Source organism: Panthera onca, chromosome A1 (assembly GCF_046562875.1).
Source record: "Panthera onca isolate mPanOnc1 chromosome A1, mPanOnc1 haplotype 2, whole genome shotgun sequence".
NCBI lineage: Eukaryota > Metazoa > Chordata > Mammalia > Carnivora > Felidae > Panthera > Panthera onca.
In genome coordinates, this window is record NC_138339.1 from 188952534 (window position 1) to 189240891 (window position 288358).

General features: G+C 38.7%; 2 protein-coding genes across 11 annotated transcripts; both read right to left on the minus strand.

The window, feature by feature from the left end:
- Positions 1-16101: 16101 nt before the first annotated feature.
- Positions 16102-77732, minus strand: SLAIN1 (SLAIN motif family member 1). 3 transcript variants are annotated; one of them, XM_060636894.2, is made up of 8 exons: positions 76928-77732; positions 63473-63612; positions 34927-35076; positions 33636-33785; positions 31226-31567; positions 24392-24547; positions 18878-19160; positions 16102-17188 (listed from the first exon to the last, which is right to left on the minus strand). In XM_060636894.2, the coding sequence occupies exons 1-8, from the start codon at positions 77548-77550 to the stop codon at positions 17113-17115; spliced, it is 1920 nt and encodes a 639-aa protein (XP_060492877.1). In that variant the 5' UTR covers positions 77551-77732; the 3' UTR covers positions 16102-17112. The 3 variants fall into 3 exon arrangements, with proteins under 3 accessions (XP_060492877.1, XP_060492879.1, XP_060492878.1); XM_060636896.3 differs by lacking the exon at positions 76928-77732 and adding an exon at positions 70963-71131; XM_060636895.2 differs by lacking the exon at positions 34927-35076 and having other exon boundaries at positions 76928-77728.
- Positions 77733-103618: 25886 nt separating this feature from the next.
- SCEL (sciellin) lies at positions 103619-216602 on the minus strand. Of its 8 annotated transcripts, none has more exons than XM_078432607.2 (33): positions 216339-216602; positions 201240-201301; positions 200430-200547; positions 197160-197219; positions 192848-192916; positions 187640-187708; positions 186998-187036; positions 185616-185696; positions 183712-183777; positions 166406-166486; positions 164193-164258; positions 161272-161331; positions 157468-157512; positions 156073-156132; positions 155711-155770; positions 155016-155075; positions 152343-152402; positions 151286-151345; positions 150268-150327; positions 145306-145365; positions 144619-144678; positions 138413-138472; positions 135942-136001; positions 131743-131802; positions 131540-131599; positions 131340-131396; positions 123351-123413; positions 117628-117720; positions 115703-115774; positions 113653-113727; positions 109382-109490; positions 107301-107403; positions 103619-105857 (listed from the first exon to the last, which is right to left on the minus strand). In XM_078432607.2, the coding sequence occupies exons 2-33, from the start codon at positions 201280-201282 to the stop codon at positions 105841-105843; spliced, it is 2106 nt and encodes a 701-aa protein (XP_078288733.2). In that variant the 5' UTR covers positions 201283-201301; positions 216339-216602; the 3' UTR covers positions 103619-105840. The 8 variants fall into 8 exon arrangements, with proteins under 8 accessions (XP_078288733.2, XP_078288732.2, XP_078288737.2 ...); XM_078432606.2 differs by having other exon boundaries at positions 135942-136004; positions 216339-216601; XM_078432611.2 differs by lacking the exon at positions 145306-145365 and having other exon boundaries at positions 135942-136004.
- Positions 216603-288358: the final 71756 nt, after the last annotated feature.

Consider the following 288358-nt stretch of genomic DNA (forward strand, 5'->3'; position numbering starts at 1 on the left):
TTTTGTGGTTCCATATGAATTTTAGGATTGCTTGTTCTAGTTTCGAGAAGAATGCTGGTGCAATTTTGATTGGGATTGCATTGAATGTGTAGATAGCTTTGGGTAGTATTGACATTTTGACAATATTTATTCTTCCAATCCATGAGCAGGGAATGTCTTTACATTTCTTTAAATCTTCTTCAATTACCTTCATAAGCTTTCTATAGTTTTCAACATACAGATCTTTTACATCTTTGGTTAGATTTATTGCTAGGTGTTTTATGCTTCTTGGTGCAATTGTGAATGGGATCAGTTTCTTTATTTGTCTTTCTGTTGCTTCATTGTTAGTGTATAAGAATGCAACTGATTTCTGTACATTGATTTTGTATCCTGCAACTTTGCTGAATTCATGTATCAGTTCTAGCAGACTTTTGGTGGAGTCTATCGGATTTTGCATGTATAATATCATGTCATCTGCAAAAAGCGAAAGCTTGACTTCATCTTTGCCAATTTTGATGCCTTTGATTTCCTTTTGTTGTCTGATTGCTGATGCTAGAACTTCCAACACTATGTTAAACAACAGCGGTGAGAGTGGGCATCCCTGTCGTGTTCCTGATCTCAGGGAAAAAGCTCTCAGTTTTTCCCCATTGAGGATGATGTTAGCTGTGGGCTTTTCATAAATGGCTTTTATGATGTTTAAGTATGTTCCTTCTATCCCGACTTTCTCAAGGGTTTTTATTAAGAAAGGGTGCTGGATTTTGTCAAAGGCCTTTTCTGCTTCGATTGACAGGATCATATGGTTCTTCTCTTTTTTTTTTTTTATTAATGTGATGTATCACGTTGATTGATTTGCGAATGTTGAACCAGCCCTGCATCCCAGGAATGAATCCCACTTGATCATGGTGAATAATTCTTTTTATATGCTGTTGAATTCGATTTGCTAGTATCTTATTGAGAATTTTTGCATCCATATTCATCAGGGATATTGGCCTGTAGTTCTCTTTTTTTACTGGGTCTCTGTCTGGTTTAGGAACCAAAGTAATACTGGCTTCATAGAATGAGTCTGGAAGTTTTCCTTCCCTTTCTATTTCTTGGAATAGCTTGAGAAGGATAGGTATTATCTCTGCTTTAAACATCTGGTAGAACTCCCCTGGGAAGCCATCTGGTCCTGGACTCTTATTTGTTGGGAGATTTTTGATAACCGATTCAATTTCTTCGCTAGTTATGGGTCTGTTCAAGCTTTCTATTTCCTCCTGATTGAGTTTTGGAAGAGTGTGGGTGTTTAGGAATTTGTCCATTTCTTCCAGGTTGTCCAATTTGTTGGCATATAATTTTTCATAGTATTCCCTGATAATTGTTTGTATCACTGAGGGATTGGTTGTAATCATTCCATTTTCATTCATGATTTTATCTATTTGGGTCATCTCCCTTTTCTTTTTGAGAAGCCTAGCTAGAGGTTTGTCAATTTTGTTTATTTTTTCAAAAAACCAATTCTTGGTTTCGTTGATCTGCTCTACCGTTTTTTTAGATTCTATATTGTTTATTTCTGCTCTGATCTTTATTATTTCTCTTCTTCTGCTGAGTTTAGGCTGCCTTTGCTGTTCTGCTTCTATTTCCTTTAGGTGTGCTGTTAGATTTTGTATTTGGGATTTTTCTTGTTTCTTGAGATAGGCCTGGATTGCAATGTATTTTCCTCTCAGGACTGCCTTCGCTGTGTCCCAAAGCGTTTGGATTGTTGTATTTTCTTTTTCTTTTTTTTTTTTTTTTAATTTTTTTTTTAAACATTTATTTTTGAGACAGAGACAGAGCATGAACGGGGGAGGGTCAGAGAGAGAGGGAGACACAGAATCTGAAACAGGCTCCAGGCTCTGAGCAGTCAGCACAGAGCCCGACGCGGGGCTCGAACTCACATACCGCGAGATCGTGACATGAGCCGAAGTCGGACGCCTAACCAACTGAGCCACCCAGGCGCCCCTGGATTGTTGTATTTTCATTTTTGTTTGTTTCCATATATTTTTTAATTTCTTCTCTAATTGCCTGGTTGACCCACTCATTCTTTAGTAGGGTGTTCTTTAACCTCCACGCTTTTGGAGGTTTTCCAGACTTTTTCCTGTGGTTGATTTCAAGCTTCATAGCATTGTGGTCTGAAAGTATGCATGGTATAATTTCAATTCTTGTAAACTTATGAAGGGCTGTTTTGTGACCCACTGTATGATCTATCTTGGAGAATGTTCCATGTGCACTCGAGAAGAAAGTATATTCTGTTGCTTTGGGATGCAGAGTTCTAAATATATCTGTCAAGTCCATCTGATCCTATGTATCATTCAGGGCCCTTGTTTCTTTATTGACCGTGTGTCTAGATGATCTATTCATTTCTGTAAGTAGGGTGTTAAAGTCCCCTGCAATGACCACATTCTTATCAATAAGGTTGCTTATGTTTATGAGTAATTGTTTTATATATTTGGGGGCTCCGGTATTCGGCACATAGACATTTATAATTGTTAGCTCTTCTTGATGGATAGACCCTGTAATTATTATATAATGCCCTTGTTCATCTCTTGTTACAGCCTTTAATTTAAAGTCCAGTTTGTCTGATATAAGTATGGCTACTCCAGCTTTCTTTTGGCTTCCAGTAGCATGATAAATAGTTCTCCATCCCCTCACTCTCAATCTAAAGGTGTCCTCAGGTCTAAAATGAGTCTCTTGTAGACAGCAAATAGATGGGTCTTGCTTTTTTATCCATTCTGATACCCTATGTCTTTTAGTTGGCGCATTTAATCCATTTACATTCAGTGTTATTATAGAAAGATATGGGTTTAGAGTCATTGTGATGTCTGTATGTTTTATGCTCGTAGTGATGTCTCTGGTACTTTGTCTCACAGGATCCCCCTTAGGATCTCTTGTAGGGCTGGTTTCGTGGTGACAAATTCCTTCAGTTTTTGTTTGTTTGGGAAGACCTTTATCTCTCCTTCTATTCTAAATGACAGACTTGCTGGATAAAGGATTCTCGGCTGCATATTTTTTCTGTTTAGCACACTGAAGATATCGTGCCAGTCCTTTCTGGCCTGCCAAGTTTCAAAAGAGAGATCAGTCATGAGTCTTATAGGTCTCCCTTTATATGTTAGAGCACGTTTATCCCTAGCTGCTTTCAGAATTTTCTCTTTATCCTTGTATTTTGCTAGTTTCACTATGATATGTCGTGCAGAAGATCGATTCAAGTTATGTCTGAAGGGAGTTCTCTGTGCCTCTTGGATTTCAATGCCCTTTTCTTTCCCCAGTTCAGGGAAGTTCTCAGCTATTATTTCTTCAAGTACCCCTTCAGCACCTTTCCCTCTCTCTTCCTCCTCTGGGATACCAATTATGCGTATATTATTTCTTTTTAGTGTATCACTTAGTTCTCTAATTTTCCCCTCATACTCCTGGATTTTTTTATCTCTCTTTCTTTCAGCTTCCTCTTTTTCCATAACTTTATCTTCTAGTTCACCTATTCTCTCCTCTGCCTCTTCAAGCCGAGCCGTCGTGGTTTCCATTTTGTTTTGCATTTCGTTTAAAGTGTTTTTCAGCTCCTCGTGACTGTTCCTTAGTCCCTTGATCTCTGTAGCAAGAGATTCTCTGCTGTCCTCTGTACTGTTTTCAAGCCCAGTGATTAATTTTATGACTATTATTCTAAATTCACTTTCTGTTATATTATTTAAATCCTTTTTGATCAGTTCATTAGCTGTTGTTATTTCCTGGAGATTCTTCTGAGGGGAATTCTTCCGTTTGGTCATTTTGGATAGTCCCTGGAGTGGTGAGGACCTGCAGGGCACTTCCCCTGTGCTGTGGTGTATAACTGGAGTTGGTGGGCGGGGCCACAGTCAGACCTGATGTCTGCCCCCACCCACCGCTGGGGCCACAGTCAGACTGGTGTGTGCCTTCTCTTCCCCTCTCCTAGGGGTGGGATTCACTGTGGGGTGGCGTGGCCCGTCTGGGCTACTTGCACACTGCCAGGCTTGTGGTGCTGGGGATCTGGCGTATTAGCTGGGGTGGGTAGGCAAGGTGCATGGGGGGGCAGGAGGGGCAGGCTTAGCTCGCTTCTCCTTAGGTGATCCACTTCAGGAGGGGCCCCTCTTCCGTGGGCCTCTCGTCTGCGCTTGGCTCCGGAGACTCCGTTCTGCTAATACTCTGGCGGTTTTCTGGGTTATTTAGGCAGGTGTAGGTGGAATCTAAGTGATCAGCAGGACGCGCAGTGAGCCCAGCGTCCTCCTACGCCACCATCTTCCTATCCCATCTCTTATCCTTTCTTTTATTAATGTGGTATATCATATTGATTTTGTGGATATTGAACCACCCCTGAAGCCCAGGAATAATTCCCACTTGACTGTGGTGAATAAGGCTTTTGATGTATTATTATATTTGGTTTGCTAGTATCTTGTTGAGAATTTTTGCATCAAGTTTCATCAGGGACGTTAACCTGTAATTCTTTTTAGTAGGTTTGTCTGGTTTTGGAATCAAGGTAATGCTGGCCTCATAGAATGAGTTTGGAAGCTTTCCTTCCATTTCTATTTTTTGGAACAGTTTCAAAAGAATATGTATTCTTTTGAATTCTTCTAAAGAATTCTTCTTTAAATGTTTGGTAGAATTCCCCTGAGAGCCATCCAGCCGTGGACTCTTATTTGGGGGATTTTTGATTACTGATTCAATTTCTTTACTAGTTAGGATTCTGTTCAAAATTTCTATTTCTTCCTGTTTCTATTTTTGGTAGTTTATATGGTTCTAGGAATTCATCCATTTCTTCCAGATTGTCCAATTTGTTGGTATATAATTTCTCATAGTACTCTCTTATATTGTTTGTATTCCTGCAGTGTTGGTTGTGATTTCTCTTTCATTCATGATTTTATTTATGTGAGTTCTTTCCTTGTTCTTTTTGATATGTCTAGTGAGGGGTTTATCAATTTTTTAATTCTTTCAAAGAACCAGACCCTTGTTTTCATTGATCTGTTCTGTTTTTTATTTTGATGTCATTGATTTTTTTTAATTTTTTAATATTTATTTACTTTTGAGAGACAGAGAGAGAGATAGAGAGAGAAGGAGACACAGAATTGGAAGCAGGTTCCAGGCTCTGAACTGTCAGTGCAGAGCCTGATGTGGGGCTTGAACTCATAAACTGTGAGGTCATGACCTGAGCCAAAGTCGGATGCTTAACCGACTGAGCCACCCAGGTGTCCCTGATGTCATTGATTTCTGTTCTAATCTTTATTATTTCCCTTCTTCTGTTGGGTTTGGGCTTTATTTGCCGTTCTTTTTCCAGCTCCTTTAGTGTAAGTTTAGGTTGTATATTTGACACATTTCTTCCTTCTTTAGGAAGACCTAGATTGCTATATACTTCCATTTTATGACTGCCTTTGCTGTATCCCAAAGGTTTTGGACTGCTATGTTTTCATTTTCATTGGTTTCCATGTACTTTTTTTATTTCCTGTTTAAATTCTTGGTTAGCCAATTCATTCTTTAGGATGTTCTTTAACTTCCAAGTATTTGTGGTTTTTCCACATTTTTTCTTGTGGTTCAAGTTTCATAGCTTTGTTGTCTGAAAATATGCATGGTATGATTTCAGTCTTTCTGTACTTGTTGAGGGCTGATTTGTGACCCAGTATCTGATCTATTCTGAAGAATGTTCCATGTGCACTTGAGAAGAATGTGTATTCTGCTGCTTTAGGATGAAATGTTTTGAGTATATCTGTTAAGCCTAGCCAGTCTAGTGTGTCATTCAAAGCCATTGCTTCCTTGTTGATTTTCTGCTTAGATGATGTATCCATTGTTGTAAGTGGGGTATTAAATAATACAATAATAGTATGGGACTTTAACAGTGAGTTTTTTTTATATTTGTTAGTAATTGACTTATATATTAAGATTCTTTCAAGTTGGGGCCATAAATATTCACAACTCCTAGATCTTCTTGGTGGATAGACCCCTTAATTATCATACAATTTTCTTCTTCATCTCTTGTTACGGTCTTTATTTTAAAATCTAGTTTGGCTGAGAGAAGTATGGCTACACTGGCTTTCTTTTGATGTCCATTAGCATGACAAATAGTTCTCCATCCCCTCACTTTCAAACTGCAGGTTTCTTTAGGTCTATAATGAGTCTCTTGTAGGCAGGGTATAGACAGATCTTTTTTTTTTTTTTTTAACATTTATTTATTTTTGAGAGACAGAGACAGAGTGTGAGTGGGAGAGGGGCAGAGAGAGAGGCAGACACAGAATCCAAAGCAGGCTGCAGGTTCCAGACTCTGAGCTGTCAGCACAGAGCCCGATGCGGGGCTCAAACTCATGAACCATGAGATCATGACCTGAGCTCCAATCGGACGCTTAACCGACTGAGCCACCCAGGCGCCTCAGTCTTGTTTTTTGTTTTTGTTTTTGTTTTTTAATCTGTTCTGATACCTCATGTCTTTTGATTGGAGAATTTAGTCCATTTACATTCAGAGTGATTATTGAAAGATATGAATTTAGTGCCATTTGTTGCCTGTAGAGTTGGTGTTTCTGGTGATTTTCTCTGGTCATTTCTAGTCTCTGTTGCTTTTGGTCTTTTTTGCTTGTTTATTTTTCTTCTACTCTAAGAGTCTCCCTTAAAATTTCTTGCAAGGCTGGGTTAGTGGTCACAAACTCTTCTGGTTTTTGTTTAACTGGGAGACTTTTTATCTCTCCTTCTATTCTGAATGACAGGCTTGCTGGATAAAGAATTCTTGGCTGCATATTTTTCCCATTCAGCATGTTAAATATATCCTGCCACTCCTTTCTGGCTTGCCATGTTTCTGTGGACAGATCTGCTGCAAGCCTGATCTGTCTTCCTTTTAGTTAAAAAAAAAATTTTTTCCCCTTGCTGCTTTCATGATTCTTTTCTTGTCTGTGTAATTTGTGAATTTGACTATGATATGCCTTGGTGATGGTTGGATATTGTTAAATTTAATGGGAGTTCTCTGTGCATCTTGGACTTTAATGTCTATGTCCTTCCCCAAATTAGTGAAGTTTTCAGCGATAATTTGCTCACATAAACATTCTGTCCCTTTTTTCTCTTTTCATCCTCTAAGACTCCAATGATATGAATGTTATTCCTCTTTAATAAGTTTCTGAGTTCTCTAAGTTTTGTATCATGATCATCTGCCTTTGTTTCCTCTTCTTTTCAGCTTCATTATTTTCCATAATTTTATCTTCTATATCACTAATTTTCTGCTCTGCTTCATCCATCCTTGCCTCAAATTCAAGATTGCATCTCGGTGATGGCTTTTTTAATTTTGGCCTGGCTAGATTTTAGCTCTTTTATCTCTGCGGAAAGGGATTCTCCGATGTCTTCTATGTTTTTCTCAATGCCAGCTAGTATTCTCATAATCATAGTTTTAAATTCTAGTTTTAGATATCTTAGTTATATCTGTGTTGATTAAATTCCTGGCTGTTTCTTCCTGTTCTTTCTTTTGGGGTGAATTCTTCCATCTTGTCATTTTGGAGGAAGAAAAAAATTAATAAAATAAAAAATTAAAAATAAAACAAATTCAAATACAGGAAGCTAGTCCTAGGTGTGTTTTGGTCTGCTTATTAAGAGAAGCTTGATAGAAAAGAGAAAGAAAAGAAAAGAAAAGAAAAAAGAGAAGAGAGAAAAGAGAGAAGAAGAGAAATTAAATTTTTACTTTAAACAATGAAAGAAATAGAAATAAAATTTCTTTCTGTATCCAAGAAAGAAAAACGGAAAGAAAATTAAAAAATAAACAAAAACAGAAGCAAAGACAATGAACAAATTAACAAACAAAACAAAACCCAAAACCTAAGCTAGATCCAGTTTCCCCTAGAGCTGAAACATTGCAGCATACTATAATCTGTAGAGCAAGTGGGTAGAAAGGATTTGTGCTGGTCTTCTGAAGGAGGGGCCTGCTGTGCTGATTCTCAGGTAGACATGTTTTAGTGGAAATGAGCCTCCAGGGTACAGGTGGGTGGGACTTGGTGTAAGTGGTTCCAGCCTCCACCAGATAGCGCTGTGTTTCTCTCTGAAGTCTGACCATGCTGTTGGGGGGGGGGCGGGGCGGACAATGGCATCACACCACTAAGGGCAACTTGCGGCTGCCTCTGTTCAAGAGGCCCTCAAAGAAAAGTGTCCCAGGCTTTTGTCAGATTCCTATTCTTAACCTGTCTGTGCCCAGAAGTTGGCACACCCAGCACTACAGTTGTGCTCTCTCTCTGGCCCGTGGCTGGGATTCAAAGCTCCAAATCTTAAAGGGCATGGTAAATCACAGACCCGCTCCCCTCCTCCAACATGCCCAGTGGCTGGAGTCTGCTGTCGCACACAGTAAAAAGCTGCAACAAGGATATCTGCCATCTACATGTGTTTCTGTTTCTTGATGTTGAAAGGCCACTCAATAGCTCCCAGCAGGCCCTTAGTCCCCGGAGAGGCAAAAAAAACTTTCTTCCAAATATACACCTGGAATGTCTCCCAGTGCCACCCAGGGGATCCCCACACCACAGAGTGTTGCCCAAACCTTACACGTAGCTCACACCCTACCACTCTCCCTTTTCCTGACCGCTCTCTGGGGAAAGGGTTCCCTTCCCTCTACAGCACCACAGCTTTCCTTTCCCCAATTCACAGCTCTGAACCTCACATCTGCCATGTTCTCTTCCTCCAGTTGTGTAGATTGTTTTCTTAATCCTCAGCTCAAGGGATATGTTTGAGGGATGAGGTTGACTCAGGGTCCCCCTACTACTCTGCCATCTTAATTAACTTCCCTCCCAAGCCCCACTGGTTTTCAAAGCTAGATATTATGGGGACTCATTTTCCCAGTGTGGGCCCACAGTGCCTGGAGTTTCTGGAATAGGGTCTGATCCTCTCTCTTCTCTGTGTTTGTGGTGTCCCCCACGTTGTGGTTAGTCTTGCCAGGGTTTTGGTTCCCAACCATACGTCCTCCTCTCTGGCATTAACTGTGGAAGATCTGTTCTGCCAGCATTCACATCATTTTCAGAGTTAGTTTCACAAGTACAGCTGTTACCTTGGGGTGTCTGGCGGGGGCTGGGGTGGTGGTGGGAGGGGAGACAAGGTGAGCTCAGGATCCTCCCACTCCACCATCTTCCTTTTGCCTCCATATAAAGTGAGTTTGAAATTCACATTTGTCCTAATTACTGCTTTTTGCCAGGCTCTGGCACTTAATAGTTCTATGATCACAGGCAAGTTTTCTAACCAATCTGAACCTGAGTTTCCCCATCTTTAAAATGGGACTAATAGACAAATCTGCATATCTCACCACTTACATGTAGAATCTTTAAGAAGAAGAAAAAAAAAACCTCAGAGATAAAAAGAACAGAAAGGTAGTGGCAGAGGGTGGGAAGTGGCCAAAATTGGTGAAAGGGGTGAAAAAGGCCAAATTTCCAGTTACAAAATAAGTCATAGGATGTAACAAAAAGATAAAATGGAGATCATCAGTAGGCGTTCGAAGATTTGTTGCATCTATTTGACATCCATTCATCACAGGGCCAAACTATCAAGGTGCTGACCTCTCTCCTGTAAGCTTACCTGTGCACACCTGCTGATCTGATGCTGCCCACCCACTTTCTTTGGCAATTCTCATACACCAAACCAAATTTCTCCTGCCCTGAATCATTCCAGGGCCAACTACTTGGCAACCAGAAACCACCTCTCCAGCCCTGAACCCACTGGCATTAGTCAAACGAGCCCATCCTAAAATGTTTACTCTGCTTTCCCCACAGGAGCCCCAATAAAGTCTCCAGCCTATACTTTCCCCTCGCTCTTGCTTCTGCCCCCTGAACAAAGCCTGATACTTCTCACATGGCCCTGCTTGGCATGACTGCCCCTTCCTCTCAGGAAGTGTCACTAATAAAATCTTGCAAACATGGTGATTTCTTCATGTCCTCCATCACCTCCATAAATCCCACAGATTTTAGAACAGTAAGGTTGTGTGATGATTAAATTAGGAAAAACTAAAGAATGTAGCAGCAGAGGGTCTAGCCCATAGGAAGAGCATGATGTCAGTGTTACACAGTTTCCCATTGAACTTCAAATACAATTCACAGTCCATCCGTACTTGAGGTTCTACAGGATCATGCCCATCTCTTCTCCCAACTCAGCTCTCCCCACTCTCCCTCCAGCCAGGGCTGGCTCCAGGTCCTGCCACCTGCATAGGGGCATGTAGCCCTGTGCTCCAAGGGGCCCTTTGATTGGCTTAGTGTTCTGCTGTTGCCATCCTAACATTCTTAGTGTCTTCGATATTCATTTTACATTTTAATTTTTAATTTTTTAACGTTTATTTTTATTTTTGAGAGAGAGACAGAGCATGAGCGGAGGAGTGGCAGAGAGAGAGGGGGAGACACAGGATCTGAAGCAGGCTCCAGGCTCCAAGCTGTCAGCACAGAGCCTGACAGGGGGATCAAACCCATGAACTGCCAGATCATGACCCGAGCTGAAGTCAGATGCTCAACCGACTGAGCCACCCAAGCACCCCTACATTTTCATTTTGTACTGGACCCCAAATTCATGTGGCCAGTCCTGTCGCTAGCACCCTAAGGTCCAGCCCCACCAGTCTCCTTTTGCTTTTTTTACACTCCAAATTCTCCCCCATCTCTAAAATAATCTTTCTCCTTCTCCTCATTTAATTAATCCTATAAATCCTCAGCTTAAATACCCTCTTCTCAGGCCTTTCTGAAGCACCCCCTTTAGGTAAATCATCCTTGTCCTCCTCTTCTAACCCCTTATTCTATATAGGTAGGACATAGTATTTTGATTTTATCCTCAAATGAATCAACAGTGTAACTTCCATGAAGGCAGGGACCAGACCCGATTTATTGACTGTGATACCCTCGGCATGTGGCACAAAGCTGACAAATACTAGTCTGTCAATAACTGTTGGGCAAGTAACCTCGGGGCCTGGTTTACAATGAAATACAAACACTCCGGGGAAACTTGCAACTTCACCTGCTGATCATTCCCTTGGTCCCATCACTTTCTCTAAATATTTTTTAATCGTACGGTGTTGCACTGTTTACATGGCTGACTCTGTTTTCTCTGAATTTCGGAGAGCCCCCAAATCTATATATGATCTTCCTTCCCTAATCCCTGGCTGAGACTTAAACTGTGTGTACAGAGATTAGGTGTCGGGAGGCTAATGTCTAGTATGACACTAGATTAGATGTAAGGATGTCCTTGTTTTGCCTAGGGGGATGGGAAATGTTAAGATGAATATTCTTTGATAGGTTACAATGAAAATTGTAATTCCTTGGGGAACCACTACAGACGGCAAAAGGGCATTAGGGTATACTTTTCAAACTAATAGGAGAGAAAAGCAACACGTAACAAACGGCTCATGAGAAGGTGGTACGTTTATATTCAAATATGTCAGGAATTTTCTATACTAATGGCTTAAATACTCAGGCAGAAGGGCAAAGATTTTCATACTAGGTTAAAAACTGAACTATATGCTGTTCTCACATAAAAAGGATAGAAGTTTGACGGTAAAGGTTTAAAAATCTATATCCTACAAACACTAAAAGAAAGCTGATATAGTTACTCAATATCAGAAAAATAGATTGAGACCTTAAAAAAATAAGAATAGTTCCAATAACAGAGTGAACCTGTTTAATGTTCTAGTAATACCTAAATATATATTCACCAAATCCTATGCCCTCAAAAGACATGAAGCAAAATTCGAAGTATGAGGGGTATATAGGTGTCCACCACTAGGTGGGTTTTCTCATAATGCTTGGGGAAGTACAATAAGTAGACACAATGCCAGGTTTCTAAAACAGACCTGGGTTCCAGGCCACAATGGCTTCACCACTGAGACATATCACCTGTTTTAAAAGTAAGAGAAATAAGGGGCGCCTGGATGGCTCAGTCAGTTAAGCATCTGATGTTGACTCAGGCCATGATCTCATGACTCGTGAGTTCGAGCCCCACATTAGTCTCTGTGCTGACACCTCAGAGCCTGGAGGCTGCTTCGGATTCTGTATCTCCCTCTCTCTCAAAAATAAATAAAAATTAAAAATGTTTAAAAAAATAAAAGAGAAATAATGCCAATATTACACAAGCTCATCCAGATAGAACATAAAGTACTTCCCAATTCATTTTATGAGTCTAACACTATCGTAATTCCAAAACCTAATACAGATCAATCGTATTCAAAATACTGAGCAAAACCCCTAACCGTTAGTAAATCAAATCCACCTATCTTTTAGAAGAATAAAATGTCCCAAATTGGATTTATGTCAATAATTCAAAGTTGATTCAATATTAAAAAATCCGTCATAAAGTTGGCATATTAAGACTAAGGTATTTTAATAGACGTAAAGTTGTTCAAATTCACTTTTACAATTAAAAATTCTCTTAGCAAATTTGAAAGTTAATGGTAAATAGGCTTTCTTTTTGATATTAGCAAAAAGAAAAATATTCTCCTTTATATTTAATACAGCATTGAAGATCATAGCCAAGAAAAAGAAAGAAATTAGGACAGAAAAGTAAGAAATAAAACATTCACACATTTAACTGTGAAGTAAAGCCTCCAAAGATAAATTAATATAACTGATATAAATGTAAAGTTGAATAAAACATGCAAAACCTCAGAAATGAAATTTTAAAAAATATCCCTTACAATTGCATAAAAATACCAACTATCCAGAAACTCAACTGACAAAAAGTATACAAGTGTTCCATGGGGAAACTGCACATTTTAATTGAGAGATTAAGGAATACCTCGATCAATAAAAGATGCAGACTATGTCCATGGATTGTAAGACTCAATATTGTAAAGAATCAATTTCTCCCAAACTAAGTTCAATGCAATTCCAATCAAAATTCCAACAGGATTTTTTTTTTCTGGAATGTCACTGACTGAATGTCTATATATATTTTTGAACAAAGCTTAAAGGGACAAGAATAACCAAGACATCTTAAGGGAAAATAAGACACAAGATTGCTTTGCTATTCAGCGAAACTTATTGTAAGGCTACAGCGTTTAAAACAATATGGTTCTAGTGCAAGAATAGATAGTTGAAATAGATACACACACACAAAGGCATCTGCTTTTTGACAAAGAAAAACTAAGGTAAGGATGAAGTTTTCAGTGTTATTAGAACTAGACACCCACATGGACAATAAAAAATTATAGATGGAAAGCAAAATAATAGAGCTTTGGGAATACAGAATATAATCACGATTCCAGGGTAGAAAAATACTCTTTAAATCAGCTATAAAATGACTAATCTTAAAGGAATGATACGTGGTACTATACTTAGTAAGTCTATAAAAATACACCATCAAGAGAATTAAAAGGTAAGCTACACAATGTGAAGATGTAACACATATAACTGACAAAAGGCTTACACCAGGCTTTATAAAGAACTACAAAGCAGTCAGAAAACCCCAACAGAAAAATGGGCAAGAGACCTGAAAAGGAATCCATGAAAGATATGCCAATGTTCAACATAACAAATGAAAAAGTATTCGATCTCAACTAGCAACAAAGGAAATGCAAATTGAAATCATGAGACACTACTACATTTAGAAAGTTAAAGACATTGTAACACTAAGGGTATATATAGTAACAGGAATTCTCATACTGATGGCAAATAGGTACAGTGTTACAATCATTTTGGAAATGAGATTGGCATCATCTAGTAAAGTTGATGGCAGTATTTTGCAGACAGCTTGTAAGATCCTTGTCTCCAGGTATTAACATTCTTGTGATAGTCCCTCACCTTGAATGAGGGCTGGACTTAGTGACTTCTTGCAATGAATAGACTATGGCAAAGGGAAAGGATATCGCTTCAAGTTATAAGGCTAATTTCCATATTTCTGGTGCACTTTCTCGCACCTCTCACTTGTTTGTTCAGAGGAAGCAAGCACTGTGTTGTAAGCTGCCCAAGGAGAATTCCATGTGGAAGAAACTGAGGACAGCTTCTGGTCAATGGCACACAAAGAAATGAACCCTGCCAACAACCCCGTCAGCAAGCATGGAAGCTGATTCTTTCCTAGGCGAGTCTCCCCATGACTGCAGCCCTAGCTGACGCACTGCAGCCATGGTAGAGACCCTAAGCCAGAAGACTGAGCTAGGCTGTGGCTAGATTCCAGACCCACAGAAACTGTGAGATACTCTCTTAGGTCACTAAGTTTTGTGGTAACTCGTTAGACTGTGATAGCTAACTATTATAAATAGAAGTCATGCTAGATTCCGTGTGAAACCAACACCATAGCTCCCTTCCATGTTTGAAAACTAAACTCTCAGGATGTCTTTACCCAGTACAAGGAACTCCCATAAGCTAGAAGCCCATGTGGCCAGCTGTCTGTCCTTAGTCCTCTTATCTAAACTCACGCTGGTGATCTCAGCCGGAACCATGGCTTTCACGCGTACTTCCCCATGGCCTTCCCCATTTCTACCAGAGAGACTCCATCCTTCTGATTGCCAGCCCTAAATGCTTGTTTTCATTTCTGAACAGAGTATGTTCAATCCATAAAGAATCACGATGGCTGTACTTTTAGAACATATTCCAAAGCTGACCATTTTTACCACCTCCACTGTGATCCTCCTGGTTCAATTCCTTCTCTCTTGCTTGGATTACTGAAGTAGGTTCGTCTATTCCCACCAAATGCCAGGGTAGCATATTTAAACATAAGGCAGATCATGAACTCTGTGGCTCACAACTACGCACAGCTCCCATTCCAAAGTAAAATGAAACTCCTCATTGCAGGCCACAAAGCCCTACATGATCTTGCCCTGATCTCTACTACTTTCCTCCTTGTCCTGTCTGCTTGCAGCCACATTGGCCTTGCTCTTCCTAAACCTTTGCATAGGCGGTTCCCTCCTTCCCAGCAAGTCTTTCTCGGAGGAGGTTCTGCAAATCACCTCGAGGGCTGTCCCAACAGGTCCGGGGAGGGGCTTGACAATCTGCATTTCTGATAAGTTCCCAAGAGCTGATGTGGGGACCACACTGAGAACCACGACCCTAGGGCATCCATTGAGATGGATGCCGCTCTGTGTTCTGTAGAAGTCCAGGGGAAAGTCTGTGAAGGAACTTTAGGACCAATTCTCCTTCTTCCTCTTAATGAGATTTGTCCAGATGACATTTAATAGAATAGCGTGATCTCTTCCTATCTCTGTTTTCTCTTGCTTTGACCTCACCTCCTTACCTTGAGCACCTCTTTTCCCTCCCAGACCAGTATGGACCAATCATGTGATTCACTTACTGTTTACTGTTTCTCCCACCAGGTAGAATGTGAGATCCAAGACGCGGAGATCTTTTTTATCCCAAGGGCTAAACAGACTTTTTTGAATAGATATATTTGTCCTAAAAATGAATTTAATCCTTTAATTTCCTCAGAATATGAACCCGTTTTTTAAAGATGTATTAACGATATCTGCTCATAGAAAGAGCACAGCGGTAAAACAGATTTTTGAGATCAGCTAAACCCAGATTTGTAAGTCAGCTTCGCTAGGAGCTAGAGGTTTATATGAGGTTAATGTGCTATCTGGGGCTCGGATCTTTACCTTGTAAGAACAGGTGATCTGGGATAGACAAACGAACGTGAAGTCTCTAGAACAGTTTTCCTCACCAAAGGAGTGCTCAAGAAACATAACTCCCCCCCCCCCCCCCCCCCCCCGCTTTGGTATCTACCCTCCACTAGCTCACATTTACCTCGCAGGTTAATTAAATGCCATTCTAGATGGGATTATATAGAAGTTTCTATTTTAAAACTTACCATTAAAACCTTCGCCTAACCTTTTCCTAGTACCTTGAGGTGAAAAGTTTTCCAACGTCTACCAGATGTAGTGTATAATAAGATTTTGCTGATACTGAGACAGTATTTCAAATTCAACCCCTGTAAAATATTAATCTCTGTGGACAGCGTTCATCCATATATGTATTTCTGGGCAAGAGGCTACTTGAATTTTGATGGCCTGAGACCCAAAACCTCCCATTTCTTATCAGGAGCATTCTAGAGGAATAATTTTCACAAGTGTAAGTATTCTGCCTACCTGCTTCAGATCTAAATGCTGTGTGCGAGATACACAGCGACAATGACTGCTTTCACAATTATCGTGAAACACAGAAATGGTATTTATACTGCTTATGCTGCACATTCATGCGTGACCTGGTATTGCTGAAATAGTCTTTATTTCGGAACATTCCAAAAGAGCAATGTACACAGTAACAAATATTAAGTCATATACCATAAGAAAGCATTCATTAGTGCAAATGGGTTTTGTAAAAGGTCTATCAAAAAGATTTATTTGCTTTAAAATGCATTCATTTCCAGAAGCATTGTTAATAAAACATTACAGTTTCTCATCCTCTGTAATAAAGTATTGAAAATCAATTGTGGTACAGTAGCAAACATTGCAGGTATTGAGTGCAATGAGCCTGTGATGCCTTTATAAATCTGAAACCCACGTAGGACAATAAATTAACAATGAAAAAGACAAGACCATCTAACTGCTGTCTGGCTATCTCCTTGCAATGCTTCAGCTTATGTTGTGCTCATTCAACATAAAATTAGGTCTTTCAAATTGTATGGTGGATTTTTGCTGATATATCCCTAGAGCTAAAAAAATAGTACCTTACCACAAAAATATTTTTATGGCACAAAATTTAAGTTGTTCCATAGTGGTTCACATAGGTGTAAAAAGAAATAGGCACAAAAAATAAAATTCCTGTAAACTATAAAAAAGTAAATTTCAAAGCATAAATTATAGAACCTAGTTGTAAATATGCAATGTATTAAAATACAGAACATGTAATGGGAAGATGTTTAGAACACGTAAGTAAATAGAACAAGTTACTTTAAAAAACTCATGGCAAAGAAAGCATTATTGATACATCTCAATTCTCTCAAAAAGTATTCAGGTACATAGCAGTTCTACAAAAACTTCCTAGATCTAAGTGTCACAATACTGCAACCGTGGATTTGAGAACGTTGCAGTATTATCTCAGGCAAATATTAAGTGCAATAATTAGTCTCTGGTGCTTGGTCCATTGGAAAACAATGCAGTAAATATGTTAAAATGCAAAAGGGAAAGAATATCCCAACGTTCACGGTTACCTAGCCAGCTAGGTAACTCAACCCTCATTTCCACATCTTTCCCATTCTTCAAGGGTGCGCGAGACAGCGTCAGTAGCAACCGTCTCTCCAGTTTCCATCCCTCAGCGTGCTGAGTGAAGACAGAGGCTTTGGAGGCTGAAGGAAACTGAAGGGACGAGACAAGGAAACAGACCGTTAATGCTGCCAGGAGTCCCAGCGCTGGCTCTCATCCGTTCTCCACCCCACCAGGGACAACTCACTAGCACCTTCCCAAGAGCGCCCTGGGTTTCACGCACCCGACCTTCGCACCGTGCTCCCCGGCTGGAAACCCCGTTCGCGGCACACTGCCATGTGTGCTGTGGGTGCAGGAGTTGCAACAGAAGTGAAAAACGACCAGTGTCCACTGAGGATAAAGAATAGCTTAAAATCAGAGAGAAAAAGATAAACTCTGTCTAAAAATAAAGTTGCTTCCTTGAATACAGATAGCAAATTTACCAAGAAGAAATTTTCCACCTTCCAGATCAGGATCTGCCTATCACACTGGCAAAGAATCTAAAATGAATCCTACCCAGTTTCTGCCTAACTCTGGGGAAACCTCTCCTATAGTCTGGCAGTGACAACCTTCACAGAGGCTTAGTTTGGAGGTGGCACAATAGCCTGTATACATCAAATGTGACAGTAAACACAGATCTGCACTTACCGGGGCAGAATAAGCCAGAATTTATGAAGTTTGCAACGAAACGCTTCCTAGCTGGGTAGTAGGATTCTGGCATTCACTTTTGTTTACTTTCACGTGTTTTTTGATAGGGGCTCGGATCAAAAAGTCAGAAACTAACACTTCTAATTGAAAAATAAAGACTATTTACACATCCTGACAACAAAGAAGGAAAAACTGCTTACTGGCGCATCCCTTTTCATCCTGTCACTATGGTCCGTCCCTCTCCTCAACAGCCTAACTTCTTGGGGAAGCTGTCTGTGGTTACTGCCTCCATAGTCTCATCTTCCAAATTATCCTCAACCCACCTCCATGGAATCCTGTTGACCCATGGAATCCTGCTGATGACTCCAAGATCTCCAGTTCAGGGAGCTTGTCTAATATGTGCCTTGCAACTAATCTGGAATTTTAAAGAATAAAAAAATCCTACCTGGACCATACTACACTTACCAACATAAGCTAACCCCGGCTTAGTATCACTAAGGTGCTTTTGAAAGCATGAGTGTGGGCAAGTGTGCATGTGCCCGAGATTTGCTTATTTTGATAAATTATTGCTTCAGAAGTATTTGCAGTTCTATCCTGTGCTAGACATAGTTCTTGGCATTGGGGATTTAGAGTAGTGAACACTCCTCCCCCCCCACGCAATTTATGTTCTAGAGGGGACAGACCACAAACTAATGAAGAGGTAGAATCTACAGTCCCTCAGCTGCGGATACAGGCTCTGGGGGGAAAATGGAGAAGGAGGGTAAGAAAGAGGAGTTACAACGGTCAGTGGAGTTGCACTTGTGGACAGCGTTCATGTGGGTGAAGTCCTATGGTCGGGCGGTGGGGGTGGGGGACAGCTGTACAAATAAGCTGAAGAAAGGAAAATACACAAAAGCTCTGGAGATGGAGCTTACCTGGTAAATTAAAGCAAAAGCCAATAATGCGTCAGGAGTGGAGTGATGAGGGAGGAAGGGAAGACCTGACCACGCAAGGGACCACCCCTCCCAACCCCATCACTTTCCAGAGGAAGGAGGCCACACATCAGGCCATAAAGGGCAGCACGCCAGAGACAGGAAGAGTGAGGATGGTTCCCCAGCAGTCTCCAATTTCAAACTGCGAAAGAGGTGATGGAAACAAATGAACAAAGGTTCCTACCTTCTAACGGGCTGTGCAATTTTGCTTCGAGGCAGGTTACTCCCATTTATTGCCAGTGAAGGTCTCGGAAGAGCACTGCGGCCCATTATCCCAGAAGCCGCAGCTTTGTTTGGCGCGGGGATCCCCGTGCTGGAATATAACTGCAGGCCGTTGGATACAGGCATGCTGCTGCTGCCTTGAACGGTGGGGCTCACGTAGGCTGTGGCTTTCAGAGGCTGTCGGACGGACACTGGGAAATGGCCCACGCTGTGGATTCTGTGCTGAAGCTGTCCCGGGGATGGAACTAGAAGAGGAGACGACAGAGATGTGAGGGAAAACCTGTACTGCTGTCCAACTGAGGAAATGCACCTTACATCCACAACAAATAGGGTCGGAAAGGGAATATAAGGAGAGAAATAAATGAAATACAGGTTCCAGACAGCATTTAGCACTAGAAAATTCTCACTCTTGACAACAGTCTCCTATCCTGTCAATCAGCAACATTTCTGGGCACCTAACTATATTCAAAAGCCAGATCTAACACCGACTTCCTTTCCTTTAACAAATGGAATCATCCCTGAGTTCTCACGGGACAGTTTCTTTGCTTGGAAGATATGAGGATTTTCTTGATGGGTGCTCTGGGGATGGTTTCACGAAAACAAAACAAGGGGACAATTAATAACTGTGACATAAAGACAGGTGTACCTATTGGCCTCAGTAGGTCCAAACAGCTTATTACAGATTGAATATTATCATAATGACATTTACCTATCTTATCTCCTAGAGTTGGTGGGAAGAGTAAATGAGTTAATCCACATACAGCCTTACAATGGCACCCAACACTTAGTAACCACTCACCAAGTGATATTATCTTGATAACAGCAAAATCTGTAAAATGAAGGGAACTCTCTGGGTAAGAACTCTTAAAAATTTCATCAATATACTTACACGCCCAACGGTGCGTACCATTTCACGTGAAACAATGAACTGTTTGGCAGAAAGTTTAAACTGTAGAGTCCTTTTTCAAGGGGAAAAAACTGAATCACAGATTTAATGAAAACTTACACATACAACTCTGCCTGTTTTTACAAACTATTCTAGCCTTTGCTGCCTAATATTTGCAATTCAGTTAAACGTGGATGCACCATTTTCTAAAACAGTTTAACTGATTTTGAACTTAACCAATATATACAGTATCTTTTCTTATACAGTATCTTTTTGAAATAAAAACAGAAAGGGAGAAAGACAAAAATCCATGGTTTTATTTAATGCCTATTGAATGATTTCCTTAAAAAATCAGTTTCATGTTAAGTGCGTCCGAGGTGAAATCTATACATAGGAATGCTGATGACATATATTCATCACGCTCAATTCAAAGTACCTGCATGGCTCAGTCAATTAAGTGTCCAACTCAATTTCAGATCAAGTCATGATCTCAGTTTGTGAGTTTGAGCCCCACATCAGGCTTTGCACTGATGGTGCAAAGCCTGCTTGGGATTCTCACTCTGCCTGTTCTCGTGTGTGCTTTCTCTCTCTCTCTCAATAAATAAACTCAAATTTAAAAAAAAAAGGTTCTATGCAAGATTCTGCTATAGTTTTGATCCAACCAAGTTTTTGTGACACAGTAAAATTTCTGTTGGTTGACAATCTCTAAGTTCCTTTCCCACCAATTCTACCATTCCTTAGTTAGGTAAGCTTTTGACCATGAATATGTCAATATATTGGCTCATCAGGTATAATGAATGTACCATACTAATGCGAGATGTTAGCAGAAAACCAGGAAAGGAGGGGATGTGCAGGGATGTATGGGAGCTCTGTACTTCTAATTTTGGTGTAAGCCTAAAACAGCTCGGGGAAAAAAAAAGCCTAAATTTAAAAATTCAGTATGTGAATTTGCCTCAATTTCTTTTGAAAAACATACATAAAGTGCATAAATCTTAAGTCTAGTACTCAATTTTCAAAGTGAACACACTGTGTCACCACCAGTCACTCCAGGCCATGGAAGTGATCTGTACCCCAGAAGGCTCACATGCCTCTTCCCACAACAGTAACAGTTATTCTCACTTTATCACCACAGATGGGTTATTCCTACCCTGAACTTCAAATAAATGGAATTATACAGTATGTCCTCTGGCTTCTTTCACTCAACATGATGTTTTTGACATTCAGCCATGTTTGCACCGCTATGCAGTACTCAATTGTATGAATGTCACAATCTGTCTGCCTGGTGACGAAAGGCTGGGTTATTCCAGTTTGGGATTTGTGAACCTTCTAGAATATGTGTGTCAGTGTTCATATGCGCTCATTATATAAGATATATTCTGAATTCTACCATCATCACGATAAATGAAGTTAAACAAAGTCACTGAATACAACATCAAACGCAAAAATCAACTATTTCTAAACACCAGCAAAGTAGAAACTAAAGTTTGAAAAAAACACAAGAATAAATTTCACTATGATGCATTAAAACTTCCTTTCAGAAAGCCATGAACACAGCCTGAGAGACGTGAGGAAGATCTAAATGAAGAGATGTTCCATACAAATGAAATAGAAGAATATTATGAAGATACCAATTCTCCTAAAATTTATCTACAGACTCAATGACATCCCAATTAATATCATTTGAAATGAAATTACACAAGTTACCCAGGAAAATCATCCTATGAACTCTCCTAATACACAAACAAAACAGACAACCCCTTCAGTATTTTAAAAGAAGAAAAAATGATGAGAGTTAAACAGACATAATCCTAATTTTACAAATAAGAACCAGAATGGACATATAACTTATCCAAGAGCATATGATTAAGACCCAAACTCAGATTGTTTTACTGCAAATCCTGTGTTCTTCCTTCTGTATCATGCTGCCTTTCCAACATTATCTTACCTCTGTGTTTTCCAAAGTAAAATGGTCCAGAACTAGGAATCGTCAGGGTATAAACTTAGAACGTATAAAGAATAATCACTTAGAATGCTTACAAATGAAAGTAAATGATGGGGCGCCTGGGTGGCTCAGTCGGTTAAGCGTCCAACTTCGGCTCAGGTCATGATCTCACAGCTCGTGAGTTCGAGCCCTGTGTCGGGTTCTGTGCTGACAGCTCAGAGCCTGGAGCCTGTTTCAGATTCTGTGTCTCCCTCTCTCTCTCTGACCCTCCCCCGTTCATGCTCTGTCTCTCTCTGTCTCAAAAGTAAATAAACGTTAAAAAAAAAAAATTTAAAAAAAAAAAAAAAAAAGTAAATGAGAACAGAATCCTAAGATTTGAAAGAAGCATATGACCGACATATTGCACATCAGTGCTCTAAAGGATTTTTCTTCTCTCATTATTATGTTTGACTTTCAAACAGTGATTTTTCTACCTTATTTTTTTTACATTGATGAGTTGGAATTCTCCTGTAAAGAATTTTCCCTTCTCAATTTATGTATTTAGTCCATTACATATGGACCTGTGGTTATTCTGTTGGTTATAATCCTTCACAATTATTTTTTTCTGTGGCTTCAACTGTCACTGACTTGGTCACTGGGAACTTTTTCGAGTTGTTTTCTATGTTCTACATTCCCATAATTTTTTGAGCACTTCGACCATAACTAGCCATTCTTTGTTGTGTGCATTCCATTTTGGGCTACATATGTTCTTCCGGCACTCGAATCACACTATTAAGCCACACAGAGTCAGAGTTAACAAAAATTCCTAATCATTACTACATTTGCTACTATAAAAACTATAATATAGTGACTGAGTGGCTTAGTCAGTTGAGCATCAACTTCACCTCAGGCCATGATCTCATGGTTCAGGAGTTTGAGCCCTACCATCGGGCTCGGTACGGTCTGTCAACACAGAGCCCGCTTCAGATCCTCTGTCCCCGCTTTCTCTGCCCCTGCCCCACTCACGCGCTCTCTCAAAAATAAACATTAAAAAAAACAACAACCCTGTATTTTCCTAGTCTACACTAATATGATCAACTCTTGTACTCAAGTATAGAGCTGTGTACTAATCTCAGTTAAATTTCATCATGATCTCATCTGGCCTATTGTCCTAGCTGCCTGACATGAAATTAGTAGCTCTGTTTCCCACCATTAACAAATTTCACAGGTCGTCTTCCGTGTCTTTACACAAGTCATTAATTCCAATATTAACAGATTAAGCCCTAATCTGATACAGCCCTATGGCATTCGTCTACTCATTCATTCAAACGTTTACTGCGAACTCATTATATACCAGGCAGCGTGCCAGGTGCTAGGCACAGAAAATCAGCTAAGCTGATAATCTAGTATGGAAGATAAAGACCATAAAATATGACACACTGAAAAAGGTAAGCACCAAAAATCTAATCCGTCCTAGATATGTTTTGGGGGTTTATGGGGAAGTCTGTTAGGTTCATCAACAGAGCCTTTTCAAAGGGTATGTGTCTGGGCTGTAGGACAAAGGTAAACAGCAACAAGCTGCATAAAGAAGGGAAAGATCAGCGTAAACTCTGGGGTGATCAGAACAAGCTTCTGCCTCTATTCCTTCACCTGCATGGCCTTGTGCAAACTGTTACTTTATCTGTTTTCTCAAAATGCAAAATGGGAACAAGGACAGAAACGACCTCATAGGGTTGTTAGCAGAACCAAGTAAGACAATAGCTGTAAACCGGTTAGCACAGTTCTTTGTGCACGGTAAATGTTGTCAATTTGTCTTTAGCAACTAAGACAATAAGAAATGAAAAACCGTCTCATGTGGGGCAAATGCCACGTGAACCCCCAAAATGGATCTGAGGTAGAAGGGCTTCAGACCACCCTGGTTGATGACTTGGCCAGCACACTCTGAACATGTGTCAGGCCTCCTACATTTGGGTACCAACACTGGGACTGTGACCGTTGAGTCTGCCTCCCAGGGATCAGTGTCGGACTTAACCCCAACTACTCACGTAAACAGCACGAGCGGGAATGGGAGGGGGGCCCTGGAACCACCACATCCCCACACAAAATAAAAACATATGAACACAAGATTTCACACTCATTGCATGGCTCACTGCTGGGTAAAACATCCAGAGAATGAATGACAGACTGTGTGGTAAGCTGAAAGGGAGCAGGTAAGTACTACTTTGCACACTAAAATATAACTTCATTTTGAGAGAAACAAAGCTAAGATAACACTAAGGTGAAAAACAACACAAAGGTAAGAGCAAGACTGAACAAATATGCTTTCTTCAGAGAAAAGGGATCAAGCAGAGATAGCTAGAAAGCAGCAGATCTTCAAGGAAAGAGGTTATTTTTGTTCATACGACAAGCAAACAAATTAATTATCGTGTAGTGCCTCTACTGCTATCCTTGGGTTTAGAGGATTAAACGTAATTTACTAATTATTAATTGATAACATATGCACTGATGAAAATACCACTCAATTGTAATGGTGAAGTTAAAAAAAAAAGTCACAAGGAGAAAAGTTTCCTGCCATGTTCGCAAAAGAAAAAAAAAATAAAATAGTAAGATAGTTTTCTAACTGCATTACAACTAAAAATTACTAACGAATTACAAATTGTCACACTTACTGCAAGACTGTATTCTTGAAATCCCGTTCCCAGCTCCATGCAAACTTGAGTCAAAACTCTGACTGTTTCTCACGGCGACTGGAGAACTTGCATTGCTACTAACAGCAGTTGTACTTGGCATCCGAGCTAGATTAGGCATACTTCTTCGGAGCTTGTCTAGAAAAGAATTTCAGTCGAAAATCATAAGTTTATGCCAGTTAAAATAGGAGCTTTCAAAAGTAGATATAAATATTATACTCAATAACATAAAAATTATGTGTGTTATGAACTATAACAAGCTACCATAGAATTAACCTTCTGTATAGAAAGCACACTCAGTATCTCCAAGAAAGTCTCTACCAAGCAACTGTTTAAAAAAATGTGTTCTGGGGCGCCTGGGTGGCTCTGTCGGTTAAGCGTCTGACTTTGGCTCAGGTCATGATCTCGCGGTCCGTGAGTTCGAGCCCCGCGTCGGGCTCTGGGCTGATGGCTCAGAGCCTGGAGCCTGTTTCAGATTCTGTGTCTCCCTCTCTCTGACCCTCCCCCGTTCATGCTCTGTCTCTCTCTGTCTCAAAAAAAATAAAAAAAATAAAAAATAAAAAAATGTGTTCTATAAAAGTAAGTAGGAATTAGCTAATCAATTAGCTATTTGTATACAAATGGATAAATTTGTATCAAAGTGAGGTTAGAGAATAATCTTAACAGCCACTTAGTTTTAAAAGACACTAGAAATCATTGCATAGTAATTAAAAAAAAAAAAAGAACCAAACTAACACCTACTGTATCTCTTGCTAGCATAGAAAAATGGGAAAAAAATTATTAAAATCCTAACTTGACATGTTCTGAGATACCCACTCATCACACCAACATGACTACATTAACTTCTGGAAAGTTTTAACTATAAGTAAGCCACTAAACCTCTTGAGACCTGAAAAGAGAACGCTTCCATTTCATTGTCCTGGCTGAGCACACATGCTGCCACAAGAGGGCAGCAGAGAGTCGCCCACAGATCCCCGTGCTGCTGAGCTGTGAATTCAGCACAGGACCACAAGACACACCGTCCCTAAACTGAAGTTCCCCTAACAGGTCGCTCAAGCTCAGAAAACAAAAGATATATTTGAGTGCTAAGCCAAAACCATTCAAGTACAAAACCGGATTCACTTCTTCCTCCCGTTCACACACACACCCAGCGCCTTCCACACTTACTCAGGCCCACTGGCTGCACCCTCCCTGCCCAGCAAGTCCTCTAATCCGGAAATTGGGGCCATCTCCTCAGACGCACCTCCCTTCTATACCCCTGGCCCCTGCGTCCTGTCAGTTCTGCCTAATAGTTAATGTATCATCCACTACATCTGGTTCGGACCTCATTATTCATCACTCACATTTTGACAAAATCCTCTTAATTGGTCTCCACGCCCCCTACCCGGTTCCTCGGCCTCCTCTCCCACACAGCCTGCTCTAGTCTCCCAAGAGCACAAGCACATACCCAGTGACCCTCTTAAAACCTTCCAATCACGCTGCCACCTTCATCCAAAAGCCCAAGCCACTGGGCATGGCCTGCATGAGACCCTCCGAGGTTTTGGCCCCGCATCCTTCTCCAGCCTTACCTCCTGCTACTCCCACCCCTCTGCCTAGTCTCCCATGCAGTGGATGAAGGAAGTTGCCCAGTGCTCCACACTCTTGCATCTGTGACGTACTCCAGTCACAGACTGGACTGTCCCTCCACTGGGCCACCCTTCCCCACTCTGTGGAGTGACCAAATGAAAAAGGGCACAGGAATTTACCACATATATACTAAATGCCAGGCACCCCAGAAGATGCCACGGGGCCCACACTGTACCACAGGTCCAGTCCCTGACTCTGAGTTTATAGTCTAAACCAGGTCTTCTCAATCTTGTTTCCATTATCCATCCTAAAGAGAAAATCTAAAATTTAACGTTAAATCTTATTTTTCCCAAATGGAACAAATTATATAGAAAAATAACATTTGAAACATTTGGAACTCTGCGGGACTACAAACCACGGTACTATCTCATGCTGTTCATGCACCCCCTACTCTCCAAGATATTTTTATTTTTATTGGTATATGCCCTAAAACACCAACAGACACATACCAGGGCACTCAAGTTTGTGGTCACTTTCTTTCAAGCTAAATTGGAAAACAAATGATATACTTGAACACTAATCCAAAATGTGTCCAAGGACAAAACCAAACTCATCTTCTCCCCCCTTCTTTGCACTGCTTGTTTCACATTACTTCTACCCAGTCACTGGAGCCCTGCCCAGCAATGTTTGCCTCTTTGCGGTAGTCTAGGGAAAAGACAGAAAAGTAAACAAGTATAATAAGTATACTTACATAATAAGCGTAAGAAAGTAAAATAAGAAAGTGTAAAGAGCGCTATGAGGAGACCAAAAAGATTATGTCGACCTCGCTAACATTTTCTGTATATCTCCTAGCGGAGGTATTTCCACTCCCACAACACATCCTTATTCCCGGTACGTATTTCTAGAGTTAATAATGCTCAAATACTGCCACTGTTAGTTTTCCTGACCAGTTTCCTCAATATCTCCTTGAGGCCTATTTTTCACAACCATAGGTTTCATATTCCTAAATTCTTGTTAAAGTTCCTAACCCCAGGCAGCAGGCATTTAATACATTCAGCACATGTTATTTATGTGTATGTTGCAGACGGTGTGTGGTAAGAGAAATAAGGGAGAAGGGACTGGTCTTAGAGTCTACATCCAGATCTTTTGAACATCACACTAACTGGATGAAAAGCGAGCTTCTATTAATGCAAGACTAAATTACTTTGACTATATATATTTAAGCTGCAGGGAGACACAAGGAAAGAATTATATGCTACCATTTAGAATACGAATTGAGTTTCTACATTTCTAAGTTTCCAAACTATTTACTATAAAAGTGTTCATAGCGGCATCTGGGTGGCTCAGTTGGTTAAGCGTCTGACTCTTGGTTTCCGCTCAGGTCATGATCTCATGGTTCCTGAGTTCGAGCCCCGCATTGGGCTCTGCGCTGACAGTGCGGAGTCTGCTTGGGATTCTATCTCTCTCGTTCTGCCCCTCTCCAACTCACTTGCTCTGTGTCTCTCAAAAATAAATAAATCTTAAAAAGTTGAAAAAGTTTTCATATATACAGAAGTGTTGAAAAGCAGTGTCGTATCTGCATGTTTTCCACCTAGATATGCTAGTTGTTTTCATTTTGCCATAATTAATTCATCTCCACATATATACATAATTGTTTGCTGTGAAGCCACATAAAAGCTGCAGACCTCTGGACACTTGAACACTAATGCCTTCTCCCTCAGTTTTAATATGATGTCATGACTTCCATTAAGCACATGGAATACATTTTCTTCCTGGTATTTTGAGCTTCAATAATAAATTAGTCACTATGACCTTCCCACTGCCACGATTTCTTTTAAATTTTAAACCTAAAGGTACCCGGGCACTTTGAAATCTTAGGTAGGGCCAAAGAATAAGAAAATTCTGTACAATCACAATACTTTCATTCCATGTAAACAAATTAACAATAGGTTTTAATAATCCACATACAAAATTTTCCCATCAAGAACGTCCTTCATAAGCATTTCCCCCTAAACCACGATCAGTCAAGGTTCACACATTAGATGTGGTTGTCGTGTTTCTAATCTCTATTAATCTAGATGTATCTGTTTTTTAAAACCAATCTTTATTCCTGTAAGCAGCAAGTCAGTCTCACAAAGCTTTAAATCTGAAATACACTCTTAAAAGTAAAGGCTTCCAAGTGTCAATATGTAGAACACTTCTCCTCTGGGTGAAGCTCCCATCTACAAGTGATGTCAGGGACCATCTGGAAATGAGGTACACTCTTCCTGTCAAACAATGTGGATCACATTAATGACCATATATGCTTTAATGTTCAAGGAATCAAAAATAACATTCTATTTCTATCTTCACAAGAAATCAGCAATTTGCACTCAAGGACTGAGGTACAGCAGGGAAAGCTAGAGGAACAGAGGAAAGAATTCAATGGAGTCTTCTCATGTTATTATTTCTCAAGCAGCAGCAAGAGTTACCACTCTAAGAAACAAAGACTACAGAGTATTCAGAAATAAAGGGGACATGTGGTTACCCACCAATCAGATCTAGCCTTCCAATCAGTACAGGGTACAAGGAAGGGCCCGGGGCTAACAGTGCTAACCTCATGCCACAGACAACCCCTGCCATACCCTAAAAAGATCCTACAAGAGTTAGTCATTGCTCACATCTGGAAAACTATTCCAAATATGCTTTTAATTTTATAACCCCTACAAATAGTCCCATAACTGTTTTTTAAAATTTTTTTAATGTTTTATTTATTCTTGAGAGAGAGAAGGACAGAGCATGAGCGAGGGAGGGGCAGAGAGAGAGGGAGACACAGAATCTGAAGCAGGCTCCAGGCTCCAGGCTCTGAGCTGTCAGCACACAGCCTGACGCAGGGCTCGAACTCACAACTGCAAGATCATGACCTCAGCCAAAGTCTCATGACGCTCAACCGACTGAGCCACCCAGGCACCCCGATCCCATAAATTTTAAGAGCCCTCTTTTCTGAACCTAGGCAGCGCTGGAGCTACGAAAGCAATAAATATGCACTGGTGGCTTCTTGTTAGTCATTTTTATTTAGTTTTTAAAGTTGATTTGAGAGAGACAGAGATAGCATGAATGGGGGAGGAGCAGAGAGGGAGAGAGGGAGAGAGGGAGGGAGAGAGGGAGGGAGGGAGGGAGGGAGAATCCCAAGCTGCCCCTCGCTGCCAACACAGAGCCAGATGTGGGGCTTGAAAGCACTGAGCCAAGAGGTCATGACCTGAGCCGAAGCCAAGAGTTGGACACTTAACCGGCTTAGCCACCCAGGTGCCCCTTTAGTCATTTTAAATGGATCCCTTATTTATTCTCTCCTATCCATATTATTTTAGGAATTTAGAAAAAATATGATGGCCTAGTTTCAAAGTTGCCACTCTTATTTCACAATTTTGTTCAACTGACATTCCATGGTAACAAATGAAGGGTCAGTTATCTGAGTCACATTTTTTTAAAATGAGGGTGGGAGGGGAGACAGTCAGTCATTATTTACTTTCCCAGCACTTTTCATCCAGGCAGTGCAAGGGTCATTATTTCATTTGTTCCTTAGGTTGGAAGAGTGTGTACCAGATGATTTGATGTGAAATTATACCTAAGTTTTCCGAGAAAGAGGTATTATTTGTCCACATTTTAATAGCCAAAGAAAGCCACGTGTATGGAGACCCGAGAGACCTGTGAAAGACGGAAGTGGTGGGACAAGACTGGACTCCAGAGCCTGCACTCTCAACCCCAAGTTAATCGGCCACAAGTCCAGTCCAGAAAACCGTGGTTGTGTTCGATTTTCCTTTGCGCATGGAGCCCAGGCCTTTTAGGAAAAATGAAACTGCCACAGTTGGACGCTAAGCTGTGGGGTGCCTCTGCTTTCCTTATGGGAGTCATCACAGCGCAGGTCCAGGGAAACCGATCCTTTTCATCGTGGTGCTCGGTGTAAGGTGAAACCCCTCTTCTAAGGGAAGACAACAATCCGCTGCCAACACGGAGCAAGCAGCGGAGCCAGCGTCTGCTGGGCAACTAGGATACGATGTTTTAAGACACCTGACAACCATCAGAGCAACAACTCGAGGCGTCCTTTTCCTCGATTTCAAAGCGAGGCAGACTTTCATGACGCACATGGAATACACCGCTTTTCTGGCATTATGAGCATTAATAAATTAGTTACTACGACATGCCTTAGCTGCCACTTTTTTTCCTTTTAAATTTGATATCTAGAAATACTAGAAGAGAAATTATGACTGAAATGTTCAATAGTTTCAAAGGATCTCTCAATTAGCATGAATGATACAAGTACAGAAGAAGAGAAGGTAAAAACAAAAAACATGGTAACAGGTGATCATGAATACAATTTGTATTTGGCCCTGCAGTCCTTTTAAATAAGCTGCTTCACCACTCCTGGGCCCAGCTTTGAGAAATGGTGCTATGTAATAATTAAGAGCTGTAATTATAAATACGGTTTATTTCTCCATATTATACAGGATTTGCATGTGAAATCTGACCGGTCATCGGTACAAAATCATAGCAGGCTTAGAATATTACATGATTGTTCTCCATAGTCTGTTGGAGGTCAAGGACCGTACCTCCTGGATTGGGGAAGTAAGACTAACAGTGAATATGGAGAAAGGAAAAAACACACAAGAGAATGACACATACTCTGACCCACCACGTTGACAGTGACGCTGGGGCAGATCAACTTCCTGTTACCACGCCAAGTATCAGCCTCCGTATCCCTCCTGGTACACAGATCTTACTTCTAGATGTCAGAGGGAAAGACACATCCAAACTTGTCCTAAATCGGGATGTGCACAAGCATCACCATCCATGCTTCCCATCCATTACCGCATGACAGGAGAAGCAGTGCGGGACTGAGGTGGCGGGAGAGGAAAGGAGACACCGCTCAGTGCGATGGGCTCCATGGAGCTCCACTGTGAACTCAGCCAGCACCACCTGCCCGTCCTGCCTCTGAACTAGCAACCACATAAAGATGCCCCATATGCATGACTCATCCTGTGCTGGCCACATCGTGGTGGTTTTCTTGAAGCTGTAAGTCTGTCAGTCTGGGACACGTGATCAGAAACTGGTCAATTTTAGATTTCAACTCAGACCATACTAGTAAGTTCTTGAAGATATACTTAATAAATCTGGGAAACATTTAGCAATTATTTATACTGACATTAAAACCATTTCTTGGCCCTATATGAAAGATCAAAGCACACTAAATACCAAAGGACACATATAACCTACCTCCATTGGTCCTATTTGGTTGCTGATCTGGAGTTTGGGCTTGAGGTGAATAATACTGTTGTTGCTGGTAATTATTTGAAGGAAAATACTGGGAACTGGGGCTCCTCCTACAATCCCGAATGCTGGAGAAAGTCTGTGAATGGGGAATTCCTCTTTGGAAAGGCGAACACCTTGGAAGACGAGGCTGAGGTGGTGGCAAATGGTCAAATTCTTCCTCGTCCTCCAGACTGAATCGATCATATTCTTGATCACTACATGTCCCTTTTTTTCCTGAATTCAGTGACACACTGGAACTATGTCTGGACACAGATGCTGAAGTGGACGCATAATCTTGCCTGAGACCTATGACAGAACAAGAAACAGTATCACCTCACGAGACACCTCAATCCAGCAAAAATTAAGTTGCAGTTAAGCATCAGAAGAAAATTTCTGTCAAATAATTCAAATGAAGGCCATTATCTTGTTCATAGTTTGTTACGTCCCAAGAAAACAGATACATTTACCTACCAAATAGATGTCTAAGATTAGACTATCCTGTTGTACAAAAAAAATTGCCCCAATTCCAATGAAGAAGAAATACACTGCTGCAGTTCATCAATCAGTGTCTGTCAATTTCCCCAAATGATCCCTTAAGAAATCTGGAGAGATACTCAGGAAAAGCTATTCATCATCATTACAAATAGTATGTTATAAGTTAGATAATTCAAATAATCCAATCTCTGTCCAGGGGGTATTCCTCCTGCTCCCCACCCCAGCTTTCAAAGTCAAAGCAAAGTTCAAAATCTGGGGTACCAATATTTTCTAACAAGGTCACCTCTCTGTTCTATTTGTTACTAATATTATCTTCTTCAAAGTACACAGACACTTCAACTCTTCAATAGTTTTGGGTTATCCTAAATGAAACCAACTAAAAATAGTCAACCTGGAAGTTTCTAGTTATTCCTTTCATCTCACGGTCAATACCACAATTTTTTTAAAGTAGTCCCTCCCTGACTAACTTCTGAAATTCACATTAATTGTCTAGTCATATATTTTCAGAAAGCGTTACTGTTATTTTATTACTCCTAAATAACAACATAAAACAATCACTTTCTCCCTCTGAATGGATCTTATCAAACTCTCCATAAGCATTACCATGTTTCTCATAGTAGCCTTGACTAATTTTGAAAACAGGAAGTTGTTGTGCTTGAATGAAATGATACTTGGCTGTTTCTACTTATGTTGACCTGAAAAGATAAAACTCCAAACCAAGCCTAGCCCAGTTCTGTAATCTACATCTTATTGTGCCTTTAATACCTTGCGGTAGTTCACTCCTAGATTTGTTAATTTTCCTGCAGAGCCACTGATACATTGTCCCATCGCTAATGATCTCTTCTGTTTATATTTACCCTGAGAAGCTTGTCAATGGATTTTAATTGAGTTTATATTAAGATAACTATAGACTCACACGCAGTTCTAAGAAAGAACACTGAGAGATCCCTTGTGCACTTTGCCCAGTGTCCCCCAATGGTAGCATTTTGCAAAATTATAAAACAATATGACAACCAGGATGTTGTGATACAAACCCAACTTATTTAGATATTTTCAGTTTTACTCATATATATGGAAGTATTAAGTTCCGTACAATGTTATCACCTGTATGATCAAATATTCACCACCAGTGTCAAAATACTAAACAGTTCCAAAAATCCACAAAACACGAAAATCCCTTGTGTTGCCCTTTTATAACCACGTCCCCCTCCTTCCTGAGATCCCGCACCCTGTCTCTAACCCTCATCAATTGTAAAATTTCCTCACTCCAAAATGTTATATAAATGGAATTACACAGAATGAAATCTCTTGAGATCTTTTTTCACTCAGCAGAATTCCTGGGAGATTCATCCAAGATGCTGCCTGCATCAACAGTCCACTCCCTCTTACTGCTGAGTAGTACCCCCTGGTATGGGAGCACCGAAGCCTGATTAACCATTCACCTCTTGAAGGACATCTGAGTTCATTTCAGTTTGGGGCTGTTACAAATAAAGCTGCTACAAACATTCATGTATAAGTTTTTATGTGAACAAAAATTTCCACTGTTCTAGGACAGGTGCCCAAGACTGCAACTTGCTGGGGTCTATGGGAATTGCATGTTTGTTTGTTTTTTAAGAAGCCAACAAACGGTTTCCATAGTAACTGTACCAGTGATGTCTTTATATTCATGTATTTTGACCAGAGTATGTCCTAACAACTTATGATGCCCATGAAAGCCTGAGGGGCATTAACTGGCCCATCTACAAGGTAGGGTAGGCATGAGAAAAAGAATCTAATGTTTACCCATTACCTTGGGAGAAATGCCTAAGCCTCCCTATCCCCTCACATTTCAAGTAGAAGACTCTAATTTAAGAAGTTTCCTACTTTAAAGAGAACATACTTTCTTCTTGGAGACGAGCCATGATCTGGACATCAGTGAGATCCTGTAACTTATATCCCATGGAGATAGAATCATCTTCCAATTCTGAAGTACTCAGCTCACTGTCTATAGAGGACTGGGGACTGAGAGGGGAGCCCCTGGATGTGTAACCTGAAAAACAAAGGAAACAGGTTTATCATTTGGTCTGAAGAACTGATATTTACATAATGCTTTGCAATTCCTGTATCAAGTCAGCAATTTTCTTCCTATTTTCATAATGCCACTGAAGGGTGACCAACACGTAACCATTCAATGGCGAGACAATATGCACGTCCTTCACGTGTTCATGATTCACATATATTTTTTCAGGTTCAATTTTCACAATTAAAAAAAATCACTCTGCACTATACACCAAAAAAACTGTTAAGAGGGCAGATTGAATTATGGTTTTACCACATCAAAATGTATATATATCACTAGTGCTGAAATCTGCATCCCATTAGGTAAGTATATATCTGAAGACATTATAGAAGAATACTTAGTTCCATGTTCACTTTTGATTAATAATCAGATATGCTTCTCTCTAGTAGTAACGGATTATAAATTTTAAGATTAAACTATAATCTGGTCCGTTTTTCAAACAGGTACAAATAGAGCTATGAATGAATAAGAACATCACATGTAAAAGGCTCACATGTATACACAGAAGCATATATAAAATCTCAATAACAGAGGGTACAGTACTCCCAGGAGATGGGAAGTCACCCACAAAAGTAAAAAAGCAATGGCTTGGGTAAAAGAACGAAGGAAGAAAGGCCCCAAAGGGAGAAAAACTGTAGGAATGGAATCACACCAATGCTGAGACAAATAAGGAAATGGTGAGAATTTCATCTCACAAGAAGCTACTGTGGCTATTTTTTTTTTCCTGTGGAGCCCCGGCTTAATAAAAAGCTACCAGAAAAAATAAAATTTTAAAAATTAAGACATACAAGGTTTACATTCCTGAGTCATAATAAAAAACACTTGAGTTGTGTTTGACATTTAATTTTAAAGGCACACTAGGCATTTGGAAATCTAGCCATATACGTATAGTTTTGCTAACCAGGAAAACTGCCTGTTGCACACACTTGAGAGCACACCAATGGTGCTCAAGCACAAAGGAAGGCTAGCCTTCTCGGTACCCAAAGTAAGTGTGCAGCACACAATCTGTGTCACAAGATCACCCTCAACTTTTCAGTAAGAGAGGACAGGTAAGCTGTTTTTGGTGACTGAATGATAAAGCAAGCAGCTGGTCAAGAAGTTGAAATATTACCTGTTCTTTCAGGTGTTAGTATTGCTTTATTTGAGGTTTTAGAGAAGCTGGGAGTATTAATGCCATTGCTATAAGGGCTGAGTCTTGCAACAGGACTATAAGGAAAAGCCAGGGAGACATTTGAAGAGAAGAGACTCCGCCATCGGCTAGCTGTCACAGAAGCAGAAAATAAACAGCAGCAGTTAGCTATCCGGAAGCAGATGCTTATTTGTCAGAAGGAGAAAGGGGAGAGGTTAAAAAAAAAAAAATGAAAAGACAAAGCAACTTTTCATAAGGATAACTTAAATGACTTCCACATATCGAAGGTGAAAATATTTAAAAACAGGCAATTTGTGAATTAGAGTCCTACTGATACCTTCATTTAAGAACTAGGAATCAGCTTGATTAAAGCCAATATACCTGTGTAATAATGAAAACCTGTTTTGAATTTCTACATTAGAAATGCTTTTTATTTCCTATTTCTGCACAAGGATTTAAGTGTTTTGTAATAATATAAACGTTCAGTGTCCAAAAAAGCTCAAGCTTAAAAACTGTGGGGAATGTTACTGTTACCTATACACAGTCCCATATTTTTTCCTAAGGTTCATTTTCAACCCATTTAATATGGAAAATGTTGATCAAAAAATATTTAAGGAAACCTGTTCTTGGCTTTCAGGACACAAACTTAAAGGAACTCCTGCATTTCTTAACAGCCCTGCGTCCAAACCAAGGATTATGGAAAAACAATACAAAATCGCAGGAGAAGGATACAAAATTTAATGACAGCTATTTTTGATGGAAGGTGTAGAGATGAACTGGTAACTTGTTGGATTTTTTTTTAATAAAAAACATTTTCCAAATTTTTTGTATTGAACATGTATTACTTATGTAACATTTAAAGGTAGGATTATACATACTATTAATTTAGTACTTTAAGGAACAACAAGGAATTTTACCTACAACGGGAAAATGATCTAATTCTTCGTACACTGCTTCACCTGACAGAATTAACGTATCTCCCTCGGCCCAAAATGCCAACCCCTGCTATTTCCGAGTTCTTGGGATCATGCAAAAGACCTCAAAACCGTAAAAACTTGAGTAAGTCACACCAAACATCACATAGTCTTCCTTCAAGGCATACGGATTACTTTGCTAAGCAAAATCCATTCTTCTAAAAAGCAATCACTTAGACATGGACTAATAATAATAAGCAGGGCAGGAGGGAACAGATAAGAAATACAGAGGAGGTTAAACTTCACATAAAGCAGTTAGTTGGACTGTATTTGCTGGAAATCTCACCAAACCTGAAGCAGCAAGTATGAAAAGGACTGCCTGACTCGCATCCCCAGATCACTCTTTTTTTTTTTAATGTTTTTTTTTTTTTAATGTTTATTTTTGAGAGAGAGAGAGAGGGAGAGCAGGGAAGGGGCAGAGAGAGAGGGAGACAAAGAATCCGAAGCAGGCTCCAGGCTCTGAGCTGTCAGCACAGAGCCCGACATGGGGCTCCAACTCAGGAACCGTGAGATCATGAAGTCTGACGCTCAATGACTGATCTACCAGGCGCCCCACCCCCCCCAGACCACTCTTAATGAGCACCACTAATGAGCCAGCGGATGGCTGAGGAGCACTTCAAACTGGGCAGTGCAGTTGAAGGGACAGAAACGATGGGGTGTGGGAGTCAAGAAAATAATCTGCTCCAAAATGGGGATACTTAAGAGCCTTGCAAAATATCACTAAGGTTATTTTAAAGAGCAAAATGTTTCCTCTTATCTCAGCAAGAGTTGTGGAGGTAAGTACCGCCCCATTCCAACAATTACATGCAAAACAGCTCTTCCTCCTGCAACTGAAAGAGGAAAGCAGCCGCCTGCACAAGGATCACACTTTTCAGAATTCACCAGTGTCCAGAAGGGGACCCTGCAGCAGAGCGTCACTCCTGACTGACAGCAGTCACCTCACTTACCCAACCTGTAATTAAGGGTGAGCTCTTCTCAAGCTCAGCCAGAGCAGAGACCCACGAGGCTGCCATTCCCCGTCCTGTAACTTCTAGACACACAAACCTGATTCCCAAATACACTGCAAAGTAGAGCTTGGTATGCAACACACCCAAGGTAGCCACTCCTGCACCTTTAATCTCTAGGACTCAAAGTTTCTCATTAAAATTCTATATTAAAAAAAAAAAAAAAGATCAATAGCTCTTTGTGACTGCTAACTTGCTTAACAGATGATGTCTGATCACTTGCCAGGCAAATTACAGTAACTGCGTGTTCTCACCCACAGATGCAAGCGACAATGCATCCCAAGTAAACAGCATTCACTACTCTGCACAATAACTACTGTGACCCAGCCTCCCAGCACAATGGTACAGTGATTGTGGCAATGACAGCAAGATCCTGACTAAGAACACAATTAGCATCTATTGCAAGAAAGAATGCTCTACATTGTCCTTTGGCATGGAGGCTTTTAAGAGGAGGGAGGAGAATTATCGTGGGGCAAGCTAACAAAACAACAACATTAGACTAGTACCCGAGGCTGTGGCGGAGGAGGAGAGGGGAAAGGACAGGAAGCCATCACATCCTACTTATTCTTCACTATGTAGCTGAAGAATTGTAGGAATTGTAACAGGAAGCATTTTTATTTTTTTGCTAATATTTTGTGAGTAAAATTCTACTCCCCAACGTAGGGCTTGAACTCACAACTCCAAGATCAAGAGTCATATGCTCTACCAACTGAGCCAGCCAGGTGCCCCAGAAAGCATTTCTATAGCGAATAAAACAAAACAACCTTCTAAAGGGCAATTTTATCTTTTTCAGTCAATTAATTTAATGGATTTTTCATATGAGGATGTTTTTTGAGAGGCTCAGGGATGATTGAAATGACCCTAAAAAAGGAGTAAGATGGCATTGCTAAAGAAGAAAATGGGAAACAAAGTTCTGAACAACAGTTATGTTTCCTTACACTCTACTGCAAAGTACTACCAGTAAGTAGAGGGCTTCTCAAACTTGGGATGAGGCTTGGGACTATGTATCTGCTTGTTCTATTCCAAGCCCTAGATATAACGGAGCTGGGCCCAAACACCAGGACACGCTGAAGGTTTTCCTTCCTAAATACCTTAATTTGGACAGCCTCCCAGGACACTCCTTCCCACATGCTCTCTGTAGTCCTACTGCAATTTCCTTGACCAGGATGCTCACCACCTCGCACCAGATGAATGTCATCTACTCCTCAAACAACCTGTAGCCGCCATCACCGTCCCTGGCAAGCCCACCCTAAACGTCATGACCAAAGCTGTGTTAGTCAGATACTAGTACTGCGGTGGCTTTTCATGGCACACATGATCTAGAAGGCACTCCGGATCATCTCACAGGACCCTTCCCCACTGCCATGCCCTCCTACCCACCTCTAGTGTTTCTGAACTTCCTTGCTAACACACCTGTACTGCAAAACCTTCTATGTTGCCTCCCTGATCTAACAAGCATCTTCTATGGAAATAAATGTGATTAGGTACTAAGGTACGGACTGAACCCTCATCTTTCTACAAAAATCAAAAGTGGTCAATTATTTTCGGTACATCTTCAAAGTTGCCAGACTGAAAAAGTAAATTACAGATCTGTGAAGCTATTTTTGTTTTGTGTTTGTTTTTGTTTTTAAGAGAAAGGCAGAGCTCACACGAGCAGGGGAGAGGGGCAAAGGGAGAGAGAGAGAACCTTAAGCAGGCTGCACACTCAACACAGAGCCCAAGGCTCTGGGCTTGATCCCACAACCCTGAGATTATGACATGAGCTGAAATCGACATCCAAACATTCAACCAACTGAGCCACCCAGGCACCTCTGAAGCCATTTTTTGGAAATCATTAAGTATAACAACCCCCCCACCCCAGAAAAAACTTAATTTGATAAATGTTCCAGTGATGACAATAACAAGAAAAATCACAAAGGGCAGATGATGGGATAGGTTTAAGAATCTAAATTTCTTTAATTCTCCAAACTGGGAATTATTAACAAATAAGTTTCCAGCCCCAATGACATTCCTTCTATGCCTTGCCTAGATTCATAACAAATACAGCAAATATTCAAATTTTTGTTAAACATGTAGGTCTCTGCATATAATCAAAATCAAATTTAAGAAAGCAGTAATTCACACGAAAGGAAAAAGAGTAACTGATCTAATGAGAAGCTCAGTGATCATCCTCAAAAGATCAGTAACTCCATGAAGCTAAACGAGTTCAAAAATAAAGCAGTGCTAGGACATCTTCTAGAAACAATTATTTTCACATTTTCTTCTCACCACAGAGATAGCCAGTTCAGTACTGAACACAATGTCTGGCACACAGTATAAAATCAAAGTGCAATGCGGTCAAAATCTTGGTGAGTTTACTAACATTTCCTTATTTCAAACCATTTTACCATTCCTACCTTAACATCTAAATGGTTTTGCCCAATTTCTTAAACTTTATTAACTATAACTTAATATACACAGTATCTTTGAAGACAAAAGTTAGTTTAGACATTTCAGCCCAGCTGGATAAAGGCTCAATGAAGAAATATACCTGTAGGAGCACAACTCATTAATACTTCCTAATAGCCACTAAGTTGTTGAACTTTGTGTGTGTGACTCTTCTGGTTTCCACCTAAATGACTTTATATTACTAATGACTAGGGCCTATGATCAGGTGATTGACACATCAAGATTTAACAGGAGTCCCTGCCTAGGGTGAGCTAGGTCCTGCCATGCTAGGTTGCAATGTTAAAGTGAAGGGTCGTGCCAAGGACACTAGTTGGCAGGAAGTCTTACAAGAAGGTGACAAAGCTTACTCAAATTCTTGAAATGCTACCATCTCTTACAATCAAAGGAACTGTTGGGGCGCCTGGGTGGCTCAGTCGGTTGAGCATCTGGCTTCAGCTCGGGTCATGATCTCACAGCTCGTGAGTTCGAGCCCCGCGTCGGGCTCTGTGCTGACAGCTCAGAACCTGGAGCCTGCTTCAGATCCTGTGTCTCCCTCTCTCTCTGCCCCTAACCCACTCGCATTCTGTCTCTCTCTCAAAAATGAATAAACATTAACAAAAATTAAAAAAAAAAGAAACTATTCATAAAACAGCTAAAAGAGGGTTTAGTAGAATTTCTATAAATGCTACCTCCAATAGTGCAGCATCTGAGTTGGGTGAGGAAGTCCTGGAGGGCAGTGCTCTTACTCTTTCTAGTAGCTTCTAACAGTACAGCCACATTTCTAATCCGGGTACCATGGTCTGAATGTTTGTGTCCCCCAAAATACATGCTGAAGTGCTAACCCCCAAACATGAAGGCATTATAGGTGGGGCCACTGGGAGAAGCTTAAGTCATGAGAATAAAACCCTCATGAACTGGAGCAGTGCCTTATAAAAGAGGCTCCAAAAAGCTCCTGAGCCCCTTCCACAACATGAGAGCACAAGAAATCTGCAACCTGGCAGAGGGCCCCCCATGCCTGTGCATGCTGGCACCTGGTCTCAGACATCCAGTCTCCAGAACTGTGAGCAGTAAAGTGCTGCCCACCTCCTCTGTGGGATTTTGTTTCATAGTAGTGTGAACAGACTAAGATATAGGGGGAAGTTATTCTAGAAAATAAGCCCTGATCTTCCCTACCTTCCATCTTCTTTCCCCTTTCTCATTGACGAATAAGACTGTCAAAGGCAAAACTGCAGCCTGCAGAGGCTGGCTCGGTCTAATTTGCCACGTTCTCTTATCCATCTCTCACACAAAGCAGGTGATCCAGGACCATTGCTTTGAAAGACAGAAGGACCACATGTTAAGAAATCAGTCTAAAGCAGCCCCTGTGAGTGTTTTACTTCTTCAGCTTTTAATAAGTCTGATGAAAACTCGTTAAAAGCAAATTTTAGATCTGTTGTATTAAAATTCACAGAACTGATTTCTAAATAACTTATAATTTTGTATCTCCTCGCTTGTGGCTCTTCTCAGATACCCAAATTTATATTCTCCATCATTCCCTAACCCAGGATCTTCCCTGAGAAACTGGTCAACTATCATTTAAATCTTCACAGGCAAGACCCTGTGTACCCCGTGAGCCAAAAATAAAGTGGCATGCTCTAGCATTATGCAGACACCCTACATTTATAGAGCACAGCCAGAGTCGTTCCTTCATTCAAAATTTACCAAGAGATAAAAACAAAACAAAACAAAATCATTAAAGGTCAGTCTTGAGTAGTGACGCAAATATCTTTCAAAGACACACAGCACATAGTTATTTCCCTGCTCCACAGTCGTTCTCAGAAATCTGGCCCTGATGCTCCCACCTGCTTTTTAAAATTCATTTCTCTATTCATTTGAGCAGGCACCCACCATGGGACTATAAAGTACCAGATGCTGCAGATACGGAGATGAATAAAATATGATTATTGCCCTCTTTCCTTCCCACTCCAATTTCTGAAGACCAGCTAGCGTAGAAGGCAGGCAAGATATGCATATAATGTGATACAGTAAGTGGAAAAAAGGCACTGTGAAGTACACTCACAAAGACCATGATTAACTTTCCAAGGGAGTCCAAAGATTTCATTCACCAGGAGAGATTATATTTAACATGGCCCTTGAAGGTTGAAGAGGTTATCCTACAGGGTCCGAGGCCATTCCCATTCCAGACAGAAATAACTTATGTGAAGCCACGGAAGCAGGAAGAAGCAGTGCACGGTCAAGGAAGGGTACATGTTGTTAGGACTGAAGCACGGGGACGCGGAAGAAGAGCTAGGGCTGGAGGATGGGTGGCGGCAGGTTCCACACTGTCATTAGGAGGACGTGCTTTAATATTCAATTTGTGTTTTGACTGAGGAGGAGAAAGGCCTGGTCAGATATGTATGTTATGAAGATGGCACAAATGGCCATACAGATGGTGGACAATTAGGGCAGGGAGCGAGGACTGGAAGACCAGTTAGAAGGTTTCACAGCAGAGTTGGTGAGTCATCACAAGGGATCAAACTAAAGTCTCAGCAGAACATTTGATGAAAATATTTTAAATAAGCCACATCTGAGCTAAAGAGGAGATGTCTGGTGACCCAATGAATACAGGGAGTGGAGAAAAGGAGGCGGCCAAAGCTAATGCCATAGTTTCTAATACACTGATGCCATCCACTAAGACAGGGAACATAAGATAAGCATGCTTAAATGAAAGGAAAAAAGCAGCTGAATTTGAGATGGTTATAGGACATACCTACGTGCTGGTGCCCACTAAGGGGTGGAGAGTTCAGGAAAGCAGCTAGAGAAAAAAAGGGGCACATCAACAAGTAGGTGTTATGAGGCCACAGGCATGAATAAAATCACCCAAGAAGAAGGTACACAAGGAAAAGAGAAGTGACTTCAGGAACATTTACAAGTGGATAAAGGGAGACTCAGTAACAAAGACTGGGAAAGGCTGCAGAGTTCAGGGATGAGCAGAGACCAAAAACAGTAAAGATAATGAAGGGTTGCAACATGGACGCAGAAGTTACTATGGGATGATGACTAAGAAACAGCAACTGGCTGGACAACTGGGTCACCGAAGAGAGCAGATTCAACAGAGGAGCTAGAACGGAAACCTGTTTTAATAGGTCAAGCAGATGTAAGATGAGGAAGAAGAAATAATTCTTCCTAGAGAGATCAGGCTATAAAAATAAGAGAAATAGGGCTGTAGGTTTGCAGAGCATGAAACTTAAGGCAGGATAGTTCTTTAGGATAAGGGAGACCTACATACTGATAGAATGAGAACAGAACCAGTAGAGAAAACAAGAGTCTACAGAAAAGGGGAATGCACTGAACTGAGGTCCTGGAGATCAGAAGGAATGTGACAGAGAGGTAAGGTAGAGGGAACAGCCTTAGAAAAGGGAGAGTTATTTCTTCCTATGCAACTAGAAGGCAAAGCTAGTGAGGATACAGAGAATGCAATATTGGCCTCCGTTATCTGTAAATTAGAAGGCAATAAATATGCTCAGAAGTCAGAGGCTGGAGTAAAGGACCAGTGTAGTAGTAATGGTGTGGCCCCCCATGGGGAGAAGTCAAAGTAATTGCCTAGGTGACTCTGTAACAATAAGGGAGCCTAAAAAACTATTTGAAGATATTAGCAAATGTTTTATGTTTCTGTAAAGGCATTTATGTCCTAGAGGTTTGGGTTTAGAGAGTTGACCACCTTAGTGACTTCAGGCTATGTGTCATTGGGGAATTTTAGAGATCTTTGGTAAGACCTTGGTAAAGGGAATAAAATGAAGGGCTAGATGGCTGTATTCAATACCAGTGAAACTCAGGGATCATGGCAACAGGCTCACACAGGCGTTGGCCAATGTTTTCTACCAAGGGCCAACTAGTAAATATTTTAGGTTTTGCTGGCCATATAGTCTCCATTGCAACTTCTTAATTCCACCATCACAGCATTATATAGCAGCCACAGCCGACACGTAAATGAATGAATGGGACTATGCACTGATATAACTTTATTTATATATACAGAAAGTTGAATTTCACAAAAATTATAGGTCATGAATTTTTATTTTTTCCAACCATTTAAAAATGTGAGCCGCTTTTTATCTCCTGGGCCATACAAAAACAGGTTGAAGGCCAGACAAGGCCACAATTTGCCAACCCCCAGGGTAACAGACATACCAGTTTAACAATACTCACTCTGGAGAACGCACAGGATTAGAACTGCATCATAAGGGTATGTCACGTGATGTGATATAACAATGATGGCCAACAGTGTACTTCCTTACTGTAATTTTTCATAACATATTATAATAAAGATCAGCAAAAGACTAAAAGGACCCTGGACTAAGAATCTAGATACCAGAATTCCAGTCTCCATCCTGCCACATGCTAGTTCTCAAATGGAGCAAATCATGTAGCATCTTGCTTTTGCAGGGTTCCCACGTTTAGGTGTGTTTGTGGGACGATAACAAACAGGGCAAGCACTGGACAAAAGCTTGTGGCATGCATTCACACACTGAAGCAATTTTTTTTTTTTTTTAGAAGAGTGCTGAAAAGTTAAAGCAAGTTGTAGCAAAATCGTTCTCTAAACCCAGAGGGGAAATGTTCTAGAAGCTAGAAAGGAAGAGTGCAGAAATCTGCCCTTTTACTCTTCCCAATTCTCGGGCATTTTAACATGTCTTGTCAAAATGATGAGCATGCTTTCTGCATTACGTCTCCTTATCTAGACAACTTTACAGACTCAGTCTTTCAACTCAGAGGCAAAGTACTAAACCTTGAACATTCAACGATTTGATCAGGGTAGGTCAACGGCACTCACTTCTGTATCCAAAGACTATCTCAGAGGAAGCATATGTCCCAAATGCCACATTCTAACAAGTATGGTTTCTTCAAAACCACGGGCTGCTAAGGTCATGTCTCTCTTAAATAACGGTGTTTTTTTAACCACAGAGTCCTGCAAAGTAAGGGAAAGGGGAGATAAACTCTCAATCCTCTGTTTTTATTCCTTCTTCATACAACAGGTGGACAGGCCTCAATACTAAGCCAAACAATCAGAGGAATCCCATGCATGGCCCTTCACAAACACCAGTGACAGAGTGGTCTAAGATCAGTGAATGGATAGGAGACACCTCCTCTTCTAAAGCTTGCTATTCTCCCTTATGGTGGCAGGAAATTTTATCCAGACCGCAGCATTTTGACCTAAACCCAAACACCACCACTCTATTTTCACGAACCATCGCCTCAGCTATAAATTTCCCAGGTGATCAGATTATATTTGTCCATACCTACAGGCGAGAGCCTATAGAACGCTTACATGTAGATGCACTCCCATGTCTGCACTAAACTTAAAGGGACTCAGGAACCTGGGTAAAGATAGTATTTTACTGGTTCTCTCATCAACTCTGACCAGACTGAAATACAAGGTTTCCAAAGGGCCTTACGTTCACATTAAGCAGGCACTGCTGACTCGGCCCCAACCTGAGCAAGCCCCCTGGGGTAGGTACATATGGCTTGCAGCTTATCTGATCCTCTAGGTTTATTGGGTAAACTTGAAAAGCATTAATTTCTCCACAGCTCTCCATGGCCTGATGAATGAGCACACGGGACCGGGAAGTCCTGCTGCTTCTTTGAAACAGGTGTTCTTAAGTTCTTTCTCAGACACACGCAAAGTAAAGAGGATTCAAGCAGTATGCATTTGCCAGTGTATTCCTACAAGGAGAAGGGCTACAGAAGTAGTAGACATCCCTCCCTGATTGGTATTCCTGGTGATTGTTTATTCAGGGCAAGTTAGTTGTAGTCCCCAAGACCCTCATTCTTCAAATTATAGGTAGAAAAACCTACCAGGTTAATTTGAATCTTTCCCACAGTGCTAGTTCATTCAACCTATGATGACAAATGAAACATTTTCAAATCAGTAACCATGGTATATGTACCCATACACATAGTATACATATATTTACTTGCTATATGTCAATATAACATGTTTGTTACATGTTAACACATATTCATGTTTATAAACATGTGTTTGTGTGATAGGCTAATATATATATACATATTTATTACATATGCTTAACATATATAACATATATGCATATTTGTTATATAGGTTTAATATACATGTTTGTTATATTTATATAAACATACAGCCCAAGAACACTGTGATACTCAGTATTTAAACTTCCATTTGTATTCAAAATGTAGTAACTTACAAAAACATGATATATATATACCATCTTTCAGAAACGTCTAGCTAAAGAGGTCATTTACCCATATAAATAATACCTAGAGCTAATCAAGAAAGTCACTTTCAACATTAGTATTAAGTTTAAAAATTTTTTTTTTTAACGTTTATTTATTTTTGAGACAGAGAGAGACAGAGCATGAACAGGGGAGGGGCAGAGAGAGAGGGAGACACAGAATCTGAAACAGGCTCCAGGCTCTGAGCTGTCAGCACAGAGCCCGACGCGAGGCTTGAACTCATGGACCGTGAGATCATGACCTGAGCCGTAGCCGGATGCCTAACCGACTGAGCCACCCAGGCGCCCCAGTATTAAGTTTAAACAGGGCGCCAGGGTGGCTCAGTCAGTTAAGTGTCCAACTCTTGGTTTCGGCTCAGGTCATGATCTCCCAGTCATGAGATCGAGCCTGGCATTGGGCTCCACACTGGGCGTGAAGCCTAAGATTCTCTCTCCCTCCGTCCCTTTGCCCTTCTCCCATGGACGTGCATGTGTGCGTGCACTCTCTCTCCCAACCCCACCCCCCAAAAAAAAGTTTTATATTAGGTTTAAAAGTAACTAGGGTGTTGTATACCTGCAAGGATTGGAAGATAAATGTTTAATTTTTGAATGAGAGTTATAAAACTTCACCACAGAGTATTATTTAACAACATTTATTCCATTGTCTGTCTTTTATAATTATTCTTCATCTTGAATTTAATACATCAAATGTTTCCTAGGTCTTACTAGCAAAGTGAGACTTGCTGGTTAAAGTGTCTAGTCATCATCATTAAAGCATCAGGCTTTTCTACTGTCTCAGCCTTTAACCAGTCTCAAGACCACAGGCTGAATGCTCTTCTCTCATTGCCACTCCTGGATCTTCCTGTGAATCTTCTCTAACCAGGACCATGGTCTAAAAACTGAAAAATGTGGGTTGGAAAGGAGAAATCCTCTGGACTGTCAACTTGTTTCCACTTCATCACTGGTCAGAACTGAAGCTGCCAACTCGAACCACACACGGACCAAATTCAGTGTTATCTAAGACCGGAATGAGCCCCGCAACTCCACAGATCATCAGACTTCCCATCTCCAATTAGCAAGGGAGATTAGAAAACAAGTTTGACTTCAACAGTAATTATACTTCAAAGGCATGCTTAAAAATTCCCTTTTATAGAAGCTGTTTTTCTCTTAGACCTAACTGCTGTGGCTTTAATCAAATGTAAGGACAGGGAAAATGGCCACAGAATGTGAGGAGTCAGCCTTTGTCAGAGTCAGAAAGTCCTAATTTAACCTAAAAAGAACAAGGGAAAAGAATGACCTAATAATCTGCCCATGATGTGATATTGTCATGCAGATTCTAAACAGCTGCTTCAAGTTGGACTACAGCCACCCCTGCAAGCCAGGACAGCCAGCTAGAGGAATTTCCAAGTTCTACATGGCAATAATGTGGTAAATTAAGGGGTGACTGGGTGGCTCAGTCGGTTATGCATCCAACTCTTGATCTTGGCTCAGGTCATGATCTCACGGTTTGTGAGTTTGAGCCCCACATCAGGCTCTGTGCTGACAGTGCGGATTCTCTGTCCCTCCCACACCCGCGCTGCCTCGCTCTCTCTCAAAATAAATAAACCCTAAAAAAAAAATGAGGTAGGTTAAGGAAGATGCTACAGAGTCCAATTTCCAGAAGAAACAGTCTAGATTATCTCATGTCTGAAAGTGTTTCCTCTTCAGAAAGGATAGACTGGATAACCAATAAGAACCTTCCTGCCTTTGACCATTTGGTATGTTAGGAAACACAGGCCCAGCAGGCTACTAGAAAACCCTGTGCATTCCTGAACGGAAAAGTGTTGGAAACAGAATTTGGATAATCCTTCCTTTTCAGCATCTCCTGGGCTAAAATACTTTCTTCCAGTAAGGGACACAATGCATGTGCTTATAGTCCATGGCAGAAAAGGCCTCTGACCCACTAAACTTGAGAGGTGGTAGAAAGTAAATACACATAATTAAGAATTTTGACAAGGAAAAAAACTTATTTTTTTGGCCCTAGAAGTAGCTGCTGCATGATTTTACTAAAAAGCCTGCACATGGAAGAACATTAAAATATATATAAAGGTATAAACAGGTATCTCTTTCCCTTTCCCATCCAGATCCCCTTTCCAGGAGTTTTGTTTGAGAAGCTGGGGACAATAATATAACTACTATGAAAGTGTAACCTCTTTTGTTTATTTTGAGAGAGTGTGTGTACCCACAAGCAGGGGAGGGGCAGAGAGAATCCCAACAGATCAATGCAGGCTCAATCTCACAAACCATGAGATCATGAACTGAGCCAAAATCAAGAGTCCGACACTGAACAGAATGAGCTACCCAGGCATCCCTGTAAGTGTAACTAAAAGCAGACAAATCAACCTCACCTTGTTGCCATCTGACTCCCCATAGTGAAAAAGGTTAGATATTTAGCCCATGTACTCTCTCTCTTCCCTTCCACTACCACCACAGTCCTATTTTTACATTGTCAAGGTTTACTGTATCTCCATTCTGTTCGATAGCTGTGATCAGGACAATTTTAAGGTCATCATCAAATGTTAAACCACATACAAGTGGCATTTCAGTGTTCTGATAGATGCATCTTTACTGGAGAGCTGGGTGTGGTCAGAAGACCCCAGGAAAAGGAAAGGAATTGTCTGGCACTAGGCCCCAAACCACTGGGTGAGAAATGTCACTAGCCTTGAGAGTCAACCCATTTTCTCCTTTCCTTGTTCCTGGCCTCTCCTGGGTCATCTCCACGGCCACTCTTCTTTAGGCCTCATGGATCTTCTTCCTTGTACTTTTCCCACCATTAAAACAGGGTGTGTAGAGTAAATTTTCTAAATCTTTGCAGAACTAAAACCCTCTTTCGTTATTCTCCACAAATCTATGATTTGCCTGGGTACAACATTATAGCTTGAAAGTACCTTTCCTTGAAACTGAAAGGACAAGATTCATTATTCAGCTAGCATCTAGTATTCCTGATGAAATGTCTGAGGCCTATGACACTGCAAATAACCTGTTTCTTCCTTTGAACATTTTTAGAATTTTGACCCTGGAAATTCAACCAGGATGTCTAGGGTTTAGGTCTTTTTTCATCTATCTTAGTTCATGCTGGGGAGTTGTCTTTCTTCAGCTCAAAGAAATTTTCTTGTATTCTTTCTTGCTCTCAACTGTCTGTTCCAATTTCTAGAACTGTTAAAGACTGGAGGTTTGGGACATGCCCTCCATGTGCCCTAGCTGCTCTCATACTTCCTCTTTTGGGGGGGAGATTTCCTTATGGATAAGCAGCTTGGTTCTTAGCCCTGTCCATCCCTATTCCAGTATTTCCAAGAAATTAAAAATGACTAAAAAATAATGATTTGACTGCTGCTTTGCCAAGTAATATTGTTTAAAGGTGTAGTATTCTCTTAAATCCAAGCAAATGGAGTTCTCTATTCCCTTAGTTTTGTTTCCTACAAAGTCAGTTGATCTATTCATTTTGTTCATGCTATTAGTTTTCCCAAAAAGCAAATGAGACTTGGTTCCTGGTCTAAATTTATGGATATGGACTATGTTAATCTGAATATGTAACTGGCATGACTTTCTTCTGTACCAGTACAGCTATTACCCCAACAGGCTTCCAACTGAAAACATGGACAATAGGTACTATGTCAATGCCTGGATTATTCCAGAAGCAAGCTTCCCGTGAGGTGCCTAGACATGCAGTGGCAGAGTGGCTGAGGACTCCAGCAGTGCAAAGGAGGGAGGTCTTGATCCTTGGAATGCTGTACAAGTTCATCTAACAGCGCCCCCGCCCCCAACCTTCTCAGTCTAAAGTGGGCATCACAACTCAAGTCGCCTCACGCCTTGCTTCTCAGTTAGGGGTAGGAAGCCCATGCTGAGACTTCTCTCCCTTCTTTAAGAACAGGTTATCTGGTTTTACCCTGAAGACTCTTGGAAGTTTGCACCTGGTTTCTTCCAGACTTTGCTCCATGTGCCTTTCCCTTTGTTGATTTTGATTTGTATCCCTTTGTTTTAATAGATCCTAGCTTTGAGTACAAATATACACCGAGTCTTGTGAGTGCTCTTAGTGAATTACTAAACTGGGGGCAGGGGGGTCGTGGGGATGCCCAACATACTAAGTGAAATCTGAACACCATAAACTCCAAAAAATCCATGCCAAGACACATCATACGAAACTACTGAAAACTAAAGATAAAGAAAAATCTTGAAAGCAGTCAGAGAGCAGTGACACGTTACCCAGGAACATTACTGAGGAACACCCATTTGAGCAACAGTGGATTTCTCATCAGAAACCACAGAAGCCAGAGAAGTGGCAGAGCCTCTTTCAAGGAAAGGCCCGCCAGCTGGGCATTCTGGGTCTGGTTGACCAACTCACCAGGAATGAAAGAGAAACAGCCTCAGACAAAGGAAAACTCAAAGAATTTGTTGCTAGCAGAGCCACCCTCAAATACTGGCTAAAGAAGTTTCTTCAAATCGAAAGGAAATGGTAAGAGAAGGGGTCTGGGGCACCAAGAAGACAAAACAAGATGAAAACAGAACTCTGGGTACAAAGAAGAGACCATCTTTTTCCTCATGGCTTGCTAAATTATATTTGATGATTGAAACAAAAATTATAATACCATCTGATAATGACATTTAAAGTGGGGGAAGTTACACTGAGTGTTGTATGGAAACCAATTTGATAACAAATTATATTTAATATAAAAAGATAAAAATAAAAGTGGGGGAAGATAAGATACCTAAATGAAAGTGAGGTTTCCATATTTCACTCAGAGTGGTAAAATGTTGGGGCGCCTGAGTGGATCAGCTGGTTGAGTGTCCAACTTTGGCTCAGGTTATGATCTCACGGTTTGTGAGTTCAAGCCCCACATCAGGCTCCACACTGACATACAGAGCCTGCCTGGGATTCTCTCTTTCTTCCTCTTTCTCTGCCCCTCTCCCACTTGCATGCACATGAGCTCTCCCGCTCTCAAAATAAACTAAAAACAAACAAAAAACAAGACAATTCAGTTAGCCCTCTGACACTTTCCTCTTCATAGTCATGTCACTCCTTTGTTGAAAACTATCCAAAGGATTCCCAACCATCTTAAGACAAAGTCCAGAATCCTTAAGTGCCCTGAAAACCCCGCATGCCTCTCATTTCATGCAGAATCACCAAACAGCAGGCTCACATTTTCCCCCCGCTCCATTTCTCTCCACCACACTCCCACCACAACAGTCTGCTGCTCCCTCTCACGTCTGGAGTCTCACCCCATCTCAAGACCTTTCCACATGTTGTTCCTGTGGTCTGGCCACTCCCCGCCCCCCGCCAGAGTTACCTGCTCAAATCTTGCTGACTTACAACAAACATGTCACATCCTTGGGAAAGCATACCCCTTCCACTTGGGCCCGCTAGCACCATCAGGCCTGTTTTAAGAGAAGGGAAGAAAAAAAGAACCAGAGCTGCTATCCATGCAGTCAGTTATACCAGACTGCGTGTTGCCAGTGCAAGGTACTGAGTTCGTCTTGCCACCATACCCCTCATACGTAGCACTGTGCTTGCAGGTAGCAAGTGCTCAATTCATTTATTTCATGGTTAAGCATTTGAATCGTCTCTCTAATCAAGGCCCCATGATTCCAAAAAGGAGAATCTACTAATTCTTGCCTAAACTGGCTATTCTGTAGAGGTCCCAAGAAATAGACATGAACATCTATCAAAATAAAGTTTCACTGCCATAGAAGCAAATTCCATCATCAGAGTACTATAAAAGCAGTAAACAACTACTGTGGGAGAATGTCTATTGTTTTACTTTTTCCTCTTTGGGGTAAGAAAATAACATGTCAGTTATATATTCATTATAACAAACATGAACTGTCATAAGCTGCTTATTTCACTACTGCTTATTTTAATAACTTTCTTGTGGTAGAAACGCAAAATAAAAGCAAAAAACCACAGAGAAACACATGTAACTGATAAGGGAAAAAGAAGAAAAGGAAACATCCATGTTGCTGGATATAATGGGATAGAAACAGCAAATTCCATAGGATCACAATCCCTGTTTATTTGCTTACTGTACTTACTTACTGTACATCATTCCCAACACTGAAGGAAACGCAATGGGACTTTTCCGAACATCTGAGCAAAGCAAAGATGTGATGAAAGCCCACAGCCATGACAATGTGTCTTCAATTTCTAGCACACAGGAATAATAAATAGCAAATGTCAAGACACCCTGTCTCTGCAAATTTCAGTAGGATTCCAGATTATTTTCCCAATGAGAAAGGGACTCCTTTACAAAGCTTACCTAAAATGAACTACACAGACTAAGTTTTAATTTTGTGTTCCCAATTTGACAGAGCACCTCAAGACTGGAAACATGAGCTGATGAAGATACTATCTCGGGCCAGGCAAGGAGAAGCTGGACAGATTCCAGGAGACAGACACTTGATAAGTTTCCTAATGTCTCAGTTCAATCTGTGCAGCTTTCAACAAATGAAAAGGCCACCTTCAGAGCACTGGATTCATCGACAACTTTCTTTTCCATTGCCTAAATTTAGAGAGGGATACTACCTCATAACAACTGAGACAAGAATAGGAACTGGTATCATAGGAAGATGAAAGAAAAACTCAATAAAGAAGCAATATCTGTTTACATTTGCTTAGCATATAATCCCAGAGGAAATGAGAGATTGCTCATAAGGAAACACAACCCAAGATAGTAATTGTGTAGGGCTACACTATTTGTGAAAACTATACCCACACTCCTCAAATGTGACCTGTCCTGATTCAATAGTTATGGATATTCAAGTATCTCCAGGCAAGATAAGCTTTTATTAACCGGCCCCAAATTAAGTGAGCCACACATTGGGCATCTCAAATTACTCAGATAAGCTCTTTTATCATTATTTGGTTATTCAATGTCCCAGCCTCATGACACAGACTCACCACCGACTCTAGATAAGCCTTATGTCAATTTAGGATATCGCAGGAGCCCATGCTACCCATGAAAGTTCTAGAGATGTTTGTTACGTACAGTCTAAAAGGGTGGGGGAAGTGGGGAAAAAGAAAAGCAGAAATGGAACATATATAGACTTAAGAAGAAGCATAAAACAAAAAAGCTAATGAAGTTGCCTTAACTTTCTACTATTCTTAAATTACACTCAAAACTTACCAATTTGAGATCCTAACTCTAATAAAATATGTTTATTTATAGGTAGAGAAAACAAAACTACCCCCTCCCAAAGAAAAAAAATGCTATTGGTTTTCTATAAAGTGTAAACAGCCAAACGAAGAGGGTTCCCTGTATGTTTTGGCTCACATTCTGAATAAGAAACTGCATAGCAGGAATGTGTCCACGTATGTACACAGCATTTCACATTTACCAAAATAATTTCACATTTAACATTTCCTGAAACCTTTCTAATAGGCCTGTGACATCTGTGAAATGTCCCCACTTACAAGGCAAGACATGGAAACAAGTGAAATGCTTTCTGTCTTTTCTTAATTAAACTATAACAATGAGAGGTCACCTCACACCTGTCAGATTGGCTAGTATCAAAGAAAAAAAAAAGTAATCACAAGTGTTGGTGAGGATGTGGAGAAAAGGGAACCCTTGTGACTACTGGTGGGAATAAATATTGGTGCACCCACTCTGGAAAATATCATGGAGTTTCCTCAAAGAATTAAAAATAGAAGTACCATACAGTCCAGCAATTCCACTTGCAGGTTACCCAAAGAAAACAAAAACACTAACTCAAAAATATATATGCACCCCTATGTCCATTGCAGTATTATCTGCAACAGCCAAGATACAGAAGCAACCTAAGTGTCCACTGATAGACAGATGGACACAGAAGGTGTGTACACACAACGAGATATTACTCAGCAATAAAAAAGAATGAAATCTTGCCATTTGAGACAACATGGATGGACCCAGAGAGTATTATGCTAAGTGAAATAAGACACAGAAAGCCAAATCCTGTATGACTTCACTTATATGTGGAATCTAAAAAGCAAAACAACTGAACAACACAGAAACAGACTCAAATACAGAGAACTGGTGGTTGTCCTCGGGAAGGAGTGTGGGGGGCATGGGCAAAATAGGGGAAGGGAATTTTAAGAGGTATGAACTTCCAATTACAAAATAAGTCATGGGACAAGTGACGGTGACATGTTCTTAATCAGAATTAAGCAACACTGAGGCACTAGTGGGCACTATGTCCAACTACTAAATCAAAAACCCTTCTACCATCTTCATTCGCTCAACAATTAGCCTTCAATACCTACAACATGACAGGAACTATTCTAAGCACTGGGAGGGTTATAGCAGCAAACAAAACAGACTCAAATATCTACCCCCAACACCATCATTTTAATGATACCATCGTGTAATTGTTTTGGATTGGCTAGTTGGATGCCATCTATAACACCAATGTTCAATTAGTTTCTTCGCTCATGTAAGACATTTAAATGTATTCCAATTAATAAATCATAAAAAAACATTCAGAACATAAAACATGTTTGACAATTTATTAAGCACTGGCAATTCGAAAGGAAACTGAGGTGCAGCCCTCTATTATCAGACACACACACACACACACACTCTTATACCCCTTACTTGAAAGAAGGCATATATGCATTAAAAATTAAGTAAAAAGATGCTCAAAAACAAGGCACTTCCAAATGGAAAATAACAAACACTGTTAGGACCATTTTCAACAGAGAAAAACCAACCAAGATACAGTGTTTTGTCTAAGAATGTATATTCAAATCAGGGTCTAATGTTTTTTTTTTGGGGGGGGGGAGAAAATATTATTCTAGGCTTTCTTAATTTTATACGAATAGATTGTAGATTAAGAAGTACCAAAAGATTTAACTTTTGGCGATTACTTTCTTTTAAATGTCTATGTATTTAAGTGGGAGGGGGCAAAAAGAGGGAGAAAAAGAATCCCAAGCAGGTTCTGAGCTGTCAGTGCAGAGCTCAACACAGGGCTCCATCCCACAAGAACCGTGAGATCATGACCTGAACTGAAATCAAGAGCTGGACATTCAACTGACTGAGCCACCCAGGCACCCCTAACTCTAATAAAATCAGTTTTATTAGAGTTTTTTCACTTTTAACATTACTTTCTGTACATTATCCAAAAAAGCTATTTACATTATTCAAATGTATTAGGAAAGAAACCTAATATTTAAGCTTTTATTATGTCTGCTTCACAAACATCTTTACTTATTGTCTTACAACAACTCTACAAATTAAAGGTACGTGTAGAGGATGCTGGGAAAGCTTAAGTACCCGGCCTGTGTGGACTACTTGATATAGAAGACCTTATAAATTATGAAATTTGAGCATGAAAAGATCAGTTTGGAAAAGGGGAAAATAAGTTTGGGGATCTACAATCAAAGTTTCAATTTAATTAATTTTCAATTAAAATATTAAGTGACTTGCTCAATTAATGTTCCCTTTGAGAATTTAGGAGCATTGGATACATATGAGTCATCTGTAGGGGTGTGTGTATACATATATACATATATGTATATACACACACATATATATATATATATACACACACATGGATATATACACATATACATATATGTATACACACACACACACTCACACCCTTACACCAAAAATAATTGTCCTATTGTATCTTAAACACACACGTTTAACCAAATTGCAAAACTGTAGCTGTGAAGACAAAGCATTTCTTTTAGTAGTATCTTGAAAAAGGTCTCAATGCAGGTGCTATCTCCCAATAAAACTTACACAAAACATCCCTTTCTGTTCCTCATTTTCTTCAGACAAACAAACTTTCTTCAGAAGGGTAGGATTTTAATAAGCCTGTTCTCATAACCTCAAGACAAAATGTGAACACTTCCCATACATTCTCCCACAATTTACCATGTTTTGTTACCTAGTTCCAGGGTCATGAGGTTGTCAGATACAGCATGAAGGACTAGGATGACCCCCCGACAGAAAGCAGGCAGCAGGAAGAGAGCCAGGGGTCCTTCACAAAGTGACAATCAAAATAAACTCATTGGCAACCACACAGAGAACCTTGGGAGAAACGCTACCCGAAGCAGCCACAGAAACTGAGCTTGACCAACTCCTACGCAGATGTGCTCCCGGAGAAGTTTACTTCTTAAGCAGGGAAGACTGCTAACTTGCAACCAAGAAAACAGTACATACTACATTCCTAGGGTCCAAGAAGGAATCAGGAAGGGATGTAGGACCAGGGGCCTGAGGGGTAGAAGGTCCACCACAGAAACACCGGCTCCTCATAACTACAGACCCCCATCCACACATTCTACAGAGAGTTGGTCTCTAATTTTTGAGTAATTTTCTTCCCAGAAGCATCAGGGTCAAGAAATAGAAACGAAATACCAACATATTTGCTCTCTAATTATGAAAGCAACATCTAATCTAAAGCCCCAGGCTAACAGAAAAGAACATTTACTTACCCCTTGGTTAACAAGTGAGAGAGACGGGAAAAGTGAGGCAGAAAGGGGACAACACTTCCCTTTCAAAAAATCTAATCTGTCAACCCTCCTTGTCATGGCAGCAGATGGTCTTAGTGAACAGTCTTTAAATTCGGGGAGGGGGTGGGGAGCAGGTACAACCACTCATTTCCAACAAAAGGCAGTAAGTAAAACCTATTTTAATATAAACACGCTTGTGAATGGTAAAACAAGGCTGCAAACTAATACTTCAAAGGGCACTGAAAAGAAAAGAATGATATGGTTGGTAAGGAAAGTGGTGCAAAGACTCCATTCCATCTGAAAATGTGCAAAACCAAAACTGAAATTCTAACAGCAGTAACTGTGACATAAGGCTCAAGAAGAATTAAACAGGGTGGCCTGGGTGGCTCAGTCAGTTGAGCATCCGACTCTCAATTTCAGCCCAGGTCATGATCCCAGGGTCGTGGGATTGAGCCCCATGGTGGGCTCGGTGTGGAGCGTGCAACCTGCTTAAGATTCTCTCTCCCTCTGTTCCTCTCCCCTGCTCACTCTCTCTACAAAATAAACAAAAATTCATTTATTTTAGCAACAGTAATCACTGTTCCCTTTTAGCTGGTGTGACCAATAAAACAAGGTCACTGTCCTTGGGCAATTTTTATTCAAATTAAAGGAAACAAACTTGCTCTCAAAGAAAATGCTCAATAATATTTGTTACTTGAAAATGCTGATTGCTCAAGACAGAAATGAAGTCTGAACAAAATGCTTTGTTAGAATTACTTGTAAGTTCTAAAATATGGAATGTTTACATAATCCTAATTAAATATTCATGCTACAATATGAATAGTTAAAACCATAATGTCTGTAACCTTTTAATCAGCTATCATTGACAAAGGATCCCCTTCATTGGAAGCCAGTAGGAATTCTTCGATATTGAAGACTATCAATTCCTCTCTATTCTCTTAGAAAACCACACTAGATGTTCCAAGGAACCTCCATACTGTTTCCCATGGTGGTGGCACCAGTTTGCATTCCCATCATCAGTGCACCAGGGTTCCTTTTTCTCCACATTCTCATCAACACTTGTTTCTTGTTTTTTGATTTTTAGTCATTCTGACAGGTGTCAGGTGATATTTCATTGTGGTTTTAATTTGCATTTCCCTAAGGAGTGATGGTGAACACCTTTCATGTGTCTGTTGGCCAGATATCTGTAGGTCTTTAGCAAAATGTTTAATGGGGTCACTCCTCTGCCCATTTCAATTGGGTTTTTGGTGTTGAGTTGCAGATGTTCTTTATATATTTTGGATAGTCACCTCTTTTTGGATATCATTTGCAAGTACCTTCTCATTCAGTAGGCTGCGTTTTTGTTTTGCTGTGCAAAAGCTTTTCATTTTGGTGTAGTCCCAATAGTTTAATTTGGTTTTTCTTTCTCTTGCCTCAGGAGGCAAATCTAGAAAAAGTTTTCTATGGCTGATGTCAAAGAAATTACTGCTTGTGTCTTCTAGGAATTTTATGGTTTCAGGTCTCACAATTTAGTTCTTCAATCCATTTTGAGTTTATTTTTATGTATGGTGTAAGAAAGTAGCCCAGTGTGATTTTTTTGCATGTAGCTGTCCAGTTTTCCCGACACCATTAATTGAAGAGGTGGTCTTTTCCCCATTGTATATTCTTGCCTCTTCTGTCATAGATTAATTAACCATAAAGCATGGATTTATTCCTGGACTCTCTATTCTGTTCCATTGATCTATGTGTCTATTTTTGTGCCAGTACCATACGGTTTCAATTACTATAGCTTTGTAGTATAGCTTGAATCTGGTATTGTGATACCTCTAGCTTTGTTCTTTTTTGAAGATTGCTTTGGCTATTCGGGGTCTTTTGTGGTTCCATACAAAGTACAGGATTATATGTTCAACTTCTGAGAAAAATTTTGTTAGTATCTTGATGGGGATATTACAGTACATCTGTAGACTGCTTTGGGTAGTATGGACACTTTTAACAATATTGGTTCTTCCAATCCAATACCTTTTATTTATGTCATTTTCAATTTCTTTCATCAATGTTCTATAGTTTTTGGAGTGCATATGGCTTTCAGGTCCTTGGTTAAGTTTATTCCTAGGTATTTTATTATTTTTGGTGCCAACTGTAAATGGGATGGTTTTCTTAATTTCTCTTTCTGCTGCTTCATTATTAGTGTATAAAAACACAACAGATTTCTGTACATTAATTTTGTATCCTGTGACTTTACTGAATCCATTAATCAGTTTGAGTAATTTTCTGGTGGAGTCTTCAGGGTTTTCTATATATACTATCATATTATCTGCAAATAGTGAAAGTTTTACTTCTTCCTTACCAATTTGGATGCCTTTTATTTCTTTTTTATTGTCTGACTGCTGTGGCTAGGACTTTAAAAATAGAATTACCCTATTATCCAGTAATTCCAGTAAAAACTAGGTATTTACCCAAAGAACACAAAAACACTAATTTGAAAACATATGTACTATTATGTTTAATGTAGCATTATTTACAAAAGCCAACATATGGAAGCAACCCAAGTGTCCACTGATAGATGAAGATATGGTATATATAGAATGGAATATTACTCAGCCATAAAAAATGAAATTTTAACCATTTGTAACAACATGGATGTTGAGAATAGAGTATAATGGTAAGTGAAATAAGTCAGAAAAACAAATACTATATGATTTCACTCATATGTGGAATTCAACAAACAAACAATGAAAAAAAAAAAAAAGACAAACGAAGAAACAGACTCTTAAATACAAAGAACTGGTGATTACCAGAAGAAAGGTAGGAGGAATGGATGAAACAAATAAAGGGGATTAAGAGTACACTTTTTTTTTTAAATGTTTATTTTTTGAGAGAGAGCACGAGCAGGGGAGGGATGGAGAGAGTGGGAGACCGAGAATCCCAAGCAGCCTCCTCACTGTCAGCACAGAGCCTGACATAGGGCTCAAACTCATGAACAGTGAGATCATGACCTTAGCCAAAATCAAGATTTGGACACTTAACCAATTGAGCCACCCAGGTGCCCCAAGAGTACACCTACTTTGATGAGCCCTGAGAAATATATAGAATTGTTGAATCATTATACTGTGCACCTCAAACTGGTAATTATACTTGAACAAACAATAAAATTCAGTTTAAAAAAACACACTAGAATGACAGCTAAACTCAAAAGTCTTCTAAACCTACAAGTAAGACCAAACAAGAAAAGAGACACTATCAGTCTAAAAAGGTCATTTCACTGATAAACGGAAAATAGATAAACATTAGGTAATGGGCTTGGGTTTTGACATTCTCTGCTCTAAGGGCCCACAGTGGGGGATAAGCCAACAAGAAACTGGAATGTTCTAGAATTGAATGTGCAGGATACCACAGAAGGCAGGGAGCTTCAGAGTAAAGTAAAAACAAGATGACTGTTGGGAAGTCTTTAGGAAAACACTCCCTCTCAACTCCCCAAGCAGCTACCCCTCTCCTGCTGTTATCAAAGACAGGTTCAATTGCTTAAATAAACTGAAGTAAAAAGCTACTGGAGTTAAGATACCTTACACAAATAACAGTACCTTACAAAACCAGGAGGACTGAGTGAAGGTGTTTGTGCTAGAAGGTAAATTCAGCAAAGGCATGGACTTAACACCTGTTTGGTCCCTGCTGCACCCCCCATTCCCTCATTCCCTACAATGGTGCCCAGCACATGGAATGAACTTAATATGCAGCAAAGAGGTTTCGAAGAGGAATTTTTACAATCTCCAAGAAAGCAGAATATCAATATCATGGCAGAAAACAGAAGAGAAGAATATAAAATCTGAACATCAAAGCAGGCAATTCAACATTTGACTTAAAAGGAGTATCTAGAATGAAAGAATAGAGAAAACTGGAGGAGAGGATGGATTTACAGAGAAATAACACAAGACATTTTGTAGAGCAAAAGTTTCCTTGTTGAAAGTGCCCACTAACTATATGGCACAAAAAATGAAAATTTCAAAGTACTAGGAATGAAGAGATTCTAAAATTCTATCTAAAAGGTATTTTAAAGAGAAAGCTCACAGGAATCAGAAATTAGAATGGTACAAGGACTTCAACAGCAATCCCGAAGCTAAAATATAATGGAGCCACGTCTCCTAGACTCTGCTGGAACTGGTTTCTAAGCTAGAGTTCTACACCTAGCTCAAAGAATAATCAAGATCAAAGATATAATTCAGACACTTTCAGACACAGGAGGCTCTCAAAGTTTCTGTCTCCCATATCCTCATTTCTCTTCTACTCCCCCAAAAAGGCAAGAGGAGAATGAATTTTCCCCAAAGAGGGAATATAAGGAAAAGGAAGTTTGCATCCAGGAAACAGGCATTGTGACACTGGAAAGGGGACAGGATCCGCAGAACGAGGGTAAGAGGAAGTCCCACGAGAGCCACATGGGCCTGTGGAGAGCCAGTTCAGAGCACATCATGGGCAGCCGAGGGCACTACCAGGAGGAACGGTTGGAAAAACAAAGGGAAATAAAACCCTTGGTGGATTTGTATGTCTAACTGTACTGAGGATGGTTCATTTGGAGTGTGTGGGGTAAAATTAAAGACAAAAACCAAAACCAGCAAGTAAGGGTCCTTTTACTTTTAACTCCAGAAAAAAACCAAAAGATTAGATGAAAAAACAATAAAATGTTGCATGACCTAGATAAGATTATTTCTATTGTAATCAATATTAAACAATCTATTTAAAGATTGGCAAAAAGCTACATGGGAAGATGTGCAGAGAAAAGGTGTAAGGGGAAGAAGGTAGTAAAAAGAATTAAACCTTCATAACTCAAAGTAAGAAGTTGACAACTTACAGGTATGGGAATTTAATGAGAGATAATAGCAAAACCAAAACAAATAGCTTTTGTTAAGTAATTGAATCTGGGTAATCAAATGGGCATGAGAGGTGGGGTAGGAATATGCTATTTTCCCTGTAATACTCATAAGAGTAAATCTAAATGATAGATTGCTTTATAAAATATAAGTTAAATTTCAAAAACAAATTTCATCCAATGAACAACCTACTGTAATCAGTGACTTCTTATCTCCTAAGGGGATTATGGATCTTTGGAACAAAACCATTTAGTCTCACAGCAAAAGAGGATTTAGATTTATACACAAATTTCACAAAACACTAATGTAGGTTTTAGAAAGCTAGTTCTCTGCTTAAACTCTTACATGAAATTTAAATTCATTACATTATGAATAAAACTACACATTAAATCTTGTCCTCATGACCTCACCGTTCTGCTTTAGACGCTTGTCAGTGAAAGGAAAATTAGATAATCAGGCACTTAGTCTCAATTCTCAAAAGCAGCCACCAATAAGGATTATTTACATTAAACTTAACAAAGCCTCTATTTTTCTTAAATGTTTATTTGAGAGACAGAGAGAACACATGAGGGGGGAGAGGCAGAGAGAGGGAGAGAGAGAGAATCCCAAGCAGGCCCTCGCTGTCAACAGAGAACCAGATGTGGGGCTCAATCCCACAAACCTTTTGACCCTGAGCTGAGCTGAAATCAAGGTGCCACCCAGGTGCCCCCAAAGCCTCTATTTTTTTAAGTCAATCTTGTATGTAAATCTACCTTGTGTGCAAATGAACTAAAGCAGGGGTCACAAACTAAGGCCTGGGTAGCCCAAGTCTAACTCATCCCCAGTTTCATATCTCAGTGTCCACTCCAGTTCCTACTCCAGTCTCTTATCTCAGTGCCCACAGATAAAAGGTTTACTGGAACAGAGCCTTGCTCATTAACGTTTGCATTTATGGCTGCTTTCTACTGAGGGTAGACACCGTGCGGCCTGCAGAGCCTAAAATATTTACTATCAGGTCCCTTTCAGAAAAAATTTGTTGATCCCTCAACTAAAGGATTCTAGTTCTGAATTTCATTTGAACTTTACTTCAAATGAAACTGAGCCAAATTCATATATGAGTGTCCATACAAAGAGTAGTTGAATCAAGAGATGTTTGAATAAAGAACCTTAAAGACAGTCAACATAACCCTTTAAAAAGCCCAGAGGGACTTAATGGTTTGCTGAGGGTCAGCTGGGTAGATGAACAAAGTCTCCTAACTCAGATGGTTGCTATCTTAGATAAGCATCTGTCACCAAAGTTTTAACCCTAATACTTCTCCTTGGTTCCTACCCCACTCTTCAACTAATTACTAAATAAGTTATTTCATTTTAGTTACAATGTTAATAAAATGTGCCTTTTAATTTGATGTTTCCCAAATATTTAAAACAGATTTCTGTTGATATTCAGTCATGGCTGTGCCAAAAAAGCAGAAGACTGATTAAGGACAGTCGTTAGGGTCAAGGAGACCCAGGTTCTGGCTCTGCCCCTGGGTGTTACTCTGGCCCCAGTAACCCTCTTAACTGCCCTCCACTCCACCTGTCCCTTCTCTAGGAGTGGGTATAGTGCCCACTACAGATGAGTGTGGTTAGGCTGAATAAAATGAAGGATGTCAAGAACCTAATGCACTGACTGTCACAGAATTAAGAGCTCAAGAAATGTCACCTTTTATACTTTGTCTCCTGTCCAAAATTTGATAACCATCGTTATCCCCGAAAGGCTGCATAGGTGATGTTCTCAAACTTCAGTGTGCATAAGAATCACACTGGTGAACTTGTCAGTGCAGATTCCCATGACCCTACTCCCAGTTACTCTGATTATTTAATCTGGAAGAGGCAGGAATCTGTAATTCCAAGCTCAAGTGTGATACGGATAATGGAAACACTGCTGCTAGATAATGAAAGAGATACCAAGAGTTAAGAGATGAGCAAAAACCTAAATAATCACAGCCTTAATTAAATATAAATGGCAAGGAGCTAAGTCCTGCTTTCTAATTCCTTTTACTGCTCTTCCTTCCACAGCAGTCAATTTTTGTTTGTTTTGTTTTACTTAAACTTATGTTGGGCTCCATAAGTTAACTAATGTTATATACAGTGTGAAGATTATTTCCCAGTTTATAAAGGTTAGGACTTCCAGTTATACAACCCAATTAAACATTCATGGAACTGAAAAAGGTCAGAACTCAGGTCCCAATGAAACTTCAGTTTTCTATCCTGGAATTCAGCCATACAACCACCTTCTTGCTGTCCCCAGAGAATTAAAGGCTGACCCATTTTATTTATTGGTATATTTGCAAACAGAAAGAAAAAAAAAACACAGAAAAATAAAGTTTATTCCTATCTTTCAATACAAACTAACACAAGCTAAAAATGTGGCTAAAAACAAGCATGAAACTAAATACATTTTACACTGGGAAATCCTGATGTGTAATAAATGTGAAGCAAATTGCATGTAACAGCTATACCTTTGGGCAAGTTTTTTCCATTTAAGTGTCAATTCCAAAACCAGCAACAAAAACAGAGTTGACGGTGGCAAGAGTTCGAGAATGTAAATGCGCAGGTTAGAAATTACCTTGCTCCAGTCTAAAGCACAGGGAACGCCTTGCTGCTTCCATCTCTGGAGTCGGATTATCTAGGACGTGTCTACACCACTGCAAAGGGCTCAGGGATTTCTCTGATGATGTGAATGTCTTTGAAGAGCCAACGTATAACCTTAAAAAGAGAAATCTACATTATAGGTATTATATAGGTATACAGAGATGACCCCTCTTCTAGGGAAAACAACATGTACTTAACAAGTTTCTAGTGAAACAAAGCTCACATTTGATTACTTCAAATACCAAAATTATTTTTTAACAGAGAAATACCCCTAAATAAAATAGTATGCTCTCTGTAGCTTGGTGGGAAGGAGGACTTCAAAAAACTATAAACCAACATCTCATAGTCAGAAAGGAGGCTTTTGTTATTGAACTGACCTTGAACAGGCACCGCGATGATCTGACTACCTCACTTGCATTTGTAGAAATGGACACTTTCATCTCTTTGGTGACAGAATCTTACGTGAACTGAGCTCATGTATGTAAACATGACACGGCAAACGAGGCAAATCTTATGTGCTTTTTAAAAATACAAGCCTAAAACTAGTGAAAGTCTGTTGATCCTCTCAACCCTTAAATAATCAGTTATTCCCCGTCTCAAATCTGTACTAAATCTGGTATGTGCTTCTTTCACAAGAAAGCCAAACAGCTTTCAAAGATATGTTGTAGGGAAAAGTATGGTTTCAGCATCTATACCATTAAACAGAATAGGCAGAACTCAAAATAACCGTAATATTATTTCTGATATATGGTGCTAAGGTAACTTAGAGAGTATTTTCAGTCACAGGGTTATACAAAAGAAGTTCATCGTCTTAGCTGACAAAAAAAGAAAGAAAATTATAACCACTGGTTCTAGTAATTAACATTTGTAAAGCTGCATTCTAATTATAAATATCGTGAAAGTAATACTTCTTTAAACAAAGTTACCACAATTCTAATGAGCGCATTTTCTTGGAACACCTTACTTCATTATTCATTCTCATACTGTTATAGTCAGGACTCCCATCTGTCAAAATAATTTCTCAGTTATCCAAGATGGTTGGGGAATGGTACTACTCTTCAGCAAATTCTTCTTGTAGATCAGAGGTTGACAAACATATTCTTTCTATAAAGGGGCAGCTAGTAAATATTTAGGCTCTGTGGGCCACACAGTCTCTGTCATGACCACTCAACTCCACTGTGGCAGCTCCAAAGCATCACAGACCATATATAAATAGGACTGTGCTTCTCCAAAATATTTATAGACACAGGAACTTGAATTTCCCATAATTTTCAATGTCATGAAAGAGTATTCTTCTGGGTTTTTTACCCAGTCTTTTAATAATGTAAATATCTAGCTGACTAGCCATTCAAACCACACAGCCGGACTGATTTGCCCCAGGACACAGTTTGCTAACTCCTGCTGCAGATGCAGATTTAAAATATCTTTTAATCAATTTAGTAGTAATCCTAATAGAACATTCTTCCCTTAGAGAGTGAACCACGGTCCTCCCTTCATCGGGAATACAGCGATTAGTCAAAACTTATTCCTGGGCCCCACCTTGGTCTGCCGTGACAAGATTAATACCTATGTAAATCCATCCTTTTCACCCTCCCTTGCTGAAAGACCTCTGAACTGTCCAGTACTGGGTGGCTTGCTCTAGACTCCCAAGTAAAGGCTAGCCTAAGTCAGTTGTTCTCAATCTCTGGTGCATTGGGATCTCTTAGCAGGCTTTTAAAAACACAAATTGCTAAACACTTGGTCGCAGGCAGGTCTAACCTACCCGATTCAGTACGTTCGGAATGAGGTCAAAGAATCTGAATGTCTAGCAAGTTCCCAGGTGATGCTGATATTAGTGTCTGGAGAGCTCACCTAGAGATGGGTGCCCTGGGCTAAGCCAATCTGAGTATTTCCATTATTCCTAGTTGCCTGATTACTGGTTTAGGCACAAGCTCTGGAAACAATTCTAGCCAATAAAAACTAAGGGGTATCTTCTGATGGGCACGTGAGCACATTTCTCCTCATTTTTAAAGTGATCAGAAAAGACCCAATTATATGCTGTCTACAACATATGCACTCTAAATATAACCACACAGGTTAAAAGTTAAAGGATATAAATGTAAAAGACTACCCACAACAAAAAGCCCAGGTCCAGAAGGCTTCACTCCTAAATTCTACCAAATAATATAAAGAAAGGAATTGAAGACCAATATCCCTCATGGACACAGAAGCAAAAATCTGAATATGTTAGCAAATTGAGTCCAACCGTATGTAAAAGGGATGCTTTATCAGTACCACGTGGGGTTTATCCCAGGAATGAAAATTGGCTTAACATTCAAATATCAGTGTAGCTTATCACAGAAAAGGCATGTAATAATCTCAACAAAGAAAAAAGCATAGGACATCCATCCATTAAACACTCTCAGCAAATTAAAAAGGAAACACCCTTAATCTGATTAAAGGCATTTACAAAAACAGTGTCTTTACAGTGAAAGACTAAACACTTTTCCCCTAACATCAAGAACGATATAAAGACTAGAGATTCTAGCTAGTACAATCATGCAATAAATAAAAACATTTAGACTGGCAGTCATAAATCTATCTTTATTCACAGATGACATGATCATCTACCTACAAAAAAGATACCAAAACTAAGAAGGGAGTTTAGTAACACGATTGTAGCATACCAGATCAACATACAAAAGTTAACTGCATTTCTATACTAGCAACAATCAGCATTTTTGAAATTTCACTTTCCATTTACAATAGTATAAAAAAAAAATAAGATACCTAAGGATAAATCTGACAAAGTATGTCAAGCCCTCTACACTGAAAAGTACAAAACATTCTGAAAAAAATTAAATAAGATATAAATAAAAATACAGACCAAGTTCATGGATTAGAAGGCAGAATATTGTTAAGATGTAAATTACCCCTAAATTTATCTATTTAACAAAATCCCCAAATTTCAGTAAGCTTCTTAAAGAAATGTAAAAGCTGATTCTAAAATTCATATGGAAATGCAAAGATCCTAGAAGAGTCAAAACAACCTTTAAAAAACAATGAAGTTCAAGAGCTACCACTGACCGAGACACATTACAAAGCTACAACAGTGAAGACAATTTAGTATGACGTAAAGATATACAGATCAATGGGGAAACAAAATGGCCAGAACTATACACATATGGAAAACTGATTCTTGACAAAGTATAAAGACAATTCAATGAAGAAAAGATGGTCTTCTGAACAAATCGTGCTGAAACAAATGGATATCTATCTGCAAAAAGCAAATTTTTTTATTCTTTTTAGAGACAGAACACCCAAACAGGGGGAGAAGAGCAGAGGCAGAGAGGGACAGAGGGAAAGAATCTTAAGCGGTCTCCATGCTCAGGGCAGAGTCCAATGGTGGGCTTGAGCCCCCAACCCTGGGATCAAGACCTGAGCCTAATTCAAGAGCTGGACACTCAACTGACTGAGCCGCCCAGGCACCCCGCAGAAAGTACTTTGACCCAGCCTTCACACAAGAGCCAAAGTTAACTCAAGACATGTTCACAAAAATGGAAAACCTGGAACTCTAAAACTTTTAAAGAGAAACCATGGGCAAAGTTTTTGTAAACCTGAGTTGGTAAATATTTCTTAGATACAATTTCTTATATGGAAAGTATGATCCATAAAAGAAAAAAAATTTTTTATCAATTAGGCTTCACTAAAATTAAAATTAAACCTTTGCTCTCTGAAAGAGAAGGAATAAAAGATAACCCACAGATTGGGTAAAAATATTTGCATATCACATATCTGGTTTAAAAACTTGTATGTAGAATATACATAAAAACTCTGCAAACTTAATAATGAGCAACTCAATTTTTAAAAATGGACAAAAGATTTGAACATTTTGCCAAACAAAATCTATGAATGGCAAACAGCATTATAGGAAATACGCTCATCATTTGTCCTTAGGGAAATGCCAAGCAGAACCACTACGAGGTACTACTACCCATCTATTAGAACGGTTAAAACTAAAACGACTGGCCATGGCAAGTATCCGTGATAATAAGGTGCAATGGCAACTCTCATACAGTGCTGGTGGAAATGTGAAACAGCATAAGCCCTATGGGAAAGACTGGCAGCTTCGTAAAAAGTTAACATACACCTACTCTGTTCCAGCCTCTCAACAGCAAGTACTTAGTCAAAAGATATGAATGCATGTGTCCACACAAAGACTTATTTGGAATAGCCAAAACTTGAAAAGAGCCCAAGTGTTCATTTAAAGATGAATGGATAAACAAACCATTGTTACATCCATACAGTCTAACAGCTCTCACAATAAAAAGGAATAAACTATTGATTCATGTAACAACACAGAAGAATTTCAAAATAATTATCTTGATTGTAAAAAGCCAGACCAAAAACCAACAAAAAACAGTACATACTATATAGTTTTGTATATATGCAAGTATAGAAAATGCAACTAATCTAAACTGACCAAAAGCAGACCAGTGGTTGCCTTGATGGGAGGTAGGCAGGAGGAGAGAGGGCATACAAAGGGCCACAAAGAAACTTGGAGCATTAAGATATGTCCACTCTTCTTAATTGTGGTGATGGTTTTATTGGTGTGTACATATGTCAAAATCAAATAATATATTTTAATATAGGCAGCTTATACTTCACTACTGTCTCAATAAAGCTAAAAAATTCACAAGACAGGAACCTACTGTTTTCTGTCCCTCAATGTCCTTGAGACTTGAGTAGCCATCTCAAGGTGAATCAGATGAATTCAGGTGAAACAAGCAGGTGCCACAGCCCTGACAGAAATGAACCACTAAATTAGTCAACTGTGGAAATTATCTTTAAACTTCTTTAAGTTAGTAAGTTATCCTCACTGTTTAACGCACAAATTCAGGTCACCGCCTGAGTCTCTGCTTTTTCTCAAATCCTCTCAGCTGCCACAGGAAGCTACTGTCTGAAGCACTGCTCTGCCCATTACCTCTAGCATCACAAGAACTGCTCTTATCTTCTATAAGAAAGCTTCCACCAACCAGGTTGCCTCAGTTGGACATTTGAGGTCATTTTTTGTGGATTTTCTTACTTATAAGGGAACTCTTTAAGAAGATTTCCTTAATCCCTTAGGCCTATGCAATATAGTTCTTTAATTTGACCACACAGCCTTGTAGCATATTCAAAAGCATTGCTCACTCCCAACAGGCTCAGTCCCACCACCTCTTTGCCATCACAACTTAAGACCAGAGCCAACTTAAGATCTGGACAGGCTGACCCAGAAGTTCTGACTTCAGGCACATCAATTTAGCAGAACGAAGGATGAAGTACTTTACTGAGCCAGAGACATGAAATGAAAGACTACATGCTGACTGGTTAAAACCCTAGCCCCATTCTCCCTTTACATTCCTAGAATTGACTGAATTACTTCTATCTCTCAGCAGTATAGAAGCATTGTGTCTGGAGAAACAGATGAACCCAAGAGAAGACCTAGAAATGCTGAATGAAACGTGAACTGACTACCCATCCAATCACTTATGAAGAGCTCTACCCATGCTGAACTTCAGATCAATTTCAGTAACTGTCTCCTTTGGGTATAAACAGATAATCAATGACACCAGATACCTAGACTATTCCTTTTAAATAGAAGGCTGAGACTAAAAGTAGAGAAAAAAAGAACTGAGAAATCAATGCATGGAACTGATGAAAAATCTAAAACAACTAAAATTGGTATCATCTGAGAGAAAACATTGCTTTCACAAAAAAAAAAAAAAAAAAGGAAGGAAGGAAGGAAGGAAGAGTTTCTTCATTCTTGGAAAATGAAACTATTTTAGCAGAAACAGAAAATTCAATAAGTGAGTTTGAAAGATCAAGAAGTCTTCCAGATGCAAAACAAAGACAGATTTACTTTCAATGAAAGAAGACAGATTAAAAAATTAAATGATTGTACAGGTGGGCCTGCACCTTATTTTACAGGTTCTAACACACACACACACACACACACACACACACACACACACACACACACACAGGGGAAAAGTTATTTTTTTTTTAAAAAGGCAGAAAAAATTCTGAGAATTGAAGGCAGGCCACTGGTCTCTAAAGTGAAAACACCTACAAAGTCCAGTACAACAAATAGAAAGGCCTCTATCAAGGTACAACATGACATTTTAGGAAACTAGGGATAAAGAAAGCTAAAGAAATCAAGAAGGATTAGGTATCCAAATCACAGTACACTTCAATATATAAAACACAATAAAAATTAGAAAATAGAATAATGCCTTCAAACATAAGGAAAAGTAACTGACTTAGACTTTTATTTCGAGCCCAACTATGAATCTTTATGAGAAAAAAGACATTTTTATTTTTTTATTCATTTTGAGAGAGTCAGAGACAATGAGAGTTGGGTAGGAGCAGAGAGGGAGAGAGAGAGAATCCCAGGCAGGTTCCATACTGCCAGCACAGAGCCCAATGTGGAGCTTGAACCCATGAACTATGAGATCATGACCTGAGCCAAATTCAAAAGCCAGACGCTTAACTGAGCCACCCAGGCACCCTGATAAAGACATTTTGAAATATACAAGATTTCACAGTGTACTTCTCATAAATGTGCCCTTTCTCATAAAGCTATTAGAAGCTGTGTCCCACCTACCAGAATAAATGAAATATGAAGACAAAGAATTTTAAAAATGGGGGATCCTACAAAGGCAAGAAACCTAAAGAATTCCCATAGAAACAGCACTGTGCCTGCAGCCTAAGAAGCAAACAGTAAAGACTAGAGCAATGGGCTTAAAAGTTCCAGAAGGAATGGCATAAATTTTTTAAAACAGATATGAGACTCAAATGGGGGTGCCTGGGTGGCTCAGTTGGTTGAGCATCCCACTCTTGGTTTCAGTTCAAGTCATGATCCTAGGATTGTGGGATCAAGCCCACTGAGTGTGGAGCCTACTTAAGATTCTTTCTCTCCCTCTGCTCCTCTCCCCCACTTGCACACACACTTCCTCAAAAAGGGGGGGGGGGAAAGAGAGAAACTGTCAGATATATATGACCTAATCAAGGAATATATGGATTTTATAGAGTATTTGAAAAAATTAGTAATAGGGATTAAAGAAATTGAAGGGGAAAAAGAGAATCCATTACTAACTCTTGGAGCAACAGAGGGATTAGAGGAAAATAAATGTAACACACAATTCACAGGGCTCAGCTAAGAACAGTTATAATACAGGCGTTACATAGGATTTAATCCAAAGATCCCATTAGGAGTAGGGAAAGCAGATATGATGGTTTGGGGGTGAAGAGAAGAGAGCTTAGTCTTCATCTTCCAAAACAAGTCTACAAATGTCTAAGACAGTATGGAGGACTGTTTAGAAATAAAAAGTGAAACACAGAGCCAGACAAGTATCAAGTGATGCCTCTGTGGAAGACTCAGAGGTAGGAACAATAGAGGGCTGCTGCTTTCTATAAAAAGCCTTGCCGTATTTGTTGCATTACCTTAATAAAACTTTAGAAGCATTGTGCAAATGGATGATATGAAGACAGGTGATCATTTTCAGGAGCACCTGGGTGGCTGAGTCGGTTAAGCTTCTGGCTTGATTTCAGCTCAGGTCATGATCTCGCGGTTCATGAGTTCAACCTCCGCGTAGCATCGGGCTCTGCACTGACTGTGCAAAGCCTGCTTGGGATTCTCTGTCTTTCCCCCTCTCTGCCCCTCCCCCACTCACACTGTCTCTCCCCCCCCCCCCTTCTTCCCTCCCTCGCTCTCTCTCTCACAAACTTAACAAAAACAAAAAATAAGTGATCATTTTCAGTCAGTCTCCAAACAACCTACCCAGGATAGCTCTGAGCCTACTATTTCTATGGCTAGGCGTAGAGCTGGATGTAAATAAAGAAAAAAGGCAGATGGAGATCACAAAACTCCAGACTCCTTGAGTACAACATAACTCCAAAATTAGATAAGCAAGGTAAAACTTGTATTTCTCCTACATGGTTCCAATCTTCCTAAAAGTCATAAAAATCACCTTATTTGTCATCACAGTATCCTAATTTGCCATCATTAATACAGCATACCTCCTGCCTTCCAAACTGCTCTTTCAAATTCTATAGCTTCATGGATGAAACTATATTACAATCTGGCAAGAATATAAGAAAAACCTTCATCTAAAACTTGAGAATTCTTCAAATATTAGAAAAGCTATCTTTAAAATGTCACACTCTTAAGTTTCTTTAACCTTGCTTCAATAACTTCCAAAAGCACATGACTAGAAATGGTTAGTTTTCTCACAGAATCTCTTCTTTTCCACACATTTCATTCTTGATGGCCTCACTTAATACAAGTGCTAACATGGGGAGGGACAGGAATAACCAAAATAATAATCCGAAGGTTTCAAAGGAAGTATTACAACGACCCAGAAATCTCACTCTCAAGTAGACATTTGGTTCTAAAGTCATCCTTCTGATAACACAAAAACAAATGACACAGCAAAATATATACATAGATTTTAGGAACCTGTCACTGAGAAGTAATATGTGGCAGTTTTCAGACATGTAATTTAAGAGCCTTCAATCATCGCAAGTTCTATTTTAAGAAAAGCTAAAACATTAGCACTGATAAGCACAATCAATCAATCTTTAGTCGAATTAAAGTGTTTGATACACCAGCACCTGCTAGGGTCAAAATGGTCAGCCACTGCAAAGCAAACTTCCCGCCACTAAGCTATTAAAAGGACACATGAAATCCAAATTTCAGTTATGGAATTGTCCTATAAGACTCTCCCCCCCAACCTTCCACAGTTCAATTTAAATTTTTATTTCTATGTCTCACTGCAGTGTTTCAAAGACCTCAGCACATGCTTCAGTCAACTCCATTTGCTTCTAGAAAACACTCAGGTTTTCAATTAGCATTGTCAGAAAGTGAAGCACCCTCTGGTCTTTTCGCTGAAAATCAATTATGGAAAAAACAGTTTAGGTGGTCTAATTTAGCTGTGCCATATGCATAGTACAAGGTGTTCAGCAGCTCTGATAAAGAATTGGCAATGATTTAGCCAGCTGTCCAGGGTCTTGGGTGTTACACATGAAAGATGAATATCTCATTCATTAAATTTTCCTTAGTTTGTACATATCACCATTTCCCCCTTGTATAATTATGAACTTTTCTCCTGTCCTTTCCAATTGGGCAAGTTCAAAATCTCTGCCACATCCTTTTTACGTAAGTCTCAATATTCTTCTAATTGCCACTTCACTAAAATAAAGGCCCTGTAGGACTGTATTTTATGTTAGCTGGCATATTTTTATTTGGCATTTTCTGAATATAGACCTGTCTTCCTGATTGAGGTGTGCAAGACCTGACTTTCCCCAGTGCTGCCCTATCTTCAGAGAGCTGTGCTTCTCCACCTACTTTCCCCAAGACTGTCTTGCTTTCAAATGGTGTAAAACTGAATTTTCTTGACTGTGATCATATCGCACAAATACAATTACTACTTCAAGCCAAGGCACACACATGTAAAACTGAAGTTTAATCAAGACAAATTTGTGTTATAAGACACGATGCATTCTGACTTTATATTCTGCTCTTCATTTTTTAAAAAAGAAATGCTGGTCAATCCACTAAACTGACTTTATAACACACTAATGGGTCATAACCAAGCTAGGGGAAAATATCAGTGGTGTAAACGCTTCAGAATCTGTGTAAACAATCTGAAATGTGGTCTTAACCTTTCAGTAACTAATTGGTGGAGCCTTTGGAAATCATTCCACCTTGGAGCTTCAGTTCCTCAATCACGAAACAGGGGAGCTGAAATGGGTCATGGAAAGGTCTAGTACACAGTTAACTTACTGCTCCCCTTACCACTTCATACCAATCTGATTTCTCCTCCTTATACCCTGGTGCCTCTCAGCCTGGCGACACTGGGACAGTGATCCTGAAACCATCCTTCTTACAGGCTGGCATATCATGCAGTCACACGGTCCAGGTATGTATCAACACTTCAATCCTTGGACCTTCGTATTTGCTCCTGACACTCACAGATTCCCCCTTTACTTTCTCACCTACGGTCTTCTGGAAAGTGAAGGCTGTCAAATTAGCAGGAAGATCACTGAAGATTACGTAGAGCAGGATGAGAAGTTTACTATGGGATCAAAACAACTGGATGGATTAAAGAATTAAGGTTCTGGAACCAAAATCTAGTTTTCTGAGACACTTATTTCTAACAGCCCTTGCTAAGATTAAAGCAAAATCAAACAATTCACATTCAACTGGGATGAATATTTGAAGACATGAGACCATTATTTTCTTTCAAAGCTTTTCATCAAAATGAAAAGCAGAACACACCATCCTTCTCACAAAGTTTTGTTTTTTGTTTTTTGTAAACAGAAGATGCTTATAGATTAAATAATTGTTTGGGGAAAAGATCTAAGAGACCTGATTGATCGTTCATTAACTAATCAACCATCATCAAGCAAATACTGATTCTATGAGTCACTGTTTTCCTTCTACACATAACTCTTGAGCCAAGAGTTGTCCAGGTTAATAAAATGTGAACAGTTATAGTCCAAAGTTTTATTAGAATAAAATGGACCTATAGGAAAGAACTTCTTAAAATATTCAAGAATTAATCTAAGTTTGTGAATTTCTTTCCTGAAGATAAGACATCTTAGTGGGAAATACTATTCTAAATAATCAAATATCAATGTTGTTTAGCCCCCAAGGATGAAATCATGATAAAAATGCATGAAAAATTATAAGCAATATGTTAACAGTAAGCCGATCCTTACTACTGTTACTTTAACAATGATGCGATTGTCACAGGGAGACAAAGATGTCCAAGATATGTTCAGTGAAAGGTAAGTAAAAAAATTGATGTGTATATATTTGCATATTGATTGGTATAATCATGTTTTGATCTTGAAGGATCTACAGAATGTTAACAGAGGTAAACTCAATCATGGCAGTGAACTGAACAAGAGGGGAGACTCCTGTGACTTGACACTCACTTTTGTGTTGGGTTGTGTTGTTTTGTGTGTTTTTTTTTATAGTGAAAATGTAAAACTATTTTTAGATATTTTAAAAATATTCAGTTACTTCTTATCCACTACAGTTGTTTCTTAACAGGGGAAATAAAAATACGTTGCTTCCCTGCAAACATCTAGGGAATCCAATGAAAAGCACCCTATCTGTGACACTACAGGACAGGTACTTAAACAGTTTGCAGTGATGAAGGAAAACCAGAGCTTTGCAAGCATTTACAAGCGGGTTAAACTCTGAAAATCAGACCCTGTTTATTTGTTTATCAACAGGCCAAAATACTGCAATACAAAAATACCTTAGTGTACAAAACGCCATGAAAGGTTTCTGTAAATCAGGTGACCTTAAAATTTTTTAAGTTACATCCCACCTGAGAGTAATGATCCCTCTGTTTTTCCACATGAGATTCTAATCCTAGGTTTGTTTTGAGAAAGATACTCCATAAAACAGTATGCCACTTGTCTGGAGAAACATTTGTAAAGCGTCAAGGCACTGATTTACGTAGTCACCTAACTACTCCATGAGTGAAATCAGCAGAACCTGCTATGATTTACATTCACTGGGAACCATCTGAAGGGCTAACAGTAATCCTACTAAGGAGGTCATTGTTTTTCAAAGTCATTTCAATACTATTTTGAAGAACAGAAAACTACAAAAGGAAAGCCCACATACCAAAATTCTAGCAATAGTTAGACAACAGTAAGTATATCACAACACATTTTAAAATGCTAATATTTTTAACGCATAGGATCAAAAACACAAGCAAGCTCTCCTTTACTATTTAAGTACGTTATCTCTAGGAAAGGCCAAGTGGGGACTAAATCAACATAAAATAATCTGAAAGTGGCCTAAGGGCTTATAGTTATCATAGAACCTAAGAACAACCAGCATGAGAGCATCTTCTAGTACCATATTCAGGTTGAAACTGAGTTTACAACACAGCCTGGGCTTCACAAAAATAAAGGTGTAACTTCTAAAGAATGGCTTAACTCTCCCCAAAGTGGTAAGCGGTTTTGATTTTTACAACTTGAGCTACCAGCACAGCTGCGGACAAGTAGGAAGGAGGAGGAGAGGAGGAGGAGTTTGCTTTGGACGAGTATTGAGGAGGAGGGGGAGGGGGAGTTTGCTTTGCTGTAGCTCCGTACATTTTGATTCTCCCAATCAAATCAATTGGTTACTAAACTTTTGCAGTCTGAGTTCTCAGAGTCTAAAGGAGCACTACAGTTCTCAATGGGAAACCAGGAAGGCTCTCCATTTCTCATTCCCGCTGTGTGTTCATGCAACAGGAACAGAGTGAGGAAAATCCAGCTGACCCAAAACAGGAAGGGTCCTAAGTAAAACGACCCTAGATAAAAGGACTACAACCATTCCATGCCACATAGCTCTGCAGAGGTGAATGCTGTTGGTTTTCCCTGCAGGGACTAAGTTCTACCTCATCTGGGGCTTCTGCTCATCTTACCATATCCCACTACCTCTAGTGACGGAGGAAAGCATATGAGCCAACTAAAAGAAATCAGTCATGAAAGGACTTACTCCACGAGTAAGCAGCATGAAAAGGGAACTAGACCTCCCCAAAGTGAGTCACGGTTGGAACACAGAAAGGGCAAACCAGATTTCAAAAGAAAAGATGCTACCAGCCACAAGTTTTCTGATAACCAACTTACGGCTTCTAAAAAAAATTTTTAAAAGTTTCTCTAATCTCACTTTTATTCAATCAACAGTTTGAGTTAAAAAAAAATTAAAGACAGATCCTTGGTTTCTAAGTAACAGTGTTTTCAAGCTGCTCACTCCATTCCCCGAAAAGCCCTCATTTTTTGACATCATTACTGATAGGAAAGCCGGTGGTGGCAGCACATTTCAAAAACCAAGTCAGTCTTTGAAATGAGAAGCTATCAATGAAAATGCAGCAAAAGAGGACATGCGACTGCACAAGTCAAACTGCAAGAACGAATCTCTAAGGAGAGATCCATCACCAGGCGGCTCGGGATGCCACGGAAAGGGACGATACGCAAAGCCTGTCCAGCGTTCGCTGGGGAGAAAAGACAGGGAACGGTCGCAAACTGAGGCCAAACCCTGCCCATCCCCCGTTACTCCCAAAAATGACTGGGAGAAAAACGCAGGACTGGGCAGCAAAAAGATGGCATAGATTTTTCAGTTAATGCGAAAAAGGAGCTTGGGACCGAATACTCAGCAGAAAGCAGAATACAGCGAGATGAAGGGGACCAATCCATCCCCAGCTGGGTCAGCCTGAGCTATGAGAAACAGGTTTCCGCCCTCATGAAAAGCCTCAGCTCGTCGCCGAGTTGGGCACCTGCCAGGCCACCACGTCCGGGGGCAATGGCGAGGTCCCCCTCTTCCTCCCAGCCCACGCCCTCCCCGCCGTCCCGGGGCCTCGGAGGCCAGGGTTCCGGGGGAGGGAGCGGAGCTCGGCAATACCAGGTGTAGTCGTCCTCGTCCCGCCAAGCGGCCACGCTCTCCAGGTCCAGCGGCTCCACCTCGTCCAGCAGCGTCGGGGGCGGCGAGGGAGGCGAGGGAGGCGAGGGCGGCGCGGTGGCTCCCCCCGGCGGCGTCCCCGCGCCCCCCGGCTCCTGCCCGCCACCGCCCGCGCCGAAGAAGCCCGCCGCCGGCTTGAAGTAGACGAAGGGTGCCTCCGGGGGCTGCGCCAGGCTGCAGAGCAGGGAGGGCGCCGGGCTGGGCAGGCAGTAGGTCCCCGGGAACGCGGGGCTGGAGCCGCCGCTGCCGCCGCCGCCGCCCCCGGCGCCCAACGCCAGCCCCAGCCCCAGGCCCCCCGAGGCGGCGACGGCCGGGGGACTCCGCGGTCCCAACGGGCTGCAGGCCCCGGCGGGGGGCGGCGCGGCGGGCGGCGGTGGCGGCAGCAGCAGCAGGTGCGGGGCGGCGGCCGCGCTGGCCGCCCGGCTCCGCAGCTGCTCGTTCTGCTTCTCCAGCTTACGCACTAGCTCCTGCAGCTTCTTCACCTCCAGCTCCGCGTTCACCACCGGCCCGGAGCCGGCTCCGGAGCCGCCCCCTGCCGAGGCGCATTTCACCTGCTCCGCCATCATCGTGGGCCCCGAGGGCGCCGCGGCCGCCGGGGGGTGCGCGCCGCCGCGCCTGCTCCTCGGGCCGCGGGGAGGCTACGGCTCCTTCCCTGCCGCCCGGGCCCGGGGCGCCGACCACGCTGGGGCAGAGGCCGAGTCGGGTGTTAGCATCAGCACCGAGCCCCAGCCTCCGGCCGAGGGAGCCGCCGCCAAGCAGCTCTGCACATGCTCAGAGCGTCCCTCCGGTCCCCTGGGCGCAGCGGCGGCTCCGGGTTTTAGCTGCGGCCCGGGGGCGGGGCGGGGCGCGAACGCTGGGTGGGCGGGGCCGGTGGGGTGGAAGAGGAGCTCCCTCGGGCCCCGTTAGCGGCCTGGGCAGGGGTCCTGGGGTCCTGAGGCCCCGCTCCCGCCACCTAACCCCACGGTGCTTGATTGGACCTGGCCTGAACTTTCCCGTCACAGGCACTTCCTCCCGCAGCTGCAGAGAGTGCGAACTGCGCGGATCTCTGAACCAGGGGCGGGGTTCCAAAAAAGCCGCTGCAGGTGCCTGCCCTAGAGGGGTGCACATTGTGCCAGATGGTTTGCTACCGTCCAAGAGCTCTTGTGCAGAAGGAACTTAGCCACTAGCCACTGGTTTATGAAACCTATAGAGAACCAGAGGGCCAGGGAACTATAAGGGCCGAAAAGTGAAAACGTGGAACATAAAGACTTTGAGACGATGCTATTAATCCATTAATTGGTAATACAGAAACAAAATGGTGGGAGAGAGGCGGAGAAGAAAGAAGAAATCCTTCGAAGACAGTGGCCAGCTGCTAAAGAGCCAAGTGTTTAGTTTATTCTAGTCAAATTTAAATTATTCTGTTACCGCTAGTGTTTGTTATAATGAAACAAGAACGTTTTCCATACTATGTATGTTCTTACATTTATCAAACCAAAGATCCTTGACCACTTAACTGTGCCAGACACGAGTTGGCCGTCAAGCAGTGAGCAAAAAAGCAAGACTCATTATGGGCGAAACATGAGTAAAATTGTGCAGTGCTCCATCTCTTTAATAATTTACAAGCTATTAGGTCAGACTTACGGAGCGGGAGAGGACAGAGAAAAACAAAACCTTAGACCTCTATCCCAATATCCCTAATCTTGCCTGCCAGCCTGCTCTCCTTACATCTTTTGGAAACCATTGGCAAATCTGCTTGGGGAGGGGGGCGGTGGAAGGGGGACGCTTTTAAGCAGAAGAGTTGAATCACTAGTTTCATTCAATTAATATTGACTGAGGATTGCAAGTGTTTAGCACAGAGAAAAGTCTAAGATTTTATTATGAGAAAAGTGCACAGAACTGGTTCTCATCCTCAGATGATACGCTATCTAGTGAAAGTTCCTTCTCAGGGACTTTACATACCAATCTTTGTAACAATGTACCGCATCCTTCTGGAGCTGCTAGCACATCCTATCATTCATTGGTTTTAGATATGGCTCTGTTCAGAAACACTTGGGTCTTCTCAGATATCAATCTGTATCTCTAGCTTCTGCCTGTAGGGTGGGTGTTCTGCATTTAACTTGCTTGGCGAGAGCCTCCAGAAATTAGATTAACATGTGTGGCAACTACCCTGACCCTTCCTATCTGGAGTTCCAGCTTGCTAGACCACCACTTAACCACCTGTATCACCTTTCCAAGTTTCAGTCTATCTCCTGGATATTCTGGCGACTACTAAAACCTGGAGAAGTGGAGTAATACTACTGAAAGTCCTAAGTAAAGAATCTATTGAAGGATTTTTCCCGCATGCTCAGTGGCAGATGCGGGTAGCAGTATCCCTGCAACACAAAGAAAGGGAGACAACAGACACAATGAGAACAAAGAGCTGCTGGGTTCCACATTAGCCAAAGAAATTGAGAATAGGCACATAATAGTAAAGACAACAAGAATTAGGATGTAAAGAAAAGCAGTCCTTTCACTACAAAATTTATATACCCTAGCGGAGTGAAATAAAGAGCCTGCTCCTCCCCCATTTACTCAATATGGTCTACAGAATACATCCAAACAACCAGTGGTCAAGTCTTAGAAATTGTTTTCTAAGTAACAATTATCAGATAAAAATTTTAGTGTTCAGAAAGAAAGCATTCATTGAAATTTAGACATAGAACAGAGATGACACATTCTGCCCTAAATTTCTATTCTTCATTCTTCTTCTGAAAAGACAGACTTGCCCTCTTCCTAACTGTTTGAAAAAGTGTGAAATGATTCATGTCTGGAGAAATTTTAAATAATTTTTTTTTCTATTAAAGCACCTCTTTTCCCCCCTCTGTGAACTACTCATGTGCACACAGCAGAGACAATTGGGATGTACACAGATTTTAACTGGGATCCCCAGGATGCCTGTCTCTTTAACACATAATTGAAGAGGTTGATGGTGTCAAGGTTTTAATTAAGCAGTCTTGATTTTTTTATTTTGATGCAAATTTGTAAAGCTTTGTGTTTGGAAAGAAATTGAATGCATAGGGCTCCATTTTAAATTATTTTTATTTTAAATGAAATATATGATTTCAGAGGTTTATGAAACATGAAAGAACACGTCCCATTAAGAACTTTGCATTAAGAATGTATTTGAAATACGATAAACTGATGAGAAACATCCAGAGGTCACACATTCAAAACGAGATGAATAAAGGCATATTTCTCTGGTGCCTCCCATTCCTTACACTTCAGAACCATGGTCACTGGGTCACTCTACTGAATTTTAGGAGAGAAAATGTATGTTCACATATACTTCTAATAGTGTTTATGGACATCAAATTGACCTAGCCACAGAATTACAAAGGCAGCATTGTTTCTTCTTGAGTTTGTAAATCTAATTCTCTGAGGAAATCTAGGAACAGCTTGCTATTATCCTAGTTTTACTGATGACCTAACAAGGTTAGGCTACTTGCCCAAATTCAGGCATGAAAATGATGACAGTTCTCAGCACAGTCTCTAGTGGCCCAGCCACTTTTCTCCTTATACCCTTGTCCTTAGAGTAAAAGTCCTCTAAGAGCAAGCCCCATATATTTTAAATGTAGATTTTCCATCTACATTTCCATACCCTAATATGAGCACTATGTTTACCAAATTGATAGATCCAATTACTGCAAGAAGAGAAAACCACCTAATGTGTTAAACTAAGATCAAAGATCCCCAACAGGGTTTTCAAGTTCATTCAGACAGAGTACAGGGTTTGATTTTGTTTGCCTCTTAATGAAAATGCCTGTTTATCCATACAGAATGGACTTGAGTACTGCGGGTCCCCACTGCCCCAGTGCGCTGTCTAGCACGTAGCAAAGACACATTGAAATTTTTTATAAGAATAAATGAATAAATAAATAAACCTCCAAGTTTCAGCTGGAAGTTAGACAAATACCTAAGTAGTTATTTTCATAAGCCTCATTTATCATGTGGTAACAACATGGAAGGATTAGAAGGCTTTTTGCAACCCCATAATAATTAATTATTTCACATCTGACCCAATTAAAAGCTAGAAAAATACTTGCTGCGTCTAATGTGTGCATTTTAATGTAAGGGTATAATGCAGAGAGAAAACAAAAATACATGAAGCCACAATTTATGTAAATAATCCCCGTGCAGTCTGCTCCATTCAAACCCCACCCAACTCTACCCCTAGAATTCATGCCAACAGCCCACATAATTACACCCTGTAAAGTCACATAGTGTAGTAGTTATAATAGTAATAATGATAATAATTCTATGTATTTGTCAAGCTAAGTTTGTCAGAACCCTCTTAATAAACACTTATTACACGTCTATTATGTCCAAGTCACAATGCTAGATGATTTTTAAAAGTGAGTAAGACAGTATCTCCACCACCAAGACTTTATCTAGTTGGAGAAAGAAACACATCAAGAATTTACTATAGTACAAGACTTAGTGTGTTAAGTATCATGATGAAAATATGAGTCAACAGCATAGAGAGTGCCCAAGAAGGGGCAGTTAATTTGGGCTAAAAATTTTAGGAAGACTCATGCGGCAAGTGAGCATTATTCCATTTGGTTCTCTTTATCAAACGGTGGGACATGGGGGCAAGTAGTGTGATACTCATTTATCAGACAGGATATAGGATGTATCAAAGAAACAATAGACTAGGATACAGCATCCAGCTCTAATTTATAGTCAATATTGTTTTCCCTGTAGTCATTTTGTTTTATTTTTGTAAATAGCTCACGTATCTATCCTTGCCATTAAAATGAATTTTTTTACAATTTATCTTAACAGTAGCAATTGGTGCTTCCCAAATGCCAATAACTGTTCTAAATCCTTTACATCACATGGACTCATTTAATCATCAAAAAACTATTTGAGCTATTTTCTATTATTATTCCTCTTTTATAAATGAGGAAACTGAAGCACAGAGAGGTCAAACATTCTGAACCAGCCAGTAAGCAGCAGAACCAGGATTTGAAGCTAGGCAGTATGGGTTCAGGGTCCAGGCTTATAAAATGCAGTATTTCTCTTCCAGTCTTAGGCAGCACCTACCAGAATACCCTGCTCTGGTCTCAGTGGCTAATCAATAAAACTATTGTCTAAGGCGAAATCAATAGCCAGGAATGTCTTGAACAAAGTCTGATTCGTTAATAAGCAAATAATACTGGAACTTAACAAGTCACCAAGCACAGATTAGAAAACAGTAGGTTTCCAAGATCAACACAGTTGCCAGGACTGGTACAACATTTCCACAGTGCAATCGCTATTCATTCAATGCTTATTTCTGCACAGATGACAAAACGGCATTCGCTGTCACTGCATTGTCTTGCGTTTCTAGCCATTTAGATTCTTCAAATGTCAATACCACTCCTAAGAATACTCAAAAGAAACAATGTCACAGCCTATGCTGAACCTCAACAGATCCCATGATGATTTAGGAGATATTTTAAAGTTCAAAAAAAAAAGTTCAGAAACTTTTTTCAAAATTTGTAACATTTTTTACCCAAAACAAGGCTTGGTCTTCTTGAAAATGAGTGTGTAAAATTACTTAAACCTTGAAGAATAACATCATACTTAAAAGCATCTTTAATTTTTTTTTCAAATGTGTTAACTTTATCAGAGAAAAATGAATCTCACATGACTCGAGTCTCGCTGGCAAATATTGCTACTTGTGCTACCATCACACTGGGTACCCGCTCTAGAGCTTTCGAAAGTATTTTTTTTTCAATATATGAAATTTATTGTCAAATTGGTTTCCATACAACACCCAGTGCTCATCCCAAAAGGTGCCCTCCTCAATACCCATCACCCAACTTCCCCTCCCTCCCACCCCCCATCAACCCTCAGTTTGTTCTCAGTTTTTAACAGTCTCTTATGCTTTGGCTCTCTCCCACTCTAACCTCTTTTTTTTTTTTTCCTTCCCCTCCCCCATGGGTTTCTGTTAAGTTTCTCAGGATCCACATAAGAGTGAAACCATATGGTATCTGTCTTTCTCTGTATGGCTTATTTCACTTAGCATCACACTCTCCAGTTCCATCCACGTTGCTACAAAAGGCCATATTTCATTCTTTCTCATTGCCACGTAGTATTCCATTGTGTATATAAACCACAATTTCTTTATCCATTCATCAGTTGATGGACATTTAGGCTCTTTCCATAATTTGGCTATTGTTGAGAGTGCTGCTATAAACATTGGGGTACAAGTGCCCCTATGCATCAGTACTCCTGTATCCCTTGCGTAAATTCCTAGCAGTGCTATTGCTGGGTCATAGGGTAGGTCTATTTTTAATTTTCTGAGGAACCTCCACACTGCTTTCCAGAGCGGCTGCACCAATTTGCATTCCCACCAACAGTGCAAGAGGGTTCCCGTTTTGAAAGTATTTTGATTTAGAACAATCTATCTTCTTGCTTTCCTCAAATGTCTCTCATTATAAAAGCCAATGTGGTGAGGAGTTTTCTTTCTTTAACTCAAGAGTTATTTTTCTTTGATAATTTCCAGAATTTTGCAAAACTCCCTTGCAAAAAATTGCAATCACCCTGGAGTGTTGCAAACCAAAGTCGGAAATTATTTAAAAGTCAGTGTGACACAGTAGGGCAACAAACCCTCCCATGATAGTGGATTCTTTCTTTGTCCTTTAAGAGATCAGCACAACTTCAAGGACGTGACTATCTGAATCTAAGGAAATGGCAGAAAATAGTGCAGTATTCTCTTGGGCAAATCATCACATTCTAGAAGTTATAAGCCAGTCTGAAAAAAGTTGCTGCAGGGGCACCTGGGTGACTCAGTCAGTTAAGTGTCTGCCGCCTGGTTTCAACTCAGGTCATGATCTCATGGTTTGAGGTCAAGCCCCGGATCGGCTCTGTGCTGATGGTGCAGAGCCTGTTTGGGATTCTCTCTCTCCCCTCTCTCTGCCCCTACCCCTCTTAATCTCTCTCAAAATAATTAATTAATTAAAAAAAAAATTTTTTAAGTTGCTGCAAGTTTACTCAAAACAAATCATTAGTGAGCATCTAATTATGGTCTGTACACAATTAATTTTCAGAAAAGAATAATAATTATGCCAGAAAGGGGTGATCTGTGTTTCAACTATAAAATCTCATCCTAGATCCTTCACAAAGACAATGGTAATAATCATGTCACTGAAGGATTGTGCCAGTATGATTATAGATATGTTCTTATTTTTCAGCTTTAGAAATATTGTTTGTTTTTTATTTGTTTTCAGAAAGGAAGATATGTCAATTAGCAGGAATACTTTATTAAAGATTTGATTGCCTTCACCAACACAGAACACAAAAGAGCTCAAAGACGAATGCAACTCCGGCAACTAGAGAATAGTCAAATGGGTAGGTTAGGGAGGAATTAACCCCCGGACTGTTTTGCAGATTTATAACCAGCTTAAAGCCTGTGTTTTCAGACTCTTTGGGGGCTTTATTCGGTGGTATTTTAAGCACTTTCTTTTTTTTTTAAATTTTTTTTTTAACGTTTATTTATTTTTGAGACAGAGAGAGACAGAGAATGAACGGGGGAGGGTCAGAGAGTGGGAGACACAGAATCCGAAACAGGCTCCAGGCTCCGAGCTGTCAGCACAGAGCCCGACACGGGACTTGAACTCACGGACCGTGAGATCATGACCTGAGCCGAAGTCGGCCGCTTAACCGACTGAGCCACCCAGGTGCCCCTCCTTTTTTTTTTTTTAATTTTTTTTTAACGTTTATTTATTTTTGAGACAGTAAACACTTTCTATTTGTCTGTGGAAAACAGTATCTGAAGGTTCCCAGATGCCACTAAAAAACTGGAGACAGTGGAAACAACAAACAATGAAACATAATTTTAAAAGATCAGGCTGATTAGGTGATTAGGCCAACAGTTTGCAAATGCTGCTCCAAAGAAGAAAATCTAAAAAATTCAGCTTGTAGAAGACAGAAATCCAGAGAGTAACTGGAAACCTAACTTGGAAATGAGATGGTGGCAATCTTCCATTTGATGCTTTACACATGTAGACAGACAGGAAGAGAGTGGGGGGGGGGGGTGGGGGGAACTCGGAAGACTGTCAGCCTCACTCAGGTGTCTGGGCTAAGGGAGACCTCACCTCCATGCTTTCTAACCGCCAACAGAAGAACAAAGGGTCTGGCCAACTGTATGCTAGTTAAGTTCATAAAGCTCCTCCCTAAATGTGGCAAAAATTCCTTCTGCTTACGTTCCATTGACCTCAGCAAGTCATATGGCTACACAGAGCTTCAGAGCAGCAACGGGATGCAGTCAGAACATAGGACTAGAAAACTGGAAACACTTAGTGGACAGCGCTGAACTACAATCCACTGTTATGTAAATGCTTCCTGCTATTAAATCAACTCAAGGCTAAGATTTACCTTAAATATTTTGGCCGATTCCCATAAATTTTGGAATCTCCTTTTTTGGGGGCTGTTGGGCTGGAAATTCATTGCGAAATGTCTTAGGTTCATTTGTAGTTTCATATTACAATTTTTATTTGTGTATATGAACTGCTTTCATCATCTTTTACTATTTAGTCCTAATTTAATGGCATTGAGACTAGAGATTGTGGTCTATATAAATCTGATTCATTGAAATTTTTTTCTTGAGGTATAATCGATATACCACATAGATTAGTTTCAGGCGTAAAACGTAATGATTCGTATGTGTATATATTGCAAAATGATCCCTGCAATAAGCCTAGTTAACATCCATCACCATACATAGTGACAAAAATGTGTTTTTCTTGTGAGGAGGACTTTTAAGATCTACTCTTTTAGAAACTTTCAAATGTATGATATAGTATTATGAACATGTACCTCATGCTGTGCATTACATCCCCATGACTTACTTATTTTCTAAGTAGAAGTTTGCACCTTTTGATTCCCTTCATCCATTTTGCCTACCTCCCAACCCTGCTCTGGAAACCACCAATCTGTTCTCTGTATCTATGAGTTCATTGCTTCGTTCTGTTTTGTTTTTAGAATCCACATATAAGTGAGATCCTATGGTATTTGTTTTACTCTGACTTATTTCACTCTGATTCATTGAAATTTGATGAGACTTCCCTTGTGCCCAATACACTGCCAATATGTGAAAATATTCTACGTGTGTTTGAATAGTATGTATACATTCAATTTGCTAGGTGCATGATACACACATATATACAATTATATAAATATAAATATATAACATGTAAACTTATATTTATAAACATATATAATTTATGTATATTTATTTGAAATCAAGTTGCTAATGTTATTCAAATCTTCCATAGTCTTACTACCTTATCAGTTGCTGATAGAAAAGTGTTTACATGTCTTACTCCGGTAAGGTATACATAAATAGACATATATTTGTTGTGGTATATATTTTATGCATTCATGATCATGATTCATATCTTTGTAGATAACTCCATTTATTATTATGTAATATTTCCCTCATCCTTTTTAATGTCTTTATTACCCTAAAATACAATTCAGTTAACATTAATAATATTAATATTAGGGGCGCCTGGGTGGCTCAGTCAGTTGAGCATCCAACTGTTGATTTCGACTTAGGTCATGATCCCAGGCTCATGAGATCGAGCCCCATGTCAGGCTCTGCGCTGAGCATGGAGCATGTTTGAGATTCTCCCTCTGCCCCTTCCCCATGTACATGCATTCTCTCTAAAAAGTAAAATAAAAAAATAATCATATTAATATTGCTATCATAGCTTTCTTTCCCTTAGTATTTTTAATCTTCTCATCTTCCTATGTTGCTTTGTTTTAGAAGTGATTTTTATGAGGTACATACAGCTAAATATTGTTTTATCATCCAATCTGATGGCTTCTGTTAATTATTAAGTGAATTAACTTATTGTGCTTATTGGTATTTCTGGACTTATTTCTATCATAATATTTTGTGCGTTTTTTAACATACTTTTTCTTCTTCTACTTTTTCTTGGATTTATACAATTTTTATGGTTTGTGTTTTTTGCCTCTGCTGATTTAGAAATTATGGATTTAACCAGTTAAAAATGGGCAGAAGGCATGAACAGATATTTCTCGAAAGAAGACATCCATGTGGCCAACACACACATGAAAAGATGTTCAACATCACCCAACATCAGGGAAATGCAAATTAAACCACAAAAGAGAGAACAAACTGAGGGTTGATAATGGGGACGGGGAATGGGTGATGGGCATTGAGGAGGGCACTTGTAGGGATGAGCTCTGGGTGTTGTACGTAAGCGATGATTCATGGGAATCTACTCCTGAAGCCAAGAGCATACTGTATACACTGTATGTTAGCTAACTTGACAATAAATTATATTAAAAAAACACAAGGAGATATCACCTCACGCCTGTCAGAAAGGCTAAAATCAGAAATATAAGCAACAAAAAGTGTGAGCAAGGATACGGAAAAACGCAGCGCTCCTACACTGTTGCAAACTGGTGCAGCCACTGTGGAAAACAGTACGGAGGTTCCTCCAAAAATTAAAAATAGAACTACCCTATGATCCAGTAATGACACTATTGGATATTTATCCAAACACATAAAAACACTAATTCAGAAGGATATATGCCCCCCCATGGTTATTGCAGCATTATTGCAACAATCGCCACCTCACTTCTCCATGGTCCTGGCAACTTGTATCCTCCCTGTCTTGGCCACACCTGGTACTGAGGATGGCAGTCCTGTGGTTTCTCCCCCACATTTCTCTTCAGTTCCTGGTGCCTAAAGAGGATTTTTTTCTTCCAGTTTTATTTGTTTGGGTGTGAAGTCTGTGGGTAGATCAATGTATGAACTTTGAATGTCATTTTGATCTGAAATCTACACTCTCTGCGGCACCTCAGTGGCTCAGTCAGCTAAGCATCTGACTCTTGATTTTGCCTCAGGTCATGATCTCATGGTTTGTGGGATCGAGCCCCATGCTGGACTCTGTACTGACAGCGCGAAACCTGCTTGGGATGCTCCCTCTTCCTCTCCCTACCCCTCTTCTGTGCTCTCTCTCTATTTCTCAAAATAAATAAATAAACATTTGGGGCACTTGGGTGGCTCAGTCGGTTAAGTATCTGACCGCAGCTCAGGTGTGAGTTCGAGCCCCGCGTCGGGCTCTGTGCTGACAGCTCAGAGCCTGGAGCCTGCTTTGGATTCCGTGTCTCCCTCTCTCTCTGCCCCTCCCCCGCTCACACTGTCTCTCTCTAAATATAAATAAATAAACAAACATTAAACAGTTTTTTTTAAATAAACAAATACACATTTAAAAAAAAAGAAGTCTGCACTCTTTCATTATCTTATTAAAAAACAACTAACAAGGGCAGCACACCCCACTCCACAGGAGATGTCTGAGTGTGCGCTCCCTCTCTCTGCAGGCTACAGCCCCACTAGCCCGTAGCACACCATGGACGGTACATCCTTTAAACAGCGTATCATCCCTGATGACAGAACAAGGGGAAGCTACAGTGATTCTAAACCTCTCTCTATTACAAAAACTGAAAGGTAAATTGCATTAAACATTTTCTCACAAGAAGAAAGGTAAAAAATGTTCACATGCATTCAGCTATAGTGATGGGATGTCTTGTGTCAACCTGGAAGACACAACTGGGCAGTGGCTGCAGCTTCCTTTCAACTACTGCCTCCTAGAAATTGTGAACCTCATCACACTGATGCTCCCATCTCTTGGTCACGAGGGAGGGAAAGCTGATAAAAATCAAGCATTGGCTCACCAAAGAAACCGCAAAAAACCCACTGTTTAATACGAGTTGTAATGGATTTTGAAATCTAGGATAAATGATACTTATAAAATAAACATCTCAGAATCATACTTGTGATGTTTTTCTCCCCTTTCTTGGCAAAGAGTGGGATGAAGTTGAGAGAGGTTTACATTTGGATTTGTTTTAAATTTTCAGAAGCTGTTCTTTTAAATTTACCATCTGTTATTTCAGTGCTTCAAAGTGGCTATGGTAACTGTTCAAGGATACCAGACAGAACCATGGTGTAATCGGGTATGGCTTGACCCCTACTGTGCCTTTCTAATGGAGGGAGACCAACTCATTGTGAGTCTTGTCACATTTCAAGAGAGTTTCTCTGCAAATATGTTAGCAGTTGGTTAATGCACAGCAGAGATAAGAATTAATTATAGACATTCTTATGAATCATTTGAATTACAAGGTGCTAATTCTGAGAACAAGACAATTCTACCATCGCCTCGAGCTGGACTTCCACGCATACTATCCTACTTCCACTGACCTTAAATAACACCACGTAAATATGTTTAAGCCATTCCATGAGTCTTTGCTTCCGAAAGAATCATCCATACTGTCAGTTTTCTGATTCCATCTCTTTCCTAGAGATACTTTTATTTGAGTTGAAGAAGTTACTGGAAATATATTGTTGATAGTGGTGTTGATATGGTAATTTAGAGACTGTGATGTGTGCACTGTGGTACAAAGTAAAAGAGTGTCATGTTTGTGTCATTGAGAACCGGTGTTAATAGCATGGGAGAAAAGACATCTCCACTAAGATCATGAGTTTAACTTTATGATTCTAAGCTGAACTGAATTGGAATATCAGTTCACATTCATTTTTAGTAAAAAAAAAAAAAAATTATTTTTAGCACTATCCAGTGAAATGGCCTAGAGATATTGACCAATACAATAGCAATGAATTACCCTAGTGCCTAGATTTTGGTCTTTAAGTACCATTTTTCACCAAAAGAGACCAGATGTAATGACATAGATGGAGCGGGAGTGTGTTATGCTGTGCAAAGTAAGTCAGAGAAAGACAAATACAATATGATTTCACTCATATGTGGAATTTAAGAAATAAAACAGATGAACATGTGGGGAGGGGATAAAAAGAGAGAGGGAAACAAACCATGAATGACTCTTAACTATAGAGAACTAACTCTGGGTTGCTGGAACAGAGGTGCGTGGGGATGAGCTAAATGGGTGATGGGCATTAAGGAGGGCACTTGTTATGAGGGGCACTGGGTGTTGTCTGTCAGGGATGAATCATTGAATTCTATTGCACTGTATGTTAACTAGTTGGAGTTCAAATAAAAATTTGAAAAAGAGAGAGAGAGAGAGAGAGACCAGGGCTCTTGAAAAAAAGGAGTTGGTTGGAAGTCTGAGGTAGGAAATGTACTAGATGATTCTGAAACTTTTTGTCAAAGCCTAGCAGGATTGTGTCGAAAGGAACCAGAAGCCAACTTCAATAAGCTCCCGCTGTCCAAAGATCACACAACTCAAGTATCAATAAGGACAATAACTACCATGAGTTGAAACACATCAAATATGTTTAAATCTACAAGTTCAAAATGCTACTTAAATGCATGGATCATCTTTGGAGCATACTAGGGCTTTGAGTTATTATTTTGAAAACTGGTAAATAAAGGAGAAAGCCTTTATTCTATCTTTTCTATACAAATTATGGGTAACCAAATTATCAATGAGAGAAAGTATCTCTTAATAACTGTGTTTTGGCTAATAAATCAGAAAGGAAAAATAGAATGAGAAAATTGCTTTTTGCAATCTCTAACACATTGCTAATACCTTCCCCCCACAATGAAAGACATTATGCTCTTCTGACGAATGTACCCAATACCACTTCCTAAGTAGTCTTCACATACATACACCACACCACCACCACCACTGCCAAAATTAAATTTGACCATATCTCAAAACATAGAAATACATGGGCCAAGAAAAGTGTGTAAAATACAACAAAACAAAAATATAAACTGCAGGAAACTCTATGAGACAAGTAATTACCTTCTTTTCTTTCTCTCCCTTCTCCCCGTCCTCCTCCACTTTCCCTTTCTCCTTCTTCTTCTTCTACAACAACTACAAAATTCCGAAATGGGGAAAAACAGATGGAGAGAGAATCTGTATATTAAAAGAGACAAGAGCATGTTAACCAAAAGGCAGTGTATGGAACTTTCTGAATCATGATCAAAGAAACTCAAATAGAGAACTTTTATAGCATAATTTGGGGAATGTGAGCACTGTTTGGATATTTGAGGGGATTAAGGAATTCTAGCTGATTTGGGAAAGGTATTGGTGATATCGTGTCATGTTTTAGAAGTGTAAGCATAGTAAATGTAATATAGCAAGCACGCTATTTTAGCCACCGTTGAACCAGTCTCCTGAAGCTGGAATAAGTGGGAGTAGGTAGGGATGGAAGACCGGGGGGTCATGGAGGTAGAAAGGAAGAGTTGTTGCTTCCTTTTGCCAGAAGAATAAATGATAAAATGTGGTTCAAGTTTGGTTTTGGTTCACCCTGAAGCATGTACATGAGTAATTTAACAAATGAATTGATGATGCTTTTAAAGCACATAGATAGTGGAAAAATTTTCTCTCTGGCTCATTTTTCTCTACTAAAAACAAGAGTATCCTGAAATTTTGTAACAGATTCAAGCATCTCCACATATATTGGATTTATAGAAGTCAACACCTTATGAAAGAGTTAAAGATACAGATATATGCCTGCATTTTAAAATTCTGTGTTTATTAAAAGTGGATAGAACCGTAAGATTTTTTCCCCTCTTCTCCCTAAATTAACCATCCAATACTGAGCCAGAAGGCAACCGTAAGAGTGAAAAATAATAAAGAAAAAAGAATTCTTGAGGCCAAATACTTTGATACTTACATATTTTTGCTTCCTGAGGCACATATTTCCTTTTCTGTATCAAAGTATCATGGAGTTAATCACTTCAGCAGTATACACCTATAGCATTTCTTAAGTGATTTTGCCTCCATGTAACAACTGTTGAAAATTTTTCCAAGCTGTGCCATCTCCAAAGTAGTGAGATACTAGATCCAGAAACCCGGGTGTGCAAAGAGAAATGGTTGGTACCTGGTGAGTGGAAGTTATTATTTTTGTATCAGAAAAAAATTAACACTGGCATATGCTTTGGTTTTCCCCCATTTTCCTACCTATCAAAGAAAATCTGCATTGGGAGGCCTAATTTTCCACCTCTTTCCCGTGTCTAAAGGGGATGGATAATTTTATGCTGAATTTAGGACTAAACTCTGCTAAATAATGTGATGAGAAAGAGGAGAGAGAAAAGGAGGAGGGCAATATTCAGAACTGAGAGTTTAAGAGAGTTCTGGTGGGGAAGAAGGGTTGGGAATGAGGGAAGGAGATTTTAATAAAAGTGGTTGTATAGTATGTATTCAGAGCCCATTGAATGTCCTTTGAGAGTCACTAGTAAAAGAGAATTCTTTTTAATTACCCTTGAAGAATTGAACTACACTTCTTAAATGTAGCACTGTTATGGGACTGAACTCTGACTGTGTCTGGATTTACAAGCTTATATTATTATTTACTTGAACGTTGTTATGTAGTAAAAATCAACCTAAAGAAAGATTTGGCCTTTCCCTGAGTCTCTGGGCAGGCAATGGTGGGGGGGGGGGGTAGTCTTTAAAATGTTCTGCCTGCTAAGTGTGTATCTTTGTTTACCTGGAGGTCTTGGACCACTCCAGATATTCTCAGCTGACAGTGATAAATCTCAATGATTTATGGTGGGGTTTTGGGCTACACACTATTAGAGATTAAGGTCAACTATGCCAGCAGTCAACCAAGTTTACCTGACTGAACCCCCGTAAAAACTCTGGACACCAAGGCTGGGATGAGCTTCCGTGGTTGTCACAGCTCATTGTGTATTGTCACATATCATTGCTGGAAGAAACAGGAGAAGCCCACACAAATCCTCTGGGGGAAAGACAACTAAAGCTCTGTGTTTGGTGCTTCTTGGACACTGCCCTATGTGCCTCTTCCTCTGGCTGATGTTAATCTGTACCTTTTCACTGTAATAAACTGTAACATGTATAATAGATTTTCTGAGTTCTAGGTGTCTTTTTGTAGTTATTGAACTGTGGTCCAGGAGAACTCTTGAACTTGCAGTAGGTGTCAGAAGTGAGGATGGTCTTGGACATCCACAAACTTAGCAGAAGTGCATGATGAAATGTATCTCTACACAAAATGAGAAGTGAAGTGTTCATGGAAAACCTTAAAGTGAAAAAGAAAACCAGATTTAGAAGGGAATAAGTCTAGAATTAGAGACCAATAAACTGTATTCCTAGAAGAAATATTCGAATACACATTCAAAGTAGCAAAATATGGAAAATAAAGGAGCAAATCCTAATCTAATTTTTTTACAATAATGATAAATATAGTAAATTGGGGGCATATTATGGATACAACACATATGAACTTCAGTAAAATTTTTATTTGGTCCCAGGGTTTGACTCTTTAAAGCATTTGACATTAAATAGGATCCAACTAATTTAATAGTGACACATAGAGAGTACCAAAAGCAGCTCATGAAAAAAGAAATCTATACAAATGCGAGCTAGGACAGAACTTGTTTTGCAAATGTATGGCATAAAATGATTTAGAATCATACAAACCACAAGATAAGTAGGACTTAGCAGTGTGTCACTGTAATTCTAAAAGTTAATAAAATACTGAATTACCTAAATAAGAGAATGGCATGTGAGGCTTAGTCTGTCAATGTGTTCCATTCTGGTGAGATCATTTTTAGATCATTGTATTCATTTTTAAACCCCACATTTAGTGAAAGAGACTTCAGCGTGCTGGTTTCCAAACCCAGTTTTGCTGCTGACAAACTGGCTGTATCATGGAACCGTTCAGAGACTCAGGCCCCTAATTCTCTTCATCTGCAAATCCCATAAGTTGAGAGCATCAGGTCAGAATCATTCTCAAATGGCCACACAGATCTAAAATCCTTTGTTTGTAGGGGGAAAAAAACCCTTATTAACAATGACTGTGGGGAATCTGATCACAATGTCTTTGTATACAAAGACGTGTTTTATAGGAGACGCTGTATTACTATCCACTGATAAGCTATCACAGGGGAAGGATGGGGAGCCCCAGGTCACAGGGTTCTGTATGAGGACTTCTACCTGCTCCAACAGCCCATTTGTCCATCTTCCTTTAGTAGTAGGAATCTCAAGTTATCTTAGCAGACACATGGCTAGAAACTATATGTCACCTTGCAGTTAGGTGTGGCCAATGGGGCATGAGTGGCCAATTGGATGTGAGTGGCAGGAATAGGGCAGCTTTTCATCACATTCTTTTTTTTCTCTCTTCCCTCAGGCAGGGCCACGGTTATGCAGCTGGTGAGCCAGCTTTGATTGGGAGATACTAGGCAATGGCCGTACAACGTATGCTCTAGACAATTTCATGGACAGAGCCTCTATTGCTGTTTCAGTTTGAGAAGGAGAAAAAGCAGTCTTATCTCAGCCACTATACTTCAGAAGTTCTTTGTTACGGCCATTTAGTTGTGCCCTAACTTGTTTAGAAACTGGTGCTAGAAACAGTATGCTGTCAAACAAAAGCCTAACACATGTGGTGTTAGCTTATTTTTCGTGTATTAGGCGATGAGGGAATAAATGTTGCAGGCCGGATGGAGATCTGGTAACCCTTGTTACACCAAGGCCAAACATTTGGCAAAGTTCTCACTTACCTTAGCTATGGCAGTCATGATTCAAGAAGAGATGGAAAAAAGCCAGAAAGAAAGAACCTAAAACTAAAGCCTACATTTTATTCCGAATTCTTCAGTTTTAACTTAAGTTCCTTTTTTTTTTTTCCCCAGAATCTCATCCATGTACCACGTTACATTTAGTTGTCAGGTGTCTTCTCGGCTATGACAGTTTCTCAGACTTTATTGTATTTGATGACTGACAGTTTTAAGGAGTGTTGGCTCTTTAATTAAGATGTGTCTCCTGTTTTCCTCATGATTAGACTGGGGTTATGGATTTTGGGGAAGAAAATCACAAGGATATTGTGCCATTCTTATCACATCCTATCAAGGATACATGTTAGCAATATAATTTATTATCATTGATGTTAATCTTGATAACCTGTCTGAGGTACTGTGTATCAGGTCTCTCCACTGTCAAGTTGCTCCTTCTCTCATCCCACACTGTACTGTGGAAGGAAGTCACCATGTGCAGCCCACGCATAAGAAGTGGACAAGAAGTGGACAATTGTACTCTACCTCCTTGAAGACAGAGTAGTTATACAAATTATTTGGAATTCTTCTGCATGGGAGAGTTGTGTCTCCTTTATTTATTGAATTTATTTACTCAATCATTCATTTCAACCAGCATGGACTTCCAGACCTTCATTTTATACTTTGCATTATAATTCAATACTACATTATTTATTTAGTTGCTCAGATTGTTCCAACTTTGTCCATTGCAAACTCCTTCTGTTGAATCCTATGTCCCTTTAACATATCCACATTATTTTGAGTGTGTGTGTACACATGTGCATTTGAACACTTCCTTATTTTCTAGCACTATAAGACGCTCCAGATTCATTTTATGTACATCCTACGGCAGTCCTAAAACCAGCCATTTTTCCAAGAAGCCTTAGTCCCTTTCATCGGAAAATGACATTAGAAATCAAGATCTAGCTATCAGCATACTCATTGCTATTGGAGTTTCATTGCTTCTCGGCCCTCTCAGCTGACAAAGCAAGAAAATATGTGTGTGCGGTAATCCATGTGTATGTGCATATCTAGAGATATTTCTATATGTAACCATCTGTACCTATGTTAAGCTAAACCCGAATCCATACCAACATAGCCATTATTGCACAGATCATTCTAGCCTCCTCCCCTTGCTTATTATCTGTAACCTCCTACTCCAACTGTGGGAAATGTGACCCCACTATCCACTATGCACTTAATTATTCAATTCCAGAATTTATCTATAGTGATTTCAGAATTGTTAACCTGGACCCCATAGAAAACAACTGTATCAGCTAGAATATAGGGTCTATGTACAGTTACTTTTGTCATTAGTCTTACAGAGGCCACTCATCTCCAAAGTTACTTAGGTCAGCATCAGTGACATGGTGTCATATATTTGTAATACAGTTAAATTCTTTTGGCACATTCTGCATTCTATCCTGAGATCCCCTGCCCGTGACCACCTAAATGAGATTTTGAATCTGCACATGATAAAGTTTATTTTTTGTACTGAAAAATTCTATGGGTTTTGACAAATGCATAGTGTCATTTACTTGCCGTTGCAGTATCATATAGAACAGTTTGCTTCCCTGTGCTTCATTTATTCAACTCTCCATCTTCCTAGACCCACTTTCCCTTACCTCTCCACCCCCCTGCCCCCACCAGCAATCACTGATCTGCTTACTGTTTCTATGGTTTTGTCTTTTCCAGAATGTCACAGAAGTGGAATAATACAGTATGGAGCCTTTGTCAGATGGACTTTATTAATTTACCAGTAGACATTTAAGAAGTATCCATGTTTCTGCAGATTTGATAGTTCATTCCTTCACTAGCCTGAATGGCCTTGAAGCTTATGAATTCCTTTTCTCTTGGGAAAAGAGGTAAAATTAACAAATTGTGACTGCCAAGAAAGTTATACCAAGATCTGAATGTTTCTTTTCACCAGATACATTATTCATATTGCAACAAGGGAAGAGAACATGTAATGTTTATAAAATTCCTATGATTACAGCTTTGTAGTAGAGGCTAAAGTCTGGGATTGTGATGCCTCCCACTTTGGTCTTCTTCTTCAAAATTACTTTGGTTATTCGGGGTCTTTATGGTGCCATACAAATTTTAGGATTGCTTGTTCTAGCTTCGAGAAGAATGCTAGTGCAATTTTGATTGGGGTTGCATTGAATGTGTAGATAGCTTTGGGTAGTATTGACATTTTGACAATATTTATTCTTCCAACCCATGAGCATGGAATGTTTTTCCATTTCTTTATATCTTCTTCAATTTCCTTCATAAGCTTTCTATAGTTTTCAGCATACAGATATTTTACATCTTTGGTTAGATTTGTTCTTAGGTATTTTATGCTTCTTGGTGCAATTGTGAATGGGATCAGTTTCTTTATTTGTCTTTCTGTTGCTTCATTATTAGTGTATAAGAATGCAACTGATTTCTGTACATTAATTTTGTATCCTGCGACTTTGCTGAATTCATGTATCAGTTCTAGCAGACTTTTGGTGGAGTCTGTCGGGTTTTCCATGTATAATATCATGTCATCTGCAAAAAGTGAAAGCTTGACTTCATCTTTGCCAATTTTGATACCTTTGATTTCCTTTTGTTGTCTGATTGTTGATGCTAGAACTTCCAACACTATGTTAAACAACAGCGGTGAGAGTGGACATCCCTGTCATGTTCCTGATCTCAGGGGGAAAGCTTAGTTTTTCCCCATTGAGGATGATATTAGCTGTGGGCTTTTCATAAATGGCTTTTATGATCTTTAAGTATGTTCTTTCTATCCCAACTTTCTCAAGGGTTTTTATTAAGAAAGGATGCTGAATTTTGTCAAATGCTTTTTCTGCATCGATTGACAGGATCATATGGTTTTTTTCTTTTCTTTTATTAATGTGATGTATCACATTGATTGATTTGTGAATGTTGAACCAGCCCTGCAGCCCAGGAATGAATCCCACTTGATCATGGTGAATAATTCTTTTTATATGCTGTTGAATTCAATTTGCTAGTATATTGTTGAGAATTTTTGCATCCATATTCATCAAGGATATTGGCCTGTAGTTCTCTTTTTTTGCTGGGTCTCTGTCTGGTTTGGGAATCAAAGTAATGCTGGCTTCATAGAATGAGTCTGGAAGTTTTCCTTCCCTTTCTATTTTTTTCGAATGGTTGAGAAGGATAGGTATTATCTCTGCTTTAAATGTCTGGTAGAATTCCCCAGGGAAGCCATCTGGTCCTGGACTCTTATTTGTTGGGAGATTATTGATAACTGATTCAATTTCTTTGCTGTTTATAGGTCTGTTCAAGTTTTCTATTTCTTCCTGTTTGAGTTTTGGAAGTGTGTGGGTGCTTAGGAATTTGTCGATTTCTTCCAGGTTGTCCAGTTTGTTGGCATATAATTTTTCATAGTATTCCCTGATAATTGCTTGTATTTCTGAGGGATTGGTTGTAATAATTCCATTTTCATTCGTGATTTTATCTATTTAGGTCATCTCCCTTTTCTTTTTGAGAAGCCTGGCTAGAGGTTTATCAATTTTGTTTATTTTTTCAAAAAACCAACTCTTGGTTTCATTGATCTGCTGTACAGTTTTTTTAGATTCTATATTGTTTATTTCTGCTCTGATCTTTATTATCTCTCTTCTTCTGCTGGTTTGGGTGTCTTTGCCGTTATGCTTCTAATCATCAAGACAGCATGATATTGGTACAAAAACAGACACATAGACCAATGGAATAGAATAGAGGCTCCAGAATTGGACCCACAAAAGTATGGCCAACTCATCTTTGACAAAGCAGGAAAGAATATCCAATGGAAAAAAAAAAACGGTCTCTTTAACAAATGGTGCTGGGAGAACTGAAGAGCAACATGCAGAAGAATGAAACTAGACCACTTTCTTACACCATTCACAAAAACAAACTCAAAATGGATGAAGGACCTGAATGTGAGACAGGAAACCATCAAAACCCTAGAGGAGAAAGCAGGGAAAAAACCTCTCTGACCTCAGCCGCAGCAATTTCTTACTTGACACATCCCCAAAGGCAAGGGAAACAAAAGCAAAAATGAACTATTGGGACCTCATGAAGATAAAAAGCTTCTGCACAGCAAAGGAAACAATCAACAAAACTAAAAGGCAACCAATGGAATGGGAAAAGATATTTGCAAATGACATATCGGACAAAGGGCTAGTATCCAAAATCTATAAAGAGCTCACCAAACTCCACACCCAAAAAACAAATAATCCAGTGAAGAAATGGGCAGAAAACATGAATAGACACTTCTCTAAAGAAAACATCCAGATGGCCAACAGGCACATGAAAAGATGCTCAACATCGCTCCTCATCAGGGAAATACAAATCAAAACCACACTTAGATATCACCTCATGCCAGTCAGAGTGGCTAAAATGAACGAACAGGAGACTATAGATGCTGGAGAGGATGTGGAGAAATGGGAACCCTCTTGCACTGTTGGTGGGAATGCAAACGGGTGCAGCCACTCTGGAAAACAGTGTGGAGGTTCCTCAAGAAAGTAAAAATAGATCTACCCTATGACTCAGCAATAGCACTGCTAGGAATTTACCCAAGGGATACAGGAGTGCTGATGCATAGGGGCACTTGTACCCCAACGTTTATAGCAGCACTCTCAACAATAGCCAAATTATGGAAAGAGCCTAAATGTCCATCAACTGATGAACGGATAAAGAAATTGTGGTTTATATACAGAATGGAATACTACTTGGCAATGAGAAAGACTGAAATATGGCCTTTTGTAGCAATGTGGATGGAACTGGAGAGTGTTATGCTAAGTGAAATAAGTCAGACAGAGAAAGACAGATACCATACGTTTTCACTCCTATGTGGATCCTGAGAAACTTAACAGAAGACCATGGGGGGAGGGGAAGGAAAAAAAAAAAAGAGGTTAGAGAGGGAGGGAGCCAAACCATAAGAGACTCTTAAAAACTGAGAATAAACTGAGGGTTGATGGGGGGTGGGAGGGAGGGGAAAGTGGGTGATGGGCATTGAGGAGGGCACCTGTTTGGATGGGCACTGGGTGTTGTATGGAAACCAAATTGACAATAAATTTCATATTAAAAATAAAAATAAAAATAAAATAAAATAAAATAAAATCCCTATGAGACATCTCTCCAAGATCAGAAATGATGCTGGCTGTTTCATGTTTCCATTTGGAAAACAGAAAGGGACTTAATCCTTAGTGTCTCAAATGAAGTGAGGAACTGTCATACCTAACCCATGGGTTCCACTCCATTTGAGGGCTGGTTCAGACGTCTCTCTCTTCCTTCACCAGCTTTTTTGGCACAATCACCAGAACATGCCTGTTGGCTCCTTTATCTAAGTGAGGAACTTCCTCTGGAGGCCCAGGATTTCAGGAGCTGTTTGGTATAATCCACCCCCTGCAGAGACTTGAAAGCTATCTGAGTAGTATTTGAATATTGTTTTCCATGAGGAATAGAGGAAGCTTAACATTTTTTGGCTGATCTCCACCTCCTGGCATCTTTGAACTTCCATCTTATTATGTTTAAAAGGAGAAAATGTCTGACTTTGGCCAATACTAGGACCTAGTTACTGTGTTTTATTTCCTTCACGGGTCTTATTACTTTCAGAAATTACTGTGTATTTTTTGTCTTTAAAACTGTTCCATGAGGGCAGGAACCTTGGCTGTTTTGTTCATTGCTAAGACTGGAACATAGGATCTAAATGAAGATTTTAAGTTATTGAATAATAGAATGAATGAATGAATAAATGAATGAATGTTGGGAGATTATAAACTATGCATTATTTTATACAGCACCTAGAACAATCCAGCAATTCAATGTTATTAGGAAAAGAATGTATCAAAGAAACTACAGAGGCAATGATGTTAAAACGTCCTTCTTATATCATTCATAAGGCAATCATGATATTTAGTTTCCTCTCTTCTAGTGAAAAACTGAAACCTTTACCTGACCCATGTATCTGAACATTTCACTAATCTCCCTCAGGAGCCAGACTTCTCAAATGATGGGACAAAGATCCAGGAAATAAGATTCAGATGGTGCCAAACATTTATATTGTGATAAAGCCAACATGCAATTCTGAAGTACAAGAAAATATAACACAGGTAAATATTCATGCAACTAGCATAGGAACACCAAAATATATATAGCAAATATTAACAGACCTAAAGTGAGAAATAGACAGCAATTAAATAATAGCATGGGACTTTAATACCCACTTAAATCAAAGGATAGATCATCCAGACAGAACATTGATAAGGAAACATCAGCCTTAAATGGCATGTTAGAGCAGAAGGACTTAACAGATATACACAAAACGTTTCATTCAAAAGCAATAGAATACACATTCTTTGAAAGTCTACATGAAACATTTTCCAGTAGAGAATATATATCAGGCCACAAAACAAGTCTTACAAAATTTGGGGGGATGAAAATCAAATAAATCATCTTTTCCAAGCACAATAATATGAAACTAAAAATTAATTACATGAAGAAAACTGGAAAACTCACAAATAGATGGAGATTAAACAACATGCTACTGAATAATCAACGAGTCAAAGAGAAATCAAAAGAAATCTAAAAATACTTTGAGAAAAACAAAAATGAAAATATAGCATACCAAAATGTGTGGGATGTAGCAAAAACAGTTCTAAAAGGGAAGCTCATAGTGATAAATGCCCACCTCAAGAAATAAGAAAAATGTCAAGTAAACAACCTAAAGTTACACCTCAAGGAACTATAAAAAAGAAGAACAAAGCCCAAAGTTAGAAGAAGAAAGGAAATAACAAAGATTAGAGCAGAAATAAATGGAATGGGATTTTAAAAAATGAAATAGAAAAAAAAAGATCAATAAAATTAAGAGCTGATTCTTTGTAAGATAATCAAAATTGACAAGCCTTTAGTTAGATGCACGAAGAAAGAAAGAGGACTCAAATAAATAAAATCAGAAATGAAAGAGACTGTTGCACTGATACCACGGGAATACCAAGAATCATAAGAGACTGCTATGGACAATAATACACCAACAAATTGAACAACCTATAAGAAATGGATAAATTCCTGGAGACATACAACCTAACAAGACTGAATCATGAAGAAATAAAAAATCTGAACAGACCAATTACTAGTAAGAAAATTAAATCCATAATCAAAAGCCTTCTGACAAACAAATGTCCAGGACCAGATGAATTTGCTAGTGGATTCTACCAAACATTCAAAGCAGAATTAATACCAATCCTTCTCAAAGTCTCCCCCAAAAAAATAGAAGAGGAGAGAACTCTTCCAAACTCACTTATTAGGCCAGCATTATCCTGATAACAAACCAGACAAAAATGCCACAAATTATAAGCCAATATCCCTGATGAACCTAGGTGCAAAAATCCTTAACAAAATACTAGCAAACTGAATCCAACAACGGATTGAAAGGATCATACATGATTGTACCATGATCAAGTGGGATACAAGGATGGTTTGACATCCATAGGTCAGTCAATACCACCTTAACAAAATGAAAGATAAAAATTATATGATCATTTCAACAGATGCAGGTAAGCATTTGACACATTCAACACCCATTTATGATAAAAACTCTCAAGAAAGTGGGTATAGAGGGAATGTAATAAATGTCATGTATAACAAGGGCACAGCTAACACCATATTCAATAGTGAAAAGTTGAGAGCTTTTCCTCTAAGACTGGGAAAAAGACAAGGATGCCCACACTCAGTAATTTTATTCAACATAGTACTGGAAGTCCTAGCCAGAACAATCAGGCAAGAAAAAGAAATAACAGTCATCCAAATTAGAATGGAAGAGGTAAAAGTATCACTATTTGCAGAAGACATATTATATATAGAAATCCATCAAAAAAATGTTGGAACTAAAAACAAAACAAAACCTGTTAGAACTAATAAACACATTCAGTAAAGTTACAGGATACAGAATCAATACACACAACTCTTCTGCATTTCTATATGCCAGATAACCACAATAAGATATCATCTCACACCTGTTAGAATGACTATTATCAAAAAGAAAAGAAATAACAAGGGTTGGTGGAGAAAAGGAAACCCCTGCTGATGGGAATGTAAATTGGTGCAGCTACTGTGGAAGATAGTATGGAGGTTCCTCAAAATATTAAAAATAAAACTATCCTATAATCCAGCCATTCCACCTCTTGGTGGTTATCCAAAGAAAATGAAAATGTGAATTGCAGCAACATGATGGACCTTAAGGTCCGTGCTAATTAAAGTATGTCAGATCGAGAACAACAAGTACACTATGATCTCTCTTATATGTGGAATCGTAAGCAACAACAACAACAGCAAAAAACAAAAACAAGATCATAGATACAGAGAATAGATTGGTGATTACCACAGGCAAGGGTTAGGGTTGGGGGTAGGAGAAATGGGTGTAGAGGGCCAAAAGATAAAAAGAAAAAATAAATACATATAAAACATTCAACAACTCCTAGGCATCTAACAAAAGAGATCATCTCAGAATGGGATAAGCAGCAGGAATAGATTCCCAGATTCGTGCAATGTTTGAGCTGGTGGCTACAAGTTCTAAATGTTCTAAATCTCACATTTTATTTTTATTAAAAAAATTTTTTTTTAGTTAAGTAAACTCTACCCCCAACATGGGACTTGAACTCACAACCCTGATATCAAGAATCACATGATCCACCGACTGAGCCAGCCAGGCGCCTTTAAATCTCACATTTTAAATAGTGAATAGGCCCATGAGGGAAAGGGCATGCCCAAGTTAACAGATATTTATGGGTGCCCCTGGGAAATGCTGAGTACTTAAGAATAGGTGGAGGCAACTTATTTACATTGTCACAAAATAACCAGTAAATTCAGTAGTATACACACACAAGAATAAAAATCAACATCATCATTGTTAGTTTGCCATAATGTAGACCAAACAGTCCCTTGTTTTGGTAGAGCTCTGAATCAAGCTGAGTAGGAAAACGTTCCAAACACTCATGATGTTTTTATGGTAGTAAACAAGTCCGACTCTGCATTGACAGTCAGAGCTGGACCATATGTTGTCACTCATATCTAAGTAGAGGAGTGGTTGCAATCAGACAATTAGGGTGTACAGATTACTTCTCCAATACATTTTTATTTCTTCGCCTTATTAAAACAAAGAATACTATCTTAACAAATTCTATTTCCAAGATTATTAAATTTCTTCCATTTTGCTTTTTTAGAAGGATATTGTCATGCTGCAGCAGTTCATTCTTTTTAGAGGTATCTCTTAATTAGCAATAGAATTCAGGACCTGGTATTCTGAGAGTTAGGCAATTGTGTCCAGGAAAAGTATGCCAATAATAACATAATTGATTGGCTGCAAAAAAAAAAAAAAAAAAGAGATCTTCCAAATGTCTTAGAAATCTGTATTCCGATGGTGCAAATAAACCCAGACAAAATGAAGTGGTCTTCGTGAATTGGAAGCCCTGATCTCTCCACTCTATATTTATTCCATTTTTATAACAGCTTTGGGTTTAATTTAATACATTATTATAGAAGAAAGGGTCCATTAAACAGCTACAGAAAAGTGAGAAATATGTTCCTTTTAAGTTTTTTTAAATGAAGCATTAAAAAGTAGAATACTTCTGAAATGATATTCAAATGATTTTTAATTACTACAAAGGCATTGAGATGTTAATACACTTTATATAAAAGGCAGGGATACTATTCCATCCTTCCCTTTCTGTCACTAATTTCAACCCTAAGAAAATTATTTCTTTTGATCCACTTTGATAGCATGTAATAAAAGAACAATAAAACATATGGCTCAATTACCACTGCTTCTCATCAAGCATGAATTAATGAATATCAAATTATTATTAATTGTTTTTTTCTGGCTTCTTCTCCATAGGACAACAATTATACGCTGCTGCATTTTGATAAGCGTTTTGTGTTTAACACTTTGTGGAACAGGCCCTAAGAGGAACAGATGCTTGGAATCATTATACAGAAGAATAATTCTTTAAATTTATCAACACTTGGAAAATACATGATGATCATTTATTCTCCCTAGTTGATGCAGTGTTTCACAACTACCTTAAGCTTCCCTAAAATTCCACCCTCCCCTCAGTGTTCTATGTGCCTTCCTTTGAGAAGCAGTTGCTATGTGCATATAAAATAGTTTATAAGTTCAATTTCTCAATTTTAACACTAATACTCATTCCTCACATATGATTATTGAATTTTCAATTCCTCGAGAAAAAAGCTCTTTAAAACTGAAAGCTATAGCTCAAGCAGCTAAAGAATTAAATTAACTAGCATGGCATAGTCTATAATAAATTGTGATCTCTGTAATTGACAAAATCAATGTCAGTGAATGATATTTATAGACACTTCACAAAAAGATCCTGTGTAACTGGTAGTTCATTTTATTTTTATTTATAAGCTGTCTGTAATTGTAAAGTGCTATGTAATATGAGTAGATGTGATATGCCAAAGAGCATGTCTCTGTAATCTATAACCATTATTTCTCAGAAATTATTCATATACCCAGATTTTGAAATGCATGCAAAGAAAATTTAACAAGGTATAATATGTAAACTATACATGTCATGAGATTTTACCCATTACCCACAAATCCATGTTTTTTGTTTTTAAAATATTCTATAAAAATAATTTCTGTGGTAAATTGAAGGGTAACATTAAATTGTTTAGATACCCTATTTAGTTCAATATACTTAACAGACACATATTCAAAGATACTTTCAAAGAGCAAGCAACACGTGTTTTAGAATCAGATAATCTGAGGAGCAGAAAGGGACCTTAGAAATAATTTTTTCTGGAAAGATCAAGTGATTCTCTGAGGTCCATACAGCTTTATATGAAACACCTTTCCGCCAAACTTTGTTTAAAAAAAAAATTCTATCAACATTTCTTTTGCATGTGAAAGATATACATGCATATCTTGCTTTTTTGACAGTTCATCAGGATGTCAATAATATCTGTAAATTCAAGTCTGTAGGGAAACAAAGATGACAAAAAGGGAAACTTGTCTACTATGGTCACCACGATGCACAGCTCACATACAGAGCAGAGACGGACCAAGTTAGTGTTGACAGAGCTCGCTGCCATGAGAAGCATCATCGCTTTGACATTGGTAACTGGAACCACTTGAATTTCTCATGGCTAACTCTAGCCAGATATTAGATGGTTTCCTTTATGTATATGACTTTATGGAAGGCAATCAGATTATTTATGCAATAGCAGAATTGTTAGTTGTATACAAGAGTCAATCTTCAGTGTGAAAGCTTTTCTAGATTACATATTCTTAAAATAAAATTTTAACATCCTGATAAATGCTTTTATCTTGATTTCCATGTGCCAGAATTATTGAATCCACTTTGCTGAAAAATTTAAAGAAAGTACCAGTTAGAAATACAACTTCAGCACAAAAATAAGCCTGTAACGAAAGTTTTTTAAATAGCCATTCATCAAGGGGGTAGTGGTGGATTAAACATTTTATTTTTTATTTCTGCTGCATTCATCACTCTGGCTTTTGGTCATATACCATGAACACAAAGTACCAATGCCTGGCGCTCATATTTAGGAGATTCCTGAGAGTCATATCTTGACAACTGCTGTGTCCGATAAAATAGCAATGCCTATGGGGTGCACATAGTCAGGGAGGAAGGCACAAAGACTTCTGAGTCTTTTGATAGTCATATTTCCTAAACCATTTCGTGGACTTCTGGAAGACTGAAAGTTTTAGAGCTGCCACCATGCACATCAAGTCCCTTGATATAATATTGTATCATGATAAGGCTGCTGAATTAGGAAGAAAATGGAATATGGGAACTGGCTAGGGAAAGCAGAAAATAGAAGGCGAAGTATGAATATAATTAGGTTTGTTCTTGTAATTGGATCTGCAGCCTGATGGAACGTGGGTTTCTGAATATTTCTCAGAGCATTTTCCAGATGTAGCCTCCCAGTACCTCATTAATGTCACACATTTGTCGTTAAATTCCATATTTTGGATCCCATGTAAGAATCACACATTCTCCTCCTTCATTCACCATACCAATGAGGCATCAGAAAACTCACCTTCACATTGTGCTGTTGACCAGCTATCCAATATCATTCTGATTATTCTATCTACTTACTATTGAATTAAAAATAAAATACTGGCTATTAAAAACTGATCAAGTTTTGTAGCATTTTATTTTGCTAATTTAGTGTACATTGTGCATATCTTTTAAATCAACTTTTAAAGTTTTCATGCTGTTTAAAGAAAATGAATTAAAAACTCAAGTCCTTAATGTTTTCTTCTCACACCATTTATGCCAATTAAAAGCCCAAATTATAGTAAAGTTGGTCTTAAACTCACAAAAAATACTTGATGCTATATTTAATATAGAAGTATATAGAACTAGCTCTAAACTTCCCGTTTAAAAATAACATTAAAAAGCAGTTAGTGGAATAATCAAATTAGGTACAAACGTATATTTCAGGACAAATATGAAAGGTCATTCACAGAAATGGACTTCAATTCACACAATTATTTGAGCAGAAAAGATCTATTTTTGTTCAGAAAAAAATAGAAAATTTTCCAAAATAAATCCTCTTTGCCTAGTTGTACTATGTCTGGTGTGATATCAGGAGACAATAATAAATGTTGGCTGATTTTATACCCTAAAATACTACCATAGTATAACTATCTTCAGCTAAATTCTTAACTAAGTAGAATTGATAAAATACTTTTTACTTTATTGAAATCCTTCATTTCAACAATATTAAGTGCACATTAATATTAGTAAAAGCAATCATTCCTTAAAGAGCTTAACACTTACCCATAACTTTAGAGTAACAAGGCTCACAGTGTATTGTCTGTCTATAAATCCAAATACTGTCACCCGCTTGTAGGTTTTCCAAAGGCTGTTTGCATATTTCACACTAAGGAAAAAAACAATATGTAAAATTTACACACATTATATATGTAGACTCTTAACTGTAATAGGATAGAAAAGCCCTTTCAATTCATTCAGTACGATCCTTCATAGCAACACTCAGATTTGAAAGAGGACCCACAGGGAAAGTGGGAATGCCCTTGTTTATGATCCTACTGCTGAAATTTTCAAATAAATGCTCACAACATCTCTCCACTCTGAAAATGTACATTTCAGGGTATATATACCACTGAAGTTTCTGCTGAACTCACAATAGAATAGATAAAAATGTTCAAAAGTTGGTGATGCCAAAGATAAAATCACCACTCAATATCTCAAACAAAAACACAAAGCATACTTGTTTGCTTACTAAAAGTTATGCTGTCCAGTTACAGTCTCATTGGACAAAACAACTTCTGATCTTACATAGGGTTTAGGGAACAGTTTGTTTTGTGTTGTGTTCGTTATGGAGATAGAAAAGGGTTGACATCTGCCTTAGACCTGTGCTCATTGGAAACAAGTTCACCTGCCAACTGGCTGACTTTCAAGCATGAGCCTGTCTCTGATTGTTGGCTTTCAGAGGCGAGTTCACTAAAGCAAATTGTCATTGATCAATTAGTCCAGGTAGTTCTATTATCATGGCTATAGAATAATATATCTTTTCCTATGAGTGTGGGGACATTTTTATTTTCAGTTAGTAGTATTTTATAATTAAATTGAAAATCGAAACAAATCATTTGAAATATAATAAATGGACATTATTGTTCTTTACTAAAAGTCATAATCAGGAGAACTCTTTATTTTAAAAAGTTTTCTGTATAATAGCTTTAAGCAAATAATAAATAAATAAACAAACAAATAAATAAATAAAATAGCTTTTATTTTATGTGGAATTCTATATACTATGGCCTAAAATTGGATTCTTTTTCTCAAAATGAGACACCATATATCTGATTGCTATGTGTCACTGTCTGAAGCTAATTGAAGGAGAAGCAATCAGTTGTTAAAGTATTACATTTACTTGACTGAATTAGATAATTTGCATCAACCACAGAATGTCAGCACAAAAAGGACCCTTGGATTTAAGCAAATGATTCTCCAATTGGCTGCCCTTAGTTCTATCTAAGGAGTTTTGAAAAATACCAAAAGGAAGCATCTTTGAGATTTTTTATTTAATTGGGGCTGGCCCCAACCATTCTGTTTTTCTCCTAATTTCCCCAGATGATTATGACATACAGCCAGCATTAAGAACCACTAGTCAAACCAGCTACCCCATTTTACAGATAAAGGAACTGAAGCCAAGCTAATTAGGTGATTGTCCAAAATTATAGCCATAGTTAGTGAAAGTTAGAACTCGAACTCAGGCCTTCAGGCTTCCAGTTCAGTGCTCATCCGTTTACGTCAACAACCGTCACGTTGACCTACCCGATATTATTGTGAGAAGTAAAAGAAATGGCATATAGCCACAAACTGAAGCATTGTACCACATAAGCTTTATTATTATTATACTAAGCCACAATTAGTTAGAATTAATCACGTTCTCAAAAGCAGACTGAGTTTCAACTATTGTCAGGTCTATCCATCCTGAATACATATACCATATAAAAAACTGCTAACTTTCTTCTCAATAATTTCTTTTTCTTTCTGGAGTTCATTATTTTTTTATGTAATGCATGGTTCATTAAAATGTTGCAAAAACTTTTATAAAGAGAACAAGTGTTTATATTTTCACAGATTTAAATCTCCAGGGTAAGAGTAATAAATGTGTCAGTAATCAACTCTAAGCCTAAAGCCAAGATAGTAATTATAAACCTTTGAGGTTGAGGCTGCATAACTCCTAGAAATATTTAAGTAGTGCATTATTAATGTGGATGAGAACACTTCTGAAAGTTTTAACTTCATTGCATGTATTTCATTAAATAATTATTTTTATCCCAGTCATATGTAATGCTGTGTTTAATTAACTGCAATAAACATACCCTTACCTTGAAGCAAGTAGAATGGCAGCAAATTTGTAATTCATCTAAAATCATTTTAGTGTCTGTGCCCAGTGGTTGCCGGCAGTAAGTGCACATTTCTCTTTCGATGACAGACCTATAGAGACATAAGCAATTACAAGTAAATTTGTCATCATGCAAACGATGGATGTATTCCCCACAAAGACATGTGTAAATGATAGCTTAATTTTGTTGATACTTCAGGAAATTGTGTGAAAATCAAAGAAAGTTGGGGACTTACTTGTTCTAGCGATAGAATTGATTCTCCTAGCTACCTCAAAATGATATCAAAGAATTAAGATGAAGACAAATCTCAAGTTATTAATTCATTAGCAATCAAGAGTGCAGCTGGGCAAGGCAAAGATGTTCACAGTTTCTTAATTGAACTAGGTCATGAGTACCCCTTGAAGCTAGAAGAGGGTTTTGAATTATTAATTTGCATATATTATAGAAAAATTATGCTGTAGATTAATATAAAATTTTAACTCTCAAAACATTCAATAGGACAAAAGTACAAATCCGTTCAAGAGTGTTTTGGTAAATTTGAGGCTCCAGGGTGCCTCAGTCAGTTAAGCGTCTGACTTCAGTTCAGGTCATGATCTTGCAGTTTGTGAGTTTGAGCCCCACATCAAGCTCTGTGATGACAGCTCATCTCAAAGCCTGGAGCCTGCTTCAGGTTCTATGTCTCCCTCTCTCTCTGTCCCTCCCCCACTCATCCTCTCTCTCTCTCTCAAATAAATAAATATAAAAAAATTTTTTAAATCATTTTCATAAATTCACAAGTGATGGGTCTGTAGGACCCCAGACTCTGGGGTCTAGAGTCCCCAAAATGTTCTCCTATGACAAGTCTCTTGGTGTCATTGTAACAATCAGAATATTGGTGTAGCTTTCATGACAAAATTTATATTCTCCAACAAGATATAACCCCACCACAAATTTGATGAGGAAAAGAGAGTATTGTTATTTACTTTGGAAAGAGAGTGTTCAGTAACAAATGAACCATAGATATGATCAGCAAGTCCAAAAGAGCTCAGGTCACACAGAACCTTAAGAAAGGCCAACAACTCTGTGATTTTTTTTCCTTTTGGAAGGGACTAGGACTGTCTTAAATAGTACCTTGCAGAATTTACTAGTTTCAGGGAACTAGCAGTCAGGCCTGAAATTTTCAGAGTAGGGTACATAATAGAAGGGTAAAATAAAAATAGCCAATATTTATATAGTGCTAATATGCTTTATAATATATGCAGAGTGCTTTCCATGCATTTGGTTATATAAACTCATTTCTTGCTCGCAACATTGCTGAGAAGCTGGTACTGTTATTTTTACATCCTTTTACAAAAGAAGAAACTGAGCACAGAAGGGTAATAAATTTGCTCTCATCATGCAGCCAGTTGAGTGGCAGTGGCAGGATTTGAATGAAGGCAGTGTGGCCCCAGAGTCCCTGTGTCACCTCTAGGCCTGCCCATGAGGACTATCAGGCTCACTGTGTGAAAGTGAACTAGTCGTGCCCAGGAGCCATGTTCCTATGATCAAGCCCAGGACTAGAAGCAGAGAGGAGGGAAAATGGGTGGAAGGAGGAGGTAAAAGAAGAAAGGGATTTAAGTAGATGAAATGTGTCTGGTTTTATACTCTCAGTCATTCTAAGAATTTCCTAGTCCTTATGCATATTAATAAATATTTTCCCCTTTCAACTAACTCTACAGCTAATTCCTTATATGTTCCTGGCAAATACTTCCCTATGGGGAAATTCATACATATGCATACACATACACATATATGCACACATACTTAAATTTCCCATGTAATATTGTAATCCTGTCAAGAGTAGAAAACAAGCACTCTCCAATCTTCTTCCATTCCCAGAGGCACTGAGGTAAGAGCTGGGAATATAAAGAGTAAGACAGTCTCCTTTTTTCCATGAGGGTAGCCAGGTGTGTGATTCAATAATCATAGCATATTATGGATACGTGGAGAGAGTTAGGAGAGCACGGCTAACGAAGCAACTATTCCCTGGGGTAGAGTCAGGAAAGCCGTTGTGGAAAAAGTGCCACATGAGTTAAAGCTTGAAGACAAAGGGGCTCTCAAGGTGTGTTGGGCGAGGTGTGGAGGGGCATAATGGGGGAATTTCAAGCAGGACAAACAGGACGTACCAAAGTGCTAGAGAAATAAAGTATCTGGAGTGATTAAACAGCCATCAATATTCAGTAGGAGCAGGTTCTAAAGGCCCATAAATAATTGTGCAAAGGAATTAGACTTTATCTTGTTAAGTGGGAAGCCACTTTCAATGGGATTGAAATGCTTAGATAAGAACTCTGGGGACATAGCTAATTTCACACAATAATCAACAGAAAAAAGTTGCTTGACGGGTTGGTCTTACAGAGAATTGACTTTTGCTCTGATGACTAAGGAAAATTTCAAGGACCACTTTAATAATGGAACTGAAATTCTTCATATTAAGAGCAATACTTTTGTGAAGAATGTTTTCCTTCCTTAAGTTAACAATGATAATATCAGCCCAGGGAAGGCTCGGATGATAGTGTTGTCCTTATTAATATCATACTGTTGGGGCACCTGGGTGGCTCAGTCGGTTAAGCGACGGACTTTATTGACTAGCTCAGGTCATGATCTCATGGTTCACGAGTTTGAGCCCCATGTTGGGTTCCACGTTAACAGGGATTCTCTCTCTCACCCTCTTTGCCTCTCTCTCTCACACACAAAAGAAATAAAATAAACTTTTAAAAAAAGGATCATATTGTTAGCCAAAGACCTTCTCAAAGCATTATGAAAAAAAGCTGTTTTTATTTGTTTGCTTCTGGTTATTTAGGCAGCATTTGTAATTCTAATGCTTGTGTAGATGACTTTATTTTTCTAAGAAGTGTGCTTTAAAAGCAAGACACTCAGAAGATCACTAGTAATACAAGATCTTAAAAGAGTGACAGAAAGAGGATAGAATTTTGGTGCCTGGCCCATCCATGTTTTCCTTCGCAAATACAGCATTAGTTTATTTTTTTCAGAAAACATTTACTGAGTAGCCTTAGGTGCCAAACACTGCATTACAAGCTTAGGCTGTGCATAAAAATAAGATATGTCCTTACCCTCGATAAGTCATATTTCTAGCCTCTCCTATAAAGGAACATCACTAATAGAATGTTACACATTTGCATTACAGCTGATTTCCAGTGGTTGAGTTGAAATGCTAATTATTTTAATTTTCTCCACTGGAAATCTGCAGGTCATACTCTCACGAGCATCATCTATGCACCCCACTGAACATTAAATGGTAAAAAAGGATTACCAGGGGCACCTGGGGGGCTCAGTCAGTTAAGCATCCAACTTCAGCTCAGGCCATGATCTCACGGTTCATGGGTTCGAGCCCCGCATCCAGCTCTGTGCTGGCACCTCAGAGACTAGAGCCTGCTTTGGATTCTGTGTCTTCCTCTCTCTCTCCCCTCCCCTGCTCATGCTGTCTCTGTCTCTCTCTCTCTCTCTCTCTCAAAAAAAAGTAGACATTAAAAAAATTAAAAAAAAAAAAAAAGATCACCAACAGTGAAAGCCTGGGGTCAACATACTAGCACTAACTTGATAATCACTGCAACCCCTGTCCTCGGAACTGACTGTGGGCCCAGACTGGGTCGTAGCAGCATCTCTATGCAGCTGTTTGTAGGTGAGCTGGCTCTGGAAAACCACAAGGAGAAAGGGCTGAGGACACAGTCAAGTGATGCAATGAAGCCTAGACACTAAATATGTGGCATTACTGGGGACTCCTGGGAATCAGCAACAGCAGAGGGGCTGGTCTGGCAGACAGCTGTAGGGCATGGAAAGCTGCTGGAATAAAGTACAGCAATCAAAAAGCAGAAACAGCCAGGAAGCCTCGGAATGAATTCCTGGATGCAGAGGTTGTTGTACATTGTTCCATCCATACACACGTATAACAATCACTTAATTAGCATCTCTAAGTTCAATGGATGAGAATCATGTATTTCAGTATTATATATATAATAAAAATATATCAAATATGAATATAAAATATATATTACATGTAAAAGTATATATACACACACGTGTATATACATATACACTAAAATATATAAAATGTTATACATATAAGTATATACACCTATATATGCGAATATATGTATATATAAGTATGTATGTATATATATATGCATACGTATATGTGTGTGTGTATATATATATATATATGTGTGTGTGTGTGTGTGTGTATATACTTTTAGATATGGAAATGTAGACCAACTCACCTATCTGAAGTTGAATAAACAGTTTGTATATATTTTCCAGAGATATTCTCCTGATATCCATCCTTCAGTAATTTACTAGAAACAAACAAAATTGACATGTGAGGACTGAGCTATTTCCCTAGTGTTGATGTACACACCCATACACAGGTGACAAAGCACACACACCTCATGCAGCTTTGTCATTCTTCTCTATGATGTTACAAGTTAGGACCATGTACTAACCTCTTTCTTTTTTTTTTTTTTTTAATGTGGAAAGTGCTGATGCACAAGCCACCTCCAGGTTGATATAAATTGACATATCTACTGAAGGAAATAGAGCATAGGACAAGGAGCGCAGGAAAAAGCGTGAGCAGGAAAAGAAGTTATCATTTCTCATGAAATGCATACTTGCCCCTCCCTCATTCATTTGCTATAGGAAAGCCACATGTAATCTAACACAGAAAAGGAAATATGCAAAGCATGGGCCAGTGTAAGCACGTAGAAACATCAACATTCACAACATCAACATTCTCTGTGTAGAGACACAGAGACTCTTAAACTTTTAGAGAAAGCTGTAGAAATGTTTATTTTTACTTGAAAACATCCAAGAAAGAAGAGTCTAGAATGAAAGCAAAAAAGTGTAATTTTAAGTCCCCTTTGTTCTATTTTTCAGACTGCCCCAGTTTGTAAATGTCAGTCCTTCTGTGAGACAAATGAAACTTGCAATGCACTAACCAGCTGGCAGCTCATAATTGCTTCCCAACTACTTATGCTACCTGTGAGTATATTAGGGCTGGAAGCAATACATTCCTATTATTTCATAGGGTGAGTGGTAATTCCACAGACTTTACCTGGGATTTTTAAACAAGAAATCTTTCTCCCTCCAATTGTCCACAGGCAGACTATTGTCAGAAAGAGCACTGGGTGTTGTATGGAAACCAATTTGACAATAAATTATATTTACTTTAAAAAAAGAATATAAAAAAGAAAAGAAATAGAGTATCTTCGGAATACATAACCCACAATGCTCAGTAGGAGTTTGCACACATTTGTGCGTGATACATATATTATTATTTCCATTTTCTTGATAAGGAAATTGAGACTTGAAGAAGTTAAGTAGATTTTGCCAAAACCACTTGGTTAGTAAATGACAGACTCCATCCCAAATCTGATGCTAGGGCCTCTACACTATCCTACACCGTCAGTGTGGAGTTTAGGGAGATTTAGATTCAGCAGAAAAATCAAACTTGAGCCTGCATTTTACAAAGTAAATTAGGTGTGGTTTTGAGAAACCTTTTTTGGTTTTTTGGAAAATTGTCCATTTTCTGACATGTACTGAATTTCCCAGAGCCCTTTCAGGAACCCCTCTCTAGAGATAGTCTCCCCTCTTTGAAATGGGCTCTGGTTAACACATATGTCACGTACATCACATTTGTAGTCCTAACCAGTATATTACTCCACAGGTAGGCTAATTCTTATTTTTATACTCCCTGAAAATCAAATAGGTTGTGAATTCATGATCTTGGTTGACATTCTTCTCAACATCCATCACTCCAAGCAGCAGATTTTTTTGGATATCCATTCTCTGTAATTTGGGCCAGAGTGTATCTACTAAAGGTAACACCCCTTATTTCAGATGAGAGGTAAACAGACAGATAGATTAGATTAGATAGAACCAGAATAGTGTATAGAACTATTTAATTAAAGTGTGACTCAAAATTAGCATGAGAGTATCTGAGTAACTTTGTGTAATTTTGCATTGTGTAATTTTGTAGGCTTGTTATAAATGTATAGTTATATATGATCATGTGAGAACTTTCACATGGTTATCCTATTATGTGTATACTTGTTATATTCAAGCATTTGGTTCATCCAATGACAATGATTATTTGCCAACTACATAATATTGGAAACATTATAAAGAATGATATACCTAGAACTCAATATACCCCTAAATGGTCTTCTATTTGAGAAAAGCAAACATACTCCAAAATAATAGCATCTCTCCTAACATAGATGATTTCAAAATTAGAGTAAATGTAGCAAAATATTTTAAATAAATTTCCAGTACCTGTTCTCCACATAGGTCCTTGTATATACCACAGTATCCTTTGGTCCTGCATGCCTGGTTTCAGCATTGGAGCTATAACACGAACAATTTACTTAATGTTTAAAGCTTATTTACAAGGATAATAAAAACAGCAAGGCTATTATCCAATTCAATGCAAAAAATAGTGTTTATATATTCCTTTTAAATTATAACTTTTGAAATGTAATTGTTAAAGGGATACTAATCCACTTCTGCAAAATTTCTTCACATCTCCTATTTTGTTCCTGGTGTCCACTGTTTTGGCCTACTTCCAGAACGCTGCTATGGAAATTGGTCACTGAGAATATCTGTTGTAGAGCATGAGGACTATTTTGAATATTTATAATACATTTTAATGTGTTTCCCTGGTGTCCCATTCCTATTTTTCAAACCATAACTTTCCCCACAAACCTCAAAAGGTTGACCTTAGCTGCATATTTTTCCCATATATTAGGACATTGAATATATCATGTCATTCACTTCTGGTCTGCCAAATTTCTGTGGACAGATTTGCTGCAAACCTGATCTGTCTTCTCTAGTAGGTTAAGGATTTTTTCCTTGCTGTTTTCAGGATTCTTTCCTTGTCTGTGTATTTTGTGAATTTGACGATGATGTATCTTGGTGGTGGCTGACTTTTGTTGAATCTAATGGGAGTTCTCTGTCCTTTTTGGATTTTGATGTCTGTGCCCTTCCCCAGATTGAGGAAGTTTTCAGCTATAATTTGCTCAACTAAACCTTCTGACCCCTTTCCTCTTTCTTCATCTTCTGGGACTCCTATGATACTAATGTTATTACATTTTAAGGAGTTGCTGAGGTCTCTAAGCCTACATTTGTGAAAATGGCTAAAATTAACAACATAAGAAACAAGAGGTGTTGGCAAGGGTGCAGAGAAAGGGGAACCCTCTTGCACTGTTGGTGGGAATGCAAACTGGTGCAACCAATCTGTAAAACAGTATGGAGGCTCCTCAAAAAGTTAAAAATAGAACTACCATATGATCCAGTAATTGCACTACTATGTATTTACACAAAGGTTACAAAAATACACATTCAAGCACAGGTACATGCACCTGAATGTTTACAGCAGCATTATCAACAATAGCCAAACTATGGAAAAATGTGTGTGTGTGTGTGTGTGTGTGTGTGTGTGTGTGTGCACATATACATAATGGAATATTACTCAACCATAAAAAGAATGAAATCTTGACCTTTGCAACAACATGGATGAAGCTTGAGTGTATTATGCTAAGAAAAATAAGTGAGAGAAAGACAAATACCACATGGTTTCATTCATATATGGAATTTAAGAAACAAAACAGATGAACATATGGGAAAGGGGAAAAAGAGAGAGAGAGGGAAAAAACCTTAAGAGACTCTTAACAATGGAGTACAAACTGAGGGTTGTATGGAGGGAGGTGGGTGGAGGGATGGGCTAGATGAGTGATGGGTATTAAGGAGGGCACTTGTGATGAGCACTGGGAGTTGTATGTAAGTGATGAATCAGTGAAATCTACTGAAACCAATATTTCACTGAATGTTAACTAACTAGAATTTAAATAAAAATCTGGAAAGCAAAATAAAAAGTTGACTTTAATGAACTTTAATGAACATGATAACAACTAATTTAATGAAACTTTAAAATCTGCCTAAAGAACGTCAACACCAGTGTCACAGTTTTTTTTTAATGTAAAATTTTCAGGAAAAAATAATATTTACACTTTCCTACCCAGATATCAAAGCTTACCAAGACCAAGTTGCTAATGCAACACCTTTGTGTGGAGCTGTTTACATAAAGCCACTGATAAAATTAGAAATTTCTGCATTTCAAAGCAAGGGGAGGTTTAAAGTAAGATGAGTTTTAAAAACAGAAGGAGAAAGTCCTGTCACTTGTATATAATTGGCCGTGGTACCTGTGATTCTTCCTGGCTTCATAAGAATGGGCAGGAGTTCTAGTAAACTGGATGTTTATAGCATCAGTGGATCCACCGACTTGGCTGTCTAGCCTGGGAAAGCAGACACAAATATTTGGCACTTAAATGAAGGCCACTAGAAGTTTTTTTGTTTTATTAAAATTCTATTCAATTAAGTTTACATACAACAAACCTCTTTATGTTTGTCTGGCTTCTGTGCAGATACATAAATAGAATACATGTACTATTTTACACCTCCAGAGTGACCACTGTCTTACCTTAAAGAATAATCTACAGGCATGTGTCATATTATCTAACATTAGAATAACCTTTTTATCAAGGGCAAAAACCATCTGGAATTGGTTCCAGTAACCTTGTAATACCAGCAGTGCCACGGTAGAAAGCATCTCATGTACAATATGATAAACTTGTGAGTGTATCAATTTATGAAAATTATCCAGTGGTTGCTTTTGGAAATTCGCTTCCATCTTGTTTTTAATAGAAAAAATATTTTGAAGATTACAGAACTCTGACTCAGATTTCTGCTAATTAAAAAGTGTCACAACGTTTAACAAAGTGCAGGCATATTTTTTTTCCTCTGAAACAGAGGAAAATTTTAATGCAGGAATAGCAAAAATTTTAGCCACTTTTCATCCCTCCAGGTTAGTAAACTCCAATATAGAAGAGATGTGAAAAACAAGAGGGCAGGTTAGATCTTAATCAAGCCTTATCATTTTTAAACACTTTCCTTCCATTTCCAGATAGCTCTTAAAGAAGAGGAAAACATTGTTCACATATTATCTCTGGCATACAATCATCTTCTACTTTTAAGACAGATGTTTCACAAACCATACAGCTACATTAAAATTATACTAAGTAATGAGAAAGTAGAATGAACATTAGAAAACTTTCTAACGTAATTATTAGAATATGTCATTCCAGAAATAATAAACCTAGCTAGGAATTGCTTAAAAATATTCAAATCATATAACATACAATAAAAAACCCATTTTTAACAGACAGCTTCAAGGAATGAAGGTTGTCAGTGAGTTTGGAATGTGTTTGCACCATCCCCAGCAATATAAAATCAAATATCACCAGTTAGTTAGCAAAATCTTCAAAGAAGAAAGGGGAATAAACTGCATACAGTACTATAATGGACTGAATTGTTTCCCCCCCCCCCAAATTCCCATTTTGAAACTCTAACCTTCATTGTGATTTGGAGACAGAGACTATAAGAAGGTAAAAAAGGTTAAGTGAGGTCATAAGGGTGAAGCTTTAATATCACAGGACTTGTGTCCTTATAAAAAAAAAGTGACACCAGAGATTTGTGTATGTTTGTTCATACACAGAGAAAAGGCCATGCGAGGCCACAGTGTGAAAGTGGCCATCTGTAAGCCAAGGAAAAATGTCTCAGGAGAAGCCAAACCTGACAACATCTTGATCTTGGACTTCTAGCCTCCAGAATTGTGAGAAAATAAATTTTTGTTGTTTAAGCCACCTGGTCTGTGGTCTTGATCTTGGACTTCTAGCCTCCAGAATTGTGAGAAAATAAATTTTTGTTGTTTAAGCCACCTGGTCTGTGGTCTTTTGTTATGGAAGCCCAGACAGAATAATAATACAAGTAGCATCTCCTAGCTGTGTTTATCATAAGATGATGATAATGGCTTCACTAAGATTTAATTTTTATAATTGTGAATGAAAACTAAATACTATAAGCAAATTTGAAATGTGGAACAATAAACTTTTTGATGGGTTTTGCTATGCCAGTAGGTTTGGAAGATGACAGATTTTTTTTAAAAAAGACCTTTTATTTTGGAATAATTTTAAGTGTATGGGAAAATTACAAAGACAGGTGGAGAATCTGTCTACCCTTCACCCAGCTTCTCCTAATACTAATATCATACATAACCATGGTATATTTGTCAAAACTAAAGAATCAACGTGGTACAATACTATTTACTAATCTACACACTTCATTTGTATTTCATCAGTTTTTCCTCTGATGTCCTTTCTCAGTTCCAGAATCAGAATCAGGATATATCTTCCACATAATAATCATGTCTCTTTAGTCTCCTAGGCTCTGTAATACTTGCCAAGTCTTTCTTTGTTCTTCCAGAGATGGTGATAGATGTTAAAAAGGAAATCCTATCTTCATGCCAATAAGTGGTAACAATATATTTTTTTAATTATTTAGAACCATAGAAATAGTTAAAAAATACTTTGGCAACCAGTGAAATAACCTGTGGTGCTTTTTACAATGCTACTTGGCCCCACATCCAGATATTCTGATTTAATTAGCTTGGATTACAGCTTGGGCACTGGGATTCTTTTAAGCCTTTTCACTGAGTCTCACATGCAAGTTAAGGTTGAGAACCACCACCTAAGAGGCTGGGCAGCCCATCATCTTACCCAGAAGAGTACTGGTTCTCAAACTGTGGTCTTTCTATCAGCCGGTGGTTGTGACATACACTAAAGTTTGGGAACCAGTACAATTGAGGAACCCTGCCCAAGTATTGCTCTCAGATGCCTTGAATAATCCTCATAAAGGAGAACTCATGACTCACAATGTTTGTTAATTAACAGTTCTATCTTTAAAAGTTATTATTCATTGAAACAAATTGTAGAATTATAACTTCCAATTAATGGTCATAGTTTCGTGTCTTAATTAATTAAATAACAACTCTACAAAATATAAATTCAAACACTGTGTTGGATCTTACAGAATTTCAAATGGGATTACTCTTGAGAAAATGTCTCCTGTGCTGGAAATTCAGCTTGAAAATTCACCTATCTGGAACCTTCATACATTGCTAGTGAGAGTATAAAATGGTACAGCTGATTTGAAAATAGTTTGGCGGTTCCTTAGATGGTTAAACATAGAGTTACTGTACAATCCAGCCATTCCACTCCTAAGTATACACCCAAGAAAATGAAAACATATCCCACACAAAAACATATATGCAGCATTGTTTACAATAGTTAAATACAATCCAAAATTCAAAGACAATTCAAATGTCCATCAATTAATGAATAAACAAAATGCTGTTTAGCTATACAATGGACAAATACTATTTGGCAATAAAAAGAAATAAAGTACTGATACATGCTATTAAATGGATGAATCTTGAAAGAAGCCAGTCATAAAGGACCACATATTATATGAGTCCATTTATATGAAATGTTCAGAATAGGCAATTCATCAAAACAGAAAGCAGGCTAGGGATGAGGGGTTGGGAGGAAAATGATGTGTGACTGTTCATGGGTATGGAGTTGATTTCTGAGGTGATACATATGTTCTAAAATTGATTGTGGTGATGGTTGTACACTCTATGAATATGCTAATTATAAAAATATATTTACTTGGACATCCAATTACTATACAAAGTGAATACATTCATAAAGTGAATCAAGTCTCAGTTTAGCAGATTGGCCCAGGACTCTTATTTAGATTTCCATTGTCTTACTAACTTAACATTAGCAACCTAAGATTCAAACACCATAAAACAACTTCAACTGATAAACATCGATACCACTGCAAATTTTATAAATCTCTTTTGCATAAAGAATAAAATCTTATTAAGAGCTTACTATTTTGTATCCTATGTGTTGGGGTTTACTTCTATAAAATGTCAAGGTCTTGAGCTCTTGTAAAAAACTATAAATTTTAAACATAGTTTTAAAAAGTAGTCTACTATAAAAAATAAAGAGAGGACGTGATGCCAGAACAATCAGGTTCATCCCAGCCCTCTAATTACTAAACTTCTACACTTAGTCAAGTCTCTTACTCTCTGTGAATTTTCTTAATTTTCTTCCTATTAAATATTTACCCATTTACCCATTTGGAAAGTCCTTTTTTGTAGCCAGAATACATGGGCACAAAAATTGGGCCCAGAGATTTCTTTTTTCCATTCTGTTCCAGGGGAAATTTTTTATTACAGTTCTTGTGTCAGTGCCAGGGTGGTGCTTACATTTTCCATTTCATTTCTAGAGAGCAGACCATGAAACATTGTACATATTCAGGATTGTGATCGAACTGAAGGAGAATGAACACTACCTGGAAACAGAAGTCAGGGATCAAAAAATGGTTTTGTAGTGGTGGTAGTTAAGGCTTCTTGACATAGTAACTGAATGTGATGATTCCTGTCTAACTGGGAGAGAGTGGGTACATTTGTGAATGTATGTCACAGTTGGATTATGTCAGGCAGGAGACACAGACAAAACTGCAGGAAGGGAAAGGAGAATATGTGTATCTTATTGTCAACCATGGTGTTTTCCATCTATACACCATCTTCAGTGCAGATGGCCACATCCATAATGCCTTGCTTTAGAAGGCCAGACAGGCCATGAAAAAGCTTACCATGAGTAAGCTCAAGGTATGAGGAGGTAGAAACTGCAAAGCAGCAAAGATTCTTGGTTATCAAATAGATACAGGGTAAAGAATAAGAAAGCCAATACGCAGAAGGAAAAGCAAGACAAAAATAGGAAGTGGCCAATATTCAGGAAGTAGCTAAGTTATAGTAATAACAAAGAACTAGGGTTAATGTCCAAGGATTCCTTACGGAATGTCCTCTGGCCAAGAAGAAATAACCTTCCAGATCAGGCCTCTATGAGGTCCGCCCATGCTACCATTCCTGCTCTTAAATTTCCATAATATTCCATTTCTTCATTAATCCTTCATAAACAAGTCACGCTGAAATTGGAGCATGTGTCAAATCATATTAAATGAGAAGTTCCTTAACCATACATAAACATTTACTTGCAATTTTTTACCTTAATCATTTCCAGATAATACTTGAGTGAGACTGGCTAACTGTAAGACCAGTCCTACTTCCAAAATAATGGATGTTTTTCTAAGATAAACAGATTCTATTGAAAACTTACCCTCCCTAGTTTTATCAAAACCTTTTGTGTGATCACAAGAAAAGAAGGCAGAAGATGATTTAGGGAATTAATGGAAGAGAAAGAAACTAACATTAGATGCAAGAGTCTTTTGTAGACATCTTGGGGACCCAGATCTCTTTCTGCTTTTCCACTCTCCACACACAACATTGACAGTATCATTTCTTTGTATAGCAAATTTTTTAACAGAAAAGACAACTGTACCTTATGAAGGTAAAAAATAGGAACCCATTGTTTTTAGAGTCCCCCATAGGTCTGGGGAGACTGCAAAACACGGAAAACAATTTAATTCTTCCCTAAACAGTCTGTAACGACAATGAAGTAGAGCTTCTATCCCAACTTTCCTTGTATAAGAAACAAAATACAACAGTTTTAATGCCATTATACTGTGCAGTGTAAAGAAATTCCAAAACTAGGTCTTGTTTTGTAGCTGTGATGAATTTGCGCATTCTTTTAGCACTAGGTATCCAAGAAAGACATTCCCAGAGTGCTTTCTGCACCACTGAAAAACTACCAAGCAACAATAAGTAAAAATAAATTTTCACAGCCAAGTGCAGAGCTTTGAATTTCCATGATGCCTTTTACACTAAGCAATTGAATAGAAGGCCCTTAGTCAGAAATTCCAACAGAATTTGACTTTTGTTAACTTTTTTCCATATTATCTATTAAGTACTCTGCATATTGATTTTTGTATTTCAATCGTATTTATATCTAAATACCATAATACAATTCAACTCCTCAGTAAATCTTCTAATGTTATATAATTTGTGTAGGCTCATATGAAATTGATAACAAAAAAAGTAAATTATAATAAGTCTTACCTTCCATTTTTATTTTCAGAGACATTAGAATTTACTTCAATTAAATTTTTCAGGTCTTGGTCGCTATAGGTGAAAAAAACCCACATAATTATTATGTATAGTATAAACATGTATAAATAAATATATATATCATATAGAACATTGGAAATCAGACATTGAGCTATTTGATCTATAACTCAAATATGAAAGCATAGGTTATGTGTGAGAAAGAAAGAACTAATCTTTTGGAAGATTTGAGAAATCTGGTCTGTAAATAAACAATTATTTATAGTCTCATTCAGTTAACATTTAATGAGTACTAACTTTGTGTCACAAAGTACTAACTATGTATTTTCACATGGATTATCTCATTCAGATCTCACAAAACCCTGCAGGACAGCATCTGGGGCTCAGGAAGGCTAAGTGAATTTTCCAAGGTCAATTAACTAATTTGTAAAAGAGTCAAGATTTGAGGCCAAGCCACCTGCCCATCCAATGTCAATTCTTGGATATTTAATTAGAGACTTCATTCCATCTTTGTAGATCACAGAAACATGAAACCCAAAATTTGAATAAACAATACATAATGTGGAGGATAAATGGGACAATTAGATTCTTGAATCTTGAGCTGCAGCAATGATTTTCATATGCTTTCACGATCTACAATGTCCTCTGATATGTTTTTTTTTCAAATATTAGTTATTTATATATTGGCTATATCACTGGTGGTTCTTGATTATTTTTTCCCCCATGAGTTTGGAAAAGCCTTTGTCATGAACCCAATTGATTAGGACAGTTGTTTAGAAGCCAGAACAATGAGGCCATCTCTTCTATTTCTGTGGACAAGTTAATCAACCTTCTTAATCTTCCTTTTGTAAACTAGACTAACCCTATCTAATTTCATTAAGTTGTGGTGAGAATGAATGAGTTAATGTAAGTAACATTCATGGCACAGCGACCTCCGTTGTGGGTGAACTGAATAAGCACAAATAAATGACAGCTAACAGAAGTTCAGTGACACAGCAGGAGGCACTATTGATTTCACTATTTTGATGGACTGCCTTTTCATTTGTATTTCTGCTCTAATTTCTCTCATCTTTGGAATTAACTCTAGTTTTTATAAATCTCCCTGCTCATGATTTTGAATAGTAGATTTAAACAAGGAATCAGAGTATGGACTCTCACTCACACGGAATCAGAGTATGGACTCTCACTCACAAAATTAATATTGATAAGGATGAACAATACTACAAAAATTTCTTGTAGTGTATTGAGATTTAATACTCCTTTCATATAACATCCAAACCACCAATAATTGATAAATCTGCAAATTGGGTAGCATTCCATAGCTACATTTAAACTTCACATTTAAAATACTAGCTGCATAATTTTGAAAATGTAGAAATTAGTTAGATTATTTTTTAATGGGAGTTACAGTAGGGAAAATATGCTAAGTAACACAAGTAAAAAGCACAAGATTTCAGAAGTAGCTCAGAAGTATTGCAATCATCTGATTCTGCAGTCTGAATGATGTAAAATTCAGAACTGACTCTCTCAATGAACTATGTAAGGAAACTTCCCAGATCACATCATTCAAATTTAGAAAGGGAGACAGAAGACTTTTGCTAAACCCTGATGGCCCTTCGCTAATTATTAGAGCTACCTTCTTGGCCTCAAGGGCCACTGTACTACTTTAATAATCTGGGCATTAAGTAATCCTCCTTTGATAATTTTAAAATAATACTTTACTACATACTTGGGGATAATGAAATAAAATTAAGAGAAGTACCATGATGTCACATATCCAGTTTCGCCAGGATATGTGAATCTTGGGAGAATTAGAATTTTGTCCCAGCAAACGATTCTCCTGCTGCTAACCTAGGATGAACTGAGGGCCACTGATGGACACTGATCGTTTTCACTATAACTTGAGAGTAGAGTCTCACTGCCATGGCCTTACATGGCTTTGCACTTAGAAACTGCTCCCAAAGATTTCTGAGATTAAATTTAAATTCCCTTTTTCCACTTCTCTAGGGGAGACCTTTAACTACCTTACCTAGCTCTGAGAACAGATATTAAATGGGTCCCCAAGGGGAAGACGTTAGACCCCGAACTTTTAAGGCAGTCAGCTCCACCCACATCCAGACGCTTAGTGTGCACCATGACCTTGTAGAAAAAGATCAGTAAAGGAAGTGATGGACATTTCATCTCCATTGGTGTCAGTCACCAATTGCATATATTTCTTTTTTTATGCAGGTCTTAGATCTGGCTTTGTATCCTTGTTCTGGGACCTTGTTAGGGATGGAATTGTGTTTCCCCCACCAAATTCACATGCTGAAGTCCTAATGCTAGTATGTCAGAATGTGACTTTCCTTAAAGATAGGGTCTTCACAGAGGTAATCACATTCAAATGAGGTCATTAGGGTAGGCCCTAATCCAATATGACTGGTATCTTTACAAGAAGAGGAAATTTGGACTAAGACACATACAGATGGAAGACAATGTGAAGATACAGGATGAAGGCAGCCTTCTACAAGCCAAGGAGAGAGACCTAGAATAGACTCCTCTCTCAATCATCAGAGGGAACCAACCCTGCAGACAAGTCACCTTATTCTTGGACTTCCAGCTTGTAGAACTGTGCGAAATACATCTCTATTTTAAGCCCCTCAGTCTGTGGTACTTGTTATGGCACCCCTAGAAAACTAATAGAGATCTCCTGTGCCTTCACAACATGATTACCCTCGGTTTCTCAGCCTGATCCTGCACATCCTCACTTCTGCTGGCACTTTCTGTTCCTGGCTTCTGCGGACGCTGGGTCTTTGCACATCCTCCATCCCCGCCCAAGGACCCAAGCCTTTGTGGACCCCAGCTACTAGGAGGGAGAGCAGGAATAGGCTTGGACCTGAGAAACAAGGAGAAGCCAGAATCTAACAAATCCAACAACTACAAGTAGGTAACTCAAAATTGGAACCTATGCAAAAGCCTTCAAAGAAGCGCATGCCCAAAGTGGTATAATTGTGAATCATCAAATAAACCACATTAGTGGTTTCATAGAATCTTTGTTGTTTTTATTAAACAACATCACATATCAAATTTGACAGAGTGGATTATAATATTTTATTCTGAATAATCTATACTAATATGCAAAGCAAAATGAAAAGTTCCAGAGTATGAGAAGCACAAAATGTGTATTTGCTTTGGTTGCTCACTCTGATTGACGTCATCAGCTAGATTGGAAGATCCAATAAAAGAAGTTCAGATTGCCCATAAACTTCCCAAGTTGAAGGATACAAAAATAAATTCCCACTCTCTCAGTAAGAACACATCTATTGCGTCGTGTTTTTACACTGTGGTAGAAAAGGAAAAGCTGTGCGCCAAAGTGTGACAAGCAGATTTTTATAGAAGCCCAGCTACATGCAGCAGGGTGGAGCAAAGGCTTGATTCCAAACCCTTTCCATGACAGTTGCAGTGGAAGAAAGACTTTATAACTGTATACATTTATGAGCAATTTGAATTAGCTCCAAGAAAAATTGCCAGTTCTCTGTGGATACAATGAGGAAGGCTAAAAAGAAATTTTGTTAACCTTTGCACCTAAAAAGGCTTTTTTAAATGTAGCTTTCAAAATTGGGGGTGGGGTGGGGAATGAGTTACCTGTTATGTAAAGTCACAGCACAAATCTTAGATATAAGCATTTATCTTTGTTATAGTAATATCTATTTTCCACTGTCCCACTACAGAGCAGATGAAGAAAAAAATAGGTATTACTATGTCTGCTTTTATACAACTTTTCTCAAGATACGCTCTGCATGAGAGAAAGTTAACAGCTCACTCACCACTCTCATGAGGGCGTGGGAGGTATTTATTAAAAGCTGCAATATGTTTCTCTCTCTACAGCTTACTTAAATTGCTTTTGTAGAGTATCAAACACATTTGCAAAATTAAGAGCCTCCATATAAAAAATTTACTATGGCACTTCTTCTATGCCAAGAACTAAATCTTAGGCATTAAGCTTTAGTTCAAAAGGAATATTTGTCTTTCAAAAGGAAGTACAGAATACAGAGAGATAAGTGGTATAATTCTTCAGCTCTGTTGACATGGCAAAATGGGCCTGGTTTTATATATCTTTATAGGTCTTTTCAATGAGAAAGTCTTAAATATTTTATATTAAAGAAATTAACAGGTCCATAGGTAATTGGAAAATGTAGGTATTTTAAATGTAAGATGTACTCAAGAATTTTAGTGGCTTTAAGTCATCACCATGGTTGATTGAGGTTATGTCATGAGCAAGAGATAGCCAATGGCTTCAGCAAGCAGACCAGTCATATCAGATTCCTTCAATCTGGTTTCACTTGTGGGGGCTCAGAATGTTAGAGCTGAAAAGCAATAAGCTTTATCTAGATGGACGACCAAAGGTCCTTGATTAGTTTGAGATTTTAGACTAATTCACAGAGTTTTTGTTAAGCACCGAAAATGTGTCAGGCATTGTGCTCTACCTATATTGTAAGTAAAGAAGTGAACAAGACAGACCCAATCCTTACCCTCAAAAATCTTATAGTTGGGGAGAGGTGATTAAATAATAATTCCCTCTAGGAGACAAAAGCTTGGGACAGGAAGGTCAGACAGCTTGAGAATATCTAAAAGAAGCATCTGATGCAGATGTGGTGGGTCCGGGGTAGGGGCCTCCCTGAGCTAAGTGAGAGACACCTAATTTGAGACCTAAAGAATAAGTAGAAGTTATCAATGCAATATGAATGAAAGATGGGTGGGGTTTGCCTGTGGAGGGAGCATCACGGTGGGTAGGGGTGGGGAAAGCCTGTGAAGGCAGGATCAGCTAGGCTTCGGAAACCAGGTTAAGGAGTATGGCCATTGTCCAACGGCAATGGGAAGCCACAAGAGGATTTAATCAGAATGACGTGATCAGATCTGTGCTTCAGGAAGATCACTCTACAGTGTGGCTAATGGACTAAAGGACAGAAGGCGAAACTGGTAGCAGAGGGACCAATTAGGAGGCCGAATTGTATTCTGGTCCTGGTAGTATCGGAAAAGATAAGGTATCTTAGTTCCTGAGATAGAGGCATGCAGAGTGGCCTGCCAATTATGGGGAATGAAGCACTGGAAAGAGTCAAGGTCACCCCTTCCCCCAGCTTTCTTCCTTGAGCAGAAATATGAGAAATCTGCAATAGGAAGATAGGAAGAAACTCTTCTCTTGTTGGAATACTAAAACTTGGAGGTATATGTCTTAGGAAGTAGGAAGCCCTTAAAATTATGGAAGTATAATAATACAAATAGTTCAGAATCTTTTTTCTACTTCAGATGAAGGATGTCTTTTCTAACTGTAAAGGCCTCCATGGCACTAGCTGCTTTTCAATCTTCATTTGGGAGCAGAAGTTTGTAGCCTCAGATAATTGAATGCCTCCTTTTTATGTTGGTTCATGACAATGCGAGGCTGTCACTGCTAAAAGCCATGCAGTTTCTCCCTGAATAAATGAAAATTCTGTGCACATTTGCATTTGTTCATGTTGTTATGTTCCTAGAAGGAGCTCAGGGACACCTGCTTATATTCTGATCGATGACCAAAGTTTATTCCACCCCTAAGTGTGAATTACATATACAGCTGCTGGAAATGTCAGCAAAGTCACATAAAAAGGACTCTAATTCACTGCTGTTCTGCTATTAAATAATCAGTGGCCATGTCACATTGAATTGGATGTAAAATTACCTGTGGCTGTTATCCCTCTGGGAGATGCTTTAAAATGCCCCTCTCTTTACCCATTAAAATAAAGTGGGCAGGGTAGATACATTATAGTTACAGGTGGCTGAGCCAATTGAATGAAGTCACTTTTTTCAAGTAAACAGCTTTCCTGTTTGTCTGTTCTGCTCTAATTCTTGATAACCTGGCTGATTATCATTAAATCTGGTGTCACTCGTAAAGAAGAGTCAGACGTTGCTTAGGTTAGATTTATGGATCAAGCCTCCATCCGAAAGCCACATGATGGCCAATATTTTAAAATTTTATTTTTATAGGAATCTCGTCCATATAAGGAAAATGCCTTCTTTCTATAGATGTTTTATTAGAAGTTGCTGAAATACAAACTACCTCTTTATAAAATTGGCATCTTCTAATAAACAAAAGATAAAACTCTTACCAGAAAGTTACCATGGTCTGTCAACATAGCACATGTGCCAGAGGGAAGGAGGGAAGGAAGGAAAAGTGAGAAAAAGAGGAAAGTGTGTGTGTGTGTGTGTGTGTGTGTGTGACAGAGACAGAGACAGAGAGACAGAGAGAAGTACATTTTGTGGAATCAGACACCGAGGGAGGGGTTGGCTATAGGAGCCACTGTTAGTTATTCTGTACGTGGTTATTAAACCTAATCACTTCCAGCACAGTTGGGGACCTCCTAACAATCCTAATACTATTACTAATAAAAAGAAAATTCCATCCCAACCAAAACCACTATGAAGAAATGCTTCCACTTAACAGAGATATTTCCATATCCATACAATCATCAGTGGCAGGGTTGACACCAAAATCTGTTATTTCAGCTGGTAGGAAACCTCTATGAGGTAAGTACTTTCTCTCTTCCCTGTCACTTAAGTGATAATTTGCTAGAATAAGCATACGTAATTGTACTTCTTTCGCTGCAGGAAGGGGGATTTAGAAGGGAAGGGACTGTGGTGAGTATAAAGGATGGAAAGAAGATGGGAGTCTGTTTTTCTTCTAGGCAGTGGCATCAGAAGGACGTGAGTTTAGACCCAGGATATGTTTTCTTTCTTCAGAAGGTCATTTAATGTCTTTGAGCTATACTCCCCTCTTCTATAAAGTAGGTTATATGAATATATTTCTCATGAATATGTTTCTCATTGTAAGGATTGAATGTATGTAAATTGCCAGTCACATGAAAGGGGCTCAGTAAATGCTACTTCTCTCAGTGACGGTGGCTCTTCCAGTGCCTCCCTCCTCCAAAGACCCCATCACCCCAGTGATAAAACCATATAAGCAGAAATAGCAAAATCACATACTAACATAGACAACAAACTAGGAGACGCAAGAGTTGAGCCATGAATGTACTACACTGCCTTCTTTCCCCCAGTGGGTTCGAAGCACGTTTCCGTATGTTAACTTGCTTTCCTCATCTTAGAATATTGACACTATGGTTCCCAGCTTTATGTTTATAATGATAACATTTCAGGTCAGCAGGACAATTTGAATTTCTGATATTAGGCACTTGGGTGCATTATCTATTATTACCTTATTGTCTATTAATAAGCCCCTTTAGGTGAAAGATGTAGATATCACATAAAGATACTAAATCATACTATATTTGCAGAACTCAAAATGGAAGTTCAAGGTTAAAAATCTGCTGTAATATTCTGTGAGTCCACACAAACTGTGGATCTGTAATTTGAGGACCCTGAATATCCTTTCTGATGCTCTATAGTCATCTATATAAGCCACCAGTTTGGTTCAGTTTCTTGGAAATACGTTTTCTTCTGATTTGATTGCATTCAGTTTTCATTTCAGTCCTAACATGCTGTAGACAACAAACAAAGTTGCACTCCTGTAAATAAATAAAAAGTACAGAACCGAGTCCCAAATAGTGCGATTCCAGAGGAGTGCAAGATGTTTCCTTGCTGACAGGAGACACATGACTTAGAACTGTGTCTTCATTTGAACACTAAAGAAAAATAAAAGGCTTCTTTTTAAAAAAAATTTTTATGTTTATTTATTTTTAAGAGAGAGAGAGAGAGACAGAGAGCAAGCAGGGGAGGGGCAGAGAGAGAGGGAGACACAGAATCTGAAGCAGGGTCCAGGTTCTGAGCTGTCAGCACAGAGCCTGACATGGGGCTCGAACTCACCATCTGTGAGATCATGGCCTGAGCTGAAGTCAGATGCTTAACCAACTGAGCCACCCAGGCACCCCAATAAAAGGCTTCTTTAAGAGAGAGAGAAAGAAACACAATTCCTAACTAGAACCTTGAGAACACCTCAAGATAGGCAAAGTCATTTACCGCTCAGTGTTTTTGAGACCTGAAGATTTCACTTTAATGAGACTGTCCAAGCCTTCACTGTTCAAAAGAGAAAAAAATAAATAAATTCAGCTTAGTGATAGGTTTTGGTTGCGCTGGGTCAATAAAGCCACATTATAAATCCACTGCACCCAGGGGCAACAGACAGATGAAAACATGAAATGACTATTTTATTTGATTACCTCTGACTGCTTCTGGTCACTGCAGGACTCACTTTGATGAGGTTATCCAGATCCTGGTTTCTTTAAATAGAAAAATAAAAGGAGAGAAGGTTAATGGTAAAGTTCTTTTGGCAGGAGCATTAAGGTTATAAATCTGCTTGAAACAATAATAAACCAAAATATTCTTCCTGCCCAAAGCACAAAAATTAATATAGTTCTATTACCTTCGGTTGTTGGTGAGAGTTTCAGGACTCACTCTGATGAGCTTATCAAGATCTCGATTTCTTTACGTGAAAAAAAAAATTAAAGCAGCTTGGGTTAGAGGTAATGCAGGTTCAAGTTGGTTGGAATTAGAAGAAAGGATTAGCCGTCTTATCATTTAGCATGAGACATACTGGTTTGGCATAGAACAGCCTTCAAATAAGTTTTCTAGCTAATTTGGGGGGACAGTCTATGCTGGATTTGAAGAGAAGTTGCTCTGACTTTACATACTTCATAGCCAGAGCACATCTACGAGGGCACGCTGGCTGGTGTTCACAGCAAACATCTGGGATTAACAACTTTCCACTCTGCAGTGTTTTAACGTTATGAAGATACAAGCTGATTTTAATGTCCTTGTCCTTGTTAGTTTTTAAATCATATTCACCAACTGAAGATATTTTTTAAAATAAGCTCTAAAATTGGGATTATACTTAGCATAAGACTTGGCAAGGAGCGTTCTAGAAATCCTTCAAAACCATGACATTTCTTTCCTTTACAATGACTAAAAAGCTGAAATGAACTCAGCTGTTCATGGTCAAATTAGTTACATGCTCTGAAGACTGTCTGCTTCCTATCTGAGGCCACACCAGTTCGTTTCCTCAGTCAAGAACAGTATTTCTTCCCACATAGTTTGCTGCCATTCACTGCCTTCGTGTCATACCTTGTTTTAAGGGCTGGCAGGTGGTGATTTTTCAGTTGTTCCCGTAAACCCCTTTTTAATATTTATTCAGAGAAATGTGTCAGCCTGTAATGGCAAGAAATCATAGGACTGGGGTGCCTGGATGACTCAGTCAGTTAAGCGTCCAACTTTTCATTTCAGCTCGGGTCATGATTTCACAGTCTGCGGGTTCGAACTCCATGTCAGGCTCAGCGCAGACAGTGGACACAGCCTGCTTGAGATTCTCTGTCTCCCTCTCTGTCTGCCCCTCCCCCACTCATGAGCATGTGTGTTCTCTCTCTCTCTCTCTCAAAAATAAAGAAACATTAAAAAAAAATAGAAATCACAGGACTGAGAATGCCTGCTTTCAGTACATCTTGGACACCAACTTGCCTGTCTACCCTTCCCTCCAAACAGTCCTTTCTCCTTATATAAAAATAAGAGACATTTTACTTGTCAAAAATATTAAAACAATGTTGAGAGCTGAAGGGGAGCCCTTTAGAACTTCATCACTGAAAAGTTCTGAGAAAAAGTCTGCATTTCCCTCCCCCAAACCTAATATTTCCATTGAATGTGCTTCCCAGCCCCTGGCTTCCATCATTGTTCTCAGATTTCCACGGTAGACAGAAAGCTGCTAACTGAATTTTCACTGTTTTGAATTATCTTCAGGAATAGTATTCGCAATTAAAGATAACCAATTGGTTTCTACAAATACTATTAAAGGAAGGATTATCCTATAAGAGCTATCCAAAATATAATTTCCTTGTATAAATTGATTGCAAGATTTAGTATAAAGTCAACTGTGCCTAAAAGACAATGACCTCTAAAGTGAGATTATTTTACACCTTAAACTATTGTAACACTGTATGTTAACTGTACAGGAATTAAAAAATTTTTTAAATAAAATAAAGTGAGGTTAATTTCATATATTAGGATAAAAAATACAAAGAATAAGACTTTGTAGAGAAGATAATGTGTTCAAAGGCCATAATATTTTTTAGTGTAACTACATACAACATTCATGTGCCAACATGATTAAACTGCACACACAACCATGGGAACTTCCATTTTCACTCTTCTGATGAGCACAGAAAATGTCATTTATACAACAACCTAGAAAAGTGATATTCAAATGACTGTTTCATAAAGCGCATTAAGAAATACATTTTAGGGGCGCCTGGTGACTCAGTCAGTTAAGCATCCAACTCTTGATTTTGGCTCAGGTCATGATCTCAAGGTTCGTGAGATTGAGCCCCTGCCATTAGCACAGAGCCTGCTTAAGAGTCTCTCTCTCCTACTCTCTCTGCCCCTTACCCACTCACACTTGCAGGCATTTGTGCTCTCTCTCTCAAAATAAATAAATAAACTTAAAAAAAAGAAATAAGGTTTACATCACAACTCAATACTCTCTTCAGATAGAGATATGCACACTCACACACACACATAAGCAAACACAAATTTCATTAAATAATACCCTTCCTACATAATAACTCTCATGTTTTCCACTCTATTTAATTAATTTTATTTAATTGAGGGAAAGTGCTGATTGCTACTTGCTGTATTAATTACAAGACCCGTTGGTGGGTTTTGACCCATAGTTTGAGAAATCCTGGCTTAGAAAATATATAATTGTATGCTATGTTCTACCACTACTGAAAAGACAACAGTGTTTTAACAAAACGAGGATCTCAGTATCAGTTCTGAATTGCCTTGATTGATAGCATCATGCAATTTATCTCAATGACTTGAAAATAACAAATTTATAGACCCCTTTTTCAGGCCTTGGGTCCCTGAAAATGCAGAAATCTTATATCTAAACTTTATCCGGGAAAAATGTGACATTCTTTCTGTAACAAGTTTCTGCTCTCATTTGTTTTGCTTTAAGGATATAGTAAACGGGTATGTTAGAATATTTATCTATCACTGACTCCATGTAGTTTAAGAGCTGCAAAGTGTTTTGCAGCCATTTGCACATTTGTGCCATTGTCACCTATGAAATAATATTTCAAGTGACCCTGTAGAGCAGTAAAGGACACCTTCTGGCTGTCCCATGGCAAGAGCAACAATCCTAGCTCTATAAACCTCCACTATTTCTGGAGGTGTTTAATTAACTTTCATTTCTTTTAAGATTAAAGTTGGTGTGCTGGGAGCCCCCAGGAGTTGGGCTGGGAGTCAGAAGAACTCACGGAGACTATGAGATTTTTGCTCCTGGCCTCAGTATTCTCATCTGTAAAATGAGGAGACTGGAACATCTCTAAGACTCTGCCCGTCTCCAACGTCTTCTACTCCTAGGAAACTATGGATATGGGCTTGACTGCCTGTCATGTTTATTAAATGAGCTATTCAGTGCTTCTTTTCCCTTTTAAATGCAATGTACTGACAATGCATTCTATATTCAGCAAGCAGTACATGAGTGTTCCAAAATGTAATATATTAAATTGACAACCTATTCTTCTCTTGGAGTAACATCTCTGTGCCCCCCAGTACATAATTAGCTTTAATCTATGATAATTGCCTGCTGTTAATAAGACTGAGTATGTCTACTGAATTCTCTTTTTGGCATCCATGGCCTATAATTATACCTAATGTGCAACTAATGATACCTAGTTGCAAGCTTCAAACCCAATAGGTTCCTCATAATTATTCATTCCCTAACAGATTACAAAACTATCAGTCTTCCACTAGTTTTCTCCATGACCCTAGTCAGATCACTTAACCTTTGTGAGTCTGTTTCCTCTTCTGGAAATTGAATAGGTTTGACTGAAACAGGGGTTTTCAAAATTGTTCAGACTAACAGGGCTGGGAGTTCTTTGGGATTCCTTCCTTGATCTCTAAAATTTTGCAGTTTTTATATGTACCAACTAAACTCAAAAAGGGAAATCAATATATGTATATAGTGTGCAATAGTTTAAAAATCTTCATATACCCAGAGACAAAAAGCGAGTTTTATTATCTTACAGACACTGCCTAAAGAAATACCAAATTTTATATCCACAACTTTGCTGGGAGCATCAAACTATCTAAGAAACAATAAACCTCATAAAATTTCCACCGACTACCAGAAAATGTTCTATGAAATGAAGTAAAGGTAATGCTGCTACTACATCTAATAAAGTGTTCTAGGTGTTTTTAGGAATTAACTATTATTAACAAATTGTCATCAGTTCAAGAGACAAAGGTGTTAACATCAATATCATAAAGGAAAAAACAACAAATTAGCACATAGACCAGCTATGTTCTCACAATCGGTCTCTTCAACTGCTTCACTTGAGGTGGAAAGAAGTAAAGACACCAGCATATTATTTTCTTCAGCTACCTCTCTTTCTTGCTAGGAACAAATAGATATTTATTTCCAGGAATATATCAAAATCATGATGGTTTTTCAAGACCTATATTCAGTTTGCCCACAGAATGACTACAAATTATTTACATCTGTATTGTGTTTTAAGAGGAAAAACAAAACACAACAAAACAAAACAAAACAAATTAACATCTTTCTCTTACCCAGTCATGTTTTTGACAGCTTTGGGGCCTACATTAATAAGTTCATCAAGACTTGCTTTACTGCTAAAACAAAATAAAATAAAAGGTCAAATTCAGCTGGAAACCAGCAAATTTTTTTTTTTTTAATATATGAAATTTACTGTCAAATTGGTTTCCATACAACACCCAGTGCTCATCCCAAAAGGTGCCCTCCTCAATACCCATAACCCACCCTGCCCTCCCTCCCACCCTGCCCTCCCTCCCACCCCCCATCAACCCTCAGTTTGTTCTCAGTTTTTAACAGTCTCTTATGCTTTGGCTCTCTCCCACTCTAACCTCTTTTTTTTTTTTTTTTTTCCTTCCCCTCCCCCATGGGTTTCTGTTATGTTTCTCAGGATCCTTATGTGGATCCTGAGAAACATAACAGAAACCAGCAAATTTTATGACTGACATTTTTTCTTTTGACACATGTAAATCATACAATGGGATCCTAGATAAAAGTAACAAGTTTACTGAGTTTCTACTTCCCAAAGTTTTTAAAATCCTCAAAACAACCCACTGAGGTAGATATCACCATCTTCCCTTTACAAATAAAGAAACCGAGATTCCTGGAAGGTAGGGCACTCTTTGGGGGCAGGTAGGAAGAAGTGATTAAGAATGAACCAGTTTTTAAACCATAGCAACTGGACCCCAAACCTCACGCTCCTTCCCACTATCATCCTTTCTCTCTGTCCACAGTAACTGCTTACATCTCCACCATGCTCTTCACCAACATCATCACAGTAATCCTGAGAGGGAGCTTGGACTTATTCTGGTATGCACTTCTTGACTTTTGACCCCATATACAATGAGTCTTAACTTCCCAAGAAGACAGAAATATATTCAATGTCATCCAAAAATATTCTAGTATAAGAATATTATAAGAATAGTATAGGAATGTTATGCCACCAACTTTCTCGAGTCATTTAAAAATCAATCTTTGGGTTTGTGAAAGAGTAGAAAGCCAATATTCTTTGTTTTATCCGGCTTTATGAATTTACAATTAATTTACTGTGAATTTACAGTAATGATCTAGTTATGCTATTATTGTGTCAAAACGAATTTCTCAAATGGTAATTATGAAGAATTTGCTTCAATACTATAATAAAGTAAATTGAAACAATGAAAAAAGAAGAGCCTATCCAACACCACTACATATCAATAAATCAATTTGTTCTCATTTTTTTTCATGTCCTCTTTCAGAATGCCTTTAGCCAAATGATTAATCTTATTTTTTGGCAGAAATTGGAAACTTGCTCAAAAGTCTCAATAATCTTGGTAAAACCTACCTTGTGTAGGCTGAGGGAATGAGTTTGGATCCTAAAAAAATGTTGCAAGTTGCAATAGGTGGTAAAATCAACTAAAATCAATAATAACGTGTACATTTTTTTCAACTTGAATATTAAATTAAATAATTGTTGCCAATTTAAAACTTCATCATTACTTGAATTCTTTTTAGCCCTATGTAAAAGCGGGTGGCTATGAATTCATTTCTTACACAATTATGTACATATGAGAATTTAATTTAGTTTTATTCTTGTTTCTTTCAAGACAACCCAAAATTTAAATTACTCTTGAGCTTTTGACTTTCCACATTATATTTGGTAGCAGAATTAGCATTTAGGATATTTTGGGAGGTTGTAACAAACAAAAGAAGAATATAAACATATAAGATTTATCATTTCCATGTGTTCCCCATTTCCATCCCCTCCAAAAACAACAAAAACGAAAGCAAGCAAGCAAAACAACATAACCTAGGACTTTTAAAAAACAGAGTTACTTCCTGATTTAAGGTATGCAGGTAATACATATAACGTGAATCTGTAACATTGAGGCTACTCTAAGATATTAATTAAATCACTTCAGAATTGCACTTCATGTAGTGCTAAATCAGAACAAGCAAGACTTCAGATTACATAAATTGCTTTTATTCTAAACACTCAAATGAATAATCATAGCTCTAAAGACACATTATTATAACAATGGGCTTTCATACCAACATTAACACCAAAAGCCTAAACAAGAAGGTTAATGTGGTATACCTTATTATTGTACAATATGCTATATACCCTGAAGAGAAAAAAAGGCCAGAAATGTTTGTATCATTTAATTAATCTTTCCAATTAACTCATAAACTAATTTAATCACACACAGGCCCTTTCATGTAAATGATTGCAACGTATTATGTGGACCTATTATACTGAAATAGAATTATGTTGAAATCCCAAGCACAATCGCATACTGATAAGAGACATTATAAGAAATTCTCTATCCTCCATTAAAGCTCACGGCCTGGGAGCCCTGAGCAAGGACCTGAACACCAGGTTTCTAACACAGCTGTTGATTTTTGGTCCCATCACTGGCTGTCTCCATGGTGGGACAATGAGTTTTATTACATTTTTTAAAGTTAAACAGAAAAACACAGAGGTATAGAAGAGTTCCATGAACCTCACCTTTGGTTAGTTCTGTTTGTTTCAGGAGCCACTTTGATGAGACTGTCAAGACTGTGGCCCCTTTAAAACATGGAAGAAGTGATCAGATCAGTGGTTGATTTATATCATGTGGTTGCAAATATTTGTTAAAACTGAGAACCATTTTATATTGTAAAAATATTTTATTGTAAAATATTTATAAATATAGAGTTCATCTCAAAGGATTGGAATTTTCAGTCTTATGAATATATATATTTGGACATAACTACAGCTGCATAGAAGTAATAAAAAATAATCAGTGGTTTTAGAAAATTCATGATATGCCAGGCACTGTTCAAGTGATTCACAGGATTTATATAATTTAATCAATCATCCAATATAGGAAGTATTATCATCCCATGTTCACAAAGGGAAAAACTGAGACACAGACACAGAAAGATTAAGTGAAAGTGAAGTAATATAACTCAAGAGTCAGATTCCATGATACCAACTTTCCATGATACCATGATTCCATGATACCAACCATTGTACTGGAACTTAGTAATTGAATTAGCATTGGAGTGACGAGACAGCACCTGGTCCAATTTCCTTACTGTGAGGACAAGAAAACTGAAGCCCAAATAGAAGTGACCAACTACATTTCACACGGTTAGTGAGGGCAGAGCCAGACCTAGATCCAAATCTATAGTCTCCCATTTACTTCTATTTCACCTCTTCTATGCCATCCTCTGCTTAAGAAAAATATACAAATTGGGACGCCTGGGTAGCTAAGTCAGTTAAGCATCCAACTCTTGATTTCGGCTCAGTTCATGATCTCACAGTGGGTCGTGAGATTGAGCCCCACGTCAGGCTCTGCGCTGGCAGCTTGGAACCTGCTTGGAATGCTCTCTTTCCCTCTCTCTCTGCCCCTCCCCCACTCATGTGCGCGTGCGCACACACACACATGTTCTCTCTCTCAAAATAAATAAACTTTAAAAAAAAGAAAAGAAAAAGAAAACAATAAAGTGTCTTGTCCATTCTTGGAAATCAACTGTGCATCTAACTAATCAAAGTTACCTCGATTATATTAAAACTTAACCATTTTAACATTAAAAGTTAACCATTTTATTATTTTTTTTAATATATGAAATTTATTGTCAAATTGGTTTCCATAAAACACCCAGTGCTCATCCCAAAAGATGCCCTCTTCAATGCCCATCACCTACCCTTCCCTCCCTCCCACCCCCCCACCCCCATCAACCCTCAGTTTGTTTTCAGTTTTTAAGAGTCTTTCATGCTTTGGCTCTCTCCCACTCTAACCTCATTTTTTTTTCCTTCCCCTCCCCCATGGGTTTCTGTTAAGTTTCTCAGGATCCACATAAGAGTGAAAACATATGGTATCTGTCTGTCTCTGTATGGATTATTTCACTTAGCATCACACCCTCCAGTTCCATCCACGTTGCTACAAAGGGCCATATTTCATTCTTTCTCATTGCCACGTAGTACTCCATTGTGTATATAAACCACAATGTCTTTATCCATTCATCAGTTGATGGACATTTAGGCTTTTTCCAAAATTTGGCTATTCTTGAGAGTGATAAACATTGGGGTACAAGTGCTCCTATGCATCAGTACTCCTGTATCCCTTGGGTAAATTCCTAGCAGTGCTATTGCTGGGTCATAGGGTAGATCTATTTTTAATTTTTTGAGGAACCTCCACACTGCTTTCCAGAGCGGCTGCACCAGTTTGCATTCCCACCAACAGTGCAAGAGGGTTCCCATTTCTCCACATCCTCGCCTGCATCTATAGTCTCCTGATTTGCTCATTTTGGCCACTCTGACTGGCGTGAGGTGATATCTCAGTGTAGTTTTGATTTGTATTTCCCTGATGAGGAGCGACTTTGAGCATCTTTTCATGTGCCTGTTGGCCATCCGGATGTCTTCTTTAGAGAAGTGTCTATTCATGTTTTCTGCCCATTTCTTCACTGGATTATTTGTTTTTCGGGTGTGGAGTTTGGTGAGCTCTTTATAGATTTTGGATACTAGTCCTTTGTCCAATATGTCATTTAAAGATATCTTTTCCCATTCTGTTGGTTGCCTTTTAGTTTTGTTGATTGTTTCCTTTGCTGCGCAGAAGCTTTTTATCTTCATGAGGTCCCAATAGTTCATTTTTGCTTTTAATTCCCTTGCCTTTGGGGATGTGTCACGTAAGAAATTGCTGCAGCTGAGGTCAGAGAGGTCGTTTCCTGCTTTCTCCTCTAGGGTTTTGATGGTTTCCTGTCTCACATTCAGGTCCTTTATCCATTTTGAGTTTATTTTTGTGAATGGTGTAAGAAAGTGGTCTAGTTTCATTCTTCTGCATATTGCTGTCCAGTTCTCCCAGCACCATTTGTTAAAGAGATTTTTTTCCATTGGATATTCTTTCCTGCTTTGTCAAAGATGAGTTGCCCATACTTTTGTGGGTCTAGTTCTGGGGTTTCTATTCTATTCCATTGGTCTATGTGTCTGTTTTTGTGCCAATACCATGCTGTCTTGATGATTACAGCTTTGTAGTAGAGGCTAAAGTCTGGGATTTTGATGCCTCCTGCTTTGGTCTTCTTCAAAATTACTTTGGCTATTCGGGGTCTTTTGTGGTTCCATATGAATTTTAAGATTGCTTGTTCTAGCTTCAAGAAGAATGCTGGTGCAATTTTGATTGGGATTGCATTGAATGTGTAGATAGCTTTGGGTAGTATTGACATTTTAACAATATTTATTCTTCCAACCCATGAGCACGGAATGTTTTTCCATTTCTTTATATCTTCTTCAGTTTCCTTCATAAGCTTCCTATAGTTTTCAGCATACAGATCTTTTACATCTTTGGTTAGATTTATTCCTAGGTATTTTATGCTTCTTGGTGCAATTGTGAATGGGATAAGTTTCTTTATTTGTCTTTCTGTTGCTTCATTATTAGTGTATAAGAATGCAACTCATTTCTGTACATTAATTTTGTATCCTGCGACTTTGCTGAATTCATGTATCAGTTCTAGCAGACTTTTGGTGGAGTCTATCAGGTTTTCCATGTATAATATGATGGTATCTGCAAAAAGTGAAAGCTTGACTTCATCTTTGCCAATTTTGATGCCTTTGATTTCCTTTTGTTGTCTGATTGCTGATGCTAGCACTTCCAACACTATGTTAAACAACAGCGGTGAGAGGGGACATCTCCGTCGTATTCCTGATCTCAGGGGGAAAGTTCTCAGTTTTTCCCCATTGAGGATGATATTAGCTGTGGGCTTTTCATAAATGGCTTTTATGATGTTTAAGTATGTTCCTTCTATCCCGACTTTCTTGAGGGTTTTTATTAAGAAAGGATGCTGAATTTTGTCAAATGCTTTTTCTGCATCGATTGACAGGATCATATGGTTCTTATCTTTTCTTTTATTAATGTGATGTATCATGTTGATTGATTTGCGAATGTTGAACGAGCCCTGCAGCCCATGAATGAATCCCACTTGATCATGGTGAATAATTCTTTTTATATATGCTGTTGAATTCGATTTGCTAGTATATTGTTGAGAATTTTGGCATCCATATTCATCAGGGATATTGGCCTGTAGTTCTCTTTTTTTACTGGGTCTCTGTCTGGTTTGGGAATCAAAGTCATGCTGGCTTCATAGAATGAGTCTGGAAGTTTTCCTTCCCTTCTATTTTTTGGAATAGCTTGAGAAGGATAGGTATTATCTCCGCTTTAAATGGCCGGTAGAATTCCCCAGGGAAGCCACCTGGTCCTGGACTCTTATTTGTTGGGAAATTTTTGATAACTGATTCAATTTCTTTGCTGGTTATGGGTCTGTTCAAGCTTTCTATTTCCTCCTGTTTAAGTTTTGGAAGTGTGTGGGTGTTTGGGAATTTGTCCATTTCTTCCAGGTTGTCCAGTTTGTTGGCATATAATTTTTCATAGTATTCCCTGATCATTGCTTGTATTTCTGAGGGATTGGTTGTAATAATTCCATTTTCATTCATGATTTTATCTATTTGGGTCATCTCCCTTTTCTTTTTGAGAAGCCTGGCTACAGGTTTATCAATTTTGTTTATTTTTTCAAAAAAAACAACTCTTGGTTTCATTGATCTGCTCTACAGTTTTTTTTTTTTTAGATTCTATATTGTTTATTTCTGCTCTGATCTTTATTATTTCTCTTCTTCTGCTGGGTTTAGGGTGTCTTTGCTGCTCTGCTTCTATTTCCTTTAGGTGTGCTGTTAGATTTTGTATTTGGGATTTTTCTTGTTTCTGGGGATAGGCCTGGATTGCAATGTATTTTCCTCTCAGGACTGCCTTCGCTGCATCCCAAAGCGTTTGGATTGTTGTATTTTCATTTTCATTTGTTTCCATATATTTTTAAATTTCTTCTCTAATTGCCTGGTTGACCCACTCATTCTTTAGTAGGGTGTTTTTTAACCTCCATGCTTTTGGAGGTTTTCCAGACTTTTTCCTGTGGTTGATTTCAAGCTTCATAGCATTGTGGTCTGAAAGTATGCATGGTATGATCTCAATTCTTGTATACTTATGAAGGGCTGTTTTGTGACCCAGTATGTGATCTATCTTGGAGAATGTTCCATGTGCACTCGAGAAGAAAGTATCTTCTGTTGCTTTGGGATGCAGAGTTCTAAATATATCTGTCAAGTCCATCTGATCCAATGTATCATTCAGGGCCCTTGTTTCTTTATTGACCATGTGTCTAGATGATCTTTCCATTGTTGTAAGTGGGGTATTAAAGTTCCTTGCAATTACCACATTCTTGTCAATAAGGTTGCTTATGTTTGTGAGTAATTGTTTTATATATTTAGGGACTCCCGTATTCGGCACGTAGACATTTATTTAGTTCTTAATGGATAGACCCTGTAATTATTATATAATGTCCTTCTTTATCTCTTGTTACAGCCTTTAATTTAAAGTCTAGTTTGTCTGATATAAGTATGGCTACTCCAGCTCTCCTTTGACTTCCAGTAGCATGATAAATAGTTCTCCATCCCCTCATTTTCAATCTGAAGGTGTCCTCAGGTCTAAAACGAGTCTCTTGTAGACAGCAAATAGATGGGTCTTGTTTTTTTTTATCCATTCTGATACCCTATGTCTTTTGGTTGGTGCATTTAGTCCATTTACATTCAGTGTTATTATAGAAAGATATGGGTTTAGAGTCATTGTGATGTCTGTAGGTTTCATGCTTGTAGCGATGTCTCTGGTACTTTGTCTCACAGAATCCCCCTTAGGATCTCTCGTAGGGCTGGTTTAGTTGTGACAGATTCCTTCAGTTTTTGTTTGTTTGGGAAGACCTTTATCTCTCCTTCTATTCTAAATGACAGATTTGCTGGATAAAGGATTCTCGGCTGCATATTTTTTCTGTTCAACACATTGAAGATTTCCTGCCATTCCTTTCTGGCCTGCCAAGTTTCAGTAGAGAGATCCGTCACGAGTCTTATCGGTCTCCCTTTATATGTTAGAGCACGTTTATCCCTAGCTGCTTTCAGAATTTTCTCTTTATCCTTGTATTTTGCCAGTTTCACTATGGTATGTCGTGCAGAAGATCGATTCAAGTTACGTCTGAAGGGAGTTCTCTGTGCCTCTTGGATTTCAATGCCTTTTTCCTTCCCCAGTTCAGGGAAGTTCTCAGCTATTATTTCTTCAAGTACACCTTCAGCACATTTCCCTCTCTCTTCCTCCTCTGGAATACCAATTTTGCGTAGATTATTTCTCTTTAGTGCATCACTTAGTTCTCTAATTTTCCCCTCATACTCCTGGATTTTTTATCTCTCTTTTTCTCAGCTTCTTCTTTTTCCATAATTTTATCTTCTAGTTTACCTATTCTCTAGTTAACCATTTTAGACATGAGGTCAGGGAGGTCACATTCTTTTTTTTTTTTTAATTTTTTTTAATGTTTATTTATTTTTGAGACAGACAGAGACAGAGCATGAACGGGGGGAGGGTCAGAGAGAGAGGGAGACACAGAATTCCAGAATCCGAAGCAGGCTCCAGGCTCTGAGCTGTCAGCACAGAGCCCGACGCGAGGCTCGAACTCACGGACCATAAGATCATGACCTGAGCCGAAGTTGGACGCTTAACCGACTGAGCCACCCAGGCGCCCTGGGAGGTCACATTCTTAAACTATCATTGACCTCAGTGTCAGTCTCTTAAAATATTAATTTAATTATCTTTTCAAGCATTGATATGTGTGAAACCAAAAAAAAAAAAAAAGCATATTAAAACTTACCCTTGCATACTTTTTCCTGTTCTCGGAACCACTTTGATGAGGTTATCAAGATCTTTGGAACTTAAACAAAAAAAATGATAAGTAAATATGGAATTAAATCAACTAAGTATTTATTTAAAAGATATATGTACTCAAGATGAATTTTTCTATTAAGTTTTAAGAGAAATCAATACCAGTCTATGTCCTTAATTTTAAAGAGTACAATTTTGACTTCTATATAGATCATTGATATACTGGCTCAGAATCTTATTTACCCCCAAAATAAAACCATAATATCAGGGCAATATTGAGTTTTTAAAAAATCAATCAGGAACAATATAATGATTTGCAAAAACTTTCACACACCTCCTAAGTATTTAATCCAACACTGTAGCTGTTACTTAACTATGTTTTGGTAATAATTTCCATTTTTGGTGCTTTCTTGCTTTAAAGGGATTTTATATCCATTATGTCATTTGATCCTTCAACAATCAAATGACAAAGGTAGAACAGACATGACCCTCATTTTATGACTAAAGAAGCCTCAGCTCAGAGTGTTCAAGGGACTTGCTCAAAGGCACCCAGGTGGGAAGTAATGGATTTCAGACTTGCTGATTCCAATGCAAAGATTTTTCCACATAGCTTCTCTGATGAGGGCCACAAATTGATGCAGTCAGGGAAGGAAGAAAGATAAGACATAATCTTCACCCTGCATTACTTCTGTTTACTTCAGGGGTCACGTTGATGAGATTGTCAAGGCTCTGGCCCCTTTAAAACATTGAAGAAATGGTGAGGTTAGTGATAGATTAACACCAAATGATGAAAACTATTTATTAAAACTCAGAAACTTTATTAACTTTTACTGAGATCATGCCAAAGAATGGAATAATGTTAAAGTTGACTATGTAGGTATTTATACATCTCTGAGATTCAGTGAGACAATATTTTAATCTTGGCCACTTTAGGCCAGTCACAAATACTGCACTGGAACTCTGTCTCTATTGTGATTCGTTTAATGTCATGCTCCTAACCTTTGCCAGGTGCGCTAAACATTTTCTAATAGTCTATATATGCATCTCATGGAACATTCCAGAAGGCACATCCTCTTAATATCAACTTCCAATATGCTGTGGGAATTTAAAATTAACCTTGAAGAATCCATATTTTGAAAAATTGACATTTATTAGTAGGTTTTCTATTCACAAGACTGGATGAAGATTAATATACCAGTTTGTTAAAGTCCGTGATATAGAACCTGGTATCTATCTGGCATTTATAACTATGTGTTAAAACTACAGATTTTGAGTAGTTGCATTGGCAACAAACAATAGGAAGATTAAAATCTATAGAGTTCTGAAATGTAAGATATATTTACTATAATAAAAAACCCCATGTAGTCATTAAAAACGTGTCAGTATTTTGTTGTTATCTTTTAACATTCTGTTTCTAATCTTAATGGAATTTTGCTTTTCTTATTGTTTCTGTTTTCCACATATGCAGCACAAGCCAATAGCCCTGTGACCTACAGAGGATGTCACATGGGTAAAGGACATCCGCAGAAGGTGCTTTTTAAAAATGTTTATTTATTTATTTCAAGAGAGAGAGAGAGAAAGAGGGAATATGCACAGGAAGGGTAGAGAGAGGGAGAGAATCCCAACCAGGGTCCATGCTGTCAGCGCAGAGCCCGATGTGGGGCTCAATCCTACGAACTGTGAGATCATGACTTGAGTCAAAATCAAGAGTTGGGAGTTTAACAAACTGAGCCACCCAGGCTCCTCTAAAGAAGGTACTTTTATACCCTGTTTCTCCATGCTCTGTGGCCCTACTAAGATTGTATCACAAAGTCTTTGAGGTTACATCTAAACAACATCACAGATACAGGTATTTTGAAGCAACTAGATGTTGACTTAAGATTTTACTTTTATCCAGATATCTGAGAATGTATATACCCAGGCTAAAAGCAGCAACAAAAAAAATGTGTGGACTTTTTTTCATGCAAAATGAAACAACCTGAAAGAACCAACTATTCTACCCCAGAACACCCCCTTTTTGATGTGTTGTTTTTTTTTTTTTTTACCTCTTGTTGATTTTTGCCTAAATGAAGTATGTGAGATTTAAATTCCAGAGTCAGAGAAAAAATATTCCAGGATTCTATTTTCACATTTGAGTACTCAAAGAAATAACACAACAGTAAGCATTACAACCGCTCCCTTGTAATACTTGTGTTGATTTTGGAGATAGCTTTGATTATATTGCCAAGAACTTGATCTCTTTAAACATATTAAATAAAACATATATCAATGAGCGTTTATTTAAATCTCAAAGTAAATAAAATCAATAAAGAAGAGTGTTCTAATTAATGCAGTAATTTAAAATAATATTTGGAGCTAAACTGTGTGAATCAATGCCCCATAGTGTACGCATCCTCAGTATTTATTCATCCCCTCAATCCACAAATAGTTATGGACACCTGTGAATAATACAGACATAGGCTTAGCCCTCATGAAGCTTCCATTCTAACTCAGGAAGAGGCAGGCAATATACAATCAAACATATAAATGAATGTCACAATTCTAAATAACAATACATGCTCTGAAGAAAATTAGAGAGTGCCTGGTGCCTGTGTTCTGGCACAGAACACAACTGGGGTTGGAGGAGGGGGTGGTCACAATTACATTTGGTGGTCAGAAATGACTTCTTTGAGAAAGTGACAATATGAGGGTAGAGCAGTCCCAAAATGGGAATAGCATATGCAGAAGTCTTAAAGCAGGAATGAGCCAGGAATACAAAAAAGATCAGTTTGGCTGGACTTTATTGAACAAGTGAAAGACAATTGCTAAGGGTTCGAATTGTATTCTACCTGAAATGGACAAATATTGTACTTTTTTAAATAAGAGAGGGAGCAGGATTTGGCTTTACTTTTAACAGATATACAGTGGTGCCTGGGTGGTTCAGTCAGTTAAGTGTCCAACTTCAGCTCAGGTCATGATCTCGTGGTTCATGAGTTCGAACCCCGTGTCTGGCTCTGTGCTGACAGCTCAGAGCCTGGAGCCTGCCTTGGGATTCTCTGTCTCCCTCTCTCTTTGTCCCTCCCCTGCTTGAGCACTCTCTCTCTCTTTCTCTCTCTCTCTTTCTCTCTCTCTCTCTCTCTCTCTTTCTCTCAAAAACAAATAAACAAAAAAAAGTTAGGGGCACCTTGGTGGCTCAATCAGTTGAGCGTCTGACTTCAGTTCAGGTCATGATCTCACGGTTCGTGAGTTTGAGCTCTGCATCAGGCTTTGTGCTGACAGCTCAGAGCCTGGAGCCTGTTTCAGATTCTGTGTCTGCCTCTCTCTCTGCCCCTCCCCCACTCACACTCTGTCTCTGTCTCTCAAAAATAAATAAACATTAAAAGATTTTTTTACGTTAAGAAAATAAAAGATCTACAGAACTTAATTATGCGTAGTAAAAGAAAAAGACAACTACTGTCCCTAAAAGCTCTCAGCAAGCACAAACACATACTGTGCATACTCCCAAGCATTGCACATGGGTGCACACACATACACATCCATGTACATATGTACTCATATACATACAAAAGCATAGATATACAGGTATCCATGTATACACAGCATGCGTGCATTGTTATGCAATCACACACAGTTGCGTTTGCAAAAACATGCACATACTCATATGCATGTGGACTGGTGTACATACAAAGGTGCAATTGTACATATATGCACATTCATGCAAACACAAGCACACACACATAAAACATTTATTTGCCTGTAGACACATATAGGCATGCACATAGTCACACACCAACATATGAAAAACAAGAGGTGACTATTTGATATACTCTTTTAAATAAAAATTAGCATGGAAGTCATGGATTTTTCTTAGAAAATCAAAGTAAATTAAATATTTGAACAGTATCTGAATCATTAAGAAAACATAATTCACCTGAATCTTTATCTTTGCTCACAATTTCTTGCAGCTACTATGGGCCAGGCAGGATAATGTTATGATCCCTATTTTGTGGATAAGTAAACTGAAGCATGAGAACTAGCAAATGACCAAGCCAGAATTTGAACCCAGGTCTTTAGGATTCCCTGCTCACATTCATTACCTTGAGTTACCTCCCTGAACCCCCATGTAGCCAAAGAAATCAATGCTTTCTTCTCAGTCTACTGGGTGCAAATACAAGTCTCGAACTCCCTGGGTTGCTGGACCATGTCATGTTGCTGAGAATAGCACACCAGCTTTTCAACTAGCTGAGTCCTTGCACTGTTAACTGGGCCTGCAGACATCAGTGACACATTTTAGAATCAACTAATAACATCATGTACTGAGTTAACTGAATGGAAAGAAGTTCAAAGGAAACCACATGGAATTATTTGGTGCACTGGTTTCAGCAACGTACCAACAGGCTCAGTTTCAAATATATTCCATCTGCTTTTTAAAAAATAAAAAGCAGGAGAATATAAGCTTTCCAGATTTACTTGAAAGTTAATGGGTAAGAAAACTCTTTTTTAAGTTTATTTATTTATATTTAGAGAGAGTGTGTGAGAGGGGGAGGGACAGGGAGAGAGAAAGAGAGAGAGCCCGACTCAGAGCTCAAACTCATGGAACTGTGAAATCATGACCTGAGCTGAAATAACCCAGACAGCCTTAGGAGAACAAAGTACACTTTGTTAAGCTCTTCATTTTTATACACTACACTACATAGATATATACATGCTACACACAAAAACACTATATATGTGCACACATTGTTTGCACATAAACACATCTACCTATATCCACACATACCACATACATATATTTACATGTAGTTATACTATACACACACACACATTTTGATGGTTAATTTCATATGTTAAGTTGGCTGGGCCACAGAAAGCCTACATATTGGATCAAACATTATTCTGGGTATGTCTGTGAGGGTGTTCGGGGATGAGATAAACATTTGAATCTGTAGACTGAGTAAAGCAAATGGTCCTCCCTAACATAGGGGCCATGACCCAATCAGTTGAGGATTAGAATGGAACAGAAAGACTAAGTTAGAATGGGGTTTTTCTGCCTGACTGACTGGCCTCAGACATCTCTTGGCATTGGAAGCTAAACCATCAGCTCTCCTGATTCTTAGGCATTTGGGTTTGGACTGGAACTATAAATCACTGGCTCTTCTAGGTATCCAGATTGCCAACTACAGAGCTTGGGACTTTTCAGCTTCCATAAGAGCATGAGCCAATTCCTTATCCTATTGCTTTTGTTTCTCTGGAGAACCCCCTTGAGTACACAGAAATACTCTTATACCCACACAATTATACATACACACTACTTATATACACACAAATACATTTATACACACACATGCAGTACTTACACATACACACACATACACACTTAAACACACACACACATACACACACACAGAAAGGAATCATTTAACTCAATAAAGTCAAATTCCCATTTAATTTTGCAAAATCTGCCAGATAGTAAACTTTACCCATAAATTAAATGCAAAAGATCACTTCTGACTATCACTTGTATAAAACTGCTTAATATGATTTGTTTGGGGAAAAAGAGAGCTTGGTTTGAATTTCAATGCAGTCTCCTGACAAGCAGTCAGGATTCCGATGTGCTTATAAATGCCAAAGGAAGGGGAGGAAGTTTTACATGTCTTACCTCTTGATATTTTTATTTGTTTCAGGATTTGCTTTAATAAATCCATTGAAGTCTTGTTTTCTTTGAACAAAGAAATGAATTTTAATGCATGTTATTAAGTAAAACACTAGTCAAGTGAACAATGATTGGAGAAGTCATATAAGTCAGATAAAGTCCTAGACTGGATCAAGACAGGATATAGATTTCTACTTAACAAATCAGATATAATTGCTTATTCTGGTTTTAAATAATGAGAACAATATCAATAATAATATTTTAAAAGTTATAAGGAGAAGAATATATGTCTTCCTATAAACTGAACCATTTCCCCAATGCAAGCCTTTTAAAATATAATTAGGTTATGAGGAGTTACAAAGAGGAAAAAAAAAAAAAAAACAATACGTCACATGGTAGGAAAATGAATGAATCATTTCTCAGGGGTACACATGTGACCCTCACGGAAGAGCATTGACATTGAACGATATCAAAAGGGGATGACTTGAACCCAAAAGGATGACAGTGCACAGGGATGGCAGAGGATGGCAGAGGTGACGGGACTCAGTGCTGCTGCCATGTTGACAGAGCCCTGAAGAGGGGAAACCGTGGTGGAATTTCCAGTGGATACACCTGCCAGTCCCTCCCCTGGGTTGCCTTCAGAGACCGTATCATCCTTAGAGAAGTTGATTTACAAGGGTTTTAGTCAAGCCTCCACTTTGGCTTTGCTATTTTGGAGATCTACCTTGAAAACGTTGTTAAGACTATGCTTCCTTTGGATACAAAGAAACAATTCAGTAATGCATCCATAAACCAAATCAAAGCCCTAAAATCTGGGATAAAGGGCAACTTAGTATCAAAAATTAGGACGGTTCTTCAAAAATTAAGTAATTTTATTAGGAACAAGAAGGGAAGGTAATGGGGCCCACTGCTACTGTCTCACTCCATGCTAATAAAATATGGTTATGAAGCTAAAATGCAAAATCATTTTATCATAAGATTGTCACTTACAGAAATCAAACTTAAAGACACTAATAATTCTTACCCAGTGGCATTTTCCCTTCCTTTGGGATTCACTTTGATAACATTATCCAGGTCTTTACCTCTTAAAAAAAAAACATTTAGATCAGTTTCCAAGAATTCCCACAGTATTGCATATAACTAAGTATTCCATATTATTGGATGATTAATTGAAAACTTTTGGAGAAAATTATTATACAAGTATTAAATTCATTTTATTATGAAAATTGCCTATCAATAATATAGTTAAGTTAATCTCTGGGATTTTATATTGACCAAATGTAAATTTAGATAGAATCCATTGCAGACCCTCCAAAGTGAAAATCAGGGTGGTAGGGATCAGACACAGAAGACAGAGGGAAAACTCAAAGATGTGACCCCTTCAGTGTCACTGAGAAGATCACACAGCAAAATTTGGGGGAAATCAACCAAGATTCAGAAATCAAAACAGGTCTTATCCTCTCCTAGTCTTATCTGTCCTGGCATTCACTTGGATAATCATTTGGAGATCTTGATAACATTATCAAAAATATATGTCTTCCTATAGACATATATATATGTCTCTGGGGGGAAGAAAAACACATGAAAATTTTGTGTCACTTAGGTTATGTTCAATTTTCTCTGATATCTGTATAAATGAGTGTCCCGGAAAGTGTATCAGATATTTCCAGGCCAAATGACCTAAAAAACTTGGATGTAATTATCCTTAGCTGATCTTTATTAACTCCCACGGCAGCACTTAGTTTAAATCAGTTTAGAAAAGCTTCCTAGCATACCTCTAACTTTGCAATTTTGTCCTTTATATTTCTTAATTTAAATACAAAACTTGGCTCATGTTTTAATTGTTTAAGAAAGTATAGAATAAGAGATTATGTAGCACATTTCCTGTACTTAGTTCAGTATAACTCAAACATGTGGTCCTATGGAAACAGATTCGTCATATTCCTTTGCTTACTCTCTAATTGGCTTAAAGTACAACACTTCATCTGTGACGGAGGAAAGCATAACACTCCCACTTCAAATGACCTATGAAAAGCTAACTTGAAAAAAGAGAGCCCCAGCAAAGTAGGACCTGCACTTACCCTTTCTCATTTTTTTCAGTCCTCTGATTAACTTTAATAAGACTTCCAAGGCCTTGGTTTCTTCATAACATTGGAGCAGGGAGGAAGGCAGAGCAACAGAGAGGAGAGAGAGGAATTCAGTCTCTTATGGCAACAGAAGGTTTCTCACAATAGGAGTAAGATGTTATCAGTACCTAAAGCCTCAGAAGTCTTTAGAACTGTTTAATGCAAGTGGCTCTTCTCATGCAAAATGCTGAAGAGATATGGTAACTTTTCTAGTAGTAAGGTCCCAGTCATTACTCAGTTATGATTAAATCATTCTAACAGAGAATAATTTTTAATAAAACAATAAACATTCCTGCCATTTAGAACTGAGTTGTTGTGTTGATCATTTATGCAATGTTACAATTTTCAGGTTACTTTTATTACTATATATCATAGCCCTAGCGCCCAGTTTCAGTATAAGGAAGAGATCTGGATTCAAAGTCTAGTTCTGATTTTAACAAGATTGCAACCCTGTTATTTCACTTTTCTGCACCAAGTTCCCTCACTATAAGTAAAGGAATTAGACTATGCTATCTGCAGGTCTTTTTTTTTACTCTACTATTTTATTCTTCATATTCTCAAAAGACCTAATGGTCAAAGAGCCTGACCTGTGGGTTGAAGCCAAGTGATTGCAAGCTCTTTATTTTTTTTAACTTCTTTTGCAAGCTCTTTATTTTTTATTTTTAAAGTAAACTAAATGTTTTTAATTGAAATAGAGTTGACACACAATGTTTACAATAGTTGCAGGTGTACAACATAGTGATTTGACAACTCTATACATGATACAATGCTCACCACAAGTATAGCTGCCATCCGTCATTATATAATCCTATTACAATACCATTGACCATATTCCATACACCATACCTTTTATCCTCATGACTTACTCATTCCATAACTGGAAGCCTGTATCTCCCACTCTCCTTCACCTATTTTGTCCATCCCCCCACTACCCTCCCCTCTGGCAACCATCAGTTCATGTATTTATGTATTTATGTATTCTCTGTATTTATGTGCCTATTTCTGCTTTTTCTTTGTTTGTTTCTTAGGTTTCACATATAAGTAAAATAATATGGTATTTATTTTTCTCTGTCTGACTTATTTTACTTAGCATAACTCCCTCTAGGTCCATCCACGTTGTCTCAAATGGCAAGATCTCATTTGTTTTTATGGCTAAGTAATATTCTAGTGTGTGTGTGTGTGTGTGTGTGTGTGTGTGTGTATGTGTACACTACATTTTCTTTACCATTAAATAATTTTAAAAGCAAAAGTTCCCTTCAGGTCTCAGTTTGTGCTTTCTTTTTCCTTTGAGGGGTGACTGGTGGGAAGCTAACTTTAATATATTTGTTGATATATTGCTTTCTTTAAACATGAAAATCATTCAAATCAGGGGTGGAAATGAGACAGTCAACATTTTAAATCTAAACCCTTTGGAAGCCCTGGGTGGCTCAGTCTGTTAAGCATCCGACTTCTGCTCAGGTCATGATCTCACAGTTTATGGGTTTGAGCCCTGCATTGGGCTCTGTGCTGACAACTCAGAGCTTGGAGCCTGCTTCAGATTCTGTTTCCCTCTCTATCTGCCCCTCCCTGCTCGCTCTCTCTCTCTCTCTCTCTCGAAAATAAATAAACACTAAAAAAAATTAAGAAACAAAAAAGAGAAATAAATAAATAAATAAATAGATAAATAAATAAATAAATAAATCTAAACCCTTTGAAGATTTAGACATGTCATTTTTAGTAAAAAGTTCTCAGGTCTCATGTACCCTTGGAAAAGTAGAAATAACTCTATGATGTCTCCAGTGCTTTATATAAATTGACTACAAACAATAATAAACCTTTTCCATGCAAATCGCTTAAAGCTATTAGGGGATATCAAAGTTAATCCCTCTAAATCCCCCCAATTGTCCAGGTGTTTTCCTTTGCTATTTTCATCTGTCTCTGATTTCACCGTGATAAGACTATTGACATTTTAGTTTCTTTCAGTGTAAGAAAGAAGGCAGGGAGGAAGGGCGGGAAGAAGGAAAAATAAGGAAGGATGGATTCTCCCGGTCAGTGAGCTCAGTCATTCCTGCATCAAAAAGCCAGTTTCTATTAGTTATCCCACATTATAAATCACATCTCTTTTCTTCTCTTTACCAGCCCGGAAATGATTTACTTGAGATGCTCATCCTAATTTTCTTATTTTCCACCACTTTCATGGACCCTTCCCAATTTCATTTTTTAAATATCGGAAATCACATCTTTTCCTATACAGCTCATATAACCATTCGCGGAGAATTGACTGTTTTCCCATTTCATTTGTTCTCCATGTGAAAAAAAAATTACCTGTAATAATACTTGTACAATTACATTATAATAATAGATTGCTAATAAGGATTCTGTATCTGTGAAATTCTTACTGCCAGCCCTTTTCATCACACAGACTTCAAGTGTTCTACATCAGAGAGGCTTCAGCATGTATTTGGCAAGATTGACTTGGAAAGCTAGAATACCATTCTGTGCACAGACTGGCACAGAGAGATGGCTTTAACAGATAATCGAGACAATAGAAATAATTATCATGTTAGGAAGGTAAATCTAAGAACTAACCAAGTACAAGGTAAACATCCAGTCTGGGGGAAAGACAGTAAAGATCTCATAAATTCTTACCTTTCATCATTCTTGACTATTGCGGGATTTTCTTTAATAAAACTGTCAGGAGTTCGGTTTCTTTTCACATAAAAAATAGTATCATAATGTAAGTCAATTTTCTAGTACATCAGTATCAGTGTAGAACTATAAATTAACCTCTTAAATGCTATCAGTGCAGTTACTAATCATTCCCTAACCCTTTTTATAATATAAAATAAGTAAAAGCAGGACTCTTGATCTTGAGATATTTATAAATATATCCATGATATACATATGAAGTGACTCAACCAAGATTCCAACTGAAAAGTGCCTTAGAACATCATAAAGACTTCAGTGATGAGAGGCTGTGCTCCCAGCATCAAAACATCTTATAGTAAATGTTTATTTCATAAGCCAGTCCACTAGTTGTAACAGCCAGCTAGAGTTTTTTTTCATTTTTAGATACAAAAGGGAACTTGGAGATCATCTAGGTCATGCCCTTCATCTTGGGAGGAGGACACAGTGGTTCCAGAGGTTAAGTGACTTGCCCAGGGTCATCCAGATGGATGTTGGTGGCAGAGCCACCACCAAGATATCCACCCGTCTCCTCACCCCCATCCAGGGAGGGCCTGTTCCACCAGCCTGCCTTGTCTTGAGCCAGAGGCTGAACCCAGGATGGTATATAGTCTAGGACTCAATCAAAGAGGCCTGTAAGAGTCTCAGTCAAATCTTACCCTTTGTCATCTTTGTCTGTTCGGGCACTCGTAAAAATGAGATTTTCAAGGCTCTTGGCTCTGTAAACACAAAGAAACTCAAATAAAAAAGACTACATATTGAAATAAAATTTTGTGCTATCTTAAAAGGTCGGATACCATAAACATTCTTCACGAATTGCTCATTTACTCTTATTGAATGGAAGAGCAGAAATCCTTCTGGGCAATTATGTCTGAGCTTAATGTACAACACAGAGAGCACTACCCCATCTGCTAGTACATTTCCATGCCAGAGGATACAACTCCCTTCCAGCTAATGTCTGAAAGAACACAGCAAGGAATCTGGGAGACCATATTTTCAGGTTAGGGACAGCTGCACTTACCTTTTCTCTGTTTGATCTGCCTTAGGATTTGCTCTGAAGAGACCGTCAAGACCTTGATTTCTTTAAATGTATTAATAAAAAACCTTGTCAGTGGTAATAAGACATACTTAACTCTAAAGAAATATAGACCAGTTTATATTTCTATATAGAGGTCAGTTATAGACAGGAAATAGTAGCTGGTTGCGAACGATGAGGCACAATTCTTGAAATTGGTTTATTCCAAATAGGTATTTTCAAAGACTCAAAATTTAAATTGCAGTGGACCTTAGGGAAAAATACGATAGAAGATGCAAACTGGGGATCCACACATAGTAGATCCATGACATGTTGTTTGGATTCAGAGCATTTTGTTTAAAAAAAAATTTTTTTTAATGTTTATTTATTTTTGAAGGAGAGAGAGACTGAGTGTGAGTGGGGGAGGGGAAGAGAAAGAGGAAGACACAGAATCCAAAGCAGGCTCCAGGCTCTGAGCTGTCAGCACAGTGAGATCATGACCTGAGCCGAAGTCAGACGCTCAACCAACTGAGCCACCCAGGTGCCCCAAGAGCGTTTTGTTTTTAATGTGAGCCAATGTTTACAAAGATGGCCATGACACATCGAAACCTGGATTTTCAAGATATCCTGAGAATGGTCTGCAACACTGGGCCTGTCAGCAGCTGAGAAACAGCTGGAGTCCTTGGACAGGGCATTGCCCTATATTTCATACAGTCAGGTCCCTTCTGCCCTGGGAGGCCATGGAGTCTGTGATCCTTGATCTAATACCCTCTCTTTTTGTAAATGAATAAACTGAATAGAAGCAAACTTAAATGAGTTGATAGTCAATCATAAGATCATATTGTCATAACAGGGTATGAAAACCACATCTCTCTGAACAATGAGCTCCTTTGACATTTGCCTAGTTTCTCTTTTTCTCTGATTCCTACCCATTTAGTATGTTGGTGGGCAAAGGAACAGAGAGATAGCAAAAACTGCACTCACTTCCAACACAAACCTCAATTATTATAATTTTTAAAGTGAGCAATTATAAATGATTTAAAATTAAGGAGATAAAGTTAACCAAGATAATAAGTGGCTTTTGTAAAGCATAAAACTGAAAGCACTGAGTGACCAAACTAAACGCTGCCTGCATGCTAATATTTCAGGAAGAGAACTGTGGTTTTATATAACTGCCTCACTAAACAGAGTATGAAAATCAAAGACACCTTAATATTAGTCTCTTTAGATTGGAATAGCCTTTCATTGGTAGTGACGCCCGCAAGCTTTTTATTCAAGATTTGTAGGACACTTTTAATTAGCCCCATATGTGGGTCCTTGTGCTCAAATACTAAAGAGACATAAGAAGTCACAATATGCAATTCAGTAATAGAACAAAAATTGGATGTTTTCAAATCTTACCTATTCAAGCTTTTGTTCATTTTGATGATATTATCCAATTCTTCACTTTTGGAAGAAAAACCAAAACAAAAAAAATCTCACATCAGTAAAAGCCTGTTCAGAGTCAAAGGGCCGGTCCGCCTTAAACCCCTGTTTTGGTTAGTTCTCTGGAATACAACACAGGCCCCACCTTTTTCCTCTATGAAAATCTTGTTTATCCTTCAAGGCTCTTTCAAATACCTTTCTCCAAGACATATTTCCCAGGCCTCCAAAGGAATAGAGTCCTCTACATTTTTGGAAACTTTGCTGCATTTTGTTTTTGTTCATCTCCTTTATGACACTTAGACTACTATATTTTGTAATGTAACAACTGCACACTTGTCTCATGATAATGTTTCTGCTCCTACATCTCTCTCTCTTTCACACACACACACACACACACACGCTCCACTTAAAATTTAGAACTGTATTTTACAGTGGATTCTCTTCAGTCTTTAATACCGTGTCCTTTATACAATAAATACTTAATACAGGTTTTTGACTGAATCAACAAATATATGTACATTGACTAGTTACAGATTCTATACATTTGCATAATGTACCTGTACAAAGTAGCTATCAGAAAACACCTGTTCATCCGTAAGTCTGGCTGCTTTCTTGAATTGTGCTCCTATCTCATTTCAAGTCCACTAAATTTGCTATCTTGTTTCTGCTTTTGAGAACTGCAACTCTCTGGCTGTTTCTTGAGGAACAAACAACCTCTTTAAGCTAAGCGCCTGGGTTCTAGAATATCCCTTAGAGCCACCTGAGCTCAGGTCTTTCCCCCAGGAAGGCAGCCTCAGTGGGTTTCTTGTTCCTGTTTGCTCCTCACAGCATGGTCTCTCTTCAATATTTCTGTCACCACTTTGCCTCCATTTCTCTTGCCTTCCAGTTTTAGATCACAAATCATAGTTTTTCCTTCTTCCTGCTCTAGAATCACACATTTTCCACACTTTCTCAATGTTCCTCTTGAGTCATCACTGGTACTGACCAGGAAGCCATGGGGCCAAGTAACTCGGTAGTTACATACTCAGGGTCCCATGTCAGGGGTACCTGGATCCCAATCCAGGATTCACCACTTACTGGTTGATGACTCTGGATGTGTTACCTAATATGTTGTTGCCTCAATTTTTCCATCTGTCCAACAATACAAATTGTACTCACCTGAGAAAAGAATCAATGAGCTAATAATGAGTATAAAGTTTGTAGCATGCTGTCTGGCAAGTCATAAACTTTCAATTAATTTTGGCCATTATAACAAACAGTTCCCAGTCTATTAAATTTTTCATTTAATAAATGCTTGCTATATTTATTTTTTAAACAGCTTTCAGAGACATCAAGACTTTGGCTCAGGCTAGAGAAGTATAGTTCTGAGTCATTCATGTGCTTTGAAGGTGCCTGGCACCACGCACTACCAGAATAGCCACTGGGCAAGTCCTCTCAGTGACCCTAAAACATGTTACATTAGCAGCCATCACATAAATGAAACGTTTCAAATAATGTTACATATTCAGTGGTAGGATTGAAGGCTGAGGATAAATACTGAAATACAAAAGTTGCTGACCCTGACAAGAATTAACATTCTATCACTGACACAGTGCCCCACTGCTGTTTCTTGCTTGAAATCCCACCTTCTACCTCTGAGGGTATGACTCTCTCCATATCTCCCAGGATAAGAACAAACCTAAGGATCCTATAAAATTGTAGCCCCAGATCTTTCTGGCTAATGTGAGTCACAACAATGTGATTATCAGAATCTGGGGTTGCTCACGTTTATCACAAAAAAATTGGCATAAATCATGAGAAGACAATCTGTGGCAAATTAAATAAAATGGAGATAATATTCTGAAGAAAGAAGTTGGGCTTTTAAAGTGACCTTACATTGATAAAAGCTTTGAATATTAAATTTCACCATTGCATGTGCAAGAAATTAAATGCTCTTAATCAGATAGGAGTGACAGTCCACTTCACGAAGGAATATCACAAAGAGCAGCTCAGGTGAATGAAGCTAATTCTAGTCCCTACAGATGGCCCATAGTAATGGTCCTTGGGTATGTCAATCCAACAGACATTCCCCTTGGAGGAATGCTTCCAGAGCAGTAACTTCTCCCTGCAAAGAACACATCTTTCTGCGGATTTCGTGCATCGTGCCTAGGGAGGGGACAAAACTGACAGTAGTTCCCAGTGTTTCTCTTTGTGCCAAACCATAACTTCCCTTCAGCATCACTCACATATCTCCCTCTCAAACATCCCCACCACTCACCAAAACACTGTCCAATCTCTCTTAAAAACAAAATATTACCTCATAAAAGTAAAGTAAATAGAATTAGAGATCTAGGCACTCAGACAAGAGAAGGTGGAAGTGAAACATTCAGGATACTTTCTGGAGTCCCCACCTGGATGCAGAGTTCCAATTAGTTTTGTGCACAGAAGAGCAATGTGTCACCTCTGTTTCTTCTCTTCAGTTCTTTTGACTGAGACCATGGTCCCCAATCACACTCAGCATTGCATTGCTGACTTCCACCAAGCAATGAGAATTTTTGTAGGCATGGCATTTAAAATATGGAATTTTTATACTCCAGGTCTCCCACTTTTCATTCATTATTTACCATAATCTATTATATAAGTACCTACATTGCACGAAAGATTCCTGTTAGACACTGCAAATGACTTACGGTGAATAAAACAAAACATCTGCTCTAAGAAACTGAAGAGATGACAGAGAGGGTGAGATGCTGACATAGATACCATGAAACAACACCAATTATGATTAGTTGTTATAACACATAAATAGGGGGTTCAAATAGCTTAGATAAATAGAAGTCACTGGAATGATCTCACTGGATCATTCTGTGAAGACTTCACAGAAGAAGTGATATCTGATCTAGATCTTGAAAAATACGTAGGACTTGGATGGATTGATATGGTGGCCTTGAGGCCGGGAAAGGCTGCTATGTAGGTGGGATGGCATAAACAAAGGCACAATGTCTGGAAACTTCAGAAAGCAAGTGGTTTAATTTGCTATTTCGTGTAGGGTAAATGTGAGGGCAAAGTCAGAAATAACTCTGGAACATTAGGTTGGAACCAGGTTAGCAAAGGTTATATGTAATTGAACGGGCAAGGGGGAGCCAGTGAAGTAGTTGTTCAAGCAGAATTTTAAGAAGTGGCAGTGATGGTTTAGGGGAGAAGAGACTGAGGGAACGTAAGTAAATCTGGGTAGCTACTCTAACTTATGATGGTGCCCATGACGGTTTGAACTAGGGTGAGGCCATGTGAGCATGAAGAGAATTTTAGACATTTAATGCATATATGCGTGACACTACATTAAGGGGAAAGACATGGAAGAATGAAGAATGATTCCAGAAAGGTGAGCTTGGCTGAAGGAAAGAACAGAAAGAAGTCAGGAAATAGTGCATTTGGGAAGGAAGGTAAATGTGGCCTAGGACACTCTAAATGAGGGTGCTGGGAAGGCAGAGAAGTTGAGATCTGAGCCAGCAACATAAATACAGGACAAGGACTTGGAACAAGGTCAAAACCATAGACAGCAGAGGTGACAAGGATGAGTACAGTCACCAAAAGACAAAGCAGAAGAAAAGTATCCATAAATGTCAGTGTTGCCCATTTTTCAGGGACACTTACTTAGAGAGACGGACTCTTTCTTCTTTTAAATTATATAAATAGCATTGGAATTTTGTTTATATTTGGAACTTTTAAAGGAACCGGTTAAGCCTTTTTTGAAACATTAAAAAAGAAGAAAAACATAAGCTCAAAGCTCTGAGCTCTTACCCCCTGTTAGTTTTCTGAAGTGAAGTGGCCACTTTGACTATGTTCTCGAGATCCTGACTCCTTCAAATGATGAAAAATAAACACAAGTCAATGACAGTAGAGCTATATTTGAAGTAGCTAGAAATTCTTATGTTTTCAGTAAACAATAGTCCATGTGTTCAGGAGTTACTGACTTTAACTGCATAATGAAATTGTTCTATCATACCAGCTCATGATATAGGGCTGATATGATAGATATCATACACACACACACACACACACACACACACACACACATACACAAAACACCAGTCATTTCACTGGACATTGGCTCTGGCATCTAATGCTCACTGAAATAACTACAGTGTCTCCTAAACACATTGGCTTCTCCCACATCTCCTTTAAAAAAGGAAATGGAAAAGAAAGTATGGTTAACTGCACAAGTGAACACAGAAATGTGTTCAGAGGTTTTTCAACTACAGCCAAAGAGCATTAAGCAACATGTCCAAATGATTAATTAGTCCCTCACATGCAGTCAAAGTATCTGTCTTCTTAGGCTTCCAAAGGGAAAGAAAGTGTATTTTAAACTATAGGGTAGGAGGAATCACCTGACACATAGAGTATTTGAATCCACACTGGTGTCCCTAGATCATAAAAAGATCATAAAAAGGGAAAATGCTTACTGGTGTCCCTATATTTAAGATTTTCAAGACAGTGTTTTATAGAAGGTTAATAGGGTTCTGTGAAGAAAGAATTTTGCAGTCAAGTAAATTTGGGAAATATAACCAACTTTCAGAGATTCGGAATATGTGTAAACACATTAAAATTTCTGAGAAGTCCTGTGGTAGAGAACTGTTTTTTTTTTAAACGTTTTTTTATTTATTTTTGAGACAGAGAGAGACAGAGCATGAATGGGGGAGGGTCACAGAGAGAGGGAGACACAGAATCTGAAACAGGCTCCAGGCTCTGAGCTGTCAGCACAGAGCCCGACGCGGGGCTCGAACTCACGGACTGTGAGATCATGACCTGAGCCGAAGTCGGACACTCAACCGACCAAGCCACCCAGGCGCCCCATCCTGTGGTAGAGAACTGTTTAATTGTGTCTCCTAAATGTGTTGGCCATTAAACCCTTCTTTCACAGAACATGCATTGACGTCTTGTGGTACATGGGACACAGCTTGGGCAATGCTGAGATACAGTTATACTTAAGTTACTAAGTGGAAGGAAAAGGTGATTCTCCCCAAAGGTAAGGTATCCATGTGATGTATGTTTCAAACTGGGACTCTTCTGAGAGTCAAGGGAGATAATAATAAAAAAAAAAGTATGTAAGTTTTGAACTTTGAAACATTGGTTGTCACAATGGATAAGATGGTAAACTTACTATTATGTTTTTTACCATAATAAAAAAAATGGTCTATCATATTGATAAATCTATAAAATAGCATCATTCAAAACTAATTTCAAAAATAGTGTTTTTTCTAAAAAATAAAAATATAAAAACAATATAACCACAATAAATACTAAACTAGATGGGATGTGCAAGATAATAGGCATAAATCAGGACTGTCATGGGGAAACCTTACCCAAAGATCAATACAATTTGTGAGTCTTTTCCTGATGATGTGAGTGGAGCTGGATATGGCCTTATTTTGCAGCCAATACTAGCAAAGCCTTTGCAGAACTAGTTCAGTCAAATGACTATATTTCCACCTATTCATTTAAACAACACAACTAGGGACACCTGGGTGGCCTAGTTGGTTAAGCTTCTGACACTTGGTTTTGGCTCGGGTCATGATCTCACAGTCTGTGGGTTCAAGCCCTGCATTGGGATCTGTGCTGACAGTGCCTGCTGGGGAATCTCTCTCCCTCTCTCTCTCTGCCTCTCCCCCCTCCTTCCCTCTCTCACTCCCTTTCTCTCAAAAATAAATAAGTCAACTTAAAAAAATAAACATCTTGGAACGCAAGCTGGTGCAGCCACTCTGGAAAACAGTATGGAGGTTCCTCAAAAAACTAAAAATAGAACTACCCTATGACCCAGCAATTGTGCTACTAGGCATTTATCCAAGGGATACAGATGTGCTGTTTCGAAGGGACACATGCACCCCCATGTTTATAGCAGCACTATCAACAGTGGCCAAAGTATGGAAAGAGACCAAATGTCCATCCACGGATGAATGGATAAAGAAGAAGTGGTATATATATACAATGGAGTATTACTTGGCAATCAAAAAGAATGAAATCTTGCCATTTGCAATTACTTGGATGGAACTGGAGGGTATTATGCTAAGTGAAATTAGTCAGAGAAAGACAAAAATCATAGGACCTCACTCATATGAGGACTTTAAGAGACAAAACAGATGAACATAAGGGAAGGGAAACAAAATAATATAAAAACAGGGAGGGGGACACAACAGAAGAGACTCATAAATATGGAGAACAAACAGAGGGTTACTGGAGGGGTGGTGGGAGGGGGGATGGGCTAAATGGGTAAGGGGCACTAAGGAATCTACTCCTGAAATCATTGTTGCACTATATGCTAACTAATTTGGATGTAAATTTTAAAAAATAAAAAATAAATTTAAATAAATAAATAAATAAATAAATAAATAAATAAATAAATAAACATCAATACAACTGTATCACAGACCTTGGGACAAATGCTGGGAATAGAGAGGTGTTTTCCTTTCTTAAGGGGTTTGATTTTATTCTGTTATCATGTTGAGACAACTTTGGTTGTTTCCCTAATGTAAAGCTTGGGATAGAAAAAAAAAGAATAAAATTCTGTAGGTGCATATAAAAATATTTATTAACCACTATCTCAAAGCCAGCTGGAAAACCGATTTTGTCTATTTTATTATTAATTGTCTTGTACTTTAAGTATGCTAATAAAGCAAACTTCATCATTTCTACAATTACATAGATAGAGATAGAGATCATTATACCTTATATTTCTTTCAGCAGATCTGTTGGCTTCTGTATATACACCTGGTTTATGTGGACATATCTGCCTATATTTTCAAAGTTAAAGATAATGTCTGTTAGATAAGAAAACACTTCTCTGTTAAATATAAATTTTTAAGAAAACATTTATGTTCAAAAATATCACAGTGTGTTGGAGCAATAACTACTTGAGATAACAAACTTTATCTTACTCTTTTGTTTGGCTACAACTCAACCATTTCCTATGTGAAAATCTGGGGTCCAATATAATACTTTTGCAATTTAGCCTGTCTCCTTTAATACATTTTTAACCACTAGATATATCCAGAAACATCTGTTCTAAATATGTTTATGTTCATTTTATTTTAGTCTCCAATCATCAATAAAGCATTTTCATACTTATCTCTTAAGAACCGTTTTTATTATTAGGCAGCAAAGGAATGATTTTTTTTTTCTTAAAGACTTACCTCATTTGAATACGATCGAGAAATATATTTGCTCAGATAAGATAGGAAATATTTTAAATTTCCAACAGGCCCACCACATTGAGAATGATCACATTGAGTTGATAGAATAAAAGCTTATGAAGTTAGGTTCTGTCACAAGATATGATATAAGGTTTTTCTCTGTTATTTTCCTAAGTATCTGATTGACCTACTTAAACATTCTTGCTTGTTCTCAAGAAACTATATTCAACTATTTTTTGTACTCCTGAGGACATGTGTTAATTACATAGGAAACACTTCCCTTTCATATTCTTTCATTAAAATCATCTTGCTGTGATTAAAGTAATGAGGGTTTAAAACATGCAAGTTGTCCTAATTTTATTTTTAAGATCATTGGGAGAAGAAAGAAATTAAAGTAGTAAAAATGGATTAGACCAATTCCCGTGAAATTTAGATTTTTTTGAATCTATACAAGCTCACTGTTCTAGAGTTGCTGATTTTAGATTAGAATTTAGATAGTACTAAAGGCAATTTATTTAAGGTCCCGTAAAAAAATCTTATTCAAATCCAGATTTAATTGGTCAATACTATAAAAGGAAAAATAATGTAAGTTAGAAAGCTTAAGAAGTTGTTTTAAGAGTATAATTATAACCATTGCACAAATAAAAAGTTATAAATGGTCTATATTTTTAATTAATTCAATGAAAAGGTATTCTCCTGGCTCATTAAAAGGGAAAAAATTATCTTCTCATCTTAAGGACAAAATTTCAAAGATCTTGTGAAGTTTCACTGAACAGAAATTCAGACATAGTTTTTAACTCAATAGGCTGAACACCTAATGCTACTTAGCCCTGCTGCCCAGTCAGCATTTTCTATCTGAAGTTACCCGCTTTCTGAAGAATAGTTCTAGAATTTTCTTTCATGTTGTCAACAAAAATCACCATCAAAATGCAAAAATACAAAAGAATCAAAGGCAGGCAATCAAGTGGATCTAATGTAGTCAGTCTTCAGTGAAATAACATTTTTTTTAAATCTCACAATAATAACGGAAATGTGCAATGCACAACTTAAAAAACAGCCTGAGACTTTTAAACAGTTTAACATAAACACATGGGAAAACTTTCAGATCTCTGAATTTGTTTGTAAGTATTAATTATAGACTGTCAGAGATTCAAAATGGAAAAGCAAGTCTGTTTTTGTTTTTTTATTTGGAGACAGGTTAATCAGAACATTTTTAAAAATGTAATTGGTTTGAAATAAATTGCAAATTCCTTAGCTAACACAAGACTAAGGAGCTACCCAAAAATATTTCTAACATAAGGGAGAGCTTGAGTAGTAACACAAAGTTGAAGAACATCTTTTATCAGAAAATGTAGCTTTTAATGGGAAACTTAACTAGGAGTAAATATAAACTGTATGTATAGATAATATATATATTTTTTTTTTCAGTAAAAAAAATATGTATAGTTTCTGTGTATTTATATATGTCATTATATATGTATTTATATATGTATTCATGTATAATACTTCAGCTTCTATCTTGAAAGTGTATTTCCATAAGATGGGAAATGGCCATAAGTATTCAAAGGCAAACATAAATACATATTTGTGTCAGCAAATAGAAAACTAGAAAAGCTTTACAAGTGCTTCTTCAGTGAATGTGTGCATAAAACATACCCATGCTTTGCACAAAACAGGTCACAATTCATTTGCTTTCATTTCTATAACTGCTTATTTTGGCCAAGAAATTCTGGAATGCCAGGTCTCACCTATTCTCCCGTCTCTGCTGGTTAGGAGATGAAACAGGAGAAACGGGCTTTGGAGGTATTGGAGGGCGAACAGTTGGTTCCCTTTAAAACAGAAAACAGCAGTTCCTTTCACCATGGAAACATTGCAAATTTTAGCATCTATTAACCAAATGTATTTATTGCCTATATGGAAATAGCTTGTGCATCTTACAACTGCCTCACCCCCCTGGCATGAGGTAGATGAAAGGCCAGAATCTATACCGCGCTAAACTTTAGAGGAGTCAAATATTTAAATTACAGGCATTTTAAAAGTTCATTTAATCAGATTTTTGGAAACCTCATCCTGTTTTACTATAGTTTGAAATATAATGTCCTTTTAAAAGCTTAATATTTCCTAGACTATCTAGCTCAAGTTGTGGCATTTTGGGTCAGCAGCCCATGAGTGTAGTAAATCATTCTTGGGCATTAACATATAATCTTCTTTAGGAATTATGTCAACCATCAGGCTGCTATGGAAACAGCAAGAAAGGTTTTCAGTTTCACAGACATCAAGAAAAAGTTGACTCAAAGCTCTAAACTAAATCTGGCTTAAATATTGGCAGCACAGGCCAGTTTGCTGCTAGCAAAGCATACATATGCTGTCAGCCTAAACTTTCCAACCCAGAGCCAAGGCGGCTTCTGAGCCAGCATGATTCGATGACCCAGAAATTGCAGACAGGCAAGTATGTACATATTTTGGATGGAGTCAGCAACTTACCCAGGGCATGTCACCCCCCAACCCCACCACTACCACTCCAGTAGCTCCCTATTATCCTCAAGATCAATTCCATACCTAGTAAAAGTACCCTTGTGATCCAGAATCCAGGTACCCCTCTGGCTTCTGTAGCATGCTAGGTGAGCATGTAGGCTCTGGAGTCCAGCTGTCTGAACTGCCTGCTGTATGGTAATGGGCTAACTTGATTCCATCTCTTCATCTATAATAACCCTTCTCATAAGGTTGCTGGGGTGTTGTCAGGGCTGAATGAGATTATGCTTTTATTTAATAAACATGTATTGGTAGCTTTCTATGTACAAGGCATTCTACAAAGTGATAATTTCTCTCTTCTCAAAAGGCTTTCAATGCACAAATAAATATATGACAGCTGAAGAAAATAAAACGGAGTAAGAGAATATAATATATAGACTGATGGTGCAAGAACACCATTTTATATAAAATGGGAAGGCCTCTCTGTGAAGTTAAATTTGAGTCAAGACCTAAAGGAAATGATAAAATGAGCCATGAGGATATTGGAGGAAGAGCATATAAATATGGGCATCATCAACTTAGAGATGCCATTTGACACTTGAAACTGGACGAGATCACCAAGAGACTCAGTGTAAATGAAGAAACAGAGAGGGCTCAGGGTTCAGCCCTGCAATATTTAGATGTCAAGGGTATGAGAAGGAAACAGCAAAAGAGTCCAAGGAGAAGTGGCCAAAGAGAAAAGAAGAGAAATAGGAAGGTGTAGTGCCCCAGAAGTCAAGTGAGGGAAGTCTCAAGCAGGGAGGAACTGGCCATACCAAATGCAATGGACAGATCAAATAAAACAAGGATGGGGAAGTTTCCATGGTTTTGGCAAGATTGTGCTCACTGGTAACGCTGATGAGAGCAGTTTTGATGGCGCAGTAGTGAAAAACAACTTTATAGGAGTGTATTTAAGAGAAAATAGGAGACAGAGGTGTTTTGCAGAGAAATGGGTGGCTTCCTGAAGGTTGATAGGTCAAGGAAGGTTACTAGAGTTTGCATACAGGGCGATGAGAATGACCCAGTGAAGGAGTGAAATTTGATGGTGCAGCAGAGTGAGCAGAAAACAATGAGACTTGAGAAGTAAGGGTACCTGAGACACAAGTGAGATGATTGGTTGGTCATAGATGGAAACACAGAGAGCTCTCTCATTTAATCCTCACTGTGATCCCAGAGATAAGTATCATTCTTCTTTCTACCTTATACATGAGAAGACTGAGGCTCAGAAAGTGAAGATAAATATCCCTAATGATACAGCTGGTAAGTGGCAGAGGGAGGAATCTGAACCAGGAAGTTTGGCTCCATAAACCCTCCCCCATGATATCCTAGGGATCTCTGGGCAACACCAGTAGCTCAATGGAGGTTCGTGGCCATTGAATTAAAATAAAACTAGCTGCCATTGTTTTCTCTTGCCATATTCAGCTAATTAGGGGGCAGAAACAGGTGAAACAGAGAGGTGGATTTAACTAAGCTTATAATTCAGCCAAGTGAGTGCAACAAAGAGAATGAAGGCAAAGGAAGGGAAGGGGGGTATGAGGAAGTGATTATAAGGAAGGACTGTGGGATCTGAGATGCACATGGAGGGAACAGAGGATATGAGGGTAGAGGCAATGTGAAAAATCAGTGGATTGGTGATTGGTGGGGCTGAGGCTGAGAAATTTCTAGAATCAGAGGACTGGAGAGAGTGGGCTGAATGGAGTAGAGACAAAGTAGAAGCAGAATGGAAAAACTTTGAAATGCATATGGTTACTTACAAAGGCAAGATGTATGGATAGCTGAGGTAGGGCAAAGGACAAGAATATTGGAGAGGAGATCAAGAAAGTGAGAGGCCAGTTGGGGGAAGGATCCTCCACATGGGTTTGAAAATCACCAAGCATTATGGCAGGAGGCAGGTGTGACAGAGACCATGAGCCTGGTGCCAGAATCTTGAAAGAGGGGTGGTGAGTGACTCTGAGACCTTCAATTGACTGCAATGATGAAGAGAAGCTCATGATGCCATAATTTCAAGGAAGATAGGGGATCTTTAGGGAGGAGAAAGCTAACATTGATAGGAAGTAGCAATGAAGAGCAAACAGGACCTCTCCTCTTCTTCTGGACCCCATGGAAGCAGAGTCTTCTGGAAGAGCTCAACAAACAGATGAGTGCTATTCAAAGACAAGACTGCAGAGCAGCCAGTTTTGATGGTAATAGATGACACATCCAGGGAGGTACTGTGGAAGGTTGAGTGCTTAGGCTGCTGCTAGTTTGGGTCAGGGTCAGTGATGGACAGAGCTCTGTGGGGCTACTCAAGGTGACAAGAAATGATCAGACCGAGCTTCTCATGGGGATCTGTGGCCATAGAGATGGAGGAGGTGATGCAATCAGTCCTAAATCTTTCTCAGCAGAGTGTGATGTGTTAGTGATTGTCTGGGTGATGGGCAGTGCACAGAGTATGGTCAGTCGCCTGCTCCTTGTATTGATGGTGGCATTGAACCCAGGAGAAGGGCCTGCAAAGAATTCGAGCACTGCCTGGCTCACTGTAAGTGCTCACTATACACCTAGTGCTGTGGCTTTTGTTACCCCACATAAACCCAACACTGTAGGTGTTGCACTCCTAACCCTTGCACTCCTAACCACCCTATCACCATATTCCCTCTGTTCTCTGGACTACCTGCTTCTCCCTTTCCCCTGGATACTTCTTCCTGTAGCTTCAGACTTGGCTTAGTCATTACTGTCCCTTGTGGCACCCAAACCTGTGCTGGATACATCCCTATGTCTCCCCACAGCATACCCTCTTTAGGCCCATACCACACTGATCTGGATTACACATAATTTTCTGTCTCCATACTGGGCTGAAAGTTCTTAGAAGTATAGTTATATCCTAAATACTAGGATTGTGTATGATTTAGGTGCCCAATACAGATGTGTTGAAAGAGGGAATGATTGGATGCATTTCTATTTGTTGAGGAAGGAAATGAGAACTGAAGGGCAGCTTGAAACGTTTAAAACCTGTTTAGGTTTTAAAACCTGAAAAACAATTTACCTAAAAATATAGTCTCCCCATTCTGGTTTAGTGTTAGATTTTATAATTAGATATTATTTTATATGAAATGCTATAACCTTCTCTTTTCAAAAAATATCCCTGTGTTGGGGATAATGGGATATCACAAGTGATAATGTGTCTTTAGTGTACCTGGGTGGATTCACTGATTATATGCTTTTCTTCCAGGGGTAGATGAAAGGGGTAAGAAGGTGGTCAGTCCTGGGAAATAGTAAGTCTGCACAGGACACTGGATGTCTGAGAACAGGCAGGAGAGAGATAAAAAGATGAAAAGGAGGATTACAAAAAGGAGAAATAGAATGGTGCCAAAGTTTGCCTATGCCAGAATCACACTGATGAAAAGCTAAAGTTCCTCCATGTTAGAATGGCTAAGCCCTCAAAGAGGCAGGTGATATTGACTGGGTATATCTGGGAAGCAGGTATGGATACGGAAGTAGTACACGGTACAGATATGGTTTGGGGACTACCCTGGAAAGAAAAGGTGGGTGTGCAGTTGTGAAGGCCAAGAAAAACAGAGGGGAATATTTATTTCGGAAGGTGCTGCATTTAGAGCCCTGCTGGGCTGGGGCTAGGCAATGCCACATTGACTTCGATTCACCTCAAAGAAGCTTTCATTTGCATCTCCGCAATGACAGCCACAGATGACAGAACCCAAGCCCTTAGGGGCAATGAGAGAAGTCATTCATGCCATGCCAGGAGCTTGATGTAATGCCAAGCCAGGGGATTAAAATGCAAGAGCGAGGCAGGAAGCTGTGGCCCAGAATGTTTTGAAGAGAAGGAAACAAGAGACATGCATGTGGAACGATCTTCTTTGAATACCACTGTGAGATGCAATATTTAAGCTTGGATAAGTTGACCCCTGGCTCTACCCCGTCTTTCCTTCAAGCCGACAAGACCTTTGCAGGATCCATGCCACCACATGAGTGACTATAATTGTAAGGAATAACTTCTGGGAATAAAAAAGACAGCTTTCATAAGAATTGGGAAAACTTGCAGATGAGCCCGAAGGCCAGAGCTAATAGAAATGACATCATGAAGCAGTTTATATTACTTCTTTTTCTTGTGCTGCTACAAAAATCACTTCTCTTCATCATGGCTTTTTTGCAAAACATGCCTGGCTCTGGGACTTCTGTCTGCACACTCTCGTGAAAAGCATTTCATTACTACAGCACATGCCTAGATTGAAACAAGAATAATCGACTCTAACATTTAACTGTGAGTTTTGTTTTCAACTTCCATCATGCTTAGGCTTTGTTTTTCACACACTGAATTTTTATTCCCACAAAGTGACAAAGGAGATGGAACTTCTAGTTTTTGAGTTTCAGTACCATACTAACTTGGTCAAGCTCTCACAAGCATTATTTTATTCCATTCATACATCTATCTCATGGAGTATGTTTTGTTTTTTGTTTTGTTTTATTTTGTTTTGTTTTTCGATGAGTCCCAGAGGTTAAGTAATCTGCCCTACGTCACGGTGCTAGTACGTAGTTCAGCCAGCCAGGGTTTCAGCTTAGTTTTTCTGATGTTGAATCTCATGTGTTATTCTCTAGATCATACTGGATCAGACCAATACCAATACACCAGTATTCCCAGTGAAAATCTAATAGCAATATGTTGTCATGCATTACTTTCTTGCCCAAGGAAGGAGTCATTAGCTCAACAAGCATTTATTCCACAAATGCCCCAGCTTTAATATTAGGACACATAGCAACATATGAGCAAAACTGGGCATTCAAAAGCTAGAAAAGATGTGGTCCCTGATCTCAAAGAGCTTATAGAACGTAAGGCACATGTTCAAAAGAATGATTACTATAATGAAGTCTCACTTCCTAGTGGCCAGGGGCCATTTCAAGAAACCATAACACAGCAATAGAGCATGCACCTTCCTCAAAATTCCAGAGACCTACGTTTTAGACTAGCTTTGCCACTAACTCAGTTGGACCCTAGAAAGAGGGCTGATTCTCTGAACCTCTGCTTCTTTATCTACAAAAGGAGAAGATCTGTCCAGATCTGGGCTGGCAAACCACTACATGACTGTGGGAAGGCAGAGTTATTACAAGGCATCCTTAATTCCACCAAGCCCCAAGTACTTGCTATAGACTAAGCACCTTGCACATTGATATACTGCACTTTCCAAATGTATGTAGATGTGGTTGTGGTTAATACAATTTAAATTAACATAATTTAATTGCTCTATAAGAAAATATGTAAACTTTAGCTAGCCAATAGACACAAAGAGACAGAAATTTTAACTATTGTTAAATTCATAGCAACTTTTGGTCCCTAGATATTTTCTCAAAAACGTAATAAGAACAGTCCAATTACTATCAGGTGAAGTTCTAAAATTTTTTAGCATTGAAAAAGAGTCTACTCCAGGGGCCCCCTGAGTGGTTCAGTCAGTTAAGCATCTGACTCTTGATTTTGGCTCAGATCATGATCTCACAGTGGTGAGATCAAGCCCCATGTCGGGCTCTGCACTGAGCATGGGGCTTGCTTAAGATTCTCTCTCTCCCTCTCCTTCTGTCCTTCCCCTGCTTGTGCATGCTCTCTCATGCGCATGCTCTCTCGCTCTCTCGCTCTCTTGCTCTCACTCTCACTGTGTCTCAAAAAAAAATCTATTTAAAATGAATCATAGACCTGTGTATAAAACATACAAGTATAAAACTCTTAGAAGAAAAATCTTTGTGGCTGTGGGTTAGGCAGAGGGCTCTCAGATATGACACGAACAGCACAGTTTACTAAAAAAATAACAATAACTTGATAAACCGGACTTCATTAAATAAAAACTTTTGCTCTTCAAAAATACATTGTTAAGAGAAGGATTTTTCTCCCAAGCCACATTGGGAGAAAAATACATGCAAATCACATATCTGACTTAGGACTTGTAAGCAGTACATAAGTTTTTAAAACTCACAAATATACGGTAAGGAAACAAACCACCCATTGAAAAAATAGGCCAACGATTTGAACAGATATTTAACCAGATGTACAGACGACAAATAAACGAATGAGAAGATTCTTGACATCACTAGTCTTTAGGGAAATGCAAATTACAGCCAGGATGAGATGCACTCCACACATATCAGAATGGCTAAAATAATTCTTTTAAAAGCTGACAGTACTAAGTAATGTTAAGGAAGTGAAACAACTTGAACTCTAAGTAATGTTAAGGAAGTGAAACAACCAGTGTGTTGCCGGTGGGGTGCAAAATAGAATAGTCACTTTAAAAACTGCTCAGGGGCGCCTGGGTGGCTCAGTCGGCTAAGTGTCCGACTTCGGCTCAGGTCATGATCTCACTGTCCGTGGGTTCGAGCCCCGCGTCGGGCTCTGTGCTGATGGCTCAGAGCCTGGAGCTTGTTTCAGATTCTGTGTCTCCCTCTCTCTGACCCTCCCCCGTTCATGCTCTGTCTCTCTCTGTCTCAAAAATAAACGTTAAAAAAAATTTTTTTTAAATAAATAAATAAATAAATAAATAAATAAATAAATAAAAACTGCTCAGAAGTTTCTTATAAAGTTAAACAAATGCTTACCATATGACCTAGCAATCCCACACACCAAGAAATAGGTACACACGAAAACCCATATGTGAACTCTTAGAGCCTATGAAAACAACCTGAATTTCCTTCACCAGTTGAATGGGTAAATGAACTGTATAGCTCGAAATAATGGAATACTACTCAGCAATGAAAAGGAATAAGCTACTGATACACGGAACAGCATGGATGAACCCCACATCCATTGTGCTAAGTGAAAGAGCCATATTCAAAAGGCTATACATACTGTGATTCCATGTATCTAATATTCCGTCTATTTCTGACAGAGGAAGAAGAAAGATCAGAGGACAAAGCAGTGCCCCCAAGTGTGCAGACACTCTTAAGTAAAATGTGGGCCCTTGCACACACCCCTCACCCACTTTTCCCACTACCCTCCTCCTACGTTCTTGGAAGCCTAGTCTATGCCACAGTATGCTCCTGTCACTTACACTATACCACACCTAGGACTCTCTCCCTCCGAGTCTTCTTCCTCCAAAGCCATCCCCTATTCATGAAATTCAAGCCACCATCCTTCAGCCTGTCCCAATTCTGCTCAGTTTTACCAGGAAAAAAACATGATTTATGTAATTGACACTAAGATTTGAATCGCCACAGACAGCCCCTTTAATCTCTCAGAATTTTCATGGCTTTTAGAGGTGAGATTTACAATCTCTATTTGATAGACCTTCAGACAATACTACTACAGGGTGAAATCACTTTTTTAAAAAAATCAAACTGTTTTTATGGCTGGGACAGAGGGAGCTGTAACCTGGAGGGTGATGGTTTCGGCAGGACCCTTGCCCCTCCATACCCTGATTCTCACAGCTTTTTCCTTGCTCCTGCTTCTGAGTCTGAGGGTTTGCCGCTTCATCATAGTTCAAGGAGCAACCTGGGGCAGCAATAGAGGCAACAGGGGCTCCAAGGGAGCAGGGGTGGTGAATCTGATGGGGGGTGGGGAGCAGGGATGTCTTTGATGGTTGTTGTTTGAATGCATGAGTTACTTAAAACTAGCATTAGGAGAGCAGAGCCTGTCTATGTTGACTTCATAGGACTGAGGAAAAAGCAACTTTCTGCTAAATAAAGTTTAAGCCCTCCACTGGCACATTTTTAATTTGCTTTCTTTTCATTCTATTCAAATGACACACTTCAAAAATAATAAACCTTGATTCAGGTTAACATTTTCATTATTTTGAAAGTCCAGAAGGGCTATTTGTAGGCATTCAGATTAGATTTTAAAATCACTGTAGTTTGATATTTTACTAAGAGTTTTAGAATCTTAATTTTTGCAAAACAGATTCTAATTAAAATAAAGACTTTTGTTGGGATACAAATGAAACATATAGATTTAATTTACCATGACAACAAACTTTGCAGAGGGTCTGGTACCAATAGAGTTAAAAATGTAGCAGTATAATTAGAAGGGTTACATTTTACCATTTATAGTTACACACAGAAAAATATAACTGTAGTTGCCATGGCAACTCACATCTCAATCAGGATTTTCTTTCCTCCTTCAACTCTACCAATCAACTCACTGACAATAAAAGCCACTGAAGAAGAGGTTGAACAAATACAGATGAGAAATTATAAAAGTACATAGCAAGCATTTAACTATGTGGTAATTTCCTAGGGAAATTTCTTAGGTGTGTTTCCACTATTTTAATTTTATCGGAAGCTATGTATTTTCTTCTCTGTCTTCTGAAACAATTCCAGAAAAAAACAGATTGGTGTTTTGGTAGTGGTGGTGGTGGTGGAATTGGCTTCATCGGTGGTCCTGAATCGCCATAATGGGTAACATCATAAACATTCTTATTGTCTGTTCAGAAACTACCTTAATTCAGCTTCACTAAGTTTCTTAAATGAGCTCCACATGCCATTTAACCACGGGCTCTCTAAGTCACATAAAAACATAGGAACACTTGAATGTATCATAAACAGAATACAAACATTGAACAGTTGGTTCTGAAATTGGAAGTAACTTCAACATCAACTTCCTAGAAATGCTGTGCCCATATTTCATCATGATGTGACTGAATATCTCCCATGAATGGAGTCTATTATCCATGCCCTGGCTCAAGGCTGGCAAAGGTTATCTTATCGATCTTGTGAAGGACTCAAAAATGAGGAAAAGTTTAACAACTTGAAAACTGAAGGCATACACTAGCGATTGCTAACAAATTGCTTTCTGATTCATATTCAAAAAGCAGAAAGTGGGAAAGGCAGACTTCACTGGCTCTTACCTAATAATTATCCACAGCGATGACATTTGTACTTTCTATGATATATATCACAATCTCAAGCACAGCCAGAGCTCAAATTACACAATAGCAAAGCATTAACACAAAAAAGAAACATGATATTCTGAAAAGGTACCTAAGCTTATCACAAATTATAAATGTATATCTATAAATGGTTATCTAGACATTTTTCGAAATGACATTGAATTTGTAATTACTAGATTTCCTGCTATGACTAAACATAACTGATAAAGAAGAATGCAGAGAATGCTTCTTGGATAGAAGTCCCATAGTCCTATACACACACACACACACACACACACAAACATACACACACGGACACACACACCATGCTCTCTGGTATTAGAACATTTGCCCCTCCTCTCCTTTCTTCTTGGAATGGTTCCACCCCTACCTCATCTCTGTACCTAGCTTTCTCTTGCTTACTCTTTAAGGTTTACCTTAAGCATCTCTTTTAATCCTACTATACCTCGAACACATTCTCTACTGTCTCCCTCTCCTTGGTCCACATATTTTGTGGCTATTGCAACTTCTGTGTTTATCATACCCTCAGGGACTCACTCTTAACTAGGGCCTGTCTTCATGTTTAGTACTCCTGGCTCAAACTGACTTCCTTATACACTTTGTCTTTCTTGAAATTGGGACTAGGTCTTACACATCTCTGTATTCCTGGCTTTTAGCAAAGTGAGCTCCTAGCATTTAGTCAGAGATCAACAATTGTTTTGGAAAGACAGAGAGACAGACACAGACACAGAGACACAGATACAGACAGGGGAAGTGAGGGAAGATTATATATGTATTATATATATATATATATATATATATATATATATATATACACACACATATATATATACACACACTATATATATATATAATTAATATAATATAAGCTATATATTATATATATATAAACACACACACACACACATATATACAGTCCTCATAATTTAAGCATATAGAATAAAGCCTAACAACAAAAAGATAAATATGATAATGGGTTGAGGGAATCCCCTATTTTGTAGTTACTGAGAAACATTACAATACATTTATCAATATGTACTTATTGATAAGTTACTATGGATGAAGTCATACAGATGACTCAAAAAATTATAAGACGATGCCATCTAGCTAAGTACACCATGAAAATAAGTAATGTTCTAAGGTCATGCACAATTAATTGCCAAGTGAGAATTGCAGACAATAAGCTTTCTGAATTCAGATGACAAAAACAACCTCGTGGGCTGAGAAGGGTATGTGGTGGAAGTAAGATTCATACCAGACTTTGAAGGATGATTGATTTTGGATGTAGAATGTATCCATTCACTCTGCCTCGCCACAACCAACCTCGTATTACACTTCATCTTTACCATGTAATTGCACTAGTTACAGTCTCATTTTCTGGTTCTTCCCTCAACCCCTTATATGTAGACACTCATCAAAGTTCCACTTTCATTGTCTTCAAATTTAGTATTTTCTCCATAGGTAACTTCACTTGGAAGATACCATATTTAAAATCTCTGGGATCATTCCCAAACCTGGATCTCTGGCACCAACCTCTTACCTGAGCACCTCCCTCATTTCTCACTGTTCGGTAATTACCTCCACAAATATAACCAACCTCTTACCTGAGCACCTCCCTCATTTCTCACTGTTCGGTAATTACCTCCACAAATATATCCTTTCAGTATCCCAGACTGTACCTGCTCAAATCAATGACAGCCTCTTAAGACCAATTGTGTATCCCATTCTGCTCCTGTTTCTTCCTGTACTGATCGGTGGCATCACTACACTTAAAATATCACCCTGGGCTTGAAAACTTAGTATTATGTAATTCCTCTCTTTCCCCCAAATGCCACACCTCTTTCAGGACCTTTTCCCTGAACCCCCTTCTAGAAGCTTTCCCCACCACATCAGAGCTCCCAGAGAATGTTGATGCTTTTCTTATGATACCATAGCTGATCTTGTGTTGTGATTATTTGTGCATCCATATTATCCAACTTTGAGAGCCATAAAGGACCCCAAACCCCTGCGGCCATGCTGCTGAGGGCATCACCTGGACAGGAAAGCCCCCTCTGTGAATCTCCTTTTCTTTCAGAGTTCCCTTGCCCTCCTTCCCTTCTGAATGGCAGCTCCTGTGCAGTTGTTTTGGAAAGTTTTATGCCCAGAGTGACTGGCTCCCCAGGCAAACCCGTCAAAGCACCATCCAAATAAGGCTCGGAGTGTGCAACTGCCCCCCAGTGGTCATATTTTTTTTCTCGATCAGCATCCAGATCCCTCAAAATCACTATGATGACTATTGAATAAGAGAAATACAGGAGATGGGCCAGTGACAGTTTTGATGATTTAAGTGTGGATGACTGAATGTTTATATTATTGTGACACAAAATAATTTTATGTTATAAAAGGTAGCATAAAGTGCCTCTCAAAGAGTAACTATATCATCAAGTTTGGTGGTGGGGATGAGATTCTCTGAGGAGAGCCTGGCACAGCAAAGAGAGAACTAGACCACCCACACAAATAATGAATATAAAACTGAGGAGTGGAGGTAAGAGGGGAGAGGAGAATGTGGGGGTGGGGGGAGAAAAAGAGAGATGGAAGAAAGAAGGCATGAGAGGCTACTGAGCAAAAGAGCAACTGAATCAGGCCTGTAGAGAAATGTCAGCCAAGAAGAAATAACCAATAACAGGTGTGGTCAAAGAACTAAAGAACAGGAATTTGTAAAATCACATTTGACCTAGTTTGGTCTGGGCTTCTACAATGGACTGTTAGCAGTTCATTTTTATTAAAATCTTATACAAGTGGTATTAGGACAAATCAAGGCGGGAAGCTGCCGTCTCCTATACCTGAGTTAGTGTGAAGCAGACAGAACAGAACAGACATGAGTCAGAAGTGATATTCTGAAGAGAAACTAAATGAAAATATGGCCACAGGAACATAAGGGCCCCAACTGGCGGAGAAGATAGGATTCTAAGCAGACATGACCTTATACGCTAAGGGTCTATAGAAGGTATGGTGCATTTAAAACCAATTACCTTACTAGAACAGAGAGCAAAGTGGAGTTATGAGGGATGGAAGCCAGGGAATAGCAGGCAGTCAGTGCTAAGGATGGGAGTCTTTATTTTAAGAACAATGATAAGTCATATTTTTCTTTAGGAGGGTGACATGTTTCAATTACCTTTTATAAATATCACTTGGGCAGCTGTGTGGAGAAGAGATCAGGGCAGTGGGTATCAGGGTGGATGAAGGGAGAATATCCAGGTAGCTACTACTGGAGTCCAAAGGAGATATGATGAAAAAAATGAAGGAGGTATATGGATGCAAGAGTCATTCTGGAGCTAAATTGATAAGATTTACTAGATGGATTGGATATTGATGATTAAGCAAAGAAAAATGTGAAAAATAAGTTCAAGTTTTCAAGAGTGTCAACAGGCTGAAGGATAATGTTATTAATTAAGATAGAGCATCAGGTTAGTGTGAAAAATTATGAATTTCCTGTTAGGTTTGCAATGCTTTTGAAAAAGTTAAATGAAGGTGTTGAGCAGGCAGTTGGCTATCTAAAGTAACTCAGAGAAGAGGTGTGGAGTGGATATAAATGAAGGAGTTAAGAGCACACACATGGTCATTGAAGCTTTGGGCATGGGTGACCTGTGGAGGGGCAAAATACAGAATGAGAGGAAAGGAAGTACTTTGAGGTTTTAGGAGCATCAACAATTAAGGATTGATAAAGGATGAGATAGTAAAGGAGACTGAGAAAGAATGGTTAAAGAAATGAAAGCCAGGAGTATATTTGGGATGGGGGATGGGGGGGGGGGAGGAGAAGTTTCTCAAAAGATAGAAGAGAAATATCCTAAAGGCAAAAACAGCCAGTGATGCCTTTTGAAAGGTCAAGTAGTCACAGAGGCTGATATGTCAGCAAGAATTTATCAGAAGGTCATTAGTGACCTTGAGGAGAGCTGTTTCTGTGAACTAATGATGATGAGAACCAGAAAATAAAGATGGCAAGTATCATCAATTTTTCTGAAAATTTTGGTTGTGATGAAGAGATCAGGTGCCTGTCAAATGAATTTGTATAATTAGGCTATTAATTTTTAAGAAGTTTATATTTTAAGATGAAAGGGGTTTGAACATGGAAAGAGAAGGAAACCAGTGAAGCAGGGATTTGATCACAGAGGTAGGAGGAGAGACAGATGACAGTAACAGGGAAGAGCAATTATAAAAGCTAAAATCTTGATTCAGTCTTAATTAAAATGAAAAGAAATTATAAGTTCTGGGGGAACTGGATAAGAAGATTTCAAAAGAAATAATCTTGTTGATGTAGCTTGGTCATTCAAAATGCTATGCTGGTTGTTTCCCTTCTGACAAAAGAAGGTAGAGGAGGTCAGAGAATATTTTTATCCCAATGACCAAGGAGCTGCCTTAGAAACCAGCTAGAAAAGTTTTGACTTAAGTTCCAAAATTTACATGCTATGTCTTATTATCATGAATTATAACTTCTCTCTTTAATCTTATTTTTTTTTAAAAAGGCAAGAGGCTTTCAAAGATATTTAACTCTTAACTCCAAAATTCTGTTTGATTCCCAGATCTTAACCTCTCACCATAAAACTAATGTATATCATACATAAAATGATACCTGTTAGAAAAAATTGCTTTTTTTCTCTCTGTTTGGTATAATATATGGTTATTTTAGAAAATTAAATTCTCTCATTTAATCTCTAATTGAACTCACCAGTCTCATGCTAATTGATACAGAATTACATGCAGCTATAGTTATAGGTGTAGATACAGAAATAGATATAGACATAAACACAGTCTTATATAGTCTTAGCTATTGATAGATGTATACATATAAATATAGATAAAGGTGTGATATCATGGGTTCTTCTGCTGACAAAAAAGCTTGACTACCTTCTTAAGGCAGCTTACATCAAACCTGTAATAGATTTTAATCCAAATACAATCCCCACACAAATTTTAATCTAAACACAAATAAGTTTGATTTTTCCATATTCTGTAAGTCAAGAAAGGAACAACTGGGGGAATGGGGATGATCCATGGTGTCAAAGGCCACGGAGAGGTCAAGGGGGGAAAAGGTTGAAGAAAAGGACTCACTTCCACAATGGCTGGGAAGTCTGGAGGTCTTTTCAAATGTGCTGCAAAGACAGGGGTGTGTGAGAGAAAATGAAATCTCTGGGAAAGATTTGGTGATGGGAAAAATGAAGGTTCACAAAATGAACAGAAAAGAGAGTAAGAGTGTTAGTATTAAGGGGTAATTCTGTTACAGAAGACATGAGAAAGGGAAAAGAGAGGAGGAGACAAGTGTATAAGTGAGGGATGAGGGAAATAAGGTTAGCACTGAGCTATTAGCTAGTATTAAAAACCATAGTCCCCCATTTTTATATTTTTGACCTATTTTCATTTTCTTTGTGTTCTTCTGGGGACAAAGATTTCTTTTTTAAGCCTTTGCTTCTTTTATCATTTAATGATTGCTTCTATTTTTCAGCTTTCACTAAAAAGGCTCTTTTTCAGCCCTAGGAATACACTGGCATTAAAGGTGAGAAACAGAAGCTTACTCTGAGCTCTTCCAAAGAAAAGCATTTTAGAAATCAAAGGCATTGCTGTATTGTTATTATTCCCTCCTTCCCCTGAAAGCTTGGCATGACATTAGCTCTGATCCTCAAAGAGAAATCTTTCAGTTTAGCCATTATATTAATAATCTGTGCCTCTAAAAAAAGGAATGGATAGCTAAATTGATCAACCTAGTCCAATAATCTTCTCTTTCCCTTAGTTCTGGTGCTATGGACCTAATCCAGGAACCAGAAATAGGAGCATTGTGACTCATTTTATCTTCCATGTAAATTACATCCAGCAATGCATAAATTGTAAGGGCATATAGCCAAGCACTACCAGTTCTATGCAAACAGAGATCCAGAAGCTCAATGGGCATTGAAAGCATGAGATAGTAACTCATGAATAATCCTTCTGTATTTTTACACAGTTATATAACCAGTTTCTAATTGTAATGATAATTTACATTAATATTGGAATAATACATAGAAGATGAACGTAAGTTTTTGGAGATAATAAATATTTCTAAGTACCAGTTATTATCTATTAAGACAAAATTGGATGGGTCTTAAAATACTCAGGAAACAATAGTAACTACCAAAACTCCTAGTTAATATTTCCCCCACTTCGGTAGCTCCATGAAAGGTATCACTCATAAAGAGAAAGCTAACTGCCTGAGGGGAAAGAAGGTTATAAACTAGAAACATAATCCATATTTGGCAGTTCATATAATTGGAAGTCACCTATAGATGAGGAGGCTTAAAAAGAAAATATTTTAACAGATAAGTTAGATGTAATTCCAAGTTGTGATTGTTCATCATGTTTAATAGTTATGCATATATGAATAATATAAAATATATGTAAATATATTTTCTGCACAGCAGATGAAAATTTTGGGAAATAAAACAATCTAATACTAAACAAGCACATTGTTTAATAAACTCTTGTTTCCAATTGTTGAATTGGAAAAGTAAGACCCATTGGAACATGGAAATGTTTGGTGGAGATATTCTAGGGGCTGATTCCATAAAAACAATTTTGGATCCCCTAAAGCAAAACCAAATCAGAGACTTATTTTTCTTTGTGTGGTAGAGATGGCATAGACTGTAGGAGTTCTCCACATGTGTCTGCTTCTTTGAAGGTCATGGTAAGCTCCATTTTTGTGCACTGACATACCCCCAGATCCTAGAACAATATCTGTCACACAATAATCACCCAATAAGTTAAATGATTGTTGACATTCCTAGCATGGATTTTGTAGAACAAGGTGCCCTCCACACGGTCTATAATTTTAGTTACAATTATTGCTAGCGACAAAACATTGAAGTATAAACAACCCTTTTATCCCTTAAAGTTTACGGAGAACTTGTCAGTCATATCCTCACCCAGTCATACGGGTTCATCACAGCCTGGAGGCAGTGGTGCACTGGGAGCCCATAGCGGGGCCCAGCCTGGTGCTGGACTCCGTTCTCTCCTCTGCTGCTTGTATGGGTTGAATTGTGTGCCCCCAAAATTCATATGTTGAAGCCCTAACCCACAGTGCCTCAGATGCAACTTTATTTGGAAATAGGGACAACGCAGATGTAATTAGTTAGGTTAGGAGGAGGTCATACTGGAGTAGAAAGGGCCACATATGTTATATGACTGGTGTTCTCTTAAGAAGGGGAAATGTGGACAGACATGCCCTCAGGGAGAACACCATCTAAAGATGGAGGGAGAGATCTGGATGATGCTTATACCAACTCAGAAATGCCAAAGGGTGCCTGAAAACCACCAGAAACTGGGAGAGAGTGTAGAATAGATTCTCCCTCTCAGTGCTCAGTGGGAACCAACCTTGCCGAAATCTCGGTCTTGGACTTCTAACCTCTGGAACTGTGACAAACATTTTTGTTAAGCCACCCAGTCTGTAGGACTTTGTTACAGCAGCCCTTAGCAAACGAATACAGCTACATACTCCTTGCAGATTTCCTACCAGATGCACTGGTACCCTGACCTCACTCCCACTGGGCACCGTCTTATTCAGCACTCAGAGTTCACAAGACACCTCCGATTTATTGCAAAGATTCTGCAATTATACATTGTCAAATTCCAACACATTCTTCCATCAAGTTACCCAGCAATTACATCTGACACCTTTCCCTTACCTTCTGCTCGCTCCCATGCTTGGAGTGGCACTGCAACCAGGAGGAGGTGGCGGAAACCAGGACTGTCTGTTAGGAAACGACATCGTTGATAAACATGGTGCTTGAAAGACCTGATCCCACCCACATGTCTACCAGGAAAGCAGAAAATAACTTGACAGTTAAAAGGCATTGAGACGACTTTTCTATAAGCCTTGGAAATAAAATGAAAACTATTTCATCAACTCAATAGGAAGTAACTAGCCTACAATCTAGGCTCTCTGCTCACAAGTAAGCTCCTTTCCCTGCTTTCCTGACACGAATATGTGGACATTTCTTAAAGAGAAACATGAAAAGAATCTGGAAAATAATATTTGTTAAATCTAGCTAGTGGGTTCATCAGTGTTTATCATCAACATACTTCTTTTTCTCTTTATTTTTCTGCATATCTGAAATATTTTATAATAAAAAATAATCTACTCTAAATATGGTTTTTAAAAAGCTACATGATAAAAAACTCTGAAAGTAAGAATAATGAAAACATATGTGAATGTCACAGTAATATTAACCTCAATTATATATACATATACGTATATAAATATATATGTGTGTATATGCATAAATATAAACACATGAATATCCAATTAGAAAGATGTCTTCACATTCCCAGGATGTAATTTTAACTGATAGAGATAGCTAAGGGCTCTGTCAAAAAGACTTAGATATGGACCAAAAATAAAGACATTCAGAGGAGAGTGACATATCAGAGGAAAGCCCAGAGAAGGAAAGTCTGGGATAAGGAGAGAAGGAGAGCTGGCTTTAAATTTCTGAAGCAGGTCTATTCTCTGAGGCACTACAGGACTGAACTAAGATTTAAAAAATGGGCATAAATCAAAGCAGATTTCAGCTCAATGTAAGTAGTCAATGCTACTCACAAGAGCTAGTCAAATGTATATCACAAAAATAAGAGTCTTATTGCTGGCTTCAATGATCCTGAATTATGTCTAACCTGCCAGAGGAAAGATTCTTGCAGTGGGTAGGAGATGTGAAAATAATATTTCTCTTGGGTCCAAGCGAAAGGTGATCACATTTTCTGAGACTCTGCAGACACAACCAGAATTCCAGCTACAGGAGCATTTTTGGCAAATATCCAGTCTATCAACAAACATTGAACACCTACCCTACACTAGGCACGGTCCTAGGTGCAGGCAAAGAAAATAAAACATTTTAGAAGTACTGAAGTTCATGAACTTGTTTTCCATTGGATCATGATTCACTAGCACTGTGTTCTCTTCAGCAAGCAAAAATTGCTTCCACCGTCACGCTCTGTCTCATGAAGAATATTCTGCCACCACAGGTCTACCTAAATAAATCGAAGTCAGCACAAGCAGAAGGTGGGAGGCCAGGCAGAGGATTTCAGAGAAGGAAGAAATAAACACACAAACACAGATTGATGTCTCGAGATAGGGCCTTTGACTCTACTTGGAAATAGGGTCAACGCAATCTGCAGAGGAGGCAGCAGCAATGCAGGCTGAACGCAGGAGCATGGCAACATTTGTCCACGCCACAGCCATTATTTCAGGGTAAGGCATCCCCTGTCGCAGGGCTCTACTAAAAGTGCTACCTGAAGTAGCTTACCCTTTGGTGAGCTCTGTCATTGAAAATATTACCTAGGTATTCAAGACCCCAAGGGAGCTGGAGAAAAGACTGCATCTTTGAAAAGGAAATTAGGGGGAAAAGGAACAAAGTTTGAGGACATCAGAATCCAGTAGGCATTGGATCCCTCAAAAGGGAGGAAGAAACAATGATGAGAGAGCAACTTCTGAATGCTGCCTGCAGATCTTGGTAGATGATTTGGTTCAGAAATTAATAAAATACAGCCCTCTCCAGAATATCGACAGGAGGCAGATACAACAAGCCCATCATACCTCTTTTTCTTTACAGGAGTTGTAGCAGAGGCAGGAGCCGGGGGGTTGGTGGTGTTTCCACTGAACGAACCTCCAGTTTGCCTGTGTAATCACAACAAACCACATTCTTGAGACTTTTTTATGCAGTCCCACCTTTGAAAGGTCTTATAATCTACTCATATTCCCACCTGCTTTCTAACCACCACAAAATGTTTCAATGACAAAGGAAGGACAGAAAACAAGTTCTTCCTTAGTTTACCCATTTTATGAATCGTCAGGTCCTCATCTAAGTAATTAGAACTGAAGGAACTGAATTAAGTCATTCATTATATGACATTGTGTGTCTGAAATCCAGACCAACGAATTCTCATGTGCTCTGGGTTCATAATATATATTTAATATTGTATATATTGTGACTAACAGAATTATATTGCAATTTTTTGCATTAAAAGCACTAGGCTGTTGGGGCACCTGGGTGGCTCAGTCGGTTAAGTGTCTGACTTCGGCTCAGGTCATGGTTTCACAGTTTGTGAGTTCGACCCGTGTCAGGCACTGTGCTGACAGCTCAGAGCCTGGAGCCTGCTTCAGATTCTGTGTCTCCCTCTCTCTCTGCCCCTCCCCCTCCCCTGCTCATGCTCTGTCTCTCTGTCTCTCTCAAAAATAAATAAACATTAACAAAAAATTTTACAGCACTAGGTTGTTTAAGAAAACATTTAAAAATCACACCATTTTAAATCTCTATTTAGCATTTATTAATGTACACAGACCTTCAAAAAAAAAAAATGGAAGTGACCCAGGCCTGTTTCAACTACTGACAGGTGTGCTCCAATGTGAGAATTCCTTAATTTTAAACAAAGATTTAAAAGCCAACTCTGTTTTCAAAAATCCACCTAGTTTGGCTGTTTATAATCACCACTAGTACGTTCCAGAGAGAATGGACTTCATCTAAACAGATTGCTAGCAAACCTATGATTTTATGACTTAGATGAATTGTAACATGATGGGTGTTTTGAAAGACAAGTGATAGTGGTCATAAAAACAAGGAAAAATTAAGTTCTGTGGGGGAAAAATAAGCAATAAAATATACAATGGGAATTAAGGAGGGTACTTGTTGTAATGAGCACTGGGTGTTGTATATTAAGTGATGAATCACGAAATTCTACACCTGAAGCCAGCATTACATGTATGTTAACTAACTGGAACTTAACTGTTAAAGTCCAAATAGTAAATATTTAAAGCTTCATGGACCATTTCCTTCTTTCTACCTAAACTCTGAATAAGCTACAGGAGGGTGATTTTGTTATAGTTGAAACTTTGGCCTGAGCAGGGTACACCTGGTTTATATTGAACACATACAAAGAAATACACTTTATTCTTAAAATGTAACTTCAGTCAGTACATACGTCTTTGCTGCTTCTGGTGATCGAAACGTGGACGTGTTTCTGGTAAAAAAAAAAAAAAAAAAGGAAGAGGGGACAAAAATTTGAGCAGCCACAAAGAATGAGTACTTGCATCAATTTGCAACTGTCCATGAATTTAGAATTGTTATTTAAAGTTAGACATTATTTGAGAGAAAGAAAAAGAAAGCATCAGTATTTGAATAAATTTGATAAGGTGACCTTTTTGCCTTATGCTAGATTCTAAAGGAAATCTTTTTATATCAGAAAATTCAGTATCGTTTAAGCCCGATGCTTTTATTTGTGGGGTTCAGGAATTTTCTTTAGCAATAAGAATGTAAAATTGGCATTTACATGTATTTCACACTCTTGCCACCAGGATGACTTAAAACAAAAACATGAATGTCATAAGAACAATGACCTGAAGCAAAGGGCTCTCTTGATTTTTAAGCAAGGCAACAAAGATTTTCTATTCCTCTAACCATGAGGAGGAACAATGGTTTTCACTCCAGAATTTTTGTGTTTAAAAAATGGAGGATAAGAATTTACAGAAAGATATCAAGTAGGACAGAAGAATTGTAAGTAAATAAGTAATGCTTAGAAAACTATTGTACTTGGGTCTTTCCCAAAGTCAATAGATACTGGTACCTATTGGTTAGTCGGTTATCCAAGGTATTGGCCTTATATGTGTTAGTGGCATCATTTCTGTCTGAGATCCTTTATAAAGAAACAAGACAAAAGTTTGGATGAACATTCAGATCATTAAAGTCCTTTCAGACCTCTTTCACGAAAGAATAACTTCACAATATAACCTTTCACTAGTAAAGAGATTTGTTTTCAGGTGTTACATTTTAGAATATTTTGCAATTAAATAAAAACTACTTAAACCAAAATCTATTTATGAAGCTATTTTGATGCAGCTTGGAATTTTTTAAATTTATGCTTTTCTACTAGCCTCTCTGATTCACTGAGCATTTAACTCACTATGTTATATTCATTATTGTTTAATAATACAGTTGACCCTTGAACCACATGGATTTGAATGGCATGGGTCCACTTATATGCAGAATTTTTTGATAAATACAGTACAGTATTATAAATGTATTTTCTCTTCCTTATGATTTCCTTAATAACATTTTATTGTTTCTAGCTTACTTTATTGTAATAATTCAGTATAGGATAAATATAACACACAAAATATGTGTTACTCAACTGTTTATGTTATCAGAAAGGCTTCTGGTCAAGAGTAGGGTATAGTAGTTAAGTTTTGGGAGTCAAGAACTGTGGATTTTCGATTGCACAGGGGTCAATGCCCCTAAACCCTGTGTTGTCAAATGTATATCCACCGATGACAGTACTTCCCAAGTCTGTAAAACACATCAATGGAAGACAAGTATTTTTTTTTAATATTTTGTGGCATAGACAATGCTATATGTTTGCCAAACTCATTTTCATTTCCTACTGAGCACACAGGAAGACCACATTTCCCATTCTTCATTGATATTAGTTGGAGCCATGTGATTGAGTTCTAGACTAAAGAATGTGGGCAGAAATGTTGTTTGCCACTTTCAGACCCATCCTAAAACCTCTTGTGTAATCATCTATGCTCTTTCTTTCTCTTCCACTATAGTTTTTGGTTGCCCTGTGTTGAAGATGGCAGCATCAAAACATGAAAAGAATTTAGGTCTCTGAGTGACTTCATGGAGCTGAGACATCCCCTACGCTTCTAGCCTATCACACTGGACTCTGAAGAGAATGAACAGTAATCTTCTGGTGTGTTAAACCACAATAGATTTGGGGGCAATAGAGGGAACTTGTTAAAAGAGTCACTCTACCCTGGTGAATTAGTTTACTGTAACTAACACATTGAGTTAATAGCCCCTACTGGCCATTAAATCTCAGGTCTCCTAGATGTGTCTGTCCCTTGTGTCAGAAAAGACAAATCAGGAATCCCATACTGCAGACCCTCCTTCCCTTTCTTCTCTCACGTCAGATAGGATAGGAAGTTTCTTCCTGAGACACGGGGCTATCCTGGGGAGCATTCTGCAGGCTTGCACAAAACTAGGATGTAGAAAAATTAGGTTCAGGAAAACAAAAGGTCAGCAAAACTTTTCTGTTGATCCAACATTATGGATCTACTATAACTTTCTCTAAACTTTTAATTTTACTGTCAACTTTAGTACATGGCTTTATATAAGCTACTCTTGGAAAGATGGGCACTAACTTTGCCTCATTCTAAAAAATAATTAATGTGGGAGAAAATATGACTTAACTGTCATAAATTTAAAATGATTTCAATTCATAATGTCATCTTGATATGTGTAACTAAAATATGGGGTAAATAACTCTAATACATTAAAATGCTATGAGTTAACTCCAAACAAGGTTTTGTTTATAGTCCATAATGCCATAAATTGATAGCTCTTGAATGCAAAAAGGAAGGAAGGTTGAAATCTTCCACAGCTCTATATTCTCAACAGACTGTTCACAATATAGGCTTTAACTTGTACAGGCTCCTAGAACCCATGTATTCCTAGAACCCATGTTTAAAAAACTCATATCTAAGGTGATTGTCAGGCAAAGGACTATGAATTTATACCTTTCACTAACTGCTACTGAGCCTCTGGGATGTTTATATTTAAAGGGCTCTGCAATAAACCACTGTGGGTACCATAAGTAAGATGTCAGATGACTGTAAATCTTAAATCTTAAATGTTCCTTGGAGGGGTGCCTAGATGGCTCAGCCAGTTAAGCATCCAGCTATTAATTTTGGCTCAGGTCATGACCTCATGGTTCATGAGATTGAGCCCCACATCGGGCTCAGTGCTGACAATGTGGAGCCTTCGTGAGATTCTCTCTCTCCCTCTCTCTCTCTCTGCCCCTCTCCCACTCTCACACATGCTCTCTCAAAAACAAATAAATAAACTTTAAAAATAAAATAAAATTAAAAAGAATTAAATGTTCCTTGGAAACTCTACTCAGACTTTATAGCTACCTATGAGACCCTAACATGAGACAAAAGTAATCTTGGGAAATTGCTACTCTGGTACATGGAAAACAACAATTTATCTAAAGTAAACAGATCCTTAATATCAAACATTCTCAATGTTTAAATAAAGGCAAAGTCTGATGTTAAAATTAAATGAAGTTACTCAAAATGCTATGGTGTAAATCTATGTAGGCAATAGTGCATGTAATAATAAAAATAGCTACCTACTCTTTGCTGCTTACTGTATACATGTTAGTCTCTACTCTTTAAAACATCCTCACAAGGGAGGTATAATTATTTTCATTTTATAGATGAAGAAATGGAGTCTCAGAGAAAGTAAGTGACTTTTTCTTGGTCACCCAACTAGGAAGTGGTTTGTCTCCAAAATCGTCCCAGTAGAGCCCAATGTCCTACATCTAATTTTGTAGTGTGATAGTTTCAACACTCATCTGTTGGGTCAACATGTCTTCCTTCACTTACTGTTCTTCACCTCCAGGATCTCTTCTATGCCACTAGGGGGATCAGTCCTTGAGTAATAGTGGAGGGAACTGTAAACCACCATTCCAATACATATGTCAGTTTCTTATTAGGAAGATTAACTTTACTTTGTATTTCTCTTGAAAATTAAGTTTTTTCCAACTTGTGTATGGAATAGGTTGTTTTGAGAAGCGTCAATCTTAGAAACAGTAAATACCCAAATATGGTAATTAGCAGCATGATCAAAAGACCCAAAGGAAAAGTTACATTTCCACAAGAGAACACTAGAGGTCACCCTAACCTAGGTTTTTCAAATTAGTCAAACCACCTTTAGGATTTGGGCCATATTGCATGCTACATACATAGTTATTTACTTATGTTTCTTTAGAACACCTCATACTTTAACCTACATATATTTTTTTAAAAATACAACTCCAAAGTACTTTTCATCTATTCATTTAAAATAAATGCATTATTTGGAGCATGTGACTTTTGATCTCAGGGTTGTGGATTTGAGCCCCACGATGGGTGTATAGATTACTTGAAAACAAAATATTTTTAAAAATTAAAATTAAATAACAAATAAAATAAATGCGTTCTTGAAATGCATACGCACATGTATACCAGATGTTGGTTGGTCATCTTCCTCCTAAAATTATTTCATGTCTTACATTTAGAGTGGCCAGCATTATGAAAATCTGACTCCTGCTAATAGGACTTGCCTTTCTGTACTGATTCCTGAGTTCTCTCCATCATATCTATTTCCACACTTAGAGGATGTAGCATACTACTGGAACTCAGGACTGCCTGGGGAATGAGCTGACCAAACATGCCACTAAACTTCTGGGTAAATAAACCGGGTAATCTCTGGCCTCATTTTCTAGTGTATAAAATGAAGGACTTTTGGGCTAGATTAGTGGTTCTGAATTTTGGTTGCATATTAGAATCACTTCATAAGCTTTAAAAATGCCCAACTCTCACCTCAGACTAATTAAATCAGAGTTTTGGGGGTGAGGGGTGGTGGGACCAAGTTATCAGTAAAGTTTCAAAGCTCTCTCAGTGATTCTAAATTGCAGCTGAGGCTGAGAACAACTCAACTGATTAGTCTGTAAGGTCTAGTCTAATTCATTGCTAATGAATGAATTAGGCTCTGTCTTGACTGGCCTAATATAGACCTTCAAATACACAGCTTACAAAGTTTCCCACCTATTTCCCTTTCTTGAGGCATAATTATCTCACTTCCAGATTCATTCCTAGAAATAGGGTTTCCATCTTCAATTAATGGTGCAACAGGACAGCCCTCAAGGCCACCATGAATGGACAGTTATTTTGACTCCTCTTTCCACTCAGTGCCATGGAGATGAGATCTTGCGCAAATACTCTACACACTCATTTTTGTTGAGGCTATTAATTACAAGAGAGAAATTAACTTCTTAGGAACACCAGTGTGGATTAGCCTCTATTAGAGAAACTGGTTTGAAAACCTATGAATAGTGCAGAAGTATATACATTTCCTACATGAATTAATACTGGCAAATACTGAGTATAGAATCTATAAGATACCATAAATTACAGCACATCTGCTTAAAATACAGCAGGTGGCATTTTTGTCTACAATGACAGCATATCTTTAGCTACAGAGAGTGACCTCAACTGTCAGTGCTCTCAGGTGACCATTGTCTAGACTCCAACTAAAGATGTTAACTTTACTCTTTATATGCTTATTAAGCATCACTACCAAATATAAAATAAAAGTGTGATTTGTAGCATTTACACTTCAATCTAAATAGATATTGCTCAATTTTCTCCACAGAAATGAGCCCTTTCCCTCTGTGTAGGAAGGAAATAACAACAGGCACAACACAATGGACCCTTCTATAAGCCATATGGGGACTCTACTGCCACCACAAAAATAGTTTCACCTTGTAAAGAGCTAATGGCTTTATACCAGAGAGGATAAAAATGATTGTATTATTATAATTTACAGTCTCTCCATAAAAACAGAAACTGCTGTTTTTCCATCAGGGGGATGGAAAGACCAAAAGTCAGAACGAGAACTGACTACTCATATTCACAAAAATAACTAGATTCTCCATTTTAAACCAAACAGTTTCCATGGAGTGTCCACCCTACTTATACCCAAACCAGTTTCTTCAGAATTGTTTTTATCAATCTAATATTGGCAAGATTTTAGGAAAACAGAATATTGAGTCAAGATTTTGTGAATTTTGAAGAAGGTAATTCGATCTGAATAGCCCTTATGTCCCTGGATATAAAATATCTTGTTCAAAACTTACTTTTGCAAACATTTAAATACCTCATGCTTGACAAAAAAAGGGGATTTAATAGACATTATGCATTCTGCTTACATGATTAAAAAAACATCTTACCTGTCTAAAGTGTCATCAGATCTGTACCGACTAATTGTAGCTTTTGGCTCATCTCTCTCATTTGCTTTCCTGTAGCAAAAAATAGTTACAGAAGATCAAACAAATTACCAAAAAGTTTATAACCTATCATGCCTTTGGTAGAATTTTGGCCTATTCAAGTAGGAGATGTACATGTTACCAAGGAAAGACAGCTTCAGAGTATCTAAATCTTCCAAGGTTTTGACTTGGATGGAATAAATTATGGCAAACCCAACTCCCTATGCTAATAAATGAATTATTCTCTAGGTCCAATTATTTCTAACTTCAATGTAACATATTTAAATTGGAGATAAGGATAGGCAAAACAAACAACACGATATGGAAAATAGTTAATAACTAATATGTACTCTTGTCAATACTGTTGACTTTTACATCATAGGACTTAAACACAATAGACTTAAAATCAGCTATGTTTTGTTTGCAGAATTTTAGTAGCACCCTACGCCAGGTCAACAGGCTAAATACAAATAGCTTTATTTAAACTTCAGCACCGTGGACAGGGTTGAAAAAAAAGAACTTGCTGAGTGAAGGGAGAGGGAAGAAAGGAAAAGAAGGAAACAGGAAAGTTGGAAAAAAATGAAAAGCAAGTGGGAGGAGAGAGGAAGGATAGATGCAAGGAGGAGAGGTGAATAAAGGGAGATAAGGAGAAGTAGGGAGAAGAGAGAAAGCAAAGAAAGTTGAGGAAGACAGGTAAGCAGAAAAGCAGAACAAAGGGAAGAGGAAAGAAGACGAAAAGGGAAGAGAGGATAGGAGCTTCAAAATAGGAATCAAGATCATCAAAGCAAATGGGAATATCTTGATCAGACTGCAGCAAAAACAAGCTGTTTAATGCCTTATATAGCTCTGTGATACAGAAAAAGCAAGCTCTTTGGGGAATTATGCCATGATTCACTGTGTTTGCATTTCAAAGTATCATTTGAAGCTGACAGATCAAAGATACTGAATCAGAAAAAGTACTAAAACAGTATATGCACTTAAAATTTAATTTTAAACTTGATATAGTGTACTTTTATTAGACAAAATTTTTAAGATAAATAATATACTATGCACCGTGTTGGTGACTATGAGGAAATCAAGAATAAAAACTACGGACCCTACCCTCGCAGAGACAAGTTAGATGTGTACATACAAAAGAACAAAATGGCTTGTGTCAAAAAATGTTCAGGTAAAGTGCAAGAAAGTTCTAAGGTGAGACAGTTTAGTTCTCGATAAAAGAATCAGAGAGGGCCTTATGGATAGGGTGCAGTTTGAGCAGGGCTTCAGAGGATAAATAGATGTGAACATTTTCAAACAGAAGCAGAGGGAACAGTGTCTGTTGATGAAAGAGAAAAGTAAAGACAAATGAAATTCCCTTTTATTTTTTTTTAACATTTTTATTTATTTTTGAGAGAGAGAGAGAGACAGGGTGCAAGCTGGGGAGGGGCAGAGAGAGAGAGGGAGACACAGAATCCAAAGTAGATTCCAGGCTCTGAGCTGTCAGCAGAGAGCCTGACGCAGAGCTCAAACTCATGGACCACAAGATCACAACCTGAGCCAAGTCAGACACTTAACCCACTGAGCCACCCAGGGGCCCTGCAACTCCCTGAGTTTTAAAGCAACCTCAGAATGAAATCACAGTATAGTCCACCACTGTGTTTAATGCATGAATGCAAAGGGGCACTGCGGGGCCATCTGGTCCCCTTCTGTGAAACAGCCCCTTCTCAAACAGCCTCCTTTATGTCTCATTAGCTGACTTTATTCTTCCTAGCACTTATGGCAATACAAACACGTTGTATCGTGTTTATTTATTTTCAGTCTCTCCCATCCTCCATCTTCAGCTAAGATGTGGGTTCTATGGAAGCAGGGACTTTGTTTTGTTCCCAGTCCTCAGGCCAGTGCCTGGTTGGCAACTGACCTCTCTGCAGGTATTTGTGCTACCAGGCTTATTTAACTGGTTTAAACAATCTCGCAGAAGTACATGGCAAAATTTCTTAGTTTGTGCATACTGTGAAGCTGTTATCTAAGGTAAGGAGAATATATTGTTTATCTTCCCTTTCCTTTATTATCAGTCTGCTCACAGGAAGCTTTTGCACACGTTGCCACTTCTGCTGGAAGCACTTCTCATGCCCACCAGCTGCCCTTCCCTACTCGGAAACCCCTCCTCATTTTTTGAACATCAATGCTGACACCAAAGACCTTTTTCTGGGTGGCATCTATCATTAATTCAAACAGACTTGGGCTCTCTCTTCTCTATTCCCATGGCACTGTCACACACTTCCCCAATAGCACTTCCATGGTAGATTTCTAGTATTGTAGTCTATGGATCCATATGTTTCCAGAACCCTAAGGCCAAGGGTGGTGTCTTATGCATCTCTGTATTCCCAGCACCTGATACTATGTCAAGCATATGGTAGATGTTCCAAATGGTGTTCAGTACTTAAAGTGGGTACAGCCTCTGTGAAATGGCAGAAAAGGGCCAAGTGGGCATCTATCTGAGCAAGCGCAAGGAGAAAAATAACCTGCATTTCCCTTCTTAGAACATGTTTTGAGACACTAGTTATGAGTCAACAGGAAAACATCATGGGCTCGCACATTTTTGTTACTGAAGATATAAGTTCAATGTGCTGCTTTAGACAGAATGTTGTTCACCAATAGGAAGGGCTCAGGAAACCAGTATAGTTTAAAATATAAATAAGCACATAAAGCATTAAACTCTTGTCCTAAAACACACTAAGAATATGAAGATTACTTTTCACTGCCATACTCCAAAACAAGTATATTTGTTCTGAATAGTTCCAGAGAAAGACAAATAAAATGGAGGCAACAATTGCCACTGGTGGCTGAACTGAAATAATCAGATTCCCTTTGTTTGGTGAGATGAGAGCCAAGAGGAAACCAGGCTGAAATCTTCAAAGTCATGAAGACCAAGGAGAGGGCAGAAGTAGTCACAGAACGATCAATCAGATGAACTAAGGCTGGGAACCAGAACACCCAACAGATACTTTGTGTAGAAGATTCTAAGCTCGGTACCCTCAGAACAGGTCAAAATTATGAACAGGTTTAAAAGGGTTTAGAAACATTCATGAATCGGGGCGCCTGGGTGGCTCAGTCAGTTAAGCGGCTGACTTCGGCTCAGGCCATGATCTCGCGGTCTGTGAGTTCTAGCCCACGTCGGGCTCTGTGCTAACAGCTCAGAGCCTGGAGCCTGCTTCAGATTCTGTGTCTCCCTCTCTCTCTGACCCTCCCCTGTTCATGCTCTGTCTCTCCCTGTCTCAAAAATAAATAAACATTAAAAAAAATTAAAAAAAAAAGAAACATTCGTGAATAAAAGTTTATAAAATATTCAAGGTGTCTACATAACTTTTTTCTTTTTTTTAAGTGTATCTATTTGAGAAAGAGAGAAAGAGAATGAGTGGGCGAGGGGTAGAAAGAGAGGGAGAGAGATTGAGAATCCCAAACAGGCTCTGTGCTGTCAGTGAGGATCCCAACTCAGAGCTCCATCCCATGAACTGTGAAGTCATGACCTGAGCCAAAATCAAGAATCAGAGGCCTAACTGACTGAGCCACCCAGGCACCCCAAGGTGTCTACTTAACTTTTTAAAGTCCACGCCATGAAAAACAGTCACACTCTTTTACTAAGTATGTCTTGGTGGCACACAGTCACGGTCTACTGGACCAGATAAAACTTGTGTCTGATACTTGGGTTCTTTTGATGGGTGTGGTTGTTTGTATGTGTGTGAGCATAAATGTGTTTTAACAAGAATATTATCTGCTTATGTGATCAATCTTAGATTAGTTACATTATTGTGATTACAAGTTTTGCCTGATTCTTTCTACAATATGTCTGTCAGTCTTTTTACACTCAGTATCATTTAATGGTTTTCCACAAGCCTAGAAGTTTCTAAAAAGAAGGTACTGCTCATAAAGCAGGTGGACTCTAGGGCTGTTATTTCTATATTTTAGGGGTTCCTTTTCCTAAGGTTCAGAGATCTCTTATCTGGTCACATTTCTGTGAACCATTTTCCCATCAAGAGGGTCCTTTCCTTTCCCCATCAAGTGGGCTACCTCAGGGGATTGGTTATTCTACACCTCCAAGCTGTGGTTCTGGAAGCATAGAGCTGCAGAAGCACAGACTTTGCCTTATGGAAACTCCTGATGATATCACAGAGTCTTCCAGAATGCCAGGGAAAGCCTGAGGCAAGCCACAAATATTCAGTTTGTCTTGAACAAGTCTTCTCTCAAAACTATCGTCTTTGTGTTTCTTCTAATGATGTAACTTGTCTGAAACACCCACCTGTCCAAGGCATCATGGGAGTTATGTCGACTGAGCACCACCCTACCATAATTTTCATCTCTGCAGAGAAAGAACAAAATTAAGTCACATGCAAAGTTCCCACAGTATTTGGTAAATAAGGGAGATAGGGGAAGGAGCTCACAATTTAGGGCAAGATGAATTCATTTTATTTCAGGCATAAGAACACAACAATGCATTTATTTTTATTAGTCTCCCTTTGAAAGTGCATGATGAAAAGAAACAAGTTTGTCAGTACAAATAATCATTATTCTGATATATCCCATCAGGTTTCCATATGATTCAATAATGGGATGAGTATTATTTTTTTTATCAGAGTGTGGGAACATGTACATATCTACCTTGTGTACATTACAAGAGTGCTTTTCTGCAGGAAGGCAAAAGCTTTCTACAAAAATATTTTAAATTATGTCCTTTATACTTGGACATTTTCATTGGATGGACTTGATAGTTTTCCTTGACAAAAAGTAGGAAAATAAGTACCAATATTTGTGGCTAAGAAGGTGGATCATTCACTCACAGGAGATTTAAACCATTTTTGAACCATGAGAATACATAGTTTGCTTTTTTTTGGTTCTTAAAATAACCCTATGAGGGGTGCCTGGGTGGCTCAGTCGGTTAAGCGTCCGACTTCGGCTCAGGTCATGATCTCACACTTCATGGGTTCGAGCCCCGCATTGGGCTCTGTGCTGACAGATCCTGGAGCCTGCTTCGAATTCTGTGTCTCCCTCTCTCTCTGTTCCTACCTAGCTCATGCTCTGTCTCTCTCTCTCCTTCAAAAATAAATAAAAACATTAAAAAAATAATAATAATCCTATGAATTAGGCAAGGAAGACTCTGTCACATCCAATTCACAGAAGAAGAAATTGATCAGAGATTTTGTGGTTTCCCTAAGACTAAAAGGTTAGTAAGTGACAGACGTGGGTCTAGGACCCAGATCTTTTTATTTCAAACCTCTGCTTTTTCCTACTGCTTAACCCTTCATACATAGCCCTTCATACATACATAAACCTTCATACATAAAATCCCAAACCATGTCTTTCTTACTTTGTACAGTGGACCTGAAAGTACAGGCAATTTTAGGAATTGTCAAAACATGTAGAAGAGCTTTGGGCATTGAACCAAAGCCAAAGAGTAAGTACCTGAACCTTTTTCATGTCAACCCAACCAAACCTGAAATACCACATTGTTCCTGGGTCTGCTCCCTTAATGTTACTCAACACTCTGGAACAATTTGTAATAAAGCTCTACAAGAAACTGTGGTGAATAATTAAAAAGAAAGATGAACAGTGAGGTTGAAACAATCCCAGCAAATTTATACCCTCAAAAATCCCAAGAGAATTGTTTCATCTCTCTTGGTATCCCCTTTCTTAAGCTTATGAGAGAGTATCGGACACCAGACACATCCTTACCTGAAGAAGAATCACAACACACAGCCCAGAAGTGGGCCAGTAGGAGTGGGCAAAGCATCAGAGCCAATTTCCCCTGCATTCAGCAGCTGGCACATCCTCTAAGCCGGCTTCCCTGAGCCTTTATAAAGGAGGCACGCCTGGCATAAAACCGTCATTCCTACCAATTACAATTTGTCTTAGACATCTCTGTTTTCACCCATCTGTGCATATATTTGCAACACGGAATTTATGATTCACGTTTGACATCACTCTAGGGATGTCAGAAGACAGAAATTAGGGAAGACAGAAATGCCATATTAGGCTCTGACAGAAGTAGTAAATGTGTTACTAAAGGAAATAATCGTTGTCCATGAATGTTAACTCCAAAAGTCAGTGTGAGTCTCTAAATACACCTATATTCCCTTAAAATAATAATATTTAATGACAGAAACTAATAGACATCTTCATTTAATGGTTACAAGTATGTCCCGCAAATAACTTTATATGGGCAGTTTAGTAGAAAGCGTACAGTAAATATCCTGTAATGCAGAGCATCTCAACTTTAGCACCATGACACTACGGGCTGGATAATTTTGTGTTGTGGGGAGAGCCCTGTGCATCGTAGGATGTGTAGTGGCATCCGTGACCTCTACCCACTAGATGTCAGGAGCACTCCCCAATTTTAATAACTGAAAATGTCTCCAGACCTTTGCAAACATCCCCTGGGGACACAACTGCCTCGGAATGAGGACCATCAGTGTAACAGAAAGACAATGGGTCATGTTAAAATCTCAATTCCATCACTTAATAGTTGTGGGGATTTGACAAGTTACTTAAACTTTCTGGGCCTCATATCCTTCTTCCATAAAATATAGGATGCAATAACTACCTTGTGTGATTTGTGAGATTTTTTTTTAATTTGAGAGAAAGAGAGAGCATGCAAGTAGGAGAGAGAGAGAGAGAGAGAGAGAGAGAGAGAGAGAGGAGAATCTCAAACAGGCTCCATGCTCAGTGTGGAGCCGGATGCTGGGCTCAATCCCAGGGCTGTGAGATCATGACCTGAGCCAAGATCAAGAGTTGGATGCTTAACTGACTGAGCCACCCAGGTGCCCCAAGATTTTGTGGTACTTTATATGTAAAGTATGTACCTAGTATCAAGTATGACACATAAGAGGGAAACAAAAAATATATGTATATGTGTCACATAATTTGTAATAAATATATCTGGGCTGGACAAATGTCTATGTTGGCAATGAGGTGATATGCCTACAGTTGTAGTTTTTAGGTCTATAACATACACCTAGTAGAAGCAATGCTCAAAACAGACAAAACTTTCTTGGTGGCAAATGTTTTCCCTTACAAAGTAATATTACATTTACCACCCACTGAGTACCTAGATATATATGACCATTGGGACTAAAATGAATTGAGAATGTATTGACTTCGTTTGCACATATCAAAATTTTAGATAAATTATTATTAAATTTGCAAATTAGGAATCATACTATTACCTGTTTCAACTGACATAATTAACATGCATCTGGAATCTCCCTACCATGGATTGAATATTATCTTTTGGGAAACTGGAAAGTCATGTTCTTTTCTGTTTATCAAGTAAACACAAATGTCTATTCAGTTCTAACAATGAAACTCTGCTTTTTCTCCCTGATGACTCACATCCTCTTTGGTATGTGGATAATAAAAATGGTAGAGATAGTCTTGAAAATCTGAAAGCCGATATATTAGGTCATGTAACAGTGTTTTAAGGAACGTGCTTGTTTTCCAGATGGCCGCTAGCTTCCCAACTGGAGAATGGCTCTCCCTACTTGTCCACGTACCCACCCTCTCCACACCCTCTTACTTTTCTTCTTCAGGACGGTTTTTGATCCAGCTGTTATCCTGCAAGAAATTCCTTCTTTTGTTCACCTCGTGGAAACCCTGTTGCCTCAGTGTGGTCCCCTGCGTGGTACTCTTCATATCTGTCAACAGAAAAAAATAAGAAACTGGGCAGTGTAATTGCATGGGGCTGAGAGTGAGTTTGTTAACCTCGATGTCTCAAGAGGCACATCTGATTGGCCAGCATCAATCTTCTAGACTGACAAGGCCAGTACTGTTTCAAAGTAGGATGTGCTGGCAAGAAAGAACAAATCCCATATCTCATCATCAAAGATAACATATAAAATCGCTTAGCTGCCAACTGAAACTGACAGTGTGGCATTCAGGAGGCCTCGTGAGGCACCCAGGAATACAGAACCATGGGCTTGAGATAAACCAAGCCGGGGTTTGGTGGGTTGGCCATTTTATTTAAAAAGAAATATGCTTCAGAAGTACACACAAGATTTTTTAAAGTACCTACTAACTAAAAGTCAAGCATGTCTGGTGCTTTTGATTATAAGTAACTGAATTCTTTAATCTCAGGGGAGTCAGAAGCCCAGAATGTCCCCCACACAAAAGAACATTTGTATTGATTTTTTACAAAATCTTTGAATTGCAATTACATGAGTAAAAGCTATAGCACCCTTACATTTTCCTGAAGCCTAACTTGGCAATGCTAATTAAGTTAGATTGTTGCTTCTAAACATTCAATATCTATATAAAAGAATTAGGAGCTATGAGTTGTTTTTCTCATATACTTAAGTTTTCTGAGTAAGGAAAATATTATCTACATTACCATTTCCTGTGGGAGACATTTTTCTCAAGGTAAAATTTGACATGCTGCCTTCCAGGAAGGATCTAAAAGAAAAATAGAGAGAGGGAGATACACAACAATGACTCTAAGAATCTACAAGTGACTCTTTCATTGCTAATAAAACACATTTTTCAATGACATTAAGAAGGTCACATGATCTGGTACAACAAATACATGACATAAAGTGCCCCCTAAGAACCAGAGAGTTCGTTGATTCCAACGTATTTATTTTACAGATGTAAAAATTAAGGCCAAGGGACACCTGGGTGGCTCAGTCAGTTAAGCATCCAACTCTTGGTCTTGGCGGTTTGTGATCCCACAGTTCGTGAGATCCAGCCCCATGTCAAACTCTGGCTGACAGCGCAGAGCCTGCTTGGGGTTCTCTCTCTCTCTCCCTCTCTCTCTGCCCTCCATCCTCTCTCTCTCAAAAGAAATAAATAAACTAAAAAAAAACGAAATTGAGGCCAAGAGCAGTTAGTGTCCCCTATATTATATAACAAGCAATTGGCTGAATGAGGTCATCAATTAACTCATTTATTCAATCAATAAATACGCATCGAATGCCTATAGTATGCTTGGCACTAAGCCAGGAGCTGGAGACAAAAAGATGAGTGAAAGAAATGTTTGCTCAGGTCAATAGGGAGATAGTGACATGGAATTCACAGCACAATATGTACAGTGCCCTAAGAAAGGAAGTGACCCCTGGGGAAGCCAAAGTGAGTAACAGGGCTGAATTATGACTTTGTGAGTCCTAGACACTTTTGCTTTCATCGGCCTCTTCCCTCACACACACACATACACACGCACGCACATGCCCACACCGTTAAAAATTATATTTTACAACTGTTAGTACAAAAGTGAAAAATAATCCAGGTTGGCTTCATTATTATATATTATTATTATAATATTTATTTTTTCTTCTGTTGTTATAAAGAATTAAAATTAGAACCTTTTTGTAGGCTTCTAAAGGTATACTAGGCCTTAGGCACTGCTTTTTTCTGCTTAATGGTTATGTTGGCCCTGGGCTTTCCTGAAGTGTGACATTTTCAGTTTTAAAACAGAAAAAGTCTTGGGCAAATGAGGATGCGGATGCCTGGTCCCCCTACGAGGTATATTATGTTTTTTGCAGAATCCATCCAACCATACAGTGTATGAAATGTTGGAGGCACATCAGATCTCAAGTCAAAAGCAAGTCATAGGCCCAGCTTTATCACATCAAAGTTATGTAACAGAACCACATAATCTCCCTGTAAAATGGGCTAATGAAACTTGCCATCATAAGCTTGTGATGATTAGGCATGCCTGGGTGCTTCGGTCAGTTGAGTGTCCGACTTTGGCTCAGGTCATGATCTCGTGGTTTGGGAGTTTGAGCCCCACGTGGGGCTCTGTGCTGACAGCTCAGAGCCTGGAGCCTGCTTTGGATTCTGAGTCTCCATCTCTTTGCCCCTCCCTACCTCGTTCTCTCTCTCTCTCTCTCTCTCTCTCTCTCTCTTTCAAAAGTAAATAAACATTAAAAAAATAAGTTTGTGATGATTAAATGAATAATGTGCACAAAAACCACTCTGTTCAACTCTAAGTACTATTTCAACTTAAGACCATGTTATCAGGCCATAGGACCTGAAATGGCAAAGACACATTTCTTTGGATCACATCATTGTTTTCCTTGGGGTCTTCTTTTAGAGTCATACCCTTGCCCTAGAGTAGGTGGGAAGTGGAATGTGCCGGTGCCCAGACCAGGTCTACCTGTCTGGTGTTTGGCACTATGGGCTCATGACTACACCTGCTCTAGAGAATTGCCTTTAACTAGTGGGGCTGCCTGGTTACACACACTCCCCACACACTACAACCTGCAGTGCTGAATTACCAAGGGTAAAATGTGGGTCTCTTGCCTCAAGGTAGAGCCAATTCTGCAGGTGATTTGTGCTTCAGAGCTCACTATGGGATCAGGCTGAAGCTAGACTAACAGAGAGCATATGCTTGCTCAGCCCCTTCCTCTGCCTCTTCTTCCTCCTTTCTCCTTTCTCCTGAGAGCCTACCCTCAATAAGTCACAGGCACCAAAATTCTTGAGCACTGCTTCTAGGAACCCATCCTAACACTAACCACCAATGTAATCAGCCATGGCATTATCTTCACAGAGATCAGCAGGTGTTCACATCACTAATAGCTGAGAGGCTGAAGGTCTTAGTGAAGTTAGAACGATGTGCATTTAAAGGATGCTATTTACTGATTGTTACTCAGGGTGTGTTGTAGTTCTGCTCCCTCATCTATCAAATGAAGTGAAATACGGCTGCTTTGAAGGTCAAATTAGATGACATATGTAAAGTGTCTAATTATTGCCCAACACATGGAAAGTGCTCAATTTTTAACCTCATGCCTCTATCATCTTGGAAAGAAGAGATCAAATACAGAAGGCAGGTGTGGTTGGGTGTGGGGAGGGGATGGAACAGCCTTGAATTTGGGCCACTGGGTGTGCAAGGAGTGTGGGCAACCTCTGGCTGGCTGTTTCTGAAGCTCACTAAAATTTGGCAGAATTGGGTGGAAAAGAGGCATGTGAAGACACATTTCAATCTCAGCTACTTCATTTCCCCCTCAGTTTGGCCCAGCTTCTCTGGGTTCTTGGCTAGCCTTTTCCTGTTTCTAAGTGGGCTCCAATAAATTCTCTTCCTGAGCTGGTAAAGACGTGGAGAGTCCATAGCTGACTGAAATGAGATTCTGAGGTGGTCAAAATACTGAATGTATATTTGATGATATATTTGTAAACACTGCAAATTTAAGTGTAAGATACAGGCCAAGGTAAATGGAGAAAAGGCATTTTACAATTGTCTATTTGTCTGTCTCTTTCAAAAGACTGACAGTCCTGTGGGCAAGACCTGAGTCTTTCCCTTCTAGATCTCTGGCGCCTGGGACAGACAGAGTAGACGCTCCTCAGGTGCCTATTATGGGCTGTATTGTGTCTCTCCCAAAATTCCTATGTTGAAGCCCAACACCCAGTACCTCAAGATGTGACTGTATTTGAATACAGAGCCTTTAAAGGGATGATTAAGTTAAAGTGAGGCCATTAGGTGGGCCCTAATCCTACCTGTCTAGTGATCTTATAAAAGGAGGAATTTGGGACACACAAAGAGACACCAGGGGTGTATGTGCAGAGAAAAGGTCATGGGAGGACACAGAAAGTGGCCATCTGCAAGCCAAGGAGAGAGTCCACAAGAGAAACCAAACCTGACAGCACCTTGATCTTGGATTTCTAGCCTTCAGAACTGTGAAAGAATAAACTTCTGTTGTTTAAGTCAACTAGTCTGTGATATTTTGTTATGGCAGCACTAGCAAACAAATAGAGTACTTATGGGAAACATGATTTAAACATTTCTAACATAGTTAGGTCATTCAAAGGGCTTTGTGTCACCCTGTCTCTGACCTGTGCCCTTTGTGTCTTCAACTGTCCTACTGCACAGAGCAACTACTAATAGCAAGAGCATCTGCTCTGAACAGGATGCCTCACAGGCATTGTCTCATCCTTGCATAAGCTCTGCGAGTTAGCTATTATTACTTCCATCTTCCAGATGAGACAACTGAATCTCAGGGAGAGTATGTAACATACCTATGGTGGGAAGAAGCATAATCTGTCTTCTAAACCAAAGCCAACTCTTTCCGTATCAACCAGCAGCAATGCTCATCACGAATCATTGCAAGACTAGACCGGTATCCTCACTTTAGGGTGAGAAGAAAAGGGGACAGAAGCGGCCCACCTGATTCTAGACATTTCACTCTTTGGAAGTCCCATGAGCTCTGGCCCCTAGTGCTTGGCAGTAGGAGCGCCAGGACAGCCTCTGCAGCAAACAAACCCTCACAGAGAAGGCTTCTCTGTGCACTCCTTGATATTCTCTTGGTTATGAACATACGTCTACACAAAAAACTTGTGCAAGAATGGTCATAGCAGCATTATTCAAAATAGCCCAAAGTGGAAACAACACAAATGTCCATCAATGGATGAATGGGTACATAACATATGGTATATTCATATAATATGAAAATGCTATATTCATACATATTACTCAGCAATTGTTAAAAGCTGAAGTATTGGGGTACTTGGGCGGCTCAGGACATTAAGCACCCAACTCTTGATTTTGGCTCAGGGCATGATCTCACGGTTCTTGAGATTGAGCCCCGCATCAGGCTCTGTGCTGACAGTATGGAGCCTGCTTAGGCTACATACTATAACATGAATGAAGCTTAAAACATGCTAAATGAAAGAAGCCAGACATAAAACACCACATTTGTGTGATTCTATATGGATGTTGTTTATTAGATTTTCTTTGGTATTCTACTCACATCCCACCTCAATTCTCCTCCCAAGCAAGGCTTCTGCTGCCCCTTTAAGTTCTGCTGGGTAAGGAGGAGAGTTCAGACAATAATAACACTTTACATAACTTTATAGAACTTTATAATTTATCCCATTTGGTTTCCACAACATTTAAGAGTGATATAATTCCACAACAACATGGGTGGAACTAGAGTGTATTATGCTAAGTGAAATAAGTCAGACAGAGAAAGAGAAATACCATATGATTTCACTTATATGTGGAATCTAAAACAACAACAACAACAACAACAAACAAACAAATAAAACAGAAACAGACTCATAAATACAGAGAACAAACTGGTGGTTGCCAGAGGGGATGGGGATGGGGGAATTGGAAAATAAGTGAAAGGGATTAAGAAGTACGAACTTCCAGCTATCAAATAAATAAGTCATGGAAGTGAAAGGTTCACCATGGGAAATACACTCAATAATTTTGTAGTAACATTGTGTGGTGATAGATGGTAACTGCATTTACAGTAGGGAGCACTGAGTAATATAAAGAATTGTCAAAATCACTACATTGTATACCTGAAATAAATATAACATTGCATGACAACTGTACTTAAATTAAAAAAAAATACAGTGATCTAATCCCTTCTTTGCAGAGGCAGAAGCAGAGACTCGGCTCGAATAGCTAATGAGTGGCAAAGCTGGGACTCGACCTGGGGCTTTCTAGCTGGAGGCTCATCATTATTTCCTCTATGCCAGAGACTCCCACATCCTCAGCACTTCCTGCAGAGTTGTACAGAGAAAAGCAGGTATCTCCTCTTTACCTTTTATTTAGAGAATGGCCCTAATCAGATCCAGCATTCTGCTAGAGGGTCTGATATTTTCATGCCTTCTGTAGCTAGGCATTCTCCAAAAGGCCTGGTTAAATGGAGTCAAAAGAGATAAGACATCCAAGAAACTCATGGCCCTTAACCTCTTTCTCCCGGACAAGCTTCGGGTGTCCTGTAAACACCTCACTGGCTCCACCCCAGAGTCTCTGTAATACTTTCTAGGAAAGGTTCCAACAATCCCACTTGCTCTAAGAAACTTGGTTCTATCCTGTTGCCTCTTCCAATGAAAGTCCCTGGGAAGGACTTAGCTTTTTGTGCTTCACTCTCCCTCTTCTCTCAAACTAGAATGCTATGAAGAAGGTAGGAGCTGCCATCTTGGGACCATGGACTAACCATGAGGACTAAGGTCGCATACCAAGAAGGGCAGAGTGGGAAGTTGAAGGAACCTGGTGCATTGACAGTATCACAGAGCTGCCACCATTGACCTGGATTATCTATCTCTTGACTTCTCCTTGGAAGAGAAAAAGAAACTACTAGTTCATTCAGAAGATTGTTTCTCCATATTTTTATTACTCAAGCTTAATGTTCTTCCTGCCTATTATGAGTCCATGGTGGAGCAAGTAGAAGGTGTAAGGTGTAAAAAAGCCATGATGGCCTACAAAATATAAGATATCTGTGACTCTTTTATCAGTAAAACACTATTTCTTACAATATGTCCATGTGTTTAATGTTCCTAGCAAGAAGGATTCCTTGTTGAGTCCCTACTATTGCTTCACATGCTTTGTGCATATTATTTTATTTAATCTTTCCAAATGAGTACTATCACCTCTAATTATAGGAATCCAAAACTCAGAGAGGTTAAATAACCTGCCCAAGGTCACACAGTAAGTGGCGGAACCAGGAATTATAATTAGGTCCACACTAGTGCAATGCCAAGGCTGTTTTGAGTACATGATACTACATGTTGCTCAAAGTACTGTGTGATATAGCCAACACCAGACACTCAGGGAAATGCCCTGGAGTTCCAAAAGATGAGAGATAATGGAAGAGGAGATGGGAGGAGCAGTAGTAATGAATGGTTGTTCCAGTATCCCCGGACAGCTCAGCCTCGAGCCTCACCCCTCCTGAATCTACACTCAAGTCATGAGTGGCCTGGCACTATTCCTGATTGGACTCCTTTCCTGGATAGATCTCCCTGCTAGATAACTTAATAATGTTTTATACTCTTCCCTAGCCTATTGTGTCCACTGACACAAAGTAAATGAGAAAGGAACATGTAACATATTCTATTTTCAGGTGGTAATAGTTTAATAAATATACAGAGGGTTTTTTTAATGAACGTAACTAATATTGCGAGAAAATAAATTTTTCTCATTAAATCTGCATGTGTTCCTCTTATACCCCTCACACAATCTCCTTCAGCCCCACCTTTGTCTCTATATGTGTCTGTAAGGTATCTAATAATGCTGCCTTAGTAGCCTCAGTTCAGCCAATTTGACTTATTCCCAAGTGCTGTCCTTCAGTTTCATTCCAAATAAGCTTTTTAACTTCTCATGAGAAAGATGAGACTCTAATGTTGGCTCCTCAAAACACTGTTACCAGTGCATATGCCTCACTGATGGCAGATTACCAGTAGCTCTATTTTATTTTATTTTTTATTAAAAATATTTATGTATTTTTGAGAGAGAGTGTGTGTATGCAAGTCGGGGAGGGGCAGAGGGAAAAGGAAAGAGAGAATCCCAGGCAGGCTCCACATTGTCAGCACAGAGCCCAATATGGGGCTTGGACCCACAAGCCATGAGATCATGACCTGAGCCAAAACCAAGAGTCAGACACTTAACTGACTGAGCGACCCAGGCACCCCACGAGCAACTGTATTTTAAATGTGGTATTTTATGGGAAAAGATGTATGAAAGCTGTTTGTCTCTATTATACTGGGAATTTAAAAAAACCTTTTCCTTTAAAGCATCAAATGCTTAAGTTGAAAATTCTAGTATGAAATCATGACGTCAAGTCAATAAAGATAGAGAGAAAAACTTTTCAGCTTCTGGATCATCTTTTGTTTCCCCTTTGTGGCCAAACAGCAGAAAGAGCTGGTTTTTACCCGATGCTCACAGCCTACACACAAAGACATCTGTCCTTAGGTTTTAGATGAAATCATTCTCCTTAAGCTCTGAATCACAGAAGCAATTAAGTTTCTTAGTTCTCTTTGGATGTATTTAAAACTATCAAACATCTCCTATTTCTTTGATTTGTCTTCTCAGTTTTTCTTCATCTCCTTATGGTCTGTCTCAATTTTCTTCAGTGTTTTCTATTTGTAATAAGAGCATTTCCCCAAGAGCCCTTAGGTCTGTTAGGTTAAACCCAATCTCAGTCCCAGCTCCACCCGTCCAAACCCTAAAAATTTCCGGGGCCACCTCCTAAGCTACACTCTTTTCCTTCATCATTTGGGTCTTCTTGAAAAAAAGACTGTGAATCGGTCTTCCCATCCCACACAAGGGCAAAATGACTCTTGGCTTACCTAATAAGGCCTTCACTATTCTCTGCTAACTTTCTATTCAGAAAGATCCGGTGAGCAAAGAAACCGGAATGGGTGTTGCATAGAGGAAAGGGAATAGGAAAAATGAGGCAGAAAAGAGCAGAATATAGGCTAACAAACTAGAGGATGAAAGAAGAAAGGGAAAAAAAAAGAAAAAAATCAATTCTGACCACTGGTCATGTGATAGTGTCAGCTCTATTGAGTTCAGATTTTACATGTATTATCTCATTTAAGACCTACACAATGCTTTAAGTTTGATGCTGTTATTATCCTCATTCCACACTTAAATGAAACTTTATGATGAATGATTTCAATGAAGTCAGACTCTTTGCAGAAGGTAGGGCAAGAGTTGGAAATGTGAGCAGTGGCTGAAAGTAGTTGTTTCTGGAAAGAGGTTTTAGGATGAGTAGCTTACCTGAAGCTGGATAGCTAGTGCACAGCTGGTATTCAACCTGGTAATGAAGTTCCTGTCCCAGAAGCCCAGGAAACAAAAGGGACTGATGGGTGGAAAGTGACAGGCTAAAAGAAAGGGTGAGAAGAATGACTTTTCCTCCACTGTAGATTGCTGAAGGACCTCAACCGAGAGTAAGATTGGAGTAGGCTTTCTCGGATCATTGTACCAAGGTATCCAGAGATCTGCATTGAGTGATATTTCTTTATTTTAACTCCAAAATCTTCCAATTTATCAAACTTCTTTTTTATTTTTTTAAATTTTTTTTTAAATTTTTTTAATGTTTATTTTTGAGACAGAGAGAGACAGAGCGCGAGTGGGGGAGGGGCAGAGAGAGAGGGAGACAGAATCTGAAACAGGCTCCAGGCTCTGAGCTGTCAGCACAGAGCCCGATGCGGGGCTCGAACCCACGAACTGTGAGATCATGACCTGAGCCGAAGTCGGACGCTTAACTGACTGAGCCACCCAGGCGCCCCTCTAACTTCTAATACACCTTATATCTTTATGAAAAAGAACTCAAAGAGTCGCCTAGGGGAAATCACTGTAGTGATGGAAAGTATTAAGAAGCTAATGTAGAATAAGGAAATAAATATAGCAAAAATGGCTAGAAAATGGCATATGTACATTCACCTCTGTGTATGAAAGTCTAGAGGGTTTAACGGCTCAATAATAGTGCCATACCCACCAGGACTTGCTTCCCAAAAATCACTAGTAACTGGGAAAACCCCCTAGAGACTGGAAAAAGACAAATGCTACTAAACTATTTTCTATAGAAGAATAAGAGGAGCCCGGTAATTACAAACCAATAAAGAGAAGCCTTAGTTTCTGGAAAATAAATAAAACAAACCCCAAACAACAATTACCACCTAAAAGAACATGAAATATCCTGGAAGGAGAAAACAAACAGGTCTTCATGAAGAGCAAACATTAACAAGTCCATTTAAATTAATGGATAGTGTTTAGCCTTCACATGCAGCGTAGAAGGAAATCCAATAATTATCAGGCTGGTAAGGACTCATTTAGCTTGCTGGGATGGTTAGAAATTTGCTATTTCTTTAGTCACACAGCCTCACAGTCTGAGCTTAGCACTGGGAAACTTGCTTACTGACGGTGAAACAGTTGGGAATGTAGTGTGGATGAAAGCTTTCAGCCAGCCAGATGTCTACATGCTACTGGTTCTTTGGTACCCACCATAAAATTTTCTGACTGTTCTATTTTTACTATGAGCCCCCACCTGCCCGGGTTGCTACCACCTAGCTTTTCCATGGAATGACAGCATCAAGTTCTAGCATGAAGAGTCTTGCTATCTGAGACAATGATCTGTTTCACTTCATTACAGCCACTGATCTAATATTCATTAGTAAAAAACACTAACAAAAATTATCTATCACCTGAGCCCTTCATGGGCTATTTCCTTTTTTTTTAAGTTTATTTCTTTATTTTGAGAGGTGAGAGAGCAAGGAAGGGGCAGAGAGAGAGAGGGAGGGAGAAAGAGGATCCCAAGCAGGCTCCAAGTCACCAGCCTAGAGGCGGACATGGGGCTCAGTCTCATGAACAGTGAAATCATGACCTGAGCTGAAATCAAGAGTCAGACGTTTAACTGACTGTCCACCCAGTGCCTCTCATGGGCTATTTTCAGTTCTATCCGAAAGCATTTGTTAAATGAATTAAAACCCAAATTTTTACCACGGACTATGAACCAAAACCCCATTAGTTACTGTAAGTAGTTTACCATATTTCACATTCACAATGGCTCTGTCATAAGGTCATTCTTTATCCCAATTTTACACAGTATCATCTTTTTCATTATATCAGTAATACATGCTCAGTAGAAAATGCATAAAGTCAAAGAAAGCACAAAGAAAAAATGAGACACTTTTCATGTATCATTATTTTCTTCAAAGGTTCTCTTTGCCTATTAGATTTCACTGATCCACATTTTTCAATGTCATTAAAAATATTTAAATGATTATTCCTTCTGCAACTAAAATATATTTCATTTTATGTGACCATCTATTATTATAACATAATTTCTCTGTTGTTTCCAACAAAACCATACAAAAATCTTTGATCACATGTCTGATTATTTTCTTTGGATGGATCCCTAGAAGTGAAATTACTTGCTAAGGGATATAACTTGTGAAATTTTCTTGATCCCTATTGTCAAATCTCCTTCCTTAAATCTTGTCAGTTTATAATGCACCAGCAGCATATAAATGTCCATACATTTGCCAGCACTTAGAATTACCATTTATTAATCTCTTTAATTATTTAAAGAGATTCTATTCTATTCTATTCCTACATATCTCTCAATTGTATTTCTTTCTGTATTCAAGCTACCAACTCAAACTGCCATAATCTCTTTGTTACTATTTTAACAGCTTCCTAGGTGTATTCCCAAGTGTCTAGACTTAATCTCTTCTAACCCATTCTCTACCGAAGCAGCCACCATCTTGCTTAAACCTCTTCAGTGGTGCTCCATCTCCGTCAGGATAAAAGTCAAGTTGTTAACAAGGCTCACAGGTCCACAGATGCTGCCTCATCTCTCCCCACTCTCCATTCCTCACTCAAGCTCTAGTTTCAGCCACACTAAGTCATGCCAATTCCTTGAGGGTTTCATCAATTTTACCACCTTTAGGCTGTTGCTTACTCTCTGCACTATGCCTAAAACAGTCTTCATTCTGAGCTTTCCTTGCTTGCCCCTTACTCTCTTTTCAGGAAAGACTTCTATTCATTCTTCAGGTCACATAACCTCCCAGAAGCATTCAGTGACACCATTGCAACCTGGCCCCCCACCTCCCCAGGCTGAATTAATGGCCCTACCAAGTGTTGAAATAGCAAAGAGTATCTCTCCATAAAAACATTTACCAAACATATTGCCTGTTAATGTGGCTGACTATCCTTCTATCCCCAGGGCACAACATGCATGCACACACACGTACACACAGAGTAAATCTTGAGAAAATTGAGAAATTGAGAAACAAGACCATCTTTGCCACAGCTGTGTTTCCAGAACTTATTACAGTACGTGGCACATAATCAGTTCTAGAGGGATATTTGTTGGACAAATAAGATTAATTAAATGTTTACACATGTTTTCTTATAATTTTTTAAAAAATATTTTAGGGGTGCCTGGTTGGCTCACTCAGTTAAGTGTCTGACTCTTGATTTTGGTTCAGGTCATGATCCCAGGGTCATGGGATTGAGCCCTGCATGAGGCTCCATGCTGAGTGTGGAGCCTGCTTAATATTCTCTCTCTCTCTCTCTCTCTCTCTCTCTCTCTCTCTCTCTCTCTCTCCCTTTACCCATCTCCCCTGCATGTGTGCGCTCTTCCTCTTCCTAAAAAAATTATAAGTAAATAAATAATAAATAAATAAATAAATAAGAAAATACTTTATTGTTACATGGAAACTCTAATACATATGGAGTTATTTGGCTAATGGTGGAATGAATCCCTTTCCTATTGACATATGATTTTTCCTTTGTCACATATAAAATTCTTACATATTCTAGAATGTGGCTGTATGTTCCAGAAATCTGTTTTTAGTTTCTTGCAATAGAAACAAACTTTAATTATTATCTTTTTAATACATTTTAGTGCCAATGCAAGCACCCCTAATTAATTTCCTATGTATAAATGCTATCAGCTATTCCCATCTATTTATTTCTTTCAGATAAACTTTAAAATTATTTCATCTATTTCCAAAATAAATATTCTTTTGGAACTTTTGATCAGAATTGCATGAACCCTATAAAATGATTTGGGAAGAGGTGACATTTATGATATTCAAACTGTCCATCCAGGAAGGTTTTACTCAAAAAATTCTTTGTTTCTTACAGTAAATTTTTGTGATTTTTTAAAAATCAGGGTCCCACATTTTTCTTTTGGAGATTTTTTGTTTCAGAGATTTTTTTTTGATGTTTTACTTTTCTTTGTGCTATTTTAAAAGAAATAGTAATACAATACATATGTCATTAAGAATTCTAAAATTTCTTTTTATGTACTGGTGCTGTGAGATATGCATGATTGTACAAGTTACCCTTGGTTCAAAGTAGGATAACGATTAAATCCAAGTCTCTCTGTACTCTAACCTCCTGCAGTTTTTTTTACATGAATTCCTTTCAAACTTTTACCTAATGACAAAGGAGAGGATGCTGGCAAGGAATGGAGAAAAGGGAAGAATTGTTGCAGAGCATTTTTCTACAAAACGTTTTAACTAAAATTAGCTCTCAGTGCAGATGTACCATGAGGCATCTGTACATTTTCTCAAATACCGCCAGTCTCCTGGGATGTTGATATTCCAGTTTGAAACTATGGTCTACATTACTTTCCCCCAGGAGGTTCCATATAAAGGGGACTTAATCATATTTTAGGCCAGGGAAACTTGGGTCTAGAAATGTAGAATAAATAATTTAGATGCTTAGAGCTCTCAATACACATCTATGATGAGGATTCAGCAACATTAATTCTCATGTCTAGAAGTAGGCCAGTTGTCATTTAATGGACAGCCATTAAATACACTCTTCCAATTAATAATCACAATAAAAGGATGACTTATACCCTTAATAAGTTTAGCAGCTAACATAAAATGCAATCTGATAAATATAGCTGTCATTTGACAAAGCATCCATTTGAAGAAGGGCCTTTCCCAAATTCTAAAATCACATGGATTTTTACAACAGTAAACTAGAAACACTTAAGAAACACATGTGATGAAGACTTTTGATTAAAAGTAAATTCTGAGCAACTGAAAACAGTACATAGATATTAATACATAAAACGCTTATTTCAAAGTTCTCAGCAAGAGAAAAGGAAATTTGATCAACAAATGGCCTAGACGCAGATAGTATCAGAAGACAAACTGTGTGGGACAACAGAGATTTCCTTTGGACTGCTGGCCAAGGATTTTATTACTTCCTTCTTAAAGAATGCTTCAAATTAATGCCTGAAACTTAGGGACACCCTCAGTTAAATCATGTTAGTGAATTATATGCAGCTCATTCCACAGCATGAGTTCAGCCATTCAGAGCATATTCTCTTTGTTTTGTTTACAGAAAAATGATTGTTTTAGGTATTTCAGTCAAAATTCCAGTGGTTGGAGAAGACAACCGGGAAAGCAGAATGGTACTGCAGCTACAGAATGGTGGCTGAGCTGAGGATGTCACTGATTAGGTGCACCACAACCTCCACACATGCTACATTGCCTTCCTACAGAGGGCTGACCGCTCCTTGGATGGAAACTCTGGGAACACAATGAATAACAAGACTGAGCCCAGAAACCACAAATAAAAATGTCTCATTATGTCATGGTCACACTATACACACAAGTATATTACTGGATAAAGACATTCTTATTTCTATATCATTTTAGCCCTTTTATAAAGCCAGAGGGAAGCTCATTTATTGCTACTATATATTTTATGTGAAAGAAATTTGAAAAAATCATTGAAAAAACTCAGTAAGACAAAGGTCAGTCTTCTCATTCTGGTTCTATTAACTATGTCTTGGCAAGTTGCTCAACATTGATGTTTTTGTTGTCCTCATCTAAAAAATTCATGGGTTAGACTAGACAAGGCTATGCTCCGTACGAATCAAATTTATGTCAACTGGATTAAAGATTTACATGAAGCTAAAATTTTAATAAAAACCCTAGCTTGTTCATGTGTCCTGTGTCACATGATATTTAAAATCAACCAAATGTTTTACTAAAATTTCTACTGATAACATGTCTCAGTTTTCTCAAATTGATTGTTCCAATAAAAATTGGAGTACAACAAATATCAGAAAGACTGTATCTGTTATATCAACTGTGAAAGTGAAAGCCAGTGTTAAATTTGATCTCATTTCACGAAAACTCAACTTATAAACTACAAATGCTGATTACTATAGATGTTTGAAAGCCAAGTTATAAAGTTCCTCAGTAAACCTTTGGGAATTGACCTTTCAATCTCTGAGACACACATGACCTGGTCACCAATGGGAAGTGATGAGAACGTTAGAACGTAAGGCAGAGCCAGGTGTGCTGTGGGAAACACCCCTTTGGAGGGGACAGAGCTCCTGTTACAGACGACAAGTGATGGTGGGTTGGATTCCCACAGCTCTGTATCATGAATGGAAAAGGTGGAGAAACAAACACCAGTCAGAGAAGTTGGCTTTGCTATCAATTACAAAGGAAAGCCTGCTTAGAATAACTTTTCTATTCCTATCAAAGAATCTGTTTCTAAAACTGATTTTTCAGGACTAGGATATAAATAGAGGTGGAAAATTGGTCCCCATCTACATTAATCAATTCTCAGATTAGAACCCAGGATATAATATAGAAAAGTTAGCCAATTGCACAGGAATCCCTGGAGGATGCCACACTCCTGCCAATTCACCCACCTTGCTTTATCCCATGGTACACTCATGCAAGAAATGTGATTTTTCTTACTAGGGGAAGATAGGATACAGGGGATATGGGCTTGGCATCTCTCCCCCACAGCTCGGTGATTGCAGTGTTTTTAGCAGGCAAGAAAAACATCTATGAAACAATGGAGTTCACCATTTCAGTAAAAGCATCATCTGTGAAAACAGGGAGGTCCCTTTAAAAAATGTTTTTATAGTCACTTGAGACAATAGAATTGCCTTGAAGAATTTACTATCCTTATGGGTGACAGGATTCACCAGCTGACAGCTCCCACACAGAAACTCAAAGAGGTTCTCATTTCTCTGCTGCCCGGAAATGTGTTAAGTTGCAGAGAAGTTAAAAGGCAATGCCATATAAAAAAAATCACACTCAGCAGCAGAGCTGTTGACAAGCAGAGCAGTCCCCTTGGAAGCTGTCGAAATTTAACTGGAGAAAAGACAAAGTTAATGCAGTAAGTTCTGATTTTAATCAATTGCAAAGAAAACAGGGAAAGTTATACACATAAAGCAGATATGTTTCTGTTTGCAAATATAATTCAACTTACCTCTCTTGGGCAGAAAACCGGGACTTTGTATCTGAACTGCCTTCAGTTCCTCAGGTGGATCTTGCTGAAACTAATGTGTACCTGGAGTTTTAATGAATGTCGTTTCCACCTCTACTTGACTGTGTTAATGAACAGTTCAGAGGCTTCTCCCTCAGTGGCTGAGTCACCCAGGGAGGAGGTGGGTGGTGTGAAAGAGGGTGTCACCTTGTATAAATACCAATTCAATTAAAACAGGCTCACTCATGGACCTACTGTCTTTGTTTGGTGAATTCTTTGTGTAAGTTATGGCCTCGTTATGCCAAAAAGAATGTGCTCCTGTTATCGCCCTTTTAATTGACATCAACAATACACACAACTCTATCAAGGACAAGGAGGCATGGTACCCAACCTATTTTGGATTCTCTTCAAAATAAAACAAAAATTTAAGGTAGGAAGGATTGTTTTCTCTCTCTACCCATAGTGGCTGGAAGGCTGGGGCACAGATGCACAAGATGGGAAGTCCACTGTGGGAACCAACATTCTTTAGGATAGAAAAGTCCTTTGAAACTCTGAGCTCAGGAAATATGAAACAACACAAGTTCGGGGCTCCTGGGTGGCTTAGTCAGTGGGTGTCTGACTTCGGCTGGGGTCATGATCTCACGGTTCCCGAGTTCGAGCCCCACATCAGGCTCTGTGCTGACAGCTCAGAGCCTAGAGCCTGCTTCAGATTCTGTGTCTCCCTCTCTCTCTGCCCCTCCCCTGCTCACGCTCTCTCTCTCTCTTTCATAAATAAATAAACATTAAAAAAAAAATTTTTAAAGAAACAACACAAGTTCTGCACATGGGATATTTTGTAAAACCATCAGAGGAAAAATAAATTCTGAAATATAAGAATTCTGATCCTTTTATTATTTTGACATAGATAAAAATGTGATGAAGATGCTTGAAAGTTCTTTCACATCTGAGGGCAGAAGTAGATTCCAGCGTCAACACCTGCGTCTGGCGGGGAAGCAACAATGCACAAAAGTCATGCCAGGTGGGGGTTCCTACCACAGCTTCTGAAATGCATCTTCCATAATAGCCTGGGAGGCTTTGCAAGAAGCTTAGCAAACTTGGAGAACATTACTGAGAGAAGTCAAGTCATTAGAACTCCCAGGGTCATCTTTATGCATCCATCATTTCAACAATTAACCGAATGCTCCCATTTTCACGACAGCTCCTAAAAATTACAGTCCAGCTGAGCTATAGCACAGAAGTGACTGTAACAAGAGTAGAAAAATGTTCAGGTTAGAAGGTACAGGCAATTGTAGCATGCAGTCATTATAAACTAGGACATCACTTTTCTGATGTGTCCTCTCTCTGGGCTGACGAATTTGAAAATGGAAAATGGAAAAATGTTCTTTAAAAGTAAACATCCATATACATGTCTATTCGGTCCTTCTATGGAATTTTATAAACCCAAAATATTTTAGAAATAGGGGTGCCTGGGTGGCTCAGTCCTTTGAGCATCTGGTTTTGGCTCAGGTCATGATCACATGATTTGTGGATTTGAGCCCCACATCAGGCTCTGTGCTGACAGTACAGAGCCTGCTTGGGATTCTCTCTCTGTCCCTTCCCTACTTTCTCTCTCTCTCTCTCTCTCTCTCTCAAAACAAATAAATAAATAAATAAATAAACTTTAAGAAAGAAATATGTTCTAAATTTCTGTGCTGCCCATAAATGTTGGTTGAATTTAGGTTGGATTTAATACTATAGATTAGAAAATTGTAAAAACATGTTTGGCTCAATTCAAAAAATAAATCAGGAGTTATATGCAGCATTATAAAGACGTTATATTCAGCAAAATAAATCAGAAGTTATATTCAGCATGATTCAGCATTCATTTTGCCAAATGAAGGGCTAAAACAGTTTCAGAGCCAGCTTGTAGGGACAGGTAGTAACTTACATTATAGAATGTTTAAGTGTATGTTTTTGTCCTCATAAAATATAGAACCAGAAAAATAAGTTTTTAAATTTTAATGAAGTAAAATATACTGCTCAAGATACTTCCTAGGCTTTTGAACTCCCAAGCAATTATTCCTGCACGTAACTGATGGTTCCTCTTATTTTATATACCAGGAGCCCGTACCACTAAGCCACACCAGTGTCTTTTCATTTAGAACGAAATCTTTGATTTAAAAAGGGGCTAATTCTAAACACTTGAGGAAAATGCATACCTCCTCGTGGCTCTCAAAGCTTGAAGAGGTCAATCAAGAATGCGTCTGGGTGTGGAGGTGGCCAAATGGGTTCGGCCTTGGTTTCACTCTGGCCTTGAACTGGGAAGCCTTGAGCATGCTTGGAATAACTTTGATTCATCATGCCTATCTCACTGTGCATGTCTGAGTTCTTGAGGTCTCTTTAGAACATAGCTCCTACCCTGGGGATGGCCAATGTTTTATTGCAGATGCTAATGCCAATTGCTTCATGGTGGCTGCCTGGATGGATACGATGAAGTTTGTAAAGCAAACCTTTTTGGCTGAGTATATCTCCTAAAATAGAACAGTGTTTTTGCTATGTCTTCTATCCAATGAATAAATCAGCCAAAATGAGCACTTATTACTTATTACTATATAATAATGAGGATAGTAAATACTTATATAGCACTGTTAATGTGTCAGGCATTGAATTTCTAAGTACTTTTCATACATTAACTTAATAATTGTTATTAAATGATTGTCTCCTCGTACTATGGTCTGAATGTTTGTGTCCCCCTGAAATTCAGATGTTGGAATCCTAACTCCCTAAAAGGATAGGATTGGAGGCGGGGCCTTTGGGGGGTGCTTAGGTTATGAGGGTGGAACCCTCATGAATGGGAATAATGTTCTTATAAAAGAGACCCTTCAGAACTCTCTAGCTTCTTCCTTCATGTGAGGACACAGTGAGAAGGCACAGGCTATGAACCAGGAAGAGGAGCCAACCATGCTGGCATCTTGATCTCAGACCCCCCAGACTCCAGAACAGTGGAAGTTAAATTTCTGTTGCTTATAAGCTGCCCAGTCTGGGATATGGTTATAGCAGCCTGAACAGACTAAGATACCTCCTCACCCCAGAGAGATTCCAAAAGTGATGTGAAAATGCAAAAAATGCAAATAGGACAAATCAGCATCTCAAAGTTCTCTCATCTATTACCTAGGGTCTCTGAGGGTTGAAACATACAGGGTTCCCCTTCTTCCTCCCAGATGGAAAAAAATGTTATGTGCATGCTAAAACAAAGATATATCATTAGGATGATACTTGCAAAGCCAATTTCCCTTTGGCTGGGAGTAGACAGATGTCAGAATTAATGAATTACTGTCAGCACCTCGACAGCTGGTGTATTGCTTAATGCACTTTGATGGTGCCAGCATAATGCAGACTAATGGAGAGCACAGTGGAGAACGCACAAGGGCCTGGGTTCTCTTTCCTTACAGATCCACTCTTCCCTGTGGGCAAATCACTTAACCCTTATGCCCATGTCTTTCCTGGTATAGTGAGACTGATGAGATCTATTTCTTTACCAACTGGCAGGTCACAATGAAGATGTCACAATTTTTTTAACCAGGTCTTCAAACCTTAGGTTTATAGCAAATGTCAGGAAGAACCAGGAGGACTCAGCTGAGAGTCCTTTCTGACTCTTCATGCTACAAACAGGCAGAGATTAGGCATGGTTAATGATGATTGTAATGCTGATGATAAAAATAACAATAAAAATAGCAACACCAATAGTTTAAATATGTGCCGATTACTGCTAAGTGCTTCACATGTATTATTTCATTTGATCTTCACAAAAACCCTACACTATAGGAACTGCTGTTATATCCATGATAGAGATAACAAAGCAAAAGACTAAGGCTAACACAGCTAGGAATTAGATGTGTCTGGAATTCCAATCTAGGCACACTGACTGCAGAGTCCACCTTCTTGGGTGGGAACCTCCACCGTCTCTCCAAAGTGCCAGAAAGGAATATGAGTACTTGATCCAAACTATGGCTAGATCAGAGGGTGGGCTAAACTTATAGCAGGCCTGAGCACTAACTAATAGGTGGCAGGAAAGTACAATGGCTTTTAATAGTTAATGTATGTGTGTGTGTGTATATATATATATATATATATATATGTATATGCATGTATAAATACATATACACTTATATCCTCATAGCCCACATGTGTTAGATTGCAGTGTTAAACCAGAGAATGGCCTTGAGTGGCTTCAGAATCTAGGGTCCTTTAATTATAGTGTAAATCTAACTCATCAGTTTTCTTTTTTTTCTTTAAGGAATAGTTCTTTGTTTAAGACTATTTTTATAGCAACTTTTGATTCTTAGCAAAATTGAGAGTCAGGTACAGAGAATCCCATACACCCCCTCCCCCTACACATGTACAGCCTCCTCTGTTAACATTTCACACCAGACTGGTACATTTGTTGAATGGATGAATCTACACAGACACATCATTATTACTCAAAGTCCATAATTTACATTAGGACATCATTCTTGGTGCTGTACATTCTATGGATTTGGATGAATGGACAATGACATGTATCCATTATTATGGTATTCTGCATAATAGTTTCACTGCCCTAAAAATCCTCTGTGCTCTGCCTAGTCATTCCTCCCTACCCCCAATCTCTGGCAATCACTGACATTACTGTCTACATAGTTTTGCTTTTCCAAAATGTCATCTTGTTGGAATAATATACTAGGTAGCCTTTTCATATTGGCTTCTTTCATTTTGCAATATGCATTTAAGGTTCTTCCATGTGTTTTCATTGCTTGACAGCTCATCGCTTTTTAGCTATTCCATTGTCTGGATATACCAGTTTATTTTTCCATTTGCCTAATGAAAAACATCTTATTTGCTTCCAACTTTTGGCAATTATGAATAAACTTGTTATAACCATCATAGGCAGTTTTCTTTTTAAAAAAAATATTTACGCAAATATATTTTTCTTTTTCTTTTTTTCTAAGTTTATTTTATTCATTTTGAGAGAGAGCGAGCGAGTAGGGAAGGAGCAGAGACAGGAAGAGAGAGAGCATGGAGCCCAATGCTAGGCTCAAACTCACAAACCATGAGATCATGACCTGAGCTGAAATCAAGAGTCTGACACTTAACCAACCTAGCCACCCAGGCACCCCTACACAATGTATTTTGAATCAGCCATATATTTACATTTTTCAGAAATTAAAAGTATAGAAAGAAAGACAGTGAAAAGTGTCCCTCACTCCCCAAACCTTGATCTCCAAAAAAGAGGAATGGGCAATTATTTAGTTTCTTCTGGGTCATTCCAAAGACATTTATACATGTACGAGAAAATGTAAGATACAGATATTTCCTCCATTTTTTATACAAATGTTTGCATATTACACTGTTCTGAATCTTATTAATTTATTTATTTTTTGCTTTAACATTATATCCTGAAAATCTTTCCACACTGTGTTTTTCATTAGCTGATTGACCTTCCATTGTATGGGTATGTCATAATCTATTTTATCAATCCACTATAAATGGACATTTCCATCATGTCTAAACTTCTGCTAACAAACAATGCTACAGTGAGTAACACTGTACATAAATATTTGGTACATGTACCTATATATATCTAGGATAAATTCTTATAGACATAACTGCTGGATCCAGGAATTTATACGTGTAATGTTGGTAGGTAAATAATACCAAATTGTCCTCTGTAATGGATTTATCAATTTATCCCTCTTATTCTCACTTGTCTTCTTCAATAATTTGCTCATTTAACAAATATTAAGTACTTAATATGCTTTAGTACTGTTTCAATTCAAAGGACAGGAAACTTAATGAGATCCAGTGCTTGCTCTCCAGGAATTCACCATGTTGGGGGAGACAGACATTAAGTTAAATAGCTATAATACATCAGGATAAAGCAATACACAGCAATTTTATGAGCATAGTTACATGGTAGAGAAACTGAAGAACTCTACCTGGACCTGGGGGCTGATGTTGATACTGAGTTTTGAAGTTTGCGTGAACGTTGATTAGATGGTTGAAGGGGAAAAAAGCCATCCACCCACTCTGCCTTCCTAGATTTGCTTCTTAAGGTCTTTCAGATTCCTGCTTATGACTATAATTCAGGACCTGGCAGTGTAAGGCAGTGTGAGGCATGGCTGGTCCAATTAACGAGGGAAGTAGGAGCAGAGATATAGTTGGGTAAGTAGGACTTGCAGCCAGATTCTCCTCAATAGTGCCAAAGTTGACAAAGCCTGCTTGAAACTTCTGCTACTTTCCTCCTCGTTCCAGCACCACCTAAACCAGCATTTTTGCAGCAGCAGTGATAGTTCCTCAGGGTGGTATATGTCTGCCCACATTTTCCTAGTTTCCTATAGACAAAAGTGAGCTACGCTGCAAACAGTGCAAGTCTCCTGCTTAAGGCTGAAATAAACAATTTTGTAGGGGTTAAAGAATTGCTCTTCCTTTCACTGAAAAACTTAGAATGGCAAATCTGCTGTTATTATTTTTTTTTGGCAAATCAATTTTTATAATTAAAGTCCTTACTTTCAGATTGTGAGTTCATAATTTCATTATCCTCATGTCTGATTTTTGTTTTCGATTCATAGTCAGTGCTTCCACTTTACTCCAGTCTCTCCAGTACCTCATGGTATTACATCACAAGCCCCTTGAGACCAGAGAGCAGGGTTTACATTGTCTGTATCCTAAACATGTAGCACCTTTCCTGACTCATAATAGCACTCACTAATTATTGATTTAATGAAGGAATAATGATGGTAAACAAGTGGGCATACAAGAGGGGTGTTCACCATTTGCCAAAAATCTAGTTTATCTGTTTCATAAGTCTGATTTTGTTATCGGATTTTTCCATCCCAGGCTGAACTATAGATTATAATAGGCTGAACTAAAGACTATAGTATCAGTTCTTCAACTCACTTGTAGTACTCACCATTCTCTTAAAACAGGAAAAGATTTCTCAGTATTTTATAGAGATTGCTCAAACAATAATTACCATAACTGAACTTCTTGCCCAAGGTTAGAACCTCCATGATCCTTGTCTCCTCTCTTGCTCTCTCCACATTCACATCCAATTAAATGGTCACTGACCCATCATTGTCAAGCCTACCTCCTGCTTCACTCTAACCTTTTCCTTCCACTTGACTCCCACCACCTGTGCTAGAGTTGGGACCCTCATTATCATGAGGGAACACTATTTCAATCACTTGCTAACTGGCCTCTTCTCTGTTCTGATCTGTCCCCTCTTGAGTCACTCAGGCTCTTTCAGGTTGTAAATATCAGAGATAAGCTCCAGAAGCCTCAGTCAACAGGATCACACTAACAGTGGCAATTAAATAGGGAAGAGCCACAGTACCCCCAAATAATGACACTCAGAAATCTACAGTTTAATTCAGGAACAAGATCAAATGTAGCAACCACATTGAAGTAAAGATTGGCATTACAGGTAAAGGCTGTTTCACAGTAAACGGTCCAAGAAGCTACTTGCTAGCTCCAGCCATTCCCCCTCTGAAAGTGTCTTTGCAGAATCTGCTTTCTCTCCCACACAGAGAACCACTGACTATGAATGAATTACCCAAATGGAGTCTCAGCTAGAATTGTTTATACTCTGCTGGTCATGTAGGCATATTCCTGCTAGGTGACCAGGCCTTCTGGGGTCTCACCAGGTACAAATCGTCAGTTTTACTGTTATCAATAAACAATGCTATCTAGGGGTGCCTGGGTAGTTCAGTCAGTTAAGCATTGAACTCGACTTCAGCTCAGGTCATGATCTCACGGTTCATGAATCTCTTGGGCTCTGTGCTGACAGTGTGGAGCCTACTTGGGATTCTCTCTCTCTTCCTTTCTCTCTGTGCCCCTCCCCTGCTTGCTCTCGCGCTCTCTCAAAATAAATAAATAAACTTAAAAAAAAAAACCCACAATGCTGCCTAAGTGGTACAAACCATCCTGAAACTATTAGGGCACATGGTTACAAAGTAATGCTATTAACATGTTTCAGACGAAAACTGTGCATGTTTATTTCTTATTGTAGTAGAATAACTCAACCTAATCCCATATTCGTTGAAATTAACCCTCACAGCAGAGAAGGTTTGGTGCAAAGACTCAGCAGACTGAAAGGAAGACAGACATTGTCAGAAGGCTTCTTAGAAATTATATAACATTTCCTGGTGGTTACTTTGCAAAAACAACACAGGTTATTTTGGTACCCAATAGCAAATCCATGAATCTCTCTACCATGACTCAGTTCCCCTCCCTCTGATTCTCTTCTTCCTTCTTTCTACCATGTTACCAGTTTATCAGAGTCTCTACATGTATGAGTATAACTCCTCAGAGAGACAAGTGCTTTGAGTTGATGAGTCACCTGAGTTTCTACACGTAGAGCCCTTGCACCAGTCCATCTCTTGGGCTTTTGGTGAGCCACAGAGGATAGCTTTGCTCAGACACCTAATCCATCTCAATCAGATGTAACCAAAGCAATAGGACTGCATGGTTCAAAGTTCTTGTAACTGCTCAGAGGCACACATCATATTATTACTTTCTCCCCAGTAAAGACACATCACCCCCTAACATGTTTTTCCAAAACACATGCAATCATATCATTCCCCAGCTTCAAACATATCCTAAGTTCCTAGGTCCCATAAAATTCAAACACCTTACATTTATGTAGGACTGTGTTGTCCAATACGGTAGCCACTAGCAATGTATGGTTACTTTAATTTAATCAAAATTAAATAAATTCAAAAATTCACCTCCTTAGTTGCACTAGCCACATTTCATATACCACATTGGACAGGGCAGATAAGATGAACAAGAAGTTGGTCTGGATGCTTTATTGAAGCCACTTTCGACTATTCCAGGCTCATCTCCCACCATTTACCCCCCTGCACTCTAAGTTCTCATCAAAATCCTCACCTCTGTCCAAATGTACTATGTACTTTTGGCCTTTAATATTTGCTCTCATGGCATATCTGTGGCCTGAAATATGCTTGCCTCTTGTGCACCTGGCAATGTCTTATTTACTTTTATAAGGCCCTGCAGACACATAACTCCCTGAACACAAGCAGGTACCCCTTTCTCTCTGTTCCAAGGGAACTCTGCATGTAGCTATATTGTAGTACTTAACTATGTTATTTGGTAACCTAGTTGTACCCAGCATAGTGGAGGCTGTGTGGCTAGTAGTTAACACTCAGGTGCCTGATGGCCTCTGCCAGTGCCGAGTTATGTAACCTTGTGCTACCCTTGTCTCAGTTTTCTCATCTGTGAAACAGGGATAATAAAATAATACTTCCCACATAGGGTCATAGTGATGATCAGTTGTGTTCACAGTCACAAGCACTTAGAATGGGGCCTGGAACTTAGGATGCTACCAAAAATAAGCTATTAGTAAAGTGTTAATGCATTTTGCTTATTTACATATAAAATATATCTGAGGGGACCCTGGGGGGCTCAGTCGGTTAAGCGTCAGACTCTTGATTTTGGCTTATGTTATTATCCCAGGGTCGTGGAATCGAGCCCAGTGTTGGGCTCTGCACTGATCGTGGAGCCTGCTTAAGATTCAATCTCTCTCCCTCTGCCCCTCTCCCCCCTCACACATGCTGTATCTCTTTAAAATAAAATAAATATAAATAAATCAATAAACAGTATCTGAGAAGAACAAGGATTGTAAGTGTGATTAATCCTACTCTTCTAGACACATTCACTGTGCCCAAAGGCCAAAGTCTTTAATGAGCAAGTATAATTAGTTGTCTATGACTAAACATAGCTTTTGGAAGGTGTATGATGATCCTCTCAAGAGTCAGTCCTGGAACTTATGGATATATTATTGATGGATTTATAAAAGGCTTCTCATGCAGAAAACTTGGGTCTTTTGAGCAAGAAAGGATTAGTTACAAACACTAGACTGAGAAGTGCCTGTGTATGTTCTGGTGTTCACCAGAGTGTTCCACAATTCCTTCTCTTTGATGATGGCTTGTTACTATGCACATTCTCTTCTTTTTGATTGGCTGGATGCTTCTGTCTTCTCAGTCCCAATCTTTCTTCTCTTCCTCAGTGTTCCCACATCCATCCACCATGGTAGAGTTTCATTCCTTTCTTCAAATCTATTTTCCCTCTCCTCTAATAATTCACTATTATATAGCTTCCTATTGCTGCTGTATCCAATTATCACCAAGTTAGTGGCTTAAAGCAATATAATTTATTATCTAACAGTTCTGGAGATCAGAAGTCTAAGTCAGGGTTCATTGGGCTAAAGTCAATGTGGTGGCAGGGTGGGCTCTTTTTAGAGGTTCATAGAAAAAAATACATTTCTGCCTTTTTCAGATTCTAGATGCTGCCTGTTTCACTCCTTCCTTGCCTCATCCCAACCTCTTGCCATGTCATTACATCTCCTACTTCTGACTCTGATCCTTAGTCTCAGGACACCTGTGATTACATTGGGCCCACCCAGATAATCCAGGATAATCTCCTCATCTCAAAATCTTTAATTTGATCATATCTGCCAAGTCTCTTTTGCCATGCAAGGCAACATATTCTCAGGTTCTGGGGATTAGGAGGTTGACATCTTTGGGGAAACATTATTCAGCCAAGAGCACCTATTGCTTTTTACAATTTCACAGCATTCTTTCTAATTTCATCTATTTTTATAATTTAAAAAACTAAACATTTAACTTAGTAGAGAAAATGTACAAAATGCAAACAATTATTTGATTTAGTAAATACATTTAAAATCTATACTCTTAAATAGTATAGTTATTTAAGAGTAACTTAGTTGACATCAAGAGGTTAGGGTGGGAGAGACATCTAACCTCTTGGGAGAGACATCTTAGTTGGCATCAAGAGGTTAGAGTGGGAGAGAGCCAAAGCAGAAGAGACTTTTAAAAACTGAGAACAAACTGAGGGCTGATGGGGGGTGGGAGGGAGGGGAGGGTGGGTGATGGGTACTGAGGAGGGCACCTGTTGGGATGAGCACTGGGTGTTGTATGGAAACCAATTTGACAATAAATTTCATATATTAAAAAAAAATAGTTGACATCTTTAGAATTGCATCTAAAGTTCTATATTTAAAAATCTTGTGAACAAATGCTAGAAATACATGCAAAATTTTAAATTGTCATTCTCCCCGTCCTACTGATGAGTAATACAAACAATATTAACACACATGTTTTCAGATGGTCACTGGATGCTCGAGTGACAAGTTGCAGTGATCACGTGAAATCAATTCTCAGCTGAATTTGGGGGAAAGCATACTTACACTGAGTATATTACTTATGCAAACACACGTGTATACCTCTGTATGTTCACATTTACATACATACATGATGCATTCATTATATTGATACACATATCTCATATATTAGATTAATACATATATAGCATATATATATTAGATTTATACATCACACACATGAACACACACACATCAATTGGTCTACCTGTGTTTGTCTTCCCTATTAGAATGTAAGCATCTCGCGGGCATGAACCCAAGCTTACTTGCCCTCAAATTCATAATGTCTACACCAGGCCTGACTTAACCAATTCTCAGTGACTATTTCTTTTTTTTCAATATTTTTAAATGCTTATTTATTTTTGAGAAAAAGAGAGACAGAGCATGAGTGGGGGAAGGGCACACACACACACACACACACACACACAATCCAAAGCAGGCTCCAGGCTCTGAGCTGTTAGCACAGAGCCTAATGCAGGGCTCGAGCTCACTCAGATCATGACCCGAGCCAAGGTCCAGCACTTAACTGACTAAGGCACCCAGACATCCCTCTCAGTGACTATTTCTTAACTGAATATATTGCATTACCATGTGACACATAGGAAAATGGAATAGAAGCCGCCTGACAAAACAATGAAATCCTCAGACCCTTCCTTCTGTGTCTTCCTTCCCAATATCTCAGCCTTCAAAAGATTAGACCAAAGAACTGGGTTCAAACAATTCCCCTCATTGATGCTTACTTTTCTGTTGCTATTTTCCTTCACCTCCTACACTTTCTGACTCAATCTCTCAAGCCACTTGGTTTTCCCAAATTGTGTCCTTGCTCGCTCTCCACACACTTTATCTGAAAAGCCCCCACTTCCCGACTTTCAGCCTCTCCCACTCACTTTCACCCAGGACTTTACTCCTTCCACCCACGTCCTCCTCCTCTTGTGTTTCTTGTCACAACTCATCTTTGGATTGTCTTCCATGTCCTTTACTTTATACAATCAAAAGATAAATTCTCCAGAAGAGAGCAGAGAATTCTAGAAAACTTTTAATTTCCAAACATCATTGTAAACCAATGGATACTTGTTTACTGAGACAAAATTTGGAATAACTTTAATGATGTCCCTAGAAAAGAGGGATCTGCAAATATTTTGGAATTGATATGCCTTATTATTTGCTTTAATTTTGCAACAATTCCTCTCCTCACCTAGTCATTTAAAATTATTAAAAAATAGTTGGCCTCAGTAATTTGGGAGTAGTGTGTGTGTGTGTGTGTGTGAGACAGAGAGAGAGAGAGAAGACTTGAGGCCATTGAGAATACTACAAGGTAATTTGCTTTTTTTTCATGCATCTCAGGCTCTTTTTAAATTTTGTATGTTTTTAATGTTTCTTTTTTTTCTACTGTTGGTTTGCTTTTTATTTTCCATTTTCCCTATGTAATATTCAGTTCTTTTAGGCAGAAAAAACTTGTCTATGTTTATACATTCAAATGTCTTCCATGAAAACAAATCTTGACTTTTGCCAGTTCTACTACTAATACCTAAAAAAGAAGAGTAAAGAAGGTGAAGACAATTAAAACTAACAAACTAATCAAATTCCCAAGGCAAGCTAACATGTAACCCAAAGACTTGATTAAATTCATATTTATACATAAAAGGCACAATAATGACCCATGGTTCCAAAGTCAATGTTTAAAATATGACAGTTACAAAAGTGGATCTTATAGACTATTTCTTCCCAATCAGAAAAAATTTCCAAGAAACCATCAAGATCATTTTTCATAAATTTGTCGTTAGCAAACAAAATATGACACCCCTTAGCTCTGGTACAGATAGACAAAGGTTGTTGTGAAAGCATCAAGCATAATACAAATGTTATAGCAGTTTTCATTATTTTTTTTAAAGTTTGTTTATTTATTTAGAGAGAGAGGATGCGCATGTGCACAAGTGTGGGTGGGGGGAGGCAGAGAGAGAAGGGGAGAGAGAATCACAAGCAGGCTCTGCACTGTCAGTGCACAGCACGCAGAGCTCTATTTCATGAAGGGTGAGATCATGACCGGAGCTGAAATCAAGAGTTGGATGCTTAACCAGCTGAGCCACCCAGGTGCCCCTAACACCTTTCACTATTAACATAATTGATGCAACTCAGAATCAATCCTTCTTTTTGTTCTTTGTTCTATGGCCAGAGGTCAGCAATCTTTTTCTTAAAGGGTAGGATGGTAAATACTTTATTTTAGGATTTGTGGGCCATATCCCAAAACTCAACTCTGCTGTTGCAGCAGGAGGCAGCCATAGACAATATGGTCAAGGAATGAGCATGGACAGAATGTTCTGCAGGAACGGGAGCTGGCAGTACTGAGCCAACTGCTGGCCGATGCTAACTGAATCCTACTGAAAAAACCATGCCTCTTCCTTTTCCTCCTCCCTGTGGAGGGGGAACACTAAATGAGAAAAAAAAAAAAGATCATAAACATCTACTGTAAACCTCATTTTCTAGAAAAGAATACTGAGGTTCTGAATGGTCAGGTGACTTTGCCAAACTGCCAACAACTTCATTTGTGTAGAGAAGCAAGACCAAAGTCCATTCAAAATTATGGAACATTCCTTGACCACCTACTCTCTCAGATAAGCTTCAAAGCACTTAAACCTTATCTGACATCATCCTCGCAACGTCTTTCTAAAGTACTATTATAATCTTCATTTCATAGATGAAGAAACTGAGATTCAGAGAGGTTAAGAATATGCCTAGGGTTTCACAGCAGGCAGGTGGTACAGAGAAGAGCCAGGACTTTTAACCTCCTGCTACTTGCTTCCATTCTTCCTGCTGCTGCTGCTGCTGCAACAGGCCCTACCTTCCACTTTCCATTGCACACTATTCCCTGTCCTCCAGGGAGAAGTCTTTTCATGCCAGTGCGCATGTTTCCTGTGCTTGGAAGCCGACGCTAGATTTCCCACCGTCACATGTGATCTAAGCTGCCATGGTTAGGATTTTCTCCCCTCAGAAGCAGTCCTATAACCTGACTTGCCTATCCAGTCTAACTATAGTTCTGCAACACAGAAACAGGGAGTGGACCCTGACTTCACACACCCATGGCCAACCCCGTCTAGAAAGGCTGGGAAATGTTAAGTGTTTGATCTTTGCTTGCACAACACCAACCCGAGGAGGCCCACATGAGGAAAGTCAACCTCAGCCTCCCTCCCTCTGTTAGACTTCTGGAGCAGCTCCAGAGTCCACAGCCTCTGGGAGTCCAGGGAAGGCCCCCACAAAAAACTGGACTGAAGTGCGTGACTCTTAAAAAGTTGGGCCTTCCCAGCACCCTTCACTCTGCACTGCATTAGCATCTGCCCACTTCACCTGCTTTGTTTCTCCATAAGTCCTGTAAAACAAGTAGGTATAGAAAATGTAGGCAGCGAGGAGGACACATTCAGTTCCCACTTCTTTTCTGGATAAATGTATTTCCTTATGAAGGTTTGTTGTGTCATACCTCAACCTTCCACTATTAAAACAAAAACTCATCACAGGCTAAATGGTAAGCTATGAGCTGGAAAAAAAGTTTTCTAAGTTGATGTGTTCATGTTACAGAATCAAATACTATTCTTCATGTATCCTATGCATAAATGTAAGCCACTGTTTCTTGTCCTTTACTTAAGAGGTAAGGTTGTCTGCACACTTTTACTTTAATCTCAGACTCTAGAAAAAAGGCATATATAAACTGCACTGTCCCCATATTACTGAAACCTGTAAGCATATATTTCCTCTCTGCCTCTCCTTTCCCAACCAAGCCCTATTTTGCCTCTGTTAAAATTAAATGAAAAAATTAAATGGGAGCAAACTTCTGTCTTGCAGCAAGAATAATTCCTAGTGGGCTTCTAATGAAGCTACTTGATAAGGTCTATGGTCCTTTACTCTTTCACCCAGATCCTTATTGCTCTAACAGTAAGGAAAAAAACCTGGAGTCACATTGGGTAAGGCAGCACCTAGTAAGACGAGACTGGGATAGCAAAGCAATGGGTCACATCATAAAATAGGAGCATTAGGGGTGCCTGGGTGGCTTGGTCGGTGGGGTGTCCTACTTCAGCTTAGGTCATAATCTCAGAGTTCGTCAGTTTGAGCCCCACATCGGGCTCTGTGCCAGCAGCTCAGAGCCTGGAGCCTGCTTCAGATTCTGTGTCTCCCTCTCTTCCTGCCCCTCCCCCACCCCGTGCTCTGTCTCTGTCTCTCAAAAATAAATAAACATTAAAAAAAATAGCAGCATTAAACACCTTCCTCTCTCTTTCATTCACTCAGCAGAGTCCACAGCAGTGAAACAGTGTGGGGCTCCTTCAGGGGCTTCCTGAATTGCCTGCAAAGATTAGAAGGAAAGAAAGCCAACATAACTCACATAACTGTGATTTGCCTTGATAGCAGTGGCAAATCAAGAAATGGTAAAAGTTATATCAGTGAGACACAACTGAAGTTAAATAAAGTTATTAAAAAATAACAACAAAAAATCACCGTCAAGAAGCCCTCATGAAGCACTTCAGATACCTCTGGGCAAATGCCTAACCACACACAAAAATTCTAATGTGGCACCTAAAGTTCCCAGTGCCCTGTGAGTGGCTGGGTAGCTTCTTGGGTGTCCCAGGGAAGGTATGTAGCCCAGCCTGTGGGCTGACCCACCCTTCACAGCCCCATCTGACAAGGCCTGAACAAATACACTCTTAAAAGCAAAGACATTCTTTAGGGATTGTGCAGAGGAATTTGGCAGCTGTGACTTCCTCATGTGTGGCATTAAGAGCAAGTTCCTTGGCCAGGGGCATAAGATTATCTACAGCTTCTTTAGAGGAAGTCAATATTACAGTGTTTTTATCTAAAAATCCACATTTATTTTAAAATGCCTGCAGCCTTCTTCTGTTACTGGTATCCTTAACATATTAAAACAAAATCAGGGGTGCTTGGGTGGCTCAACTGAGCACTTACGCTCAGGCCATGACCTCTCAGTTCGTGAGTTCGAGCCCCATGTTGGACTATCTGCTGTGAGCACAGAGCCTGCTTCAGATCCTCTGCTCCTTCTCTCTCAGCCCCTCCTCTCTTCGTGCTCTCTCTCTCTCTCTCTCTCTCAAAAATAAAAGAAATTAAAAAAACATTAAAAAGATCATTACAAAACAAAACAGCTTGGCTAATATTACTTGTAATGAACCAAGAAAAGAGTGGAACTCATACAGGACATTTTGCATAAAAACCATTTCTACTTCTCTCTTTTCTGCCCTCCTTCCCTCCATGAGCACAGGTGAAACAGCTCCTGACAATCCAGGAAGGAGGACTCTGGTACTCCTTATATCTCAGGAAACAGTAGGCCTCAGACTGAGAACAGGCATGGGGTTCTTTCTCAATGGGGTTCTTTTTCCATGGGGTTATTTTTCAATCCTAACAGCCACTGTGTGTGCAGAGAGGTATTAATGACTTCTAACCATAACCTTGTTTCCACAGGCCATATCAGTCATGGGAAAAGTCAAAGGCTTGAGAGGAATTTGGTTCCAGCCCCCACATTTTTATCTCAAGGATTCCTGCTAGACCCAATCTGACATCACTATCTTTCTATTTTTGATGTGTGATTCTGCTTACTTTGGACAGAATGCAATATTGGGTGATAAAAGTGCTGTTACTCTGCTGGCTTACAAGGGGTAAAACTACCTCTCTACTGGAGGGGAGGAGTCTTACAGTGAGAGAATCCCGGAGACTGCAGAGGTGAGCTGAGCTGTCAGACTGGGTGAGAGCTGAGTCTCATGTTGATTCTCAGTGGGAGTCAATTGTGGTGGCCCTGTGAATGAATCACTTGTGAACTAGGCATGACCCTCATGAATGCCAGCATTGAGTGGGTGGGGCAATGAAGGCGATTTGTTGTTGTTATTTTGTTTTTTGCACTAAGGAAGACTCTCTGACTTATCCACGGTAGGGGTAGATGAAATAATCGGCCAGTTCCTGGAGGCCAGAAAGACAAAAACTGAAAGACAAGGGGTTGCTGGGAGAAAGAAGTCATACAAAATGTCTGTGGGATGTTATCAAGACCCTTTGGGACTAGACCAGAGTTACCTCAGGGACAGAGACCTGTACTGTCTGTGATCATTTCTGTTTTTGTGTGCTGGAGCAAAATTGATTCATGAATGGCAGTTTATAAATTCTCTCCCCGGCCCCTATTCGAGCATTTGAGAATTGCCCACTCAACTGTACCTTCTAAGGCCTGTATTACCCAGGTGGGTCTTTGGGAGGAAACTAGTCAGAGCCAAAGAATGACGACACACCATAGGTTCTGCACAAGACAGAGGAGAAGGAAATTGATGTGTCTTAAAAGTCTGTTGCATGGTGAAGGAGAAAGTAATCAAAAAGCAAGATGACACAGAGGAGCGTTGTGAATTAGAGAGACAGTAACGGGATAAGTGAGAGAGTCCCTAGAGTCGCTGGGCACTAGGGAAGTACTATCTAAAAAACAATGGATTACATATCCTTACTAGCATAAAAGCATTTTGATCGCCTACCATTATCTAGTACATTGACTTCTTATTTGCACTTTTGTATATTTTGTGTTGTGCAGATCATGCACAGGTAACCCAGCTCTATCCACCTTGAAAGATATCTTATTCACAAAGGCTAGAAGAGTAGGACCTACATTTCTCAGAATCCCTGCCAATGGGTTTTGTGTTACATTCTGCCTATGAGAAGACTCACACAAGCTTTGGACAGTGGGAGAGATGCAGAAACCATAATATTGTTCCTTGCCACTGGTACCCATGTCATGTTCTTTGGCAAACAGTAAGTAAGATGTTTCCAGAAGCTTCTGGTATTCTTCCTGTGAATTATTTCATTTCAGTGGTGAACAGGTAGCTGAGTCATAGCCATTTCCTACAACTCCTGCAAATCCTGATTTCCTGAAAGCCATCAGCAGCTTTGTTTAGCCTTCATCCTCTAGGTCTTTCTATTTCCTTAGCAGAAATTTGACTGACACATATTCCTTATAAAGCATAATATACATAATAGAAATAAAAAAGAAATAACATAAATAATATTTTAATTATTTTAGTTGATAAGTAAATTTTTTCTGAATAAAAATATTAGTTTGTAATAAATTCTTTTCAATTAGCATATAATTCAAACATCTGGTTCTAAAATCATTTTATTTCAATATTTAGCTTTAATAGCTATAAGAACTTAAAAAAGAGATATCTCACAAAAATATATAGATTAAAATAGAAGAAACACCTCATTAGCTATGCTTACTAAATTGCAATATACAAGAAAATTATGATATGCAGAAAATTATGAAGATTTCTAGAAAGTCATTAAATAATATCTGAATAAAATGCAAACAGATCTTGTGTTCTTAGATAGGAAGATTTAATATTATAAAGACAGTAATTTTTCCCAAAATAATCCACAGACCTAATGAGGTTTCAAATAAAGCATCAATAGAGCTCTTCATGGAAATGCATAAATTGATTCTAAAGTTTACATAGACAAGAGAGAACACCCAAGAACTTTCTGAATAAGAAGGCAGTGGTAGGATGCAAAACTTGTCTCACCAGCTATAAAAACTTGTTATAAAGCTGTAGTAATTAATGTGGTGGTCTATAGGGATAGATACATTGATTAGCTGATTAATTGGACAATAACCACAGAAGGAAATTCACACAAATATTTAACTTTGATATATGACAGAGTTGTATGTATTAAGCCACCCAATCCATGTCACTTTGTTATGGCAGCCCTACCTAACCAATACAGTCTCCAAGCCTGAATTTTTTTATTTTTAATTTTTTTTTTTTAATTTTTTTTTCAACGTTTTTTATTTATTTTTGGGACAGAGAGAGACAGAGCATGAACGGGGGAGGGGCAGAGAGAGAGGGAGACACAGAATCAGAAACAGGCTCCAGGCTCCGAGCCATCAGCCCAGAGCCTGACGCGGGGCTCGAACTCACAGACCGCGAGATCGTGACCTGGCTGAAGTCGGACGCTTAACCGACTGCGCCACCCAGGCGCCCTTATTTTTAATTTTTTTAAGTTTTATTTATTTTTGAGAGAGAGAGAGAGAGAGAGAGAGCAGGCGATGGACACAGAGAGAGAGAGATAGAGACACAGTATCCCAAGCAGGCTCCACACTGTCGGCACAGAGCCTGACATGAAGCTTGAACTCACGAACCGCGAGATCATGACCTGAGCCAAAATCAAGAGTCGGACACTTAACTGACTGAGCCACCCAGGCACTCCAAGTCAGAATTTCTAACAGTCACCCCTCCTCCATATTTTCAGGTTTACCAGAGAGTACAGCAAAGCCTGAAACACACTAACACATTCTGCAAAATGAATTCTGTGTAGCTACTCTGGCATCATTACACAAGGAAAAGGAAACTGATAAACATTTTTAGATTCCAAATGCTCTCACCAAATTTTCTTCTGACCCATGATTATAAAATTAAATTTCATACTATTGCCACCAATGTATGTATCAACTCTGCATTTTGCTTCTTTCTGGTGATTATCACATTTGTCATTTATTATATTGACAATAGCCAACACACTTGTATTATTAATAGCTAAATAATATCCCTTTATATTCATGAAATCTATCAGATGGCTGGCATGAAAAGGTTATGCTGCTGTTACCAAAAATGGGTACCAGAGAGATGACATGAATCATTAGACTGGGAGAGACATTGGAACCGATCTGAAAACCACACTTTTCATCAAAGCCAACCCGCTTTAGACTGCTACTCTCTCTTCCATTCAAAGCCAAGAGAAACTAACAGAGCAGAACATCAAGGCAGTTAACCAACAAGGATACACAGTCCCGGGGCACAGCTGCATAGCTGTGCTCAGAATGAGGAAGCCATTTTCCAAGTATAAAGTAACTGGCACAAAAATTTTGCTGAGGATCTTAGAGCAAATGGACTTATACTTAATGTAGGTGATCAAGGTCACTGTCCTGAAGATGCAGAGAAAGAGAATCCTTTGCCCGACTACTATGGGCCCTGATACAAAACATAACCCATCTGTCAGTGCTCCCTGAGCAGTGTCTCCCATGGCTGCAGAAAGAAAATAAAACTGTGTGTCTCCCCAGAAGTCAGGCCCAGGAACAAGGCTGCTTCTCCACAGTTAGAGAACCAGGAAGCTCAAGAAAGAGTAGTCACCACTGTGAAAGCACAATTCAGGAGTCTGCTAATCTGAACTCAGATTCAGTGGGCTGACCACTGAGAACAGCCCAGAAAGTCTTCATAGCATTGTAATTGCACAGTGCAGAAGGGAACTGGATAATTCCAATAGGATTTGCCTTAGTAGAGTTATGAGAGTTTATTTTAAAAATGGTTTAAAGATCATTGAAAGTCAAAAAATATATAATTATTTCTACTTTTAAAAATTTCCAAATGTATTATAACTTCTATTTATTAAAACAGAAAAAATTGATAAAAACAACAATAACAAAAAGCCTTTGGCAATATTTAGTTCAGCTTCTTAGATGATGCATTAATTAATGACTGTGCTGGGTTTGTTTTAAAAGCTCTCTGTGGGAGGGAGGCAAACCAGAAGAGACTCTTAAGGGCTGAGAACAAACTAAGGGTAGATGGGAGGTGGGGGAGAGGGGAAAATGGGTGATGGGCAGGGAGGAGGGCACTTGTTGGGATGAACACTGGGTGTTGTATGGAAACCAATTTGACAATAAATTATATTAAAAAATAAAAAATAAATAAAAGCTCTCTGTTTCTTTAGTTGAGTTTTTTCTACATTTGAAATTTGTTATTTTTTTTAATTGAAAGACTATTTACTAGAGAGGGTTTAGGTTTATGAAAAAATTAGGTAGAAGTACAAAGACCCCATATATCCCCTTGACCATCCCATCCTTCTAGTTTCCTCTATTATTAACCTCTCTCATGAGCATGGTACATTTTTTACAATTGATGAGCCAATATTTTTTTCTTTTGATTAACATTTTGTTACACTCCCAGGGAAGATTCCTCTACACCTGAACTAGTCTCCCTATAAGCCAGTTTGCCAATGGTCTGTCTGTTCCTTGGATAGGTGCCATTAACAACATAGAGCAATGACACATGGGTGTCCTTTGAAAGCTCCAGACAGTGTATACACATTTGCTCTGTAATGAGCCAACATTGACAGATTATTATTAACTTTATTGTTAAAGTGCAGAGTGAATGGTACATTCTTTGTGTTGTACCATTCTATGGATTTTGACAAGAGAATAAAATCATATCTCTACCATTAAACTTCAGAAAGAACAGTTTCACTACCCTAAAAATCCCCTGTACGCCACGTATTCCCTCTCCCTCTCTCCACCAAGTCCCTGGCAACCACGAATCTTTTTGCTGCCTCTATAGATTTGCCTCTTCCAAGTGACACATAATATGTAGTCTTTTTCAAACAGAATTCTTTCATCTAGCAGTATGAATTTAAGGTGCAACTTGCTATTTTTCTGTAGGGAGTGGTGTAAAAGAGAAAAGGGTAAAGCAAACACAAGCAATTTTAAAAGAAATACTCTTGGTGCTTTACCAATCATTAGCGTGTGCAGGGCACACACACACACATATCCTAGTCATTTAGGATTTACACTTAACAGTATGAATGTGCCAAGTACAGGAACCACTGAACTTTAGAGCAAACACTATTTCCACATTCAATCGACAGTCTTGTGTCAATAATAGATGAAAGTCTCTCAGTGACTTTAAAATTTGTTCTTCCATTAAAATAATATTTATGGGGTGGAAAGTGGGGATAGAGAATTTGCAAACAAGTTCTAAAGTCCTTTTTAGTAGATTTACTTACTGTAGTGGAATGAGTGAAGTGATTCTGAAACAACTGAGATATTTTATAGGATTAAGCAATGAGTAAATGTGTTGTTGAGAGCCAGAGTTCTCACTAACGAAGAAGGGACACAGAAATATACAACAGTGAATGGCAAGATAGAACCTCACGGGAATGGACTGGAATTGGAAGTATTGATGTGGATTCTTAATTTCTAAAATATATCAGAAAGTGTATATGCATGTGTTTGTACACATGTGTGTGCATATGTATCTATATGTTTACATGTGCATATGTATACATATACATGCATACTTCCTAACTTTGCATACTTAAAGGGCCAAGAAGCAAAGACACCTCAGTAACCAGAAACATACCTAATCCCAAAATTCGGCCTTTAATACCATTCCAACTAAAGGAAACAAGGCTGTACTTCATGGAGCTATGCTGAGCTAAATGCTTTAAAATTTATATCAAACGTATCTGCATAAATGCTTGCTATGAGTTAGGCTGAGGGTTCAAAGATATAATGTGCTATTCACTAATCACCCACTAGATTCTCTATAGTACAAGATTAGTCAGGAATATATTGTTATGTCAGAAAATGAAGAAGAGCTTAAAAAAAAAAGGAATGGGGGCTTGCAACCAGGACACGGAACCAACTGGAAAAGGGCCTTCGATTGCCAAGTCAAACTGGGGATAATATAAACACCAAACTATTAATTACAGTAATGAATCATAAACCATTGAAAAATATGAGCTAATGAGTATGTTACTGAATAAAAAAAGATATGGTATCTCCATATAGTTTTGTTTTGTATTTCTCTGATGATGAGCAATGTTGAGCATCTTTTCATGTGTCTGTGAGCCATTTGTATGTCTCTTTTGGAAAAATGTCTATTCATGTATTCTGCCCACTTCTTCACTGGACTATTTGCTTTTTGGGTGTTGAGTTTGGTAAGTTCTTTATAGATTTTGGATACTAACCCTTTATCCAATATGTCATTTGCAAATACTTTCTCCCATTCTGTTGGTTGCCTTTTAGTTTTGTTGATTGTTTCTTTTGCTGTGCAGAAGCTTTTTATCTTAAGTCCTAATAGTTCATTTTTGCTTTTCTTTCCCTTGCCTTTGGAGACATGTCAAGCAAGAAGTTGCTGCGGCTGAGGTCAAAGAGATTGTTGCCTGTTTTCTCTTCTAGGATTTTGATGGTTTCCTGTCTCACATTTAGGTCTTTCATCCTACATTGCATTTCGTAGCATTTCATACTACATAGCATTTCATGCTACATTGAGATACCACCACACACTGGTCAGAGTGGCTAAAATTAAAACCCAGGAAACCACAGATGTTGGCAAGGATGTGGATAAAGGGGAACTCTCTTGCATTGTTGGTGGGAATGCAAATCAGTGCAGCAACTCTGGAAAACAGTGTAGAGGTTCTTCAAAAAATTAAAGATAGAATTACCCTATGATCCAGAAATAGCACTACTAGGAATTTATCCAAAGGATACAGGAGTGCTGATTCACAGAGGCACATGTACCTCCCAAAGTTTATAGCAGAATCATCAAAAAAGCCAAATTATGGAAAGAGCCCAAATGTCCATCAACTGATGTATGGATAAAGAAGATATGGTACATATATACAATGGAATACTACTTGGCAATGAAAAAGAATGAAATCTTGTCATTTGCAGTAACATGGATGGGACCAAAGGGTATTATGCTAAGTGCAATAAGCCAGTCAGAGAAAGACAGGTATCATATTTTCACTCATATGTGGAAGTTGAGAAACTTAACAGAAGACCTCAAAGGAAGGGAAGAAAAAAAAAGAGTTACAAACAGAGAGGGAGGCAAACCATAAGAAACTTTTAAATATAGAGAACAAACTGAGAGCGGAAGGGGGTGAGGGTGGAAGGGGGTGGGGGAAAATGGGTGATGGGCATTGAGGAGGACACTTGAGGGGATGAGCACTGGGTGTTTTATGTAAGTGATGAATCATAGGAATCTACTCCCAAAGCCAAGAGCACACTCTATATACACTGTATGTTAGCTAACTTGACAAATAAATAAATAAATAAATAAATAAATAAATAAATAAGTTTTTGAAAAGATAAATAAATTAGAAAGGAGGTCTCATGCTTTTAAGGCAGAATGCTGAGGGCTGGCTGGTTAATGCAGAGGGGATGCTGGAGTTGAATCATTTGCAGCATTATAGTAAAGACTAGATCAGGCAAGAATCATCAATGGATGCCAGCTAAATCCAGAGAGAAATTTGGCTGAAAACAAGAAGATTTGAATGGACTTAAAGTGCCTTATCACAAACCACCAATTAGTTTCAAGTGAAAAAATAAAGTAATTATACAGGGGAGAAGCTAGGCAACATGTTCACTGGGCAATTAATATTAATGTCACCAGTGAGGAACAGATGGTCACTGTGTGTCTCCAGATGATATACCTTGAGAAAGACACACGTCACCTATGAAGCATGTGTTTGAGAATGTATAACCGGACTCTAATCATGAGGAAACATCAAACCAATGACGAATATCCTATTAAAAAGAGGGGAAGATGATAGTCTTTAAGAATATTGTTAGCATAGGGGCACCTGGGTGGCTCAGTCAGTTGAGCAACCGACTTCAGCTGAGGTCATGATCTCGTGGTTTGTGAGTTCAAGCCCCACATCAGGCCGGCTGCTGTCAGCAGGGAACATACTGCAGATCCTCTGTTCCTCTCTTTGTACCCTTCGCCCACCTGTGCTCTCTCAAAAATAAATAAAACATATATTATTGGCATAAAACACAAGAAACATCTGTGGAAACGTGCCTGATTAAGAATGCAAGATGGGGCACCTGGATGACTCAGTCGGTTGAGCATCCAACTCTGGGTTTCACCTGGGGTCATGATCTCATGGTTCTTAAGTTTGAGCCCCACATCCTGCTCTGCAATGACAGTGCAGGGCCTGCTGGGATTCTCTCTGTCTCCCTCTCTCTTTGCCCCTCCCCCACTTGCTCTCTCTGTCTGTCTCAAAACAAATAAATAAACTTAAAACAATTTTTAAAAATGCAAGGCAATTTGTTTTACTACATTCCAGGTTAAAGACACAAGACAACTAAATGCAATATCCGACCCTGGACTGGATTCTAAATTGGAAAGGGAAATGCTATAAAGAGCATTACTGGGGCAATTGAATAAGGACAATCGCTTGGATGAAACTATTGCATCAATGTTAAATTTACTAAAGTTGATGAGTGAACTATGATTATGAGAGAGAATACTCTTAGGAAACATACAATAAAATACTTAGGAGAAAAGTGGTAATGGGTTAAAGGGTCATGATGTATACAATTGAATATTGGCAATATAAGATACATAAACAGAGGGAGGCAGCAAATATAAGCAAATAAGACAAAAAAAAAATGTTCACCATAGAAATCTGAGTAAAGGGTATAGAGGTACTCTTTGTATTATTCTTATGCTTGCAAATTTTTTGTAAGTTTGAAATCATTTTCAAACCAAACAACACAAACATTAAGGAAAACAGTATCTAATGAAGTAAGTAGTGACAATGGATATTCTTCTACTGGAATCCTCATCTCCTATGACCTGGGCAACTCATATTCATCCTTTAACATAATCTGCCAAGGCATTACTTTCTCTCTGTTACCTTCCCCAACACCTTTGTCTTAAAACAAAACAAAACAAAGCAAAACAACCTGAACATTCCATATCATCTGGAATTGCACTTAGATTCTGGTAACACAGTGAAAATAGCAGCTGCTTAAACAAGACAGAAATGTATTTCTACCCCAAAATTGAAGGAGAGGCAGTCCAGGGTTCTGCTGTGTCATCAGTGATTAGACTCCTTCTCTCTGCCTTTCTTATCATCCTTTATATATTGTTTTCATCATTGAGGTCACATTATCCTCCAATATTACTCCTGGAGCTCCAGCCATCACAACCACAATCCAGCCCGCAAGCCCTAGCCTTTTGTCCCCAAGCCAAGGAGACTTCCCCAAAGTCCAATCCCAAACTTCCACTTGCATTACATTAGCCAAAACTTAGTTCCATGGCCACATCTCCTGCAAGGGAGGATAGAAAATTGAGTGTTTTGCTGGGCATTTTGCCACCTGGTACAAATTGGAGGGCTTTTATAAGAAAGAGGGGAAAATTAATATTGGTTAGGCAATTATCAGTCTCTGAATACCATCCTGTTGTGAAATTTGCCATTATTTTGTACATATTCTATTATTACCTGTGTCAGACTATATTTTGTTTGTGTTTATGTCACTATCCTAAACTATAGCATATAATTTTTGGATATGAAATATCTATGTTGGCTTTTAAATGCCCCAGTGCTTGGCTCAGAGCCAGTCCCATAGTAATTGCTCATGTAAGGTTCATGAAGGTAAATGAGTTGATAAGCAGCCATTTGAGATATTCAAGATATATATATTTGATATTCCACAGGATTACCCTGCCATTATGGAGAGACCTTGAGGATAAAGTTCGTAAAGTTTTATGTGGTTATAAAACTCAAGTGCTGACAAAATTAGCTGGTGGCTTCAGGTCATAGAATATAGAAGATGGTAATCAACTGAAGGTTTTAACAGTGAAATGCAATCCTTTTTCCTTAGTTTCGATGACTTGTCCCTTTATAGACTCCAAATGCTGGGGGTCCTTCATTTATTAAATATTTTAAAACATAAATGTTAAAAAACATTTAATATTAGATGTATTTCTGACCTCATTTAACCAGTCAATGAGGAAGTAGGTTTAAAAAAAAAAAAGGAAGTAGGTTTAGAAACAATTTTGTTAGCATGCTTAACAATGAGCAACATAATAGGAAATAGGAAGCAAGGAATGTGAGATTGCTGAGTGATGTTTTGCCTTCTCAAGCATATGACATGCTGCAGAACCCAACTGATCTTAGAAAAGAGCAGAGGAGTCTTTTTATATAAAAACACTAACTCAAAAGAATTATCATGCATAGAAAAAAAAGCCCTTATCACTCATGTAGTCACCAAATATATTTGAGCTTTTACTATGCATCAGGTAATTTGCTAGATATGAAAGACAGAATGGCATTTAAGGAAGAAGACTTAATTTTTGCCTCAGAGAGTTCTCCCAGTGGAACATGTTTTCAGCCTCAAGGTTGTATACTTCCAAAACCCATGCACTTGGCCACTATATTTTCACATTAAGAGTCAACTCTTCTTGGGGCATGTGAGTGGCTCAGTTGGTTAAGCATCCAACTCTTGATTTGGGCTCAGGTCAGGATCTCATGGTTGTGAGCTTAAACCCCAAGTTCAGCTCCGAGTTGTTCATGGAGCCTGTTAAGATTCTCTCTCTCCCTCTCCCACTGCCCCTCCCCACACTCTCTCTCTCTCAAAAAAAAAAAAAAAAAAAAAAGAATTAACTCTTCTTGGGGTGCCTGGCTGGTTAGGTCAGTAGAGCATGCGACTCTTGATCTCAGGGTTGTGAGCTTGATCCCCATGTTAGGTGCAGAGATTACTTAAAAACAAAATCTTAATTTTTTTTAATGTTTATTTATTATTGAGAGAAAAAGAGACAGAGCATGAGTGGGGGAGGGACAGAGAGAGAGGGAGACACAGAATCTGAAGCAGGCTCCAGGCTCTGAGCTGTTAGCACAGAGCCCAATGCGGGGCTCAAACTCACAAACTGAGAGATCATGACCTGAATCAAAGTTGGATGCATAAGTGACTGAGCCACCTAGGAGCCCCAAAAATAAAATCTTTAAAAAAAAGAATTAACTCTTTTTGAACCTTTCCATCTTAAAATTTGGGTCTATAGTCAAGTGATAGTTGAAGATCCTAAAATGTTGTCTTTCTTACTTGTTATTTCCATTAAAAAGTGAAGCTGCTGATAATGGGTAAGAGAACTAAAATAAATTTTTAAGTGAAGTAAAATGTTCACTGATATTTTATTTTTATAGTCTCACTTCACTGAGTTCCATTTAAATGAGTTGCCAGAATTTTGCAGTGTTCAGATTGATTTACAGTTGTCTCAACATAACAACCAACATTCCGAACTGCAGAGCAATTATTTGGACGTTATTTTTCTAATTGATGCCAAAAATTCAAATTACTGGAGTTTTCCCCTAAATTGACCAGATAATTTGGAACTGTGAGCAGTCTCAGCTCAGCTGCCAGGGATATCAGATAAAATATTACCCCAAATAAAAGGTGGGGCTCCAGAATGAGTAAAACAAAAGGCATGCCAAAAAAGATAAACACACACCCTCCTTTGAAGATTACTGCCAACTGTCTTTAAAATAATGCCAAAGAAAACTTCTCATCCAGGTTTACTTCATCTCAACCTTCCCTTTTCTAATTCAAAATACCCAGGATGTCCCTTGCAGCTCAACAGTTTTCTCTGGAGCTTTAAAAACACATCAGGGAACTGAGTGAAATCCAAGCGATGCTTTTATTGTGTCGCCTGATTATCATCTGATGGTGAATAGGCAAGGAAGGAGTGTGAAGTTGAGGCGTCCGGCCATATATTTGAGGTCACAAAATGTCAGGGTTGGACAAGCTCACAGTGCATCCAAGTGCTTCTCAGTTGGCCTGTCCAGGACCTTCTTCTTTGAGAAGAGGGCAAAGGCATCTCTGACTGGTTGTCACACCTACATTTCCTGACTAATAGACCTGTCATTGTGGGAAGTTGTCCAGTCTGAACTGTGAGGTCATCAAGCCCTAGAAAAGCCTTTAAAATATCATCTGACCACACATACTCTGCCTCCTGCAGAAGGGAATTTTAAGTGGCTCTGAATCACACTTCCAGAGCACCAGCCCAGAATGACCAAAAACCATATTCTTCATCATTTAGAACATCAACATGGTAGTAATTCTCTCCCAAACTAATAACTCTTACTATGGTAGCAAGGTTTGATTATTGTTCTCTTTTTGAAGACCAGGGGAAAGACAGACACGTATTGCCTCAGATGCTCAAGAATGATCACAAATATGACCAGGATGATGTCTCTGGCTCAAAACAGAGTACTTGACACCAGAAATCCAAATATTAATCCAATTCCCCCTTTTTAAAAATCACGATGTTACAGCATAGTAAAGCTAATGTTTGTATTAAGCCTATAAGCTGATTTGATTGTATTAACCTACTAGCTAAAAGTGGTTCCAACTCAAGCCTAAAACCTTTACTTCATTACATTTGTAGAATTATTAAATTTACGAAAATACCAGGTCTAGGCAGAAGACATGGAAACAAACATAATCATGTGTTTCGTCCCTTGAAATCTGAGTATTATCCAGAAAAGAGGTGTTCAGCGGTGCTCGTGGATTCAAGGGGGAGAAGGGATTCAGAGCTATGGTCCACACGTGGTCCTGAAAGGGGAGATAGTGCCCAGGTTCTAAGAGATCATAAGAGTGAACTTCCGAAGTTTTTTTAAATGAACAAATGCCTTTGAGTTGGACATGTCTCCATATAAAATACCGAGGCACTAGAGGGAAACAAAATAAGAAAGAAAAATGATGAACACTTTTCTTTTCATTTTATTAATGTATTCTATTTCTTTATAGGGACAGAGTCTTTCAAATGGTAGCCAGTTTCAAAATATACCAGTTTGGATCTTTTTTCACAATACTTCAATCCCACTTCTCAGGAACAAATCTATAGCTGGAAATTCAGAAAAACATCATCTCCCGCAGAGGCTGAAAACAATAGTGAAGCAGTGAGTCATGTTCAAGAAGGGTTTGGGTTACACTTGACTATTATTCAAGGCCTACTTAAATTCTTTTTAGGAAATTACTTTCCCAATTACAGGCAGGAGCACATTTTTCACTGTTATTATGAATAGGAAATAACAACCCATTTCTGACTTCAGCTTCCTTTTAAAGGACACCAATAGGAAGTTCATGGCTTTCAGAAGTACAAGAAAAAAGAAGTGTTACAATGTAGTGCACACACTTCATCACCATCTTTCCATAAAGAAAATATGTCGGGGTTTTTTGCTGTTGATAATAACAAGCATCAGTAAGCCATTCTGGGAGTTCCTAGTCTTTAACCCTCCATCTGCTGTCCATTTCCACCTTTAAATGGAGCAAAATTTCAGGTGAAGGAAACCTTGTCTTCCAAGTGCTACCCCATGATTGTTTGTAATCATATTTTACATACGAGTTACCTTGATATTGAAATGATAATGATAATGTCTGAACTTGAACTCATAGCTGGCCACATAAAACCATTCTTCAAACTTATGAATTATTCTTACCAAGAGGGGAAAAAACCAACAACCACTGTGTCCTAGTAAGTTTACTCAAAGTATTTGGTGAAGTAATACCTGATTTAAAAAAATTTTAAATATATACATGCAACGTGTGTGTGTGTGTGTGTGTGTGTGTGTGTGTGTGTATGTTTATTAAGAGCCAGTTGTTGTTAGACTAGCAAAGTGATAAATGCCAATTTTACTTATTTGAATTATCTTTGTAAAATGAAAATACATGTATTTTGAGTGCTGGTATACATTTGGTCTTCATTTGCAAGGGTGAATGAGAATAAATTTAGTCCTTGGCCTCTTCTTGGTCCCTAAAATCTGGGGGTTTAAAACTTAAATGCTGTTTTGTGGCTCTAAATTTTTCATATAGTTATAATGAGTCTGAAAACCTGTCTTTTACTTATTTCTAAGTTCTAAAACTATAGGTTATTAGAATTAAAATAATTATAGTAGGGATGATGATGATAATAATGGCAGCATTTTTTTTGTCTTTCACCTTTAGGTTTTGTGTTTGTGACACTCAAATAATAGAGAAATGCAGCAAGCCTTACCCTAAAACAAATTTGTCTGAAACAAAAAGGGAAAGTAAATGTTGTAATAAGGTATGGTAAACATATTTATAGTTTGTACAGTTATTACTAGAACGTAAGCCCCATGAAAGAAGCAGCCTTTCTACCTTGCTCAGTATTATGTCCACATCACTGGATAGTGCTGAGCACAGATAGGGCATTCAGTCTTATTTGGGTGCATTTAAGTAAGCCTTGAGCAATGGGAAATAAAAATGTGTCCTCATCTTGAAAACAGAAACCACCACTGACAACTAAATAAAATCAACGGGAGAGTTCAAATTGCATAAATTCTAAATATTTTGACTCACTTACAGTCTAGTCTCAGCTAACTAATCAGAGTTCCCAAGAAAATGGGCTGATCATACAGAGCCTCTTACTTGACCCTATAAGCTGTGGGAGCCACTAAAAAATTATGTGGGAAAAGAACCATTACTATTATACCCATTTTATAGATGAGAAAACTGACTTACTCTAGGTAACTGGTAGAGATGGAACAATCTCTGTCTCTCTGAAATAAAAACTGATGAGCTTTACCACTCTTCTAGCTCAAGAACATTTAAACCAAAGTGAGGAACAAAATACAGGATACAGTAATTTAAATAGTGATGGCCCATGTTCCTTTTTCATGCCAAGAACAAAGATAGATGGAAGAGAAGACAGAGTTAAGGAACATGAAATTTTTAACAAATCTATCACTCCAGTATAATAACTATTGCTAAATTTTAAATGAAATACAGGATGTGAAATATTCTTCACCTGAATGCTTCTCTGGGCATCTTGTCATAAAGCAGATTCTGAGTTAGCTGATTCAAGGTGGGGCCTGAGATTCTGAATTTCTAACAGGCTCCCAGGTGATGCTGATCTACTGATCCACAGACAGCTCTGTAGGTGGAGAAGTTTTTCCTGATACCTGTTTGATTTATGAGGTGAGAACTGCATCTCTCTGCTTTGTCAAATGAAGCAAGACCTTTTCAGGTTCTACCAGCTTGAAACAGGTGCGGTAATAGCTAGTTGTACCAGAAATCATAGCAATCACGACAGACTTATAGTGAGATTTAGGAGATTAGAAGCGGGGTTTAGGTGGAGTCATAATTATGCAAAGATTCTAGGACACCTCCCTTTTGGTTTCCTTATTAAAGCTGTTGTTTTCTCTGAACTTCTCATCACTCATAAAACTAGAATATAAACATCACATTAATGGAGTTTAGTACAGCATAATGGTAGAACATGCTAAGAATCATGATTTTTCCAAGAGATCAGATTTACAATTACCAGAAGCAAAGGGTGGGGATAATAGGGATTGGAGGAAGGTGGTCAAAATGGACAAACTTCTAGTTATAGAAGAAATAAGTACGAGAGATATAATGAACTCCATGATGACTATAGTTTACACTGCCGTGTGATACATATAAAAGTTAAGAAATTAGATAATAGAATGCATGGGGGCCTCAGTCGACTGAGTGTCTGACTCTTGATTTCAGCTCAGGTCATGATCCCAGGGTCATGGGAACGAGCTCCATACTCGGCACAGAGCCTGCTTAAGATTCTCTTTCTCTTCTCCCTCTGCTTCTCTCCCCCCTTACACACTTTCTCTCTCTCTGTCAAATAAATAAATAAATAAATAAATAAATAAATAAATAAATTTTTTAATTAAAAAAAGAAAGTTTTTAACTTTCTCATCACAAGAACTGTTTTAACTGTTCTCATCACAGACATTTTATTCTTTTTCCTTTTTTGTATTTAAGATGATAGATGTTAACTAAATTTATTGTGGTATTTATAGGTCAAGTCATTATGCTCTATACCTTAAATCTATACAGTACTATATGTCAATTACATCTCAATGAAACTGGGGGAGAAAAAGAATCATGAGTTTTCCATGTCATTTAAAGTACTATGGAGGATCATACTATGTTGTCGTTGTTTTTGTTTAGTTTGTGCGTGATTCCCCACCTGCTCATTTTAAAAGATAGCAAGGAAGTTACATTACATTAGTATCTTTCTTGCTTTTTACAATGGTACTTATGAAGGGCACACAATGTGTAGATAGTATACTAAGTATTTAAATAAATTATTTCCTTTCTCTTTACAATATTCTTATAAGTACTGTTATTATACCCATTTTAAAGATGAGCAAACTGAGGTTTAAGTAGATGGTGCAGTTTCCCCAAGGTTACAGAGCTGACAAGAGGAAGTTCGGGTTTCCTGAGATCTGCCAGAATCCAAAGCCCAATCTCTTATCCACCACCCTGATAGTTCCTTTTCTGAAAGATAGGAGTACTTTTTCTTTTGAATATTTGCAAAGATCAAGTTCGAGGATCTTTTTTACAGGTCATTTCCAAACCAAGAAGGCATAATGGTTTGCCAAGGGATTACCAACAATCTCAGTGTGCCTGATTTTGGTTTACATGATGATAAACTTTGACAGATTGCATGTTTGTTCTCCAGGGGTTCTTTGGTTTGTTTCTGTGAGGAATCCTTCTGCACTGTGCATCTATCAGCTTCAAGTTTAATTTGTAACTGCAGCTACCATTAGCAGGGTCCTCCCTCTGCCAACTATTCCACCCTTGACTGTGTCTCTACAGTGATAAGTATATAACTAAACAGGTTTTTGTTGTGTTTTCTTTTTTAACATCATGCTAATCCAAACTTCTCATCTGATCATCAGGCATATGAGGTGATAGTATTCTGGAATTGACTGGATAGGGAAGCAGAAACCCAGAGAATAAAAACACCTTAGTGGAATGAGCACTCCAGAAAGCTCCAGGCAGTGCCCAGAATCCCAGAGTGGCATAATGGCTCAGCAGTAGGTAGCAAATGGGTGTCTCAGCATCAGGGACAAGGCAACAGGGGACTCTACAGAGTGTAAAGTTGGATGTGGTTGACATCAGAGGCAGATGATGCAGGACCTCAGAGAAAGCATGAGCACTTGTCCTTTGGAGGAATGAAAAGAACCTTGGTCCTGAAGGACCTATTAATGAAGTTCAATGCAAGGACTTATTTTATTAAAAAAAAAGTTTAGAAACAAGTAAAGTGTCTGAGAGGGAAATCCATGGGATGTGACTCTTCAAGCCATAAATGTAAATTTTTAAAATTTCTTCCAGGTCAGAATGGAATTACTCTTCCAACAAGCATGCACCTGACCCTGTGGGAATCTGCTATGGGAAGTTAATAAATATGGGTTTAGGAAGCCAAGCAGATCACTAAAATTACATCGTCTCTTACTGAACTTCTAATTCACTTCTGGAAATAAGTGAGCTCCTTTGTGATAATTAAGTACTATATTTTAAGAAACTGAGCTATCAGAGATGGCTTTGAAATACCTAGATGAATATTCCATTGCATTTTGCATTGTATCTCATTTTACAGGTTGATTAATAGTTACCCGGACCCAGGATGGCAAAGGCTGCTATTTGTTGCAAGACAGCTAGTCTTCCTTCTTCCCAAGCACATGGCTGTACAAAATAAAGAGTACAGCTCTCAGTTTCCTTTACAGCTAGGCACAACCCTGTGACTAAGTTCTGGCCAACAGAATGTGAGTAGAGTGTTGTCTAAAACACGAGGAAGGGTTCTAAAATGGTGGGAACAAGCCCTTCTTCCTTCCTTCATTCCCAATGTCTGGATAGAGATATGCTGGCTTGACTTTAGAAATGGAGGCCATGGGATGGAAGAGTACCAAGACAGGGTCTTTGAGCACCTCAAGAAGCAGAACTGTCTGCCATTAGAGCCACGGAATGCCTATATCCAGGCATTAATGGGAGAGAAATGAATGTTGTTGATTCAAGTGTTGTCACTGAGTTTTATTGAAAGTCACAAACAAATGCAATTCTAAATAATTCACAGAACCATCATCTTTGCAAAAGTCACATCAAGGCTAAGTGGTCGTATTGGCTATCAACATCCAAAGTGGTAAGAATGAGGATTATCAGTTCTCAGATCATTTAACATTCCACTTAATGCAACAGCCAATAGAGCAGTGATATTAACATTCCCAGAATAAACATGTTTACTGCCATCAAAATTTCTTGAGAAATCTTCACAGTCACCAAACTTTCTTACATAGATATAAGATTTACCTTGAACAAACTTTGTACTCCTATTGCTTAGTACAAAAAAAAAAAACAACAACAAAAAAAAAAAAAAAAAAAAAGCTTTTTTAAAATAAATGGAACTGGAGGGAAAAAAATAACTGAATAGGGAACCAGAAAACTCTCCCACTGACAAACAAAAGGGTTAATGGGCTATATGGTGAGAGAGAAGATGTATACAAATCTTACTCTGGAAGCCAGAGTAGTAGTAAAGGTGCTTTTATCAGTAGTTGGCTAGGTGATTCTCTGCAAAGCTATGAAAAAAGGGAAACTAATAATTGATGCCCACTGCCCTTCTGGGTGGGCTCTTCATATTATTTTCTAGCACTCACTCTGTTTTTACCCCTACTATTCTTTGTGATATTCTTTGGCCGCTCCCTATACACACACTTACACACACACATCTCTCATTAAGACAGGATTCCTTTCTCTGGACTTTTCCTCTTGTCTCATTAACATAATAGGAGTTGATACTTGTACAGTCTTTAAATATAGCTCATTCGACCCTATGGAGTATGCAACTATGAGATACCTTTATTGTCCCATTTTAAAGATGAGAGTGTGAATCACTAAGCTAGTAAATTTTGGAGGTAGAATCCAAGCGCAGGCAGTCTGGCTCAAAGTGAGTTGTGTCTTCTCAAGAAGAATCAGCAATCTATTGGGAGAGTACTTTGGGAAGAGAGCCTTGTGTATTCCTCAAATCACACTTTAGACACTCAACCAGTTGGTATAAGCTGGTCATCCATCAGAATCCTATGTATAACTATGCTTGAGCTACTGATAATATGAACATTAGAAATTAGGTTAATTTTGCAATTTTTAAAATGAGGTTAGTAAGAGTGAGCCCTAATATACCTGAGCACAATAGTCAAATCTTCCAAATGGTTCTCTTTTCTCTTTTATAAGACTTAAGTCCTTGATCTGAGGAAACTGCTAGAATTTTATTATTTCCAGCTTACTATTGAGCTGTTCTTCTTCAATATCACTTATGCTTCATTGTTATCTTCATTCCATCATTGATTTTTTTTCTCTATGCTGCTGGCCTTTTGAATCTGGCAAATACAGATATTAAAAAGACTTTTTTTATCTATTGTGATCATCATGTACTCTTTATTTCTGAATCTGATGCTGAGTTTTTCAGTAAAGGCACTATCCAGGGAAACTACTCCCTATAAAGTAGTATATTTATAATAATAACTGATACTTCACATTCTGTGAAATGGATTTTGTGTCCCTAATTGCAGATGAAGAAACTGATGCTCAGAGAGTGCATTGCACAGGATTAACCAGTGGGTAAGGGCAGAAACCAGAACTCCTCCAGATCCAGACTTCAAGGTCTGTACTCCTTCCTTCCATAACACTGTCATGTATTTGCCAGATTTAAAGGGTTCATCTTAGTAATAGTAAGAATCTATGAATTATATCTTTGATGTTATAAAATCAATGAAAATTACAATACAATTTTTAAAAACTCATTAAAAATCCAATCAATATTTGCAAAAACATATTCACTTACATCTTTGGCCAGTACATATTTTATGGTGTCTGTTGCCTACCCTCTCTTCCACTAGAAGCTGGGAAATTGACTAGCCTGGTGAGAGATAGCAGCCATAAGAATGCAAGAAATTCCACCCTCAACACCTATATATAAGATTGTACCAAAGCAAGGTACTTACAGCCTGCCCACTGGCCTGCCAGGAACCAATACCAATGGGGCCCAGTCTAAAAAGATGCTGAGCCAAAGAGATTGCTATCTTGGGAGTATGGGACTGAGTTAAGAGGAGCACCAACCTATCTTGTAGGACATATCACAACAACGATGATGGTGCACAATCAACTGAAGTTACAAGGAAATAAAAATAAAATGTATAAATAATAATAGCCACCATTTATATGGTACTTATTATGTGTTTCACTTTCTTAATGCATTTACCCTACAAAGTAATTACTGGTATTAACAACTCGCCACCACCACCACCCTTTTACTGACGAGAATACTGAAGCACAAAGGAATTAAGAAACTCACCACAAGCTACAAGTGGGAGAGCAAGATGGAAATCCAGGCCATGTGGCTTTGCTGCCAAATTTGATGTCACATAAAGGCAGCTTAGTGCACAGACAAGAGAAGACAACAAGCAACAACATACATGGCAAGAGAAACAACAAGTCACAAGAGAGAAAGACTCAGCAACAGACGGAGAGACAGTGCACGATACCCAAGAGGTATCCAGTTCCCAGCTATGTGCTTTAGTTCCCCTTCTCAGATTCTCGTGAAATCCCTGATTATGTGCTTACATAGGACACCTTAGTGCATCTGTTCCTTGTAAATGAGAGATCCCTAAGTAAAATAATATGACTCCTTTTAGGACTTCGTAAATACAGTGCTCAAAGGCAGTAGAAGTGATATCACTGTATATTCCTTGTTTGAGGTAACGACTGGCTCTCTTACAGATTTACGATCTGATATGGAAGAGAAGGTAGAGATATACACACACAAGAGAAATATTTATAATTTTAATAGTACAATGACAGTATGATGTAGATTGGAGTTAAAATAAGGTGAATAAACTCAAAGCTGTTGGTAATGAATCATGAAAACTTTCCTGAAGAAATAAGGCACAAACAGGGATATGTTTGTTGAATACACGCTTGAACCAAGGTGGGTAGAATACTTCTTGCTTCAGTGAAGAAGAGGAAAAGGCACTGTGGGAGTTGGATAGTAAAATCTGTGTGTATGTGTGTGCATGTAAGCGTGGCATATGAGCACACGCTTTTGGAATGTAAAGGAAAGAAAAAGATAAAGCAGAAAATTTAAATGAAGTCAGGTGTTGAATAATTATACAAGAACCAGGCCAAGGTGATTAAATTCTCTGGTCTTATAACAATCTGGTATATTTTTGGCTGATGCCTTAGTTAAAACACTTAAAACAATAACAAAATTTTATGATCATAATAGGTGCATTACTGAATTATCATTTATGACATTTAATCAAATAATCAAGCATCCTGAAAGCAAATGCCTCCTTGCTCATTTTTTTCCAGCCATGCTGTGCCTTTCTCTTTTTTTTAATGTTTATTTATTTTTGAGAAAGAGAGAGAGAAACAGAGGACAAGCAGGGGAGGGGCAGAGAGCGGGAGACAGAAGCTGAAGCAGGCTCCAGGCTCTAAGCTGTCAGCACAGAGCCCAACGCAGGGCTTGAACCCATGAACCATGAGATCATGACCTGAGCCAAAGTCGGAGACTTAACCAACGGAGCCACCCAGGCGCCCACACGGTACCTTTCCTGAAGTCCTTAGTGCTAGTACACAGCAGGCACTCAATAAACACAAATAGACTGAATAACCAAATGTTCCTGTTATCTCTCTGCTCGAACATGAGATCATATCTATAAAATTCAAAGTCCCATACAAGTTTTTTTAGATAAATCATTTATATTTATGTCTTATGAAACCAAAAATTCTTTGCTCATGTCTCCCTGCTTTCTGCACCCCCACCAGACTATCTAATCATGCTGTGTCATAAGGTTTTTGTGATTGCAAACATATCAGTTAAAATATAAACTTTCAGTTATTTGAGCAGATTGATTTTGCCCTAGAATGCTGGCAATGCTGTGTCTGCACATAGTCCAAATAGCATCCCAGTCCTGTCTCACCTGGAAGTGCCACATGGGCTGGATTCAAGGAACCATGATGCTAAAAAAAAAAAAAAAATGCAAACTAAAAACACCAGCAACAGAAAAAGAAAAGAAAGCAATTCATAAATATATTATCTGAGAGTAACTGCCATATAATTGCTATATTCTCTTCTGATATTTGGTAACCGTTTCCAAGTACAAAAGAAAACAGTCTGAAGGGTTGTATGGATAAATGAATATTCATAAAATTACAGAGGAGCATTAGTATATACAGTGTTTACATAGCATAAGCAAACTGGCAGACAACTCAGAAAGCTAATACTTTTCCTTTCCACTTTTCTGAATTTTCCAGATTTTCATCAATAAATATGTGTGTTTTATGACAGAAGAAAACCCTTCTAAAGAAAATTTTTTTTAATTAATGTGGATAAGTCAGGTCAACCAAGCCATATTTTGAGGAGCAGTGAACTGACATCATTTTTCTTAACACTGTTAGCAAAGAACAACATTTGATAGGAGGAGATCTTCCCTTTGCAGTTTAATGCTTGGCATCAAATCCAAAGATACTCAGCTCAAGGACAAAAGCTAATTCACTTTATACAATCAAATGGGTGGATTCTGAAAACAAGTGGGTTGAAAGATAAACCTTTGCATAAATCATTCTTCTTTTGTTATACTAAGCTTCCACGAAACCATTCTGAACAAACAGATTTTAATTTCAGTTTAGACACCAACATCCAGCAGGCTATTCCACTGATTAATGATGATAAAACTGAGTGGAAAAAGAAGCCATTTATGAAACAAACAATATAACAATCAATCAAGCTTCGTTAGGGCTGATAATATTCTAACTCTGTATAGTCCTTGACTCTCTAGCACCACTCCATGGAGACGAGCTGAGCTGCTAAACGCTTTAGAATTAATGCCAGAATTGTCAGTGCTAAGGTTCACAGTGTCAGAATGAGGACTCAAAGCTATAACGTGGTATCTACTGATCACCCCCAATGAGATGGATTCTCTGTTGCACGCTCAGCTTAAATTCTAATATTAAAACACAAACACTTCTTTCCCCAGCATCCATCCTCCTCTTCCTGCACCTGCCACACAGGCACATTAAATGGAGATCAGATAGGGAATGAACACCCCTGTACCTTTTCAGCCCCTGCTGGTGACTTTTTATTCCTTCTACCATGAAATTGGTTTTTTGTTTCTTATTTTATCCATTTGGTGTCATATGTTACTTCATTATTCCTTCAAACTGTTTACATAAAATCAGGAACTGAGTAAATTAATAGAGATGAGCCTGCATTCCTTCAAGGTAAATTCAGTTCAAATTTTTTAACTTATTACCTGATGCTCATAGGCCCTCACTCTGACTGACTGGTCGCAGTGGCGATCTGGATCCTCAGGAAGTGGTGTTAGCTCAGAGCAACTGTTGTGTTATACCTGAAAGATCCAAGCATTTCCCTCCCCTAATGCAGGGCCATCTCCACAGCTGAAGGTCCGTTGGCAGAAAGCTAGAAGAAATGCACACTGGTGATATCTATCACAGAATTCTTTTTCAAGAGTACCTAACCTTCCTTTTCATGTTTAAAATTTAAGTTTGGAAATTGGACAAAAGGCCAAGACTTTCTTCAGTGGTGGTTCAAATTAGGTCTTTGATTGACATACCTAGAGTTTGAGGGTTTGGTTGATGTTGGTATTGTTTTACAAATCAAATGTTTTCTTGGTGGGCTGTACTAGAGTACAGGTACTCATGACCGTACTAGAGTACTCATGACTGATCAGCAAATACCAAAAATCTCTAGGGGTCAGACCATTGTGATTGCCCACCACTCACCTCTTCCTCCCCACCACCCACCCAGACCCTAATTGTCTCCAATGTTAATGTCCTGCTGGGTGGCTTCTGCCACTCTGGGATTCTAGTAGTACCACAGTAAATCAGAGAGTTCACTTCAACTGTGTCTCCTCTCACTGAATTCTAGGTCCACAAAGAAGAGACTCTACAGGCATTTCCTAAAAATTCATTCAGGAATTTCTTACAGGCATTCACCTCACCAATGAATTTCTCAATGCATGGCTCAGGGAGGCCTTGGGGCCACAGTCAAGAGTTAAGGGAATGGATTAAACACAAAAAATTCCCTCTTGGTTCCCTACATCTCTAAGTCTTTTAATTTCTTCCTCTATCTTATATAAGACATGTCTGGGCCACTGTTGAGTACAAGTTCATCAGCAGACTGTAAGAAATAATTAAAATCACCTCCAGTTGAATACAGAATTGCATATAGGTACATATACAGGTACTGGCATAATCTTCTTGATCTAAATCACATTCTTCAATCCTTGTTCAACAATCCTCAGAATTCATTCTCTCATTGTATCAGCCAGAGTTTTGCAAATATGTTAATAAAATCTTGCGATTCCATTGGGTTGACTTTGTAATAGGACCAGGGGCACGCTTACTCTGGGAGTAAGGGCATAGGGCACAGTGCAGTGGTTTGATGGTCTGAACACTGAGCAACTCAATGCCTCTCACACATCTCCACCCCATGTTAAGACCTCTACTTAGTATCCTATCAATTAAAATGTAAATTTCTATATAAGAGACTAAGGAAAGCTATAAACTAGTATGAACAACCTGGAGGATAAATCTTCGCGTATAGGTTCCAGTCGTCTCAGCCTTGTGGCTGAAAGAGATTATACATTTCTATCTTAGAAAGTGACTGGTTTGCAGTTGGTGCCTTGAGCTGAGAGCTAAGGACTTTGAGTTTGTCATTTTCTTCTGCTAAACTGTCCACTGCTATGCTCCACAGACCTTGAATTCCTCACACTCCTCAACTGCCCTCTTGGAGCAATTACTTTGCCTCACAAACCCAGCCTTCAGCTTCAGTGGGACTGTCATTCAAGGGGACAACAGATGGTAATTTGATTAGCTGGTTTTTTTCCCCACTAATTTCAATGGCTGCTCAGGTCCATTTTCTTAATAGCAACTTGATTTCTGCTTTCTCTTACCCCCTCCAAGGACTGCTGATAAATTCCAGGTTACCTTTGATTTTTTTGAAGGTGTATGGGCTCCAATATCTCTCATACAGCTTTCAGTAATAGGGCTTTTGGATGCCAATAAAAGAAACCAGTGCCAGTTAATTAAAGCAGAAATGGAAATGTATACTTAAAAGATGCTAGATAGCTCACATACTCTCTGGAAGGGCTAAAGAAGCAAACTTAGGGATTTTATAGCCAGAAAAAAAATTCCAAAAGCAAACCACAGGACTTGTCAGGTAAAGACATCCTGAAACTCCTGCCAGCCACAGACACCACAGCACATGCAAGCAGCCTCAGTGACCAGACCCTGGATGCTGCCTGGGGAGCTGCTACCACTGCTCCCCTCAGAAACCAAACATGGTTGTGTATGCTGTCCCCAAACCCAAATGTTGTCCAAATATACTCCGGATGACCCTTGCTTCTTGGTGTCACTAGTTACTGATTCACGGTCTGGAGAGCAGGTGGATCTGATTGGCAGAGCCTAGATCCATGCCTGAACTGGAAGGAGCCTGGAAAGGTGAGTGTTCAAAGGTAGGGGAGGGACAGTAAAGTATCCCACAAACTGAAAGAGCACTTTGAGACTGGAAAAGGGAGTGTGTGACTCCATACAGTTTACACAGAGTTTTATTCAGAATAACTTACTGATGGGGGATCGGGGCAGGCTATGATCCAGCTGGTGCACAGCTGTTCTCAGCAAAGGCCAGACCTTAGTCTACAGATTTTATACAGCAAGGGGATGGAGGTTGAGGGGAGTGCCCTGTAGTAAGATGAAAGGGTTTGCATGCATCTAACTGACAGCTAACCTTTAATCAGACCTCATGGAGCCACCTGTGCATCAGGAAAGGGAAAGACTATGTTACTCTAACAGACTTGTGGGAGGCCAGAGCCGGCTCTCCTCACCCCAACCTTGGGAGGCATTTCCAAGGTATGTCCAAGGCATTTCTAAGGTATCTCCAAGGGAAAAACATACAACCCCAAGAGAAGTCACTGAGTGATCATGAACAAGATGGAGGGCCGAAGATGGAGTCACTGTCATCAGCACTCCTACAGAGAACTCTGGCAAGGCATCATAAGGGAGAACATTTCCCAAACATGGAATACGGGTTCTGATGTTTGGGTGGACAAAAACAAGATTGATAAATGTCCACCACTCATGCTTTATAAGAAATGGCAGGGGCTAAGGTGACACAATCAGGAGATAATGAGATTAGTGACCATGTTTTATACTATTTTTATTTCCCCACAGAATCACACACACACACACACTAAATCAACTAATATCCCAGATCTCATAAGTCCAAGTGAGAGATAGCAATGCTTCATCCTATAGCAGTGAATCAAAGAATACATGAGTACAGGGTACATCACACTGACTTTGAAGTGAGTTTCTAGAGGGCCTCTACTGACTGATCAGTGCACAGTCACAGGTGTCTTATTCTGCATTATACTGGGCTCTAAGACTCCACTAAGCATGAAGGATACCAAAGAGATATTGACCACTATAAGCAACTCAAATACAAATTTCCACTGAACCAAATCAATTCAAGGAAAAACAAACGGCAGTATCTGGAAATAATATGATAGTAGCAAAAAGGTAATATATTTCTTGTACAGCCAAAAAAAGAAATCACACCAATAAAATTAATTTGTCAATAAAAACGTAGTGAGAAATATTTTTTAAATACATATAGTTTTTAAAATTTATTTGCAGTACTGAGGAGTAAGTCTTGATAGAGTAACTCCTAAAGTATAAATCTGACCATTTCACTATCTTCCCCAAATTCTTCATGGATTCTCAAAATAGACCCTAGACCTTTGAAATGGAGATTATATATGAATAATAGGTCAATAAAACCTGATTTAAATGTTTAAAAAGTTCCACCTCCACTTACCCAGTGTTTAGAGTTTTTCTACTCTCTGTACCAAATATTAATGATTCTATGATTCGACTAAGGAGAGGAAACATGGGTTCTTATTTCTGTTCCCCCAGGACGGCCCTGGCAAGTCATTTGGCCTTTCTAAGTTCAGTTTCCACATTGCAAAATGAAGAAATTGGACAAGCTCCTTTCCAGCCCTGAAAGATCGTCAGCTCTACTTGGCCAAAGTCTACTTGCCCATGCCCCACTCCCACCTAAAGTAGGCTTTAATTCTATTCGGTTTGATTGATCAAGGCAATCATCCAAAAGAGATAAAACACAAATTGCAAAGTTGCCAATTCTGAGTGACAAAAGCAAAAAATAATCTAGTTGCTCAGAATTTCCATAACGCTTTATTATATTTTCATACAGTGTTTAGCCATTAATCAACACAAGTCATAGTTGCAAACATAAAAGACCCAGAAATGAAGAAAATCATCACTGACAAATTTTACCTTAAAAAATCAAAAGCAGAAAAAGTAACATTTAAAAATTATGGTTATTTAAAAATAACCTGGTCGGGGCGCCTGGGTGGCGCAGTCGGTTAAGCGTCCGACTTCAGCCAGGTCACGATCTCGCGGTCCGTGAGTTCGAGCCCCGCGTCGGGCTCTGGGCTGATGGCTCGGAGCCTGGAGCCTGTTTCCGATTCTGTGTCTCCCTCTCTCTCTGCCCCTCCCCCGTTCATGCTCTGTCTCTCTCTGTCCCAAAAAATAAATAAAAAACGTTGAAAAAAAAAAAATTAAAAAAAAATAAAAATAACCTGGTTGGCTCAGTTGGCTGTGCCCGACTTTGGCTCAGGTCATGACCTCGTGGTTGATTAGTTCAAGCCCCACATCAGGCTTGCTGCTGTCAGCACACAGCCCGCTTCAGATCCTCTGTCTCCCTGTCTCTGCCCCTGCCCCTCCCTTGCACTCTCTCAAAAAATAAAAAAAAAATGTGGGTGAATGATCCCGTAGGTGACTGAGCAAGGCACATGCATTTCGGTCACAGGTTTGTATAACATAATGCTCAAATCAGAGAAAGATGCCACAACGTGGATTGAGCCCTACTTCTTGGGTCCTCATCTCCTCCCTGTCCTACTCACCCTGGCTCACCTGGAGCTGTGAGGATGGCAGTTATTCTCCCGCCTGACACCCAGGGACCACTATTCTGACACTCTCATACATCCCTCCTCATTACAATTAGGAAATTCATTCAACCCTGCCTGAGCATGCGTTGTGCATGCCAATGTTTCACATAATCCCCAAGCAAATGAATAACTGGACTCTTTCTCCCTCATCCCTATCCCGTCTCTGGCCTCTGCTCTCTGCCTTGTTTTGCTCCAGTCCCACTGGCCTCTCTTTCCTCCTCACACACGGTGGATGCCTCTATGTGTTCTCTGCTCCCTCCCCCTTCTCCCCCTAGGACTCCAATTGCACCACTCAAGGGTCAGTCCAGCTCCATCTCTACCTGCGCCCCTAGCCCTACTTCCTCTCATGCCTCAGCTTTCCCCATACGTGGGGCTTTATCTTATGTGTGTGGGACTCCCTCAAGCTTCAACCTGGTATTCTCCGGACAAGTCCCCCTCGCTTCAATCAAATTTCAACCAGATTAGAGGTGATAACATTGAGCAGTGACTGAACCTTAACTTTTGGTAAGGAAGTAACTTAGGGAAGTTCAAAATAAAACTTTATTCAGATAGTAATACATAGTGGGAATGATATCTCCAAAAATTAATAAGTTTTTCAGTGAAGATATAATGGAATCATACTTGATCTAACAAAGATACTGGGTGCTTAATATGTCCTAGAGATAAAAAGATGTAAAAGATATATATTTGTGTGCTCAAAAAGTATACTCACAATGGCATGGCTGCTGCAATAGAGGCATGGTTTAAGTGGGAGAAAATGGAAAGCGGGGTGCTCTTCTGTCCTAGCTCTATCACGGTACTTACTGGAAGATATTAAAATTGTGTGTTTATGTCCCTGTTTTTCCCTCTAGCTGTAGACTACTGAGGAACCAAACTATGTCTTTGACATCTTTGCTATCTCCAGCACCTAGAAAAATGCTGCACCATGCATATTGTAGTCACTCAGTAAGTGTTGCCTTGAATTATCAGTTCTACCTAGGGCAGGGGGAATATTCATGAGTGTATTTGCAGAGAAGGTAACACCTGAGCTATATCTTAAAGGTGAGTTGGTCTTTTCTATGAAGATAAAGAAATAGAATAACATTTGTAAAGTCATGGGAGATATGAAATAATAAGAGTAATAATAACAGTTAACATATAATATGCCAAGAACTATGCTAAGAACCTAAATGTATTGTCATTTTATTGTTACATCAACAAAATGATGTAGGTATAGTTTTTGCAAATTAGGAAAGTGAGGATGCGGTGGCTAAAAAATATGTCCAAGGTGAGTGGGTGAGTGTTGAACTGGGATATGAATCTCAGGGACCCCCATGATTCTCTGACTCCAAAGCCTGTGAACTAGATAACACTATCTATCTACTCTTTCAGAATTGAGCCAGCTCAAGTATCCCCAGCAATCCAGCACCTAAAATCACTATTTGTCTCACTACCCCTGAAGGTGGACATCAATCCATCTCTTCTCCTCTTGTGACTCTACCATTTTCATGACACAACTGCGTGTCTCGCCTGCTCTGAGTCTAGCTCATCTTTGCTTCTCTCTGTTATTGCTTCTCTATTTCTACTGCTTTCCACTGATCTCCTCTTGCCTCACATTCACGTTCTCCATGAGAGCCCCTCCTTGTGTTAGAGAACCATCTACAATCATCATTTGTTGGTTTGGACTCTGTAGCATCCAACTCCTGTTAACACTCTAAGAATCTCCTTTCTAGGGTGTCTCCTACTGTATAGAAATGGGCATGGAACCCACATCCTACACAGTAACCAAGAGCCAGTGCTCTCTCTCCCTGCCCAGCCTGGCTGTGGAGCAAGCATGTCACTCAGCCTAGGCCAGTCACACAAGTTTAGGGACAGCTGGAGACCAGCCCAACAAAGGAGCAGGAGTGGAGGCAGCAGGCTGAATACTCTACTCTTCTTGCATAGCTTTTGCTGTGCTCCCCACTGCAGACCACCTTGGTTCCCACCTCTTTTCTAAGCCAGGTCCTCCGAGTCCCTCTAGATATCTGAGCCACAGACATCCTTCCAGTAAATAGTCTGTTAAGGTTAAATTAGCCAGAATCATTTTCTATTGCTTGCAAACAGGAATCCAACCAGGACTCAGACACCATGTAGTTTTGGCTCTCAAATCTGAGCTGTCTTTGGCTAAAGCTCTTACATCTGCTGTCTTTGGCTACAGCTCCTATCCATAATATAATCCCTTGAAGCCAGTGTGTCAAGGCCACATAACTGAAAACATGGCTGCTCTGTCAAAGGAGCCACCTGTGGCCTCTGTGTTCAGGAAGGAGCTGGGAGCTGTCACTCGGACTCTGATGGATCCTAAAGCAATCCTCTGGGAGAGATCACATCAGGTTTACATGCTGAGCAAACTGAGTCAGTGATCAGTGAGAGACTGTAGATGTATGCAAGAAAAGAGACAAGGGTGGAGCAAGGGCTCTGAGGAAACAGGAGTGAGATAGAGGGACTGGTTTTGGAAAATCAGAGGAGTCTCCTTGCCCCTGAGATTGCAAATGTAGGTATGTTTATCGAATGAAAAGTACTTGAAGGACTTCTTGTAAATAGAGTCTACTTCCTCTGTGAGGTAAGAGTGAAGGTCATCTGGTGACCCTGAGTACAGGGAGTTGTGGGGTGGATTGGAAGAGAGGGTTGAAAGCTTGGAAAACTCACAATGAGAACCGGGAGAGGGGACCTACAAGGGACTGACAGAAGGACACTGAGCGGCACTGAAGCAACTCTTTGTATCCATATTCGTTGATAGAAATTACCCACTCCATGGACACTATTTGAACAAAGACCCTGACAAAGGAGAACAACAAGCTTACCCTGAAACTTTTTCAGTGCAAAACCAGGGACTTGGCAAAATCTAACAAATTTCACAAAACAGAAAAACCTTTAACCTAGCTTCTCAATTTTGCAATTTTGCAGCTTTGGGACTTTTCTGAGTGAACCCCCTTGCCGGCGTGGAAGATGGTAATTATTAGACTAAAAAAAAAAGTTTGAAACAGCAGAAATTTTTTCTTAAGGAATCTGGATTCTGTCTTATTCAGTTCTTTTTGAGGTCAAAAAGTTGGTCCATTTTGTATACAAAAAGGAATTTAAAAAATTTAAACAAGAGACTTTAAGGGTCTTTATAGAAATATTAAGTAGTGATAGCCATATTGGCAAATTTATTCAAAGTGGCCATTATTATTATTGGAGAAAAATGTAAGCACCCAAATGATCCCTGCTGAAATTTAGTTAGACAGGAAAAAGCTCATCTCCAAAATCTGAAGGATAACACAGCTTGGGTATGGTTATGTTTGATGATTCAGCACACTGAATTAAATCTTAAAATGCCCTGCCTGCTGGTTCTGATAAGCTAATGAACTGATACATAAATTGCAGACTGTGTTTTGGATTGCTAGTTAGATTCATGAAATAAAGATGTGCTTCTGACATGTTATAAGAAAATGAACAATCGCTCTGCATCAGTTGGCATGTCCTAAAAGAAGACAGCATCTGGATAAAATTCAACATGTAATTTTAGCCTTTGTCACATTTTGAATAAAAATAGTTGGCTGAAAAACTACCTATTTAAATTATTGAAAGCTGGTGATTACAAATAAGCGTCCTGGCTGATAATTAGAGTGGCAGTAGAAATTATTCTGAGTATGAAGAGCTTGGAAAGGATTCCAGAAGTAGTTTTCCCTTAAATCGAGTGGCACAGACAAAAGCAGTTTGCTCTTCAAAAGCGAGTATTCTTAAACTATTGCATTCATTGATGGAGGCTGCACAGACGTGGGTTAATTTACTTAACATTTCAATGGTTTGGGGTTTTCAAACTGTAGCAAAGATGAAGCAAAATAGAGATTAAAATTCATCATTATTCTCTTGTTTTTTTCAAACACGAAAGCATCACATCCTTAAAGGACAATTCCCAGCACACAGGTTTTTATTTGAGACACGATAAAGAAACAAAACGACAAACTCTCTCTTTGAAACCTATGATTCAAAACAGCCACTAGAGGACAGTCAAACCACTGGGATGTTGCAAGGCAAGCCCACAGATCAGTAGCTTCAAAAGAAAAGATTTTAAACGCAGTTGATTGTTTAGAGAGAGACAGAGGCAGAGAGACAGAGAACAAAATACCTTCTTGATCACATTAATATAACGTTAATGAGAAACAACAGTAAAAATGTGGCACAAGCCTGCCAAGATTTTTACTGGCACACATTTCCATAACAGTGTGATGACAAGCAGTGCCTTCTGCCCCATGCCTTGGGGACAAGAGTTGTAGGATGGTGATTCAGCACATATGATGTAATGAGGTCAATTCTCCAACACACTCTGCTGTCAAACACTGCCTCCAAAACAGCAGAAGATCAAGGATACTTACTACCCAAAACACAAATCGCTGGCATCTGCCTAATGGAACACTCGCAGGTAAGCACATGGTAGGTCATTCACCGTGTGTGTGTTTTTAATATAAGTGATGTTGTTTTAGATTCCAATGCTGGAATTATTACTTTAAAAAAAAAAAATTCCCATGGCTCTACTTAACCCACGCTATTTGTGGGAGGTGAAGAAGAGATGACTCACAAGATTGCTAAAACCTCGTGAAAATGCAGATAAAATGGTGACAGACACTGAAGCACTCAGCTCTTATTCTTTAAAAATCTTCCCAAAAAGAGAATTGGGATAGGAGTGAGGAAAACACGAAGAAAAGTTAATCCTATGCATTATGTAGATTCCCAGACCTTAAAGCTAAAAGGTGTTTTAAGGTCCTTGGCATCTAATATTTTCCATTATTTCCACTCTATAATTTTTCTCTTAGCCGTTTTAAAGTAGAAGAATGTGTATACTGTGATGTCACATTCAAGAAGCTTTCCAAATCAGCTACTGCTGAATTACCCATGGAAATGTGGCTATAGATTCAGTCTGCAATTGTCAAAGGGAACTAAAGAATCTTGGAGGCATAAGAGAAATGAATATAGACAGAAGTCAGGGTCAACCCATTTTGATTTCCTGAAGCAGAGCTGGGCCAACCAGTATGGGGATTTCCTTGAACATCACCCTGGTTCCTTGGAGGAAAAGGCTCTAGGTACTTTGAGCCGACACAAAGGGAAATAACTACATCCTTGTTCCTTCAGAGTGAGAGACTAATCCTAACTTGTTGACAGTAAAAGGGAGCACGTGTGATACGTAGGTCTCAGATACTTAGACCTCCGACCATTTGTCTGAAATATAGGTGTGATTAATTTCTTGAACAATTTGGCTTACATTTTTGTAGGTAATACTTATTTTGCATACGAATGCACTGAAAAACAAGTCATTTAGCCTAACATAAGACATCTTATAATGGGTCTTCTGACCACGTTTTATTCAAATCTCCCCTCTAATAATTTATGTGTTCCTGGGTTTGCCTTTCCATCTCATGAACCAGATTCACACAGGGGCAGTAGAATCAGGCATGCCTTAAATATTTGGCTACTTGGGTTCACTGGAGTGATTCTACTTACCACGAGAGACAGGGGAGTTTGAATTAGTGATTTCTAAGATTCCTGAACAGCCTTCATACACTGCAGTGGTTTTGAGCACCAAATTTATATATCTGGCTCCACTGCACACCTAGCCTATAACTAGGTAAATTTCAGGACAGATTGTAAAATAAATTAGGCATATACCAAGGTAAATGGTCGGACCTAAAGTGCCTGCAAGTTCGACATTTTTAAGCCTAGTTCAAATATACAGGTTCCTCTCTGAAACCTCCCCAGTCTCACCAGGAGAGAGGTGTACCGTACAGTTCCTAACTATATCTTTCAGATAGCCCTGTCTGTCTTATATTATAGTTGCTGTCCATTCCTAAAAAGCAGGGTTGTGTCTCACACATCACTAAATTGTCCAGATTGTCTTGCACATCTGTAATTCAATAAATGTTGACGGGATGAAAGAGATAGCAAGGTAGAAGGTAAAAGAAGAGATAGCAAGGTAGAAGGTAAAAGAGATGCGACTCACCCAACACATCTCCCTGGGCACTTCCCTTTTAAGGCGATCGAATCTTCCATCCAGAGGCAAGGCCCAGGGCTTCCAGAGATGGCTCTCCACTTTGTTCCCAGGTGTCAGTGCTGCCTCAGGCCATGCCTTCCAGACACAGGAGCTGGTTAGCCTCCTTTGTGAAGGATAGTCAACCTTGAGGTTCTTGAACTGCTGGACAAGCTTAACTGATATACCTCAAAAGGATGTATTGACTGGGTAGTGTCTCACATAGCATTTCTCACATTGGAGTTGCTCTGTACAAGAGGGAGGAAAGAATGATTATGTGGAAAGACATTAAGCTCTAGTTTCCTGAATATCAACAAAATTTTCAAAATCAAATCTGCCAGACTGCTAGTGTAGGCCCCTTGTTGCTCTGCTCTGAGCCCTTCCTGTCCCTTCCATCCTCACACCCAGTGATGCCATTTGAATGAGTCACAAAACTCGTATAAAGGTTGACTGTTTGGAGAAGAAGTTGGGCTCTTTGTTCTTTAATCTGGTTTGGAGCTGTTTCTACTTATTCACTCCAGGCTCTGCTCTTCTCCCCAAACCTCCTCCAGGTATTGGTGTTTGTGAAATTGTTTGTTCTTTCATTATTTTTAACATGTGCTCCACCAGAAGCCCATAGTACTCCTGCACCAGGAGCTAATGCTGATAGGCAGAGGGTTAAGCTGGTATAACTAAAAGAAAAGAAAAATAATTAAGCCTGATGCCAAAGCAAATACTGAAATAAAATTCTGCATGTTTATTTTTTTTCACACTTGGGAGAAAAATCTCAAAATTTATTGGGCTCAACTGTTTAACAAAACAGCATTAAAATGTAAAAGTAAGTGTGCGTGTGTTCATGTATTAAGTATGATTTTTCCTCCCCCATCTCTCCTTTCTTTTTCAATTTTTCATTTGTTCATTCATTCTTTCATGATAACACATGTAAGCAGATAAAACAAGGGGGATTTTCTTCTTTTGAAGATATGAAAAATGAGAGAAATGGGAAGGGGTCAAATATCCTGCAAAAATGGCAAAAATGTGACTGAATTGTCTTCAGTGGATACTACAACATTCCTAATTGTTTTGTCATGGAAACATTTAATATATTGGCAGTGTCACAATTCTGGCATATCAACCATGTATGTTTTTAATCTTCAATATAATTTCATACATTTGATTTCATTTCCTTAACTCTGTATGTCAAAATGTAATGGTTTCCCAATAGTAAGATTCTTTGCGAACTTTGTATATACCCTTTATGGTAGCCATATTTTAACTTAATATTTTAGTTAGTCATTTGATTAATAGAAGCAGACACTCCCTCATGGCATCTGTGCCAGCAATGAGTTAGTTGTTCACCAAATGATTTTTCCTTTCTTTCCAAGTACACTTCTTGGTGTCAAGGTATGGCCACTTTTCCAATTGGATGTAGCCTTGTGACTGGTGTTGGTAAATGGGATATGAATAGAATGAACAGTATATGAATAGTCATATACTACTTCCAAGCCTCATATACACTTTCTCTCTTTTTTCCCACTGCACCTATTGAATGGAGAAGTCTAAGGATCAAGAAAAGGCTCTGAATGTGGAGAAAGGGGAACCCTCTTGCACTATTGGTTGGAATGCAAACTGGTGCAGCCACTCAGGAAAATAGTAGGGAGGTTCCTCAGAAAGTTAAAAATAGAACTACCCTACAACCCAGCAATTGCACTACTAGGTATTTACCCAAATGATACAAAAATACAGATTGGAAGGGGTACATGCACCTGGATGTTTATAGCAGCAGCATCAACAATAGCCAAACAATGGAAAGAGCCCAAATGTCCACTGACTGATGAATGGATACAGAAGATATGGTATACATATATACATATATATATATATATATATATATATATATATATATATGGAATATTATATATATGGAATATATATATGGAATAATCCATATATATGGAATATTATTCAGCCATCAAAAGGAATGAAACTTTGCCATTTGCAATGATGTAGTTGGAGCTAGAGTGTATCATGTTAAGCAAAATAAGCCAGTCAGAGAAAGACAAATACCATATGATTTCACTCATATGTGGAATTTAAGAAATAAAAACAGATGAACATATGGAAAGGGGGAAAAAGAAAGAGGGAAACAAACCATAAGAGACTTTTAACCATAGAGAACAAACTGAGGGCTGATGGAGGGTCGGTGGGTGGGGCATGGGCTAAATGCATGATGGACAATTAAAGAGGGCACTTGTCATGTTGAGCACTGGGTGCTATATGTAAGTGATGAATCACTAAATTCTACTCCCGAAAACAATATCACACTGTATGTTAACTAACTAGAATTTAAATAAAAAATTTAAAGAAAAAAAAGAAAGAAAAGAAAAGGATCTAAAGCCTACATTGCTATTTGGAGGACACCTGCCCAGTAAAGCCAGCCAGCCAGGCTAAGGTTGTAATATGAGTGACAAATTTTTATTTTGGATTTTCAATCCAAATTCTCAACTGTAAAATTTTGGCATTCTGTGTTGTAACAGTTGGCCTGTCCCCACTAATACACCAGTCTGAGAAAATTGATGAAAGATCTTCATGGATGTGAGCTGGAATGGGAAAATCAAGCTACTGGGAATTGGTGTGAATACAGAGACTTTCTGTTTTCTCTCTCTCTGTGTCATTCACTCATGAAGCACCAGACTAACAAGATAGCCAAAGCAACGATACTGTGAATATTTAATTCAAAAAACATTTAGTAAGCAAAATTATGTGCCAGAAACCAACACAGTCTTCTTTTAGTTAACCACTAGATGGGAGTGGCAAATGGTTCTTATGAAAAGGGTAGAGAGCCAGAAAACAACACAGCTCAATAAGACAATTAACTACAGGCTTCCATAGGGAGAAATAAACCAGGCATGAAGAAATGGGGGAGAAAGGGAAGAGGACACCAGAAGAAGGTAGGAAGCAGAGTTTAGAGAGATTCCTTGAAGTACTCCAGAGGATTTTCAGGGGAATCTGAGGTCCTGCCCAGCGATGGGGAGGAAATAGAAACAAGCACCAATCTTGGATCTGATGCCTTCAGCCTTCTATTCACCCTTCCCCATCTTCTCTAATCTTTCCTCATAAATCTTATTTTCTAACCATGTAATTATCATTGCATTCCCTTTTCTCTCTTTTAAAACAGATAGGCTGTTTCTTGGCTTTATATAGGCAATTTCCATTTAGTCTCCTAAACTGTATTCAAGATAAAAGACTAACCAGAAGAAGCACCTCTCCATATTTTCCCAGGCCATGCTCCACAGCTATACCTCATGGCACTCTCCAGGTATCTGGTGGGAATCTTGAAGGGACTGCCACACCAATCAAGCAATAGCAATTCCTGCACCCCTTCCTGAAATGGTGAAGCACAGACCACCATGTAGAGCCCTGGATTTCTATGCAATACTTTTGGTAGGATATGAAAAAAAAACAAATCCTGCCTTAATTGTTGTGATTCTCTGTAGTTGGCTGCCACTGAGCAAGGTTGAGCAATCTATTTCTCTGAAGGGAACACCCATTTTTCTGGGAAAATTTAGGCACATTCCTTCCTAGAAGAGAAGGGAAAGACTAAGTGGCCTTTGGCAGAATTTTAAGACCTGTCTAAAAAAATGACATTTTACAATGATGACATGGTGTGGCAGGGAAAATCTTGATTTGACATTGCCCATTGTCTCCAAAAGAGTCACAATACTTTTACACATAAATCATTTTGCCCAAAGATGCTTATTTTGGTAATAGCCTCACTTGTAGACCCAGGTAAATCAGCCTGTTCAAGGCTTCCCAGGGAATACTGTAGGCTTAGAACTGGTGCTTTTGTTCAGGAAATAACTAGACAGAGGCTGGAATTGTAATGTTATCCCTTTTGAGTCAAAGTGCCTTGAGCAGGCCAGATAACTCTGCCCTCAGCATCTTTATCTGTGAAATGGCAGTAGGGCACTGGACCTTGACCCCTTCCCCTTAACTCCTGTGATTCTTCTCATTCTCCCCTGGAGGTCAAGGTGGGTTCTCTTTGTGTCCATCCTCACCCTCAGTGGAGAGGGGTCTTGCAGCACGATATTCAGAACTTTCCTGACCTCCCAATCTGAAGAAAATATTCAGTTCTCTACCACATTGCTCTGGTTTATTTTCTCCATAGATTCATCATAAACTGAAATTATCTTTTTTTTAAGCTTATTTCTTTATTTAAGCTTATTTATTTCTTTATTTATTCATTTATTTGAGAGAGAGCAAGAGAGAGCACACGCATGTGGGGGAGGGGCACAGAGAAGCTCTTCACTCCCCATCAAGCCCCATGCAGGGCTGATTTCACAACCCTGAGATCATGATCTGAGCTGAAATTAAGAGTCGGACGCTTAACAGACTGAGACACCCAGGCACCCCTGAAATTATCTTTTTAAAATAATTTGCTGGTTCACTCACTAAGCCTTTGCACTCCCTCATCCATGCACACACATTAGACCATAAACCCCATGTCTGTTTGTTTACCACCATATAGTACAGTACCTAGCACACAACAGTCATTTCATTAAGTGAGTAAGTCCAAGATGCACTATGTGAACTGATCGAGATTAGCTTCTGTTGGACTTTATGGATGCTTCCCAAGAATGGGGGATACAATGCAAAGAGAACTCATCAGTGTAGGTCAAAGTAGTACAATGATATAGTCAGCACTGAAGGAGAGGGCAGAGAATGATGTGGGAATGAGGAGAAGACCAAGGGAAGAAGGAATTCCATGAGCTCCTGCTGAGAACAAAGTTGGCAGTGACTGGAAGACAAGTAAGGGGAGCAGTATAGAAACATCTGCACTTTCCTCTGAACTCTGAGTATATTTCTAGTAGATGTGAGTAACCTGGAGTCATTCTCACTGGACTTCTAGTCATTTAGATTCTAATGACGTGTTTGTTATAACTGTGATATTTTTTCGTAGTGCTGTTTGTAAGGCTTAAAGTGGGCTAATGTATGTAACATCACAGTGTGTCTGTATCCTGTATCCAGTGTATCATGGTACCCTGATACAGAGTAAACATTGGCCTCAACTCCTTCAATCCCTTCTTTCCAAGGCATCTTCAGCATTTTTTTCTCTCTCCTCATTAGTGCCCATCAATATTCAGGCATGCGCTCATAGCTCCTATCTTTTGAATAATCCCTTTGCCCTTGCATCTATCTCTATTTGTCTCTGTTTCTCTGTGTCTCCCTTAAAACTAAGCTTCTGGAGAAAAACAAAAACAAAAACAAACAGACAAACAAAAACTCACCCCACCCTATCACCAATTGACCTATCACAATTTGGTTATGGAAACTGCTCTCACAAAAGGCACAACTCACTTGCCAAAAACGAAGAGCCATTCAGATCCCTTCTCTCCTACTTCTTCACAGCATTCAACATTCTTGAGCACTTGCTTCTTAAATTCCATTCTCCTGTATTTTTACATTTTTTTTTATTTTTTATTTTAGTTGGGGGAGGGACAGAGGGATAGAGAAAGAGAGAGACGGGGGCAGGGGGTGGAATCAAGCAGGCTTCAAGCTCAGCATGGAGCCCGACATGGGGCTCGATCCCGTGACCCTGGGATCATGACCTAAGCCGAAATCAAGAGTTGGATGCCCAACTGACTGAGCCACCCAGGAGCCCTTGGATTTTTTGATGCCACAGTCACCAGGTTCCTCTCCTACCAGTCTGGCCACTCCTTCTCACTCCCCATTGTTGCCTTTTCCTCTTTCACCTGATTTTTAAATGTTGAAATTCCTCAACAAGGCTGAAGGTCAGTTTTTGAACTTCTCTGTCTTCATTCTTTACGTATCCTCATCTGTTCCTTTGCTTTAAATCTATCTGTATTACAACTCTCAAATTAATGGCCTCCAGATTTATATCTCAGCTCCACATCTATGTATCCAAATGTCTACTTGACATGTCCACTTGGATATCATACAGACATCACAAACTTAACGTGTCTAAAACATAACTCTTGCTCTCCCCTCACCCCGGCCCCAACCAACACACTCCTATTCCAATCTTCTTCTTCTTGGCAAATGACACCTCCATTCATCCAGAAAATAGCAAGCCTCTCCCTCAACTGCTGTGGCCAATCCATTACTAAGTCCTGCCAGTCTTCTCTCTAGATTACCTTTTGATTCCATCTCTTTCTTTCCATCTCCATTTCCTTCACTCTGTTCTTTCCTTCTTTTCATCTCTCACCTGAAATGTTTTTTTCTTCCAATTTGCACAATTCCAATTCATTCTTAGAATTCGTATTATATCCTAGAATAATTTAAAAATTAAATTTGATTATATCACTCCTCAGCAAATAGAAATACATTTGTCTTTTCCATGGCCCATTCAGAATAATCTAGCCTCTGCTGCTTCTAAATCTTCATCTCATCTTAGTTTCTTATCCCTTGCCATGCCCTAGGCATATGGTCTTTTCCTACCCTTCCTGTTTGCCAAGATTTTTTCCTACCCCTGTACCTATGCACAACCTGTTTCCTCTAGATGGGCTATTTTCCCCATCCCCTTCACCTGCTACTCCTTGTAACTCTTCAGGTTTTCATTCAAATACTCCCTGATCCACCAACCTAAATTAGACCCTCCCCCATTTTTTCCTGAACTCTGTTCTTTTCTTTCATACCATCTAACACAATTTGTAATTATATACCTGTACATGTGATTATCTATAATATATATCTATAATTATATAAAGCACATATTTAATATGTACATGATATATTGTATACAATAATATATAATATATATATCTGATATATATAAATATATATATAACATGCAGATACACAGATAGATAGACAAAGATATGTCTATAATTATATAGCTGTGCATGTGATTGTTTCCCCAACTAGACAGCAGGGATTATACATGTTTTCCTTGCTATTGTATATCCCACCCCAGCGCAGTGCCTGTCACAGTATGCATACAATAAATATTTGTTTCATGAAAGAATATCATTACTTAGTAGTAGTAACACAAATATTTATATAGTATAGACCTAAATCCCTTTTCTGAGTCCCTTATAGTCAGAGGTGTTTGGGAATTCAGAAATGCTCTGATTTTTGTGCACATATCACATTATGGAACACTCCTGGCAGGCTCTAGGGCAGCATGTGTAGTCAAACATTAATATTTCCACCGTTCAACGTACAAATATTTATAATAAGTAGAACTAGTTAAAACTCTAGCTACATCAGGTCATCTCCAATAATATCATCAATGAAGTTGTAAAAACAAAGTCTGAGTTTTCAGAAGAGTTTGGATTTGGGGAATTGTCCATGAAAGACTGAGGAACTATCTTTGCCATGATATCTGGGTTTCATAGGAAGTGCCCACAGAAGAGCTCACTTTCATCATGTGAAAAAGCACTTGACATTTACTCAGACTGACCCAAAATAAATTCAAACCGTTCATGAGGAAATAACTGATTCCGAATGGACTCCAATCACACAGACTTTCCACCATGAAATTCATTGTCACTGACATAACCATCTCCTGGGAGCACTTGAAACTCTACATTTTGCAATAGATTTGGGAGAAAAAGATAATTATAAGGAATCTTGTCCAAAGCCAGGGTCACTGCTGCCCAAGATGCATTTAACGATAAAAGTTCTGCCTCACCTGTCCTTGCCCCTGCTGCCACTCATGACTTAACAGGACTTCTCTGCTAAAAACTTTCCTGAAACTTCCAAGTGTGTTTGTGCTTACATTACAAATGCTTTCACCTTTAAATTCAGTACAAAATTACAGGTTATTGGTTATTCTTTGTAAAGGTTATTTTACTCTAAATTAGTTTGTCTATAAAAGAATTAAGAATTTATGAAAGGCGCGCCTGGGTGGCTCAGTTGATTAAGCGTCTGACTTTGGCTCAGATCATCATCTCACGAGCCCCACATCAAGGCTCCATGCTGAAAGTGTGGAGCCTGCTTGGGATTCTCTCATTCTTTTGCTCTCTGCCCCTTCCCCACTTGCACTTTCTCTCACTCTCAAAAAATAAACTCTAAAAAAAATTAAAAAAAGAATTTATGAAAAATTTCTATCAAAACTTAATAACAAACTCAACATTAAAAAGGTCTTATTTAGGGGGGCACCTGCATGGCTCAGTCAGTTAAGTGTCCAACTTCAGCTCAGGTCATGATCTCATGGTTTGTGAGTTTAAGCCCCACGAGTTCAAGTCCTGTGAGTTCAAGCCCCACATCAGGCTCTGTGCAGATAGCTCAGAGCCTGGAGCCTGCTTCAGATTCTGTGTCTCATTTTCTCTCTGCCCCTCCCCCCAGTTGTGCTCTGTCTCTCAAAAATAAATAAATGTTAAAAAAAAAAACCTTTTTTTTTTTTTTAAAAAAAAAGGTCCTATTTAAGGTGCTTATATTTGGTCAAAAATATGTCTAGGTGCTTGGTGTCCTCTTTTATCTTTCACCACCAGCCTAGGGTGGGGGTAAGTCCTATTCTAAAACAAATATCATGCAAGTTTTTAGATGAGAAATTGAATTTTAAAACACTTTATAGAGGGGCGCCTGGGTGGCTTGGTCGGTTGGGCGGCCGACATCGGCTCAGGTCATGATCTCGCGGTCTGTGAGTTCGAGCCCCGCGTCGGGCTCTGGGCTGACAGCTCAGAGCCTGGAGCCTGTTTCAGATTCTGTGTCTCCCTCTCTCTCTGACCCTCCCCTGTTCATGCTCTGTTTCTCTCTGTCTCAAAAATAAATAATGTTAAAAAAATTAAAAAAAAAACACTTTATAGATTATTATAACTTTACTTTTAAAAAATGGAAAAATCATTCTCACTTTTGTACTATTGGCGTGAAACTTTGACAAATAAAGGTATTCATGAGAGTTATTATAACAAAATAGAAAAATAAACAACTTTTCAGGCATTATTAGCTTACTTTAAGCACCATAAAAAGGTAAAAGAACATTAAGATTTGGTCAAATATTCATAGGGGAACAAGAAGCATATCATCAATAACTGGGGTTCCCAGTTAAAATAAGAAAATATTTTATAAGCATCTTTTACTTGATGCCAAAATGTCCATTTTAAAATGTGTTCACTAACTAGACATGGTAATATCACATCTTTTATATAAACTGTCATATGTATAATTTTCCAAAAGGCAACTTTCCAATATGGTAGCATTATTTTTCTTCATTTACTGTCCATATTTGCAGTTGTAAAACACATGGAAGATGCAACTTAAATATAATTCTAATTTTATCTGAATTCAGAGCCACAAAGATTGTCTCAGAGCTGATGGCTACCAAAAGAGACATCCTAAAATGAGTCAAAAAGCCATTGGCGACATTTTATTCACGCTTAAAGCAGCAGAGACACAGAATTTTGGAGAAATAGGACTTACGCCCCTCTTAAATTAGGACAAGGGGTAAACATGAAAATGCAGTTGAAGTCATTTAAAAAATTCTTTTTCTTAAACAATTTTTTGACTGGGATAAAAGAGACATAACATAACATTTCTACTTTAACCACGTTTAAGTTTACAGTGCTATAGCTTCAGGATGTTCACATTGTTGTGTAACCCTCACCACCGTCCATCTGCAGAACTTGTTCATCTTCCTAAATTGACACTCTGTACTCATTAAACACCAGCTCCCCAATCGCCACTCCTCCAGCCCTTGACAACCACCATTCTACTTTCTGTCTCTATGAATCGGACTATCCTAGGTACTTTGCCTAAGTGAAATCATACAACGTCTGTCCTTTTGTGACTGGCTTATTTCACTTAGCATAATGTCCTCAAGGTTCACCCATGTTGTAGCATGTGTCACAGTTTCTTTCCTTTTTAAGGCTGAATAATATTCCACGTTTGTATAGATCACATTTGTTCCTTCATTCATCTGTTGATGGACATTTGCGTTACTTCTGCCTTTTGGCCATTGTGAATTATGCCACCTAAGCTCTTTTTTTAAAACACATAAAATATGGGCTAGAAAAATTTCCCAACAAGATAAAACCGACACTCTTTCTTTAAGAGAAGTCCATTTAGTCAGGGAAGAAACTCCACTTTTTTCAGTGATACTACAATTACCTTTCAAAAGTTAAGCATTGTTTCAGTAGATGAAAAGTAAACGGTCCTCTTAACTACCTTCCCTCCAAATCACGAAGCTCAGTTTTAGAGCTTATGTAATACACAGATTGTAAGAAAACACTCTCCTGTTGTTATCAGATTTGTGCCATTGAAAAGTGGCAATCATTGGCCAAATTCACTAAGTTAGTAACAAGAACAGAGAATAAATCCTCATCTCCTAATTTTCCAAGGAGTTAAATGTATAACTCTGTGAATACATGTAAGCTTCAGAATCACAACAGTCCAACTACTAGGTAGATTCTAGGATGAATTTAGGTCTATCTTAACCACCACATAAGGAGGTTTATCATGAAGACTTCGCCTTATGGTCTATTATAATGAAGTTTTGAAAGACAAACTCCCCAAAATTTCTCATAAAAGGTATAATATGGAAGACACCTTACAGATTATCTTGGGCAATCCCTCATTTTACATCAGGCCAAGAAACAGTATTTTCCTATCCTTGCCAGTTGCTTTAAATCATTTTAGGAATAAAGATAGACGAATTAGTAACATGCTGTGTGTTATGAATGTCTTCCTTTTGTGTCTAAAAGTAAGATTCTAGCATAATTTGATGGTTTTCAAGGCAGCATACTAGTGTTTTAATTTCATATTTTCAGGCTGCAGAGCCGGAGTACCATGAATTTGTGTTTCCTTGAAAGAATCCAAACCTTTCATCTCAGAGACTGCTATTAAAGTGGATGTGTTTATCAAAGGCCAGATCTGTTGATAGCTCTCCTGACTGAATGCTTCTTGGAGATGAACTTTTCAAATGGGAGGATCATCACACAGCTCAGTAATACATACAATTACCTTCCCACAAATCTAGCGCTGTTTCTTAGATGAAAATTATACTGCCTTTCTCACATTCGCCTTTCCTCCTAATCACTGTCTTAAGGTTGCCACTCAATGCGATTTCATCGTGAAGGAATAGAGGAATAACTTTGGGGTTTCATATTAAAAAGAAATCATAATAAAAACTCCACTGTTGCTACTAAATTTGTGCCACTCAAAGGTGACAGCCTTGTCATCTGTTTAAAAATTTTGTGCTCAGTCTCTCCAACAATGTCACATAAAAAGTCAGCTACAGGGAAAAAAATTCATTTCCCTTTTTGTCGAATAAAGGATTCAATCATTGCAGTGAAAGCTGAACAGCGATTTCTTGCTTTAAAGGGGAGAAAGTTCTCTCTTTACAATTCTAAACTTAAAAAACCAATAAATTGGGAAAATTATTATCTATAATTGCAAACAAGTTCTTTTTTTTCATACATGGTTTCATTGAGCCTATACATTACCTTCAGGATCTTGCATGAGTTCATTTCATTGACAGAACATAAATTGTGCCCAGAAAGCCAAAAGCAGAGGCATCTCAAAAACAGGGTTCTCAGAGCTTCCAGTCCTGCAACACAGGGGAGAGCATAAAGAGTGAAAATAAATGCTGCCGATACATAGATAGACACATAGATACATAGATAGATAGGGAGAAATCAGCACTTATTTTCACATTTTTTGTTGTTTTCTTTTCCTTTTTTTTCTATTTTTGAATTTTTTATTTGCATATAGTTGACACAGTGTCACGTTAGTTTCAGATGTACAGCACAGCGATTCAACTTCTCTAGATGTTATGCCATGCTCACCGCAAGTGTAGGTACCACTTCTACCCATACAATGCTATTACAATACCATTGACTGTATTCTCTGTGCTGTGTCTTTTATTCCCATGACATATTTATTCCATAACTGGAGGCCCACTTGTTTGCACCCATTTTGCCCATTTCCCCTATCCTCCTCCCCTGAGAAAGACAAATATCATATGACTTCACTCAGGTGGAATCTAAAAAACAAAACACATATTTATAGCAGCGCTATCAACAATAGCCAGGTTATGGAAAGAGCCCAAATGTCTATCGACTGATGAATGGATAAAGAAGATGTGATATTTTGAGATTATATATATATATATATATATATATATATATATATATATAGGTGTGTGTGTGTATATATATATATATATATACATATATATATATATATTTATATATAAACCAACACTCCTCAAGCAACCCTCAGTTTGTTCTCTGTATTTAAGAGTCTCTTATGGTTTGCTACCCTCTCTGTTTTTATTTTTGTTTCCCTTATTTGTGTGTGTGTGTGTATGTGTGTGTGTGTGTGTATATATATATATTACTTGGTGATCAAAAAGAATGAAATCTTGCTGTTTGCAGCAACATGGCTGGAACTAGAGTGTATTATGTTAAGTGAAATTAGTCAGTCAGACAAAGACAAATACCATATGACTTCAATCATATGTGGAATTTAAGAAACAAAACAGATGAACATAGGGGAAGGGAAACAAAACTAAGAGAAAACAGAGAAGGAGGCAAACCATAAGAGACTCTTAAAGGTAGAGAACAAATGGAGGGTTGCTGGAGGGGTGTTGGTGGGGGATGGGCATTAAGGAGGGCACTTGCTGAGATGAGCACTGGGTGTTATATGTAAATTCTACTTCTGAAACCATTGTTACACTATATGTTAACTAACTCGGACTTAAATTAAAAAATTTAAAAAATAAAAATAAAATTTAAAAACAAAAGGCAATAACAAAGATAAAAATTAAAAACACATTAATAAAATAAAAGCAGAATCAGATCCTATAAATGCAAAGAACAAACTTATGGCTGCCCATTTCCACATTGTTTCATGCTCTCCCCTGCATATATGGAGAGAGAGAGAACCATATATAGAACACATTCGTGTAAGACACATACACGCATCTGCCAGGTTGGTATACACAGACACACTTCCCGCTTATCAACTGTGCTTGCCAGAGGCCACACCATTCCATGCTTCCTGCATGGAATCATCTCTACGCTCTTCCATGGAGATGGTTATAACACTGCTTCATGAAAGGTCACTCCTTACTTTACTCATGCACCCTCTTCTTAATGTTGTCACAGTTATCCAACAATGCATAGTTTAAACAAACAAAAAATAAATAAATAAACAAGCCAGTGAGGCCTGGCAATCCCATTTCCCATTTACGAATTAGATGAAGAAGGCTTTCTTCCTAAGAGTTGGTCTAGAGCAGCCAGCTGGCTTGCATTTTAAAAGGCAGTTTCAGCATGTGCTCTTGTGTTAGCATCTAAGCAGTTTCTTATTTGGCAACATTTCTTGAATATCCACACTAAAGGGAAACAAAGGAAAACCTCAGACATTTCCCTGGATGAACATACATCCTAGTTAGTTTCCTGAGCATTTATTGAGCAGCAGAAACTTTACATATGTGTGTGAACATTACTAAAATAAATCTGCAAGGTAAATATGAAAGGGTGGACCTACGCCAGCTGACTCCATCTTGTTCTCTGTCCTCCACCTTGACCACTCCTCCTCCCCTTGAGTAACTTCCCCATCAAAACACAACCGGTGACCTGCCTAACAGGACTCAGACCCTTCCCCAGCCAATCGGCTGAGGCCACAGCCATTACCTCACCAACTGCCCCTAGGCCCCAATAAAACCTTTGTCCTTTTGAAACTCTCTCTCTCTCCCCAGTATCTCACCGCTGAGTCGGTGCAGGTAGGGGATTGAGCTCGAGCTAGCTCGAATAAAGGCTCTTTTGCTTTTGCATCGGACTCGGCTCCCTGGTGGTCTTTGGGGATCACGAATTCTGGGCATAACAAATATTATCCTGATTTCTCCAATAAAATAAAATTAAAAGGAGAAACTGTATATCTTAACAAAACCCAAACTCCAATCAACTATTTCAACGTGTATTGTAATTGCTAACCTCCTTTGTTCCATATACAAACTTAAGGAAGTGACATTTACCTCCATTTCCCAATGAAATACCTTTGCTTGCAATGTTTAAAGTCTGAATGTCCTCTACTAACAAAATTTGAATCACCATTATTTAATTTTCTAGTACGAATCTTGCTCCCACAGGCTGCTAATTCTCTCTTCTGTGCATGATCTCTTTCTCCTAGTAAACTATGGATTCTTCAAGGACAGGAGTGACGTTTTATTTCTATGAACACACAGGGACTGGCAGACTATATGATGTTTATTGACGCTTTACTGTATCTTATAAATCACCTCAGTAGAATAATAATTATATCATTGCTGTCATTACAGGCCATGCTTTCGTATTTCCAAGAAATATTTCCAATATAAATATTTCCAATATATATATTTCCAATATATAATATTTCCAAGAAAATATAACAGACCTTTCCTCTAATCTTTTTTGGGGAAAAAAGAAAATGAAGCACAAAAACAGAAGGACAAAAGTTGGGAAATATTATAGCACACAAAACAGTATTCATATGTCATTACTAAAATGAGCCAGTGTGTGAAACTATTTGTAAAAGTGACAAAATATAAGGTGACATTTTGCAGAGTCTAGCTCATTTTTAGCTAAGATGCGTATTACCTGCCTACATGCACACATTAAGAATTCATTCTGGCCTATAATGCAATATACTCTTCTGTGAAAATATTACATCAGGTACTGTTCTACTGGACTTAGGGCAGAGAAGGTCAGCAAGAATTTGGGCCAAGATTTGGAGATTCAGAGTCTAGGTTAGATGCAGCTACCATTTCAACCTGTTTTTTTAAGAGCCCAGTAGGTCTATAATAAGCAGAATAACATTCCCCCAACCCCACCCAATATATTCACATCTTAATCCCTGGAATGTGGGAATATATTGTTTCACATGGCAAAAGTGATTTCTAAGACAGGATTAAATCAAGGATCTGGAGCTGGGGAGATCATCCTGGCCTATCTGGGTGGGCCCAATGTAATCACAAGGTCCTTCTAAGTGAAAAGAGGGAGGCAAGAGTGAAAGAGTCAGAGAAGGGGCTTTGATGAGGGAAATAAAGTCAGAGTAAAGAGCATGAAAGACCTGACTGGCCACTGCTGGCTTTGACAGTGAGAAGCCACCACAGAAGGAGTGCAAGGTGGCCTGTAGACGTGGGGAAAGACAAGGAGCAGTTCTCTCCTAGAGTCTCTGAAAGGAACACAGGAACACAGCCCTGATGACACATTGATTTTAGCCCAATGAGGCCATTCCAGCCTTCTGACCTCCAGAAATATAGACAATAAAATTATATTGCTTTAAGTCACTAAATTTGTGGTTATAGCAGCAACAAGAACCTAATACAAGGTCACTAAGGCCTCAGAACTCTGGTCCTAATATTCAATAATCCCATTGCAATTTTCACATGGAAAGAATTACTGCACAATTCATACCTGAAGGAAGATAATGTGGAATGGAAGGAAGGAAGGAAGGAAGGAAGGAAGGAAGGAAGGGAGGAAGGAAGGAAGAAAGGAAGGATCTACTTCAGCAAGTTCACAAAAAAACACTAGGGTTTCACAAAAACTCAAAATTTGGGGCATTTTGTAGAAACGTGGTACTGAGAGGAGAAATGTTATGAAGCAGACAAGTTGAGAAAATCCAGGCAAGACAATGAGCTTGGGTTTCCCAAGGACAAAGATAAAATGGAAAGAATTTCAAATTAATGAATAAAAAACATGATTGGATGTTTTTGAACATCATGGATGGGAAAAACCAAGCTAGAGAGCATATTCTCATGTGCCTTTGATGGAGGAGTCTCATTATGTGCACAGGGCACTGCCTGGGCAGTGGAGAGCACAAGGGAAACACACCTGCTCATTGAGTGCATGAAGCCCTGCTGCTCAGGGCTGGGGCCAAATTCTTCCTCCCAGAGGCAAAAGCTGTTTTCTGATCTAATAAATAGTACCCCCTGGTGAGCCCTAGAGACAAAGAGGGCTCCAGTCCATTCCAGTTTGAGTGAGCACAGAGAAGGCAAGCAGAGTTAAGATTAATAGCTTAGTCAGCGCTTCTTCAGTACTCCAACCTTCACCCTAGCAACACTCACTCAGAGCCAACTTGGGGCTCAGAGCCAGGAAAGTCAGATCTTCATTCCCTGTGGCAAATTCAAGCAAGGAGATAAGCAGTGTTGCAACACTGTACAGACTTAGAAGAAAGACAAATGGGGGACTGTTACTTGTATCTCGTGACTTTGGCTAGACCAAACTTTTTTTAAGCACATTTTTAAAAATTGGGATTATTTTGAGTGCAGGCTAAGGAAATTTTATGAAGTGAACAAAATGTTTTTGATTCTCTCACACCACTTCTTGGCGTCTTCTGCCCTCTTGCCTTGCTCAGCTCAGAGAGGCTCTCCTTGCATTATGCTTCCTGTGTCAAATCTTATTCTAAAGGTTGCCCCTCCTCAGGAGTAAGGGCTCTGTTAATTCCCAGCTGTTTGGAAATGCTCTGCTCCCCAACTCCCCCACTGTGCTGTAACTGTTAACAGCCTAAAATGTTCCTCCTCAGGGTATCCTGCCCTTTAATGTGGAGTGCATGGAGACCTTTCTGTGGTCTCAAGAAATGCAACTTAGCACACAAGATTTTCACCCAAAAGGCTTCCAATCAGCTGAAGTCTTATTGTAAATTTGATAATGGCCACTCCTCTGGAAGTCCTGTCCACGTGAATGTGACACTCCAAGAGCCAGACAGAGAGAATCATAGCATGCAGAGATCAAATCCTGTGCTCCAAGATTATCTCCATTGGCTTGCAAATTAACAGGATGATTGGAGGAAGTGCAAACTGCTCTAGTGTTTTTTCTTTCCTGTATACAAGGTTCAATTTTGGAAGATCCAACAAAGGCACCCAAAGGTGCATCATGCTTTTGTAAAGTTAATACTTCCCTGCTTGCAAAGATGTTCTTTTGTCCTTGGAAAGGAGTCTAATTGAATTTCATTGGATTATGAACTGATCTCCCAAGGATATTATTTTTAGTCTCCTTTGGAGACTTCAGTATATTCTACAACAGAACCACCAAACGCTTAATAGATTGCATGCAGATTTTCTTGTTGCTGTTTTGTTTTGTTTTTAGAAAGTGATACTGTTTTCAAAAAGATACAAACTTGTAAATGCTGCTGCAACATATGATGTTATGCTGATCCAAGACATACCAATTAATAGGAAATTCACTCTGGGTAATAATTCCTGTAATATAAACAGTACCATCTTCCTTATAGCCATTAGTATAGCAATGGCCCATGTGGTCTGAGGCTGACTCTCCAAGCCCTGGGAAGAGGTTCGTTAGTGAAATAGGGTTGTTTAGTTTGTCAATATATCTAAGGTGGTTACATAGTAATCATTTTTATGACTACAAGCACTAGAAAGACTATTTTAAAATCACAACTGGGGAAAGATAAAAATACAGACTGTTATCAATGTGGTTGTGACCTGTCATTTTAGATCTATTCTTTTGTTGGTTGCCACTAGCAACAAGCAGATCAAGCTGAAGAAATTTTAATCAAATAAATATTGCTCTTTACCTCCCTGATCATATACTCTGTTGCACTGAAAAGTAGGCAAGTTGAATAGAAATCAAGAATCTGAGATATGAATACCTTGGATGGGACTTTTATGTATCCTAAGACAACAGTCATCAGTCATAAAGATTAGATTCTTAGAGCTATGAAAAATAACCTCCATTGAGCTCAGGAGCATCTTTTTGCTCTGCAGCATATGGGACAGTGAGATTGGCTTCTCTAGCCCTCATAAACAGCGGCAGAGATAAAATTAAATACACACTATTTGAACCAGAAATTGATCTGAGCTCTAACATTGCTGACTGCAATCCTGAGGTTGTTTTTTCTTTTCTTTTTTTTCTTTTAAGTAAACTCTACACCCAGTGTGGGGCTTGAACTCATGACCCGGAGATCAAGAGTCATATGCTCTACTGACTAAGCCAGCCAGGCACCCCCTGAGGGTTTTGATAATTAGAATACAATGAAAATAGAAGGCACTTTGAAAGAAAACCTTAATAACAGAAAGTCTTAAGAGTACAAAAGTGATATAACTGAAGCTACTCTTAACTGAGCATTAATTATGCCATGCACTGTGCTAAATGTTTACATAACTCATTTAATCATTACATGTCTACAGATACAATCTTCTTTTCCTTTTTTTACACATTGCGAAATAGAAACTCAAAGAGGTTAAATAATTAGCCTAAAGTCAGATGGCCGATGAATGGCAAAAGAGAGTAAGTCTTGTTCTATGCTTCAAAAGCCTTGCTCTCTCCCATCTGCCACACCGGCTCTCTGAATATGCAAACACTACTAGTCACTCACAGCTTATTGTATTACAGGTCAAGGAGGGGAGAACACAGACAGTCTCTATGTGCCAGCACTTTACATACATTATTTCCTCTAAAGCACACTGTAACCTTGTGGAGTAGGCATTAAAAATATTGACATTCAAACCCCTCAAGGGACACAGTCAAGATTACAGAAATACTAGTATTTGAACCACATCTGTCTGAGTCAGACATATTCTTTCAGCTCTCTCCATCCCACCTCTACAAAGTGGAGCCCTTAAATAATGCCGGTATTTGAGGATTGAACAAAAATCATTTTAGGTGAGGCTGTTTTACTGACTGTAGTTATGCTTCAGAGAATAATATCAGTACTGTGGCATAGCCAAATCCATATATGTCACAAGTTTCTGGGTAACAATGTTCTATGTTTTCTAGTTTTTAGTAGAGGTCACAAATCTCCTTTAAACACTTTGGGCGGGGGTGTTTGTTTTGACTTGCAAAGAAAGAAAAAGAAAGGAAAGAAAGAAAGACAAAGAAAGAAAGAAAGAAAGAAAGAAAGAAAGAAAGAAAGAAAGAAAAGAAAGGAGGGAGGGAGGGAGGGAGGACATGATGAAGCAAAATAATGTTATGGTGAAATTACATAATAAAATGCAATTGCTTATGCATGAATAACCTATTCAACTTTTATTGAGTCTTATGAATGTCACTTAAGAAAAGAAACTAAACAAAAAATCCAAATTCAAATAGAAACTAACACCATTCATTGATCATATTGTCATTTTCCATAGACCAAATTGTAACTTACACTCTTACAAATGTAAATTCGCAAATACCATGAAAAATGTACATGGCATTTGTAAGTTTTAACAGCATGTTAAGTGGAAATGAGAATATGTATCCCTCTCTTCTAGACAGTACTCTCTTGGAGACCCTGTAATAAGACCAAATCCAGCCCTGAGGGCTCCCTGTCTTGAATGGAATCTACATAATTTGCATATTGCTGTGACCCGGCAAAGGTAATAGTGAGAAATCAGGAAGAGGCCTTGTCAAGAGTGCTGAATGGCAAAGAAAGAAATTGGAGGCATAGAAAAGTGGCAGACACTTCCTTTATTTTGAGCAAGATAAGATTATACTCATATTTTAAATTTCAAAATGCTGTTAAAAAATAACACATGCCTCACAACACTATGGTAGAACAACAGTGACCAGGTGTTTTTTTTACAAAGACCTGATGACATTCTGTCCCTTGGACCAATCATCCTTCCATTGGCATCCCCAGACCACTCAGCTTCTTCCACTCTGAGTTGTGGCTTTGCTAAATTTCTCTATCATTTTTCTTTAATTCCACTGATTTGTAGTCTTTATTATTCTTTCCCTCTATTTTAACCTTCCTTTGCTTTTTGTTTTCAAACTTCTTTTTTTTTGTCTATTTATTTATTTATTTTGAGAGAGCAAGAGAGAGAGAGAGAGGGAGAGAGAGAGAGAGAGAGAGAGCAAGGGAGGGGCAGCGAGAGAGGGAGACAGACAATCCCAAGCAGGCTTCATGCTGTCAGCACAGAGCCTGACGTGGGACTTGATCTCATGAACCATGAGATCATGACCTGAGCCAAAATCAACAGTCAGTCACTTAACCAACTAAGCCACCCAGGCACCCCTTATTTTCAACTTTCTTAAGATGGAACCTTAGATCATTGATTTTAGACCTTTCTTCTTTCCTTAAATAAGCATTTTAAGGATTAAATTTCTAAGTGCTGCTTGTGCTACATCCCACAAATTGTGATATGTTGTCATTTTGTTATCATTTAGTTTGAAATATTTTCCCATTTATCTTATTCTTTCCTTGATCCACAGATTACTAAAAGTTGTTCAGTTTCCAAAATTTGAGGTTTTTTTATTTCCAGTTTGTTAGGTTTAGAAAACGTACTTTGTATGGTTTTAATCCTCTCAGATTTATTGAGGCTTGTTTTATAGCCTAGCATTATCATCATGTACATTTTTAAAGAATACATACTTTGCAGCTGCTGGGTATAGGGTTCTATAAACATCAGTTACATTCTGATTGTTCACATCATCTATGTTCTTACTGAGTTCTTTGTCTAGTTGCTTTCTCAATTAGTGAGAGAGAAGTACTGAAATCTCCAGATCTGATTGTGGAATCGTCTACTTCTCCCTTTGATTCTATTGATTTTGCTTCATGTGTTTGGAGGCTCTATAACGAGTCATTGTGGTATAGTGGAATATAAATATTTGGGCTTTGTCTTTGGTTCCTGGCACAGAACTCCTAAAACCTCTGGAATTCCCTATCTTGTTTATGCTTATGAGATGACCCGTGAGAGGGACCTAGATAGCTTTGGGATCAGGGCTGGTCGCCAGAAAAGCCACCCAAGTGATTAGAGACAGACAGGGAACCTGGAGATTGAGATTGATCAGCAACGGCCAATGATTTAATCAATAATGCTTACATAATAAAATTGTCATTTAAAAACTCTAAAAGACTGGGTTTGGGGAACTTCTAGGTTGGTGACTTCATCAGGGGGCTAGGAGGGTGGTGTGCCCAGAGAGGCATGTAAGTTTTGCATACCTTCCCCCTATACCTTGCCCTAGACATTGCTTCCATTTGTCTGTGCTAGAGTTGTATCCTATGTAATGAACCCTTAATTGTAAACTGCTTTCCTGAGTACTGGGATTCATTTGAGTGAATTACTGAATCTGAGGGAAGGCTGTGCGAACCCCAGACCCTGTGGTCAGTATGGCAGCTTCTGTAGGTCTCCTGGGGACCCCATTTGTGGCAGGTGTCTGAAGTGAGTGCAAACTGTGGGACTCAGACCTTAATTTGTGGGGTCTGCACTAAGTCCAGGTAGTCTCAGAATTCAATCGAATTGAACTGTAGGACACCTACTTGGTGTCAGAGAATTGGAGAATTCGTTGGTGTCAGGGGAAAAAACTATACAGGCATATAAATATCTATAATTGTTAGGGTTTCTTGTTGAATTGAATTTTTTCTAATTATGAAGTATTCCTATTTATCTCTCATAATACTCTTTGTCCTGTAGTCTCTTTTATATGACAGTTGTATGTGTATCTTTCTATATCCTTATACTTAAAGTGGATCTCTTGTAGACAATACACAATTGGATCTGGCTTTTCTTTTTAATCCATT

What these genes read in the sequence shown, in the direction of transcription:
- SLAIN1 (XM_060636894.2), bottom strand. Translation starts at nt 77,550, where the DNA reads ATGATGGCGGAGCAGGTGAAATGCGCCTCGGCAGGGGGCGGCTCCGGA. An exon ending in GACGAGGACGACTACACCTG is followed by an intron (nt 63,613 to 76,927) that starts GTATTGCCGAGC and finishes TCTCTTTTTAAG; the next exon opens with GTTATACGTTGGCTCTTCAA. An exon ending in ACTAACACCTGAAAGAACAG is followed by an intron (nt 33,786 to 34,926) that starts GTAATATTTCAA and finishes TTTGTTTTTCAG; the next exon opens with GTTACACATCCAGGGGCTCC.
- SCEL (XM_078432606.2), bottom strand. Translation starts at nt 201,282, where the DNA reads ATGTCAAATTTTACCTTGAGAAAAATGTCTCCCACAGGAAATG. An exon ending in ACTCCTGTAAAGAAAAAGAG is followed by an intron (nt 183,778 to 185,615) that starts GTATGATGGGCT and finishes GTTTCCTAACAG; the next exon opens with ACAGTCCTGGTTTCCGCCAC. An exon ending in GCCATTCTACTTGCTTCAAG is followed by an intron (nt 107,404 to 109,381) that starts GTAAGGGTATGT and finishes TTTTTTCCTTAG; the next exon opens with TGTGAAATATGCAAACAGCC.